Source organism: Pipra filicauda, unplaced genomic scaffold (genome assembly GCF_003945595.2).
Source record: "Pipra filicauda isolate LSUMZ 115617 unplaced genomic scaffold, ASM394559v2 scaffold297_size1274073_pilon, whole genome shotgun sequence".
NCBI classification, from domain to species: domain Eukaryota; kingdom Metazoa; phylum Chordata; class Aves; order Passeriformes; family Pipridae; genus Pipra; species Pipra filicauda.
Window position 1 is genome coordinate 272 of NW_024104417.1, and position 288358 is coordinate 288629.

General features: G+C 40.1%; 3 protein-coding genes across 4 annotated transcripts; 2 read left to right on the forward strand and 1 right to left on the reverse strand.

The window, feature by feature from the left end:
* Positions 1 to 12200: 12200 nt before the first annotated feature.
* Positions 12201 to 21325, forward strand: OTULINL (OTU deubiquitinase with linear linkage specificity like). Its single transcript, XM_039383057.1, has 7 exons — positions 12201 to 12360; positions 12469 to 12500; positions 12604 to 12695; positions 14853 to 15002; positions 15779 to 15907; positions 17665 to 17937; positions 19105 to 21325. Exons 1-7 carry the CDS (start codon positions 12254 to 12256, stop codon positions 19282 to 19284), a joined length of 963 nt encoding a protein of 320 aa, XP_039238991.1. The 5' UTR covers positions 12201 to 12253; the 3' UTR covers positions 19285 to 21325.
* Positions 21326 to 37718: 16393 nt separating this feature from the next.
* Positions 37719 to 50012, forward strand: OTULIN (OTU deubiquitinase with linear linkage specificity). 2 transcript variants are annotated; one of them, XM_027738987.2, is made up of 8 exons: positions 37719 to 37830; positions 39365 to 39685; positions 41227 to 41300; positions 42079 to 42173; positions 43388 to 43531; positions 45744 to 45869; positions 46892 to 47161; positions 48445 to 50012. In XM_027738987.2, the coding sequence occupies exons 1-8, from the start codon at positions 37724 to 37726 to the stop codon at positions 48637 to 48639; spliced, it is 1332 nt and encodes a 443-aa protein (XP_027594788.2). In that variant the 5' UTR covers positions 37719 to 37723; the 3' UTR covers positions 48640 to 50012. The 2 variants fall into 2 exon arrangements, with proteins under 2 accessions (XP_027594788.2, XP_027594789.2); XM_027738988.2 differs by having other exon boundaries at positions 37729 to 37830; positions 39369 to 39685.
* A 10484-nt stretch (positions 50013 to 60496) lies between these two features.
* Positions 60497 to 165307, reverse strand: ANKH (ANKH inorganic pyrophosphate transport regulator). The gene is made up of 12 exons (XM_027739006.2): positions 164746 to 165307; positions 108335 to 108551; positions 99862 to 99980; positions 98647 to 98730; positions 95975 to 96145; positions 95249 to 95383; positions 92168 to 92260; positions 88505 to 88600; positions 70798 to 70927; positions 69640 to 69763; positions 68956 to 69055; positions 60497 to 66572 (listed from the first exon to the last, which is right to left on the reverse strand). Exons 1-12 carry the CDS (start codon positions 164839 to 164841, stop codon positions 66456 to 66458), a joined length of 1482 nt encoding a protein of 493 aa, XP_027594807.1. The 5' UTR covers positions 164842 to 165307; the 3' UTR covers positions 60497 to 66455.
* Positions 165308 to 288358: the final 123051 nt, after the last annotated feature.

Consider the following 288358-nt stretch of genomic DNA (forward strand, 5'->3'; position numbering starts at 1 on the left):
GACTGCTCCATTGCTAATATGTGCAAGTATCATTATTCCCACTTCTGTCCTTTGGGCCACTCCAGTTTCTGCAAGTGATGAAAAAAGGAGGCAAAGTGTGTGAAAGAGGATGAAATGGCAAGCTCAGAACACTTCTTTGTAATCACTGAAGTTTGCTCCTTTAAGAATTTAATTTCTTAACTAGTGGGCAAATAATTTAATTAGAAACTGAAGGAGAGTCCATACAGTAAGAGGAAAAGATGCCATTTTGCAACACTACCAGGTGAAGGGTGTTAGAATTGGGTTTGAAGGGCAAAAGCAGTATGAAATTGCTAGTCAGCATTTAAATCTAAGTGCTTTTATGGATAAGTATCTGTATATGGATTTGGAATTCTGGGGAAAAAATTAATTTTTGTAATTCTGGGATTTTTTGCCATTTTTGGATGTAAGGTTTTTTTTCATTTTGTTTAGGTGTTTGGAACATGTTGCCTGCCTGGATGGTGTTCGTTTCCCATTCAGCATTAAGATTTTCTCTCCACTTTGTTTCTCAGGTACAGCTTCCAGGTTGAATCCTCTCATCCTGTCTACCAAGGATAAGACAACAAGCATTAAAGGGTTTTTCAACAGTGTACACAATTTTTCTTGAGCTTAATGTCTGAAAATGATTGGCCTTGCATGATTACCCAGGCAAATGAGTTTGAGAGTTCAGAAATACCTCTGCTGCATCTCCTGACTCTGCACAGCCTGAACCATCAGAGTCACGGTGCCATACTGTCCTAGGGGTGATAAGTGTGGTTATAATTTAGTTGTTTTGAAAACACAGGAAATAACCATTGCTCAGGAGTCAAAAGGTTGTATAATTACGCTGCTTTCATTACACTTGCGTAACTAATTTGGGTGTGATTAGAATGGCATAAACTTTACCTTAAGGATCTTCTTAATCTTCTCTTGTTTTAGGCTGTGAAATTATTTTTTTTTAAAATTACCATTGGACCACATAGGTTGTATTGTAATGGCATTTTTATTCAGGCAATCTGACTTCTAAAGGAGTTATAATACTCTTTAAAGTCAAAACTAATCTGAGTTGCTGTCTGACATCTGACCCTGAATCACTTCAGGATCTGTTTTCTGCTTTGAGGGAATTTGGGAGGGCACAGTGAACACACGGCATCCTTTCTGCACTCCTGGGGTGATACAGCTGGCGTGGTGGCAGCGTGTAGCAGTAACAGGGAACTTTGCCCATGTGGTTGGTTGCTGGGATTCCCAGCATTAAAAAACACCAGTTCCTCAGTGCATGGTTGCAGTGCTGTGGATCAGACACAATAATGTTGTACCTTCCAAAAAGACAGAGAAATAGGTATTTTTTAGTGAAAACATCAGCATTTCGTGACAGAAAAGGGTCAGGACTTGTGTACTTCAAGCACAGCAACATAAAGGCAGTCACTGACAGTTTTAAGAGGGAAGTTTGTCTCTAGGGATCTTGTACCAATTCTGAGGTGCTAGAGAGAGTTTAATTTGTATATAACTGAATTTGGTTTGATGGAAAGTCTGGGTTTTTTCCATGAACACTGTGACTCATGGTTGGACTATCTGTTGCCTGATAACAGAAAAGCATGTAAAAGTTGTACCCGAGCATAAGTGAGGACAAAAAGGAAAAAAGCCCACTTCTTGAGAGGGCTCCAGTGAAGGCATACTTTTTGAAATACTTCAAAACTTCTGCAGGCTACTTCATTAATTTTCTGAGAAATGTTTAAGTCAGCAGCTTTTAGTTTCTTTTTAGCCTTGTTCTGTGCTTTTATCTTCTTCCTATTTTTTCACCGCTGGGGAGTAATACTGTACATTTTTGGCATCCTCAAAATCCAGACTCCAGTGCTTGGGATTTCTCTGTATCCTGTGGGGAGGTGCTGGAAGCTCCTGACAGAGAGGAGATGTCTCTAGCTCCTGTTCCCATGTTACCAGTGGGAACAGATGCCGCTAACACTATGTGTTTGTGCGGAGGGATGTGGCAAGCAAGGCAACTTGTGCTGCCCACACTTTTCTTTCAACAAACATTTCTCTGAGGAGAAACCTGTAGACTGAGCAGAAGACTCATGTTGTCTTATTTGAGCCATATTGTGTGAAGGTGGAGGGCTAAAAATATGGGATGATGTGGCTGTGTATGCTCAGTCTCTAGTTCCTTCACTAGGTCTACATGTGATCTTCAGCAAGACCCCATCTCAGATTCCTTGTCCATAATATGTTGCTGAGGTTTTCTACCTATTTTGAGCATTTAGCATTTGTGTTTCCAGGGCAGGGTCAACACACTGGGTAAATGATGCTATGAAAGCGGGAAATGTGTACCTTAGCATCAGACTAGTGCCTTGATATGATACAGTGTGCATGAGGCTTTGACTGTCCTGAAGTGTGCTGCATCTGTGCAGCAAAGAAGCATCAAGGCAAAGTGCTTGTCACTACCCTCAGGTGAGCTGCCACCAGGTAAATCATAGAATTATAAAATGGTTTGGGTTGAAAAGGATCTTACAGATCATCCAGTTCCAATGCCCCTGCCAGACAAGGTTACTCAAAGTCCCATCCAACCTGGCCTTGAACACTTTCAGGGCTAGGGCATCCACAGCTTCTCTGGGCAGCCTGTTCCAGTATCTCAATACCCTCACAGTAAAGAATTTCTTCCCAATATCTAATCTAAACCTGCCCTCTTTCAGTCTAAGATCATTCCCCCTTGTCCTGTCATTACATACCCTTGTAAAAAGTCCCTCTCCACCTTTCTTGTAGGCCCCTTTAGGTACTGGAACGTGCTATAAGGTCTCCTAGGAGCCTTCTCTTCCCCAGGCTGAATGACCTCAGGTCTCTTAACCTGTCTTCATAGGAGAGGTACTTCAGCCCCCTAATAATGTTTACAGCCTCCTCTGTGGACCTTGCACCATTAGGTCCATATCCTTCTTATGGTGGGGGCCCCAGAGCTGGTTGTAGTACTCCAGGTAGGGGCTTGGGAAGGTAAAGTAGAGGGGTAGAATCACCTCCCTTGAAATGTTAGCAAGGTTTTAATTGCTGAGTTTGTGCAAAATCAGTCTTTCTGCAAACTTAAAATACTTGGTTCGGGTCTGCCTGTATGACAAAGAGAAGCCCTACCTGTTTTGCTCTGCACACAGCACCACGCCATGTGTGTGCCCTGTTGTGTTTGTCTGGGAGCAACCTGGGGATATGTTTACTGTCCTTCAATTCTGGTTTCATTTTGTGTCATTTCCTGTGCATGAATTTCATCTGTGATGTGCTTGCCAAAGGCTGAGGCCTTAAAAATAGGGGATTTCAAATAAATGTAGAACTTTAGAAATTATTACTGCTAGGTTCCATGATAGACACTATTCAGTACTCTGTATTTAATTTTCTTAGAAGTTAAAGTTGTGCCTCTGCGAAGTGCCAGCCCCTCAAGAAGAGCTCAATATGCAGGGTTAGACTTAACCATATTCTACAGAGCTGCATGATTAGTATTTTATGTAGACCTTGCTATGTAACTGTCCAGTTTTTAGGCAATTTGTGCAAAGGCAGAGGTGTCAGGGAGCTGTGGTCTCTTGGTCCCTGCAACCGATGTCTAGAGTGCTTGAAACTTCTCTTGCATCCAAATGTCTGTAACAATACCAACTGTGCATTAGCAATAATAATAATAATGATGATGATAATAATAATAGTAATATGTTTTTACAAGCAGAGAGCTTCCACACAGAACATTCTGCGTTCTTAAATCACATTTTTGTGAAATGTTTATGACTTTGGTATCACTGAGTGATAGTAACTGAAATGTAAGTTCTCCTAATGTGCTCAGTTTTACCTTTCCACATGCATTTTTGGTTAAGATTTTAGGCAAGATGTGCCTGTAATGCACTCTCACAAAAAGGCAGAGGACTCCTGTGTGCTTGAGCTAATTAAATATGCCAGTTTGAAAGTGTTGCCCTTTAAATGATGAAGAGAGGGCAGGGTTTAAACAGTCCAGCTGCTTCCATACAAATTGCATGAGCTCTACAGAATAAAGCTGAAGTTTTGACTTCCATCAGGTTTGACACTGAGAGGCCGGGGAAAGAGATGCAAGACCAATTTCTGTCATTTGCGTTCAGAGTGATGGCTGTGATATTTTGCTTTATGTGGGCTTGCTTTCTGCTTCTAGTCTGTCTTGGAAGGAGGGCAAGACACAAGTAAAACTCCCAAGCAAACAGGTATCACTGCAGGAATAACCCCTGCACACACCTCCTGAGAAAGCAGAAGCTTTGTGATCTGATGTGCCATTGGGAGATGTGAATTATTTGTGATTATTAACCATAAATTATGTGTGATTATTAATCAGTGTGAAAAATACACAACTCTGCGTGGCTTGCACATAGAATCGGGTACACTTTTGGGGAGGGCCATGCTCTGAAGACAGACGTAAAATCTGTGTTGGGTGCAGCAGTCAGACCCTGTATGGATATGGGAATGATGAGCGACATGGATGCAGCTTGGTGAGAGGTGGGCTGGCCTTTTGCTTAGACAGTAAACAAGCTCAGAAGAGTTGGGTTTTTGTTTGTCTTGGGTTATTTGGTCCTGCTGCTTGCCTGGCTATCACTTGGGATAACTTTTTATCATCAGGTAAAAACTTAAAACTCCTTGTACTGCCCTGCAGTGTGCGCTTGCAGAGTGGACTGGCATTCCTTGTGCTTTCTCCACAGGGCTATAACACTTCAGCAGAGGATACCTCAAGGTGTCAAACTGCTCTTTGGGAATTAGCTGGCTGGTGACCACTAAGGGGCTGGGGAGTCATCCAGGGCTGTTCAGCGGGTGTTGTGTCCCAGAAGTGCTGCCCATCGCAGGCCAATAAGCAGCTTGTTTCGTTGCTCGCATCAAGATCTTTCCCACACCACTGTCTGTTGGCATTCTCACTTCCTCAATCCAGGTGCTTTTCACCCCTCTGTGTTGCAGCTGGAGGCTCCTCTACTTTGCTACTTGCATCCCTCCTCTGGTGCTGATGTGGTGGCCACTGCCATGGGTTGTGCTGGAGTCACAGAACCTAGCAGTCCCTTCCTTTGGGGCAACAGGTGGCAGGCTCAAACAAGTCCTGCTTTCTGGAATGGCAATGACCTTGGTGCCTGCACTGCTGGGGGATCAGGCTTGCGTCCAGGCAGGGCCAGGGTCACTTCCCACACTGGAAAACCCCAGGGAGGGAGCAGCTGCCAGTGGACCTCTGTATGGAGAGACCAGGAGGGGTGTTGCCTGTGGTATCACCAGCCTCCTGAGTGTCCCTGTGCATCCTTGGAGGTTTGGGTGGTAGGTACAAGTCTTATGCTACCTAGCAAACAAGATTTTAAAAAAGGAGGAGGAAAATAATTGCTATTGCTAAATAAGACTTCCAACTTTTTTCCCCCATAATCAAGCTTCAGTTATCTAGACATATGAACATAAAAAACCCAAGGTATTTATACCTGTCAGCTAGACTTAAGTGTAAGAAGATGTTCAGGAGGAGGTAAGTATTTTCTTTAATCTACCAGTTTGGATTCAGTACAACAAAGGAAAAAAAAAAGAAAAGCATTTTGAGAATTGTGTTTGCGAATAGGTAAACCAGAAGCAAACATGAGCAGCATTAGGGATGACTCAACATGCGACTCTGCAGCAAGCATAATAAGAATCCTTAGAGTGGGATAATAGATTTAGTGCATTTACGTAAGTTCTGTTTGAAGTCTGCAGGCATTAAACTGCAATTCTGAATGAGAACGGATTTTTTCCACATTAAGAAAAACGCAGTAGCAGAGATTTCAGAGACTCCTTCTTTAAAAGGTTATTTTATTTTTTCAATTTTTTTTTTTACTCATACTTAGGAAAGAGTTTTAGAGGGATACATGTTTTTTGTGGCATTAAATGCTATATTTCTAATCCAGTGTTCTGGACTGTAAGTTCTTAGAAGGCTTCTCTCGTGTTTTTTCTTACTTAAATGGCAGTGTGGCTGAGCATTATTCATCTGAATGTCCTGGATGAAGCACCCTGTGCCTTAAAAAGGAAGCTGAATTATACAGGAAATCAAGAACTGAACTTTCCTTTGTTCTCGTAGGCATTTGTAGAGGGGAAAATGGTATGTGCAGGCTAGGGCATGCATTAATATCTTAATTATATAGCTGAAATTGGTTTTGTAAAGGTAACTCTAATAGGGTGTATTTTAGGTAATCACACAGTAGGTGAGAACACAGGATGTTTGTTGCTGCACAGTAGGAACAAGTAGGTGTCACAACTGGAGATAGGTATGTTAACACCAGCAGTTTGGGTCCTGTTGATGATCAGGTCTGAAGAAGGCTGCCAGCCTTGATGTTCTGGTTTTTTGATGAAAGAAGATTAAAGGAACTGAGAGAGTACTTGGGACTCCTACACAGGACAGCTGTGTAAATAAAACCTTTCTTGCAAGCGATGGGCCTCAGTGATACCAAAACTATTCAATTTTCTAGGTAATTACATGATTCTAGTTAAGGTTTGGGGCTGGGATTCTGTTTTGTTATTTTTTTGGAGTGGAAATTGAGATCTGATCAGAAGACATGGTTGAACTTTTGATGAGTCACTGATGATTACCATCTTTGCCTGTAAATTATTCTTTTTTTTTCTTATTATACCAAGGAGAGATCCTCATCTCTAGCTGTTTGTTAGAACAGGTGAAGGTTTGCTTAACAAGCTGACGTTGCTTTGCTCTTGTCATGGTTTGAGATAGCCCCAACATCCGATTCCCTAGCTCCATTCCCCCTCCCACATCTCAACCTAATGTGAGATGGGTTTTTCCAGACAAAACACACCAGACTCAAAGCGGGGAAAGGGAAATATATTACAATGACTGTACAAATAAATACCATATCACATTATACACATGATCACAAACTATCTCTACCATGACATATGTATTTACAATGGATCAGATCTCTTCTCTCCTCCAAATAAAAGTCCAGGAGGGAAAGAAGGACAGATCCCTTCCAGTCTCTGAACAGCAGCATCTTCTGAAGGCAGCAGGTTTCTTCTCATCTCATGCAGCAGCTGATAGCTGGCTTTCTGCCAGCGTCCACGAGGGAGGTATTCAAGCTCCCCCGGCCCCATCGCCTCACAACCGAGGGGTCTTCCGTGGACTTCGTAACCCCAGACAAGGTCGTTTCACCACGTCATATCACGAAGACACAGGGGGGTCTTCGTGACGGTCTGGTATCTCTTGCAGGGCCTCTGTGCCCTGTCTCTCAGGCTGCCACCGTGGCAGCAGTGCAAGGGGGGGAAGCCAAGGTCGCCCCCCCCACATTCCATCTGGCCGTCCCGGTCCAGCTGCGGGACGCTCCGAGCTTCTCAGCTCCTCTCTCTCCGGTGCTGCATGTCTAAAACTGCTCTCCAAAATAGGAGTCCATGTCCCTCTTCTCCAAGAGGGATCTCAAGGGAGTTTTGGGGGAGTGTGGTACAGTCTTACCCCCAAGAACTCTGTAGCTCTCAGTTGCTGGCTCTCCTTTCCTCGGCTCTCCTTCCAGGAGTCTTTTCTCTGGTGCTGCATGTTGCTTCTCTGCTCCTTCAGTTCAGGTCTTATCTCTGGCTCTCTGCCACCGTTTCTCTGGTCAGCGTCGGCTGCTGCTCTGTGCCCATGGAGAAAAACATCTCCCGGCATACTACAGGCACCTAGCCCAGCTTTATGCTGTTCCAGGTCCCTGCAGCCCCAGCCAGGGGCTGGGAGGGGGCCAGAGGCCCCAAGGGGCTCAGAGCCCCTACCTCGTGGCTCTACAACATGGCCACCTCTCCTACAACAACCCTACAACTCTTCTTTTCCGGTCTGGTTGTGATATGTTTACATTTCTGCAGGAGCGTCCATTGGGCAGAACTTCAAAACTTCCAGGGGTTTCCACCCCTTGGGGTCTACCACTTCTCCCAGCCTCTGGGGAAAACGAGGTTCAAACCACTACAACACTGTAAAGGAAGGGTTTTGCAATGAAATAGTTATTGAATTCAGCAGTACTTCCCACATATCTTGGTATGTGTTTGATCTGTTCTAAGTATTTTTAAATTCTGTTTGGTGCAGCACTGATAATAAACTGGGAAATCAAAGAATTTGTACTCTCTTGGCACCACTCAGAAAGACACATTTCTCTCTTCTAAGCTGTTACGGGATGTAATCTTTTGTAGGTATTGAATTTGTATAAGCAGTAACTTTTTTTCTGAGTCTCCCTCTTGGTTCATTCAGTTGAGGTGTTTGTGCATGGGTGTGCGTCATACTGGTGCTTGCTCTGTAAGGGAAAGATTGCTTGTTTTACCTTAAAAGAGGGACTTAGCCTGTTCTATAACATACCTCAGTACTGATAGTATATAATCTGGAAAAAAGCAACATGCAACTGTGAAGAGAACTCTGCAGGCACACAGTGAACAAAGGCAGACGTGGACCTCCATGCCAAGCCGTGCATCTCTCAGTTGAGGAGTCTCTCTTCCTAGCTCTGGATCCAACAGAAGAGGGAGAAGGAGGGTACAGGTGGGCAGCAGAAGGGTTAGAACACAGGGGTCATACATTCTGTCTCTCTCTCTGAATGAGGGGATACCTGTTTTTTGGGAGCTAGGAACATTGTGTTGTGTGATGGGAGTATGAAATTTGGTCACTTTATGTGACAAGTACTATGTCCTAGTTTCAGTTCCAAAAAGACGGGAAGAGGAATGTCCTGAAAAGAAATCACACTGTCAGGTTTAAATTTGGGAAGACTGTTGTCTTTCTGATGGCCTTGTTACAGGGATGGAGGAAAAAAGCAAAATAGTGAATGTGCCATCAGACATGCTGGGATATTGGATTGTGCTTCAGTAATGCATACAGTGCAGTCTGCTAGTTCCCAAGATGATCTCTTATATTTTGCATTTCATGAATTATGCATTTTTAAGATGGCAGCCTCCAAAAACGTGAGGGAGTCAAATGTGAAGCAAGTCTTTTAGAGACTGACTGACTTGAGAAAGAAGCAGGTGTTGCAGATGTCTCTTACTTTCTTTTTTTTCTGGCCTTTTTTGTTGGTTTTGTTCTACTGCGTGTCTCTCCTGCTGACTTTGTGGGTAGTAAAAGCTTAAGGTTTGGCATTAGCAGGAAGCTTATGTGGCATGAAAAGAAAACACAATGTACTACTTGCATTGTAAGATAAACACTATCAGCTCCTAATCCAGCTCTGTTCAGCCTCTGTTCATCCAAATTTAAGCATGGGAGAAGAGTCAGGCCTCCCTGTCTTCATGGTGATGCTCATGGTCAGTCTTCAAAAAAATGTGAGCCCAGGAGCTGGTGGCAGCACCGGCCTCCTGAGGAACAGGATGAATTGTGTCCATATCACAGGGAATGGATTTAAAAATCTGTGAGCCTATTTCACTCCCCCCACCAGTGTGTTATTAATTTAATTGCTCTTCAGTTTCTGAGAGGGCTGGGAGGGGGTGGAAATATCTATTTTAAACTGCTGCCTTCTTTAATTTATGTTCATGATGTATTTTTACCAGCAACACTTCACAATCCAACTGCCATTTCTAAATGTCATTTACTTGAATAAAAAATGTAATTACATTTCTAAGTGTGACATAAGCACCAGAAGTAGTAACTGAATCACAAAGTGCTGTTTGAACAGCAGCTTTCCCATGACAGGAGGGAAAGTTTATGAAGTCCAGGGTATGCTGTAATACAAGTGTAGCAAAAATACTCAAAATCACTTGTTTGCTGGTTTTCCCATCTCCCATTAGGCTTTCTATTAGAGTAATACCTATTTATAAATTCCCCGTATTAAATAAAAAGGGGTGAACAATATTTGGTTATCTGATGTTCTGTGACATGGATTTGTTGTTTTGATGGGAATGAGTAAGCCAGTGCTTCCCAGCACTCTTTGAAGGGCAGTTGCTCATGCACCTGTTAACCATATGCATTGAAAAGGGGGCTTGTTGAACTCCAGTACTTTTTTTTAGGATTATTACCATCAAAAGCTTTTTCAGAAGATTGCTTGATTCAGTTTAAAAGCTGATACAAACTTCTCATCTTTCTGCCTGTAAAAGATGTAAAAGGAAGATATTTTGCATTCCCATGTATTTGGTACTCCATAAAGCAAAGTATGTCATTTTAACAGATGAACCAGCTCTTGCTTTTTATAGACCCAGTTTGTTCAAAATTGGGAGTCATTTTAAGTAACGAAATTAAAATATCTTCCTTTTGATACTGTATGTTTAAATTGGTGTTAACAAATTTAATTTTAAATATCATTGTTTTGTATACAACAGTGTAAATCCAGAATACCCACTGATCCATGGGCTGAATGTTTGTAAGCCGTCAAGTTCCATTCTAGTTGACAGAAGGTTCAGTTATTCAGAGTTCCCTGAGGTTTTTCAATACTGATGCCTTTATTCTAAAAAAGAGAGAGAAAAAATTGTGATGGCTTGATTCTGCTGATACTGTCATCTGTTACTAATTCTCAGCTGTTGCTCTCTATGTAGAAATTTGTGTCCTTATTGACAATGTACTTACTAGTGTCCCTAGTAAGATGTGTGAGTGTGTGTATATGGGTCTGTGAGCATTAAGTGGGAGTGTCCCAGTGTTTCCATGAGGTTTTCCATTTCCAAACCTTACAACTGATGTTTTGCTGTCCGTTACTTGGCATCAGTCATAAATATTTCCTGGGGCTTCAGGTTTTTGATCTTCTTGGTTATTCATGAATGCATTTCCTGCTTTTTACTCCTCAGCGTGTGCAGGGAAAACTCCCGGTCATGCTACATATGCACACTTTGGTGCAACCTATGAGCAGAAGCTAAGAGAAGACCTGTCTCTCATCTCGTATGTTCACAGCACACAGTTTTTGTGTAAATGGGAACTAGCAGCCCAACCCCATCTCAAATTACCTCTTTAAAGTTTATTAACACCTTTTCATTTACAGCTCTTGACCTGCCTTTTATTCATGGGACAGATGAGGTCTGTGTCTTGCCACCAGATGACTTGCATACGGCATCCTGTAATAAAACTTCTTCAGACAACAGAATATTTGGAAAAGCCAAGTACCAGTAGTGCTCTGTATATATGCAACAGTGCTTGTAAAATGCGTGCGTTGCTGTTTATCTCGTTGCCAAGGTTGGGATTCGTATGTAACTCTTTGACTGGATAGTTGTCAACAGTGCATGGGCTTAACTTTTCTTGGAAAACTTAAGCCCTCTTAAATTTCCTGTTAAAGCCAGGAGGGGCAGAAGTTCAGCTGACATAAAACTATGCTGAATGAGTAATTCCCTCTGTGGACTCTCCGTAGAAGGATCTTTACAGCCCTCTCTGGGGATGCCTTTATAAAAAGTTGAGCTCTCATAAAGTTTTTTACTAAAGACATAATAACAGAGCAGCTGTTGATCATAAACTCTGGGAATTTCCTATACTCAAATTTCATCCAGAGGACGAATTTCTCACTTAGGGAGCAGATGCTGCCTTTGACAACTATTCAGTCCCGAGGCCCTCTCTCAGTTGTAGGTCTTCTTATCAACAACAGACAACCCTAACCTTTCCTAACCCTGTCTGTAATGCCAACGGCATGACAGAACCGTGTCCTCATTTATGTCTGTAAGAACAGTGAAAGTGCACCCCCTTTGTTATGATCTCCTGAGGTTTCTACCAAATCCCTGAGGAGTTTTAAATTGACCCTAAACTTACCCAGATTGAGGCAGGAACATTCCTTTAATTCCCCAGGCAGTTGTATGATGCTCAGTCAGCTAATATTGCCTTGTATGGCCCACTTGTCAACTACAAGTAAGTCCTAGGAACTCCTGGTCTTTAAAGCCGTGACTTAAGAGACAAAGTAATGACGGTACAGGTCATCCTGAAGTAAAAAAAAAAAATAAATTTTTTTGTTTAGTTGGTTTTTGGGGTTTTTTTGTTTTATTGAACAGTTGCTTGGATACCAGTCTTCCTGTGACTCCATTGTAACTATATATATAGTTACAATACAGTAACTATACATATAGTTATATCCACTGTGTAGAGGAAAGCTTGGAAATGTGAACTATGTGCACTCAAACCCCAAGAAACTTGAAAAACTAAGTATATAAAGTATATGTATATGTATTAAGTAAAATATAGTCATCTTTTATATGTCATGTTTTGTATTTCATTTGGAGTGGTATCATACTTGGATGATTTTTCTCTTTGTAAGAAAACAAATCAAAACAAGTATTTCAAAATAGTGATAAGATTTTTTCCTCTCTTTTTATGTCTCTTTTAGGAAGGCATGAGGTGTGGTCCTGGACAACAGCTACCAAGGAATCCTTGTGTTTCATGTGGCAAAAAGTGAAAGTGCAGCTAATGCTAAGCATGTCTTTCCTTGCTGCTGTTTTTTGGTATTGTAGAAGGCTATACAGCTTTTTAGCACAGCTACTGAAATGGTAGGTTTTTATTAAGCAGACTTCAATCTTCCCTGCTGTTGCTTATTTCAGTAAATACTGACCTCTTACACCTTCTCATTGACACCTGTTTTATCATTTGTATTTCAGGTGGAGCAACTACCTTCAGAGAAAACTCATAAGTAATCTTTTTGTTGTCATACCACATTCATTAATCCCCCTGCAACTCCCTTTTAGATGTAGAACAGCAGAAGGTAACTAATCTATGAATCAATCTCAATTTAGGGAATCTCAGTGTGCTGACAGAAGTTGATCTACTTGGTTATAGTGCGAGAGAATGGAAAGGAGAAACAAAGCAGGCCAAACACATGAGGGAGGTAAGAATTAAATTTTAATCTCTGCATGAGGACGAGGGAGAACTAGTACCTGGGAAAGGAATAGCACTCCCAGTGCAACCAGCTGCAGCAGCTGCCAGAGCCTGCTACACTGGCTTATCAAATGAAAAGCAAAAAGGGCAGCATGAACATGGGTCTAAATAAAGGTTGCAACAGTATGGGCCAAAATGTTGATGAAGTTTTAGTTTTGCATATTCTCTGAATTCTCCCCTCTAGCACCAGCAACACACACAGCGCCCTTAAGGAAAATCATCCCCAGTGCTAAAGCCCAAATAATTTGGTCTTAGGTGCTGTCACTTGGCCAGCCTTTGATTTAAAGTAAAAACTCTCATTCCAGGGAGGAATGAAGCATCAAATCCAGTTCTCTTCAAAGCTCTGAAGGTCCATGTGACAGCAGCCAGTGCTTGGCAGCCTTCCCAGCAGCCGCTAAGGCCCCTTGTCCCCGGCGCCATCAGCTGCAGCTGGAGGCAGGCAGGGCAGGAGCTTGCATGTGACCTGTGCCGGCTTGGGTGGTGCCCAGCAGGCATCGAGCCAGTGTGTTGGGCAGTGGCCATCCCATGCCTCTGCACACCATCCCTCTGCTCCAGCTTTGTGCCGGCATCTTTGCCTGCGGAAGGTGCTGCAAGCAAGACACACACAGCTTAAGTGCACCAGCGTATTTGGCATGTGTGTAGCTCTAGGTCATGGTATTCGAATCACAGAGCAAATGCATACCAAGAAGGACTTAGGGTAAAAAGAAGCTGATAAGGCTAAACAGCAGCATAAGGGAATTATAGAAAAAAGAAAATAGTTTTCAGAAAGCTGGAGTTGTGTTCATTTGATGAACAGAGAAAAGATCCAACTTAGCCACGTTAAATGCAAGAAGGCAGCAATGCCAGAAGTTCACAGAACAACACAGAAGGCCAAAAACTATTTGGAGGAACAAGTAACAAAAAGATAGCAAAACTTCTAATAAATTTGCAAGCACATACTGGGCAAAAAGGCCTTTCAGAAAATCCATGAGCCTTCTAGATGATAAGACTTGAAAAGGAAACTCCTATATATGGAGCAGCCAATGGATGGCTGGTTATATCAGGGAGAAGTTGTCACTGTAAGGAGCACATCTTAGGATGAGGTTTTGTGAGATCCTTAACTAGCGTAACATGCTTGCTGTTCCCAAAAGGGCCAATCCCGTGTTTGTCTTGTCGCTCCTTTCTCACCTAGTTCTAGCTAAGCAGTCCCTCTCCCTCTTTTGTGCTGGCTCTCACGTCTTCTCTTGGATGTGGTCCACCCTGATGGTGAGCTGATAGAGCAGGTCATCCAGCAGGAGCCTTCTCAGAGCCCCCCAAGCTTGCTGAAGCAGCAGGAAGATTTCAGTAGGCTTACTATCACAGCTGATAAAGTAAGAGTTAGGGGAGACAATGCAGCTGAGAAGTGGTGGTGGGATGGGGTGAGGAAGGAACAGAGATGAAAGAGGACCAGGGATTGAGAGCATCCTGCTGCCCCCTTCAGGAAGCAAACTGTAAGAGTGATGCAGCGGCCTGTGGGACTTTTCCTAATTCTCTGCAAGTTTATTGCTCCAAATTGTCTCAACAAGGGCTCAGATAGGAGCCAGAGATAATGCAGAGGAAGTGCAGGGAGTGTGTAGCTGGAACAAGGGCTGCCCGCTTCAGCACAGAGCTGCCAGATCTGCTCAGCCTCAGGTCACCATTGCACAATGGATTCAGGTCAGTGTAAGGAGATGTTTTTGCCAAAAGGAGTTTTCTCCAGATACCTGTTTCTGCCTTTTTGCTGCTGCATCTCATGTGTCAGTGCAAGTTGCGAAGTGGCTGAGGTTAAAGCTATTATGCCACAGAAATCTTTGCTGATGTGCTGTAATTTGGTTGACCATGTGAATGTTTACGCTAGCAACAGTGCAGAGACTTGAACAAGTCCCTTGGGTTTTTAGAGAGTGCAGAGTCACTCTTAAGGGGCAATGCCAGTTTAGGGTGTTTGCAAAAACCACAGTGGTGTAACACTTTTGTGTATATAAAACTTAAAAAATATACTCTCTTATTTTCCTAGCCCTCTCTTATGAGTAGTTTGAAACTGGACTACAAACAACATGGGTTTTGTCCAAGATTTAAAATTTTTTATTGCTATTTTTTTTTCTTTTCCTAGGCTTATGAAGAATTGTTTTGGAGCTGTCATATCAAATACCTGAGACAAGTCAGGAGAGACAACTATAGTGCAGTAAGAGCGGTGCTTTTTCAGATATTCAGCCAAGGCATTCCTTTTCCTTCATGGATGAAGGAAAGAGATATATTGAAGGTAAAATTCATGTTCTAAATGAACACAATTCAGCTATCCTTGCACAGCAGAAGGAAGCTTTGTTCAGTGTGGAAACTGACGTGTTGGCTGTCGAAGTAGAGAATCATTATCCGAATTTAAAGAGAAGGTTTTCAAACCCATTTAACTACTTAACTGAAAAACTGTCCATGATATAAGCATACCTATGTGAACATGATATTAATAATGATATTAAATATATATATATAAATAATGATATTAATAAATTATATTTAAAAACAAAAAGATAAAGGAAAGATAAGAAAAAGTGGATGGATAAATTTTACTGCCACCCTGACAGATATCACTCCCTTAACACAACAGGATATTTGAATCCTCGTCATCCGCATCCATGCAAAGTCCAGTGGCTTACTTGGGAACTGCTATGTTGCTGGAGCAGCAGAAATCCTGCCCTGGGCTCCAGATAGCTGCCTGTAGAGATGCATGTGCAGCCTGGAAGGTGTCTGTAATCTTAAGTACCTCACTGAATTTGGAAATACCCAGCTTTTCCAAAGTGGGGGTTATATATTTTGCTGAGAGCATATTTTCATCTTTTTTTGACTGACCCTGTTTTAAAAGTTTCTTAAGGACTTGGCAGTCAAATGGATCCTCCTTCATAGCAGTTGAGTTATGAGGCTGATTTTTTTACAACTAGATGATAGAACCACATCGTAAATTGTATGTAGACAAGTTTATATAACTTTATATTCTACTTCTTGTTATGATTATGATTAGCTTGCCTTTTGTTTTTTTCCCAGCTTCCTGAAAAGCTTTTGTATTCTCAAGGTTGTAACTGGATTCAGCAATACAGTTTTGGGCCAGAAAGATACACAGGTCCCAATGCGTTTGGGAAATTGCGCAAATGTATGGAGGCATTAAAGACAAATGTGAGTATTTAGGAAATGGTTGGGAGGAATAAAAGCCCTGAGGAATGGTTTGAGACAGAGTTAGAGAACTGCTTCTGGTTACATATTTCTGTGGCAGTCAGCCTCTCTCCCAGGTTCAGACTGCTGAGTTACTTGGGAAGGCCATCACCTCTCCTGCAGGGGAATCCAGCTTTTGGGGATCCACTAGGCTGAGTACTCAAAAGTCCTCTGCAAGTTAGGGAGGCCATCCTCCCCACAGCTGTTGTTATGTGGCTAGTCCTTGCCATCAAGTGCAGTATTTCATCATTTTGATTAAAAATAAACATGCTGTATGAGATGCTTCTGGATTACCTCCCCAAATGGGAAGGAGCAAACAGATGGTGCATTTTCTTCTCCAACTATTGTATTTCCTTTGCATTTAAAGTGGATTTTCTTAAAGAAAAAAGTTTCAAGGCAACAGAATGAATAAATCCTTACAATTAAGAAATTGTTTGAGAGCAGCTCTGAAACAGCATCAGCATTATGCTGTTGCTGGGAATGAGGTCTAGCTCCCAACTTCATTTTATTTTTATAAAGATGGTGTTTGGCCAGTGAGATGGATTTTTGCCTATTTTCACTAGGAGGAGTCTCTGCTTTCTTTCCCATTGCCACAGAATTTTCATTGTCATAGAATCATAGAGTCATTTAGGTTGGAAAGGACCTTTAAGATCATTCACTCTTTGCAACTACCTGAAAGGAGGTTGTAGCCAGGTGGGCATTGGTCTCTTCTCCCAGGCAACCAGCAGTAGGACAAGAGGGCATGGTCTTAAGCTGTGCCAAGGGTGGTTTAAGTTGAATATTAGGAAAAATCTTTTTACAGAGAGAGTAATCAGACATTGGAATGGGCTGCCCTGGAAGTTTTTAAGATGAGACTGGATGTGGCACTTAGTGCCATGGTCTAGTAGCCATGACGGTGTTGGATCAAGGGTTGGACTTGATGATCGCAGAGGTCTTTTCCAACCCGGTTGATTCTATGATTCTATTATCAAGTCCAACCATTAAGCCAGCACTAAACCATGTCCCCAGGTCCCATATTTACACATATTTTAAATATCTTCAGGGACACTGACTCAATTACTTCCCTGGACAGCCTCTTTCAATGCCTGACAACCCTTTTGATGAAGAATTATTTCATAATATCCAATCTAAACCTTGCCTGGCACAACTCGAGGCCTTTTCCTCTTGTTCTATCACATTAGTTGGGAGAAGAGACTAACCCCTACCTCGCTACAGCCTCCTTTCAGGTAGTTGTAGAGAGTGACAAGGTCTCTCCTTGAGCCTCGTTTTCTCCAGGTTTTCAAGGTGTGGCCTCACCAGTGCCGAGTACAGGGGGACGATCACTGATCCTGCTGGCCAAGTTATTCCTGATACAGGCCAGGATGCCATTGGCCTTCTTGGCCACCTAGTCACACTGCTGGCTCATGCTCAGTCAGCTGTTGACCAGCACCCTCAGGTCTTTTTCCACTGAATAACTTCACAGCCACTCTTTCCCAAGCCTGTAGCGCTGTCTGGGGTTGCTGTGACCCACAGGAGCAGGAACCAGCACTTGGCTTTGTTGAACCTCATACGATTGGCCTTGGTCATCTTGTGGGTTGCTGCCTGCAAATGCTGTTGTGCCTGAGCTGTGTTGGTTAATAAGTGCTTTATGCTTAGAAAAGGTATCTCTTCCTGTTTTGCAATCTTTTGTGTTAAATAGATTTCTTAATAATTTTATTAATATTCTTCTGTGTGTTTTCCAGTGGGCTGAAATAAGTGCTACTAAAGATCATGAAAAAAGAGGAAACATGTGTAATACACTCTTTTCTGATGAAAGCAAGGAACACAAACTATATGAGGCCATAAAGTTCATCATGCTCTATGAAGTTGTTGAAGCCTATGAGCAGATAAAGAACAGGGAAGAACCTGTACATAACCTTTTTAGCCTTCTTTTTGCTCGTGATACTTCATCTGACCCTCTGAGTTTCATGATGAATCATCTGAACTCCATAGGTGACTCTATTTGCCTAGACCAGGTAAGGATACAAATGAAATATAAATCACAAAACTTATTCCATCTCTGATGTGATTAGATAATTTAATTATACATCATCCATGATAGCTGGCCCATTTTCTTCTTTGGGATGCAGGGAAGTGGACTGAGGATAGCCATTTATTTTCTAGGAAAGAAAACATAGTAAGAGTGGACAGTTTTCTTGCTGGGACAAAAATAAATGCTGTGGGCTGTCAGTAAGACATAGTTTAGAAAAACAATACCTTTGATATATAAAATAATTTTAGATTATGCAGTTTTGACCTGTTGTTTTACTTTTCCTCTCTGTTCCACTATGCCAAACCCTGTAGCATCCCTCTGTTTTTTCCCCATTCTTTGGTTCCCATGAGATTTAATGTCTGTTAAAAGTACATAATGTGAACTCTACTGTTCATATAAATATGAACCTTAACATATAAATATGTTAAGGTTTTTGCTTCCTATTTTATATTTAGTGAGGAGTTAAGTACTGACATCTAAGCTCCATGCTGCCAGCCTGCAAGTAGTTTCCCTTTCCAATGGCTGCAATTACTTTTTATAATCAATTTCAGTTATCGAGTCAACTGTTACATGACACAGTCATCTTTAGGAGCTGTTTGATTATAACTGGATTCTGCTCTGTCTGTCTTTGCCCAAGGAAATGGACTTTCCCCAAAGCATTTCTCCAGACTAAGCAATCCTTTGCAAGAAGTGTCAATGAAGATGCCAGTTCTCAAGTTTCATATATGTGAAGTACAGGGAAATTTTTTCCCTTTGCTATTATATTTTCCTTATGTAGCAAGTGATCACAAGGTGGCAGACTTCCCATTTTTCAAGGTCTATCAATTTTTTGATAATAGCTAGTCCTTTCTTGCTCCACGCTATGCTGTGTGAGCTGGCTTTGGGAGCAGGTTATGTATCCTATCAGGTGGAGGAGGGATGTTTCCAAAGTGTCAAGCATTAACCAGAATATCCTCTGCATGCAAAAGAGCAGTAGAAGGACTGTTGAGAATACCTTCAAACTTTTAATTTGCTTACTCCTCTTGCAAAAGGGCCCCTTTTATTCCTGTCTGCTGTTTTGAAGCTAAATGACTTGCTCTAACTTGGATTATCATGAGTTTAGTTTTCTACATCTAGAAATAAATGTCTTACATATGTCTTTCATTTTTAGGTTGAACTGTTTCTTCTTGGATATGTACTTGAAGTAAAGATAAGAGTTTACAGACTGCATAGGTTTAATACTGAGGAATTTCAAGTAAACTATCCTGATGAATACCGAAGGGAATGGAATGAGATTTCTCTCCTGACTGAGGATGACCACTACTATCACATCCCCCTGTTCAGAACGTGAAGGACCAGTGACTTGTTTTTCCTTTGTAAAATATAGTGAGTGACCAGTTCCAGTGAATTAGGTTTCTAATCATTAGCAGTAAAATCTTGAGAATGCTCGTTAATGATTACAGAATGATTTATGGGTTTATTGTGTAAACATTTTGCTTTCCCATTGCAGATCAGTTCACCAGCAGTCAGACATAAAAACCGTAAAACATATTGCTATAGTGTCTGGGGAAAAAAAAAGTCGCATTTGAGGGTTGTCAGACAAAAAAAAATTGGACTGCCTGACAAAGAAAGCAAAGGTAATGCTGGGTTTTCGATTACTGGCTTAAGGGTTAAACTCAAGTGCCTGGATGGGTTAAACTCAAGTGCCTAAAGCAATGAGACTACCTTTCCCTACTGCCTGTCTATCTCTAGCTTAGGGAGGATGAATCACAGAAGAAGCAACTCTTGGGGTCCCACAGTTTATACTGTGGGTATTTAAGTTGTATTGACTTGGGGCTGCCTGGCATGGGAGGACGTAAACTGGGGCCTTTGTGTAGCTGCTTCAAATCTCACTTGGCTTCCCTTGTTGCTGGAGTGCCTCTCTCCAGGGATGGGCAGAGCAAGCAGCTGCAGGCTGTACTTACTTCAGGCATGAGAAATTAAGCTGTCTGCACCCAGCAGTGATATCTGAAGGTGAAGAACTTTTACACAGGGGAAACCAACAAGAATACTGTGCCAGATGGATGGAAGATCGCTTTATAAGTGAGGAAAGTACGTAGCTTTCTCAGAGCTAAAAAGGCCACTACTAATCGGTCACAGGCAACAGAGTTAGACCCAGTAGCTGCGTGTGGTTTTTGTCAAGTTGTAAATCCTTTAAGGGATGATTCCAACATTACCTACCAAGATTTCCTTTGCAATTCATCTGAGAAAACTGTGCATGGAATACATTCACAAACACTGCATTTTTCAGAAAATATTCATTTTCTATGCATTATGTGAATTCAGTAGTGTTGCATACATGTTTTATCCTCTGAGTATGTATTAAACTCCTTGGTTAAGATTGCTATCACTTATTTAGATCTCCATGTTTGAAGAATTCTGTCTGGGACAACTAAATGAAATTTACCTTACTACATGGAACATTTTGCTCAGTTCTGTTTTCTAAAAGAATCAATTGTGTTTTGATTATTTCAAAATAAGGGACCTTAATTTGAAGAAATCTTAGATCTCGCAAAATATTTGTGAAAAGCTTACAGTGCCGTAGGCGTACGGTTGTATTGAAGAAAACAGGATTAATTAAGAAACAAAGCCTCTCCTTTCTTTATCCTGGAGATACGAGGACAGGCAGGTTTGTTTTTCAGTTCCTTCAGGAGAAAATGCTAACCAGTAATAAAAATGTGAACAGGGCCTGCAGGAGCTAAGGCAGTTGCATGAGGTATTTAAATGTAATGCTTGGAGTCAATGGAGAGTACTCAGTTCCTTTGTGTAAAGGAAAGAAATTTTATCCCTTACGCTCCTTTTATTTGTATGTATATGTATATATATTTATAAACACAAACACTTAAGTTCTGTATTGTAGCAGTTTTTTTTCCTGGAAGTGTTTCTGAGTTCAGTTTTGTTCAGTAACTTGTAGCTTTTAATTAAGAAGGTTTGATAGCTGTAATAATTTCATCTCATCAAAACTTGCATAGCAAATACTTTATTTATTAAAAAGAACTCTTTTTCACTGAATGAAATAATTTTATTACTTTAGATTTGGTTCTGCTCTGCATGGGGAAATGTTGTAATGCTTGAGTGTAGAATATTGCTGTCTATTTTGCATCAACAGTAACATTTACAGCTATCAATAAACTTGTCTATATTTTATTCTTGTTTTGGTGCAAGCAGACATACAAAAAAAAATGTATTTTTATAGTGGGCTTTTTAATGATTTGCATATTATTTATGAATAGAAATACAAAAACATTACAGCTGAAAGTGATAAATTGTCAAAATGTACATTTTTGTGATCTTGAACATATTAATAGCAGGTGATTAATAAAGATCTAACACAGACAGTGGAATTTACCTCACCAATTTGTATGTCTCCATCTGAACTAGGTCATCTTGGGCTCTCTGCCTTGTCAGTGGCACACAGACAGCCAGAGGAGTGGGTCTCCACCAGGGAGCTGGCAGTGATCAGCATAAATCTCTCTGCCCTAGATATTTGAAGTTAGGTGAGATTTTGTCCCAGTAATCCAGAAAGGACATATGGAAACAGATCTGCTGGCTTATCAGATGTCAGAGGTAGTAGCCAAATCATGACAGGAACAGAAATGGGATGTGAAGAAAGGAGCTACAGGTGAGGATAATCACAAGTCAGAGATAAATGCAGAGAGAGCTCTACACAGGATCTTAAGAAACATCAAGACAGGCTTGGGGCTGCACTGAGTTTTAATCGGTCACTCTGATAATATACTTTACAGATGTATAAAGCCAGAAATACTAATTTTTACATATAATGAAATACATGTATATTATATATGAAATACATGTGTGTATATATATATAAAAGAAAAATTAATTTAAAAAAATCAATCTGAATAAATAGTGCATCTGGAACTAACTGGTAGTATGGAAGTGACAGGTGCTGCAGGATCTGTTCCAATCAGTGGCAGAGATAAATCTGCTATACAAATCCGCTATACAAATCCAGAAGCACAGAGTCATTAACCAATTTTTTTTTTAAATGCAGTGTTGTAGGCAGCTAAAGGCAGGATGTGTTTATTATTTATTGGTTTTAGTTTAGCAAGAAGAATAAAACATAATGAAACCTCTGCATTGGATTTGGATTTTTCCCCTAACTTGAAAATGTGTGTTAAGAATTTAACAGAGCAGCTGAAGAAATTTGTATCTTTTATGTGTAATGGAGTAAAAAGTCTTGGATTTTGAATGGAATCTTTTTTTAAAAACTGCATCTCAAAAAATGTATGAGCCACATTACGTATTTCATTTTATCTGCAAAAGAAGTACTGGCAATATTCATTCTTCAGCTCTTAACACTGAAATTGCTTCTTGTCTAGTTTGTGGCTACTGAGGTGAAGCTAACTAAAAATAGCCCAGTCGTAGTTTTTTTGTTGCTGGTAAGTTCACCTGCTTAGGCTCAGGATATTGAGTTCAATGTCTAGGAAATAGTTTTCAAATGCGGTTTTTAATTTGCTTAAAGCACAGATTTAAGGAATATGTACGATTTCAGAATAGTTCAGTTGTCCAGGAAAATAAACATTTGTCCATTCAAAGCACAGAAAGGACCTGCTGATTTTTATTTTTTTTGCTGGTAGTTGGATTTCCCTGTCCCTTTATACTTCACCAATCTTACAGCTGTTCCACCAGTGACCCTGTTACATTAGTGCCATTACAGCACTAATTTTTTTTGGAGTCTTCATTTTTCTGAAAAGCTGCTGATTTTGAGGAAAGGTAAAGCTAGAGTTTTGGTGCCACAGAAGCCTTGGTCCTTCCCTCTTGGCTTGTGGGGTTTCAGGGTGCTTGAAGGACTCCCTGGCAGGAGACAAACTTTCATTTTGGGCCTGGTTTTGTGAGAGGGCAGGGTTTGGGTCTTTGAGAGTCCCTTGAAATTGTTTTGGAGAGGACCTGGTGTGGTTTCTAGGCTGGAGGGGTGCTGCCTCACTAAGTGGCCTTTGTTCATGTTCATAGCATTCCTGGTGTTAGTCCAACCCTGCTCTTGGCCAGCGATGGAGCAGGCAGCCTGCAGAGGCTCTTTTAGAGATTTGTCAGAAGATTTCTGAGGAAACTCACATGCCCCAGAGATAGGAGGTGATGATGTACCCATCAGGGACAGGAGATAAATACAGAAAACTTCTCTTCCTGGGGCTTGACTCATTTTCATCTCTCTTCATGAACCACAGAACGTTGGGTCAGGTCTGTGTTAGCCAGGGCTAGTGAGTGAGGAGGACGGCTGGGGCATTGCTGGGAGCTGTGGCACTAGGTTGTGCATGCTGAACAGTGCTGCTGGGAGGGAAAACTGAAAAACATGAAAGAGATAGAATGGGTCCTGGATGCTTTCATCTTCTGACATATCCCGATTTTGCATAATTCAAAGGTTAATGCCTTGGGAGGGCAATTAACCAAAATGTCTTACTCTCTAGTAAAGCATTTGGCCATAGTTCAACTCTATTGAAATGGGCAGGCAACTAAGTTGAATGCACTTGTGCAAGTTTGTGTGCAGTAACTGCTGAAGTCTCTAGCACATATAGCAGCTAATAATTCCCCGTGCCTTTGAGTCAAGTTTTCATGTTCAGCTGAGTATTTTCCCCATGGTAGTAATTTACAGGACTGTGATTGTGTGTGTTGAGCAACCTGGTCTAGGGGAAGGTGTCCCTGCCCATGGCAGGGGGATTGGAACTAGATGATCTTTGAGATCCTTTCCAACCCAAACCATTCTGTGATTCTATAGTCTTAAAAATGCTGAAAATTATCATCCTTTGAGTTTCAGATGACAAATACAGCATTTAGCTATGAAGGATTTTGTGTCTTTTTTATCTATCTAGTAGATGGCTTCCAAGCATCACAAAATGTACTTTAATAAGCTCTGTTCTCCTGGCAATTCTTTCATTGTCACACTTGTCCAGATGACAGTGGTGAGTTCACCCCAGCCAACAGTCAGGTACCCATACAGCTGCTCGCTTGCTCAATTCCCACACCAGCAGGATGGGGGCAAAACCAGGAAGAACAGGTGCAAGTAAGCTTTTAGGCTAAGATAAAGATAGGGAAATCACTGTCATGGGCAAAATGAACTCAACTTGGGGAATTTAACTTAATTTATTGTCAATTAGCATAAGTAATTACAGATTTGGGTATTGGGAAACTTAAAAAAAGACAAACGTTAGAACACTTAGGGAAAAAACATCCCTCCTTTCCCAGGCTCAACTTCCCTCCAGACTCCTCTCGACACCCTTGTTATCACCACAGGTCACACTCAGTCCCATCAGTGAGGCAATGAGCAGCATGAGGGGGTGTGCAGTCAGGATGTAGTGATTTCTCTCTGCCCTTCCTCATTTCCGACTCGTCCAATACTTCAGTGTGAGTACTTAACAGGCTGCAGTCTCTCCCTTCTAAGGTATACCTGCTCCAATGGTGGCTTGGGATAAGTAAGTTCTAAAATACTTGGTATGTTACGTATTAATTACCAATTTTATAAAAATCTGGTCAGCTTAATATTCTATCCATGCTACCAGAAGGGGAAAAAAAAAAGTAAATCTATGTTTTTGTTGTCTTCCCTCTTTGCTTCTTTAATGTGCTATCACATGAGCCTGTATTTCTACAGGACATGGATTAGAATAGAGCAAAAGGGCCTGGAGAAAGAGGCTCAGAAGGTATGGAATTAAAATCAATCCTGGAGTGATTCTGGACCTCACACAGGAGATACATGGGAGTTCAAGTGATCAGCTAATGGTTAAGAAGAAGATATGGAAGAGACACAGTGAGGAAAAGTATGCAAATTCACGGAGGAAGACTTGGCAAGTCCATGAATACTACATAGAAAGTGTACTTGCAGCTTTTCTTGCCCTGTGGCCTAAAACATGATACATGACTAGATGACACCTACTGTAATTTAAGCTTTTCTCTGCTGCCCTTTCAAAATAGAGGACTTCACTGCTGGGAGGGGGTCTCTGGAAGTGTAGAGGTGTTACTTGCCTTTCCTGTGTGGATGGTTTCGGGCTTCCTCTTCATTTGTCTAGCATTTGCAGTGCTTCTGTTGCTGCAGCAGCAGGGATGATACAGCCAAGAAACACTTCAGCCACATTCTGCTGAAGTTCTGAATGGAACATGAGTGGAATTGCATGAAAAGCCCATCTAATCAGGGAGTATGGCTGGTCAAATTGGACCACATCTCTGTCTTCAGGGTCACCAAAGGTATATTCAGGGAAATGTTGAACTCTCTCATTAGCCTTCTCAGCTTAGCTTTGAGCGTGGGAGCTTAAGAATCTTCAGTGACAGGCATCTAAACCTCAATACATTATCTAAGAAAAGGAGAAAAGTGGGAGTCAAACTTTACAGCCTCAGCATACCCAACAAGGTGAATTTCTTCACATCACAACATTTGGTGTGAGCATAACTCAGGAAAGCTGCAGATACAGGTATCTGGAGTTGAGATATTCCTTAGAGCTTCCACCAAAGTCACGGGAACACAAGCAAAACTGTGCAGTAACTGCCATGGGATGTTCTCTCTGGGTTAGTAGCACAAGGCGTCTGTGGGTGTTGGACAAAAAATGTGAACATGTTGGCTGGTTGTTCTTTTTTTTTAAAGAACCCATGCAAACTACACAAGGTTTTGGTTCTGTTTCGTACAGCTCCAGAAGTGCTGCCTTTCTATTTAAAGGGACACTGTGAATTATTCCAATACTTTATTTATTAAAAGGAACTCCTTTTCACTGAATGAAATAATTTTAGGCAGAAAAAGGCAGGAAAAAAAGGTGTGACTGTTCAAACTGTAGAAATGTTATTACGATGTATTTGAAAAAGGGATCAGACATGTTTCCAGACTGTAAGAGTGATTTAATTAATGGACTTTACAGCAGCAATAGTCAGAAAAGCTAGTTGTATCATTTTATCCAGCAAGTGTAACTGATCTAGGGACACAGAGTACTGCACAGAAAAAATATTATACAGTTAGGAGTCAAATTAGAGCTATTTGAGTTCCAGCTGCTGGTAGCCCAGTACTTCAGAAACACAAGAAGGAGAGGTGAATAAAATAAGATACATAATTTAAATAAAAATAGAACACCATTCATGTGGAAAGCCACCAGCCTATTTATTGGTGGATATTTTATTGCCCTTTTCAAAAAAAAGACGTTAACCTGAACAAAATTCAGCACAATTAAGTGCATAAAATACTGGTTTTGACAAAGGGTTTATTACATAAATGAATCAGTATGGTGACTGTACCTTTGTGAGTCCCAAATGTGAAATATTAATAGAAAAACACATTGATATTAATGGTTTCATGACAGCTATATTTTTGAAGATGGTCAAAAAAAAAAAGGGATTATAGTTGTAGATAATTTTAGTGCCCTTGATGCATGTAATTTAGTAACAAAGCAAATGATTCCTCTGAGATGCTGCCAGCAATTAGAAATACCCAGTTTCTTGCCAAGCATTAAAACCTGCAGCCTTTGAGTGAAGTCACTTCTCCTCCTACACTTCTAAATTCCATTAAGACTACAGAGTTGACCCTTTTTTATTTTTTTCCCTCTGCAGTTTTTGAGGAAGCTGAGTGGAAAAGGGAGTACAGTAACTACCCTCTGGTCTCAATCTATACCAAGGGTATGAACAGGAGGAGAATCACAAGTATTTCTTTAATTTCTGTCTGTGAGACAGAGAATTTCTGGTGCTGCATTTCAGTCCAGGCATATGATCTGCAAGGCCTATTTTTGTATATTTTTCTTACTGATTAACACAAGCTATGTAGAGCTAACACAACACTGCCTGTCTCGCCTCTCATCCAGGGCTACTTGATATTTTGGATTTAAACCTGCAGTTTAAACCACAATTTAACTGGTATCCAGTATCTCTTTGCACATGGAAGTTGCATTGAGTCTTAAAAGAAGGTTGCTTGATGCCACAAGGTACTGGAAATTGGGATCTTGGCTATCCAGCTTGCTTGACATTCTTAAACAAAGCTAAGCAACTGATGCTTTCATAGAAGTAGGATTAATTAGATTACGGAGGTAAATTAGTAGATTAATATTTTACCATTTTTGGCTGTTTAGAACATTGGTACAAAGTAATTTTGAGATTTTTTATTAGAAAATGAATGGGGGAAAAGAGTTTGGAATGGGCTGCCCAGGGAAGTAGTGGATTCTCCGTCCCTGGAGATTTTTAAGATGAGACTGGGTTGTGGCACTTAGTCCCATGGTCTAGTAACCGCAGTGGTAGTGGATCAAGGGTTGGACTTGATGATCTTAGAGGTCCCTTCCAACCCAGCTGATTCTATGATTCTATGATATCTCAGTTGCAGCACACATTCCATATATATGTCATCACCTCCTAGGTGACACATGTCCGGATTTAGCAGTGCCTAGTCTTTTCACATACTGGTAAACACGCCACTTGGCTTGCCTGGGTGAGCTCTTCCAGGTGGGATTGGATGAAAAATGTAATCCCAGAACCTGGGGCCGGAATGGGAATCCATGACATCCATTTCAGGCCTGTTGAATCAAGAGAGCAAATGCCACTCTAGCTCATTCTACAGACCTGAGCTAAGAAAACATCCTGTGCATGTTACAGGATTATGACAATTAGTGAATAAAGGGGGTTTTCCATCCAGAAATGCCTCCTTTGTCAGACAGGAAAGCACCTAGCTCAGAGTTCACCACCTATTCAAACTATTCTCTTCCTCTCATTTCATTCTTAGTGTGTTAAAATTCACTGGTCTTTGAGTTGTGAGGTTTAAAGTTTAAGAATGGACATTGTATAATTTTATTCTAGTTCAAAGGAGAGCATATTTTTCAGGAAAGGTATTACATTTAATCTTTAAATCATTCAGTGAGCTAATCCACCAATGAATTACCTGTACTTTTAAAAGCATATGCCTTTTTTCAGCTGTCTGGCTACATCTTCCTGTCAGTGAATTCTGATACGCCTTTCTCCGTTTCACTAAAACACCAAATAGCAAGTATGGATTTTCCTAACAGAATGTGATCAAATCCACCTTAACCTTTTTCCTGGTTAAACTTAACAGATACCACTCATTCTAAGATTCATCTTCTATCTTCTAATCTCTCCCTTAAAGCAATTAGGAATTCCTCCTTCATGTATTCCAAATATTAGCACAGGGTTTAGCACTTGAATCAGTCTTGCAAGAGCACTGTGTAAAGAGAAAATAATAGAAAAACTTCATTTGTGTCTGGGATTCCTCTGTCTCTACACCCAGCAACTGTAACAAGATCTATCTGTTTATTCCCCAAAGTCCTCGTTTTTAGCTGAAATGTAAATGAACATTTTCCATACTCTGAGGCAGAATCTATCCCTAAGTGCAAGGTTGGTCTGAGATGCGGAAGATTGACTTGCCAGCCAGTGTTGTCAGGCTGGTAAGATGGCTGGGGAGCACTGAAAACTGACAGTATTTTAGGTCTGGGATACCACAAAGCCTATGGCCAGTTCTGTATGCACAGGTTCAGCTGCAAACCGTTGAGGACTGAGAGAATTTACTGCATCCTAAGGCTGGGACTATGGCTGTTTTTAAGCCTGACAGCAGTACATATACAGCTTATGTACTTGGTGTGGTTTGTGTCTCCAGATGATGTGTGTTACCACAGGACCTTTCATGTAAATCTGCAGAAGTCTGAACTGCGTAAATTAAAGTCAGCTAAACAGAACCATGTCCTTGGTGTGATAATGCAAATCAGGACCATAAATGTTATTTAGCTTATTCTATAATCTGAGAAAGGGAATCACACTGTAGAGTTTGGGTTTGGGTTTTTTTGATTGATTGATTCAAATAAAGATACAAATAAGCCTCATATAGAAAAATTATCCGGCACTGGTGGTCAAAAAAACAAATACTCTAAAAGTCAGAGAGACAAATCAAGAATCCAGAAGAAAAAAAACAACAACCAACAGCAACAAAGATAAAGAATGCAAAAACAACAGCAAAAGATTACTTATTTCTAGAATGGAGAATCAACACAGAGGACTAGTTTTCTCAAAGGCAAAGAGAAGTCCAGTATTACTGTGCCAATCATCCTAGGCATAAAAAATGTGCAGTGAGGAGGGATGGAAAGGATTTGCTCCAATGCTACAGAATTACTAGCATTTTTTATGTCTTTGCACTCCCTACACTTTGCAGGCTCCTGGACAGCTACACTGCTCAGGCTCATTCTGGTGAATTAATCTCAAATAACAAGACAGCATTTTCAGTACTGTCATGCTCTTTTTTTATACTCAGTAATGTGAGCTATGGGTACCTTAATTTTTTTCGAATGGCATGGCAAATTGTATTCAGCTGACTTGACTTGACCAGGAAATGCAAAAGTAGATGGTGTTATTCAAGGGAGGAGACAGATGAAAATAAACCAGTCATCAACTAGCTGTTTCTTTGCTACAGTCTAGCTGTAAGATTTGTTCAGAAGTTTTTTAAAAGCCAACTATTCCAGCATCAAGTAAGAAATTCACTGGAGACATTTTTGAGGTTTGGGTAGGGTTTTTTTTAGGTGGGATTTTTTTGTTTGTATGTTTTTTATTTGAAACAGCAGGTACAGTTACATGTCCTAATAAAGGAAGGTATTTGGGAAACATTAAATATAGGTAAATACTATTTAACAATGGTGGTGGCAAGTCTAAATACATATGTATAAATTATAAATAATACATATGACTATATAAATCTAAATAATCTAAATGCATATAATTTTCAATGTGAGATATGCAGTAAAGAAATCCATAACTCAAAAAAACTAATTAAATAAAGAATAAACAAAGTTAACCTGTCAGAATTTTGGATGAACTATTTATTAGCTATAAAGGATGTTATGGTAATTACATGTATGTGAGGTAAAATATGCAATTGCTTTTCTTTAAGAATGTTCTTGCTAGGTCTCTTGTGTCAGCAATGCTAAACATTAACTAGTCTTATCTCACTCACTTTCTCTTTTCTACACTGCTTGTGGAAATGATTTGGAAACTATCCAGCAATAAGAGGTTCCTGTTCTGACCGGAGGGTTTTTTTAGGGGGAAGTTGTTTGTTTTTTCCTGCTGCTGTCACATAGGTTAATCTGGTTTATTTGTTTAATTTAGTTGTGGATGTCACTGTTGCTTACTGTAAAATGGGCTTTTTCATGTTTCTGGTATAGCTCTTGTTTTGCTATCTCTCATTTTTTTTTTCCCCCTAAGGAATTGAGCTGCTGCACAGAGACTTAATCCTACTGTTACAACCTCCCAAAGGATCTCTATTTCAGGGGTCTCTCTACTCTGTTCTATTTCAATATATATTATGGATCAGTTCAACCCTCCTATTGAGAGATTTTTTTTTATTAACTGAAAATTTTCCATATGTTTTGAGAAGATTTAAGAACAGTACCACAGTAAAGAGTTTATGCTGTTGCTGAGACTTAAGATCTACTTCTTGATTGAAGCCAGTGTATGTCGCCAGCTGCACTGAGAAGAATGCTTATACCATCCACAAAAACAATTCTAGTATCACAGCTGGAAGAGGGGTAATGGATGTGAGTTTCAGGAGCCCTGATCTTCTTGTTGAGGGAGGCTAATGCAAGGTCAAGCCAGAAATAGAGAGCTGCTTCTTGCCAGGGAGCATGGACCAAAGGCAGATGCCAGGAGCTAGCATCAACAGGTGGGAGTCTGAGGAGCTGATCAGCTGGAGAGCAGTTGCACAGCAGGCATAAATACATTCCTTGGTTCAATCAAGTATGTGCAAGGGCTGCCACATCTAAGCAACTCCAAAGGCTTGTTCATTAGGTAGACTTATGATCATCAGCTGAGAGGGATTTGTTCCAAATGAACGGATTGAGTTCACTTGATCAATGAACTGAAAAGATCCTGAGGCTGATTTGTTAACTCATTAGAGAAAATATGGCCTTTTTTTTTTCCTTTTGGAAAACAGTAAAGGGGACAATTGAATTTGAGTGCTGTAATAAAATCCCCTTAGCTTCTTGATTTTTTATACTTAAATACACATTTTATCATACTCTTGCATACTCTGGGATATTCTTTGGGATGTTTTATTATTTCAGTAACCCAACTTAACGTTGCTTCTCTCACGGTCTTGACCTTACACACAACCTCACAAAGTACATCTGACTACAAAAGACACCTCTCACTAGATTTTAAGCTAGGCTTGCCATCTGTATAGCTGACAAGGGTGGTCTCTCTGTTCTCCTTGGTGATTGCGCAGATGAGCTTTTATCACATCACCTAGCAAATGTGATGGATGCAGACATGTCAGACTCCCCAGGCAGAACGTTACAACTCATCACTTGATTTCATCTTGATCACTTTTCCCAGACAACGCCATATGGTGGTTTTGATTTTACTGTTGGTCTTTTATCTGCTTTATTACTCTCAGGAGGTTGTGCAGATTCATGACTGTGCTCACTAAAGAGGAGATCACAGCATTTCAAAGGAGAAGCTAGTGGCCCTGTCACCAACTGCATGGTTCTCAATAGAGACCTGTGTCTGCTATTACTACCAGTAGAATTTTTTCCCTGAAAAAAACAGCCTGATGTTGCAGGCCAGAGTCAGTTTTAGCAGCAGCAGGAGGAACCATGCTGTTTTACACATGCAAAATGCTACTTTTTTCTGGTATCTTATGAAAAGACCACCCACTCATTTTCTTCATTACAGTATAATAAAAATGCAAACACCTTTTGCAGATTTAATGTAAAAATGGGAGCAGTAACTCTAGTTCTAATCTTTCTCTTTACGCTGAAAATAAAATGAATATTCAACCAATCAATAAAGGAAATACATGCTTGATACTACAGGTGGAGAAGATGGGCCAACTCACACAGGTATGCTTCTTAAATTTGTGTCTCATGAAACTGCTAGAATTTTGCATTTAGTATCACTACTTGGCTTCTATAGACCTATATATCCTCTCTCTCTCTCTTTTTTTTTGTTTTGTTTTGTTTTAATATGGAAACTGGAAAGTCCAAAAAGGCATGAAATATACAAAATGTTATGGCAGGTTTAGTTAATTAATTGAGCCACTAAGTATGTTCTTGGTCTGGCCAACCGTCAGCAGGACATATTGCTCGTTTATTCTGACATATTAATTGATGAGAATGTTGGTTTACTGACAGCACTCTAAAAAAAAATTTCTACAGAGGGGGACATGATGTCCTCTTTGTTTAATAATGAAAAAAATCAGCTACATCATACTGTAACTTCTTTTAATAAATATTTTTATCAAATTAATAGACAATATATTTATTCATTTTAACAATGCATTTTCAAGCTTGTTCAAAAAAATGTGAAGTAGGTTTTTAAAGGTGCCTTTGTTTTTTTTCTTTTTGTGAAGCCTTGTGACTTAAGTTGTTTAGACTGGTGCACAACGAAAAAATAATGACAGTTTTTAAATTTGCAAACAGCCATAATTTTTACCAATGATGTATAGGTTATACTGATATGACTCGCACATTCTCCATTTTCTGTTCAGGGGACGGAAAAAAACCCCACCCACTGCACCAAAGCCACAACCTACATATTTTTCTCAGTTGTTTAAAAAAGGAACATAGGGTGCTGGAACTGCCTTTTTGCTTGATGGACAGCAGCATGCCAATTTAGAGCTCACTCTAGGAAAATACAAACCTAAAAACTGTACAAGTGGAAAGCCATTCTTTATGTACCAGGGAGGAGACATATCTTTTTAAGAATACATCTCTAAAAACTCAAATGAATTCAGGGATGCTGGAGGAAAAAAGCACTCATGGGTAACATGTAATTACAGAAGTATATAACAGATACTGTATTGCCCATTTGACTTTTACTGGTGGGTTTTTCCCATCTGTTTTTCTTCTGAACTATATTCTCCGATAGTCACCTGAAGAACTGATCATTCTAATCATACTCTTGAAAACTTCAGAGCCATTTTCAAGTAGTGCACTCTAATTAGTATAGCAAAGAAGATAACAACTGTTGGCAAGCACCAAGATGCATTAAATAAGGTAAAAAGAATCAAAATATTTTTTCATGGTGTTTGGTGGGTTCTTTTTGTATCAAAACCTCAGCTGCTAGTGTCCTTTACCATAAAGTAACAAGTACAGAAATATTTCAGACCTACAGAATATATCTTGTTTTGCACTAAATATCTTTGTTGTGTATATTCGCTAACTTTTTAAAGGACGCTAAAGTTGCTTCAGCTAAAAATGAGTAAAAATTTAATCCACTTTGACTGTATGTAAGAAACAGTTCTTTGTTGTAAACTTATATTTAAAAAGACAACATTCTAAGAAATCCTGAACACTCCACCTCCTCCTTAAAAACAGTAACAATAAAAAAGAGCAAAGTCTTTTGGAAGAGAATAATGTGTGTATCAGCCAGGAATCAAGGTTCAGTTTCCTATACAAAGCTGTAAGCAATGAACACTGACGCATTTTATGACTCTGTAAGTCTGTAAGGCTGTCAGAGTCTTCCAGGTAAAAAGGTTTTGCTTTGCAAAGGTCCTTAACTCTCCTGAGTTGAGAAAGTCAGAAACCCAAAATACTGCGTGGTGCTGCTGCTTCACTGAGTGCTTTGTAATCCTTTCAGTATGTCAGCCTGGGGAAAAAATAGTTAAGGAATTCTAAACAGTTTGGGCAAAAGTATATTAAGCTGCAATATTTTCTTCAGTTTTGGTATATACTAATACATTTTTGTTGTGGGTTTTTTGTGTTAAGTTTTTTTAATAATCTTTATTGGGATATATACTCTTATTTGTACTGGCAAAGTGCAATAGTTGTACCTTACACTTATCAAAGGATATGAAGAACTTACAGTAATAAGTAAACTCTGCTGAACTCATTCCAGTGGAATCAGTAAGCCAGAGATACATTCTTGGAAAACTGTGAGTTATAACACAGAACTGCATTACTCTGGAAGTAGTGCTTGCTGATTTTCTTCACTCACATTCACTTGATTGTGACATTTACTTTGGTACCTCAGGGTTGAGAACTGAAATATCAATTTTATTTTCAGCTAGGAGGCTGAATCTCACTTATTCCATTGGTATAGGAGCTACTCGGGCTTCCCACTGGAAATTATGACAATAGGAGAACTAGAATTCTAAGTGAAATAGATCTATTAATAGATCACATACCGGACAACTGGCATGACTTTCGTTTTTTACTGTAGACTTTAGTGATACTTAGTTGTCTGCCTCCTTTGCAGATGGAAGTTTGAAAATACAAGTTTTAAGTGTTCTGGAAGTAATACAAAGATCTTGGGTTTACGTGTCTAAATTCTGCTTAAGCCACATTCTTAAAGGTAGTCTTAAAGAGTAACATGACTATTTTAATATCTTCCACAACAACAAACAGCTGTTCCCTTTTTTTTTTCTGCATAGATACATCTACCTTGCTTGATCTTCATATACAGTGACTTTTCTATGAATATGTCAACACTGTTCTTTCAAACTGACTTCAGTAATTCAACAGAATCCTATACACATTCTTCTTTCAGTATTTTTGTAATTTGTTCACACACATATATTATTTACCAATACTGAAAAGCAAGATGCTACCTCTGCCCTGAAGACTTTGAAAAGGGCAACTGGCCTCTGTTGGAAAATACAGCATTTATCATTGTATATGAGAGATCTTGTATGGCCCAAGCTCTAAATGAAGTACATATGACTAACATTTTATTCTTCCATCATCCATGCAAAATATCTGTAGCAGGAGTGTGAAAAAAAAGTAAACACTGAATGGCTGTTTTATCCAGTGCACTTAATAGTTTATGTTAACCTGTTGCTCAGAAATGTTACATAATTTGAGCAAATGAGACTTTTTTTTAAATTACACATACCTACTTCAATATGGAATTGAGTATACAAATCACAAAGGGATCTCTTTGTTTTGAGGGGTCGGTCTATTTGTTTAAAAATAGATCATCTTAAAAACAATGAAGAGCTCATCACTTTCACAGTCTTTAGAAAGCAAACTTCAAGACGCTATGCCCAAGTCCCTTTGTCTTTTCAACTTGGTAGTACTTGTAAAAAAAAAAAGAAAGACATTTTTCTTTATTTACTCTGCATTATTCTAGACATATTTGTATACATTCTTACTGAACTTTTGTTATCCTTGTTTCTTTTTTCTTTAATGTTAAATTAGCTAGCATTGTTGCATGTTAATTGACAGCTACTGCCTTCTGTCGTTAAGACACTGCGTTTTATTTGCAAGGTAAAACTGTTCTTGGAATTTCTGCAACCTGGAAGGCAATGACTAATGCACAACTCTTTTGCCACACTTGATCTTGTGAAATGCATCATGGAACTTATCAATTATTTCCAGATACTATATATCTGGAATATACACATCAACACTAAACATAAAAATACCCCTTGCTAAGAAAATAAGTGTCACATATGCTTGCAACGTATTGTTTACAGGAAGCAGAGAGAAACCTTATTTCAAGTAATGCAAACACAAAGTTTTATCAGGAAAATCTCTCCTTTGGGTATTTAGTTTTGGTCTTTTTGTGGTGAAGAGAAAAAAACATTTAATCATGTGATTCACATAAGTCCTGTCTGTAAGCAGCTAAATACCAGATGACAGAGACTGCACCCATTCTGGCAAGCTCACATGGCATGGCACACACTACTGTAATGCAGCCTGAAATATGTCACCATACCATGGTTTTCATCTCATAATTCTCGAGAAATGAAACATAATTTGCTGTTCAGGAACTTTATGTTACAAGGAAACAGTGCCAAATAGAGCCCGCATAGAATTTACAAATTTAATTTCGTAACTGGGTAGAGTTTATCTATTTTTCAGTGTCATTTTATAACACGCTATTTTGCCCATCATGGTGAAATAGGTCTAGGTTGCTATTTCACCTATGGAATTTTTCTGCTCTGTACTCTTCTGAGGGGTTGTGAAATGGTCAGCCAAAACATCTCTCTCATGAAGTTGCTGAGAGAATAGCAAAAGCAGGTAACTAACTAACAAACAAAGTATGGAATCTTAAAAAGGAGGCATCTGTAATGATTCTTAAATGCTACACAATCGAAATTATTTAAGTGATAGGAACACAGGAAACAGTTTGGGGTATATTTCAGCTGTTTGAGCACAAGTAATTCTGAAATGGCCAACGTGAAACAAGAATGCATTTTGAGACAAACCTGTCAGACAGTTGTTCTAAAGGAGATGTCATTGTCAAGAGCAATCCAACACAAATTTGATCAAAAAAAAGAGCAGCGATTAAGAAAAACCCCTAAGTAATGGGTTTTTTCTTTTCTTCAAACATTCATGTTTGAAGATACTCATGTTCAGAGTGTACCCTGGGAAACAGCCCTTGAAAACAAAGGGGTCCAGGAGGGATGGACGTACTTCAAAAAGCAAGTTTTGAAAGCACAGGAGCAGGCTGTCCCACTGTGCTGAAAGGCGAGCCAGCAGGGAAGATGACCGGTCTGGCTGAACAGGGAGATTTTGAAAGAAATTAGGGTAAAGAAGAGAGCCTACCAATTATGGAAAAAAGGGCTGACTACTCAGGAAGAATTTAGGAATATAGTTAGGTCATGTAGAAAGAAAATTAGAGGGACGAAGGCACAACTTGAACTGAATCTCACCACCTCTGTGAAGGATAACAAAAAGTCCTTCTACAGATACATCAGTAGCAAAAGGAGGAGCAAGGAAAACCTCCATTCTTTACTGGACATGGGCAGGAATATAGTTATCAAAGATGAGGAAAAGGCTGAGGTATTTAACACTTTCTTTGTCTCAGTTTTCAACAGTAAGACAGGTTGTCCTGAGGACAGCTGGCTTTGGATCTTATAGAGACAAGAATCTGAACAGCCTCCCTGTAATCCAGAAGGAAACAATTAGTGACCTACTGAGCTGCTTGGATCCCCACAAGTCTATGGGACCAGATGGGATTCTCCCAAGGGTGATGAGGGAGCTGGCGGAAAAGCTCGCCAAGCCTCTCTCCATCATCTATCAACAGTCCTGGCTCACTGGGGGAGGTCCCAGATGATTGGAAGTTGGCAAATGTCACACCAATTCACAAAAAGGACCGGAAGGAGGACCCTCCAAAATGCTCAAAGTGCAGTGGACTTTTTCTACCACAGCACAGCTTTCTGACTTTTTACTGTTCTGAGTATTCTTTTTTTTTTTTTTTTTTTTTTTTTTTTGGTACTATCGGGCATGTTTGAGTGACATGTAGTTTTGAAAGGCTTATATCCTCTCTGTGTAGGTTTCTTTTCTGCCTGGAGTTTAATAAAGGCGTATGAGAACTTGGTGATGCATTTTTTCGTCCGGGACGCGAGATTTCCAGCCTCTGACAAGCCCCCTACGATGGCTGCCACATGCACCTGCATCCTTAACAGCACCTGGGCTTCCTCGCTAGTAATTTCCTACGGAGCATCTGACAGCCGGAAGGCAACTCGTTTCTGCCCTCTCCTATTTATTGTCTTCGACCTTGGGGGTTGTCATTTAACTCCTTTTATTTCACGTGGGTTCAGGTCGGTGAGTTTGCACTCCCCCGGCAGCCCGAGGAGCAATCAATAACCTTCCCCTCTGCCGCCGCGCTGGAGCTCGGCACCCGCGGCGCTCCGCCACTGCCCGGCAGCAGGACAGGGGGGAGAGGCGGGCTGGTGCGGCCGCCCTTTCCGGCGGGATGACGCGAGCGCAGGATGCCGGCGGCCGGCGCCCCGGAAGCGCCTGCGGAGCGGCGCAGGAGCCGGGCGGGCACTCGCTGGGTGGGTGGGTGGGTGGGGGCCAGGGCTGGCGCTGCCGGGCCCTGCCCGGGGCCCCTCCGGCATGAGCGGCCAGCGGCGGCGGGCGGGCCGGGCGGCGGCGGCGGGCGGAGCGCTGCGCTCCCATGTCGGGCCCGAGCGGTGCCGGGCGGGACAGAGCGCGGCGGAAAGGTGAGGCCTCCCCCTCGGCTGTGCGGGCGCGGGCACAGGTAGCCGTGTGCTGCGCTATGCCTGGGTCGTCCTTCCCTGAGGAGCAGGGATGGGAAAAGTCGGAACGTGGGGTGCGACTCTGCGTGTAAAGCAGCGTGGCCAGCGGGTCGAGCTGCGGTGATGCTGCCCCTTTCTAACTCTGCTGCATCCAGCTGTGGGGTCCCCAGCGCAGGAAGGACATGGACTTGTTGGAGCGAGTCCAGAGGAGAGCCAACAAGTTGATTAGAAGGCTGGAGCACCTCTTCTGTAAGGAAAGACTAAGAGAGTTGGGTTTGTTCAGCCTGGAGAAGAGTTTGGGGTGATCTAATTGCGATCTTCCAGTAGCTGAAGGGAGCCTACAAAAAAGATGGAGAGAGACTTTTTAAGGCATGTAGTGACAGGACAAGGGGGAGTGATTTCAAACTGAAAGAGGGGAGGTGAGGCACTAGAACAGGTTGTCCACAGAAGCTGTAGATGCCCCATCCTTGGAAGTGTTCAAGGCCAGATTGGAAGGAGCTCTGAGCAACCTGGTCTAGTGGAAGGTGTCCCTGCCCACAGAAGGGGGATTGCAACTAGGTGATATTTAAAGTCCCTTCCAACCCAGGCTATTCTGTTGTTCCATGAACTCTAGTCCTGAGCTGTGCTACAGGACTGCTTGGTACACAGCAGGGCTGGTGTGCCAAAGGGCAGTAACGTCTGTTGTTTACAGATGTTGCAACAAAGGTTTGTTGCAGATGGGTGGCTTTAACCTGGAGATGGAAATATGTTGTTCAGTTTTAAGGTGTACAGAGCGGATATTAAGATTCTGAGTTCGGAGGTGACCAGCTGAGGTAGCAATGAAGTGTCTAGAACATGAATGTAGCAACTGCAAAGCAACCCATAACTTTTGGGGAGGTTTATGTGTCAGTTTAAGATAAATATCTCTGAAAATCTGCTATGTGGTCACATCCAAAACCTTTGGAGAGCTTGCTAGAATGGGTCGTAGAAATCTTGTCTTGATACCTTGGGCATCATATTGGATATGATATGGATTCCAATGCATATTGGAAGGCATAAAGGTTGGAAACTTTTGCACTAAGCATAATCCTGATGCAATGGAAGTTTCACATTGCAGCAGGTGCATTTGTAAAAATCCTTGTCTTGCAGGACTGAAACTTGTTTCATTGGGATTTCTTTTAATCCTCAGGTTTTTAGATGATAATGCACATTGAGAGCAGCAGGTGTTCAGTCAGTGCACTAATTCTAGTGCGAGTTGTGTTTGAGAAGCTGGCACAGCTTAGCCTTGGTAATAAGCAGAATTGACTTGCCAGTAGGATGAGTTTGAAAATAGCTTGGGAGCTGTCCTATTTTACTGAACTGTTCTGAATTTAGTTGTTGGTTTTGAAAAATTTGTGTAGGCTCTGAATCCTTAGAATTACTCATTAGAATTACTATTAAAATATTGTAGTTTTCCTAAAGCATGTGCTTTTGTTCTTCTGTGAGAGCTGCTCTTCATATATTTCTCCATTCTTCAAAGACAGGATAATTTTCAAGGGTGGATGACAGAACCAACCGGCCTTTCTGCAGCTGCAGAGCAGAGTGTTCCCACACAGCTGATGAAGCATAAAAAGGAAGTTGGTGTTGCTTCTGAGGAACTTGGTTCGGCAAATGCGGCTACAGACCAGAAAGAGCAAACTACATCAGAAATAAGTAAAGACTATGTATACAGAAGTAGTGGGAGACCTGAGAAGACAGAAATTATTAAATCACTTGTGACAGATCAGGATGAAGCTAGAAACTGTGAACTGTATCTACCTGCATCTAGCTACTGTTCAGCAGTGGAGTCACCTGAGGAAAGGTGAGGATTTTTTTTTTAATATATTAATAGTTTTTTTGTAGAAAGGGAGGGGTACTCTCAGTTCACGAAGGTAAATTTCTTGGGAAAATTAGTTAATGGTTTAGTGAGATAGGTCTAAATGTCACATCTTAAAATTTGAAGGCCACCTTCACCCTTTAGATAAATTTTTGTTTATTTTTGTAGTTTATTAGTGGCTTCTTTCTCCATCTAATGGAATAACTGTGGAGTAGTGTGTTTAGTATCTCCCATATCTATTGTTTCTCTTTTAATTGATAATTATTTAGTATTGTTACAGAAGAGATTTCAAGCAGTTACTTGAGCACTTGAGTAAAAACTAAACTGTGGTTTGATATGACAGCATAGTAGATGAGTTTCCTGCTATTAACCTATATTGGTCTTTATACTGAACATTTTTTTTCTTCTCATGGGAAATATATGCAAATGATTTGAGTAAGCTGGTTTGGACATAAAGAAACAGAAATACAGTGCCATCATTTAGCAGTGTATCCAGCTTTCTGCATTAAACCCTTTCTTGCAGTCTTCCTCTCTTAGTAGTGTAAGGGGATGGGGCAGGGTCACTGCCTTAATTTCTTCCTGGTCTTTTACAAGCACACTGTATTTGGGGTTTCTGAGTAGTAGAGTAGAAGCTACTGGTAGTGGTGGGCAATAAATAAAAACCTGATAGCTTTTTCTGCACATGTGCTTTCTTCAAAATACAGACTTTAAGTGTAAGTTTTTTTTAGTGATAAACCTAAATGATACTAATAAGTTTGGTGGTGTATGTTTTTTTGAAGTATTTTAACTGCGAAACTGATTATTTTTTGAAAGTTTATTTGCTAGATGTAATTATATGATAAATGACACTTAGAATCATGTTTAAAGATTCATGTTTTTGAATGTGCAATTTACAGGCAGTTTTTTGACCATTGCATGGGCCTTATTTTTCTCAGTAACGTTCACATCCAAGCTGTGAGATCTCTTTGTGTTAATGCTAAGCTATACATAGAAACAATAGTCTTGTAGGCCACCATTTCCTCCCTGATGGTCATAACTTGGCTTCAGAATGTCTGTAGGCTCAAATGGAGATATTTGATTCTTAAGACAACGTACCTTCAAATGTTTGTCTGGATTTCGGCTATCCTGTATGCTGCAGTTTGGATCATGTTAGAACTTCTTTGACTTAGTAACATTCAAACCAGCTGCAGATAGTTCATTACTTTTCATCATATTCTGTCGAGTTCTGCTCACTACTGGGCAGGTTGCTCAGTCCCAGTGGTGTGTAGATACAAAGCTCTGTTGAGTAATGGGTTCTTAGTTGCATGCATAGGTGGTGTTACTCATATATGCAGCAAAAAGGCATGTTGGCTTGTGTCTTTTGCAAATTCATTTGAGAGCTAATGTTGCTTCTATGAAAATGTGTAAGATGGAAAGCAAATTCAGTTAAAAAATAGTTGTAGAAAGACTGCAGTACTTGCCTGAGTTGTAAAAAGGTTGAAAAAGAGTGTAAGATTTGTGCTGTTACATGTTAATTTTTATTGCAGCGAGGAGGATATGTATCGTGATGCAGAAGAAATAGAAAGAGAGAAAATACTACTTCGTGAGGCAAACTCTTCAGGTACAATTGAACTTTGTGTGAAGTGCTGCAGTTCACTGTAGCACTAATTTGTGATGTTTTGACACCCTCATTTCCAAGGACTTCTGTGCGCAGATGTCTGTGTGCAATAGAAGTTACTTATCATGACTGAGTACATTGTACAGTTTAATACACAAAAAGATCAATTTAATGTAAAATTAGTTGGTTTTAGTGTATTATTTCTGTGTTTATGTAGTTATCTGACAAGAGAATGTTAATTCTTTGAAAAGCAGTCACAGCCTATATTACAAGTAAATGTTGTGCTTGAAAATTACCGGTTCAGCATCTGTTGCTTTGATGCCTTGTTAACCTTAGTGCTATATGTTTTGAAATGAAAGCTGTTGGGATTCCGAGACAAAACTGTATTTCTTCTTTCTATTGTTGTCACTGACTTATTCAGAAAGATCTGTCACTATTTTCCCTGATAGTTTGGCTGCTTTCTGAAGAGAGAAAGTTTTGTGAAATATTTTTCTGCTTGCTAAGAAAATGAAGAGTACTTCACTAATTTCTACAATATTTGCAGAAGAGAGGACCAGAGTGTTCTGTTTTGTTGGAGGCAAAAAAATTGTTTTTCTTCACGTGTAATTTTCAGAGCAAGCTGTTTTTTTCCCCTCCCATGCTAATAATTAGTAGCTGTAAGTTGTTCTGCCAGTTTTGTTTGGCACTAAGATTATTTTAAAGTGATAGTGTATTTAGAAATTTGACACACTTTCTACCTTGTTCTGTTTTTTGTATAATGTTACGTATTCTATTTTGACAGAATATAAACTAAGTGTTTCACCTGAAATGGACATCATGGAGTATTGCAGAAAAGAATGGAGAGGAAACACACCAGTAGCAAAAAGGATGAGAAAGGTAGCAGTTCTATTTTTGTTGAATTTCATTAGGCTTTTTTTTCATTTGTATGTTTGCTAGGTGATTTCCTATGGGATCAATCTTTAAGACAGGAAATGCAGTAGCAGTGTTTTACATCGTCAGGTCTTAGAAGTGGCTGATAACTGGAAGATGCTTTTTGCACTCATTCCAAATGTGTTTTTAGTAAGGCTGCTTGCTGATAGTGTAGGGATTTGATTAATACTGTTCTTCTTTACTGTTTTCAGTTGAAGTTTTATATTTTGTTTATTGTCATGAAATGCTAATTTTGTGGACTGTTGAAATGCAGAGCAGATTACCAAATTTTTGGACAGAAAGCAAATAACCAAAGTTGATGAATTGCATGATTTTTAAGGTGGGGAGCTTTAATGAGTAGGCATGGGTTTTCTTAAATTTTTCTTGAATTTTTTTTTTCCAGTTTTTGAACTAGTGTTCTTATATTAATCTTGAGCTAGAGTAGTAGAAAATAAAGCAAAGTTGTTTTGTTGTTTGAAAATTTAGTGATATGTATGAGTAAACATAATAAATAAATAAATAAATAAAAAGATGCCACCTTCAAGAGATTACTAAGAAATACAGACAACACAGAGTATTGGCTCTTGCTGGGTTAGCTGGGGAGACATGTTGAGCTTTGGAAGTTTCATTTCAACATTGTGGCTTCTGCTAAAACTGTGTGTATGGGAACAGCAGGGAGGGAACAAATGGGCTGAGGCAAGTGTCAAGATATTTCAGTGTAAACACAAATGTTCCCTGAGGCAGAAGCAAGTTACATGTGACATGTGTTGGGTAAGTAGCATTAACTATTTCTGATACTTCTTGTAAACATGATAGGTAGCCTTGTGTGTGTGTTTATATGGGTTTTTTTTTGAAACCTAGGTGAGTTAGCTACCCATATTTCAATGATGTTCATATTCTGTCATCAAACAAATACCTCAACCAATTATCTACTTAGATTTCTTTGGTTTCTTGTTTGTTTTTCAACAGAACTAGGGAAGTGGGGTTTTTTCCGAAGCATAATTTGTGACATAAAAGCATTTGAACTTCCAAAATGGGTGGTGGGTCAAATTTGGTTTTTTTTTTTTTGAAAATAGCATTAGTTATTTGGATGCGAATATTCCAATATTTTTTATGCTACAATGTGTGAACTTAAAGTGTTTTATTAATGCTTTCACATTATTTGGGTTTGTGTTTTTTAGGGATATGAAGCAGTTGCTCAGAAGTTTGCATCTATACGAAGAATACGAGGTGATAACTATTGTGCTTTCAGAGCAACTCTTTTCCAGGCATTAAGCCAAGCTACCCAGTTACCAGGCTGGCTGCAGAGTGAGGATTTGACTATGGTATGTCTCAAACTCTGATCTTCTTCCAGTAGAGGAATATTTGTTCTCACCTGTTTGGTGATTTTATGATCTCGTTTCTCTGTTACGCTCACTTTTCAATATCCTTTGAACTGAGAAGTTTTAGTATCCAATATTGTTTGTGCACAGTGATTCTTTCACCTTGGAATTGAGTCCAGCTGCCCTTAGTTTCCAATTTGTAATGTATATAAATGTTACTGTAGTGCTGACTGTAACGTAACTTGTCTGTCTTCATCTTGCTCTCTTGGTTTCTTCTTACTGCATAATATGGCAGTAAGAGATTTTCCACAAGATAGCTGGTAATAACAAAAAATATAGACAATTATTGTAACATTTGAGAAATCCCTGTCTTCAAAATTATCATGTGTGCCATACATGGTTTTTCTAGGAAGTGGAATAGTAAATTGGGTGCTGTAGGCTTTTCAGAATGCGTGTAATTACCTGTGTCTTAAATGTTACTTAAAATAAGCTTAAGAGCAACTCCACCCTGACATGAAGAACAGTTCTTATGGAGCACTGATGTGCAAGCAAAGCAAGGTGTCTTCCTAAGAGCAGAAGAAGAATATTGCAGAATTTGTCTTGTGGTGGCAAAGTCCGTTTGGTGGTATTGGTGAACATGGAAGAAACAAGTGAGAAGCTGCCTACACAAGAGTGACACACCTCAGAAGAGTAAGGTTCCACTTGTCAGGATGCTGCTGGGAGTGTAAATGGTGAATGCCTGATGCAGACTGTGTAGCAGTCCAGGTAGAATCACACTGCTCTCGCTATTTTTCTGTATAACTTCAGAGGCCATTTTAAAATTTCTCATTGTGGTCTCTATCGTTGTTAATTAAACATCTCCTGATATGTTTTTGTAATTACTGGTAAAATTAGTTCTATGAATGTTTTACTGTAGCAGTAAGTACATTGCGAAATGGTTTCTTTTTTTATAAAAAAACACATTTCTCAGCTGACAACCATTCCCACGTTATCACATTAAAGAACATAGTTTCCCAGTGCTCTCTTAAAGAGTGCGCAAACTTTTTTTAAAAATGGCGTACTTTACAGTTTTTAATGATATTCATCTTTTTTTCTTCCTGCTGGTTCATAGAGGAAAATGTGTCATATGATAATTAACATTTTTTACAAAAGGCACAACTACAAACCCAGCTGACTGAAATGGTAAAGTACTATGCAGCAAAGCAGAAGGCATGTAGGATAAATGCGTGTAGTGACAAGTACAGTATTGCCAGCATATAGCTGGTAGTACAAATTTGTCAGTTTTTGGTGTTTTGTTGTTTTTAATTTTAAATGGTGTTTACATGCACATTTCTAGTTGTAAAAGTTACTGGCACATAATTTTTGATTACTTTGTTTTATGTGTCCTGTTAGCATAGGATGCCAGGCTGGAGGGGGAAGATCTGTGTGTATCTGGCACATATTTGGTTGCCACATATTTGGAATCCTGATAAAATGAAAACTGGCTGGTAATGGCTGATGGCATGTGTGTTGCTCTAGCCAAATATTTAATTCATTGTGAGATGCAAGGTGGTCTTCCAGTTCTAGTGGTAGAAGGGGTTAATAGATGAGGATAAAAAAAAACTGGACGTGCAATTGCTAGGATGTCCTTAAAGAGAAGTGTAAAAGCTCTTAACAGGTGTAGCTCACGAGGCAGTTCTGAGGCTAAAACATGATCTAATGCATCAACTAATTCCCAGGTTGTTTTCTTCTTTAATAAAAAACCTGTCATAGAGTGCTTGAATTATGCTCTCTGAAAAGGAAATGTAATTTGTGTGTCCTGGACAAAGTAGTTTGCAGTCCACCAAGACTTCTGGATTATGTGGTGGACGTCGTCGTCTCTTCTGCTGGTTTAGGGACACTTTGAAACACAGTTGCTGTCATCTATGTCCTGGTGGGAGGTTGTTTTAATTAAAAAAAATTAAAAAAAGGCACGAGTAACTTGGTGATTAATTTTTCCAGTGCTTAGGTGTTTTGTTGATCTGTAAATAGTAATAGACCAATATTCTGACTGTTACCCAAAAAATATAAAGAGACAGTTGTGTTTGGTTATGATCATCTTACTGTGACATCTGTTCAAAAGAACATATAAGGGATTGTTTTAAGGTGCAAAATTTTAGAAAAAAAGTAAAATATGCAAGTTAGTGGCTTTCCCTTTCCAGACTTTTGACTTAAGCTCCCTTCCCTCAACTTCCAGCTTCCTGAAAACTTGCTGAACAAGTATGACTGGATCAAGCAGTGGCAGCTAAAACAGAAACTGGGCAAGAAGATGGGAGAAATAAGTGATGAAATTAAAGAATATTTAATACTTCTAAGGAAAAAGGTTGGAAAAGTATTTTTTTTATTCTTGGTCATTTACAAATAAAAAAAATGTCAGAGATTTTTGAATGTGGTGAATTTAGCATAAGGATGCTTTCAGGAGTGAAAGTCACTTTTCTGTATGTATACTGCAAAAAAGTCAAGTGAAGAATGTCTGTTCAGATATGTGAGAGATGTGTGATCTTTCACTGCTTGCGATAGCCCGATGCTGGAAATAATGTGCAAGCAGCTCTGCAGAAAACTGTAAGACAGGTTTCAATGAAGAAATCAATGTATCAGAGTAACTTTTTGCCTCTATTATTTCTTGTATTTATTTGAAGGAATGATATATACTATGGATAAATCCTGTTGCTATCTAGAACAGGTCAAGGAAAGAAAAATACAGAACAAAACTGAGGTAATATCAAAGGAGTAGGTTTTCTTCCATTTTTATATGCTTTTATTCTAGGTTAGCGTGACAGGAACATGGTTGTGCCCTTTCAGTGTTGATTCTGTATTACCTAGCCCCATGCCTTCTCCCTCTAGGAACTCTGGAACCTATTGATAAAATTTCAGCTGTTCCTGTCTTACTGTGAATGCATATTGTCTTTTTATGAAGGTTTTTAAGAGTATTTTAAAGGCTGCATTCAAGCAGTTTGAGGGCTGGACTGAAATACGTATTCTGAGTAACAGAAATATAAAGAATATTAATTATGTACGATTTATGGTACAGAAACAAAAAGGCCATTATCTTACTACTTATTGTCCCATGACGGTATTTTTTCTGCCATCTTGCAACAATTTCCAGCATACCCTCCTTTTACTTTGCTTAAGGACCAATTAAAACAAAATCAGACTAACTGAGCCTGACCTTGATAAGGCTACAATTGTGGAAATATTCTTGTTTGTTTCTAAAAAGGCACAAAGCCCTTTGTAAATTAAATTCTGAGTGCCTGTACTGAGCATCTGACAAATCACAAGTGCTTTTTGCAGCTCTTGCACGGTGACGGCTATTAATTTGTTGTGTGATGGTTTGTTTTTTTTTAGTGGAGGAATATAAGTGAAATCAAGGATCCCATTGAAAAACAAGAAGCTTGTGATAAATTGTTTAAAAATGAAGAGGAGGAATACAGTCTCTATGAAGCACTGAAGTTTTTGATGCTTAATACTGCAATTGAATTATACAACGATGATAAAAATGGAAGGAGAGTGCCTGTCTTCTCCTGGTTACTGTTTGCACGGGATACATCTAGCAACCCTTGTCAGCTAATGCATAATCACTTGAATCATATTGGTCACACTGGAGGCCTTGAACAAGTAAGGAGAGATTGTTCTCATAGTGTTATTTTCCTGTTTTGAACATTTTAGTTTCAAGTGGTTTAAGAAATCATCCAGCTTTTGTTGGGCTGGCTAAATGGAATGGTGTAGTGTCTGGTCTTTTGTTGGGAACAGTATATTAGAACTGCTTGCTTGTAGTGAGGGTTGGTAGAGACCCTCCTTTTAAATGCTGGATTTTGTCTGGCAGGTGACAGGTACCATTCTTTGGAAATAGGGTTTTCTGTTAATAGAACACTTGTATGAATCTTTTAACTGTTAGCTTTTTTAAAAATATCATCATAAAAGCTGATATTGAAATTATGAAGAGAAGATCACATGTAGCACATATATGTGGTGAATTCTGATAAGCTAATGACAATTAATGTTATACGTGGCATAAATGGTACACATATCACAAAAAAAAAACAAAGTGCAGTAGTTAATAAGCTGAATAGTCTGAAAGATTTTAGAAACATCCGTTTTAAAAAAATCCCATTGAATACTTTGCAAGTGGGATACTGCACTTAAATTCACTACTTAATTATAGACAGTAGAAGCATGGAAGTATTATGTTTTGTTTCTGTTTATTGTCTTAAAAATCTGACAACTATAGTATAGATGAGACAGTTTGCTGCTACTCTTAAATTAAGTGATTCATTGGTGACTTTTTTGGTGCTCAGTTTATTCAAGAAGTTATATCACCTGTTTTTGTGCTGACTAGATTTGTTTATTTCAGCAATATTCTTTGTAAATTATTATTTAGAACAGGGTATGCTTGCTACTGTAGTAGACAAGATAGAAGATTTTTTTCAGCTTCTTTCTCTGAATTCCTTCTCCTGTCAACAGGTTGTAAGGGCTTTCCATTTACTTTTTATTTGGCTGGAGAGTTCAGAGTATCCTCTAAGAGTGAAATGATCATTGCTTGAAACCTGCTGTTCCTTGGTTTAGTGAATTAATAGGATGAGTACTGATACAAGAGAACGTCTTTCCTGCTTTTTTGTGGTGGAAGGGAAGTTCGGATTCTCTGTGTAAAGTAGCTTTCTTTAGGATTAATATCCTACTATGCCACTGTGGGTCTGAAGAGCTTCATGTTAAGTGCATGTTATCATAGAGATATATGATTGAGATACTGAAGTAGAGATGTTCATGTGAATGCATTCTCACTTCATAATTTTTTCTTTGAAAAATTACATCTGATAGGTATTACTTTTGTAGTTTTATGAGAAAAATCTTGTAAAAAGTATGTTTAATTTTACACATATATTTGTTTTTTTGCAACGTAGGTGGAAATGTTTCTTCTTGCTTATGCTCTGCAGTATACCATCCAAGTGTATCGGCTCTATAAATATAGCACTGATGAATTCATCACACTTTATCCCAATGACCCGGAGGAGGATTGGCCTGTGGTGACTCTCATAACTGAAGATGACAGACATTATAATATTCCAGTCAGAATGTGCCAAGAGACAATGCTATAAACAAGTGATTTTTGGCAGACAAATATGTGCTGCTTATTGAGGTTTCCAGGGCTATTTTGAAATGGGACAGTGACAAAATCCACACTATTAAATCTACAACAACTTGAAATCTGTGTTTTGGAAGTTGACGTCTGAAAAGAAATATCAAATAGGTATTATCTTAAACAGTAAATGTTTCGCAAGCATGGCTTTTATTGTCCATTTAGAAAGGAAAAAGGAAAAGTAACTTCTGTAGTCTTTTTTTTTTTTTTTGAGGGCTTACTTTGAAAAAACTATAGATTTATTTCTTTTAAGAAGGCTAGTGAGGCTCTGGGGTAAGAAAGTAAGGAGGTAATGTCCTGGCTGGTATTTTTAATGGTGCTTAGAAGCAATTATAGAAATCTTGGATCTTGGGAAGGAGTATAATTCTTTTGCAGTTGGAATTTAATGCCTGCCACGATTTATGCTATAAGAGAGATGTTACTTAAAGTTTTCTAATGCTTTGTGTTTATTTTTTCTACATGAGCATCTCATATTTAGAAGCCAGTTGTCTGTTTACACTCATTTTCAGTGTAACAGACAACCCCTGGAGAGGAACATGGCAAATGTAATAAAGGAGTATAAAAGTTTAATAGTGGGTCACAGAATTCCTGCTCAAGTTGTGATAGCTGATAAGAGATAACCACATGCCTGTCAACTTCCATGTCTGTTCACATTATTGTTCCAGTAATGTTAAACCTCACTGGCAGCTGCTGTGGAGATCATGAGGATTTTAATTTGTCCAGGGAGTGCAGTAGATGGAAATAAACTTCTGGTGCAGCTTACTCCTCCCAAGAGTGGAGATGTGGGAGGTTCTCTTTCTGCTTACAATTATTCATTATGCTTTAAACTGAAAGAGTACAGCATGTATCAGATGCTGGGAGTGCTAAAAAAACCTTTAAAAATCATTAAATAATGAAGCATTCAGCTTTTAGGTTAAAGTGGAAATATGCCCTACAGAGGACTCTTGAAACAAGAGAGTGAAAGCTGATTTAACTGAAATGCTGGTCATAGGCAGTTCACTTGGCTTCTCTTAGAAGGCCGCCTTGTATAAACAGGATAAGATGATAAAAACTATTCATTTGAATATTCTGGAGGAGATGGTGTGCAAAAGTTTTCTGCTTTGTTCTACGTGAAATTAATTTAACTATTATTGTGAAAGGTAATTACACAATGAGAAGATGTATTCACTATGTTCTAAAATGTGTTTTATACACAAGTTAATGAGATTTATCATGTACTCAGTGTTATATTTGTCATGTTGTCTTTGCCTTTTAAAACAACTAGTTTGTTACTGAACATTTCTGGGAGCTACAAGGGAATAGAAATAAACTTAATAAATTAATCTGGCAGTATTTTGTTTCTTGTTTTATGGCCCGTTCTCTGTCTTGCTTTATATTTTTGATGTCTTCATTTTGAAATCCATGTTAAAAAGTTAGTTTGTTCTTGAACACTGCAAAGCATACTAACCTATGTAAAAGAAGTAATTATTGGCTTTGCTGCTTGTACATGGGCAGCAAAAGCAAATAATTCCCTGAATTGCTGTTGTCCAAGAAAAGCTGAAGAGGAAAGAAAAATAAATCAGCTTTTGCAACTCACTTAACCCTGATAAAAAAGTTGAAGTTATCATTTAAATAACTGAAATTATCTAATTGTGATATATTCTTGAGATTAAAATTTAACACCTCTTTGAAAAAGGCCATGTTGTCACACATTGAGGGCAGTGGCTCTGAAAGTATGACAAAAGCTCCAAAGCAGAGGCTTTTTAGAGGCCAAGTTTGCAGCCATTAGGTATGAAAACAATTCACATAATTGACTTGTATCTTGAACTCGGAAGGCAGGATGGGGTACAAGATACTTAAGTCACATGTAGTGTGTATTTTTCACTAAAAACTGTTGCTGTCTACGCAGAGCTTTTATTTTGTCTTTATTTTGTTTCTTAGTAAGAAGCATGTTATCAAGTTAATGGATACTTATCCTTCAGCTTCCTTTCCTTTGGTGGAAGAGTACAGCAGAAGTTCGTTGTGTGAAGGAAAGGAGAAGTTGCATTGCTGTACCATGTGGGAATATTTGGCTGTTGGCAGAGAGATGTGCTGAAGTGGTGCTGCAGCAGCAATTTAGCAAAGCTCAGACTGAGTATAGCTCTGGGAAGCCTGATATGGTGTTTTGTGGGAGCTCACTCCAGGACCTGGTGTATTTGGTTCAGGACTGTGACTTTATTCAGATAGTTGAGTCAAAGCTTGACTAAATCTTGGCCAAGTTTCTTTTTGTGTGGCAGCAACAGCCCTCTCATCAAAAACTAGTGAACGAGAGTGGAGAGCAAAGTGAGAACTTTTATCTCATACGAATGGTGGACATGGTCATACATCCCGTTGTAGGTGTTAAGTGAAGGGGTGATAAGGAGCTCTTGCTTTGCACATCAGGTGCAGGGCTCAATTTGTCATCTCGCATCCCTCGTATATAATAGTGTCGGTTGTGTAGCCCCTGCATCTTGTTTTCTTCTGGACATAATTGCCATTTGTTTTCCCAGTACACTAGCTGGCAGGATAGGCCCAAGAATGTCTGAAGAGGGCCAAATGTACTTCATGAATGCTCCCTTTTTTGGTAATGGTGGAAGATGACGGGTGGCATGTTCTGGAAGCTTCCTGCAATGAATATTTTTGCTGTGACATTGACTAACGTGCTTCAAGCCAGATAGATTCAAAGAATATGTCCATTTATAAATTTTTTGAGGAGAACTTTAAGCTCTCAGAAATGGAAATGTTAATTCCACAGAGCTGAAAGCGAAGCAGGGAAGGTTCAGCATGGTACAGGCCTCTCAAGGAAGGTGGCTCTCTAGTCCCTTTTCCCCAGAGCACTCATTTCTGGATAGGTGCTGATGAGTTCTTTTACTTCTATTAATAGCTTCTATTTAAGTCAATGGGATGGCAAAAAACCACCCCGAAATGTACTGAGGCATCAAAGAACTAGTCAGTACTGACTAAAAATTGTTTTGTCAGGGATGTTGGGAGAATGCTGTGGCATGCTGGGAAGGAGAGGTGTACTGAATGTGATCACCAGCTGACTCCTGCAGAGGATTCTTTGCCCAGTTTCCCCCTTTTTGGAATTGTGGGGTTTGGGGTGGTGATTTTAGACACCTGTGCACCAGGTCTTTGACATGGTATATTGCCTTTGGGCTATTGCAGCAGTGGCTGCTGCAGGTGTTGGAGTAGCTGGCCTCTCTGCACATGCTCTTCAGTGTCAAGCTTTCAGTCTGACAAATACAATTTTTTTTTAATTGAAAAAAACTCATTTTATTGAAATTATGTTATTACATAGGCTGAACAGAGTAGGTACTTCCCCCCCCCCATCTCTTTTACCTTTCTAGAATCAGATGATTCTTCAAGTGTTTGTGGCTTGCCAGGATGGGACAGAATTCAGACACTGCCCTTGTTAGATCTGTTGTGCACCCACACAAATTCAAAAAAAAAAAAAAGGCTACATTAATGATGAAACTAGTACTGTCCTTCTGAAACAGTCTTGTGGCATTTCACAGACCATTCGCTGGAAGTGTTCCTCTATAGCCTACAACTGGCCCCGGTCCCTGAGTGGCTCTGCAGAGGAGCCCTGGAGGCCCTCTGACCCCCGCGGGGGGAGCTCGCCCTCCCCTCCTCTCCCTGTGTGCCGCCAGGTGTCACTGCAGGCCAGGGGACAGCTCAGACTCCCTGCTGCCCAGCTGGTGGCATCCGGAGCCCGCCCTTCCCTCCCTTCCCAGGGCATAGCGAGGGCATCTGCTGACTTGCCCTTTCACCTTGGTGCTCCAGCAAACGCAAGGCGCAGTGACGGTACATAAATACCGATCGTGCTTAGGAAGTGCGGTGTGACTAAAATGCTTTTTGCCTTGTGATCTAGTCATCTCAGAAGACCACGGTTTAGCAGCATCAGCTTTACCTTTATAGACCTGCATAACACAATATATTAGTTAAAATTAATAATGCATAGGTAGATGAAAGACGTTTTAAAAATGTGTGGAACACTGTGAAATTAAGTGGTAAGAAATTTGAGAATTTTCATTCCTTTTCATGTTCATCTTTTTGAATATCAAGAAGTTCATCTGTTTTATACCTTGAATAAGAATCTGCTGGTAGGGATTGACATTTGTACCAAGTCCTCTCTTTGGTTCCTGAAGTATCTGGTCTTGGTTTGTATGCATCCAAATCTTTAATTCTGTAAAAGTTAGAATCTGAGACATGCTCATGAATTCTGAGCAGTGTTTCTAGGATAATTTACTCTCTCTTCAAAAACACAAGGCTATATAGTGTCAAAAATGATGTATGGTGAGAAGTGGTGAGGTTGGATTGTCAAATTGTCCAAGAGTAAATAACTTTCAAAATTTATAAACCTGTTGGTTTCCAGACATTTACAGGTGCACAAAGCATATTCTGTTTTTACTGTCCTTATTATAGAGTGGAAAAAACCAATTCCAGCCATAGGTGTTTATAAAGATTTAATGTGCCTAAAAAAAACAGAATAAACATGATAATAACCTTCTATAGCTACCTATACTATTGTTACTGAATTGCTGAGATGACAAAAATTATTTCTAGCTGAAAGATGTATTCAGTGTAAAACAGTGCATCGGTAGACTACAGGATGTAACTATAATAGGCTATATATTTAGAGATGGACCACTTGCTGGACTGTTACTGTTTCATGTGTCTGAATGTTTTCTGCATCATAAGATTTTTTTGGCTTTGCATGAAATGTAAGAGAAATGATAAATTATGTTGAGCAAGAAGCATGTACAGAACGGGCCATAAACCTGTGAAGTGTGGCCATTTCACTCAAACTCTTTCCAGAGCCCCCTTCTTGGGGTTTTTTTCAGTATTGCAAACATTTTGGCCTTTGTTTTAAAGCAGAAGATCTGGGTGTTTTGCTTAAAGAGCTGAAAGTAAGAACCTGAGTGAGAGCCTGCTTCTTGCCCCTTGTAGGCAGGTTTCTCTCTTGCTGCCAAGGTTCAACTGCTGTGTCAGGGTGTAATGAACTGCATCGTGAGTGCACTTGCATTTTGGAGGATTGTATTCCCTTCAGGAAGCCAGCAAGCAGCAGTTAAGAGAAGTTTCTATCACCTGAGTATCTCTTTTGAATTTATGGTGTTGAGGGGTGGAGGTGGGCAGAAGAATCAATAAAATTTCTTCTCTGGGCTCTTGTTATGCTGCTTGGCTAATAGGGTTGAAAACAAAGAGGGAAGGGGGGGTTTTACAACTAAACCAGCAGGAAACCTACCAAACTTCAGGGAGTTAACAGTTTATTTCCCTTGTGTTAAATAGCACGTACACAGTGGCAGGCCAAGCTGCCTCCTTCTGTGAGCCTCAGACCCTCATCTTCCATTCAGGCCCCTAAGATCATCCCCAGCAAACACCCAGCTGGAGCATCACTGGCCTCCTGCACCTCCTGCAGGTATTACCACAGGGGACTGGCACATGGCACTTATGTACTAGCTTTTAGTATCTAATATTAATGCTACTTTTAGACAATCAAGTGGTTCCATGGTGTTCATTTACTGATGAGCCCTCTTTAGAGCTCTCTTCACTCAGATGTTCTGGGTTTTGTCTCATCAAACCATGTTACAAACATAAAACGTCTTTCAATTACAAAAAATATTTTTAGAGGTAGTAGGTGAAAAAGAAAAATAAGTTGAAGCAATGCTTATGGCTGTTTAAAGCAAATCTGTGATTGCTCCCAAATCAACCAGTTTGTAAGACTCCCAGATGAAAGATCCAGGTCCCCCCATCACCCCGTCCCATGGATGCTCATTCTGATATGTCTGACTTCCCAAAGAGAAGATGTAAAACAACAACATGGAAAATGTGAAGGAAATAACAATGTGAAATTTTCTTTGAGGAGCCAGGATAGAAGGTGTAAGATCTGCAGTTGTGAAGGCAGTTCTGTTGCACTGCAGGGACTGTGTTAACCTTGGTGGGGTTTGCCACCAAAACACCTGATTCTTCAAAGAGATACTGCACTGGATGATGTATGAATTAAGTACTTATTCATGGTAGATGAGCTGAGCACAGAGCAATCTATTTTGGCTGTAGTTTTGGGAGCATGGCTCCAGCTGCCAGGAAAATGTTTCTCTGCTCATGAGACACAGGAAGATTCTTCACCTTTTATGTCACCTAGAGGAGGCCCATTTTTCACAGCTACAGAACAGCCTGTGTAGAGAGTTAATAATTACTGCTTGACTTTCTCCTGGGTTGTATCTTCCTCAGCAGCCACTCCTAGGCCTTGGTTTTCCTCCCTGCATGTCACAAGGACTGGGAGAGTATTCACTGTGATCATCCAACACCTTGCTCAGAAGTGTCATTTACAGACAAGCCCAGCCAAAAGGCAACAGCAGGGCTTCTGCTCTCCTAGTGCCATACCTCTGTTAGTGTCAGTATTTTTTTACCTGTCTGTGATAAAGAGCCCTTTTCTGTTCCTTGGCATGGAACAGATCTTCCCCCACCAGTACGGATGCTATAAACCTCCAGCATAGCCATGTTCCCCCACTTTGTCAATGATTATTGGACACAAAAGCAAATGCTATGAAGCACCACCCACAAACGGGAGAGTTTCTGTGTGGAATTGGGCACTCTCTCATCTAAGGTTTTTGCATGCCCTTTAGGGAAATAAACTGGATTATATTTCAGTATATGTTGTTGATGGAAGAGCTAATTGTCATCATTACTGATGGAGGAAAAGTCAGAGGAGGGGCTGCTGATGGGAGGGAGGGAGACTTTCAAGACTACGGGTTAAGAAGGTGAATTAATAATGCTATTTGACATCATACTGCATGTATTACTTCTTACCTGCTTTGGATCAGACCCTTTCTTGCTTAGGAAGAGCAAAGTAAAGAGTACAAGGTAGTTTAAGAGAAGTCAAAATCACTGCCACATGACTGTTTGCATCGTTTGGTCTTGCTCAGTCTTCTCAAAACAAAGCAGTGCAGCAGAAATTCTCAAACTGTTTCCAAACAGACTCTGGCTTTCCAAACCATAGGGATGTTGGCTTCCTTGGCCCTGCCCTCATAAGCGGGCATGGAGAGCCGTCAGGCACAAAGGCAGTATCTTTTTCTGAGCCCTAACAGAGCCTCTTTTTTTTTTTTTCCATTTTTTTTTTTAGCATGGCCTCCTGCCAGGCCAGTGCTCTGGGCATGGAGAGCTTGGACAAGGTCAGGGCACGCTCTGTGCAAGTGGCCATGGGACAGCAGTGGCGGGTGCCAGCAGCTAATGAGTGTGTGCCTGTGGGCGGTGAAGGGAGTTATCGTCTGCTGGTGTAGATGACCTAATTATATTCCCTGCCCCACTCAGCATTCCCAGTCTCGGGCAGGAATGTGACCAGACATAAGCTGATCCTTTCTCTAGCCATGGCTGGAGATCGAGAAGGGGGAGCTGGACATGGCAAGAGCCACAGCCAGTTCAAGTTCTCCGAAAGGTCCCCTGGACAGCCCTGCACCGAAGTCCAGGAGAAACAGAGCTCCTGTTCCCAGCGCTATCAAAGGGAAGATGGGACACACCCTGCAGAGGCCAGGAAACTGCCAACCCCTGCACTGTACTGGGGATGTGGCCACAGATGCCAGTGGGATGGGAAGGTGGTCATGGAGCCCCAAGGAGAGGAGACAAGAGGAAACAGGAAGGAATTGATGGGCTGACAAGAGGTGGGGAATCCTAAGGCTGCCTGAAACTGAAAGCAGTATGAGAGGAGGTCATTTTGTGGGCTGGAGAAGCTGGGCTTCTCTCTGAGAGCATAGTCTGCGTCTGTGCTGTGGGCCAGCATGGGGAGAGCTGAGGCAGCAGTGTCCCAGGGGGGTCATGAGGAAAATATGAGCAAAGCCCAACCATCGTACCTCTCCAAGGCCATTTTAAAAACAGTGGCTGCTCAAGTGTCAAATCAGGAGAGACATTAAAAGCTGTGATCCCATAGTCAGTCTTCTGGCTAGCCCTGGGTGGCTCAGATTTGGTCATTTGGGAGAACATGTTCAAAATAAAACGTTTTTGATTAGGAATGTTTTTGCAGCTTCATAAGAACAGCTTTGGTGACTTGCCAAATGGATGGATAAAGCATCTTCTCATGACATTGCTTTGGCCTGGTGAGAATAATGCTCTCCTTTTAATACTAAGTATTTATTTAACAGGAATTATAAAAGTATTTGATTTAGTATGGAAAAAGTATTCTGACCATGGTATTTCCATATCAACGACACTTGGAAGTTTTGTAGAAATAAAGAGCTTGTCTTGTATCATTTTATGGATACTTTTGGATTTCATTAACTTCAAGTTAAGACCTTGCAGTTGGCAGCATCATGCTCATAGTTCAAAAACAATTTGCATGTTGGATTAATTTCTCACCAGGAAGTATATTTTGTTTGTTCCAAATGAGAAGAGCATTTTAGACCATGTCAGACTATCAGAATTAATAAAACAGAAGCAATCAGAATCATTAATCATATGCAAACTGTTAGAACTTTAATTAAAGTAATTAGAATATGAAAGCTATTGGACAATATTGGAGCACAGATCCCCCTCAAAGAAAGCATAGATCATTCTTTTTAACAATGCAAAAACATACATCTCTGCTAAATACATAAAGAGCACTCAATTTTAATGTGACACATACTTTTATACTTCTGACCTTAGCAGTGATTTAAAAAATGTACAAAGTTGTAACCTTCATTGGTTTCTTTAGAGTTTAAAGAAAACCCACATGTTTAAAGCAAAGCTTTAAATGGTCAGTAAAAAAATGGTCAGTAAAAAAAAAAACCCAAACCAGTAGCTATAGCATGTGTACAAATTATAGAAAGCAACATTTATTTTGACAGAAATCAACTGGAATTCTACAAGTACGACAGAAGATGATGCATGAGGTAACATTTCATTTAAAATCTAGGATCCCTGTACTGTAGTTCCAAACGGTGCTCTGGCTTGACACCTACAGTCCTTGCAAAATTGACTTGTTTAAGTAGTTGAGGATGGCTATTAGGCACACTGCTTTGCATAAAACCACCTTTATCCTACTAAAAGAATTTGAATCTGATGCTGAAAGATATTCTGAAAGACATGAAAACCAAGTGATACCTCTCAGGTGAAATATGCATTTCCCTAGTTCTCAGATTACCTTCAAATTACAGAAGCAAACTGAAAAATGGGGCCTTTTCTGTAGAGAATTTTTCTATAGAGAATTGACCTTAATCCCAATGCAACTTCAGCAAAGTGTGGCCAGTTATTGCTCTTGCCTCTTTCAGCATTGTAAGCCTGTTGAGAATAAGATGCTGTCCTGCAGAATAATCCATGGTCAGAGGGCCACGTCAGGAAAAGATAAGGCTCCCAAACTTCCTTTTCCCTCTTTACTAAGCAAGAGTCTTCAGATTTTGGGCTGCTTTTTTTTAGGATCTTGCTTCCAGACACTACTCCTCGCTCCCAATTATAAAAGTATTTCCATAAAACTAAAAACAAGTCAATTTTAGAGAACCCAAAGGCACAATTAGAACATGCAAATATTCTAATTTTTAGGCATTTCTGTGACACTGTTCCCTGTATTATCCAAGCATCCGTCACCAGCATTAGTGAATGTTATCCTTATAGCACCCCTCTGAGATTGGAGAACCTTCTATCTTTGTAGTCTTATGTTATTAATGGTGGAGTCTGACCTTGCATGATGTGGTCAAAGCTATCTTTGTTCAGAAACTCCATCTCTTTTAAGAGACTTCCTAGGAGTTATATCTACACAGTTTGGTTCTCCTCCATGATAATTTCCTGCTGTGAAGACAAAATAGTCCTCATCTGCTGCTCTGCACTTTAGGTTTTGCTCAACCTTTGTAGTTTACTTCTGGAGTGACCTTGTGGCAGGCTCTGCTCAAGTATGCAAAGACGGAGAGAGCAGGGTGTGTGATACTGGCTGCTCCATTGCAAAAGCTGAGACAGTTTGCACGGTAAAGTTTGTCTTTATCTAGTAACTAGTATCTACTGAGACTGCCTGATAACCTCTCACTAAAGTGAACCTTTCACTAAAGATGATAATAGAATGGGCTAATCTGCCCACCAGTGTGGTCCTTGCAGGGTAACATAGCGCAGGGTGCTTGCAAAAGATGCTTCAACTCATTCATTTGCAGCCGTCTGTCTCTCTCCCCATACACACACTCACTCCTCTACACTCACATGTGCTCCTCCTTAGGCACTCCCAGAAGCTTTCTGTTCCATATAGACCAAACAAGGCTTTCTCAAGCTTGGGAATGCTGCTAGGTTGTGCTGCCAAAGCACCAGGATTTGAGCTTGCTTGCCTTTGTGATGGTGGGGGCCATTTCTGCCCAGTTTGAAAACACAGGTTGAGTTTCGCATCTTGTGCGTTTGCTTTTTAAAAATATACTAGATACTGCAGGTATTTTTATTAAACCTTAAGTAAGTGAAGTGAAAAACTTGTTGATGGTAATAAGTAAGGGTATGTCATCTACAAAAATAGGTCCCTTTAACTTTTATGGAGTTTTTGCTTTTGCAATGTTGTGGTGCTTGCGAAGTCTGAAGATAAAATCAGTTGGTCTAAGTAACCAGTAAATTTGCTGCCTGTAGCCTTCCAGTTGTTTTGTTATAGCTCAGGAGGGATTTTTTTGTTCATCATAATAGGACACAAAAGCAGAGTAACATTCGTGCTGCTTTGGAGAGCAAACTACAAAGTTGAGTAATGAACATTAGTTCCAGGCTCTGCTGTTTTCTGCATGTGTACATACACCTTACTTTCCACCCAGGTAGTATTCTCATTAAAAGTTAATGCAATCAATTTTCTTTTTTTCAGTTCTGCAATTTTTTCTTTGCATTTCTGTTGTGAGTTTTTTTGCTGAATTATGGATAAAGCTGCTGTTCCAATTTTGAAATACATCCTTTCCTAAGAGAGGATTTATATGCTCTCATTTGCAGATAGGCCAAGCCATTTTATTACATAAGTATTGACTTTGCATTACCTTGATTACAGAAAGGAGTTACGAGAAAGGGTAGCTTTTTTTTTAAGCACTGAATGATGCACAGAAAGAGAGATGGGAGGAAGCAGGTAATAGGTGCAATTGCTTACTGTTTTCAGGTGGTTTTGCTTAGAGAGTTAATGGGAAAAGCGCTGAACAGTACTCAAATACTTCATCTGCAGATACAATAACTTATTTTTGCTTTGTCCTTGTTGTGGGCTCCCAGAGGGTGGGAGGGTAATGTACAGCTGGTTCTGCAATATGAACATTTTGTCATCAGCAAAAGAATCTGTGCAGCTCAGATGTTTGCTCATGTGTCTACATTGTAGACCCCTGTTAGGCACTATCTCCTAACCCTGAACCTAAACCCTAAAAAACAGGCAAGCAATCTTAAGTTCTTTAAGATGAAGGGACCCCTCTATGTTCCTGGTTGAATCAGAGAACAATTTAGGCGGGAAGGGGATTGCAGCCAGTTATCTTGTTAAGTCCCCCTCCGCTCAAAGCAGGGCCACCTTCGACATTGGACCAGGCTGCTCTTGTCCAGATGGATTTTAAACAAAATGGACTGCCCCTGTTGATCAGGCTCTCGAACCCATTGTTATACATTCAGTTGTGAAATATGTGAAGCCTACATACTTCAAACTATTCTGTGCTGCTCTGGGGATGCAGTGCTAACTTCGCTGTAAAAGTTTGGGTCATGGTCTCACAGATCACTAGAAAGTAACAAGGTGGCTGGAGTTAAGAAATGAACTTAAATTAACTCAATTAATTCTTAATTTTAAATAAAGACACTCCCCAACTCCTTCTACTTTTTGACTCTCCTTTCCAGCTTAGCAAATGAGAAGTAAAAAACACTCCATCAAAGAAGAGTTTTGTTGTAAGCTACTTTTTAATCACAACGTTACTTGACGTTCAGTCAGCATGACAATTACATTTTCCTTCTCAAAATGCCAACAGACAAAATGAGCCTAGCAGGAGCCTTCAGAAGAAAATAAGGAAATGTCTGAAGACACTGAACTAGGAATAATAGAAAATAATGAGATAAAACCAATAAATTGATTTGAGCAGTGACAAGGCTTGCTAATACTAAGGAAAACTTTCCCCTCAGGATTACAGGCAAAAGACGACCTAGAAATATACTGCCATTCTTTGTTTTACTAAGATAGAGTGTAATCTGTGACTATGAAATGCTGAGACTGAAGCCCACTAACTGTACAATTAATTTCCACGATCTGTGGCCAAAATGCCCTTCTGTGCAAGTCCACGCTCCAAGCTGAGCTTAAAGCTCTGCCCTCATATTTGTCTTTAGCCTTTTTGTTCAGAAGGTGCCAATTACTGAGAAGTCTGGCAATGGTTTTGCTGAGGATTGCATCTATGCACTGACAATTGAACTTGGCTCTCCAAAGAAAATCCACACAGGCTGTCTGAGCCTGAGCTCGGAGCCAGGGCTACCCTGCATCCCATGGCCTTCTGCTGCTCTGCAGGGCTGCCACAGCTTGCGACCACACTTGGACCAAGTTTGCTGCTAAGCTGACAATTCTGCCTTGTTTCATGATGCTGTCAGGCTGCTATACAGTGTGTTGCAGAGCACAGAATAAATCGGGAGCTCTTCATTCCTCCACCTGGTACTCTGCCACAAGCCCCCACAGCCTGCTCTGCACTGTATCCCCTCCACAGGAGGTTGCTCCCTCAAAAAAAGATGGCTTGCTGCACTTGAATTCTAGTAAAAAACCAAATATGAATGGGGGAAGGGAATCCTAACATATTATGGTTTAGCTGGTATTTGAGAAATGCCAATTTGATACCAAAATTGGGATAATTTTGTCTTTTGTTTAATTAATATTTATGTGATGTTTCCTTAATTCAAACCTGCCAGTTACTCAGAAACAGGAAACTATGTAGTGCCTCCTCGCCACACATTATAAAACCTGCATGCTGGTTTATTTCTACTTGAATCATCTTAAGATGTTTCATACTCTTCTCTCTGAAGAGTCTTTCACTTGGAAACCAAAATACTTAGAAGTGGTGTTTCATGGACACACTTCCTCATCCTTCAGTCCCTCTATAGGGCAGCTGAAAGGGAAATGGCAGCAGCCACAGCTCTGGTGTTTTCTACCCTTTGATTCCCTCATATCCACACCATGCTGTTGTATTCAGGATGGGTATACATTACCCGTAAGATTTTCAACATGTCCTCTTTCTCTCCCATTCCAGCTTACTGATCTAAATCATGCTTTAGCTTACTGGTATAGGTCTGCTGTTTTATTTACTCTTTCATGTAGCTTTAAACTGCAGTTTTTAAAAATGGCTTAGTACTAGTCCCACATTAAAATCATGTTTAGACTTGTTTGTGTTTAGACTTCCTTGTTCCAATGAACTATACAGAGGTTGTAATAAAATTGCCTGTGCAACACTCTCGTATACACACTTATATACATATGCATGGCCTTCCAGTAGACTAATCCTGCAATTATCCTCAGGTAACAACCAGCTGCACTCAACCCTGTGCCAACCATGCCACAACGACAAAACCTCAGTGAGAGACAGAGCCAATACTGCTGCCACGCCATTCTCTACACTGTCCCACACTTCACTGAGGATGCTGGCAGTGGGGTTGGGATGCTCGAGCTGCAGGATGCTCGATTCCCGTTGCCACCTTGCAGCCCAACACGAAAGTATGCCTGACAATTCTGGTGCCTGGGCCTGAAAGCATCCTTTCTCCCCTCTTTTTAAGCATGAGGCGCCATCCCACAAAAGCAGGCACTCCTGCCTTCAAAAGGTTTCTGTTCATGTGCCGTGGCCTGCCCTGAATCAGCTGCATTCATCAGCTAACCCTCCGTCTCAGGCTGCTCCTCTCTGGCTGCAGATTTGGTGAAACACTAAGCAAGAGCCAGATATAAATCTCCTGCTCAAAAGAAATATTTAGCAGCAAAATGAGTAGAAAACAAAAGACTTCTCTGTTACTTACCCAATCCTCTCACTCAGGGTGGCTCTATCTAACAAGCAGGGAACTGAGCCCTCCTGCCTGGAATGGCTGCGCCAGGGGGATGGGGAGCAGGACTGCTCCATGCCTTGGGAACCCGCTGGTGCACCCAAATGGCCTCAGGCACTGGCTGAGAAATGCAGAGCTTTGTGCATCGAGTCCACGGCTTGTTAAGCGTGAGAGCCTGCTTAAAGCAGTGAGGGAAAAACCTGGAGTGTTTCCTGTTAATTCTGAAAAAGGAAAGCTCAAGACAAGTTAACACAATTTTGCAAATGTATTAAAAGCCGAGGAACATTAATCCACAGCTTATCAGTGTTCTGCTCTTATTTCCCACTGTGCAAATTGTTCTGCAACATGAGATGTAGGATGAAGATCAACATTTTTCCGCTTTTTATTGTAACTTCGATTGTATAATTCAGTCTGGAAAGGCCAAGTCTCCACATGAATTCATTGAGATGACTGCGCTCCAGCTCTCTGACACAGAAACGTAACATGTTTCTATTGTAAAATAATTACCACAGAGATAGATAACCATTTCATAAGCAACAGCACAAGACAGAGACAGCTAAGCCATTTTACTAGAACTCAGGGAAGTCCTTTTCGAAAGGCAAAGGTGCAGAACCAGCATCTGCCTGAGATACTCGAATCAGTAATGCTCTGACTGGGGCTTTGGCCATAGAGGATGGCTGCTCACTCCCAGCCTGTAACTCATCAGACTGGCTGTTTCACCAGTCCAGCTAATTTGCCACTGACTGGGAGCTGGAGCAGCAACATTTCAAGTGGTCACTGAAGCTCCTGCCAACAGTACCCAGAAGCATAACCAGTGCCTGCAAGGGACAGAAGAATAGCAACCTGGACATACCTCTTCCTGCTGAGAACCCTGCCTGTCCCCCAGCGAGCACCTGAACCAGCACGAGGGGCTGGCTTGGAATCACTCGCTGCAGAAACGTCATCACATTTTGTTAATCCAGCAGAGCAACGAAAAGAAACACATGACCTGCAGGAAGCAGAAAGCGATGCAATGCACGTGTCTTTATGTCACTGCTTAAATTCTCACACAAATCCCACCACTCCTGTGCTCATTCAGTATCTTGCAAAATAAAGGACTAGTGAGTATTACCCACACAATTGAAAATTTATCTTTTACAATACCATTAGTTTATCTCTGTGTGACCAATAATTCAACTTTAGTGTTTGTTCAACTTTTATGTAAAGCACAAGCCTCCATGTTTTCCTTTAATTTGTTTTCAATTTTTTACTTTTTGGTGCAATTACTATCTTGAAACCTACATTGGTAATGCTCAACATTTTTCAAAAATACTGCTGTTTGAATTTTAGTCATGTACCAAAGAAATATTACACAAAAATATTTTCTTGCTTCATCTCTACAGTTCCTGAAAAACTGTATCTTGTGGACTTGAATACAAATGTACTGGAGAAACCAAAACTACGTGAATAGAGGAGACCTCAAATGGCCACTGTGATCTGTAACAGTCTATATACACATTATATACACAGGATTGTTTGAGAACCTGTATTCATGAATGTGTACAGACTACATTCTGCACACATAACTTTGTCTGAGGGGTTTTTTTAAAATTTTGTTTTAAACTACTGTCAAAACCAGGATTTACCCCATGGTGGCACAGAAAAACGTGGTAAATGGATTTAGTCTTACCATCCTAGGGCCACTGCTCATTAACTGAGAAGTGAAGTTGCAAATCTGTTAGTTAACACAGTAATTTCTACCTTTTTTTCTTATTGCATTTGCACATGTAACAAATTGGTACAAATGTTTCCGATAAAATGTAAAGTTCATTGATACAATGCCTTTCATGATGGCCATAACTGGTTACTAGTCAACTCTGTAGTTTTGTAGAGACATTTTTAGCTGAACTTGGAAAAATAGGAAACATATTGTAGTTTAAAATAAATGTACATAATATACAATATATATATATTTATACACATGTGTATGTCTACATACACATATATTGATAAAACATTTAAAGTAATGTTTAGTTTTGATCAGTTCTCTGAGTGCTGGGACTACCTGGCAAATAAATCTAGGAATTTGTCCACAATTAAATAATAATTTCCACAACTTAGAAAAATATACTTTTACTAAATAAGGTTTAAATTAACTGGTTTATGGATATAGGATGGAGGATAATGGTTTCCAGACTCTGACGTGATTAAATCTGAAAGAACCCAAGGTACTACAGACCGGTAATGAACGCTGCCCTGCAGCCAAACACAGAAGAGCACAGAAATACAAGCTGCTGCCGCAGCCATCATCAGTGGCACCCAAAACCTCCCTGGTCATCTCTTACACAGGCTTCATTTCCACCCGACTTGAATCACCCACCCGACCTCACGCTCTGTTATTTAACCCACTTCAGCCACAGCCACACAGCGCCCGCCGCCTGCTCCGTGCACAGCACTGGAGGACTGGTGTGAGCAGCTCCCAGCTCCCACATAATGCCTGCCTTGAGAGCAAACATATAAACAAAGTCCCTAATTATCAACTTGGAGGACCACCAGTACTTGAGATTCACCATACGGATTTTGACCTACTGCATAGGTAAATATATTATAGCAAAACATACATATGAGTGTGTGTGCCATGTGTATATAAGTATATATACATATACACACACGTGATTATGTGTATCTCTATATAAAAAATTTCATCGAGCTATGTGTAGTAACGTGATATACCATGGTATCCTGCATATGTTATGTTTGTTTTTTTTTTAATATAGAGGCACCAGAAATAAGTATATAGAGCAAATCAACCTTTAAAAATTAAAGTTAGATCAGTGGACAAGAACTTTGGTAAAGCTTATCAATATTTATTTTTGTTTAATTGAAATACAGTTGTAGTTTATCAGTTGCCATCACCCTCTTCAGAAGAGGATAGTGCCTGCTCTTTTTCCCTAAAGAAAATTATATGTAAGGTGGGGCTTAATGATTCAAGAAAATTCTGAATTAAATGTTTACATTTTTCAAAAGATTATTATCTTTCTGCTGGAATGAAAGCTAAATAGAGTTCTTGTCCTGTGTGTACTTTATTTATCATATACATACATACATATATAAATATATATGTATGTATGTCTCTGTTTATGTACCTGTGTGTGTATATATACATCCACACACTTTTAATACGAGAGAGGAACCTGTTTTTCTCCACGTTGTATGTGGAGACTTACATGTTCCTCCCTGTCTTTTACCCTGTGCAGTATAAGCTCTAGTGACGAGGCCAAACAAAAAGATATAGTTCACCATAGTATATTAGTTTATGTAGCAAAGTCATTTTCAAGCAAGTAAAATAAAGCTCTGTATTCCAACTTCTTTTCCTTTACATTTCTCATGAAGAAAAGGAAGGAAAAGGAAAGAGGGGAGGGAGAAGGATTATGGCAGTAGCATTGAGCCAGTGGCACGTGCCAGTGTGCACGTGTGAGCGTGCAAGTGCATGCCCATACACACGCACACACACACATGCACAGAGAGCAGGGCTTTGGTTGACAAATGCAGATTGTCCAGAGAAGGTAGATGCATAAGTAAGGAAGACTCTACAGTGATGCAATTGTATCTTTTATGTTTGCATGGAGTGAGAAAACAAATTCAATTGGAAAAAAAAAATAAAGAAGCAAAGACCTCTTTTTAGGTCCCTCATCAGTGAGAGCATACTCAGTATGCTAGAGAATTTATCTGAAACCTTTTAAATCAAGGCCTCTTTATTACAAAAATAAAAATGAACAAACGAAAAAGTATGAGAGACGACAAGATGCTGAAGTGTCACTCCAATCGTCCCTGCAGAGAACAATTGCATCCCATTTATTATTCATTCTCTTCTCTCATTTCTACGATGTCTGTCATTTCCTCCGTGTGAGGCATGTCGGTCATTGCAGAGTCTTCACCTTCTACAGCTGTCTCATTCTCATTCCTCTTCTTTTTCTAGATTGAAACAAGCATTCAGACACCTATCAGTAAGTTGTGCATGAACACACTCCAATGAACTTTCTGCACCTGGGAGTAGTGAGGTGGGAACCTGGTTTGTTTAGAGTATTTTAGTAAAAACTAGAATATTTGTGTCATATTTGTGGCTTGTCACTAATAACTTGGATTAACTTAGAAGATTTTCATAACCTTTCTGGGGCTCAGCTTTCTCCTTTCTAACATAAATGCAATCATAGAGGCTTTCTTATGCTAAGCAACATCCAAGACAGGCTTCAGCCATGACTGGAGGGAAGAGAGCATCTGGAATCTTTTACATCACAGACTTTTTATTAAAAAAAACAAAAACCAAAAAAACAAAAACAAACAAAAAACCAAACCAAAACAAAAAACCCCAACAAACAAAAAACCCCACAAACAAACAAAAAAAAACCCCAAGCCAACAAAATATGGGAGAACAAAAGCTGCTCTAGGGAATGAAACAGAGGTGGCAACCTAATTTCTCAAATTTCAAACTTCAAGCATTTTACAAGATGCGAACGTTCTGGCTTTTCTTGGTACTGCCAGTCCACTGTGATCCTCCACCCAACCAAGGCCAAGCAATATTAGAGTATTTTTGGCTAGCAGGAGCAAGAGGTCATTCAAGAGTCCTATGATTCATCCAGGATGTCCTGGATTAGTAAAGCTAAGAAGCGTTCAACCCCCTACAAAACAAGTTGAAGCATCTGTTCCTTATTACCCACTTCTCAGCAGGCTGACTAGTATTACAGAAAACAATTGGACAGCTGACAAAATATCCCCCCCACAGGTATTATTGATTCAGCTGAGCTGGGCACATCAGAATTTCAAAATTTCAGAGGTGCCTACAAAACACTTGATTTGCAGCTCTCAAACTATAGGTGAAAGCAACTTGGTGCATAGAGCTACTGGTTGGCTCTGCCACTGTCACACTGAATAAAGAATAAATTAGGTTGGCACAGTTATTACTACTACTACCTGCACTCACCACTGTAAAAAATGAAGCACCTGGCCAGAAACACTCTATGAACTATGACTGTAACAAACAAGCAATGAGGACATTAGTCCAATTTTGTGAAACCACAGGCCAAGAACAGGCCATTTCAGAGTCTACAGGTTTTACTCTTTGGTTCTCAAGAAAAATATGACAGACTGATCATGACAGAGATCATGATTCTTCTACTGTCTTATGAACCTTGACATTTTGATCTGCTGCCATGGCCTGCACTGTTAATACATATCAAAACTGATTTTATGTTGTTCCAATACAAGGCTTTTAGATATTCCATCTTCTGTACTTTTTTCCAAAAACACGAGTGGTGGATATCTCCATTTGGCACTTCATAAGATGTCTAATTAAGAAAGAAACATTCACTGCATAGATTACATTTTCTGCTTCCACCCACAGAGGTGTACTATGGAATGAGGTACACAACCATGCTGTTTCTGCCCAGAGTCAGACCTGGTGCCCTACACAGTGCCTTGAATGTGTAACTGGAAGGACACAACATGCAGGCACTGTGATGTACCCAGTCACCCAGACAATATTTATCCTGCGTTTGAACGTAATTTAGTGGAATATTCTTTGAAATCCATGTATCACTACTACTCTGTACATGCAGGGTTGTAGTGTGTGAAAAATATAAAAATATGCCAGGGAGAAAACCTCCCCTGTTTAATTATTTGTAAGCTGTTATTATCAACTGCTGCAGGAGTATATCTTGTTTTAAACCACTTCTCTAGATGGCAAAAGTACATAAGCAACTGTACTTTTTGTCCATTTTCAGCAGAGCTATTTTTATAATGAAATAGAAGTACACAGAGATATATATGTATACACCACGTAACACATCCCATGGCAGGGGAGCTAGAACTAGTTGGAACTTTAAGGTCCCTTCCAACCCAAAGCATTCTATCATTCTGTGATTCTGTGATTCTATGATTATATATGTGTGTATATATATATATATACACACACATATACAATAAGAAGCTTGGACGAGTAGTTTCCATGTCTACATAAAAATGCTATGTTGTACTGTAGTAGTAGATATACAGTGCAACACAGGTGGTGGTAAGGACATGCTACCCATGATACATGTGTTTTGAGGAACAAGAGGATCACATCAGACCAGCACGTCCCATGGCCTGAATGATCACTAGCAGCTGGAGGGTACCTTTTGGTTTTATTTCAACTCAAAGAATTTCCAAGTTGCACACTCCTGAGACCAAACAGGGAAGCAAACCAAGTTCAGTAAGTGGGGATGCCGGTGAGTTACATTTCAAAAGCGTACTCCTAATCTGAACTAAAATCCACTGTATTCATCAACTGCTTTCACCAGATCCTGTAGAGCCAAATTCTTACCTGTTTCCGATAGACATAACAGGCTGCTATTGCAACCATGGTGGATTCTCCTACAAAACCAGCTAGAAGGGATCCTACTCCAAGAGTGGCTCCATGAACTCTGTAGGTGGCATAAAAAGAAAGCAGTCATGGTAGTGTTAGAATACATGATTTGTAATTATATTTTCACTGGCATATAGAACCAGTCTGTTGTTAGAAATGTTTTCTTCAAAGATATAATACATTGGCAAAGAGAATAACCGGCATTTTAAAGGACTTGTTTGTTTCTTAATGGCTACACTGTTTAGTACTAGAAGCACACTGAATCTAATTATGGACTAAGAATTTAAGTCTTGTACAGAGTGCTGTAGAATAGATTATTTAACTTATAAACAAGATATTCTTCCATTACTTTTCTTAACAATGCACTTAAAAACATGGAAATAAATTCCCCTTAGGATACGTTTTTGCCTCTGATATTTGCGTATATTTTTCAAATGGGACATAAGTACTGTGCCTGTCCAGAGCAGTCACACTTGTAAATTTGTAAAGCTTCTTTTTTCAGAAATTGACACTTTAGCCTTTATATCATGGTTAGTACTTGGGGAAAAAAGTCTGAGCTATGCAAATTCAGCTATAAAGTGACAGGGAACAGGAATGAAGAGGAACACAAACCCATCAGTTTTGTGAAAAATAATGATTTACCCTAAGTAAGGCAGTACGATGAGACTAGTGATGAGGACGATAATCCGCAGCACTGAGCTGGGTGCCAACACAAATGTCTTCTTCAGAGTCATCAGCCAACCAGTCAAGTGCGCTCTGACAGTCACTGTTCAGAAACAGGGAAAGGGGAGGAGGTGAGGAGAAAAGGAGGCAAGAGTAGTAAAAAAAAAAAGTCAGTCATCTCATATGCACCTCTTTCATGCAGAGAGCATGAAAATTCAAATCAGAAATAATCACTGTGAAACTTGTTGGTAACTTTGCACACTGGGAAACCCTATTAGAAAGGAAGTAAATCTTGTATCCAAATTGCTTTAATATATTGATTTGGGGAAAACAAAGAAACAAACAAAAAAGGCACTTATGGACAGCAATCCAAGAGCTGCTCTCTTATAATCCATTTAATAGATGGTCCATTCTTTTTCTTCATTTAAAAAAAAACTATCCCCTTCCCTAAAGAGAAGTCACATCAAAGAAAATTTTCCATCTGTTGTGGTACATGGTGTAACAGTCAGGCACGAAAAAAGATATCTATATGTACCTATTCTTCTATTTGTAGCTTACCTTTATTACAAAACGGTCTTGTCATATAAGCAGAAAACAACACATGATGTTGCATTTAATTACAGAGCTAGAAATTTTTTGAGGAGAAACATTTCAATTATTGCTGTCAAGCTTGTTTTGCTCTTTGATAAGAGTATTAACTTTTATTATGTATTGTTTATGCTCTGTATCTGAAAAAGCCACTGGGTCTGTCAGCAGAAGTGGAGACTAATGGAGATGATGTTAATGTGGAGGTGGTCCTAGATGCTATTCCAAACAGTTACTCTCAGTCTTGGCTCTCATGTATCACTACTGCCATTCATGTGTTTGTTCCTGGTCAACTACAATAGAAAGAATTCAAGCTTTACTTTTGACAGTCAGAAATCTGCCCAATGACTGATGCTCTTACTGCAAGATTTGTATCTTGACTACTAATGTAAATAGGCTAGGTCTCCACCACCTTCAATACAAACAGCTTCGATACTTATGCTAGGCATGCATTTAGCCACACTTGTATGTATAGCCGTGCCAGATTCTATAACCATACCTCACTGTTGGTTTGGTTTCAAGGTTACAATTTTTTTTTTTTTTTTTTTTTACCTGGAACTGGAAAGAAGGAGAAGATGCGCAAAGGAACGACACACAGCTCTGCAAAAGCGAAGTCTACTCCAATTATGTCAACTAAAATCTTCTCTGACACATTTGGCGTCCAAAACATCACAAAACAGAGCTAGGAAAAATTAAATTAAGAAATGTTTATGTTTCAGAAGGGAAGCACAGCAAAAGATAGTTCCTCCTGGACTAACTTACTGATGAGTAGATAACTCTACTAATGATAAATATACATACTGTATATTTATATTTAGCTTGCATTCAAATACAGATATATGTAAGAGAGAGACATGTTAACTTCAGAAGCAATTCCTACCCTTCATGTTCCTCACATGAGACTGATGCATATAGGAAGAATTTTTATGATTCCTGCGAACAGTTGTACTTGAATGGTCTAATTGTTATAAAAACAGTAAGAACTTGATTTTTACAGCATTTGCTCTGGTTAAGACATTCATATTCCTAAACAGATTATCAAATGTTTTAGTAACTAAAGATTTGAAGTCCTGAAAGACCCAGAAATCTGATCTAAATCTAGGACTAGGGGTTTAAATGTGCTGCTGATGGCCGCACTCTCAATATGCAATATGCCTGATAGCAAGGCAAAGGTGTTAGCACAGTCCTGCAGACACAGTGCCCTCAGGCCACAAATCCATGAAGTCTTGTTATTTTCATTGAAGAGTGTGCTGTTTAGTCCACACATGAAAGGAAAACTTCCATGAAAAACCCATTACAAATGGTACAGCAGTAGCACATACTGTTTAATTTTTTCGTCAATACTGAGGCAGGACTTCTGAGCTGAGGGGGCTGTTGGCGGCTGGCAGGTCTGGCTTCAGTTCACTCACTGAAGAACAGTGCTGACAGCCCTTACAGGACTTCCCCCATAAGAAGGGGTACCTGGCATCCCTTCAAGTATAACTACTTTGTTATTTAATTTGGTTTTCTGATTTTAAAATTATTTCTTCCTGTTATTCTTGTAGTAAAGTGGATGTTAAGAAAGCGAGCTGAATGAATGGTGTAAAACTTGGGACCTTAAATGCTCTGGCACTCTTCTTGTCAAGTTACAAACCAGCGTACCAGGTAAAATACACACATTGGCTGTACAATACAGTCTGTAAAACTCAGTAACCACTCTGTTATAATTCAGCCTACAACCTAGTATCCTAGTATCTAGCTCTTCTCTTTTTATCCAGTTGTCACACGCCTGTGTGTTCAGATGGTTTTTAAACCTAGTCTTTGAAGTCCTACCACCTCCAAGACAGCTGGGATTTTACTCTCATTCTTTGGTTATGTGCCAGAAATTGTCCTTTCTGTCCAGCCTACAAGCACCCAGACCTCATTAGTTTCCCAAAGCCTGTCACCGAGTGGCCTGTGGGAGGTCTTGCGTTCTGACCACTTGTGTGGTGAACAAAACATTTCACCTTCCCGCAAAAAGGCTCATCTTCAGTTTTTCCACTTCTTAGGGTATGAACCACTATTTATTTTTCAAAATTGAATGTTTTACTTGACTAATCTGATGCTGTCTTGCAGTCTATCTTCATTACCTATACAGAGAACAGCAAGTGGAGAAAGGTAAGAGCAGAAGACGAACTGAGCACTGCTCTCTCCCTACCAACCTACTTGTACAGGGTACAATTGAAGCAGAGGGGACAATCCAGAGCAGAGAGGTTGTGTGCTTGAGAATTCAGTTATTAAAAAGTAACTGTACAACAACAGAGTGAATTCTTTCATTGTTGGAGGCACCATTAGGCACCATTGGTCACTGCAAATGACCTGTAAAGCAGTAGTACAGGGAATATTTTGTCAAATCTTTCTTCAAAGTCCAATAAACAAAATGAGATACAAAGATGTCCACTCTTCAACTATAATTTGCTCTTTTCATGAAAGCAAAGACCTTTATACTGCTTAATCGTACTGCGCAATGCCATTAGTGTCCTACTGAGCAATATAGTTACTGGTACTGCGAGATTCCATACGTGTATGCTAACAGCAGTCTGCCCACTGCTAGCAAAAGGCAAATAAAGCAGCCTTTCCTTCTTCAACAGCTGCTTGAAAGAATATTGAACATGGTTAGACAGGCAAGCAAATAAGTGACCAAAGGAATTGTCCTTAATCCTGCTCTCTCTGAAGTTAAGGTTTGCTTCTGGCCTTAATAAGAACAGAGTTAATCTCCACCCAGCTCCCCTGGGAGGAAGGTCAGTTAGCCAGTGAGAGGTAATGACTTATACCTAGGTGGTATGTGGTCATTCCTCCTCAGCTGTTGCTGCAGTATTCCCCACCCACCCCCCCAGCCAGCACAGAGTTGGTGCTGATAAATGACTTCAAAGAGCACTTCTTACATAGCAGCTGGTAGGAAAAGACAGCAGTGACTACTAAACTCAAGAAGAAGCAGTTTGAGGAGGTGAGGCATAGCAGCATAAGGACCTTCTATTTCTGTCTCATCATGCTCCCACCTTTTAGTTGCAAAATTGATAACTGGTTTCATTTTGTTCAGAGATTCCTCCATGTCCTCTTATGAGCAGCTACTCACAGGACACAAAGCCTCAGGAAAACAAATTAATGCTTTGCATCATACAAGCCCTCCGCAATTTAAATCCTAGATGCTTGCAACTTGGGAAGCTTCCATACTATTTCAAAGACAAATTTAAAATGTGGAAAAAAACCAGGCTCTACTTCAGGAAAAGAGTAACACTAAACATGTAAAGGAGGGAAGGTATTTCAGCTGCTGATTTTATTACAGATGAGATTAATTGAAAGTAGGATGAAGTCAGCTTTTTTGTGATTCTGAGTGGTCTATATGATGTTTGGCATTACCTTGGTAAAAGGTGAAGCCTGATACGAGACCAGAGAAGATGGTAACAGATGAAATAATGCAAGCAGTCCAGGAAAACTGGGACTGTGGCACAGACAATTAGAGACTTCCTGCGACTCAGATCAGGAAAGATTTAAAGAAATAGATTTACCTATGGCACGCTTCCTATCTTTTAATTTAACACTGTTTTCTCCTCCCCCTTGTGTTTATCTGCATGTCTGCAAGGTTAAAAATAGAATAAATGGCTTGGGTAGGGTTACAGCTGTACTTTCATTTAATATAATCAAGAGACGAAGCCTAAGCAGTGAAAGCTTCCACAGAAGCCAGCAACGCACATGCATAGTGGCACTGCAGCTCCAGGCTGCAACTGCAGTTAGCTGTTGAGTGTTGTACCTGGCAACGCTGCTGAGGCTGAAGCATGTTGATGCTTTGGGAGTAAGAAATTATCTTGTGGAGTTCTAGCAACAGAGTTGATTGAATTCCTGTTTTATGGTATGAGTGCAGCATGGTATTAAAGGATAGTTTTGTTAAAGCCTTTGATCATTTAACCAGAACTTCAACTGAACAGTGATGAGTACTTTAAAAATACAGGAAAAAATGAGGGAATAAACTGGAGAGTGGAATGCTACCAAGAATAAGCAGGTCTGTAAAAAGACAGTAGTATTTATTATAGTGATGTTATCTCTGTATCAACAATAATAAGCTAAGAATTTCTGAAGGTGTTTTAATAATTTGAACTGATCTTAAGTGTTATGATATTGGTAATTGTTCTACACTAGTAAAATTTGAAAAAATTTACTAAATATGTCAATAATTCACAGCACCGTAAGAAAATCAGTACAGCTGTACTAGAGCAGATCAAAGGTCCAGCTAGATTAGTACTGTCTCCCTGCTAAATGTCATTGGGAATTGCTGAAGGGAAGGGCACAAAAAGTGTAGCATGAGATGCCTTTTCCCTGTCTGCGTGGATTGAGCTCCTGGCAGTTATGCCTTCAGGATTTCAGTAATTGTGATGCACCTTCATCCCATGCAGCATTATGTTGTACATGCAACATATCTAATATCAGTGGTTTTTTCCATCCAGCTGTGCATTAAAGTAAGTAAAAAACCCTCTCACTTGTGCCTTAGATATTATCCTCAAGGAGCTGTGCTTACTTTTATGTGGAACTTGGCTATTCTCAGCTAACAAGTTCAGTATCTAAGCGTATTAAAAAGCCAAAATTAAAAACTTCTGCTGTCGCCAAGCCTGAGAGAATGAACCAAACCTTTGTTTCAGTATGGAAAGTATGAAACTGCTAGTGTTCAGTTTAACTCCTCTTTAATCTCTTAAGTACACTTGAGGCATTTGACTTCCACAAATGATTGTGATGAAAGATTGTTCATGAGATTTTTGTTTCAGAGGCTGCATGCATGAGTTTGAATGCTTCTAGTTTTTGAAAACTAAGTCTTTTCATAGGCCTTGCATCTCCTGGAAACTATTTCCATTTATTCTGGTTGCTGACAGGGATTACTAAACCTCAGAGACTCACTATATAATGTATTATAACACATTATGCTAATAAAGGCTATTGTCATGTGTATAGTAACCTGCAGTGTGCTAGACTGATTTGCTTTTTGGCACTTCTGGAAAGTTGCTTGTCTTTTGGGACATTCATTGATAAATATAAGGCACAAAAGAGTATTCCAGTGAGCTATGAACAACAGTACAGATTTTCTAGACTTCAGTGCAGTCTTCAGTTAGAAGAAAAACTGTCAGAGATACGGTATGGCTCTATGTTCCTCAGAAAGAAGCTATGGAATCCAAAATGGATGTTTTTAAAAAGAGGTTAGACATGGACTCATGGAATGAGTCTCAAATAATAGATTTTACCATGGAAAATGGTTAACCTGTTTAAAGTTATTCTGTGATGAAATGCAGTTCATATTTTGCTCCTGCAAAAAAATTTCTCAGCAGATATTTCATATAATTTGTTGAATTTATTATATTTGCAGAAGTACGGCTGTACAAGAGAGGTGTTTTACCTTCAAAACATTGTTCTATGTATGTACTGAGGATTATATTTTAACTAATTTAATGTACACCTTGTTCATGACCTCTCTATTCTCATTTATGCTACATTGTGCCCAGTGAGGCCAGAGGAAATCTATTTTACATCTTATTACACATCTCAGGTTTGAATTGCACCTCATATCTTTGAGATAGTATCAGTTAAGTTTATCACTCCTATTCATACGATTTTGCCTTTTGAACTGTGCAATAAACAAATCAAAAAGTAGCCTGAGTCTCATACAGTCAGATCTCCCGATTTGCCAAATATCTCCATGGCCCCCTTCTTTCTCACGCAGACAGAGAACTTCCATAATTCTGTCTCCTTTCAGAGCTTGTATCACACAATATAAACTGATCTCAAAGACACATTTCTGAAGTCAAGAGAACAGCTTGTTTTAACTTGCATCAGTGTAAAATGATGAATTTGCCTCCTCTGTACAACATCTTATTTTGCAAGATGCTGGAAAAAATTGTTTAATAGTTAGTGCTGTTTTATGGCTATTTCAAATCCATACCTTCATAGACCTTGAAAATTTAGTTCTTTAAATGACTATGTAGTACTGGGGCTTGTCACTCCAAAACTTTCTCCAGCAACTTACTGTTGGAGGAAACTGCACTTTGCATGTTTATGAAGAATAGAAGTAACAATGATTTTTACCTGTTAACTACTTACTAGTACTGAAACAACAGAAATAGTTAATAGTTAAGCCCCTTTTCAGACTACGGTTGAGATGTGTTTATGTGTTGAATTTGGGTGTGCAACAGAACACAAAGTCTTAATACCTCCTGAAGCAAGCGTGCCACTATGGAGTCTCTCAGGTAGTTGAACAATACATAAAATGTTCAGCAGGGTTCTTATGAAGGAAGGCAATGCAGCTACTCATCAATTTACACAAATAAAGGATTAGTGTGTTATTGTGGACCAAGAAATCAAAAAGTCTAGGTTTTATCATAAAGGCATTATTCCCTGTTGACAGGAAATCAGTTTACCACGAAAATAACCAATTAAAAAACTTCTTGCCTTTAAAGACTCAAGGAAGACTCATGCAGAATCATATGGTATCTTTACTGTAAATCATGTCAGAGAGCAGTCTTTGCAAAGCAATCTCAGTTTTGGCACTTTTGAGGAATTTTTGATATACAGCAAAAAACCTAAATTCATCATCCCAAATTGTTTGAGGCTTTGAGGCATTAAAGGTTGCTGCAGTGTGATGCTCTATTGAGATACATTATGAGGTGTGCTCATGTTCCCTGTAACTCAGAAGAAGGTCCTTTTCTTGTACGGGAAATGTAAGGTTTTCAGGAACAGACTGTCCAAAGCCCCAGGGATCATGTCCTGACCTCACAATGAACAGTGCTTTGAGCCAAAGGCTGGACCTGAGGCCTTTCCAACCTGAACAATTCTGTGATCCCATGACGCAAAAAGCTCTGGATCTGAGAGCAGTAAAAATGTCAGACCACAGATGTATTTGAAAGTGATTTAGCATAATACTGATGACTTGAATCACAAGGGCATTCTCTTATAATTATTATCCCTCAGGCACATGCAAGTCAGCATAGATTTCTGTGAACTTTGTGTTCTGTGAAAGGGGTGTAAAGCTGAAATAAGCCATCATAAAATTTATCAAGCAGAGGAGGAACAAAAGGAACCAGAACCTGCCTGTGGAAACACTCCCTAACTTCTTATCTCTTCCTGAAACAACTGGTTTACACATATCTAAGTCTCTCCCTGTCTTCCCTAACTTTCCTTATAGTTTGGAATGATGGAGCACTATGTTTTCAGAAATAAAGCTACAGCAAGCAGCTGCACAAATCACTGACACTCTAACAGTATTAACACGATGCCACATCTGCTTTCCCCCCAGCTGCTGCTGAAAGTAATTAGGTGGTATTTTTCAGGCTGGGTTGGGTCACTAAATTGTTTAAGGTAGTCATTATATCTCCCCACTGAATTTTGCTGCTTAAGTGTTTTACAGAAAGCAGGATATTTTACTGAGTACAGCTTCACTTCTAAAAAGCTCGAATAAACCAAAGCTGGCAGATTCCTGAGCCCTCTCTGAAAATTGTTGATGTAACAACTTAGTAATTTTCTTCTGTCCTGAGTTTTCTGCAGCCTTTGCTGCTTCTTACTGCGATTATGGAGTATGAGCAGAAACATGCTGCAGTGACAATTTTTGACGCTTCCTCTCCTGCTTGCTCCAGCCACTCACACAGAATAGACCCTTTGTGTGAAACCTGAACAATCACGAAGGAGACATCAGTCTCCACCTCACTGGAGCAAACAGGAAGCCCTTGTTCCAGGGACAAAGGCTCAGTGCAGTACCATGGATGGGACAAGGTCCTGATGAGGATTTCATAAAGTCTGCCTCTGGTGGTCCAGCGTCTTCCTGAGTAGGCAGGAATGGTTCCACTCACGTCTGAAATAATTTTTACTGAGTGGGAACTAAACCTGACCTTGAAAAGGTAAAGAGCTGCTTGAGCTAATGTCTACCGATATGCTGTTTTTGAATTGTTATTTCTGTGCCAGCAGCCTGAAGATAAAAAAAAAACAATCTAGGAGTTCAGAGATGGGCAAAATCAAAGCAGCGAAAACAAATTCATCCATCGGATGAATAGTATTATTCTAAAAGCTGTCCTTGGCATCTGTATAGTGTATGACAGTAAAATCAAAATAAAGTGGATTTAGTCTTAAAAGTTAACATTGCTTTTTTAAAATACGAATATCCAAGATAGGACTTGTGAAATCTCTTTAATACAACGAGGCTGTAATGAAACCATTGGTGAAATAAGATTTGAGAGTGTGGGGAAAATCTGCACCTCTTTTTTATGTTCTCTCTTTGTATACTCATAAGAGATAAGGACACTGAACTCTGTCACACAGGGAATTTCATGTCACACAGGGAATGCATGGTCGGCAGCTGAGGTTGTATCCTCTGAGAGGGACTAGTTTCCTGTTGTGGCATTTATTGCTGTGGATTTTACTGTCTTTAGTCAAGCCCAGTTGTAACCTTTGATAATAAAACAATGCAGAGATGCATAATAAAAACAGCCAATAAAAGACTGGAAAAAAATTAATTAACCTTGTACACAAATCTAGCAACCTCTTCAAGGGTTTGAGCATTCAGTGACTTCTGACACTGAATGTCACAGGTATATACGGTGGCAGCAAAACATAGTTCCTGTACACATTTCCTTTAATTTATCTTTAAACTTGGGTGGAAAAACTACATAGAAGGCTAAATAATGCTATATGGTACTTCAGTTCTTAAAAAAATGCAGTTTGTACTGTTTCTTAAAGCCAATTGCTAGCCATGACTAAGCTCTTCTTTGTTATAAAAAGGTATTCCTGAAAGCAAGCAACAAATATCAGGAATGAAGATACACTGCAGTAGCTACTCTCAGCTGGAAGATCTTTGGAGGGAATTAATTATTCTCACAAGCAGAAAAGGAGACATTCAGGAAAACTTCCTGTTGAGGAGAGCCGTAAGCATGAACTTGGACAGGGGAGGATCTACTACTGCTTTAACTTGGATGAACTGGACAATATACTATATGAAGTATGATTGCTTTAAATTATGTGGAAGGGAATGAGGATAGGCAGTATTAATCTGCAATTTGATATTGTGTGATGCTTTGAAAAAATTCAATTATTATTCAAACTCTAAAGTTCCACAGTCAGACTAACTTCCTTAAAAAGCTAACAACTTCCTCCCCCCCAAAAAAAAATCATATAACCTTGGTCAACTTTAGAAAACAGCAAAGGCTCAACATAGTTAATGCAGTAACACAAGCCACTTTAAGAAAGTTGGCTCTTGAGTAATCTTCCATTTATAAATTCTAGTGCAGTGGCTGGTAACTGATCTATTGGACCTACAATGCTGTGAAACTCTAGCTCATGTCCCAGACCATGTTTGTTAAAACACAAGTGTGTCAAAAACTGAAAAGCATTATTACCATCAGAAGTCATGTTACCTTTCTGATCCAGAATTCAAATTTGTAATTTCTACAGAGTAACTCAGTCTGCTCAGTGTTACAGTTTGAACACTGATAAACTCACCGATTTCCTCATTTACATGACAGAAATCATCATGATGAATCCTGTTTCCCCTAGTATGGCACAGCTGTTTCTTCTAGTAAGGCAGAAATGCTACAGTATACAAATCCTCACGACAGAACAGATTAATGAGGTTTATAACTGGATGTCATATTGCATTCCCCTTTTGCAGGAAAGATGTTGAGTACCTGAAATGCCAAGGAAGTTAAAGTATGGCTTGTCCTTTTCAGACCCTGATGCTATTCCCTCGACCATGAGTCAAAAATTTGTGAAAAAATGAGGCTTTGTTAACTTCAGTCCATTTGTACCTACTTGTTCAGCTGCTGTGCTCTTCTGCACCATCACTGCACAAAGACTACATCTTTGGCTCTCTCTTTAGCATTAAATACTCTCATATTTCACCACAACTCCCTCCAATACCGTTCCTTTTCCTAATTCACAATTTGGCCCTAATGGGCCATCTTCATAATGTCTGCTATCTGTCTTCTGTGTAAGAGTTGAGATGGGCAAGTGGGAAGGTTTCAGCATTGCATGCAGGTTAGACATAAAGCACAGAGAAGAATGCCTAAAAGGATCTCAGAAATCACCACTTTGTTCTGATTTCAGCTTGTGAACTAAGAACCAGCTTTAGCAGCCCAGAACGTATATAGCTATCAAAGCTATACAATTTGCAATAACTGGGTGATTTTCTTTGGTAGCAACCCTCTCAATACACTGAGGAAAGCTGTGGCATTAGTCACAAAGAAACAGAAACAGTTATTTTTTTATTTTTAATTGTTCACCTTTCCAGCATCTGAATCACTTGAAAACATGGAGATAAGGGAGTAGGTATTTGGCTAAAAGCCTTGTAAGTGAGAATGGAGGAGAAATAATGAAATAAAAGCCCCGACAGTTTCTTGTAGTGATCAGAATTGCAAATTGCTCTGCTCCAGTCTGATGATCTTTACCAAACCTAATCAAATGAACACAGAGAACTCTTCTCTTCTGTTTGCTCAAATGTGTGAAGGTGAAGGGATAAATTCTAGTATTTCTATGTTTTCTTGCTATCTGACTGTCTAATACTGATTTCACAGTAGTAGTGGTAACTGACCTTATTTTCTTTAGGAAACAAGAAAAACACTAACCACGTTTTTGTGAAACTATGTTTGTGCTACTTGCGGCAAACCCTGTTTTAGAATATCCCTTTGTACATCCTCTGGCTACAGCAAAGCTACCTAAGACATCTTAAAATTAATCTCAGGCCCTGAATGCAATTTACTGTCTCTTGGCCTTGAAATAAGACCCTTCAGGTACTTCATCTCCAAAGTTGGAAACAAAAAGTGTATGATACTTCTATAGCTATTGCAACTCAGTAAGTGCATTCATGGTGACTAAATGGCAGTCTGCATGGGACTCCTGACACCAATCAACTGACACCCAGGGATCTGCCATGCAGTTACTTCATGCTATGGACACCCCTTTTCTGCCTTCCAGAGGTTTCAGTGAAACCAGAACATGTTCCTTGGCATTTTTCAAGCCTAATTCAATATTAGCCTGAATACAAGCTAAGGATACCTACTAAGCCAGCAGTCAGTCTTGCTGAAGAGATGCAAAGAATTCTTTAACTTCTCTCCTTTAACTTCTCTCAAAAGTTGCTTTTTGTCTTGTTGTTTAGCAGACAGCATAGTTGAAAACATCAAATACATCAGTGTCTTCTGTACGTAAGAGCTTTACACTGGATAGTTTATCATGTGGAAAATGAACTTATTTGTGAGTGCAGAGAGGAATATGAAATGGTATATTTATTAGACTAGGGACTGAATATTTGAGAGGAAATGGGCCTGTGAAAACTATACAGTCTTTGGTGTCCCTCATGGGAAAAATCAGCTGCCAGACTGAAGGCTGGGAAATATGATTTGCTGAGTTCAACTGGAAATTAAACAACTATTGAGTATAAAATGTTTGCACAAGTCAATAAGGCAATGCTATTGCAATAATACCCTGAGTTGATATGAATATTCTATCTTCACTCATGCAAGCTCCACTTTGATCTGCCAGTGCTACATCTATTTTACTGGCTGGTGGAGCCTTGCTGATCACCTGGACAGGAGGGTCAGCAGCTGGTATACGCTTGGCAGTTCCTACTTTGGCATAACCAAATCCAAAACACAGAGCAAAAGCTTGGGCATCTGGAGCTGCCTTTTAAACAGACAGGGCTTCTCAGTCTGAATGAAACACAGCTGCTTCTCTACCAGAGTGGCTGACTCTCTCTCTTACAGAATTAAGTAGGAAGCAGCAACTACTGAGTCCTGTCTTCTGTACTTCTAATTTTTTTCGTAAAGGGAATTTTCCCTGTTACACTGGCTACCTTGTTCTTGATCAGGGTTTTCTTCTTATCTCCTAGGTGCTTGATGATTCATTATAGAACATAACCAAGCAGTTGATGACTGAGAATTAGAAAAATGATGGGATGGCTTGCAGTAAACTGTGGAGAAATGGAACAAAGACTTTCCTCCTCCTCTCTTCATACTGAAACTGATCCCATCACAAAGACCTAGCAAGAGAAACCCTGTGACTCTGGAGCTCTCCCTGCTGTTTTCACACTAAGATGGGGTCCATCTGTTGAATCTTGCAAGTCTATGGTTCCCAGCATCTGTCCCTTTTTTGCCCATGGGTGGGGGGAAATAAAAGATGCAGAAATGAACATGATAAATGCTGCATCTTAATACTTCTGATTGTTATAATACAGTATAAAACCCCTCATTTGGAACGGCACTCTGAATATGATTATATGCTTATCAGAAACATATATTATACATTAATATATGAGATGAATATAACTGGCAAGTGATGGTAGTTTATGCTGCTGTGCTACAAGGTAAAATCACTGGAGAGCTGACAAAATGTCAGCTGACAAAATGTCAGCTGACAAAATGTTCCAGCTCCTCCTCCTAAAGGACTGATAACTTACAGCAAATGAAAGAAACAACACTTGCCAATAGTAATTCCTTTAACTGCAGATGCTCATCAGCAGGAGCCCTTAGAAATCAGCACTTTTTTTCCTCCATCAAAAGAGTAAGTTATGAATCTAAATATTACATTCTATTGACAAAAATATGTAGTGTTTTATTTATAGCATGTGAGAGATTACCTAACAAATAATATAGAAAATAATATTGCAAGTATTAAAAAAATTTTACAGTTATAATTAGACTCCTCAATTATAAGCAATATAATTGAGGAGTCAATAAACAAAACCTGACTGTAAGTAGGTGACATTTTGACATGTACTGACATACATAAATTCAGCTCTCAGGGTTAAGCGCATAAGCCAGTAAACTGACCAGCTGTCTGCTCCTAAGTAAACTAAATTTAAACTTAGTCACTAAGATTTAAATCTAATGCAGGTGACCTGGCATTTGAATTTGTTTATCACAACAAAGTGCATATCAATCTGTTTACTTCAAGGGCCTGAACCTTCACTTTAGTTGAAACTTCATGGCAATGTTGGGTTTTTTAGAGGGATTTAAAGCTTTTACTAGTTTGTTTGTAACAAGTAAATCCAAAATTTGTAAATCTTGCATAAATCACATACCATATATGAGTGTAAATGCGAAAGCTTTCTCTCCACTCTATCGTTCAGTCTTTTGGAACAGAAAGGAATGAAAAATGACAGGGCAAATCTGAACATCTGGATTTAGTTTCTTAAGTGGTGTCCACTAATTAAATAAAAGACTGCATTCTACACAATTGGCTTCTCACCTTAATCGGTCTGTTTATCAGTGAAAACTACTACCTTCCCCATTTGTCCCTAACCATGTATTCATTAAAAAAAAAAACCAAAGCAGCATTGAAATTCCTTTTAAATAGCACTTGTGCTGTTGTACTTAAAGCTGGAAAGAGCTTTGAGCTGTTTCTAATAGAACACATGTTAAAAGAGAGAAGTACTGTGGAGATCTCCTGCTGTACACTAACTTGGTGACAGACAGATGAATATGGTGTGGTGTGCTCAGCATGTCACCCTGGCACCTTGAGCCTGTCTTATTGGTAAGGGAAAACCTGTTGTAATACACAGAACACTTAAGAATATGAAGATATAACTGGCCATGTGTCTTGATGACATTTTAGCTAAGAGGGAAAATGCAGCTAACAGGACCTGGTGTTTGGAAACGCATTCCAAAACCATTGTGGTCTGTCCCAGCTGAGGCTGCTTGAAGAGAAAGCTGAACCAATTTGCATAGCTCTCTAACTACTGCTCTAAGAACTGATTGCTCCTTTCCTGGTATAAACAAACAAGTAAGTACAGATTAATCTGGTTCATTTTTAGCGAAGGTCAACTAGGGAGCTTTCACAATGGTTTCTCAGAAATTTGTGTTCTCTGATCAGCATCCTGTATGTTCCTCATGCAGTGATCTCGTGTCAGCTGCACTGAGCCAGCCATGTGTTTACCCCAGTGTTTGTGCCTCATGTTAAGGAAGACATGTCTTGCCTTCTAACATGACTCTGAGACATAAAGAGATGTATATACTGCCAGTCGCCTCAGAGAGTTAAATGTCCCACTTTCCCTAGTGCTGCCTGCACAATTGATGGCTGGCTTTCAACTCAGGGCACACAACTTCATCAACCTGCACAGGGTTTGCACACAGATGTGTGCATGACGCCACATGGCTGTGACCACAGAGAGTAGGCTGCAGTGGGTGCAGAGAAGAAGCTTGAGCCTTCAAAAAGGAGACCTCTATTACTTTCATATAGCAGGCACTAACAAGTGACATGAAATCAGCCTGAAAAGCCTTATAGTTTAGAGGCAGGTGACCAAATGCTAATCCTGTGGCTGCCAGCAGCTAATATTAGCGGAGGAAGAGGATCTGTACTGACTGCAACTTCCATGTCATCACATAAGACTTAAATAAGAGCTCAGTTGGAAAATGGAGAGAGAAAGGTAATTTTGCAGTATCTGTGCTGCACCACAGGCTGCCTTGGAAAACCCCTGAATTCTGCACCATGGTGTCCGAGCTCAGAGACACCACCACTATTCTAAGAAAAACCCTTGCTAAGGCACAGCCTATTTGCTATTACTCCTGCTGAGTATGGCAGGGTTCCTTTAAGTAGCTTGCTCCTAGCACAGCCTGACCCTCTACACACAGTTCATGAGTAAGGGAGTGCTCCCCCTGACAGAGCAAACCTTTGCTGCAATGGAGAAATGCAGTAGTTTAGCACCCAGACAAATTATTTTGGGATTTCTGCACTGGACTGAGGCTGACACATCCCACAACCAAAGGGATGTGTGCTATAAATGCACCACTTTTCTCTCATGAGTCTGTGTCTTCACATAGTTTACAACTGTGCAACGTTATCAGGGCTGATCTGTAGGGTCATCTAAACAGGTCTAGCATTGAACCAAAATCTTTAGTTCTTCAACTAAACATTCTTCAACAAGCCTGATCCACAATGGCAGCAACACTGGCATTTGGAGCAGTATCTCTATTTACACATGGAAAGAAGCATTTTTCCCATAATGCCAATATCAGTGAAGTAACAAATAACGGCAAACAGCACTATGCACACTCTTTAAGCTGCAAGTAAATTACCAAGCATGCCTTATTTTCTAAAATCAGAACAGTCCATTAACTACATAGGGCAAAATTCTACAGCTGACTCCCTTCCCTCTGCTACACAAATTTTACATTCAGTTACACAGTCACAAAACAGGGCTGTTGGAAGGAACCACTGCTTACCTACAACCAAAACCACATCAATATGACTAATCACATCAGCTCTCTTACATGTCGGGATCTAATGGCTTCTACTTATAGCCTTTAAATAAAACAGCTTGTCTACATAATTTTCACTCAGCAATACAACTAATTCCCATTTTTTGAAGAAGCAGCTTTAATACCCCCCTGATGCTTAAAATCCATGAGACAATACTTATGATCATACTTCACAGAACATATGTGCATGCTGCCCAGTTACCGTGGGAAGGCACAAGTGTAGCCTTTCAGATCCCATGGAGATTGAAACGAACCACAAAGTTATGTTTCTTAACAAAAATATGGGGTTTTTTTCTACTCTGACCCAACAGTGTCACCATCAACAACGGTGAAAAAGTGCTTTCTGTTGCAGCAGTAGGTTTGCAGGTGTGACTGGTCTGTGGAAGGAGGTAGAACATTTTTCTGCCAGTTCTATGAAAAAAGTATGTCTTTCATGATCAGAAGGTTTCTGAGGGTTTTACATTGGGAAGACACTTCCCTGCATGTTTGCTGCTTGTACATAAAGCTTCACTGTCATTTTTTTCCAGTGGTTAATGGACTTCCTTTACATCTTCTGGAATCCTTCTATAGATCATCCATTGGAAAATGCATTCACGTGACATGTCTAAGTACTTGATTTGGTTTGTCTTATCAGTCTGGGAGCTTGTTCCCCACTTTCTCTCTGATCTGAAAGAACAAGATGTCAAGCCACTAGTCTGACTGCCATTGGTTGAAGTAGAGCCCCTGAATAAAAACACAGCTATCACCGATGGCCACAGCTATCACCTGGAAGCAACAGAGGCAAATCTGAAGTCTGGTTCCTTAGAACCTGTGGCATATACTAACTTCAGTCATACCAACACCTACTGAGTTTGTGTGCTTAAGCATTTGCAGGCTCAGGCCTTTGAATCAAACTGAATCTTTAGAGATCATGTGTCTATTTTTCCCTTCTGTCTGTTGACAAGCAATCCTAAGAATCTGTCACTAGCAGGCAAAAATAGAAACAGGACAGGAAAAGCTATGGACCTCAAAAGTGTTTCTGGAATTTCAGTGTGAATAAATCTCTCATGATGAGCTTATGAAAGAACTGCCCTTGAAAGTATCGTGGAGAACTTTCGGGAAAAAAATCCCATAAAGACACAAACCAAAAGCTTACTGCAGTAATTAAAATATACTCTGCAGAGGATGGTGATGGTAATGTGAAAAGCTCAGGATCTATCAGAACTCAAGCAAACTGATAAATACCATGAGGGATTAAGAATATTGTCAGTTCAGAGAAATCTCAGAGATTTAAACAGTATTCTCAGAACACTTTATAACAAGGAAAGCTCTGCCCTTTGTGGGTCTGTAACAGCACTGACAGACTTCAAGGGAGGCTCCAACTGTAGAGAACATAAACTTGGCCTGGCACAGGACACAAGAGAAAAACTTGTCTTCAGAGAATGGCCAATTCAGTGGCAACAAACATCTGCCTTTGTTTCATGGCATAGGAAATACAAGTTAGAGCAAGAGCTGTTGGTCTCTAAGCCACATGACGAGTTCAAGCTTAAGGAAATTAAAAGACAGAAGAGATGTCACATTGACTCATGCAGTTCTGTCTGATGGTGGCCAGTTTTAGTTGTTTAGGGAAAAAGTACAAGATACAAAGAGCAGAAGAAATATAATTCAGCTACGGATGAATTGAGTCACTTCATTTTCAACTGTGAAATAAGACACAGAGTACTATATTTCACATTCCCAGGTTGTGGCAAGGGAGTGGGTTGCAAATACTTCAGGCTTGTGTACTGTAATGTTGCCTTTGACATAAATTAGTTTCTCTTCACACATAAGCCGCGTGCAACTCAGTCAAAAAGGTTCTACGCTAAAATGAAAAGGAGAGAGAAATTCTGTCACCACTCCGTTACTCAACAGTAAATATATGAATGTAGGGAGAAGGGAGTTACAAAGCAGCCAGCTACTCCATGGGAAGTATGGAACTCTGAGGATAAAGAGAAAACCTGTTTGGGATATGAACAAATTCAATTGTAAGACTCTGAGCATTGGATTCTAAAACAATTGCTGCATTTCCCAATTACTTTTCTAGTGTTACAAAGTACTTTTTCTGTGAAAAATCTGTTTTCTAGGTTCTCCTTTGTTTTTGTTCTGCTACTGCAGGTACTGAGGAGAGACGATGTCATGGCCCCAAGCGCTAATATAAATCCATCCTATCTAGAGAAACAGACATTGGATTTACCCCGGTCATCTGCTCCATTATTTGCTATGATCCCCACCAGTTCTAACAGTTTTCTTCTAAACTGCCTGTTTCTTGCTAAGAAGACTTGTCCAGAAACAATGTTCTTGGAGAAGATGCACTATATGTATGTGTGCAAGCTGGTAGTTTTGAAACACTGTAGGTTCAGCAAAATTTCTCCCTGAATGTCATCCCCATGCACTGCTTCCCAGTGTGGACAAGGCTTTAGATCCTTCCATCAGTGTCAGCACCATCTCTGAGACTGTCCTTTTTACTTAATTTTGAGAGCATACAGAATCAACACACATGGAAGTACCCTCACATGAAAAAACAGTGCCATGAGAGGCAGCACGGAAAAGCTTCTGCAGGTTCAACCTGTGCTGCCCTTCCTACCGCTCACAGTAAATGAAGGACACCCAGGGATAGGCTGCCATCCCACTGCATGTGACACAAATGCATTCTTTTGTTTTCCTGACATGCTAGTTACCAGAACTTTTATTCATTTAAAGAAATAAAACCAAAAGAGATGACAAGAAAAGCAGATCTCTGACATCTTCTTGCATGTGGAGGTTGATTTGAAATGAAAAGTAGTGAAAATAAAGTAAGTCCAGCCTTTTAGATATCTGGCGTGAATTAATGGCAGCTGATTTTCTCAGTGCTGCAGTACTATGACCACACTCACTTCTCCAGATAAAAGCAACAGATCCTCACAAGAAAAGATAACTCACCTTTCTTGAACTGCTAGTGCTTTTAGCATTAGGTAGAGGAGACAGTTTTCTGGTTGAGATGAAAATCAGAGAGTTGAACAAAGGTTTCTTACCGTTAAGGACAAAGCCATGCAAACAAAAGTGAACTTCTTGATATGTGTTGCTGTGACGATGCTGTTCGTGTTCACCAATTTATTGCTGGGGTTATTCTAGGGTAAGAGAAAGAGATAGTGAGCATTAGCTTGGCTCCAGACTACCGGGAGGCTGACAGCACCAGGGTCATGTGCTGGACCTGACTGTCTGTGCCTGTCCGTGTCTGACTTTGCTTGTTTACTTTATAACCTAGAGCTTTCTGAGTACTTTGTACCACTACTTTGTACCATTTTCTGCTTAAACTGACACCAACTGCTGTTATGGTCACTGAAGAGCTGTAATCTCCGTACTTTTCTAAAGAATAAGTCTTATTTAATAAATTCAGCTTTGAAAAGGGATGATAGCTATTTCTAAGGAACCTCCACATGCTTTTTTTTAACCTGAGTGTGAAGTTTGTAGCATGTTTTCTCAGGAAAAACAAGATTTCATTCCCTTTCACCACAAATTGGTACCAAATCACCAATGCAAGCATCCTTACTGATCCAATTAGACAAGTAGGTAATATAAACAAAGCTCCTGGAACAGTCAGCTCCGTTAATGCAGTTTAATGAACAGAACATAATTAGGACTATTAGATGTTCCACCTTGAACATGGGCTCTGTAATCACATGGCAGCGAAGTTTTATTTAAAACAACAACAGCCTTCTTCCAAATATCTAATATAGCAAATGAAGCTGAAGATTTAAAATTGCCCTTGGGGAACACATAAAAACAATCTAAATGGTTTGTGAAAGAAGAGGATGGGATATCAAAGCGGGGCACTATTAGGAGCCCTGTAGCAAGAGGCTGTTGGGTCATCTATTGCATTTACCCTGGGGCTGTTTGAGATACACAAGTTTGTGCACCCACTGATAAAACCTGTACCATGAGGCATAGTACTACATTTATACATCCTTGATATAACTCAGGTAGAACAGCAGTATCTGTCACATGGTCAGCCTCCTTTACTGAAGTTACTTGTAAGAGAAATAGAACTGTTGCAAACACATCTTGGGAGGTGACAAACCAAATGTAAGCTCTGTGATTTCACACACATTCAGGTTGCTGATGGAATTTTGCACTTTAAGGCTTTTGTTCTGATCAGTACAGCAACTGCACCTAGACAGCCCCACACTCCTGCCTAAATACCTGCTTGGAAGTCTGGGTGCATGAAAATGCACATAGGCAGCCCAGACCCTAAAGCAGGATGCCACTCCCACAGGTGACCTTTTTTGAGAATAGGTTAGGAAAACTCTCTGTAAACACTTTCTCACGCATCTATTCCTATTAATTGTGTTTCTGAAGAAATACTTTGCTACGGTTAGTTTTTATATACATGAAGATAGGCCTTGCTTACATCACTCACTAGTGTTTAAAGGAACTTTCTGCAGAATGGCTTAACTTTCTAACAAGGCTAAAATGACAAAGAGGAAGGAAAACACACTCAAATCAAACCATCCAAAAGTTGTCATTCATTCCTACCTCATCGCTGCTATCTCTGCCTTTGTCCTACTCCACCCTTTGCTCTAACTCTTGACCACATACTCTTTCTTCCTAACTCTTGCATCCTACTTAGTTCTCAGAACAAAACACTGTGCAGATCCCAGAGGAAAAAGAATATCCATTCTCATCTAGTAATGAGACAAATAGCATTTGCAAGTCTTCTCACAGTTGCTCTGAATCAGGTTGCAAAGTCCATTAAGGGTAATGGCATTATCACCACATAAACCTGCATACAGAGTACAGAACTAGGATATGCCTGTTTTCTTTAAAAATATCAGTAGTAACCCTTAGTCTGAATCTAACTACTAGGTCATGAGGTTGCTCTGGACACAGTCTCACAAAAGACTGAACTAGGACTCTGCATCTCTCTTACAAATGTGAAGAGGGGTAATGATTTCCCTGTGAAGACAATCATCTGGCTTCTCAAGTAGAGCCACCAAAGAGGGGCATACTATTAGGATCCAAAATCCAAATCCCGTCAGTCAGTGTGCTTCTGATGGCCATCAGCATTGCCAGCTTTATGAGTAACTGACAAAAGAAAATGAGAGTTTGAATGCATACACACTGTTTTGGCATCTGAAAATCACAATGAAGGCTTTACAGGGTCCAGAAATAAAAAGTGTTTCTGTCCAGACTCTTCTGAGAAAGCCTTAGCTTAAGGAAAAAAAGCTTTTGAAAAGCATAGTGACACACAGAATACGTGTGACTGAGGGAAAAGCAATTCTCACAGCAATCTAAAAAAAACCCCAAACCACTGTGGGTTTCAGGTTTCGTATTTATTATCTGAAATGTACAGTGGAGGCATTTACACACATGGTTGCAAGGATATATACTGCTGCTACCTCACTTTGCACATTTTATTCCAAATTGCTCTTAAAACATGGAACTAAAATTCCCATTATGTAGTTTTTCAGCAATTAGATGAACTATAGCCATCTGTACCCTACCCTAGTGTTTTCTTCCTCACATTGTTCCACTGGAGCCCTATGAGCAACCTTTAAACTGAAATAAATGAATCAACAAATCATGGTCTAATCCTGTCACCACTACAGTTGTCAGCACATCTTCCACCAGCTAAATGAGAACTGAATTTAGGAGTCTTAATTGCTGTTACTATAGCTTGGTAATACTGCATTTGACTGTGGCTCAGATCAAATGAGGTTAGCAGCCCCTGAGTTTCCTGTCCCAAACTATTTTTATCTTGAAGTTTATTTGGTTTGCATCTGCAGTTCCTTTTCAGCAGTATGACCTCTGAGAAAGCCTGCATGAGGTATTTTTTCTGATAGGTCAGTTTACTTGTACACAGGCAGGTTAGGAGGTTATGACTGATTTGGCTTTGTTTTGGTTTTAAATTCTCCTTGGAAATACAGTGGATGATATCAAACAGGGCTTGCTCCAGTTAAACACATCAGAGCAAGCAAACATATTTTTCATGAGTATTTGGAACCAGAAAGTTCAGTTACTAATTGGTAAATAAAGGAAAGAAGAGGATCTGGCATTTGAATTCTAGAGTCACAGGACAGGACTATTCTTCATGCAACATATGGACTGGTGAGTACCAGTCCTTAATCAGAGAAAAAAAAAAGAGACTAAATAAAATCAATTTTTGTTACATATTTATGCTGCGCTCAGTTCCAGGAGCAGTCCTTGCATTCTTACATAATTACATGATATACCAACAAAAATCTTCATAGCCTTGGTCAGCTAAACCAGTGCAACTTATCTCTGTTACTGTCAGTCTGTGAAACACCCTTTGCTAAATATTAACATAAGCAAATGAACCCAAACCCACTTGAGAGATACCACAAAGTCTGGAGCAGCGACGTGAGCTTGCTCACTCAGTGGTGTCACTTTGGGAGAAATAACTTCACTACCTAAGTAGCTACATCATAGTGAGGACTTTTTTTAATCCTTAAAAATACAGCACCTATCTGGTTCAAAAGGCAGCTTAATACTTTGTAACACAGAGCTAAGATTAAAATCATAAATCAGACAACAGCTTGAAGCCACCCAAACCCAATTAATTTTAACTAGGATTTTAAAAAAAACCATCAGTGGAACAACAAACAGAGAGAACAAGGAGGACCACACATGCAAAACCACACAAAAGGTATTTATCACACCCCAACAGGGACACTCACCTTGTCAAAAGCAGGGTACACTGCTCTGATCTCTGTCAGCCAGCCATACGGCATGTGTCCCACAGGATATGTAGCTGTCAGAATTGCCACTGCCTACAAATGGAGACAGAGAGACATGAACTTCAAATCTTCAAACACAACAGTTAAACTAACGTACAATGACATTGTCCACCAATATCACCACATTGACCTTGACACAATGAGAAACCAGACAAGCGACTGAAAGCTCTTTGTTTCAGGAAGGCCATCAGAATGGCCACCATTTGGCCTGGCATTTTAAGCTTATGAAATCTTTTGTGCCACGAAGCTATCTATCTCAGTTTTGTTATTTCACCATTACTCTGGTGCTTTGGGATAATAGTTAACTTGAGCTGTGGTGCACCCCTCAGCCAGACAAACAGCTCCCTCACACATTGCTCCTGAGATTTTACTTACAGAGAGCTGAGTAGCAGAATGCCTTACACCTCATGGTAGCTTTGGATCATATTGCATAATTTTAAATTATATACATTTTATTTGGTATTCTTATGTACAAAACAGCTTTAAGCAAAACAGAGAGATGACAAATCAGTGGGCCTCAGTGGCTGACTGACATCAATCTGACTACACTGGGGCAGGAGGCACTTACGAGACAAAAAATTCCACCTCTCCCAGTGAACGACAAATAAAAATAATTCCAGATGAATATTTTTATCTTGAGAAACAACTGTCTGCCTGAAATTTAAAACTACACCCTTTTACACTTTCACAAGTACAGTCCAAGAGGTACATAAAAGACAAGTTCCCCTACATAGTAATGTATGAAAGATTTTGATGATGTTTCTGATTGCTGAAGACAAAGTCTAAATATATGTACTTCATGTCTTTCATGTAGAAAGGGTGCTTCAGAGCTCTTCGTGAGGCTGCCTGTAAATCTACTGTCACTCCAAGTTTTCTAGTCCTCAGTGCTAAAGGATGCATCTGTACTGAGAACTGCATGAATCTCTTAATTCTTAGAAATCAAAGTGCTTGGTTGCCTTTTGACTGCAGGTTCAGGTCTGCTACCATCCACCTAAATTCTTATTCATTTTACATCTGGTATGGGTAGCTTCAGGAAAGACCTTTTGTAACTACTGCTGTCTGTTTCAGTGCTAAACTTTTGATGTACATTTTCTTGGTTATCTGAGCCCAATTTCCCATTATAAATGTAACTTCTGTCTTTGCTTGGTTAAAAGACCTATGCCAACAAATGACCATGTAGAGAGCTAATTTGTTCCCTGTGCTGTTTAAAAAGAAGGGGAAACATAGTGATATCCACAGAGAGGAAGAAAGTGTGATAGATCCTTCCCTGCTAATAATAGCTTTAATAATGTTTAATGTACCTTGAAAAAGTAATTGGTTCAAATAAAACAAACTGGAATTTTAAGACAGTACCCTTTTTAATTGCACACCTTCCCATTATTGTATTTTTAGCAGAACTTCCATCTGAAATGAAACCTAACTAGGTTAAATCAAACAAGGAATATAAAAGATATTTTGCTTATTTTCATCATGAAGTCCTAAAAGACTGCAAAGACACAGTACCTGTAAAGAAAACAGTATTTCACTACCACATTTTGTATGTTAGATTCCACTTGGATTAAAATATTGAAGTTTTTAGCAGTGATTTTTTTCCCAGTATTTTTCCTCAGTTGGTGTGATCTCAAAATATATGCATGTAAGCTTTTCTAAATGCCTAGAACCCGTATTTGGCAGCTGAAAGAGACCCCCATCAAATCCAACACCAAAGAAGTAGCCCAATAACCATAACTGTGCTGGCAGTCCAAACAAAAGCAGTGGGAGTTGGACAATGCAAGAGGATTGCGGTCCTCATGAATGTGTTACAGCCTGGTCCTTCATGGGGACATCCTGCTCACACTGAAAGTTGCTGATATTATTGAACAGAGGACCTATAAAACTGTGGATACTGATGCTCCAGACACTGATGTTATCTGTATTTCCAGAACCTCCCTTTTCAGAGGCAATTATTCAGAGAAAGTTGAAATGTGACCATTACTGTTAGAGTAAAACTGCCAGCAAAGCACCAGCTATGACACCTATTTGGAGTCATCCTAATAGCAACAAAATGCAACTGGCTAGCCATGAAATGTGATGCACCTGAAATCAAAAGTCACCAAGAAATGCTAACCCACTCTGGCTCCCCTTGTACCAAGGCTGATATTAATGCATAGAATGATCCCTGATTTACATATGTAAAAGCGTGAAGTTTCCTAAGTTTTCTCTCCACAGCTGTTCATTTGCAGTCTGGCAACTCCTTAGAGTGAAATACACAGTATCACATATGACAAATTAGCAACAGCTCTCTGAATTTTCCTTTCCATTTAGTATCTTAGAGCTTTGCTTTTCCTGTAGAAAAAACAACATGAGAGATTTGCTAATGACTACGTGCATCTAGACATCCTCCCACCGCAACTGGCAGCAAAGGTCCCCTAGACTCCTTAAGAGAATAGGTCAGCTCATGGTGAGCATTGGTGAAGGCTCTATGTTACAATCAGAAGTCTGGCTCCCAACAGGTGTATGAGACTTATTGGAGTAACCTGAAATTCCTCAAGAAAAAAAAAACAACAGGGTGAACTCCATATCCGAACCAGGAGACAGATGTTTTTAAAATGTTTTCTTATGCCTCTACACTGCTCTGTGTGATGCACTGACTTCTAAGAGTAGTTTCACATCAGTTTGCATAGCCATAAAATATACGTGACAGGAAAGAGCAGAACATGGGACTACTGATGACTGTCCTAAAACCTCTGGGATACAAATGCTCCAGGGCATATGTACCTTATCTGTAGAGCATGAAAACTTGGGACACAGGCAGTGTTTAGTGACAAAATTCTACAGGTCTTGTTGAGGCTGAGGTCCCACTAGACCTGCAGAAAGGCTCATGGTAAGAGTCCAAGCAGTTTTCTTTTCAAGCATAAAAAGAGCACTAAACAGAAATGTACTTGAGACAATCTTCTCTTGTCAGCATGGCTGAGAAGAGAAACACAGATCTAACACCGTGTTAATGATCATTTGCAGTATGCAGAGCACTGACTTTCTTACCTCTGTGGCTGCAGAACTGCCACCTAGGTCGCGGGAGACAAAAAGGTTGACAATGGGCCTACTTATTCGCTGAGTTGCCAAAATTAATGCCAAAGGCCACCAGAAACTCAGCATCTTCCTTATCGTAGCTTCTCCCTGCAAGACAGAGTAAAAAAAAAATATAGTGTGTTTCGAAAAAAATACACAGCACAGGACCAAAAGCACAGAGAAAGGTTTTTTGCTTTTCCCACCCATTGTCAGTTTGGTACATTCATTTCAGTAATTTTCAACATGAAGAGCCTAAAATATTATCACTCATGTTATTAATACTGATTCCAAAGAAGATGTGTCATGGATCCCAATAAATAATGCATAAGGTATCTATCTGCATAATTTGTTCTGACTACCAGACAAAGCTACATGAAAACCAATATGACATTTGAGGAAAAAGAGAAATTTTGAGATCTTCTTCCATGTGAACTAAGGTGATCACTTAGTTCATGGTGTGGTATCTTACAGCTCAGTACAGAGATAGTCAGTAGACAGTACATCCATACCGTGGAAGGCACTGTCTAATGTGCACTGTTGCCAGAATAGTTTCTACCATGCCTCTTTAAGTGAGAATGCCTTTTCCTGCAGGACAGAGAGAAGGCCCTTCATGCACAGAAGTTTAATAGAGTATTATAACACAAAACCCCCCAAGGTCAAAATTATTGAGTTTGAAAAAGCACAAGTATTAAGACATACCCCCATTTCAGGCCCACTCCTGTCAGGAATAGCATCATGTATGTTCCTGTAGTATCCGAGGCATAATGTGGTACATCGCACAAGTGCTCCCATGTATAATGACAAGATTGGGATCAAGAGAGGCTCCCTGCACTCCAAGTGACTGTGAAGCAAAATGGCTACAAAAACAACCTGCAGAGTAAATAAATAAATTATTAATAATTTGTTTGTGTGTTTCTTTAGGGCCAACATATCTCCTGTCTTGATTCCTAGCTAGTCCACCTGAACCAACAACCATGCATGACTACAGTATCTATCTGACTTCGAGTTTATGGTATTAAAAACTTTAATGAGGATCCCCCAGCATTTGGTCATAAACATGAGAAGAACAAGAGTTAACTTCTTACTCTGTTGAACAGTACTTGAAGGTTGGGCAGGTGTCACACACTACGAGCCATAAATAGGAGAACGGTAGCATGAAAGTCTGGCAAGGTCTGGCAGCAAGCATGTGGCTGAGTGTCACCCTTTCCAGGAGAATGTGCTATTCTGATAGACGCTGAGGCTGAAGACATGCTTCTACAGCCAGTTTTTAAGCCCTACTATTTTTTTTTTTTTTTTTTTTGCTGGGGAGGCTAGTGGCAATTAAAAAGCCAGATGTTTTAACATATTCACTTCAACATTTAGGAGCAGGAAGTCTTATGTCAACCTAATTTTCTACTTTTTTGAATTAAATTTCAGTATTTCATTATTTGCTCTTCGGCTGAGTGCCACATTGATGTAAATGCAATGGAAACTTTTGGGCTACTGAACAGCTCACAAGACAGCCTCTTAAGACTGAGTGCTCAATCCATAAAATCCAAAGGCATTGATTAATATGATATTATTCTCTTTGTTAAGTACAGAGTGCTTACATGCCTGCTAAATTCCAAATGACTCTGGATGGGGAGCACAACTGGAAAGCCAACTGTGTTTGGTGTTGTGAAGAGCAGAATACCTGCTAGGACATGCTGGCATTCAACTGAATCACAAGAAATACAACACACATTGTTCAGGTGCAGGTTCTCTCCTTCATGGCGAGAGCTCAAGAAGTAGTTAAATAAAAACACACACTGCAAATATTTCTGAGGCAGGCCACAGGGCTTATGAAGGTTTGCAAAACTGCTGTTTTAAAACCTACAAAACCATTGTTTTTCAGAAAACAGAAGCAAAGTCAGTCACGAAGAGTGTGCATATGAAGCTAACCAAGGAGAACTGGCTACTGCCTGCGCACCTATTGCCTGTGTAGAGAACTGATGTAGCTGTAGAGAGTTCTGGGGTAGGGAGAGTCTCAATTTTTTGTCTTCTGGACTTACTCTTGCTCTGTGTAATATTTTGCTGAGAGAAGATGACAGGTGTCTTACTCTTCACAACCCTGGGCACCCCACTCACCAATCGCTGTGGAAAGGGCATGGCCAAAATAAGAATTTGTTTCCATATTTAGCTGTGTATGACCTGACATGCACCTAGGGCCAACAAACTTTGTAGATCACATCAGAACAAGAGTAGACCATGAGGGTTAAGGTAATTTACAGTAATTGGTATTATCTTCAGGGATTTAGTGCAGTACTGTAGTGCGGCAGACCTGCCAAACCTGCAGTAGACATTGACTGAATAGTTCAATCTCATTTATGGTTTTCTCATATTTAGTGGGAGGAAAATGTTACGGAAAATTGAACTAAGTGCTGTTGACTTTATATTTCCTCTGATGTTGTATTGTTTCACAGTCTTTCTAATCCAGTCATTACACAATTCAGCTGGTAATGGGGCAGTACAGCAACTGTACAGGTGCTGGGACTCTCCATTTTTTAATATTTTCCTATATGCTTTCGAAAGAGGGCTGTATATTGGTTCTCAAATGCTACAATACTGGCCATCAGGAGTGTATGAATGTTGTTTTTTCAGTGTGCCTAGTACGAAGCAACAGGATAGTTAACACCTCCCTCACAAATGAAAGCTCAAAAAACATTTGGTCTTCTCTGCATCCCTCAGAGGTTATCACCACAGACCCTTTCTGTTGCCGTTCTGAGCCTTCACTTTTTGGAACAGTAACAAGAACAGTGCTGTACTGGCAACCAAAAGATGGTTTATACTATTGCATTTCACTAGATTAGAGAGCATTTGCAAAACCAATGTGTAAACTGGAGAATCAAGCCTTCACCTCCCAACTCAGGAGTTCATTGCAACTGCGTGAAGGGTGAGGGAGAACATATAGGGGGAGAAATGTCTCTTTTAAAGCACTCCATCAGCCTCAGGACTGGCAGGAGCCAGCGGTCTCTTTGCCTGATCTTTCTTTTTCCCAGAGGTACACACGTATATATATACAACTTGTTTCTCAGCCATTATGAAACAGGGTTGTGGAAGTCCTGGAGGACATAACCCTTGCCCAAACAATCCTGGTTCCCTACTCCTGATGTTGGTTTGGGACTGACTTGATTGAGTCAAATGAGACTGTCCTAAATCCCAACTGTCAGCAAACAGCCTTTATGTGATGGAGAAACAGCTACAGAATAGTACGAAAGATTACTTCTTCTGGTATCTTGCTCACAAAGGAGAGAGAAGTCACAGAGAGACTATTTGTACAACAGATTTTCTGGTTAGGAAAGCATCTGGTTCATAATACAATGGGAACAGTGACTTCTAGGAGGAGCCTTTACCTGAGCTATGACATCTGAGATGGAGGCACATCCCACCAGGAAACTGTACTTGTGTTTCAGCAGAATCCCAGCATGGGTCCATGCCTAAAAAAAGCCAGAGAAAAGTTTGGGAACTGATTATGATGTTGTGAATGATTTCAAGTCCCAGAATACTATTTTCTGGTTGTTACATTGTACACAAGCAACCTGCAAAGCTCTTTTCCACCAGCAGTACCTGGTCTGAACCTGTGCAAACGTTAAGCCATTAATGCAGAGAAAGCACTGTTGCATTCAGTTCCTCATTGCCAGGGTTGACAGGGAGAATGGGAAAAATTTTATAGACTGTATAGAAATTTCTGAGTGATCTAATAAGAAACCACCCCTTCATAAATGAGATGCTGCATAGGATGAATTATCATAATATATAATCCAATGTATTCTCATTCACCGGCTGGATGCACCTCTTAAGTGTAATATTCATAGGTCCACTGAGTTATACTGTGTCCTGTCTGGAAGAGAAAATTTAATGATCCAACTTATTTTTATTGTCAGCTACTGTTTCAAGTAGATAAAGTGGTAGAGAAAGTGGTGGACGCATTGCCATGAGGTTCTCCTTTACCAGTTTTACACAGCAGAAGCATTAAAGGGAGGTGCCATGTTTTTATGTTGGCAGGCCATGAGCAGCAAGCCTGGTGATCTGGGAAGCAGCAGTGCACCCCATGTGGCTCTCTTGCCCAATCATTTGAGATATACTGAACTTAGCTGTGCTTGCAAAAACGGACAGTAAGAAATATCTTTCCAACAAATTTGTTTTGAGAAAATATTGACCTTATTCATTACAAGCTCTGCAAGTGATCTGGGAATGCATGGCAACTCTAAATCTTCCACTACAAATGGGAACGAGAAGTCTTATACAGAAAACCAGTGTAGCTCTTCACAAGATAACCAATGCTTTCCAACATGCACGTACAGTAGCTCTGACAAGACAGCTGAGGTTTTTGACATCTGTCATGACCTCTGGATGTTTAAAGTCCACCCAAATGATTTTTCCGCGTAGCAGGAGATGATGAGTTCGTAGGAGATGATGAGTTCAGGTATATCCAGAGTTATGGCTTGCAAAGGACATACCTTGCTTCTGCATACCTTCAGTTTCCCATCAGGTAACAGACTTCGTGAACTAAGGCCATAAAAAACGTTACATTAATATTAAAATTCAGTTCTGAATCAGGCACTCACCATGGCATCCATAAAAGGGAAGGCAGCAAGATAAAGGAAGGCCCTCCGAGTTTTACTTCCCACTGATTCATCCACATGGTGCAGCTTATTAATAATGTAATACCCCAAATCGCTATATGCTGTAGAGACACAAGAATACGAATGAAAAATAAAGATTACATATGAGCTCTGGGTGAGATATGCAGAAGTACCTGAAGGACTGTGATGCCTTGGAGCTCAGACACCCATCCACTTAGCAAACAGCTGCAAGGGCTTCAGGGTATTACAGCCTCTCCAGCTGCTGTTTATGACTAAGAAGTGCCCTCATGGTTCTTTTTAAAGTAACCTTTGGCAGAGGAGTGATAACAAATGGCTGGTTTGGAAGATGGGTATAGTAAGTGCCACATCTGTTTGCTAAACGAACACACTGGTACTCCAGAAAATCTACTGCTCCTTCATTAAATCAAGGCTCTTTGTTAGAAAAGCTGTTTTCACCAGGCATTGTGTATTTCATGGGATATAGTGCCTTATAAACGCTGAAACCATCTATTATCACTGCATTCTCTTGACATTACCTGTAAACCTGCTCAAAGCTGTAAAAGGATAGTATGATTTGTGAAGGCATGCAACAAATCACACTCATTATGCCTCTCCTTTACTCTGTCTAATGACCACCTCTGATGGGACCTGTCAGGGCACTGTGTGCTTTGCTGTCCAGTCCCTGGGCAGCCTTGATCAGCCTTAGTTTCTTTCCTTATCTACAGCCAACACCTCAGGAGCCACGAGCCAGAAAAGAGCATCTCTGGAAATCAGGGAGTTCCCACTTCTGATTGCCAGTATATTATTTCGCTGTCCTATTTCAACCCAAGACAAAAATTCTTAGTGTTGGGCAACACACCTCTTTCAAGGTCTTTCTTTCCAAGAAGTGTTGGGTTGAAGATAGCACAGATGCAGGGACTTGCCACACACCTCTCTAAAGAACTGTTTACGGTTCCATTAGCATCCATATTATCCAGCTGTTTTAATAACCTCCAAGTCCTCCCCATAGCAAGGAATAATGAAGAGCTAGCTGTGACTGGAGTCTCTCAACTATACAGACATATCTAATAGGCACAGTTAAATAATCCAAATAGTTTTTAACCTTTTATAGACTATGTTCTAGACCTGTGTATCATTACTTAATTTCCCTATACACTCGTAATAGCTGTTAAAAGAATGATTTGGCTGTAAAGTCAACCTCCCAAGACAAGTAATGGCAGAATTACTTGTGCCTGAGGAACCTTACCTCAGTTCTCTCCCACTTGTGTCTTTTCTAAGATAACTATTTCTAATGTGAACACTATCTGGTTTTTCATCTATAACAATTCTATTCTCTTCGTACAGATCTTCATATAGGGTATTTCAGGAAAGTTACCCTTTTCATGCATCAGGTCTCATAAATGGATTGACAAATGCTAGCACTAGTCATCCAATTCAATCTTCTTAGCCTGTCTCTCATAACTCATAAACAGTACTTGGAAGCAATTGAGGAGTTTCAGTCATCATTGTTTTGCAATGGCTTAGGGATACAGCAGTTAAATGATTAACAGAACTGAAAGGACTATTTAAGTCCAAATAAGACAGTGTAAATAACATAGTAGAATAGAAGGAGGTGGTATGATAGCATTGGGAACTGGCACAAGCCTCATTCCAGACAACCAGGCCTATATGTCTTCTGCCTGAGCTATGACTGTTACACCCACAGTCTCCGAGTTCACACAGTAAATCCCAAGTTGCTTAGCCATCTTCCTGGGGCACTCCCAGCCTTGTTTCCTTTTGAAGGAGGTTGAGGAAGAACTTTAAACCAAAACTCCAACCTTTCCTCAGTTCAGGGAGGCCAGTTTAGCTCCTTAAAGTGTTCAAGTGCTTGTTGCACTTCGGTCAAACATCAAGCACAGTCTCTTTTTATTTCCGCATGAGTACCCATGCACCAATCTTTGCTCAGTGTTTGGAAAACTCTCTGCTATGCATGGATTTTTGTGTGGTAAGTCCTTGTTGAAAGCTGCTTTTATGGCAGGGCAGTACATGGCCATTTCTGAATCGACTTATTTCAGTGAAGGAGAGGAATCTGGAAGGTGTGTGAGACAAGCCACATGTGAGGGTCAGATTCATTGAGCTGTCTCTTAGGTTCCATTAAGGTTGCTTTACACTTCTGCATAAAACCTTAAAAACTGCTGTAGGAAACACACCATCTTCTCCTCCACATAGGGACTGACAGAATCAGAGTCCAGGTGTTGAGGAAGCTGCTTCTGTGGAGAAGCCTCCTCAAGCACTGCCATTCTAGAAGCACAGCATGCTGCAGAAGTCACCCTCCATCCTCTCCATGAACTCTGCCTGTTTTACATGAGACTTTAAAAATGTTTAGAAAGTGAGCAATAAGTAACTTTTTTTGCTCTAAAAGCCATTGTGATGTTTAAATTTATTTTTTTTTTAAGTTTACTATCACGGAAAACTACTCTCACTTCTAGGAACAAACAATTCACCATAGGGTTGTAGTTTATTGACAAGGCACTCTCAATGGGACTTATACCATCACAGCCCACAGCACCACATTTTTAAAATTTCTAGGGATATCAGCACTGAGCTCTGTAAGCTTAGCTTTAGTATTTTTTTTCTCCCTCCATCAAAAAAAAGTCTAACTGCACTTTTTAATGTGAATTTGGTTTCAAAACCGTAATGGTTAAGCTTAAAACGTTATTTTCAAAATGGCCAACTATTTCATATGTCAGTGAAAGCAAACAGTTACTTTTGCTGGTGTCCATGAATGTTTCCCTCCTCAGAAAGAAGGACTCAGCAAGCTGAGTTTTACTAACAAATATACAGGCATGTGCCACTGAGCTGTGAATCAGGCAATTGCTGATGCAATTAGAACTTAACCTTGGCCAACCTTACAAACTTATTATGTAGAACAGTGCAAAATTAATAACATAGACCACAGAGCCAAAGAGTATTACATGAGTCTGAAGCAGATGGCGCTTCCCATTTCTTACATAATTTCAACCAAAACAGAGAAGTCCAACTCCAAGACAAGCTGCCTGTTTGCTCTCCCCTAATACCTAATTTATTTTGCTATGTGGATCAATTTTGCTACAGAAGTTAAGCAGGAATTCTTGCTTTTGGCTTTTCCAGTTGAGTTTTAAGACCCAGAAGCTTAAGAAATGACATTGAAAACTGTATACCTAATTGGATCTCCTCTTTCCTACACCAATTTCTCTAAGAAGCCAATCATTACCACATAAACTTCAGATATTTTTAAAACAACTGAACACACTCTTAATGATGCCAGCAGTCTCAGACAAATAGCTGTACTATAGTTATTTTGGAGCTGACTACTACTGAACATGTTATACTTCAATCATAAGGAAAAAAAAAGAAACTCTCATAGGAAGTGATACCATTTTCTTCCAGGCATGGAGCTACATGTCAGTACTAGCTTTACCACAGGAAAAAAAGAATCAAAAAAATGTTTTTGGGTTAAAGCATGTTCTAGACACATTCCATTTTCATACTTTGCTGCCAGTTTTAAAAATTAAGTCGGAGACTTTAGAAGTAAAAAATCTATTCTGCTACTTGTCAGAAAGATGGCTCACATGGTTAAAACTGGTGCTGATCAGGAGTTTCTCAATCACAATCACAGAATATTCTGAGTTGTAAGGGCACCACAGGCACCACTGAATTCAGCTCTTAAGACAATGGCCCATACGGGGATCAAGCCCATGACCTTGGTGGTATTAGCACCATGCTCTAACCTGAGCTAATTTGTTCAGCTAAGTGATTTGGGCAGATAGGAAAATATCAACATGAAAAAATAAAACTAAATAGCAAATCTTCATTTGGAGATGGCATAAGGTATATAGATTCCTTTATGTCTTTGATTACCCTGATCTAAAACAGAAGAAAAAGCCTGTGTCCCCCCTTGTGAAAGCCCAGATGATCAGAGCGTCTAAGGCTTTGTGTTTGGTTGGGGTTTTTTTTCTGCTTATTTTTACATGAATTAGAAAAAAAACAAAACAGTTTGGGAGCATCTCAATGCAGACTGATTACTGCAATCACCTTTTTCCATGCTCAGCTCTAGTTCCAAAATTCCATTAGTTGATTTTCCCAAATCTATCAATGACAGTTGGTATCTGAAATATCTTCAGATAAGCCAGCATCTCATGAGTGTCAAAATTTGGCTGTTTTAAATAAAACAGTCATTGTATCCAAAAGTGCTTTGGTGTTAGGCTTTCTTCCTTTGCCCCGAGTATCTTCCTGAGAAGAAACTGCCCCTGCTGTGGAAGAAGGGTTGGGGCAGCCAGGGAAGCATGTTACTGCTTTAACAATGGCCATGTGAAGATGCTGAAGCAGGACAAATTTTTTTAATGAATAACATTTTAATTTTATTTGGGGGAGGGAGGAAGGCAAATCTGGATTATATTCTGATTTGTGCTCCTGTCATTTTTTTCCAGGGCAAAATGTTCAGTGTGAGCCAGTACAGTGGGCACATTTGAACAAGACTGATTGGAAAAAAACCCTCAGCTTGTCATAACCCACTCTGTAACTCCTAGTCTCTAGAAAATTCCGGTAGTGTTACACAGGAATTGGTGAGATTACACCTATGTCTCACTTCTTATGCAGATCTTTCATGTACATACAGTGACTATGCATGTGGGAAGTTCAAAAGGATCAGTGGGATTATCAGAAACTGCTAAATTTTCCCCTGTGCAATCTATGCTGGAGTGGCCTATGCCCACTAGCCTATTAGTAATAAATGGGCACAAAACAAATCACTCATATGTCTTGTCCATCCAATCTGCTATAGATTACTAAAGTTAATTTATACTAAAGTTTACTGGTTACTAAAGTTCCAACCATTTTCTCCTGGTGATGACCATGATCTCTCATGTAGTTTTCAATCAGGTGTAGTGGGCACCAATTAAGGATGTCTGCTTAAGCAAAGAGGATGTTTGCTCTAAATAACTTCTGCCTTGTCATTTCCAGAACCTCAGAGAGTTATTCAAGAGGAAATAAAATTTCTCAGTATACTATTTCTCAGTAACCTAGTGAAAAGTTGAACAATGCTGTTTTATTGCCAAAGAAAATGTGCATGTCCTTCATGACACTGGTGTTAAAAGGACTCACTTAGTTTGAAGGGCTTGCAAGCAACACTAAGAAATGCATTATGTTAGCATAAAGTTATATAAATTACTTTTCTCCTCTGTCAAGCTGGCAATTTAGTAAGATATCAAAAATATACAAAGACAGGCTTAGCATCTTGAATCCCTTCTCTTACAGCCACCAAAATGCCAATCTCTGAAATAATGAGACACTTTAGACTCTGGCTACACAGTGAACTTCCCACCAGGAAACCCTAAATGGCAGCAGTATCTACCCCCAAAATAGCTCAATGGAAGGAAGGCAGCATACTATCTTCTATTTCCAGATGACACCTGAAACAGCAAATCCAGGAATACTGTACTGACCAAGGTTTGCAGCAGCATTATAAGTGGGATGAGAATATAGTTTCAGATCCCTTCAGTCAACTTGGTTCTCGGTTCTTACTGATACCTGTACAGGGAAGTGATAGGAACTGTTGGTGAGGACTTTGCAGATGTTCATAGGAATGTGGTGGGGACCCAGAGCTTGCAACTGTGAGTTCGAGTAGTTTAGCTCAGCCAGTCACTCCCATAGAGGATTGTGTGAGGCCCAGAGGGGAAGCAGTAGTGGGGAGTTGGTGCTGAAGCAATGAAGCATGAGTCAGGTGGGTGAGACAGTCTGTTTTGATATTTTAAATGAGTAGAGGTTGCTGTTTGTGAAGAGCTGTGTGTGTAGACTGCAAATAGTCTCTATCGCAGTTGGAAATGTGGTGATTCATTGTGGTCAATGTGTTTCTACCACCACTTGTTTTCTTCCTTCTGACTTTTGGTACTCTGTATTTCATCAGGCTTTTTGTTTCCTGTTTCTTCCTGGGCTTTGACAGTCCACAGCAGATAGTCATGTCATCTTCCTTAGCCCTATATTCATGGCATGTAGAAGAAATTCAGTCCCCTGAGTGTTGTTTGTTTCTCTTTTTCATCCACCGAGCATCAGTACCCTGTATTTGTGTCTCCTGTAGATTAGCCTGTGATAGGCTTGTAGCTGCTGGGGAGTAGTTGCAGGTCCTAGGAGGCTGCCTGTCACTGAACTCCTTCTCTTCCTCCTGCTAGGCAGGCTGTGCATCTGTGGGTCAGAGCAGAATAATCAGGATTTGAAACAGGTTCAAAGGAAACTTGGAACATAAAACTTGGCAACGTCGCCCAGGCAATTGGTGCTAGAATCTGACTAACTCCATTCTCTCGGGCGCTCTGCCAGTCTCTGCTGTGGCCTTTGCATACTTTCAGGCATAGGCAAGTTAAAATACTAAAAAATATTTTGCAGTCTGTCACCATAAGCAGCTGAAAGATTGTGTGCAGCCCTTTAATTCAGGACTTTAAAGCATGGCAAGCACAGCCTCCTTTTTTTCCCCCAGTATCTGCAGAGGGCATTTCAGAAGTTCTAAACTTCCAGGCAAAGGCAAGAAACTTATCTGGCAGATTTTCCAACCGTTGTTCCAAACATCTCCTTTCAATAAGAAGTCCCACATGGAAAATCCAGTTATGTCTTTCACCTGGAAATTTGACAGTTATACTTTAAATTTTGTTAAAATCTATCCTAGCTTAAAATAAAATACTGAATGACTAGAAAATAATTTTTTATCCAGCTGGTAAAGCCTAAAATTTTGACCAGCACTGGCAGGAAAGCAAGTGAGCAACTAGAAGAGCAGCTCTGGGGGCTGAAGAAACATTCCAAGCAAAGAAACATGAGTGCCAAATGTACAAATGGCCCAAAGTTTATAATACTGACTCAATAAAGCAGTCTCAAATATCAACATATTGAGGAAGTGACCAATCGCTTTCAGTGAATTAAATTAACTTGAATGCAGGTATTCAGCTTATAAAATTAGCATGAGCTTATCCCTGGTACAGAGTTGCCATGCCTAGTGAGCCATTATTGTAAGCATTTATTGTGACCATAACATGGAGCAAAGGTAAATAGCACAGGGCTCTCGTATCAGTGGTGGAATAAGCGATGTGATAGTCAACAAACTGTAGTGCTTGGGAGGCACATAAAGCTGGTGACTATAGCTGACAGCCTGTTAAAGGATAAGAGCAGAGGGCATTTGAATTTACCAGATTTACCTACTCAGGCAGGAACTGAAATAGTCCTATTCTAGTCTAGTCTAGTCTACTCTAGTCTAGTCTCTTTAACACTATAGGTTGAACAGCAACACATGTTGCTCTTGAGATACTAAGAGACTGACAATTAATGGTGCCTCACTTCCAGGCCACTCTGTGATTTCATAGCAATTCAGGATATTGCCATTACACTTGCATTTCCCATTTTTCTGTGATGGAATGGCCCCCTACTGCTGGTCATCCAATTCAACACTACTGCCTGTCAACCGACACGAGGCTCCATAGGCTGTCACATTACTTCCTCCCTCCCACCCCTTAGAACTCTCAGCTTTTGGGATTTTACCTGCTCAGTGCAATGCCCTTTCTGCTTCTTCCTCCAGCATCTCCTGCTCCTCCTTGCTGAGGTCCAGAGATTTCGGCTCTGTAGACTGAGCCAGAAGGTGCAGAGAATCCGGTGCAGTTTTTGGAGAGGATGAAGTTAAAAGTCTTCCAAGTCACGTGACTTTTTATTGCTGTGGCTGATGCTTGAGCTGATATCCCATTTCTCCAGGCTCTCAGAAACTGGCAAATTCTGTGACTGCCTTACTTTTTACATTCAGTTCATGTTTGCTTGTGTATTTTCTTTGTTTCAGAGTCAGAGTACACTCAGGGAGCTGGCCTCAGTTTGGTATAAAGTGCTCTTATTAACTACTTCCTCCCTTACAGATTAATTATTCAACAGAAGTGGACGATGACTAGCAGTAGTAGAGAGTAATACCTGATATTTTAATGAGCATGCTGGCACTTACTTGCTTCGAGTTTTGTACTGTAAGTAGCAAAGGGATTGGTACAGAGGGAGTACACTGACAATGCTACCAAGAACTGACAGACAGCCCTACCAAGCACACCTTAAAACCCTGCCAAACCCATTCCAGCAGATACTGCTAGTTGATCATCATTACCTAACAGTAACACTGAGCTATCAGCTTCAGGCAACCTGTCAACCTAGCCAAAGATTTGCTCACACACCTGACTGAAAGAGATCAGCAGCATGTTCAGCTGCTAGGCAGGAGAGCCCTGTGGGTGGAATCTGATCCTTAACAATTTGTTTAAAAGGTAATAAAAATCGTGTGGACGGGCATGATACCAGCCCAAGAGATTTCATCTCTTTTACATCTCCTGTTGCACTTACAAATGAAATATTAAGCCTACACATTAATCAGTTTGAAGAACAGGCAAGGGAAGCAAATGAAATGACACAACTACATGTGAAGTGACCTTACCTATTAAGGTATGAAATATAGCAGCTACAGCGCCAGCCACAACCATGCACAAAACTGCTTTGGTCCTGTCTCGCTTGCTGTTCACAAACACCAGACCTACATTTTTGAAGTCACTCATTGGACCCGTGAAGAACTTCATCAGGGAGTATGCCAGCCCATAGCTGGCCAACATTTCCACAGCATCTTCCTTGACAGCAGCAATGCCCCTATTCAAGGCCTGTGGAAACAAAAAAAGAGCAAATAATGTAGCACATGTGGAAGTATACCAAACACAGTTTTCTGCATCTGGTTTCTGAAGTAACAAGCAAGTACAGCTGTCATTGTTTTCATCCCAAGCTGGAGTTTATTTCTCTGGATTCAGCAGGAGTAGCTTGTGACCTGTTACGCAGGTAAAACAATTTAATATAGACTAAATTCAAGTCGAGTTGAAGATAAGGTAAATATCTGTCTCTAAAGTGTATAACGGAACTCTTGCTACACCAGAAGTCAGTCTCTTCCCTTTTTAGAATAATTTTATGACCTACTAATAATCACAGATGATACAAGATCACTGAAATATCGCTTTGAGGCCTCAGCCCTGATTTGAACAAAGCACGGTACTTGCAGGTCATCTTTAAAGGTAAAAACTCTGACATTATTAACTGTTCAAAGTTCAGGAGCTCAAAAGTTTTTTTCAGTGTAACAAGCTTTTTACAACAGCACATGTAATTGTTCTTAATAGCTAATATTAGTCTATGATTTTTATTATGAAATGAGGCCAAATATGCCCATGATTAAACATAACTGATATCCTTTCATCTATTTTACAAGGTTCTGATACTATATTCATTTACATCTCCTTGTAGCATATTTAGAAAGAAATACAGCACATATCTTTTAAGACATATTCAGGTACAACTAACATACTAATTCATTCTAGGTCCGTATTTAGGAAATGTCTGCCAATGAATCAGAGAGAATTAGATGGATTATTTTTATAACTGAGGTGAACCATATTAAAAATGTGTAACATTCCTTCAGATTCCATCTTGAACAAAAATGCTTCTCAAATATTGAATAAAAATGACAGAATGATAGATTTTATCTGCAGTGTGACAGCATCAATCATCTAGTACACCCAGCAAACTGTTAAAACAAGATTAGATTCAAAAAGCATGAAGGATGAAATATGACTTGTTTTAACAAGTATTTAGCTCCTGTGGGTTACAGCTGATGCATGCTGACAGGGCCATGACAATGAGACCAATCAGGAACATCTTGCCAACCCACCTCAGTCTGTCCACTTACACAGCCATCCTATTACCACTTTACCTGAATGAACAAACCAGGCAGAGTATCATCACGTAACTGTGGTAAAGTCCTTCCATTTCAAATGTAAGCATAGCCTTTTTATTGCAGTCTTTTGACTTTTTTTCCCTTCCAAAGACCATACAAGCAAGCAACTCCTACTGACTTCAAAAGAAACTGCATCCGTGAAGCAGAAATGAGCATTTTTCCTACTGCTCTTTTCCACTCTTCCTGTGAGACATGATTAATATTTGAAACTAAAGCTGCACTGTCAAAATAGCAAAAAAGCCATAGAAAATACCACCTTCTCCATCCTTGATGCCTGCCAAATCTCCCTCCTGTAATATGCTCTGACCTGAATGCCTGAGGCTCCAAATGTTTTCATCGGTCTTGCTTCAGTTTGTTCCTTCCTGAAAACACCACGTGTTAGATATGGAATAACTGCAACTCCTCTATGTAACCTCTCCTGGGATATAGATAATTCCATCTACTGCACTGGTATCAATTCAAATTATATTTAATCTGCAGACGCCAAAACCACTAGTGGGTTCACAAAACTGCATTCAAACAATTTGTGGAAGACTGTAGCCTCTGAAGTGAATAGTCAAGTTTAGCTGGATGATGTCATAATTGGTATTAAGGTGTATACAATTTTTTAATTTAAACTTCCTAGAGATGCTGAATCTCTCAGTTGTTGTTACCAGTAACAGGCAAATAGCCTTAGATTATGACAAATAAAAGGTTCCTTCATCATGGCTCTTCCCTTCTCTTTTCTTCTGTCAAAAGTGAAATCTTTCTGGCAGCTTCAACTTAAAGAGAAACAGCTAACCAATTTCAGGCAGTCTAATTTAAAAGCTTCTTGTCACATGTAAACAGCTGAATTATTTCCAGCACAGTTTCAAAAGCACAAGTGCTTCCTTCCTGCTTTGTACAACTACAGAATACCAGAGTCTGTGGAGGATGGTAATCCACTTCTGACAAGGCCATGGGATAACCTGGCTTTAAGAAATAACATTCTGTCAAGAGGCATGGCACTATGATGCCTGTGCAGAGAGACAAATCTTTGCCTAGCACAGACCTCATGCCAGTGAAAACAGTTCCATATGAATTTGGCTCCGGGGTAACTAAGTTTTCCCACATAAGCAGGACAGACAGAAAGACTTGAGCATTCCTTTTTCTCTCCCTCTCTGGTTTTACTGGTCTTTTTTGTATGAACAAATGACAGCCAAGTAGGTAACTTCCTGAGTAATCTTCCCTGGAGACACCCTATGTACCAGGTAAGGTAAACTGGCAAAACACAAAAGGGACTGCTCTAAGAGGAATGTTGCCATTAATTTATACTCCTGTGGAATGCCTGGCTGACATGACGAAATACTCTAGAGGCTAGTGCTGAAAAAGCAATCCTCCTAAGTGCTTCTATGGAAAGATCCTTAGGAAATGAACAGTCAATAGGCCTGTGTACAGATGGTTTAGCTTCTGTAGTCTTTTCCTTTTTCACTTTTAGATGACAATGTAAAAGGCTCTTCATCCTCAACTTTCAAACACTATAAGAAAACTTGTGTAGCTTTTCTACCCCATGTACCTTTGAATATCTTTGCTGCTGAAGCTGCTGATGTCATATTTAATATCCTTAAACCCACAAGAAATCCCAGATAATTGATAAAGCTGCTTCGGGGTGCAATATGAAAGATGCAGGCATTTGATCTTTCATGGCATGCCACCCATGCAGTTGGTAATCTTACAGTCTAATTTCCTGTTAGAGTTCCAATTAAATCTGTCATAAAGGAAGACAATATAAACTAGGGCAAGGTCTTCACTTTTTAATCTGACTCTATTTTGTATGCTTTTTGTGTGAACAAAAAATCAATAACAAAGGTTCATCACTAGCATCTGTATTCACAAGAGAGCATAACTTCACAAAGATCTGTGTAGCTTGTCAATGAAATCACACAGAACTAGGTAGTAATAATACTAATGACAATATTTAATACAACCATGTAGCTTGATCATACATATTTCAGATGTCAGCCTATTTTGAGATGGCTTATTCACACCAAAATTGATGGGATAACTAGGAAATCCAGATGCTGGAAGACAGACTATTGTTGACATCACCTTCTCCTGAGTTCTTAATGAACCACTGAACATAATACAGTACTAGGTGAAAGTGTCACAGTGAAGTGCAATTCTTCACACGTGATTAAAACCAAGCCACAGATACTGGTGACCCTTCTTTTAGAAATAACAGGAAAAAAACCATAGAACACTTTCAGGCACAGCACAGTCTGGTAAGTACATGGACAAGTTAGTTGAAATAAGTCATATTCCTAAAATACTTCTCAAAAAGGCAGACACCAAGATCTACAGTTACTTCTATACAATGTCTTTCTATAACACATTACATTAACACTAGAAAGATGAAATCTTTACTAGAGGACATGGTAACAACCCTTTGAGCCTTTTTTTAATGAATAATTGTGTGCGGTCTTTAATGTTCACTAAAATCAGAGAGGATTAGCATTTTTAAACTCCTACCCAAAAGATTCAAGTCAGAGGAATACCGAATAATACACTTAATGACATTTCAAGTCAGTAACCACATCTTAACAATTGGGTACTGCAGCTGGCTTTATCCTCTTACAAGGAACATATGAGACCTCTATCAAATTTCTAGGACATGCATGATGGATGAATCCAACAAACTTTTGCAGGCAAAGGCGGCGATTTAAAAAGCAACAGTTGTGAGAAAAATGTCAAATGACTTGTCCTATTTTGCATGAGCTTTTAGCACTATACACTAATATTGGTAGAAAAGGTTTGGTTTCAATCTATGGCTACACATCTCTGTTGCCAAAAATTCAAAGTCCATCTCTTGAACTGGCTCTATAGAGTTTAACCATTACTCACATGATCCTCTCCTCCCAGAGACTACTGGATGACTGATGTTTTATTTTGCATTGGTTTAGACATATAAAAATATTTTAAAAATACACTGAGAAAGCAATACCTATTGTATAGGTTTTCTTCTGATTTTAAAACTGTTTTACATACTGCATAGAATTTCAATAGTCTATATCTGACTAGAAGGGCATATTTTCTACTTCATTTGAAGTTAACTACTGACCGTGCAGTTCAAAGCTGGGATCTTGGCTGAGATGTTTTCAAGTTTGCTCAGGCTATTTATTTACCCAAGAGTGACATCAAAAATCTGCTCAATTTGGCAGTATCTCGGCCAAATGTATGTTCAGTTCAGCAAACGTTTTTAATGGTTACCCTTCTTCCTACCTGCTCTCTCCCAAGAAAAATGGAAGAGTGCCAACACATCCAGGTAAAGAGCAGGCTGATGTAGAGGACAGTCTTTCCCCTGTGTCAAATAATCTCTCCTGATGATTGTTGGCTGAGTTTTCATTTACTAAGTCCTGTCATGCTACAATCTTCAGCATCAAATGTACCAGCTGGCTCTGGTTGTTCTGCCTCCTGCTGTCACCACTGCCAGAAGGACACCTGACACATCTGATGCTCTGTAAGCACGGCATAATTAGACCACTGTGTAGGTGACAACCTGAGCATTATCACATCTGCATCTCTGCTTCTGGTAAAAGCATAAAGGCAGAAACCCCTGATAGGCAATTTGACATAAACAGCTAGTGCTCTGACACAGGTTTCTGTAAGACTTCCACAGACACAGGCATAGAAGTGGGAGAAAACTGGGCAAAAATAACATGCACACATTTATTCTGGCTCAAGCAGACTGTCCAAACATACTATACGAAGAGAGAGCCCTGTAGGGTAGAGGGACTCAGACCTTGTATCCTGAAAATTATGACTGAAGAGTGTTCATTGTTTTAGGTCTTTTGTTTTGGGGTTTGTTTTGTTTTGTTCTGCAAGGTTTTCACCCTAATTCAGTATATCTAATTTTGGGTCAGCATCTGTTGTAGCTCATGCATCAGATGACTGAAATGCCATCTGAGGTCAATTGCTATTAGCCCACTACTAAAAACCTTTACTTCCCCCTGTTCTGTTACTAAAGCTGGCTGTGAGATAACAGCCAGTCACCCCTGCCCACAGCACTGCAAATGCTAACACTGGTTCAACCCACAGAAATAATCCCAGTCCCCAGCAAGAGACCAGAGCTCTGAACATGCATCTGAAGGAACACAAGATGCCTGTCCTGAGAGAGGAACACCTAGACATCCCTAGGGTATATGGCCTATCTATGGAGAGGCTGTCCTTGAGCATCAGGACTGCCCCAAAAACGAGAGCTGAAGTTCTGCTACTTGCTTCTTTGTAATTCAAAGTGCAGGGCAACTGCCACATTTTATCTTTAAAAAAAATTAGTCAACAAAAAATTTCAATCCAATTTACTCTGCTCAAGTAATGAGAATATAACCTAGAAGAAAGCCCATATACAAAACAAAAAATAATTAAAAAAAAAGACAAAAGCCACGAAATGCAATTGGTGGCAATTTTTTCCACATTCACATTCCTGAGCAGCAATGAAAAGCAAGAATTAACATTTTGCAAAGTTCTTACTCTAATAGAAATGCCTGTTATCCTGTGACCATGATCAGGATCTCAGTTTTACTTGTTAACACTATCCACTCACTATCAAATGTCCAGGTTATATCAAAGTATGTCTTGGGAGAAGTTTAAATAAATTCTCTAAATCCAAAATAACATAATTCTAGAGCACTTGCAGCTTTTACTTGACCTGGGATGCACTGGGGAACAGCACTTTCAAATAGGCATAGCCAGGAGGTGTAGGAACAACTAGGGCAGCAGTGGCAACAGTCACGTCAGTGAAAATGGGAAATCCTTCCCATGGCAAGAACTAAGGCAGAAGAGGACATGTTTTGGAGCTGGAGGAGCAGCTATGGTACACTGGCCCTGGGGCACCCACTGCCTTTGTGTAGATTTAAGGACAACAAACAGCACAAGGAGGTAGAGAAAAATAGAAAAGCCACAGGAGACTGCAGATGATACTGGTGCAGAACTACAGGAAAGAAACCAGACTAAGTGAAGCCAAAACATGTCTCCTTTTCAAGCTAGATTTGACAAAGCTTCAAAATACTTATGACAGGGAGAAATGGTGGAGAGGTGAATCAGTTGCTGCAGATGGTTGCCTCCCTGTGGGATGTGGAGAACACAGATCTTGAAGCCAAGAGAGCTATTAGCCATGACGGTGGGAAGCCCTTCAGGACACATCCCGTGTAATGTCTATGGAACAGGGATGCCCAACACCTGTATGAAGACAACTTAAACCACTGCCGTTTCCACTAATGTCAGTGGAGAAACATGACCCCTGAGATGAGATAACAAGCATTAACTTTTCCTGGCCTTTTTTAGGCAAGCAGTGCTTCTAGGGGAACAGGACAAAAGCAAAATCAATGTGTACAAGATATTCCTCTGCATTATGACTTTTCTGGTATCCTCGGACTGGTGATAATCAACTGTCCAAAATGTACTTAGGATGCAAAGGAATGCTTTGCTCCAAAGCAGTGTGCAAGCTTTTCATTCAGGTTTCCCTGGAGCTCATCTACAAAGGTGAGAACCATTTGTGATTATGTTACATAAGCATGGCAAACTCCGGGCTGAGGTTGTCTTCAGATCTTCTTCATGCAGAGGCCAAAGACTCATTCTCCTCTCAAAAGCTATTTCTGTTTCTAAGTCTATGAACATAGCCAAAAAAAATCGAGACATAAATTGAGATGCATAAAACTAGGAGAAGGTCGGTTCCCTGTCTCTGAAAAATGCCCAGTGGAATAGCTATCATTTCTTCACCAAATTCCATTTTGATTACTTTAAGTGCTAGAAAACACTGGGGAGGATACAAATGCATATTATATGTATCTACCCACAAAGAATATTTACTTTAATCACAAGTGATACAGCAGTACTCCTTCTTTTGTTTTTAATTTCCCACAGAAATAGGCTTTGTTCTCTTCCTCACATCATACCCCCAGTGTAAAAAGTAAGCTGATTTACTATCAGTTGCACATTTCATAAAACCACATTTTCTCATGTTTATAAATTAAATCTCTGCAAGGATTGCTATAAGACTTGTTTGTATGCACACGGCAAATCTAATCTACACAGCTCCCACAGCTGTCAGTCTCTCACAACTCTGGCATATTGCCTTTTCATTAGCATTAACTCAGTCTTTGCTGAAATACTGCTAATGGCTCTCTCATCCTGAAATGGAGAGTGCCACTTTATCCATGATCACACCTCACTAGACTCCAAAGCGCAAGGACAGGTTCAGGTTGGAAGGGGCCCTTGGGAGCTAGCTTAGAGCGCTGGCCCAGGCTGAACACTTGGGATATGTTGTCAAGGACACCCCACACGTCTTCTAGACAACCACCCTGAGAGGCCTTAACCCTCACCCTCACCCTGAACCTTAACATGTCACCAGAACTGGCATCTGACGATCCACATCTGCCTCCCTTGCACATTAAAGCAGACTCTCCTGCCAGGGAAGACTACACTGCTAGCATCAGCCTAACTCAACTTCCCACGTTTTCCTTTCCTTTCCTGGAAGATCTTTTGTTTCATCACTCAGTACCACTTCTCCTCACTTTGACGAAAGATCTTGTCCTTCACAATAACTCACCTATGTTTTTACCTCATAGCAAGAAATTATTTAGCTCCATTTGTCTTCCAATTTTCAACCTTCCTGTTCAGCATTTTTCAGATGTTGTGTTCGTTTCTTTTGTATTTCCAAGTTCATGCACTGCATATGAAGCTTCTGCTTTCTCATGTTTTTGCATATTATAAGTAGTTCTCTGAAGTGGTATTTTTTCACATAAGCTCACCTGACACTCACAATTACAAGATCCTGTATGTAGTGTAAATCCATTTTTCCCCTTAAAAAAATAGGCAAATACTCAAACTGAAGAAAAAAAAATCCAAGCAAATACTTTAACATATCTGCAAAACTACTTTTGCCAGCTGCAGGAATACAGGAAATTAATGAGGTTTGTCCCTGGCTTTGTAGATTTTTTTAACCATTCTCCTTAAATTTTTCAAGTTCAAGAAGATCTTAATGCATGCAGCATTTGGTGAGAATTTCTGAAATTTGGCAGAGGCTATCAAAAATCCCTTTAAACCAGACCAAAATTTGGCCAAGCACCTGCAAAGTACGTGTTGCACAGGTTCGGTGAAACTTGTTGAACTACTTTAACTGCACACACATCTTGCCTGTATTTCAGTTGTGCCAAGTGTGCTTCTGGGCATCAAGCTTAGAGAAGTGAAGGTCAAGCACCACACAGCAGAGACCATATAGGTACAAGTCCTTAAGGAACCAGGAGACAGGAACACCACTTGTATTTGCTCAAAGCAAAAGGGAAAGTATTTCTCTTTCCACAGACTGAAGTTGCAGTACCCTGCTAAGAATTCTTTCTCTCGGGAATTGTGAGGTCATTTATTCTCCAATTTTGGTTCTTGTGGAAAGAACCCTGGAGGCCAGATCTGTAAAATTTACTTTTATTGCTTCAGTTCTCTTATTTCTATACACTTTCCACTCTTTGTTACTGATTAAAGCCCATGTCCTACTACTTGGAAGACAAATAGTTGACATTTCCTATCAATTCCCTTTCCACATGGATTTTAAGTGATATAATAACTACACTCACCAACTCTGTGAAAGCCAACAATCAAATTCAAGGCCATCAATACTGCAGCAAAGTCTTTTAGTATCATCACAGGTACTATCCTACCACTTCATGGCTGCTCTCGAGATTATCCTACTGCTGCTATTGCTAAAATTACTGATTTTACTACAGCCAGTACTAGTAGTCAGTTGGGAGAGACAGGTTACTTCACTGGAGTATGGGCATGCAAACACGTATTTTGAGGTTTGGTGTAACAAAGAAGTAGAAGCCTCCAAGATGGATGTCCTATGAGGGAACTTTTTGTTATATCAGCAGCTGATATGAGACACATAGTTCAGTGGTAGATGTTCAGCCTGTCTTCATTGCAGAAGATGGCAAAGTTCACTGACATTGTGCAGGATGGGACCAAAATGGTTTCAGATAATGGGCTCCAAGGGAGGACTGTGTAGAAATAGAATTCTTTCCTCAAATCACTCTCAGACATGACTAAAGCACAAATTCGTTACTCAAAAGTTGAATATGTGAGAATGAGGGGACACTACTCTTATCTGGTCCTTGCTTCTTCCCTCCACCAGTATAGTTCAAATTCATCAGTAGCCAGCAGGAGACCAAAGTAAGTGTAGCTCACAAACTGCGATCCCTCTGTTTTCAGTGGAGTTTCCCTAGTCATTCAGAGCTCCCTCAAAGTGTCATCATGCATGTCTGCTAGGCAAAATATGTAAAGTGACCGAGTCTGTCATTTAATGAACATTGCTTGTACATGATGAAATACTAAAGCAAACCAAAGCAAGTGTCGGCAGGTTTTGTTCATTCAGCTTCGGTAAATGTTCTCTCTCTCACTGCAGACTGGAGAAGTAAGGAGCCTGCTGAGTAAATGCAAAGAATTCTTGACTTGTCCAATGACTGGGCTTAGGAAGAAAAAAGGCAAATAATTGGAGGTTGGTCTTTCATCCTCCTCAGTACTGCACTATGTCAAAAAAACCCCAAACAATCTAAAAAACACATGTCAAAGCAACTATGATTACAAAAAAATACACATAACCATCAAAAAAGGATTCTGTGCCTGACTTTAGAAGTGGGAGCTTGACCAGCTGTCCGTGAACATGTAGGACAGCCCCACCTTTATGTGTACTTAGTGCACCATGCAATTATCTGCTGTCCATTAGCTTACTCTTAAAGCATTTATCTCCCCATGTGGCCCAGCACAGACTTGTTACTTATGTTCCAGGGCTTTGCCCAGCTTCAGCAGAGCAGAACATATTTGAGGTCTGATATTTTCATCAGCTGTTGTGTCGGGAGCAGGGAGCACGGCTGGTTAAGGTCTGTCATTAAGCAGCTGTTCCCTCCAGCATGCTGCCGGCTAGCCAAAGCACAGTTTGGGCTACACAAAGCTGAGTTTGTTAGGTGTGAGTGCCTGCGACTGCAAGTGTAGAGCTGCCAGAATAGCTCATGTCTTAGTTGCTTAGAAGTGACAAATAGAGGGCACCCAGATCACCAGCCTAAATACAAACTTGATGTTTCCGCTGTTTACACCCATGTAAATAAAGTCCTCAACAAGAGTAAGAAAACTTTCCATTTGTATCTGGTTTTCTTTCTCTTCCATTCTTATTCTTTGTACCAACTTTATTGGGATGAGATTAAAGTTACTCAGTGGACCTGAAAACAAACTGTGGATAGTGGCAGTGGTTTCATTTCTCTGAAGCTCGTGCAGAAGACACTTTGAAGTATTTCCAGTTATTACAAAAGTTTCCAATACTTCAATATCTGCAGAAAGAGACAGTCTCACTAAACCAGTAATTCTGCCTCTAGAATCTGACCTAATGCATCTGTTTAAAATAAATGAGAAGTGGGTGGTAAAGATGTGGGTGCAGAGGAAGATAAAAAGAACAGGTAGTCTTCCAAAGTAAATTTTTTTCTCAGAAAATCTAACCTTCTGTGTCTTCAGCCTAAGTTTTGAGAACCTTGAACTTCTCTTCTGGTTTTTGCAGGTGTTGTTGACAGGATTGGCTAACACTTCCTTTTAAAAATAGCTCGACTGGTTCTTTCAGTATCCAATGACATGAAGTCAACAAGCCAACTCAATGAAATTATTGCACAAGGGTTTTTTCCCAGACATTGGGTATATGGAACACAGGTAATCAAGAAGTTTCTTTTGAAACCATGCACTCTTTTTTAAATGCCCTGTCTTTCACAAGGGGAAGCACAGTAATATTTCTACACAAGCAAGGCTGAAAATACCCTTCTGACCTAGAAGAGTGGGATGCCATGGGAGAACTTGATTACTGCTGCTTATGTTATCATCTCATGGCAGCTGGGAGCCCATTTGGTGCCATTATAATAAATGGCTTTCTGTGACAATGGAACCACAGGTGAAATATTAGTTAATTTGAAATGCAATCAGGATAGATATGCCCTGTCCTTACTGGATTCAATAAAAAAGGGGAGAACTGGAAAATGCATCAATGCTGCAAGCTTTTCCTCTGTACCTCCTGGTAACACATAAATTAGAGGAAGACAAAAAAGCATACTTTCTGAATATACTGGGACAAACAAACCCTAGAGCCAAGGGTTCACCGTAGTAACCTTTAAACGCCTGACAATAACTAATTTTGTTACATCTTCAGCAAATTGGTAGCTAGTGCTTCTACTTAGAATTCCTTAAGTAGTACCTAGGCAGCCTTCCCCTAAGGGAAGGAGAGACTTAGAAGCACTCATGGGCTTGTAGAAAGCCTTGTAACTTTTATTTCTATGTCTGGTGGGTGTGAGTCTTCACCAGAAGCACAGTCACGAGTGCATTTTTGAGTGTTCTTGATTATGCCAAATATGTGGTATAATTTGATGCTTAATCTGATTTCAAAAGTGTCTAGCTCCAAGTTCACAAAAAAAAAAAAAAAATTAAATCTCTTCCAGCTAAAGAGGTGATCAGACACACTATGGATGGGTTCCGCCACTACCTGAGGAACTGTAAATACTGTCCCAGTAATTCTTAAATGGGTTTTGCTGAATAACAGCATTTCTACAGAGGTCTTCAGCAACGGAGTATCTATCACCCATGAGACATCTGATAAACTTAATGCTCTCTTAGCCTTGTGACTACATCAAACCTAACTCCAAGCTTAAAGCTATCTTACTGCATCCTTTCTCATTCTTCTGTTCCTGATGCAATGATCCCTTCTTATTAAAAGTGATTCTTGCAAGAGCAATGAACATTTTTCTACCATTCTACTCCCTCTAATTGCTTGACCTTTTCATAAACTTTCAAAACTTACTAACTCATTTTCATAAGGCTGACTTTTTAAGTTCAGGAAAAACACTGAGGGATTCTCAGAAGCTTAAGCGAAACTGAAGCTGAAACACCATAGTGCAACAGGCAATTTTGCCTAGTAGGTTCTCTGTCTGAGTCACTGGTTTTAAATAATGGGTCTCCTTACTCATGGATTTCAAAAGTGGTATGAAATGCAGAGAAGATAGACTATCTACCACACTTTTACAGCAGCAGTCCACATTGTGCTGGGGTTTCATTGGGAGAACAGCCTCTCATTATAGACCCCCTCACCCCTACACCAGTCTTGTTCTGCCTTCTGAGTCATTTACTATCCTATTTCCACAAAGTCAGAGGAGATGCAATCTCCTATCTTCTCTATACATGGAATTTTTTTGTCCTCTTGCTGATGAGCAGGGAAGTACAGAGGCTGTAAAACATTAATTCAGAACAGCTATAATTTATCTCTTTAATATGAAAGACAAAATTGGCTTCGGATGGGCATCTTGCCAAGATTCTTATGAAGGGAGAGAGAGTCGAGTTGAGTGTCACACTACTGCTGCTGTGGGGACTGAAAAATTTAGCTAGCTTGCTTCAATAGCATAGCATGGCCTATAAGCTATTCTTACCCAGTGAACTCTTCACTACATTTTTCTGTCTATAAGAACAATAAATTACAATTTATCCTTTGCTGAATCTTCGATGCCAAAGGACAAAATAAAATACAAGGTACAAAAACCAACCAACCAACCAAAAAAACACCAAAAAAAATCTAACAAACCACCACCCAAAAAGAAAAACAACTCTCATTTGCAAAATCCTGAATGCACAGGTAATAAAAGGACTAACATTACTATGGACAAGTTGATGGTCTCTGTCACTAAGTGTAATTTGCCTTAACAAAACTTCAAAACTTGCAGGGGGCACACAAACCCAAACACACTATTTTTCTACGATAATCTACTCGAATTGCTGCATTTTGTCTGCCTGTACTGAAAACTCCAGTAGGGCTTAGCAATAAAGAAGGAAAAGCACATATTTCAGCTCAGCTTCAGTTTCCGAACCTGTAAATAGACAATGTTGTGTTTTCAGGTTCTCAAAAAGTGTGGTACAAGAAACTTCAATGCCGTCATCCTTGGGGCTAAACAACAGGATTGAAAACCCTTCTTGCACACATATTCTGTCCTCTATCCTGTTTATCTAGAAGTACAGTTTTTCTACCAACAATAATATGCAGAGGGGATGCTTTCTTCTTCAAACATAATAAGATGGACTTAGAGAAAGCAGTGAATACTCTGCTTATCATCATGGACTCCAGATTCGGTGCTTGTGATACTCTAGCCCTTGGGAGAGTATCAATAGCCTCTAGCTATTGGGCTTGCTTTGTCAAGGCTTGCAGGGCAGTCAGGCAAAAGCATTAAGTGCTTCCAAAACAGTTTCTGAAATGTGATGATGCTAAGGCCACCAACTTGGACTGCAATGGCATACCACCTTGGGGTAAATATAATGCTGAAGCTCTTGTAGGGGTGGTATGTAATACCAGAATACAACCACTGCAGACACATGCATGAAGCCAACAGCACACAGGGATCACGACAGAACTGTTTTTCTACTGGCATGGCAGAAATGCAATGAAATGAGAATGTGCACAGCCACTGGTAGAACATTTTTGGGAAGTAAGTGCCAGGAAGGCACTAAGACTACTGAGTCTCCAGGTGCAGGTCAGGAACAAACTAGTCTGTGCAGGTCTTGACAAACAGATTGTTTCTGACATCAGGGAAATGAAGTCCTGGAAAGGACCTTGTAGAGTGGTAGTGGGAGCAAACATCTGAAATATTTTGAAGTAGTCAATGCTGGTTGATGTCTTGCAACAAAAGCTGGAAGGTATGTTTGCAAAGGAAATGAAGATTTCTTTGAGATAACGCCACATGATGGTTTTAATTGCTACTCCCTCTTGTCATGCTCCCGCTGATAATCTATTACATTTGTTCTAAGCAGCCTAGAAGAAACTTGTTCTTACTAATCACAGCTCTCAAAGTAAAATTTATAACTGAAGCTAAAATGAGACTATATTCTGATAGAATTCAAGTAATGATCCAGCTTAGGAACTGCAGTTTAAGAGCTGTAGAAGTATTGTGGGATGGTCCTCCAAAGCACTGTCATTTGGCAATTGTGATCCTGAAGGGGCAGATGTTCAAAACCAGCTTACTAGAACTGTAAAACATAGTTTTCTACTCCATGCATTTATAGACTTGATGCTGCACAGCACATATCTTTTCTAAACTCTTTATTTGAAACTCTTTTTTCCAAAGAGTCAAAAATATTACTGTGATAAGAGTAAAGTGAATGCAGGTGTCATGACACCTCTCTTAAATAGTCTAACTTCAAGGTTGGATGATCCAAAAAGATCCTTTCTCTCAGGTCACCCCCAGATTTACTGCAGGCAGTGAATTTTCTGAAATTGGTTATGCTACTGTGATGACAGCATAGGGCAGGACTCAACCCCCAGTGAGCTCTGGAGCCCAATCCCAAGGAAAATACACCTCAGTGCCTGTTGCTGGTGGGTAACTTGCAAACCCCAACGGGTTTGTCCCTTGTGGTTTAATCTAACAGCAACATATTCAACCTTCTTTAAGTCATCGTGCACTTTATCAAAGAGCAGTAGATGGCATCACAGAAAACAGCTTCTCAGTGCTTCCCACTCTCAGGTGATTTAGACCTTCACACTTTTCTCTGCTCACCCTCTCCATCCTCAGATGCATCCCTGGCATCTCTTGCTCAAGCATGGGGCAGGAATGTACACACTCCCCATCTGCCATCTGTGCCAGAACCTGATGGGATCCAGTCATCCTTATGTCTTGGGTCTCATCATATCTTCTTTTTGGAAGACCTGACTTTATGTTTCAACTTCATTTTAGTGTTTTGATACTGGAGGAAATCCTTTGTTGAGGTTACACTGGAGCAGAATTGTTGCTGTCACTGCAAATTTAAGCTAACGGTGTGACTGGTCTGTCAACTCCAGGCAAGAGTGCCAAAACCTTATTTTATAGCAGGAACTGAGATGCAATAATTCTCTAACTCAATTAACAATATCTCAAACAAATACAGCTCAAATCTGGGGGAAGGATTTAATTTCTTTTGTTAGCTGTATGAGTTATTTCACTCTGAACAAAAGACAGGCCCATTCAACTACATATTCAAATAATGTAATTTTTTTTTTTTGCAGTCAGAAATACATCTGCTGCTGTTGATCAAAAAATTTTAAGGAAAATAAGGTACTTCTTTTTATAACAGAGCTTTTATGATGCCTTTCCCCCAGGAGACTATCTTGATTCATTTTAATAAAGATGCCTTTGAGGAAGCAGATGCTTGTCACAGTGGTATCCAGTGGATTAAGCCTTTTCTCCTTGGAACTGGGGGGATTTATAACCGAAGAGCCTTGAATTATAGGCATTGTAAAATTAAAGGCAATTCTGTTCTGAAGCTCTTTTGCAAGCTTATCTTGAAACTCAAATAGCATAGGACAAAGAATAGTTTGAACCTCTTTCAGTCATGGTATTTATTTCACCCCTAATTTGGGGATCAACTCTTGAGCTCCAGTTCACTCACATACAACTGTGTTCCCCCTCTGCTTTCACACTCTGGAGAAAGACCTACAGCACTAATGGATGTACCATCAACAGCAGCTAAAAACGAAGTTTTCTGCTAAACCCCAGACGGCTGTGGCAGGACGAAGTGGCACACTCTTCATGTTTGTGTCACAAAGCTCACAACGCAAACACTCAACCTAGACCATGTCTCAGCCCTGCACAAGACACTTCAGTAACAGAGGACCCCTCCTAGCAGACCATGTGGAGTGACAGCCTTTAATTTGAACTAGCAGTGAAGCTGAGGGTGCAGGAAGGTACACCCCAGTTTGCTGATTTACTGCAACTGTCAGAATTAATTTCTCCGGAAAGGGAAGCAATAGAGCAGTTACTCATCCAGGACCATCCTTGCTGCCTGCAGTGGGAAAGCACCCACCCTTACAGCTATCATTGGAACAGGTACCAGTGCCTTTGGGAAAGAAAGAAGGGCTATAAAGTACAAAATAAAGTGAAAAACTTAAAGGTCTCTGAAAAAGGACATTGTATTCTTTTTGTTAGAATTTCAAAAAAACATGGACCTTTTTAAGATGGGACTTCAACCAGTACTATGATAATAGCCTGAAATATAAGCCTTTTTTCAAAATCATGTTTCATGAATGGCAAGTAAATGTACTTAAAATGCTATTTTATTCAAGTAGTAGGACTTGATCCAGTAGCCTCTAAAATCAGTGCAAATCAAAAAGTGTTTTTTCCTTGAGGAATAACTTTCTTGGAGTGCTTCTGCTTTCCCAGGTATATTACCAGGAGGCATTGAAGGATGCAGCAAGTGCCAAGACCTCCCCCACTCATCTCATCCAGCCGCACAAATTTAAACAGGTGAAATTATATTAGCAATGGAAAGAAGGAATGGTACAGTTCTACATGCAAAACTAATCTTAACTTTGTTGAATTTAATATTGCTTTTAATATTCCAAAGGTAATATCTGTTAAAAGGTGCTATCAACTCTCAACTCTGCTACCTGTGGTCATGAAAAAAGTCACGTCTTGTTTTGTACAATTTGAACACATTTCTCTTACAGCTGTTAGGTGAAACAGTCTTGAAGTTTCAGTCAAGTAATACTCTGCTTTCCGTCCTAAATTCCTATGTTGGATATTGGAGGGCACAAAAGTGCTGTAATATTCCAGGCAAGTTTACATTTCAGAGCAATACTTATTTACAGTATTGCATAGTTTACACTGTGCTATGATGAAAGTATTGTATACATAACATTTATTTATTTGCTAGTTTATTTCATTTTGAAAATATTGGTTCAGATTAGGATTACTGTTCTTCTCTAGAGATTGGAAGAACTAAAGTAGCTTAAAGCATCCATACAAAAAGTTTTTGTACCATATGACTGTGCAACATATGAAGCAAGCCGAAGTGCCACAGCTACAGTGAGGGGCTGCACAGAGGCTGGTGAGCAACCCACTGTCCCTGTGACTCTGGAAGCCCTTGCCAAGGGCCTTTCCAGCTTTCTGATTCCAGGCTGGGTTGTCTGCCTACGGCAAACGAATAAACTACAAAGCAAGCCTACAGTGGACCTTGACCAAAATACCAAAACCTTATTGGTACTAGAGGGCATTTCAATAATCTACTTTTAAGCAGAAGGCTTTTCTTTTTCCTGCTCCTAAAGAACCTGATGTTAATATTACACATTTGTTAGTTGCTTCAGTGCCAGCATTCTGTCATGCCATAGATTATGGTTTTCCATCCAGACAAAGTAGTTTGGAATAAATAGATTTTGAGAGAGGAAAGTGAAATCCAGGTCAGTGGATATTCTGTTTTGAAGCCTTTATGTACAGTCTAAATTCTTATGCTTTTATCACCTAAGGAGTCTTTCTGCTGTGCCTTTTGCAATCGGACATGTCTATCTCGTATTGGCCTCATTAGCCACCAGCGTGCTTGTAACAAACGTGGATAGAGCCTTCCTAAATCCTCGTTCACGAAGCCCAGCCATGAAATTCTTATGCTTCACAACAATTAAAACATTTTTGGACTCTAAGGTGTATTGATTTGGTAACAGGTCAGTGAATTCTTTAGGATACTAAGCAGTGTGAATTTGGCATGCTTACTGAACTTGCCTGTACTAGAGAAAAGCAATTTGTTGCTAGCAGGAAGGTAGCAATCCATATAGAAACATACAGGCAGTCGTGCCTGCAGTGGTAGATGCGGGACAGAGGGAGAGGCCAGGTTTGGTAGATGCCATGAGAAAAGGCTTATTAGGCTTAGAGAGGAAGTGACTTGAAGACCTCAGACCAAAAATAATTGCAAGGTACGGCTCAGAGGGTCATTATCTTTCCCTTTTCCACTCTGGCACACATCTCCACTTGTGCATCTCCACCAACAGTAGTAATGACAGAGGAGACCATGAAGTCAGCTGGTGGAAAGAAAGCTGCACGCCTATTGCAAGTGCTCTTTTGAAAAGGCTGTTCGGCTGTACACACCCATTTTATTTTCAAGGCAATGGTGGATCTCATGGTGGAATGCTACCAAGTCAGTGGGAAGCAGGACTGCTGGTTTCAGCTGACAAAAAAATCTCAGTGTGCTGCAGATGCCTTTGCACAGGTCTGTGGGAGTACTGCTGGCACTGGTACTCCAGTGCATTCTGACCACGTTACATACTTTGCCCACATCAAGTAAACAACCAAGCCTGCATACTGCAGCAGTAAAAACAAAACAAACCAAAAAAAAAAAAAAAAGAATGGAGGAAATCCTCAAGCAATGCTTACATGGGAGAAAAAGTAACGATGAAAACTTCAGAAAATGGCCAACGAATTAGAGTATTCTCCTTCTGATTATTTGAAGTGGTTCAAACTAGAGTAAACATCATCCCCAAATCCCACTGTATTTTCAGCAAATATAATGTTGTTGAACACAGGCAAAACTGAGGACTGAAGCCATACTCAGCAAGCTTTACGTAGGGTCCAGACAGCAACAGCTAGACAGTCCACACTGCAAACCTTTTAAAGAAGCAGTGCATGAAATTGCAGGGGCTTTAATTAATTTGTCATGCTTGTGTTTGTACAATCTGATTAGGTAACAGCATCTGATATGGTAGCACATAGGAGAGGATTCATCAGACTGAATAATTACATGGATTAGAAGAGGACCTCTGAAATGCTTACGGGGCTGGCTCAAAGAGAAATGCAATCAGCAATGCTGAAAGGAGATGTACAGGCCTCAAAGGAATTTACTGGTGGGGCTCCTGAAGATCAAGTTGATATTCTTGAGCATTTTCATTAATTTTTATTCACCACACCACAAACACTGTGAATATGCAGATTACAAATGCTAGGGATGCAAATCTACTAAACACCACAGGCACAGATCACTTTGAGACTTGTGCAATAAAACTGGGATGAAAAAAGTTGAAAATGCCAAGCCAAATACTGGAGACTAACAACAAGAATTTTTGGCACAAGCCAGGAACTTCAGTTAGACTGAGTGTACTAACACACTGCCAAATGACTGACCGGCAGGGTGATGCAGCCATGAAAAAAGGCAAATGCAATTGGAGAACCGGTCTGGTGAGGCATTTCTGGTAGACACTGAGAAATATTTTTTCCGTTTTTTCTGCAATGGATCAAGGAGGCTTTCAGAGCATCCCCAATTCATTGGAAGGTTACTAAGCTGATCCAGGGGTACAGAGAAACCTGATCAAGTGAGTGGAAACCAAAGAGGTTGTTTTCCATACCAAAGAGAAGGCTAAGAAGCTTCTCTGTTTCAACACAACCATGACGGAAAAAAACAGGGAAGAAGAGTAATTTCATTCAGAAGATGGTGCTGGCACTAGAACAAATGGGTATAACCAGGACTTGTATACAATTTGGCTCGAGTTCAAAAGACAGCTCTCTAACCCCTGAAACAGAAAACTGTTTTTCTTCCACAGGTAACAAGGGCAAAAAGATGCGTGGCATAATGCTTCTCAGCAATATATTCCTTGTGCATTCCAAGGTAGGGAAATATAACCTGGAAAACCAAAGGAGTGCCTACATCTTATTTTTAAATTATTATCATAGGCACTAATGTCACTTGGATCTCTTGTCCCATTTCACCCCTTCTTTCAGGACAAGATGCAGCATGAGGATGAGAAAACAACCCCAAAGCCAGATTGCAAAAAAGGAGGCCTCACCTCCTTTTGCAGAAGATGCTCTGAAGGAGAACTTCAGTAGAGGGCTCTGGCTTAAGTCCTCAAGGTCACATCTCAGAGGTGTTTCCCCCTGGTTCTCCAGCTGTTTTCTAACACCAGACAGCTCAGCCAACCTCTGAGGCAGCATGTTTCAGCGCTGCTGAGATCCTGTTATGTGTGTGCAACAGCTCTGTTACATAGCAGGAGGTTCTGGTTTTGGTTGTTGGGGGGTTTTTTTATAGTCTTGCTTTTTTCACCCCACACTATGGTTACAGCTATGCCTTTGCCTCCCCATTTCCTCTTTTTCTTTAAAAAGTAACAGGGCAAATGTATTGCCTTTCCAAAAAAGCCTGTAAGGGAGGGATGGGTCACAACCACATCATCCCTAATTTCCTGTGCTCTCGACCACTACAGCACCCAGCCCCTCTTTCTCTGTACACTGTGTTTGTATTGCAGCCTGCCAGAACCATTCAATATTGTTATATAATACTTACAGGTATTGCCTCCTCTTTTTTCTTTTAATCATGCGGGCATCAGCTTTTATTAGCCATGCCCCAAGTTATCTCCTTTAGCATCAGTTAAACCAATATTTTATCAGCGTCACTGTTTTTACTTGACTACATGTGCAAAGAGAACAGATGAATATATATTAAAAGATACAATGGAGATAACTGTAGGTGCACGGCAAGCCAAGATAATGAGAAATTTGATTAAGGACTTTTTGTTGTATTTTTTAAAGTGAAATATTTTGCGGACTCTGCATTCAATGAAGTGCTCAGGCTTGGAAGGGTGCCGGTCTGAAGTTTACTGTAGTAAGAGTGTGTGACAGGATCTGTGTTCTTCTTCACCTGCTTAAACCTCAGAAATATTTTAATTGTGTCCAAGACAGGGAAAGGCACGAGACCTCCTACATTAGCTAGGTACAGGAGTCAGCTGCCGTGCCTTCAAATGGTTTGAGGCTTTCTCAAAATCTAGGCTAGGAACGACCCTGGTTAGTTTGGCACCTCAGTCCACTGAAAAGAAAGACTTTTTTTTCCTTAACACAACCCTTTTGATTTTTTCATTACTCAGTTTTGCTTGACTTTCTTTTGTTTGCATTACACTTTTCGATCTTCAAGGGCTACAGAGCCTTACTACATTAAACCACAGTCCTTTCCAATACATTTACCTGATGTAAAGTATAACTTTTGGAAAATGTATGTACTAGGAAAAACTTGGCCAAAATGCTCGATTATAAAAGTGGCTGCATCCACAGCAGCTGCAGATGCTTCAGAGGTGATTCCCAAGCATCCTCTCTGACTTTAGAAATCCCTTCCAAGAAGCTTCTGTTTGAAGAATACAGCAGGAAGAAGCTTCAGGGAGGATTCTTCATGTCCTTCTACTTTCTATAGGTATTTGCGTCTGGATAAACTGAAAATAAGGAAGCTTTCCTCCTGAGGTTATAAGATGGAGGAGAACTGAAATGGAAAATGGAATAAATCTTTCTGTTTTGACTTGTGAGTAATAACTGCTGAAGCCAATATTTCCACACAAAATGCTCCATTGGTTTATGTGGCCAGGATGTTTTGCCACCAAAATCTAGGTGGAGTCAATTGAAATCTGTCCTGTGGGTTTTGTGGTACATTAATATGTTTTCTAAATTTAATATACTGTAGGGCAGAAGGTTTGAATTCCTGAAGATAGCAACTCATGTATTTTTTTCCTCTTTCTCTTACCAAATAGAACTAGATGGAAAGGTTTCTTACAGCTGTCTCTTCTTCCTACCACAGGCCAGTCAATGAACCAAAGTTTATTCACTTTACCCCTTTGGGAGTGGTGTTCATCTACACGTCTGAGAGTGAATGACTGCTAAAGCGAGGATAAACATCCTGTAAAATATCTGGAAGAAGGAGAATCGAATCGGACCTCTCCTGAGTAATTAAAATCTGAGGGTATCTCCTCCATTTTTTCAGTCATTTGAAGAAGTATATGATATGTGGTGAGCAGTTCACTGAGGAATCATGAACTTTATTCCCCTGCATTCGTTGCTGAAAAACTCATCAGCACATGAATAGTTCAAAGAATGGTACTAAAAAGTGACAACAGGAAAGGCAGAGCTATGATTTGTCTGGCGGTGAACTTCCTAATGACTAAGTACTCACAGCACATGAGTGGAAAAATCTGATATTAGACTTGGAGGCCAGAGGCCATAGTCCAAAAAAACAATCTCCTCTAACAAGGAAAAGGTCATCAAGACTAAGCTTTCATTTAACCTATGAAAGTATCTTCAGTTTTTCATGGGCACAAGGGCAGTCATGACTTCAAATGCCAGACCTGAAATCCTGATACAGCCAATTTGGCAGAGGATGAATGAAACCCAACCATTCTTCTCCCCAGAGATGCAAAGCATAAACAGCTTTAGAAGATATCTGATAGAGAGAAAAGAGTATTCACTTCTTCTAAGTGAAAACAATATAATGTTCTAAGCAGTCACACGGGTTCTACAGAAAGAAATTGCTTTCCCCTTTGGCTAGAGACCTTCAGTGTTTCTTGTCTTCTGTTCAGAGGTGGCACTGTAGTGTACTAATGCCAAGAGACAAAGGATGACATTAATTAAAAAAAAATAAAATCCATCCACATGTAAGTAAAACCTCACAATTCTGTTATGGATTTTAACAACACTATCAAAGTCCTAATCTGGGAGGTCAAATCAGACAGTGGGGATTAAAACCACTGCTCTGAAGTTTTGTTTACTAAGGTTGAAACTCAACTGAACAATTTGAGCCAATCTGAAATGGAAAATGAGGTGGTTTGCCTCCTTCTGCAGTGAACAAGTCCTACCTTTACAGATTTTTCTGCTAGAGGTTAACCTCTCAAACCTCTCTTCCTTATTTGCCAAAGAAGAGTGAGGATACAAGCAATTTCTTAGAAAGCCAGTAACTTTTTTCCAGATGGTGAACAGAAAATAATGCATATACACCATGTAACTCTAAGGAACTGGAAGCCAGACCACTGCCTTATTTGCAGCAGCATTTTCTTCTAATCTCCTTGCTCCTCAAGAACCAGACCTCTCAGGATAGAGAGTGCCTCCTCTATATTTGCTTAGCACCACCGCACATATTTAGTTTCAATTAAGACATTATGGTAACTGAAAATACTATTCCCAGTCTTTTCTGATGATGGAAAGGAGTGAAAATAAACTAAGGGCCATAATTCACTGACTGAAATTTGGATGCATGCCAGTGATGATCCTAGAACCAGAGATATATCTGAATAATTTTGTGTGCATCAGAAGTCCTTCTCAAGTGCTAGATTTAAAGTAGGTTCAACCCCAATCATGACTTTTTCAGCCTTTATTATTTCCCTCACCTTGAAATAGGAACAAAAAGCCCTCACGTAAAAAAAAAACTGGGACACTATAGCTTTGAAAGGTATCACCACGAGTTTTTTCAAAAGAGCTTATCTGTCACTTCTCTATTATCCTCCTCTACAGTGTGTAACAGATAACCTGATAGTTCCTTAAGACAGCAGTGAACGATTGAGGTCACTTTATTTCTCCACTACTGCATGGTTAAAAAGAAGAACAAATAGTTACTGTGTTTAAAGTTTAGCACACTGTGATGAAGCAGTGCTTGTGGTTTGACCTCAGCCATCAGCTAAGCCCCACACAGCTGCTCACTCACTCCCCCTCTTCACTGTGATGGGGGAGAGAATCAGAAGGGTAAAAGTGAGAAAACTCGTGGGCTGAGATAAAGACAGTTTAACAGGGAAAGCAAAAGACACACACACTAGCAAAGCAGAACAAGGAATTCATTCACCACTTCCAATGGGCAGGGGGATGTTCAGTCATTCCCAGGAAAGCAGGGCTCTGTCATGCATAAAGGTGACTTGGGAAGACAGATACCACCACTCCAAACGTCCCCCTTTCCTTCCTCTTTCTTCAGAGTTTTGCATGCTGAGCATGATGCCATATGGTCTGGAACATCCTTTGGGTCAGCTGGGGTCAGCTGTTCCAGATTAGTCCCCTCCCAACTTCTTGTGCACCTCCAGCCCCCTGACTGGTGGGGTAAGGAGCAGAAAAGCCCTTGACTCTGTGTAAGTGCTGCTCAGTATTAACTAAAAACTCCCCTGAATTATCACCACTGTTTTCAGCACAAATCCAAAATGTGGCCCCATAGTAGTTACTATAAAGCAATAACTCTATCCCAACCAAAACCAGCAGATGCAGATATCAAGACCTGCCATACAAAGTACCATAACTGAATTATCAGGCGCTCTGTGCCCAATGAAGAAAAGGTACTTGCCAGTGAAACTACCCCTTTATTCACTGAAGGCAGAGAAAAGAGAAATGAGGATTTCTTTATTGACCAGCTCAGTCATCCATAGAAGAAATGGTTTCCTCAAGTTTTCTTTCACTTTATCTTTCAAATCCTTCAATAAGCATTACTGAAAAACTTGCCATACCCAAGTTAAAGTAAACAAGACAACTCAGCAACCCTAGTGCTTTAGAAGTACTAAAGCAAAAAGAAAAAAGTCTACATCTGATATAAAAATATGTTTATTAGCTTAAAAAATAAAAGTTTGTATTTTTTAACCCTTCAAAGTGTATGTTTTCAATTTCGCATCCAGAGGTTTGTCAACTTTGAAAAACTTGAATCAAAATTCAGGAATTAGCATGACAAATATAATAAAATTTGATTAGACTGAATGCCCAAGCAATTTTTTATTATCTACTTGCTTGTCAATGAGCCTAAGTAAGACATATGCCTGTTTTTATTAATTTAATCCAATTACTTCACTATATTACTTCTCTGAAGGGCTGAACTCCAGAGCTAGAATAACTGTATACCTTCTTACTGTGCAAAGACATTTCACTGCAGTATTTAATTGAACTGGCTTACTTGTTCTAAGCCAAGTCTTCTCTTTCAATCTGCACATCAAAGGAAAAAGAAAGCATGTGCTGCGATGCTGTCATTAAGTTCAGCAACTGGACATAGACCTGGAAAGGTACTTTTCTTTTTCACAGCCTTCTCATTCAGATGGCTTCTTACAGTGGTTCTCGGATGTCTAATTGATTTCAGAGGTGTCTAGCAGTGTTCAGGAAATCTGATTTAGTGTGTTTTAAGCTGACTCTTTTGACATGTTTCTTAGCAATGTGTTCATCTGGGATTTCTTAGTAAGAAAATAATTACTTTTTTTTTTTTCTTCCTGCTTATAGCTTAGGTGCTTGTTAGAGGCAGATCATTAATAACTAATTTGGCAGTATCAATACTTTCAGCTGCTGGCTCACTAGGTGATTCACCCATCTTACTAGAACAAGCTAAACCAAAGGCTATAATGATGTGATGTCAATTCCCTTCAGCAAGACAGGTAAAATGCAGAGGTTGAAGGGAAGCAGCTTTGGGAAGTGGCAGCTACCCAAGCAGCTACCACTGCTGCCTTTTTCAGACTTCTTTAAAACTACTGCCTTGGCAGAAGGCAGTGCCCTGAGCAATGCCTCCAAAGCTATTGTACATGCTCCACGAGGTATTGTGCAGCCTACGTCTGTATGGCGGATATAAATTTTCCTCCTGAAAGGAATAAACCTTTCACAAGTAAGGGAAAGAGAAGATATGGTTTCTAAATGAATGATTCATTGTTTGAGGGTGCAGTCTTGATTTGCTGGAGTTGCTACGATACCGCAGCAGCAATGCCAACTTATCATAGCCCTTAACGTTCTCTGGAAGCTCAGCAAGCCGAAAAGGCATTGCTGAGAGAAATTATTTATTTTTAAACAGAATGGCTGTATTTACCACAGAACTACTTTTAATCTCCCACCTTTCTCCGTAGGCTGGCTTCAAACTAGGCGTAATTTCCCCGCCTCCCCCCTCCCCCTCCCCGGTTCTGGGGGAGCGAAGGGCATAAACAGGAAGGCATTGTACACTGAAAAGGATGGCAGGATGCCTCAAAATGGTGATTTAAAAAACTGTCTTGCTAAGCCTGCCAAAACTTGGGTTTTGGCCTTTTTTTCATTAAAAAAAAGAATAATATAGTCAACAATTTTCTCTTGTACTGAAAGCATGTGTGGCTTTGCTGACTCATGTTTACCTAGAAAAAGTATGAAAGCATACAGCATATGTGAAAAAGCACAGCAGGGCTATACTAGAATAAAGTCATAATTTCTTGGGAATGCTTGTGTTTAAAACAATAACTGTAGTAATACCAAATCAGTCTTTCACGAGCATAAAAACTGCATGTTATGCAAGCTGATACCCTAAACTGGGCTCCTGCAGCAAGTTAACAGTACAAAATCGGGAACTGGCACTAACTAAACACCAAAGCCTCCTAGACACTAACAAAAAGGGCTAGTGGAGATGGCAGTGAGAAAGAAATTAAGTATCAGCATGCAAATCTCTGATGCAGCAAACTGTGAGGAAAATGTGGAACTGAATTGCTACTGTTACTGAAGGAAACTTGGCTCCTGTTGCAGAAGAGCCCGTGACTGTCTTAGGAAGATGAAAGCTCTGGAAGAGGAAAGACACATGTCATGTCCTTCCCATGGGCTGCCGACTTTCAGAGAATGTGAAACAGCAAAATTAATTTAATAAATAATAATTCCAGCGATTTAATAAGGATTATGATGATAAAAACATGGCAGCCCCTAGGTAAAGATTACCTAAGCACACACTACACTTCTGTTGCAAAATCAACTCAATTTTCTCCAAAGAGTTGTAGCGCATGCTGCCACTTCCTTTCTTTTGACATTCTCATTAGTCCTCCTAAATTCAGAAAACAGACTACTACAAAAATGGGAAGTCAGAGAGGACTGCTGTTAAAAAGTCTTCTGCTCCTATACCTTGTCCCTGCCAAGTCACGAAGTACAAATAGAGCATACAGGATGGAAATCAAAATAGGAAAATTGCTTGTAAAGAAGAGACTAGATAAGGAAATGGACACCCAGCCTCTACTACTGAAAGGAACCAAAATGATTCTTAGCTTAACTTTTTTTTTTTTTCTAAATTCGAAAACTTAAAGTTTTTACTTTCATTTTAAAGAACGGACAGATTTCTTTCTGAATTAATGACTGAACTGGCATGAGAGCCATCTCTGTGTGGTTCTTGAACAAACTGAGTACTTCTTGATTGGACACTTAGGAACATCACTCTTTCCTGATGAAGTCTGGTAAGTGGTGTCTGCTTTCAAAGAGGTTGTGCTCCTTGACTGAAAGTCCATCATTTTTTGCTTCCAGTGCATGCTGAGAAATAACTCAGACTGGTTTTGTAGGAGGACAAAGCTGTATTTTACTAATGCTTTTCTTAAATAAAATATTTTTCAAAATTGTCATTAAATCTCTCTTTTTTGTATCACAATTAAAAAGTCTCACCAAGTTACTACACTGGGATGAGAATGACTTACATGAGCTTATATATCAGAGGATATTTACTGATAATCTGAAATATGACTTGAGTCCTACACACAAAATATGTGCACAAAATAAGTCTGTTAGCCATTCCTGAGCCCTAACCATACTGTATTTTGTTCAAATAAGAGTTTTTTCTCCCTTTATTGCTGTTGTCTACCAGTGTGTGGCTGTTCAAAAATATCTGAAGTCATACAAAATGACCCAATTACAACATACCACTGGCATTACACTGAACATATATGCTTCAAAAGATACAGCTTAAATCTAAATATATGGAACCTGACGGTGACTTTGTTTGTCATTTTGCAGTGTGCTCAAAAGGCAGAATAATCAGATGTTTCATCCTTGGGCTGAAGAAGGATATTCTTTCTAAGTCCCGTTAGTTCTCAGTTTTTGCCCCTTGGTACTATGATATCTGAAGAAACTGCTGAGACTTCCTATTCCTTTGCTGCTTGATAGTAGCAGGAAAACAGGGAGGTTAAAAGAGTAATAAGGGAATTAAAAGGATTCTTAAAAGGACTTGAAAGGAAGTACAAGCAGTGTTGGGAGGAAAGCACGCTCTCTGAATGAACGCCCTGCTTCCTGACAGCATCTCCAGCCTTTGATTAGGCTCAGCCCCTGGAGACTCCTGCAAGAATCCTAAGGGCTAATTAGAAAAATGACATGAAGCGATGTTAGTATTCCCAGCTGGTCTTTATTCTTTGCTTTCCTTCTGAGGGGGGAAAAAAAGCAAAAGGAGCGAATACTGTACACGCCAGTAACATCAGAAATTGAGCTACATTCATTATGGTGGTTATTCTATCAGATTTGTGTTGCAGTTGAAGGGATTGAGCTCCATGAAAGGAGGTCAGAGAATTAAAAAAAGGTCTTTCCTAAGAAGCCACCCCTTGGAGTGTGCATGAAAGGCTATGGGAAGAAAATTACTCTCAGGCAAGACTGTGCTGTTGCTGCACCTTTTTTTAATACAGCCAGGGCTGGAAACAGCATGAATAATTCACCCAAGAGACTTGCTAGATTGAACTGGGAGAAAAAGTGAATTTCCTTAATTTACTACCAGTATTTACAAACTGTACCTTGTTTTAGTCTTCCTTGTTGGTAATTCTTACTACTTTCTTGACTTATGAGTTTGGCACGATGTCTGAAAAACAGAGAGCAGTGCAGTGACACAGCAAAACAAAAAAGAAAAAAAAAAAATCAGGAGCCAAAATTGATCTGCCTCTACCAGCAGCTCAAATAAAAATTATAATGGAAAAAACCAACAGCACCTTCCATGTAAGCTTCTCAGACTGTAGAGTTTATATGTAAAGGTAGCTCCATCTATAAATAGTGACTGATGCAACTTATTATGTTACAGCTTAGTTTAGCAGGAACAACCTTTGATGAGTGTGGAGGTAAGAATCAGTTTTCCTTGGTCCAGCATTTCTGTGCAGACAGATCATGGCTGTTGACCATCTAAGCCTCATTACTGGGTACATGACAAAGAAGAGAAAATATATGACAACAGCCATGACACAGTTGTCTTGGAGGAAAGAGCTGCACCTTTCAGCCAAGCTGAACCACTTCTGTGTACAGTGTAATGGCTTAGAAACATAATGTTATATGAAAGGTAATAAGATGCTAGTGCTGGTTGTCACAACTAAAAGCTTTATCATGATGTGGCCTCAGGTTAATGATCCAAATCCCAAATACCCCAAGGGGAAGCAACATATAAACCAATTAGTCCCCATGTGCAGAAGAAGAGCTCTGTATGGAAGGACTGATTTCCACCCAAAAGAGACATCTGCTTCTCTTTAATTTAAATACTATTTTTGATAAGTAAAGGACTCTCTGGCTCTTTCACTGCTGAGAAAAACCCAAGTCTCAATTAGAGGCCACAGCTAATATAGGTGTAATAGACAGAGCCGTGCCTATTTGCAGGGATGTGCAAATTCAGTTGTCAGTGGGAAGAAGCAAAGACTATTAAAAAGAAAGTGAGAGTACCTTTCTGAAGGATGAGCTGTTTAACAGAGAGAAAACATGGCCTGGAGTTTTAAAAGTTTGTGGTCTGAAGTGAAGAAAGTAGGTCCTGTTTCTTGTCTGGCTGTCGACTTACATGACCATTATAATAGTGTCTTTGCAATGTGCATTGAGAATTTAAGTTTGTAGAAGCCACATAGTGGAAAATCCAGTAGTAGTACAGGAATAAAGAATAACCCATGCTGACCTTCACTGTGTAGATTTAGATATCTGATTTCTATATATATTTTCAGAGAATGATTTGAGGTTTTTCACCCTGGCAGGAGGAATATGGCACCGTGACAAGAAAAGACAACTGAGAGCAGTCTACAAAAAAAAGAGATCTGTGCATGCCTCTGTATAATACAAGCTTAACAAAACTGGAGTTCATCAAATAGAAATATATTTTTTTTTAATTTTACTGAATAAAAGGAAACTTATGCTAAGTAGTATGAGAGCTTTTAAACAAATAGGATGATCTCTCTGCCACTATGGGAGCATGTGATCCTCCATGTTCACTGCAGTTTCACTTCTGAAGACAAACAAAACTTCCCCACTGGCCAAGTCATTCCACAACAGTCCCTCAGCAACAACTTCTAGCAAATGTTAGCAACTGTCAGAAGAAGTTGCTAGATTAGATGGACATTTGAGTTGACACTGATGGACAACTAGAGGGGCACTGGCTGATCTGGTGTTAATAACATAAATTTACTTGTTATTCATATAATTTGAAATATTACTAACCTACTTCAGAGGCTATGTACTGATATCTGAGGTGTGCTTTGAGATAAGAGTCTATGCACAAAACACGCACCTAAATTTATGGGAAGCAATCTGTCTTCTGGGAAGGTATTTAAAAGAAAACTGCTGGTCTGCTTGAAAACAATGCTGGCAAGAAAAATGGCAAGTTCATATCATTCAGTGTTTGCAGGGTTAATTTTTTTGCTAAAAATGACATTAAGTCACACCTTACACCTTAAAATCTACACATACTTTCTGAGGTGGCAAACAATTTCTGCTATATGCATATAGAAATTAATAAATTGACATTGACCTAATTGATGTGTTTCTAAAATGTATACTCAAGTTGACACACCGGCTGATGGTTTTCCCCAGTGCAATTAGGAGAGAGATTTTTTTTTCCAAAAACTCTCCCACAAATGATGCACCCAGCTGCTATTAGCTCACAGCAGCCAACAGCAAGGCAGCCTAAATCCCTCAGCTGACACTGGGTCAGGGTATTTATTACCTTCCCAACCTTCTCCTTGTCGCCACACTGCTGAACCCAGGCGTGGTGGGTTGCTCTGCATCAGCAGGCAGGAGCATCAAGCTTGTTTTGGCCCTTTCTACAGAGTTAGCTTCTCACCTCAGGTGCGTCATTCAAGAGCAGGAACCATCCCACCATTGTTCTCCACTATCTTTCTCATCTCCTCCTTGAGCTCCCAGTGTGAATCTTAAGTGATTTCCCATGAGAAGAAGAGAAGGCACACATGCTAAAAATACTGTATGGACAAGTAGTCCTCAAAGTTCAGGGCAAGAACCTACCTGATAGGAGTAAGCTTAAAAATAAGCCAGGTCCTGAGAGAAGAAGAGACATTGCACAGTCCCTGTATCCCAACAGTGAGGCTTTTACCAAGGATTATGTTTTGCTGTGTACCCTATCAGGACAGTGTGTAACAAGAAATCTCACAGTGAAATATATGTCATGTCTTGCACAATAGCTTTTTCTGCAAAATGCAATACTGTACATGAACAACCACTGCTCTTTTCTTAAAAACAGAGATGAAAAATACCAGTGCTGGTTGCGGAGATGCTGGAAGCTGTCCGCCAGAAGGCTGGCCCCACTGGCCACATGGCCAAAGGCACAGCAGCTGCCTGACACAGGCTCCGTCATGTCAGCCCTCCTGGCACTCCCCCTTCTCCTCCTCCTCTTCCCTGCACCCAGCCTCCACTTAAGCCAATGGAAACATTTTTTTGGCTTCAATCAATACTGCATCAGGTCCTCTATCACTGAGTGAACTTGTTTGGTTTCTTCTGGAGTGGCTTCCACATATGCAGAAAAAGTTATCCCATAAACCTAAATTCAGGTGGAAAAAATAAGAAGTAGCATGCAGGGCACTCTTGCCTTGTGATGTTGTGGCTACAGGGAGCTGAGCTGCCTCCCCCGGCACCACAGGCACGGACCTGGGGGGAAACACTGGCCCTCTGCGCCTCTCAAGCCCCTGCAAGAGGCAGCCAAGCACAACATCCCTGCCTGTGCAGAGGAGGGAAGGAAGCAGTCTGGGACGAAACACCATAATGTGGACATCGTAATCGGTTTTCATCCAAACCGAGTCACGTGTAGGGAAGTTAAAGAGCAAGACTGGAAAAACACATTGCAGAGCAATGCTGTAAAGAATTTGTACTAAATCAAGCACCAAACTTAAGCACGCCTTAAAAATATTAATTCAAGAGGACCGATTTTGGCTTGAAAGGTCGGCATAAACACAAAAATATCTGAAAGAAGAAATGAAAAATGCTCTCAAAGGCATCCCAACAAGCTTTCTTTATTTTAAATTTGCTAATCTTTTCCTAAATTGAGTGGACATGTAGTTGGCCTATTAACATGGTTGCATATTCCTATGGCACTTCATGAAAACTTTTTTTAAAAAAAAATCTTTTGGAATAATTTTCATTAATAGAAATGCCAGAATGTTTCAGGGGAAATTTATGACTTGTTATTATATGCAGTTTTAATAATTTAAATGGCGGTGTAACAATCCAGGAATGGAAACAGTGTGTTCCAGGAATGTTGCAGTGAATTAGTTATCATGATCTGCTTGTAATTGCTGATTATCCTCATGAATTCTACCCAGACTAGTAAAGTGAATGTTTTTTTACTGACAAAAAGAAACTTGGGAATAGTATTAACTCACAAAAATTCAAATCAACAGTGGCCAACTCTGTTTCCAACAAGGTTTTTGACTATCTGTATCATTCATATAAATAATTGCAGAGGTTCAGCATATTGAGCAAGAGACTCTACTCCAAGAGCAGGGCCAGGGCAGGAGTCATGTCCTTCTGTACATGTAAATAGGGTATCCTGTTACCAGGCACTGCCATTGCAATGTCAACAGAAATACTGTCGCTAGGGGAAGGAGAACAGCCAGCAGGCTATGGAGGCAGGCAGCTGGACAGAAGACAAGGTAGCAGAGCCATGTATCCTGGGCAGTTCTTGCATATGCCAAGAAGTATTTGAGTGATATATGGGATACACTGCAAAATAACATATGTTCATTTGGATGTGTTGTTTTTACTGACTGTCCCACTCAGCCTTGTTTCTCTTTTGACAGTATTTGTTTCGAGGAAAAATTTTGTGGTTTGGAGGGAGTAATAAATACAGCATCAGCACAGATTTGCATGAGCAGATGCTGGGTTTCTTGTGTAGCAGGCTGAGAGGTCAGATGCACAGTCACCAGGCAGTACCAATAAGAAAGCTTATGAAAACAGGTATGATTACAAAGGAAAATGTTAAAAGAGGAGTCCAAGACAACAGATGGTTCTGATAAAGTAGAAAATGAATAAAAAGAAGATGTGATGGAGACTAACAAGGGACAGGGTATGCAGTAAGGAGCGGTGAAGTGTGACATACACTTAAGGAAAAAAGAAGGCAAGAGGAAAGCCAAGGCTTTAAGCTTTGCCAGGGAGTATTTACTGTATATGATGAAATTAATTGCACTTTAAGCAAACTGATATCCATAGTGAACTCAAGAGATAATTCATGAACTGAAGACATTAGACAAGTCAGCTCTTGCAAATGAGCAGTTCAGAGCACTGACAGGCCGGCAGCTCATTAAATAGTTGATATACAACAGTCATCAGGAAAACAGAAGAGAATCAGATGAAGGTGCTGAAGGAAGGAGAACAGAAGCACAGATGAGTAGGAAATACTGTGAAAAGGGCTGCACACTAAAAAAGAAAGATGACTTCAGTAAAAAATCATTCCAGATCATGTTGGACAAAACATGCATTTTGGTATACCAGGTTGTGACACAAGAAAGTGCTCAGCTGAGACAGGATCCCTAAACCAAGCTCAGTGATTTTTGCTATTGCATCTCTGAGCCACATTTAACACTTGATAGGTACCAAGTTTCTTCAACCCTCACCATGAAATAATTTCTTGAGGTATGCACAAAGTTCTTTTGAAGCCAGCAGAGCACTACAAGCATCTGCTCATATGCATTGTACCAGGACCAGACTGATACTGACCATGGAATACTCTGCAGACTACTTGTAAAACACTGCTCAACACATGATGCATTTTTGCTTTCTGTCTTTAAATTAACATATGACAAATCTAAACTATTTCTGAAGGTTATGGTTATTGCATTTTGTGGAAAAAATCATGGACTTGATGGACTTGATTCTCCCTTTGGAAGCATTTATGATACTTGGGAGTTAAAGGCAGAAATTCCACATAATTTATTGTATTAGACTTTATTGGTAAAGGTTCTAGCTTAATATTGTTATATTCCTACAATTTCAAGTGGTTTTCCTCACTTGAATGGAGATGCCCAATGGTATCAAATATGCTGTTGGCTTTGAGGCAGGAATCAAAACACCTCAAAAATGACAAAGCTTCCAGATTCTTGGAGCTGAAACTCTTACGTTTATACTGAATGACGGAGTTTGCAGAGTCCTAAGGCAATATGTAAGATTGCATAACCTTGCCTGACAGACACTAATTTAGCTGTAGGTTGTCCAAAGAGACAAACCAGGGTCTTATGAAAATCAACTTAAGCCAAGATGAAATAAGAACTTAGGTAAAATGAAAGAAATACTGTAGATAATGTCTCTATCTCCTGAAACAAAACTTCACAAGACAAAGCAGAGTAGATCATCCTTAAGTGATGTTAACATTGCATAAATTATGCCATGCTAATAATTGGTTTATTAAGTGTTGAGAATGCCTTCTTATACAAACATGTAGGTTTACATATTAATAAATACTAACCTGAAATCTGACTCTGAAGTATCAGTCATCACTGATAACATCAACATGTGAAAGAGAAAAAAAAAATAATAAACATGGTTCAAGTGTCCAGTCAAAGCAATTCCTATCCCTGTCCTATCCTACATGCCTGCTTTACATACACACACATACACAACCATCCTTGTTTGTTGAACCACTATACTTTCCATTTTCTGTACATATTGGTGGTTTGTAAGTGCAGCAGCAGATATGGCTGATATATAGCACAGAGATTTTGCAAGTGTTTCTATTACAGTTGCACAAGAAATAAACAGAATTCAATAAAACAAAAAATGCTGTTTGCCTTTCCCAGCTTTGGAAATTTTTCCCTTTGATCACTGTTTGCCAGGGAATCTGGGCTCTTTAAAGTATTCAGGGACCTTCACTGACATAACTTCACCTTCTGCATCTCTTCTCTTGAAAACTGCTGGCAAGATAAGTTCTTCCTGATAACCAAGGGTCATTAAAGTTTAGTGACCCTCTATGGACACCCTTGCAACATCACTGCTTGCAAATGCAGCCGAATGTGGACTGTGGAGGCAATTAAGATAGCAGGAGAGACTGGGCTTACAAACAAAATGGGAACTTGGTGTACGATAAAGGTGCTTACACAGAGCTCATAATCTCCTCAATGCAGCTCACAAGTTGCACTGTCCCCAAACAGCCACAAGTGAGACATGCTTTCTCCAGCCTGCAGCAGCCAGCACTCACATTTACAGTGAGGAGAGCACAGAAACAGCAGTGGTGCAACACCATGCTCACCAGCCACAGTCAGTGCAAAAGCTGATCTCTCCTTTGGGTGTGGTGGGGAATGGAGGTATGAGTTTTCTCTTTAGTCTGAATGAGCCCCTCAAACAGTATCCACAGGTGCAGGATGACAGCTTCAGAGCTTCCTCACTGTACCCGGTTTAGTGTAACACATCTGTAGGGATCTCCACAGCTCAGATGTGCAGATTCCAGGCTCCACAGGAGACTCTACTACCCCTGACACTGTAGGACAGTCAAGACCAAGTCCCTGCTGCATTCGCAGGAGGAAATCTGTTTTCAAGGTGGCACATTTTCTCATTTACTTTGTTTCTTGAGTTCAAAAACAACAACTTGAACTTTGGAAAATTTTCAGTAAAGAGCAGGAGGCTGACTGGCACAAACTAAAAAGTGAAACTCGAGGGGAAAAAGGAAGAAGCAAGACTGGTCTCCTTGGGTATATTCCAAATATTTACATTCTGCCTTTTAAAGTCCTCTTCCGTTGTCAGATACAGCCTCATTCTGCTAGCAGCAGTCAGAAATACAAAATGGCCTAGAGTTCAAAGCAGGAAAAATCAATGCACAAATTTTGGTTTACCATAAATACACAATGGTTGGCTGAATTTGCTTCTAACAGTCTGCAGCCCAAGCATAGTATTCACAAACTACTTTGCATTTATTTTTGGATTGGGTAAAGTACAGGGGGAGGAAACTGAGCAAAGTAGCAAGCAACTTGCATCACACAACTCCACCTATTAGATAGGACAGGCAAAATGGTGACAGTCGCTAACAGTGAAAATAAATCTGAATGCAGCATTCTTAATTGTGACAAGTGTTCAGTAGTGAATTATAATTATCATATTATTTGTTTACAGTACTCCTGTCCCTAATTTTTATTTCTTCAGCTGATGACCTAGAAAGTAAATCAATTATTTAAGCAAAAATAATGAGGGTTTTTTTTCTAAAAGGAAGTAGCTGCAAGAGACTGTGGTGTCACTAAGTCCTCATTTGTCACTGCTCTCCAGTCCACCAGTGCAGTTCTGCTGGGCTTAGCTGCACACTTATGCTGAAGTTGCCAGACATAGCTTTGAGACCCAGGTGAGAGCAAGACTGTCAGCACTGTAAGCAATCTCCATTGGTTCCTGGTGATGGCTGTAGAAGGGAAGAAACCAGGTGCTCTTTGAATAAGAAGTGTTGAGATCTGGCAAGGTAAGGAGGTTTTTTTGTGGAACGAAGGGAATTTCCTTAGGATTGTGAGGTTTTCTCTGAAGAGTGTATTTTTATCACGTTGCATCTTATAGGATATTGCCCACTGGGCTATGAATTATCCCGCTGCTGACATCTAAGCTGTGAATACAGCAGCATTGCTGCTATCGGAGATATCCCAGCACAGGAAGCAGCGAATAAGTGGCCATTCAGTACAACATCAGGTCAGCTTGATATTTAGAGAATTCATTGCCTATGTTTCCAGAAGAAACATGACTCAGATACATGTGATCAAGAACATTTGCATAGAAATTGGAGGCAGATGTTTGCTGACAGGCAAAGTGCAAACTTCAGAAGCAATGAGCTCCATTGAAAAGATGGGTCTTTGGGTTTCTGGAGGAAATAATCTTTTTTGGCTACCACTGTAACAGCAAATAAGGAGTTAAAGTTGCAGTGTCATGCAAACTAGAAAGAACATTAGAAGAAAACAGAACTTTCTGTGTTGTTTTTTTTTTTAAAGGGAACATGTTGGGTGTTCAGAATACTAAGAAACTACAGTGCTGGTGAACTGGAATGAAACATGGCGTTAAAATACAGAGTGCTGTAACTGAACTATAGCAATTGTTATTTGAAACACAGAAACTGTCCTTTCTTCCAAATCTAATTCTCTGGTCACAGACACAGTAAATCAGCCAAAATATGATAATTAAAAAATCCCTTTCACTGCATAAGCACACTTAATTTTTGTCTTAAGCTTTGCTCTGGTATCCATAAAGTCTGCATGTATTCCACTTATGAGATACTGAAATTCTATAGTAAAAGCCTGAAGCATAGATTCCTAAAATGTAGATAAATCAAGTAAACTGTTTGTGGGAGATTTTTCCCTTTTTTTTTTTTGAGTATAACTGTACATTTATGCAGGTTTATATCACCTTATCATCTTCAACTTTTTTCCTCTAATATTTTTTTTTTAAACATAATACTACAAATGATACTCCTTGCTCTCCACAGCTGTTGTATAGCCTTTACAATTTTTAGTTGTCTGAGGCTTGTTTACTACCTGACTGTGAATTTGGCTAGATTACAGCTGTTTTCCTGCTGTTAGTTTATAAATACAACTGAGACAACATGATATTGAAACATTGGTCCTTTATCTTCAAAACAGAAAAGTGAAATGTAGTCGTAGCTTCAGAGCAGCCTATTTCGTGGCCCTAACTAACCTTCTTCCTTTATTTAACAGTGTTAAGAATGGATACAGACAGCTGTATGTTTTGTTGTTTTTCTGTAGGTCACATAAACATTTATCAGCATAGAAAATTGTGGAAAAGAGAACTATTCATGTAGAGTAGTTCTCAATTTAGAGCTTCAAAAGAAACCACGCACTTACCTGAATCACTGCCTTAAATTTTATTTTCATGGAATTAACGTTATGAGTGATCAGTTTTATCTAAGTTTTATTCCCAGAAAACATCTCACACTTCTGTATAGTGAAAATCAGCTTTTTGCTTGTTCAGGTCTGAGCTTATTCTTCTCAGCAGTAGCCGTCTAGCTCTGCCAATGGGCAAAAATTATGTCCAGTGGAGTCATTAAAGACAGCACTCTTTGGGTATCCAGTGAAGGCAGACACGGTGGTTTCCTCATCTCTCCTGGGAGCTCTCCATCTTACTATAACAATGCTAGTGATTTCTTCACAGAAGTACCCTTCAGTTACAAATAAAGACCAGGCTATTGGAGCATTAAAAGAAAAGAAAATTTCTTGCCTCATTTTGTTAGTTTCATGAAAATCTGTGAGATTTGGCTACTGCTTTCAAAAATTGACATCCTGCAGCCTCATTAGGATTATCTGATATTAGTTCATAAATAAAGATGCTTTTTCACACATTGTTCCTGTCTCTTTTTCTGTCAACGAGTGCCAGCTACCTTCTCCTTCATTGCTGACTTCTCAGTCTATGGCAAACAAGTCCTGGTGATATAGAACAGAGGTACTGTTGAGGCAGTAATACAATAACATTGTATTACAACTATTAGACTACTACCGTCTCCATTCTTTTCTTTCTTTCTCTTTTGAGACATCACTACTATGCAATAAGGACTCAGGAGTGATTTCATCATTATTGGAAACAGAAATATTATATGAACAGATGCCCCTCACTTTTACAACAGCACTAACTTCTGACAGAAGCTGGGGGCTCTTTAAAGTCATGGGCTTTGATGTCACAAGAGAAACTCCAAAGGCACAGACGGTGTGATTCCCTGCAGGTGAAAAATTGGTGGACCTTCATCTCAAATCCACGTTGATCTCATGGGTTAACAGGCTGCTGCTTGAAGCCTTGCATTTGGTCCTCTCTCCTGATCTGTTCTTTAATTGTCTGAGTAAAGGGAGGTTTGCTTATTGGCATATCCAAGGCCCTTGACTTTTATTCTGCTTTTTACATAATAAGTTCTTTGTCCAGAAAGCAAAGAAATGTGATGACTATAACTTTGTTCCAACGTCTGGGCTGAGTTTTGGGCCATTAAGACTCTTTCCAATTGTAAGATCTTGTTCCCTCAGGCTTTTTTATGTAATGGATGATAAAGGAGTTGGAAAGTAAATTTATTGCCTCTTTTTCTTAAAGGCTTTCCTTTTTCTCCTTGACAATGCTAACAGGACCTCTACCGCTGATGCTATTGGATTTCTCCTGAGTGTCTTATTCCTCAATGTCATTAACAAGGTAAGTTATCCTTTCCTAAATCTCCTCCTCCTACTTGCTTTCAAGGGTCGTGTTTTTGCATGGCTTCAAAGTTAATGTGGAGAACGTTCCCACTGAGCATAGGGAAACTCTACAGACTGTCTTGGATTAGGAGTGCACTTATGGGTCATGGGTCTTCAGATATCTTTTCTGTGGGTATCAGATATTACGGACAGCCAAAAACTTCCAGTGAGCCCAAAAGAATTGGAGCCACTTTTATGTCATGTGATATTTGTCTTCTTTCTTTTACTCAGACTTCTGTCTCTCTATTTTCAGTTTGGAAACCCAGCACTGTGCCCGATATTCACGTCCCCAGTGAGGACTCTTTCTGATGACTCCACAGTTTCATAATGACATTGAGCAACAGCTGACTTCTATCTGCACAGGCTGCAGCAATTTCTATTTCCAGACTGTCTTTATTCTGCTTAGTTAACAATGATACAGCAAATTTCTAACTCACTACCAAGAGTGAATGAAAAAGACCAGTCTTTTAAAAAGACTGGGAAAAAAAATCAGTTTTCTACTTTCTAAGGGCATTGCTACCTATCTGTGGCTGCAGGGATCATAATGACTATTCAAGGAGTGAAGATATGGAGGGAAATACCAAATCTAAACCCATTTTCCCATGCATTAGTCTAGCAATGAGGAGTGATCATTAGCGATGAAAAGGCAATAGCTGTGCTGCAGAGAGACTTCAACCTTTCCAACTCTAGGATGCAAGTATAAAGTAAACAGATCAGCCACTTTATTTGTGGAGGAATGAACACTGCCCTGATTAAAAAAACAAAAAAAGGTCAACAGTGTTCATAAATGCTAGAGGATTCACCTCTTTGCGCATACAACAGTGACAGAGTGAGACAAACCTTTTGCCTACCCCTCTCCCTGGCCACCCCTCTTCAGCAGGGTAGAAGGAGGAGCGGGGCCAGATGATGGACACAGGGCAGAGCAGGTAGCACACACCTCATGGTCTGGCCCTTTGCTTCCATCTGCTGTCAGCAGAGTAATTGGACTGTGCTTCATCAGCACTCAAACACTTGCATGTATGTGTTGTAACTAAAAAGAATCCAGAAGCCCCCAAGTCAAATAAAAGTCCCTCTTCCCTCAACCACAACTCACCTAAAGGAAAATGCCTAATCTCTCAGACACAGAAGTAAGACTCTCATGTTTCAGCATGTGCTCTCCTTAGGGGATGCATTGTTCTAGTCCCATCATGAAAACATTTTAAAATCATATTTTTAATTTACTAGAACAACACCAATATGGCTTCTTAGTAGCCACAGTTATGCAGAGGCCAACAAATTTAATGGCTGCACTTCTAAAATGCCACATTTCTGAAAGTACTGTCTTGTAAAACTTGTAATAGATTTTTTTTCTCATTATGGTAATAATGGTTGCTTTGCTTTCAGAAGGACAAAAGCAGCATAATTCAAATGGATGGAAATACACACACTGAGATTTTCAAAGTGGCCAACGGAAGATGTCTCTTCCAGTGTTCTCAGTCTGGATGCTTCCCTCTTTAAAAGGATTTTCATATCACAACAGCAGCCTGCTATTTGGAATGCTGGGAGAAGACATAAGCAGTCAGAAAATGGGAAAGTATTTTATGTTTTGAGATTGTTTTAAATCAGAGTTAATGGCAACAAGAAGAGGATCAGATTTGATTTATCATTAGCATTCAAAACAGAAAAAAATAAAAGATAAGCTGTCCTGTGAACAGGGATAAAAGGGAATTACCAAACCCTTCCAGATTTTGTTTAACGTGTTATCATTGAAAGAACTTCTTTATGAAACTGAATATACATTGTCTTCTCTCATTATATTTTTCTCATTTGATTGAGCAACCTCCATCCCCAAGCTCATCCTTCTTCTCTCCTGTTCCCCACCCCCCGCTCATTCTGCTGGAGCTGAAAATGAACAGAGCTTCGTTTGTTCACTGGTGCCAGCAGCAGCAGCAGCAGCAGCAGCAGCAATGTCAGCCTTGCAGAGGCAGCCCCCTGCCTAAGTGTCCCCAGGGGAGGAGACACCTTGCATTTTTGGGGATCGTTCCTCTGACAGAACAGGGTTTGTGGAGGTCTCAAGTAAGCGAGGAAGAAAGATTCAAAAACATGTATTTTAGAACCACAGCATATTCAGAGAGATTGAGAAGTTTGCTATCTTCCTTTCACACAGGGAACGGAAACAACTTGCAGGGGTGTACGCTTCTGTCCTTTGTGGTTCTCCAGGCACACATGCAATAGCATGACATTTATTAATGCAATCTTAAAAACAAGTAGTTCAGCTTTGCTGACCCTGCTCTTTCCAGAGTCTCATTGTTCTGGTAGCTGGGAACCTTCCTTATTTCCAGCTTAAAAGCACTCACTGTCTTTTCACAGTCATGTTGCTACTCAATTTCCTCTTGTTTACAGGTAGGCTAACATCTTCTCATCAGAGAATATGATCCCATCTCCCTCACACAGAACCACCTTAATCATGCTCTACCTATCTTTGCTGGACTACAGAAACCAAAACCTTTCAGTTTTGCCTCCTCAGATAGCATGATGAAAAAAAAATTGAGAAATTAACAGCTGGGTTTTCTTTTTCTTAATCTTTTGAACAAGCTTGAACTGAGCTGCTTTGAGTATGTATGGCCACAACTTTGCAAAGTATCCCAGGTGAAATCTCACTTAAACCATTATTATCTCTACTGGGGGATAGGTCATTAGATAAACCCTCCAAGATCTCCTATCTTCTGATCTTTATGTTATCCTCACACATTTCATGGTGTTCTTTTTTCCTCTCAGAAAACAGAAGCCCTTTGCAATGATACTTCAGGTAGCTTGCAGTGCCTAGGTAGGGAAACAGCCATCGATTAGGAGACAGCCTTCTTCTGCAAAGTTAGAGGTTTGCAATTTGAACTCTTAAGAATGCTAGGCAAGCCAAAACCTATCTGCTACTGAAGCTGTTAATTCACTGACTTGTTTATTTAGAATACTTTCTCCTAGTTACATGTTTTGATTCCTCCCAGCTGGCTTGTTTCTTCCTTACTGTCCTCCATGCTTCTGCATTATTTTTTTCTTCATTATCAACCTCTGCAGAAACACTATCAGCAATTTCTGTAAGGTGGGGGGATTTTCGAAAGAGTCTTAGGATCAGTGTTGGCTCAGCACAAGTTTAATTTAGAACATGTGATGGGTCTGACTCACACTGTGCTATTCATGCCATCCATCTCTAATCTGGAAACCTAGTAGTTTAGTTATGACCTGGAAATGTCTGAAGACAAACTATATATAGCATTTAAAAATATTTATAATGTTAAAAAATGTTATGAACATCTCCAAAGTCCCTCAAGCGATGCACAGGTTCACAATGGACATGTTTGTCTGAGGCCTACAGTGAACACTTTCACAGCACCTGGACCTCTCTGCAGAATATATTCATGCCCATGTACAACTGACTGAGTTTGACATGCTTCTCCCAGGTTTCCTCCAAGGACTGTCTTTGAAAAAACACACAAAGGAGTAAGTACTCTCTAATCCAAAAGGGGCTTTGTTGAGATTAGATTCTCTCGGCACTCCAACATCTTTATCTCTGGTCACAAAGGTAAGAAAACCTTCCTGCTCAGCTACAGCAATGAGACATAATGGCAGGATGGACAGGCATGTGGGGAATGCAGGTAATGTTATTCTCGTCTGTGATCCAGAAATTGGCTTTAAGACTTAGTGAGAATAATCACTAACTGACATCACTGACTTTTGTTTGCAACTTCTTTAAAAAAAGCCGCCAATGAGGACAGCAGGCATTTACCACGTGCCATCAGACATCAGCATGCAGGGACAAAAATTTCACTGCTTCTCCTACACAGCATTGTGCTGAGCAGGAATTCAAAGCAAGCCACCTGGGTGATGAGAGGGAGCCACAGGTCATTGGCAGTGGAAAAGCAGTCACAGCTGTGCCTTGCCGGTACTGTGACTTGCCCGATCCTAGAGAACAAGAATCTGAACCAGACCGACCCAACCCGGCTCTGACATGGTGGGAAGTGAAAGGAGGAATACAGATAGCTGGGTAGCACATTGCCTGGTATCACAACTGCATGTCTGAAGGAAGAAGAGGCAAGCACAGACCCTTTGCTAGATAAAGTCGTGCAGCTTTACAAAGCTTACATTGTTCATTTGAAGCCTCGTTATCTCATACGAGATAAATACCTGTACATGAGCTTAACTCAGGCTTACATTTAAGGGCCACAAACATAAGAAAGATTTTTAATTAATCATTTGTTTTGCTGAACCAGGCCTCTCGTTTGCAAGAAAGGAATCTGTTGGGGGCAGGCAGCAAGCACCTTGCCGCCATACTTACAGTGGACTGCTTATCTGCAAACAGCAATGGGATGTGCTTTTGGAGGCAGCCTGTGGGACAGGCACAGAAAAGGAGAAGCAGAGAGGACAGAAGGAAAGATGTCTGAAGATTACAGACTACTGTGGACAAAAAAAGGGTAGCAAATGAGAGGCAAGATGACAAGGAGGAGGGACAGGAGCTGTCCAGGGCCACCAAACATGGTAGCATGTGGGAAGCCCCAGCACAGGGCTGAAAAAAAAAATCCCCAGTTTTAAATAAATATGTATAAACAAAGACCAAAACCAGACAATAAAATATGAGACTGATGATGCTTGATCCAAGCTTTTCAGCTTGTCAGGCTGCAGATGCCAGACTGTTGGTTATGGTGCTGCGTCAGTGCGCTGCCATGCAGGGATTCGGTGGAAGAGAAAAAAAGGATTGAATTGTGCATAGCTCCTTATTTTTATATCCTGTTTCTCTCTTTCTCAATAGTTGTTTTCTTTCTTTCACAAAGGAATCACAAAACAAAGGGATATACACAGAAGATTTGAGGTTATAGAATCTTATCTGGTCAAAACAGAAAGAAGGAAAGTGTAGAGGTATTTGATTCTAAATGTCATGAGACTATAGAGGCATTATTCTTTATGCAGAGCAAATGAGAGACACTCATGCTTGTAGTTGCCTTTGAAACCAACTCCCAGAAGTTGCAATAGTAACCTCTTGCAAAACAGCTACTAATCCTTTCTTGTAATGGTTCCAAGCTTGTCTGTGCATCCCTCACCCCCACATTGTGTCAACAGCAAAGTGAAACAGTGCTTAGGGTCCCTAATGCTATAAGCATGTTAAGAGTGAAAAAACCCAAAACAATAAACTCAAATATCCTTTGTTCTTCTGGCTGCAGACAGAATCACTTCCCTGTCAGCCAGTTATCTTATTTCTTGTCATGGTGCTCCCTACTTAGAGTTCTCAAAAGACAGAGCAAACTCATCTAGAAATCCCTGTATTCATATCTAATGGTTTCAGGTGCTGATACTATTCTTACCTGTTCTTGGAAAAAGGTCAAGGATATTAGTGAGTCATATTTTTTCCTCCATTTATTTTTACAGTTACGCACAGGTTATCCCTTATCAACAACTGGACAAGTATTGCTTTAACATTCTTAATGGTGCTGGGCATAGAGAACCTGATGGCCTTCTTGTTAAGCTAAATTTGCGCTGGCATGCCTCCTTTGTCTACTTTAGACTTCCAGCAGAATGAGAGAGGAAAAAGTATCTAGTTCATTATTCAGAAGGATATTAGTGATGAAATTATGACCCTGCAGTCACTTTGACTGTAAGCATTTCAGCCCTTCTAGTGTGGTGAAAAGCTTACATGACCCAAGACAAGGCATTTGCTGGACACTGGGACTTCTGGGGTGTGCTGATATTTTTGAAGCCAAAGATGTAGGCTTTTCCCTTTCAGACAGCTTCCCTCTTCATCTAAACTCCTCTCTCTTACCACTCATTTCCCCTTTCAAATCAGTGGATACACACAGAATACAACAGACCCCATATCTGCAGATTACTGCAAAGCATGACCAAACCCTTGGAGCTCAAGTCACGAACATGTAACTTCACATGAGGTTTCCTTGATGAAGTCCTGAGGCAGTGATTGTACCTTCACTAGCTATTTTCTCCTCAGTGATGCAACCACCCACAATGCGGTAAGAGCTTGCAGCTGACAAAAAAGGCATGCTGCGATTTGAAAAAGCTAGCCCACAACGATACTAGCCTCTTCTGGACAGCAATTCAAAGCTCACCAACAGGTCAAGCCTAGAACAAGAAAATGTCAAGGAGGCTACCTGCTGCGATTTGTCATAAATTTATTAAAGAGAGAAACGCTGGCCTTTGCACAGTATTAGCTGAAGGGAAATACACTACTTACATATCAGATTCAGAAGGCACTGCTGACAAAAGCTCTTCCCAAGAGCTGGAGCATGTCCTAACCAGTAGACCGTTGACTGCATCTCAGAAAGCTCATATAAGACCAAGACTGTGAATGCTGAAAGGTCGTCATGCTTTCATGCTTTGAAATAAAACACTCTGAAGCAAAACGACTGCCCACAAGTATATAAAGAACAGTGGTGCAGTGATCAGGAGTGCTCTCAAGGTCACATTTTTGAAAAGATGAAATCCATGTAGAAAACCATAGATTCAGAAAAAAAAAACCAGCATTTGCACATACAACACGTAACAGAGGCAGCTCGAGCTATAAACAACACATCAGGTACATGTGCAGTTACAGCCCCTCTCATTTCCTTAACCATTTTGCCTTGCATATAAGTCAGTAAGCAATCAAGACAGTACTTTAGCACCAATCGGTGTATAATTCTCCTATAAAGTCAGTCTCCTACTCACAACAAACTATGTACATGTGCATGTGTGTATTAAAGAAGGGTGTGAGAAATGTATTTACCTGTGACAAAGAGAAAGCTTTCAGTGGATGACTATCTTTGGTGTTTTAAGGAGCTGAAAAATGTTGTGTGGTTTGGACTTTCTTTCTCTTTTCAAGGAAATGCTTAAGATTGCAAAATCATTACATCCCAACACAACCACAGGGGAAGCTGACAGTGCTGTCACTCTAAGTCTGGAGCCCCACATTACCAGTTTTTATGTGCTACTGAAGTGCAGAGGAAAACGACCAGAGATGTCCCCATGACTGTACAAAACCAAGGACAACTGGAGTTATTTTGATGAGTTTCAAAAACCTATGAGCAAGAGAGGGCAAAAATTAAAATTTAATGAAGAGGATGATCCAAACACTCAGATCAGAAGATTTATTCAACACCACCACAGGCCATGCAAATGGAGAAAACCAGCTCCTTTCCAAGTACATCACCCAGTATTTTCACTTCTGCCAGGCAGAGTTCGTGTCTGGTTTGAACTCATCTCCTTAGCTGGCCTCTTGGGTTTAGTAGGTTGCAAATAATTCTAACACTCAAAGTCATCTCCAAAATGCCACAGAGGGGGAGGAAGGGGGATGGACTGATGGAGTCAGTTACCAAAGCCAGTAACAGGGTGAGGGCAAAATGCATGGGTTCCCTGGTAGCAATCAAGGAAAGGAGCTCCACTGCAGCTCCAGTTGGGTGACAAAGCCACATAAGTGTCTGTGTAACTAACACACTCCAGTACTCACAGGAGAACCAAGCAAAGGACCCTCAGAACTGAACTGGAAAGACAGTAAGGGTCAAGAAAGGGTGCAGGGCTGGGCAGGCACCATATGAGACCACAAGACCTAAAATGTCCTCGATGCTTGCCTTGATGCTAGCCAAGTTTTGTCTCACTGTAGCTATGCCTTTAAGCCCTTCAAAAAACTCAGCAAGCCTCCAGCTAAGAAGCAGAGTTAAGATTGCCCTTACTTCTGCGCTGGGGAAATCTCAACACTTCAATTCTCTCATACTGGAAAAGTCCCCCGATTTTGATAAGCTCATTTTGTTTGGATTTTTTCCACTCAGCTCTGCCAGGGAGACCCCAACGCTGTGTATTTCTCACCTGGGTAGCAAAGGGCACACTGCTTCCAGTACACGCTTCTAAAAGGAACAAGACAGGGACTCACAGTCAACACTTCTACTAGCTAGATAGCTCTGGTTTCTCTCCCTATGAAGTGCTCTCTGTATCTGTATCACAGAATCTTGAAGGCAGCATGGGAAAAACAGAGTGATGCAAGAAAACTGTATCGTGACTGCTAATCATTAATAATAGAAATTCCACACCTCTGAATTGCAGTTTTTGTTTATTTTGCATTAGTAAAAGCCCGAAACCACACCGCCCTTCTAGAGTGCACTGAATGCTTCGAAGAGGATGTGGTTCTCAAGCTGCTTGTCTCCTTCACCAGGAAATGTGGTCTTCAGGCTTGACCCATCACGTACAGCACTTTACAGTGATCACAGCAGTCTTTGCTTTTGGTGACTTACTGAATCTGAACCTACATAAAACAATCACCACCACTTACTCTATCACTGTTTAAAGCACAGCACTCTTTGTGCCACGTTTTAGATGGAAGTAATGTGTGAGAGGGAACAACTTCTGCTTTTTAATCGGAAAATCATCTGGACAGTCTAAATTGTGTTTAACTGCCTCAGTCTTTCTCACTGCTCCTGGCCACATTCTCCTCCTCAGCAGTGGCCTAGCTAACCTCATTTCCCCGTTTCCTCTCCTTTATGACCACACCACAGTTCATACAACTGCAGATGGTTATCAAATTCCCTTTTCCGTCTGAGCTATAAATGCTTCATTTCTATAGACTTTCCTCTTACATAACTGACATTTTTTCCCCTCTCACCAGCACCAAAAATGTAAGTGTCTTCCCACCCTGTGATGTTGCTAACAATTTGTTTTCTTTTCAAATGGGCTTCAGGCTTTTTAATTGGTAAGATGCTGACAGAGGAAATGGCAATGATGGACTTGTGCAAGAATCAGTCTTTCATCTGTAGGACAGCATATTTGAGATCAAAGGCTGTCAAGTTCTTGGAGCACATTAGTATGTTGTGGTAAGGAAAGCCTTTGCCATGAAGAGGGAAGCTGCCAGAGGTAGATCAGAGTTACCTCACCTTAGCTGCCCGTGGCTACAGGAACAGCAGCTATGATACACTAACACAGAGGTTACAAAAATAAGATACTGGCCACTGATATGCAGCGGATTGAAGAATGGGTGAGCAAGAAGTGAACAAGAAAATGAGCCCAATGAAATCTAGACATAAAGCCTATATTTTCAGGGGCATTATGTCAAACACCGTGATTAGAAAAACAGGGGAAGAACAGTGGGTGCCATGTGGTTCCATCCCCTATACCTACTCATGCTGCACATCTGACTTGATGAAGGAAAACAATCAGTCCCAGCTGGCAGGCATCAGTGCATTCTTCAGCCAGCAGAGGTGAAAACCATGCCAGTCATGAAAGCTCACGTACAGCCTGCATCTGACTTAATTCACTAATTTAGGTACAAAACACAGGTAAGAAGGCCAGAAGACAGACCATCTCCCAGCCAAAAGCCTTTCAAATGTATTTGTCGGCAAACATACCAGCACATGCTTTGGTGCATTGAGCTTTCAGTCCCACAGAACCCTGTACTTAAGGGAACGTTTACAAGGAGTTGGAAACAGGTTACTAAAAAATAAAAATAAAAACAAATATGGTCTCAGGCTTCTATGGATGTGAATTTCCTCTGCACCTCCACTTAAGGTTTTCGGGCCTCTGAAAATTGAGAAAGGTTGAAAAAAATTGCCTTAGCAATTAAAAATGCTTTATGAAGCAAACACTTGAAAATAAGTAGTGTCTTGCAGTTTATTCACTTCCCACGCTAAAAGCTGAACTCTTGCTGAACCACTACATAAGTAAAGCAAACTGGGCATGCTGGGCAACAGTTACCACCCTTGCTGCAACTGTAACACTCCTGCCAAATTGAGAACACCGAATTTTTTGCATCATCTTAGGGACAATAATTAAATTGGCACTTGATTTTCATGCCCTTGTAGCACTTATTTTTCAATAAACTGCTCTGTACTCTCCAGTATTTTTCCTTTGTCCTTTTCTAGAATGCTCTTGAAAGGGCCATGGAAATCAACTGTGGCTTTGCAAATAACAGTGCTGTACTTCATGCCTCTTTGGAAAGAAATGCATATTTACACCTGGAGTCATTCTTAGTTAATGTTTCATGCAGGCTCTTTTATTCTGCATTGCATCAAGGAAAACATATGTAGGAAAACCCTAAAGCAAGGTAGTGAAGTTCCATGGACAATCTGAAAGAGGTGATACCACAGAGGAGACAGAAGATGGGAGAACTGCAGAGCTTTGCTGCTTCAGACACTAAAGTTCATGAGTCATTTAGGTCTCTTATTCTTACAGCAGTTCTTTTTTTGATTCCCCAGCAAATGGTTATCTGAAAAGGCAGTGGTGGTGCCTAAAACTGTAGCTACAGCAACATCGTGTCAGTAGAAAATCAAGCAGGCAGAAAGAAGTGTAATCTGATGATCTAATTGCATAGTAACACTCCTGTTTCCCCCACCCCAAAATCCACAGGTTCCCAAATACAAAAAGGATAAGGTATCAACAGCTGATTAGATTAGCTTGTTAAAATCTAAGGCACTTACAAATTTTCCGTAATCTTTTTTAAGAAACACATGTTCCGATATGCCATTTAAACTGGAATTGAGCTCAGCAGTAATATATAAAAACATCACAGATTTCTGAAAGTATATGCAACGCAAAATCTGTTTGGAATTGCTCAGTTTTATGCACAGAGTTTTCTGCATGAGCTGGCAGATATATTTAAATTTTCTATTTATACAGCAACTTACATCCATGTTTTACAAATATGAAGAAGTAAACTTTGTAGCTGCCTTGTGAAACAAATCACAATTTTAGAACTGACAAAATTCACACAAAGAGAGATAAATGTCTTGTCTAGGATCAAGATAGGAACAGATAGAATCTGCGCTTCTGAAGTTGTATCCTTGAGCACATACCTCCTTTGCATATAAAAAGACACTTATCTTCAGTCATAAGATTGGTCATGTCATATAAGACTTTGTATACAACCAAGTTCTTCAGACAGCAGCAAAATGAGCAAAGATTACAAATAAATCAGTTCAGACCAAAACAAATGTGAAGAGAAATCAGCTTTCTCGGTTTTGGGAACAGGCAACCAAAAGAACTGAACAAGAAAACCCCCAAAATAGTTCACCTCAAAACCAAAAGCTGTATTTCAGGATTTCTCTCTATGATGCAGAATATAGTGGTTCAAACACATTTCAAAATTTCAGTTTTGAAGCCGTGTTTTAAAATAAGCCTTGGGGTATTTTCATCTCTCCTTCATGACGCTGTCTTAGTGTTCTAGATTTTCACCGGCAAAGGGAGGAGAAACAAATCTCCCTACCTCTGAAATAAGCATCAGAAGTATTTGCTTACCCCCCGAACCTTTTTCAGTGAAAATTCAGTGATATTATGAATGCAGTATCTCCAGAGAGGGCCCTCCAGCCTAGAGACTGGGAATTGGGACTGCTCAGCAAAACTGTAAGTGTTCCTTGTCTCCCACTGCATTGGTTAGTCTTCTGGCAGGGAGAATCGCTTCCACTCCACAGAACTCAAAGTTTCACTTTCCAGCAACCTGGTGGGCAAATATCATCTGAACTTACAGTTTTGAGATTAATTAAATTTCTTCATGAAGAAGTGGCTAGTTGGAGAAGTCCCTAGAGCAGAGGTGACACAGCCATGGGAAGTGGGAGGCAGGAAACTGGAAGGTTTTGGGAAGGAAGGAGAGAATACGGTGAAAAAAGGGAAGATACTGACAAACAAGGCATAACACAAGTCCTAGCTTTAGATTATGTATTTTACACTATGGCAACATGGAGCACTGCAGGGAATGGACACCTCATTAGCAGGTTCATTCTCACAATTTCTAGTATCATCTGAAATCTCCAGTGGTGATAGCTCCACTGCTCCTCATAACCTGTTTATTTTGTACCTTAAGTGCTATAAAATACAAATATATGTTGGTTTAGCTGACGGGAGTCTTTGACACCTTTAAGAACACCAGCACTTTGCAGAAATTTGGCTTTTATCTGCAAATGTCTTATGAGATCTCCGACTTCTTTCCCAGATCTCAGCATGCATTGCTTGCTGTGAAACACCAGCAAATGCTCTGCATGAGGGGTGAATGCAATGCCTGGTATCTAACACTCACTGCAACTAACATAGACATAGAAGCCTAATTAATCACTTGTGTAGTTTCAAGAACTGTATGAGTGGTCTAGAGCCCACTTAGCACTGGTGTGAAAATCCACAGTGCTTGGTATATGACCATTTAGGAACTAAGGCTGTAGGATTCAGGCCGGTGTGCAAAAGGACATAAAGCTGTTTTGCTTAGAAGAAAGTCTCTGGAGCCAGCACTAAGGTATAAATTATGAAAATTACTACTTTGGGTGTGTGTGGTTTCTTTTTCAATCCTTCATAGAAGGTCTCACTTGGATTTGCTAATTCTAAACTGGAAAGTTAGATGTAGTTCAGTGATCATTTCTAGTTATTTCCCTGACTATTTGTCTTGTGAATTCTGCAGGAAAATAATAACAACAAAAAAAATTCTGTTGATAATATACTCTGTTTATGTTTGCTTCTTCACCACAATTTCATCTAAATTTAATTTAAAAGGCTGCATAGTTCACATTCATTTAAAATAAACAGGGCATTTTCATCAGCATACCCTACTAGTAATGTGGTTGTGGTAATAACATACAGTCATGTTCTACACAAATTACAGGACTTCGTCAGCTTTCTTATTTATATGGTACTAAAGTCCTACACAATTTAAACAAGTCCCTGACCTCTCACAACATCAATAACAGGAGTATTTTGCACTCGTACAGCACCTTTCATCTTAGAGTTCTTCTGACACATGAATTTTCATTACATCTACATACAGGTAGGTGTCTAGGCACACTTCAAAGGCAGGGAAACTGTGCCACGGAAAGGTTACACAACTTGGCCCAAATCCCTGGTGAACAGCTGGGAATGTGAACTCTCCCTTACTTGTTTTGAACGTCCAGACAATAATACTTACCCCCAAAACAAGCTTCATAAGGCATTAATCAAAATGTTTAACCCCCTACTAAGTTTGCAAATGGCATGGGCAGACAATAAGCTCACTAATTCTTTTTGATACATTATTCATGACTTGTTCTCTTTTTCTGGCAACACTTTCTTTTTTTAAGTAAAAAAAAAAAAAAACTAACCAAAAAACCCCAATCAAATACAAGAAAATAACAGTTTGTTTCAAAGCAATTACTGCAAAACAATTTGGAATCCAAAACGTTTAGCATTTCCTTTATGGCTCGCCTGTTTGATACCAATCACTACACCACGCACAACATATGGCAACTTCTCTGCAGAACCAAGGCACCCGAATGACCCCAGGAGAAAGCAGCAGCAAGGCTCTCCTTACTCGGTTTTAGTTTCCAAGGACGTGCAAACCGCTGAGCAAGGTTATGTCTGCATATGTAACAGTTATGTTGGCAAGTTAAACTGCCCAACCAACAGCTAGTGACAGCAACTGCAACTAATGATCCAGGGGCTAGCTAGAAAGTTAAAAGACACCCAAAAAAAAAAAAACAAAACCCTAGTGTTTCCCACTGATAATTAAGGGACTACTGCAGACAGGCCTTGAGATCAAAATATTGCTCTCTGCCTGGCCTTTGCCACCCCATGAGCATCCTCTGACGTTACCAGTTACCAACCACACTTGCTAATTGTATTAAATGCTGCCTAAGGTTGATTCTGTGCTTCCAGGAACGTTAGTGAACTAATGCACACCTCAGCTTTCCCCCTCTATAATAATGCTGATGCGAATGCACACAGACATTACAAGTCAGGCCACCACTATATATGTGAGCAGCTCTGAAACTGTGTGGGTGGTGACGGATTTTGGAGCCCACAGGGTAGCGGTGCTATTATTTGCTGGGTGAGTTGTTTGAGGTTGTGTTGTGCCTCATCACATTGGATCCATTTATTTATTTATTTCCAAGCAAGTGCATCCAACAACATTTTTCAAGGGAGCCAGAATTTTTAATGTAAACCCTGCTTTCCAACAACTGAGCTCTAAATACAACAGTAATTATTGTGAATCTCAGGGTAACATACTGAGAGTTGAATGCTTTCAACAGCAGAATAAAAGTGAGCATCTCTCTTCTGATGGTGTTAAGTTCAAGACACATATTTGTGTGGAGACACATATTTGTGTGGAGAAAGAACATTTAGCCAAAATACTTGGGACTATTTTCCTGAAGGCCTTTCTCTATGAAGAGAGCTATGTAGTAGTTCATTTCAGAAAAGCCATGTAGCAGTTCATTTCATAAAAGCCATGTAGCACTGTAAATAAATTGGAAACGGGCTGCAGAAGGAAATGATGAAAATAAGTTAGAAATGGTTTATCTCTCTAATATGCTGGTAATTCACCTGCTCATGCATCAGGATGACCTTTTTTAGTAGGGGCAAAAAACAGGTATTTGTCTAAGAGATTTTATGAGATGAATAAATGAGGTCACCTCACTGGATTGCAGTAATATAGCCTTGTCCTAAGGCATTATTGGATTAGAGTCCAGAGGTCAACAGGAGGCTCTTCACTGGCTACAGCGGTTCTGGAAGTCATTGCAGGAGCCGAGCTTATTAGTTCTTAAGCATTCTGCCAGCATTTTTACTTCCTATAAACTAAACACACTTGCCATTACAAACATCTTATACGGGGCAATGATGACAGCCTCAACCTATGTTCTGCAAATATTCTTTAGCCTTACTGTAAATTTCTCTTAAGGTAGCAAGAAGTCTATAGAGACAGCTGCATACCAAGGGTCTGGTAATTTCCTAGTGTTATTTGCTATTGACTACAACTACCAACATCCAGAAAAGCCTCTAAAGGTAATTCAAAAAAAAAAAAAAGGTGAGATTATGTTTGTTTCTCACTTTTCAAACTCAGGTATCTAAGTATAATGGTTTGTTAAAAAGGCTCTGCTTTGAACACTTTGCTTCCAAATCTCATCCCCACTTGAGGAAGCAATGTATGAATACCACACATCAAAAGGGTTTATGACTTATAGCATTTCTTACACACCTCTTCCCTGGTCAGGCAAGGTCTATTCTCTCCCTAATTTTTTATGGTAATCTCTTACTTCTGACCTATAGTTCTTCTGTCTCCTTCACAGTATTGTTCAGAGCAGGTAGTATTACTTCATGCAAACTTTTCTTCCCTTATCATTCTTAGAAATCTGTTATCTGCGGCACACATTCACAGGAGGAGGTACGGTAGCCTTTTCAGAGCTATCTATTGGCACACGCGTTCTTCTATGTTGCTTTCATTCAGACCTGGCATTAAAATTATTACAAATTTGTAAAGCAGAAAGAGGACTGGCTCAGCAAGTCAATGTATTTTCAACCTCACAAGTCCAACAGTAATGTCCTACAAGTGTAAAAAACAACTTAATGTCTTATATACCAGAAAATAAAATCACTATGCTTTTGTCTGTAAGAGGAACCCTTCAGACCTGGAGTAACTTTGTCCCTGCTTAGGCTTCCTGATTTCCATGTAAGTAATGCTGGTACAAAAATTATCTTTCCAGTTTCTGCTCCTGAAAGGAGCTAGATGTCTAGCAGCCTAGATTTCTCCCTTTTCAATTAATCACCTCCCCACCAGGCTGCCATCTGAGACAAGGGATAACTCCAACTCTGCTGGAAGGCCAATTCTATTACTTGGCTATGAAATAAAACACATTTTCTAAGATATTCTTGTTCCTAATGCTGTCAAAGTTGCTTAAATAAGTGTTCACACATATCATCCACATGTTAACATGCCTCCCATGTCACCACTGCCTAAGCAGACAGAAAGCCCCTCACTTGTAAGATTTTTTAAATCCTGGTCCAGAGCACACTGAAGCCAAGGGGATGTTTTTTATAGACTGGCATGGATCTTGAATCACACTGACCTTGTATGAAGCAAACTGTAGCTATGCACCTGTCATACTCAGTTTGCTGAGTGAACTGCTTTCAATTTAACTTCTGCTGTATGTTATTAATGTGGCATAGTTATTAGCATTTAAATCACCTTGTCTCTTGTCACTTCTATCTTTACATTTCCGTTTTTCCCCACTGAGTATGATTTATAGAAGACTGACTCAGTAGGAAAGCATGTCGTTGTCAGACAAGGATGGAATTGTATTTTTTAGTATCACAGTTTATTTAAGGGACTAGGAATCAAAATGCAACTGACACAGCCATGACAAACGTATGATTAATGTTAGTTATTTTTTCCCCACTGTAATATTTTTCTTTTCACTTCCTCTTTACAAATGCCTGAAAGTACCCACTAATTTTCTGATATCTTTGCTCAAGGAGCACGGGAGCAAGTGCCTATTCTTCTTAGAAAACAAGAGCTTCTTAGTAAAACCGAGTGACTTAGGACAAGGATAAATCTATTTGAGATGCAATATCTAGTGTGGCTGCCCAGCTCAACACTTATGAGTAAGTGGTAGTGTATACCATCCTACTAAAAATGTAATTAGTGATATGCCCTATATAGTGCAGCCTAACACAAGACCGGGGCCTGGAATGTCATAAATACCGAAACATGAGTGCAGAGATTTCCCACACCACAGCGCAGTGGCAAACGAGCACCCTGCGGGGAAAGCTCGGGCAGAGGAGGACTGGGTACGTCAAGCATTGAACATGTTTTCAGTGCAAACGCTGCAAGCGGGGACTGGGAGGACGAAGCGGGAAGGTTGCACGTCAGGGAGATAGGTTCGGGTACCAGGGGTATCTTCTCGGTGCCTATAACAGGGGACAGCCTTAGGTCACCAACACCGCTACGGAACTGCAGCACGGCTGAGGCGCACCGAACACCGGCGGAGGCAGGGGCGCAGCCGGAGCTTCACCTGCTCGGAGACTCGCCGGGAAGTCGCCCCCTCACCGAGGGGGTGCGGAGCGGCTCCCTGCGGGATGCCGCCCTCCTCCCGCGATGCCACGGCGGGGGCTGCCGGCGCCGGGGGCCGAACCGCTGCGGCAGCAGCAGCGCGGCGGGGCGAGGGGGGTCCGCGGCGCCCTTCGGCAGCGGGCGGCGGCAGCCGGGCCGCCCTCCCCACGCCCCGCTCCAGCCGCCGCCGCCGCCACCGGGCTGCACTGCGCTAGGGGCTGCTGCACCTGAGCGGCTGTGTCAGCGGGGGCATAAACCAAAACCAGCCCCCGGCGAATGCATTATGTAATTTGAGATTATATAATCCTGAAATACGAGGGGAAAAAAAAATCCCCAAAACCCGCTGTCCTTCCCCGTGCATCTCGCGGGGGTGCGGGGCAGCCCATGCTCTCGGGCCGCCGCCGGGGCAGGCACGGCGGCACCGGCCGCCCGCTGCCCCCACCGGCGATGGGGCCGCAGTCCCCGCCCGCCACGATGAGCCAGGGCAGGACGACGGGGCACGGTTCGGCTCTACCCGGTTCGGCTCCCCTTCGCTTCCCGGCGGAGGCGCCGAGCCCCGCCGGACCGGCGCTGCGGAAGGGCGGGCGGGCGGGAGGGAGAGGGTCGCTCCCGGGGGAGGCGCTGCCTTACCTGCTCCCCGAAGTCGATGGCGATGTTGGTGATGCCGAGAGGGACCAGGAACCGGATCAGGGGCCAGTAGTTAGTGAGCGCTGGAAATTTCACCATAGTCCCAGCTACGCGGTGACCCGCGGCGCATCTGCCGCGGCAGGAGCCGGCGCGGGAGGACGGCGGGGGGGAAGGATGAAAGGGCACCGGAGGAGGGTGCAAGCGTGTCCCTGTGCGTGTGTGCGGGCGGGGAGAAGGGGGGGGGAGAGATAAGGGCGAGGGAAAGGAGAAGCAGAGCCCCCTAAAAATAAAGAGCCAGGGAGCGGGCGGGGGGCCGGGCCGGTCCCTCCCTGCCCGGCGCGGCGCTGGCTGGGCGGCGGGGCGCGCTGTGCTGCCGCCTCAGCAGGAGACCCGAGAGATCAAGTCCATCCCCGCCACCCTCCTCCCACACAACAATGATCCGCCGCCGCTGCCGCCGCCGCCGCCGCTGCCGGAAAAAAAAAGAGGAGGGACACCGCCGCCAGCCACTCGTGCGGGCAGCGCTGCCATCCTCGGGGCGCGGGGGCCAGGGGAAGGGCCGGGCCGGGCCCCCCCCTCGCCTGACGCTCGCCGGCGGCGGGGCGACGGCCGCGGCGCCGCGCAGGAAAACACCGCCCTCCTCCTACTTCTCCTCCTCCTTCTCCTCCCCGCCGCCGCCGCCGCGGGGACGGCGCAGGCCGCTGTGCGGTGCGGCCGCCGCCGGAGGTGCCCGTGCGGGCCGGCGCGGTGCGGCGCGGTGCGGGGCCGGCGGAGGAGCGGGGCCGGCGGTGCGGTGGGGCTCGGCCGCGGGGACCGCTCCCCGTGTGCGCGGGCTGCCGGAGCACGTGGGTTTGACACACGCTCGGCAGACGGGCCGGCGGGGGAAAGAGCGGCACCGAGCGGCTCCTCCTGACGCCGGAGCGGCCGCGCTGCGCCCCCGCGCCGGGCCAGGCACGGCACCTGTCCCGCATCCTTTGCCCCGCTGGGTCCCGCTGGGCGCCATGGGGTCCCACCCATCTGCGCGCCCTTCGCAGCCGGAGGCAGGGGAAGGCGTTTCCTGGCCGTGGGTTTCGGGCCTTGGGGCAGGGGCACTCGTGGGGCTGCAGGAAAGGTGGGTTTCCTGAACGTGGCGTTAACGAGGATGTCTGACCCATAGCTCTTCTTCTGGTCAAACACATGAAATAAGTAAATAAACGAATGGCGAACGTTTGCCAGTGCAACATCTTCATCTTCCAAGGTCTCTGGGCAAGAGAATGCACTTGTGGACCAGGGGAGCTTGCAGAAGGGTCCTTGCTTCCTCACTGGCAGGGGCACTGGCTGCCTTGAGAATCAGGGCCTTTGACAAACCTTACTCAGCCCTTACACCCCGTCATAAGGGTGGGGGAAAAGATGAGAAAGCAAGCTCCCTTCTGAATGCCTTGCAGAAGTTTCTCAGCATTTTCAAACTTGCAGGGGGGTTTCAAGGTTTCATTGTGATTGAGTTCCTCTGGGGCATTTAGGTTTGTGTTGTTACCTTCCCTTGCCCCCTTTGAGGTCAGTTGGCAAATATTTTGGAAAGGTGGGAACTTTGTGAGAAATCAGGTACCTGTATACAAGTATCTGATCTTCAGGGGAGCAGTGGCCAGCAGAAGAGTGCTGCAAAGCCTCCCTCTCCCAAAGACTCCTGTACTAGAATATTCCTGTGACCAAGCACCATTCCGCGCATTTGGACAGTCAGTAGGAGGTGAGCTCTGAAAATCCCTGGGAGGCAGATGACAGGCTGTGGAGTGGGGCTGGAGTGGAAAAGCCCCTGAGTCCTGAGGTGACTTGGCAAAGTCAGCCTCAGTTGGTGTTGGAGGTTTTTTCCCTCCTACAGCTGGAGTTTGTTTCACCTAGAAGTCCTTGAGCTGGTACAGCCATTGTTGTGAGCACACAAGAGCAAACTCAAACGCTTATAAGAGAGCAGACCTTTATTCATCCCATTGGTCACTTAAAATGCCACAGGCATGATGTCCTGGAGCAGAGGAGGGCAAAGCAGGAGAGGACAATAAACTGAGAAGAAGGAAGCAGGAGTGGTTTGTGATTACCTAAGCCTGTCTTTGGATTAACAGCACCAAGTCTTCATCATCCTAAGGGAGAGCTAATCATCTCCAGACGCGCCAGTGGTTGGTCCATTGGACAGCTTTTAACCATATCCACGATGGGGAACATTCAAGCTCCAGCCACCCAGACTAAACTTGGACTGAAGCAGAAACTCTTGTAGTTGCAGAGGCCTTACGGCAGCTGCCTTGTTTTATTTGTTTGCTTGTGCTGAGCTGAATTACCTGCCAAATTAGACATAACCTGTGTGCACACTTAAGTGTAAGTTTCAGATCTGCATAGCAGGTCTTTTTCTTTGAAGCAAGTCTTGTGACTTTTGAAGTCAAGGCTGGATATATTTTGAAGCATTAATTCAATATTAAATTCTGTCTTCCTGAGAATATGTTTGGTTTCAGATAACTGTATTGCCAGTAAGTAATTTCTTCCTGTTAGGACTAGTTTTTACTGGGAGTGAGGTCATTCTTCCTTGCCATTCTTCCTTGCCATGCCGTAATTTCACTTGAAATTATGGAAGAATATTTTTTATAGGTCTATATTTTTAAATATTTTCTTGGCAAAGTGTTCTTATTTTGTTTCAGTTTAAAGGGATTCTTTTTTTTAAGGGAAAGAAATGTTTAGCACTGTTCTTGAGTCAGAGAAAAGTAAAAGGGAATCCCCAAAGCCACCTGTAAAGATATGATTTTAACTTGCCATTTGAAAATTCCAGATGAGCTGGTATTCAAGGAGTACCTCCTCTTGTTCCTGGCAAAAACAAGCCATCCCAAAATTAAAGCTTCCTGAATCAAAATGTTTGAACACCGAATGTGTGTCTCCAAGTGCTAACTACAAAGCACACATAGTGATTATTTGTCCAAAAATTATGTTCAGTCCTGGAAATACTGAGACACCCAAGTATTTTAATGGAGTATAAGAGAGGCATATCCATCTGGGGGTTTGTTATGTGTTCATAAGGTAGTTGATACTTTTTAACTCCAGCAGATAATGAATCATGTCCCTTAAGTCTGTAATTAATTTCCGTCTGATTGGTCACTTGAGAGCTTGGGCTAGCTTTTTATCTTCCTGCTGCCCAAAGCAATAGTACAGTTTTATTTTAAGAGTAGTTTTACATTTTAATTCCTAACATGTACTGGAATGTCCTGGGCAAATGTTAACCTAGCTGATGGTTTCTTGAGTTCCATATATTAAAATCGTTAATCTTATTTAATAAACTGTTAGACAATGTTTTAGGCTTGTCTGTCTGCCTCCCATTCATGTCTTCGTGGGATGACTCTAGTTCTTGTGTGCTTCTCTTTTACCCCAGGTCATATTTGCTCCTTGAATTCATTACGAAAACAAAATTGTGTTTGGAACCAAAAAACAAGGATGGTTTCACACATCTTGAAGTCAGTAGTTTGCTCAGCTGATGAGCTGAGTAAATAGGTCATTTTAGCTGTATTGGGCAAAAAACAGTGATTAGTAATCATTTCCTTTCTAGCATATTTTCTGTTACACTACATTTCTTACTCGTATACCAAACACTGTCTGTTTGTTTAATAGAGTAATAAAGACACAGAGAGGACAGCAGGAAATAATTACCCATAATCTCTCTGCTTTTTACAGAAAAATTATCTGGTCCAGGAGTATCTCAAATGTAGCCATCTCACTGGAGAAGTCATATGAATAGAGTACAGTGCTGTAACATGTTACAGTGTATAAGTGATGAAACATATTAGAAAACTCCCATGTGCCTGGTAAGGAAATGTGTTAGTAATTGCTACTTAAGCAATAGGGGCAAAGTCTAAAGGTGTTCCCAGTAGCAGATCAAATCAGGGTAGTGCATGTTACTTTTACTCACACAGTTGGAAATCCAACATGCAGCTCAGCACATAGCTTTAACATGTTAGAGTCCCAGTCCTTCCCCTGAGCTTAAAGGGGGCCCCTCATCACAACTCCATAATGGGAATCTTGAGAGAACCCTGCTGTGGTATTGCCTTGCTTCAGAAAGATGCCTCTTTTTACCTTGTCGAGGCTACTACTAATTACCTGCTAGAGAAAATGGGTCTTGGGTTTGTTTTCTTAAATTACTAAGCTTGGGCTTTCCATCACTAGTTAGCTATTTAGCTGTCACCCCTATTTTTTGCAGCTACTGGGTCTCTTCCAAACCTTTTCTTCTACAAAGGAATTTTTTTTTCTTATAGTCTAGTGATTCAGAATCACTCATTGTATAAGAAATTCAAACTAGCAGATAACAAAATTTGTGACCCAGTTGTTCCATAAGAGGACAGATGAACTGGATTTCCCAGCCTGAAGAATGGCCAATGATTCTGGTCTCTGAATGGCCCTGGGCTGGGAAAGAGCAAATGATGACTGTCTTTTCCTACCTATTCCTATCAGATAAAGTGGAAGGACATCTCCACAATCATGTTCTGCTTCTGTCTTGAGTTATTCCTCCCCTAGCAACAGCTGCCTCTTGCAGACTTAACTTTTAAGCTGGAACTGAATCTGATGCATATTTCCATCTCTTTACACAACAGTAATTAAAACAATAAGATTGTCATTTAAAAATGTTGTCAAATTATGACTGAATGTTACTGAAGGAATGCTCAGAATGTGAGTCTTGTGTACGAAGTGGAAAAATACTCTCCTATTTAGTGCTGAGGAATAGAAATAAAAAAATCTTCTACACATTCATTTTTTTTTAGGAGACTGGCCAGACACAAAGCTCAGTTTTAAGGAATTTTCATGACCCAACAACTGAAGATCCCTGGGACCCAAGTTCTGCAGAAAGCCTGTTTCTAGGAAAAATGTACGCTCAGCCTCTTCTTTTCCTGCAAAGGAGAGGGCAAAGAAGAGCTGGATGCACAACACTTTCTCTTACCGTGTGTAAACTAAGCCTGAATCACACTCAGTCACTGTGAGTTGTGCAGAAAGCCTTCATCTCAGAGGGTTAGTGGAACTCTCTTTGTTTCACTCCTCATGCATCAGCCATAGGATCAAGGGGCACTATGTTCTTGGGCTGTGTGCCTGGCCATGACTTCTAGGCTCTTGCAGTTCATGACTGGAAGGACTACAGAAATGCTTCAAGAGAAGTCTGAATATTTATATAACATTTTATTCTGTGAATGGGTAGAGTTAAATTGAAAGATCAGAAAACAGCCAACGGAATCGGGTTGTCAGTCAGACAAGTGTCCAGCTAATACAGTTCTGATTTAGCTGCAGCTCTGTGTGAAAAATAAAAATGGTCTTTACAACCTATGTCCCCTCCCTAAGGCCAGTCTGCTCCGTACACAGCTGGCTTGTCAAGTTAGATGATAAGGATGGTGCCCCTGCCGTAAACCCATGTCTTTCTTTCTTTGGCTGGCACAAGTGCACTGGCACCTTCAGGCAAAATTGTTTCCCAGCCGATGAAGCAGAAGAAGTCTTCTATTAATGCTTAAAAGACCAAGATAAAAATAATGTTGGGTTTCAGTGGCACAAGGAGACCTGTGTTGCTCAGAAGTGCCTGACATTTTTCAGGTGAGAATCAAAGGCCTGTCTCTGGTCTCCTGCAGCAGAGGACTTGTTCAGAATATGCCTTCTGCCACAGGTCACCCAGGAGTGTTGGCTCCGTATTCCCCATCTTCACAATGGTGTCTGCTCCATGGCTCACTCGGGCTCATGGCCTGGGGTAATCCCAGCTGTATGCATGACTTGTGGCGCTGGCCTTAATAGTGTTATTTGTTCTTTGGGCTTGTGTTCTGAGTCCAAAACTGTATCTTCTTCTGAGGCAACCTGGGGCACATGACTCTGCAGGAGCTCCAAAATGAGAGAGCTGGTGTGAGCAGCTGGTCTCAAGCTGTTGGCGGGGGATACACAGGGATGCCCAGTTGCAGCCCTACTCACTGAGGCAACGCTGTGCCATTTCTTAGCAGGTTAATCCAAACAACTCCTTCCTCAGTGTTGCAGTGATGTTAATGTAAATATTGCATTGCAGAAGGCTAACTGGACCAGGCGCTTCCTGGTTTAAAGATTTCTCTCTCAAGCGCTTGTAGCATGGCATCTGGGATCCTGAGGGACCAGAGTGCTGATGAACCGTGCATGCTACAGAGGGAATTGCATTGTCCTAGCACCAGGCCTGAGGCTTCAGCATTGTTTCATGATCGGAGGAAGAGAAACTTTCTCATCATCAAAGCAAACATATACAAATATTGCATTTTCTCAGCACGGGAGAAATTAAGTTTTTAAACACAGGGCAGTTTTGTGTGTTTTGTGTAGGTTTTTACCTTGCCTAATTTCTAAATAACAGTTTATTTAATGATTATAACTTAGGCATTCAAACATCTTGAAAAAAATGCAAGTAATAATTTAAAATATTTTCCAGAACTTATTTCTATAAAATAAATTAAAATCTAGTTATGTGGATTTACCTGGAATTCAGAACTCGTTTTTAAATTTACATTTTACATATTTGCTTCAGGCATTAGGATATACCAGGACTTTCTGCAGTCTGTTTGATTCTCACTAAAACGTCTACATGTAATATCACTTGCTGTGCTGTATATGAAATTTAATAGCACACAAAGTCACCAGTGATTGTAAAGGTCAATCTTTATGGCTTTGTGTATCATTAAAACAATCAATACTAGACTTCAGTTGTCTGTGGAGTTTACTGATGTAATTGAACGCCATTTAACTAAAACTTGTAGGAGGTGGTGGTGAATTTGCATTCTAAACTCATATTCTATGTTCTTTTGTGATGAGCTCAGTAGTTAGATTAATTGTTTAAATGTTTCAAGAGCACGCATTTATAAGTTTGCAATACTTCACCCTCTCCAGTTTTATTTAGAAGGAGCTCACTCCATCCTAAATATGTGTCTTGCCAAATATGTATCTTGCCATATATGGCTTCTGTGTTGTCACAGCAAACGACAAAATAGCCTCTGTATAGAACCTACAGTAAACTAATGAATAATCAATGTATTTGTGAAAATACTGTAATATGCAAATGCATAAGCATTATTTATTAGTGCCTGTATGGCTGAAAATGCTATAGTATATGCATGCCTAAATCCAATATTTCTCAAGTGTAAATTTCAGCAGAAGATCTCTCAGTGATAAATTTTGTATTTACCAAGTGCAATAGGACAAGGGGTAAGAGTTTTAAACTAAAAGAGGGTCAATTTGGACTAGATATAAGAAAGAAATTTTTTTACAATGAGGATGATGAAACACTGGAGCAGGTTGCCGAGAGAGGTGGTGGATGCCCCACCCTCCCCCTGGAAACACTCCTGGTCAGGCTGGATGGGGCTCTGAGGAACCTAATCTAGTTGGAGATGTCCCTGCTCATTGCAGGGGGACTGGACTAGATGATCTTTAAACGTTTCTTCCAACCCAAGCTATTCTGAGATTCTATGAATCTATGATTTAAAGATGAGCTTGATTTAGATAATATTCAAGTACTTTCTGGTACTTACTTTCAAGTCTGCTATGAGAGCACCGATAAACTTGCTAAAGGAGCGTAGAAATCTTCTTTTTCGTGAAGGATGATAAATGACATAACTATTGGCATTCTTCCTTCTCCCAGTGTTTTTTCTGTCAATTTTTTCTCTAGTTTCAAACCAGTATTATGAAGAGGCAAAAGAAACAAGGCACAGTACTGGCTGTCATTTCCATGCGAACATGAAATATCTGAGGCAGGATTCTCTCAAAAGCCCCCTGCCTTCCCTTCTGGATATTTCGTTAACAGAATTCCCATTCTTCCTAGGATATGGAAAACTAAATGTTTTGATTTATGTTACCAAACTTTTGTTTTCTTATTTCTTTGGGTGCAGTGCAATGAGTTTTTTAATCCCGTCAGACTCCAGATCTATACTTATCATCTAAACGAGGTGCATTTGTATCCTAATATAGTCAAAGAACTATTTCTTGCATGTAGGTGGATCAAGATTCTTATTAGCTGAAGCACACATAGTGCTAAGATAAGCCTAAAAAAAGAACGCTGTGATATACTCTTTTCTGCCTATGAGAATTCAGATTAATGTGTTATTATCTTAAATTGCAAAAAAGATCTGTCATATACAATGGAATAAAACAGAACTGATTTACTCAGTTACTACTGAAAGTAAAAATTGTGTGTTGAATGGATTTCTTACTAAAACTGTCTAACAAGTGTGTTGTCTCAGTTGATCATAAACCACAAGGAATTTGGTGTAGACAAGCTCCAGACCCACCAATGTATTCAGCAGTTGATGACCACATTTTCCTTTCCTTTCTAGAAAAAAAGCCTTCTGGAATTAAATAAATACGTTGAGAAGAACTGCATTAAACATGGGTCAGTCTGGAACAAAAACTGATTTGATGAGTAAAATCCCATGGCAATAATCAGCCTCTCTCACATCTAAAACATGTTGCAGTCACTATTTAAAGTACAACAATAAGACATAAACTCTGTGAGTCAGAGTTCCTCCCATCAGAATTAACAAGTTTGGGCTGCCAAGGCCTAAACTGGAAGAGGGTGGTTCAAGTTTCCCTAAAGCCATAGGTATGAGGAAGAATGAGGGAGAGACCTGTTGTCCCATTTTGGTCATTCTCTGTTCTTTCTAATATCTCAGCATCTTTTAGCAGGCTGAACAGGGCTGTAACCTGTGGAAGTGAAACACAGATTTTTCTCCATCCTCCATCCAGCAGCTATGCTATGAATTGGTGGAAAAAGAAGGCGAGAGGAGGTAATAGAGAAACCACATATGACAGGGTGGGCTTGATGTGTTTGAGAAACCTTTGTAGTTATGGAAGGAGCTGCGAGTGCTCCTCCCTTACAACTTGGCAGCTGGATCAAGCTGGCCAGATGCATCCCACCCTGAGATGCCAAAGAGTTGTACAAAGAGCAATTGCTGTGCTCTGGGTAAGGGGAATGAGGATTTGCTGGAAGCAGTAGTGGGAGAGCACAAGGGAGTCTAAGCGAGTCTTGCACTTGGAGCAGGGCTTGTTGGGCTAGTGGCAATGACACCAATGACACCAATAACTTCACCTTCGGCCTCTGTGGGTGGAGTTCAGTGGTGAGAACAGCCTGTGCTGTGCTTTATTGCTTCTGCTGTGAATTTATAGCATGGCATCAGGGTAAATATTTGATTTTGACCAAAGGCTCTTTCCTTTACTGAATATAACGGCATTACCTCTTAGAGTCTGGAATCAGAACCTGAGTAGCTGATGAGGCTAAAGGTCTGAAACTTGGCAGGGCAGGGGAGCGGCAGCATCTCATGGGGATGTAGGGGAAAACAGCAATTTGTGGACATCTGTCCAAGAATATGTGAAAGAATCTGCAGGAAGTCAGGATTGCTTTGATGGTGGGTAATGCCTTGGTACCTTACTGTTTAAGATCAGCCCTGTTGAGAAGAACAGATGTAAATTTGCTGAAGGATGCTGTGGTGCTCACTGTAGTCTGCAGTTTAAAATGTTAGAGTCTTGGTGGTGGCAAGAAGGTTTTTTCCTTGTTTGTTAAAGGACAGGAAGAGACTTCATGTAAAAGGTTACCTGTTTTGAAATACAGATTCTCTGAGGAGGGTATCTGCCCTCAGTCTCTTGATGAAGGAGCTGTAGGACACTGAAACCATTGCTGTAACAAACAGCCAGCAGTTAGCAAGGATTGCTGCTGATCCATACAGGCAGCAGATGTCCCAGACACTTAGGTTTAGTGCCTGAATTGTATGGAGGCCTCTCTTCCCAGATGGATTAGACAGTGCAATCCTCAAAACCAAATATCCATCTAAGGAAACAGATTTATTTCTCATTCACCTGAAATCTGCTGAGTCTGATGTTCATCAGCATGGTCCCACCAGAAAAAGAAATCCCTTTCTATCTACTCAGTGTGAACAGTGGCAGACTAAGCTAGGACTTTTGCCAGTATACTCTGAAGGATGTCAGTCTCATCTGCTGTTATTTTTTCAGGTTTTGCCAAGTTTGTGTTTTCTCAGTAAAGTCTGGTTTTCTTTCAAGCAAGAAGCTATTTGTCATTTTTGAATGTCCGGACAATAAAATTTCGTTTACAATTCCCAAATGCCTAACTGCTAATCCCTGGAGAATTTGGAAGATTTTCTGAGACTTTTTCTCCTCTGGCAAAAATTAGTTGAAACTGGTTGAGTAGCCTAAAGAATGTCAGGCAAGGACAAATAGATGGACTGGCAAACAGCAGAGTCTCAGTCTGCCTCATGTGCCTAGGAAACAATTAATCATGTAAATATGACCTGTAACAAGTGTGCCTTCAGCCTGAAAATTTTATTGGCCAATAAAATGGAAAAAAAAAAAAATGTCTTTCCCCCCATTTTTATCAGGTATTTTATGTCTGATTACTAACCTATGCAAAATCCATGGAAAAATTCAAGTTAGGTTTTTACAAATGTGTAATGGATCTCTATGAGCTTTTAGTGCAGATAAAAGGCTTAAAAAAAAAACCCCATGAACATTGTTTAGCTGACATGAGGCCCTGGGAATACAAAGTTAGAATCAGTGCTATGTGCCTAAAGATTAATCTCCCTGTTAAGTTTAAGCATTCTTTGATTCACAGCATGTAAACTGCCTAAACAATTTCTTTTAATTCAGGGCTTTGTAGTGGAAGATGTTACAAGTACCATGAGAAAATTTTACAGGCTCAGGTTCCTGCCATTTGATCTTCCAGCTCTGAGTTGAGCTCCTGGGGGTTCAGACATCCTTTGGACAAAGTGATGAGGTTCCAATATGTGCCCTGAGGTGAAACTTTTTGCATAGTGCCCAGTCTTTAATGTTGTAGAGTGTTGTACTTATATATTTTGACAAATTTAGTTGAATCTTAATTATTTATATAGCTTCAGAATGTGAAGTGATTCATTTCTGCAAAAATAATTGCTTCTGTAGCGTGAGAGCAAACACATCATAGTGCTGCCTTCAAGTCTGTGACAAATTAAGACATGTCACCAATGAGCCAGCAATTGCTGCTTGTTCCCACTGGGGGGTATCTTAGTTTTTATACTTACAAATTTTAGTATAGAAAAATAATGCTTTTTATCTTATTTTATCATGTAATGCATGCAACATTTCAATTATTCTCTTAATAGTCACTGTACTACAGTCATCTCTCTGTGTGAGAATTTGCATGAGTGGAGGAAAGGAATTCAGTGCTATGGGATTTCTCTGTCACTGTGTGTTCATGTTCCGCTGCTGGTGGGTTCTGTGGCATCAGTGGAAATCAGGATGAGCAGAGTGATTGTTCCTTCTGGTGCTTTTTTTGTGTGGTTTTGCTGGGCTTTGAGTTTTTCTCCTGGGCATGAAAATAAGCACTAAACTGGGCTAGGAATGTTCACCACTATGGAACGGCAGTTCCTTACTATGTTTGATAACTAATGTGACAGAAAAATCCCTCTAGTAGCTTTGTGCTGAGCTTGTAGGCTGATGAGAAGTAGTTATATGCAACATTAAGTTTGGGGCTGATCACTTGCTAATAGTGATCAGGTTCCCAAAATCTGCTTTCAGATTCGGGCTGATGATATTGTTCTATGGAGTCTAGTTTAGCTATTGTGAGGGAAATCCATAATTATCAAGTTTTGGTATTTGTGTGTGTGTATGTAATTTTCAGACAGACTTGCTGCTTGATTGCAGAATTTGACTTTAACTTTTATCATTTAATTTAGTTCTTTAAATGATTGACCCTGAACTCTCTCTATACAGAACACATTATCACTGAGGTACTCTGGAGATGCAGGTGTGCCTGTGCCTGAAGGAGACTGAGTTGATATATATTTCCTAGTTTTTTGCTTCTTACAGTCCCCCTTACCACACTAAATAACTTGTTCTTTAGAAATGGATCTTTATTTTGCTATTCTATCAAGCAGTATTTTTGTAAAAAAATAACGTGTTTAAGATTTCCTTTTCAACAGCAAATGAGTTGTAGCCAATAACCAGTTCTTTATTAACTAACTGCAAAATCTTTGTTATGTTTTGAGTTCAGAAATATTTACTAACATATACCAAACACCTCCATCTGATTCCCACATCTTCCATGTGTGGATACAGAACTGGTTAGGTCATTCAGGGGTGCTGGACTTCATGAAAGAATCTTTACTGATGCCCCTAACTGATGACACCTGACTAAACTTTTTGGTATATTTTTCAGTAGATCTGGCACTTCCAGTCCTATCAAAATTCATTGAACAAATCTTGATATTTCTTTCTAACATCTCATTATCCCTCATGCACATCTGGACATCTCTGGAATGCAGACATAAACACACAAACCCCACAATATCTTATTTTTATTTGTACATATATATTGAACTGAATTTCTTTGGGTACTTCTGGTATTTAAGCAATAGCACACATAAACTGTAGTTTCTGTTTAATTTTTAAATGACAACATATAAATGAAGATGTTTGCAATTTTGCCCCCAAGGGATGCTTTTGCTTTGTCAACATAAAGGTTTTATTCTGCTGTGATCAGCAGTTACCTTGATTGTGTCTGTTTTTACAGCATAATGAGGTACGATGAATTTTAAAATGAACTTCTCTTTTCATTATCAAATTTGTCTTATGTCTAGGAAAAACTTCATTTGTTGAAGGATAGATGCCTTTTTAGTTCAGTTTGCTAATGTAGCATATGGGAAATTTTGAAATTTTGTGATAGCCTTTCTTGGTAGTAATCTTCCAATTTTGGTTGCAGCCATGGCTATCACTGGAGGCTTGAACTCTTGTGGCTGTCTGGACCAGAGACGGTAATCTTCCCAGGATATGGGTGAAAACAAGAGGTTTGGTGTCTCTAGTCTATGAAATTGTTTGCTTGTGCAGGAAACACCACGGGCTGTTAAAACTGCTATGAGGACATTTGACCTAGAGTTGTCCTTCAAATGCTGAAGCTGTTCCAAACTTTTCTTCCATCTAGTTGTTTCTGGCAAAATGTCAGAAAGCACTGCATTTTTTGGCTACTTTTGCAGTAAAGCAGAGGATACCTTTTGTTTAAAGGTAGTGGAGTCCAGGGGATAAAATACAGAGGTGCTCCCCCAAGGTGGGGTTCTCTCCATTTTCTGAAAATGCAGGTTCTTCTTCACAGTCACAAAAGTGATCCCCAAAACTTATGAGTTAGTGGAAACTTGTTCCCAGTGAGGTCTGTAAATGTTTTGTACTGTACAGAAAGGGTCCACTGGTTCTGTTACTCACCATTTCCCAGAGCAAGTCTGTCTTCCTTCCGGAGAGAAAAGATATGGGATTTGGGGAAGAATATACAATACCCATCTGGGGCTTAATGCAGATATGAGCAATGCAACCTCAGAAACACAGCGAAGGGACTGAAGCAGCTAAATTCAGGGTAGGTGGGTGAAACCAACTGTGTACTGAATTGATGGTTTTATTTCAGCCCAAGGCCATCCTGCATGCAGGGAACTTCAGCCAATCAGTCATAGTGTTCATCTACTGGTTGCACTTTGTGCAGCAAGCACTTTAGATTTCTTATTTGTTTTCAGAGGATATTAGGCTGCCTGTGCCCTCTTCCAGCACCTGATTCTAGTTTGGCAGATCCCTTGTTGCAAGGTAGCATTTGCCAAGAGTAACTTATTTATTTCACGTCTCAGAATAAGTGAAAAGACTAGTTTTTCCAGATGCAGTGTGAAATGTAAATACACTCATTAGTGAGGGACTGCCAGAATGGCCCTCAGCCTGGGGAGCCAAACCTCTGGGAGGGGCTCCAGCACAGGGCTCTCCCCTTGATACCACTTTATCAAAGGTAAATAAGCTGAGATTTGCTATCTGCTGAACATGCTTTGTGACTATTAATTGAATAGAGATTTAAATGTAAAAGATTTTTAATCTTTTACAAATCACTGTTAATCCATCCTGTTTACACTTCCATGCTCTAAGCAGGAATAATTCTTATTAATCAATACACCCATTTGCTGTTTTACTATGGCAGGAAGCAAGGATTTGCTGCCTGCATACTTTATGCATAGGGATACCACTACTGGGATCCCACGAGTCTGCATCAGAGGGAGACTGGGAGCTAAAGGAGCCTTGCCGTTAAGCAGATTAACAGTGATTTCTTCAGTCTGACAGCAATTGCATGTAACTGATTCTGTGCTTTGCAAGATGATACTTCATCAAATAAATGCACTGTCAAAGTTAATTAGTTACATTTTTGTTTTGCAATTTACCTCCATGATGACATCCTGCTGCTAATGAAAAGTGCTCCAAAAGAAGATCATTTGTGCTTTAGCTGGTGGATTTTATGAAAACATGAAAAGGAATATGAAGGCTATATATTTGATTTTACTTCATTGGTTGGTGCTGACAATATAAATGTTATTTAAACTTTTTGGAGATTTTGACCAAGCTGGCAACTTTCAGGAGTCTGTCAGCTGTCTTCACTTGATAATGTCTCCTGCTCTTGTAGTTAAGACATGAATGCATGGAAACCTCTGAACTGTGATCATTACAAGAATGACCATTGTGTCATGTATTGCTTGTGATATTCCTTTATGTTCTATTCTTCAGGGTGCTTATCTCTTATTCTGTGAAATTATATAAAAAATTGGGGCTGAAGCAATGGCAGTGAATGAAGTTAAGGTGCTCATCTGTCTGTCAGATACCATTTCTATCAAAAAAACCCACACTGAGCATTTATTTCATAGGTGCCAAAATGCTTGGCAAGGGCTTCAGTAGAAACATCTGCATATTCACAACACTTTGGGCCATCTTTCTAGAGATGGAGACCCTATCAGCTCAAGGAATGAGATAGATAATGTCTAGAGGAAAATTCCCACCACTGAAACATGGTGATTTTTCACTTTTTGCCTGAAATACTATAGACCGCATTCGTTGAAACATTTAACAGCAATGCAAATATATGGCAGCAATTATAAAAAGAATTATAGCATTATAAGGATTGCACTTATATTGCTTATCTTTCAGCAACATAAAAGTGTAGAAAGGCCTTCTTTTGAGATGGAGGATGTAGTACAAATTTACTGAGACAGTATAATTGCTTCATTTTCTTCAGAAGTCTGAAAAGTAGCTTATACTAATAATCATCATCAGCTGAATTGTTGAAGAATTGTGTTGTGCTTTTATCTGCAGCTAAAATCATATGTGCCATTTTACAGTTGCGAAATCTGTATTTTATGTGTGCTGCCAACAAAGGCTCTGATAGTGCAAGCCTGAGAGGTTATTCCTTGGCAAAACAACATCACATTGATGCAGGTCATGTCAAATGATAATAGCTTTTATGGTGTCTTGTAGTTTTGTATATTTTAGTTTCTTTTCCTTTATTCTGGTGACAGGAAACACCTAGGCTAATAAATGCCTTACTAACAGAATAAGAGGAATCACTGAAAGTTGGGTTCTGAGTTCTCTCAGGATTATTTAAATATTCTAGGCAAAAACCTTCAGCATTATTGAGGCTTTTTTTTTTTTTTTTGAAACAGCACTGTTCTGGGAGACATCTCTGCCAATATCTCATGTATCCCTGGCACTCACATTCAAAAGCAATTGGGACAAGAATCTAGACAGGGCCTGGCTGTGGTGTCAATATGATAGATCAATTTCTATTCTCCAAACTGAGAGGCGTGTGTTCAGATGAAAATTGTTCTACCCTTCTCCTCAGATGGTGGAAGGAGATAAGCAGTTCAGGTAGGGACTGAATCACCTTTTTGAGGTTCATGCTTCACCCTGATTATTATCTAGAGATAAGGGAGTCTTGCCGTCTTAATTATCAAGGGTGCAGTCACACCTTTCTGTTCGTAGTAGGGTATTACACTTACATTCAAAATCTGGGGTTTCTTTTTATTTCTATTTTTAATCAGCAAGTTCTTACTGTACCATTGGAAAAAAATTAGTTGTGAAGAGGGTGAAGATGACACTGAATACCTAGAAGTTCCATGAGGGAAATAAACTGGGCTCTATGGTGAATCTCAGCAGCTTGTTTGTTCTGGGAAGCATCCTCCGTCAAGTGGACAGTTTTCCACTGTTTTGTTTTTTAATGGGGTGGCCACATCCTCCCCATTTACCCCCTGCTGCCTTCACCCCTTGCAAAACTGCTTTGACAGGGTAACCCACAATTACCAGAAGCAAAGACCCATCATTATGTTTCCATCAGACTGTGCAAATACTCATTTTAAAACACAGGAAGTCCCTGTGTTGTTGCCTAACTACATTCCTTAGGGAAGAAACAAACAGGCAGGGGTTAAAATCTAGGTGACTGATGATACCATCTTGACAAGCTTGGTTTCTATGCCAGTAAATTTTAAAATGTGGTACAACTGCATCCTCTTGCTTTTCCTGAGACAGTGAGGTAACTGTCATGAAGATCAACAATCAGCTCTCCCAAAACAAGGTGCAAATTTTGTTCTGTAGTTTCAGTATTCAAAAGAAATAAAAAGCATTTCTACGTCACTTTCATTGATTATGATTGCTATCTACACATGCCGTTGATGTTCGGCACCAAAATACTGAGTCAATAGCTTCCAGCAAAAGTGAATGCTTTCTCAATGGAGTTGATGCCTTAAGCCCCTAATGTTTTTTTATTTTTCTAATATTTCTAAGACTTGTAAGTTTTACAAGTAGTGGAAGTAGATTTTAAAAGCAGCAACCCCCCCCCTTCTTTGTCCCTTGTCCCTTTCCCTTTCTCTAGCACCCTTGTTTACACATTCCTTAACCCTCTTACCCCGTTCTATGCTCCTTATATCAATCCTACCCCTGAATACAGCAGAGATGTTTAGTCTTTTGTCAAGGCAAGGCCTAGATTGTTGGCAGAACAGCATATCAGGGCCTAAACCACAGAATACGGTCAAGAATTAGGTAACTATGTACCCTTTGTGCTCTGATGAAGAGGAAAGTGGGATGAACACGGGGTCCCAAAACCCCCAGACCCATTTCTCAGGGGTGGACCCCGGGGTGGACTAGAGTAAAGGCCCCAGGGTGGACACATCTGGGATTGGATGGATGGTATTATAAAGTGTAACATCTCAGGCACGGCCGGCGGGCATTGTGTAACATCTTAGCCTTGGCAAAATAAACCCTTTCTCATCTCACCCCTAATTAACTGCTCTGGAGATTTTTTTCAGCATCAAAATTTCACGGCAACAGTGTGTTTATTTGTTCACTATTTTTTTTTTTTTTTACAAAAGCCTTCCTTTACAGATCTGTCACTCGTCAACATATGGCTATAATTAGCGTTTATGTAGTTGGAACTGATGGGTGGCTTCAATCAAGCTTCAGGAATCTTCAACCTTGTAACTAGGGACAGAATCTGGATTGATATGTGACTATTACAAGATGCATACATTTGTAGAAATCTTATGGTGGATTAAACATACAAGCACAAAACATGCATGCTTCACTTTCTGTCCCACAGTGGTTAGAAACAGGAATTCCCAAAGACACTGACCTTCAAGTATTGGACTATTTAAGCTGAAAAAGCAAAACATATGTTTTAAATGGATTCTTTTCTAACAGAGGAAGTGATTTTTTTTCTTGTTGTACATTCAATAGGGGTTATTTTAAATTAAAAATACTTGGGAATGCTATCCATCCTATCAATTCTATGTGATATTCAGCTACTGTAGTGGTTGTGGATGCATGCTCCATACCAAATTGCTCCACAACTTGCCAAAGTAATAAAAGAAAAATTATATAAGGGGACTAACCAGGGGACCAGGTGGGACAGAATAGTCTTTCCTGACCTTGGCATCTGAGAAGGTTTTTTTAAAAATCATAATCTGGGCCGAAACTTACTATTGGCCTAAGCATATATGTTCTCTGAACATCAGTTAAAAAGAATTTTTTCATGGTTTTTTTTTTTTTTAGTGACAAATTTTCTCCAAGACTAAAAACCAGCAAGGAAAGCAAACCAGACTAGAACAATAGAAAGGCTGGAGCAGCTGGCAAAGTTCTGTGATCATAGGTACAATATTATTTTCCTTAGGGGTGTGGGTGTGGAAGAAGGGTAAACTACCTTGTTTTTCCGTTGTGATAAATTTTCGGGAAGACCTGAGCTACTGGAACTTCTTTTTTATGGTAAATTTAGCAATCGTGAAGTAGAGTCATCCTTCCTGACTTATGATGTTGAAGTGCAAATATCAGCTCTTTATTCTCCTGGAGGTCATACGACTTGAGAATTGCTATGAATGTTGGCTTCTCAGACCAAAAAGAACAAACAGAGTGTTTTCCACTGAAAGGCCATTGGGTTCACAAGATAGTTAAGCTCAATAGAGTAAAAACTGCTGCAGTCGTGTCATGTTTCTTTGCATAACTTTATGCCTCACATGGTCTCTTAATACTGTGAATGCAGATAGATTTTATCAGCTTTGAGTAGCAGGATGATATTTCATTTTCTCTTACTATTATAGACATTGTAATGATTTAGTCCTTCTACTTATGTTCTGGTTAATTTTTTAGGTTCAAACTAAGTTTCTATCTTGAAATAAAATGGAGGAAGCCTGAAGCAATGATTTAGTATCCACACACTGTATGAGAGTCATGGTCAACAGTGGTATACCAGTATGAAACAACCATCACGAAGTTTTCATATGTGATTACTTCAGTAGCTCCCAACATTTGGAATAAGAAATAGAGGCAGCATATCTGATAAGATCTGCTAGATAAATGTGTAGTTCCTAATGATTACTAGCATACAGTCTACTTAAGCTCAAAACCTGTGATGTGTTTGACAGCCAAACCTCTTCTAGAAAAGAAGGAAATATACAGCTCTCTTTAGTAGAGGCAGCAAAGTTCAGTGGTAACTTGATCACTGTGTAAATGTCTGGCATTTCCTTCTATTCGAGGAAAATTGCATGGTACACATTTACTCTCAAGACAATCCATCAAGAGGCCTACATAAGCCAAGAGAGTATGTTCATGTCAAATATTTCACCCACAATTCTTATTTTTCATTCTGAAGCTTGCTTAAGAGTAGCATAAAGTGGATATGTGTGGGTGTGCAGGGGAGAGGAAGGCTTTCCTAGCTGAGAGCCACACATCTGGAATTCTCTCTCCATAGTCATAAACTGGCTGAGTAAATATCCTGTGTGGGATCCTTCAGAGAAAAACTCGAAGATCTCTTCCTTTTCTCTTTATCATGGTTTCCCTATAATTGTTGTTTTATGTGGGTTTGAGGTAAGAGAAAAAGGGGACAGTACTTTGTTTTTAGAGGGCCTTTCAGGTGCCACTCTGAGTCTCCTGACATAATTATTTTTATGTTACACAGGTTGATTAGTTGGTGAAATTCTAGCTAGTAGTTACTGAGGAAAGAGAAGTTTTACGAGAAAGGTTGCTGTTAACTTTGAAGGAAACTACAATAGTCTGAACTTTCACTATGTTTTGCATGGCCATCTCAGCAATGTCTCACATTCTGGCTCCCAGAGGATGTCTGGAGAGTGTCTGCTGGTCACATGTCATTCTCCCCTTCTGCTGACATAAACCTGGAGTCCTGACACTGAAGTCACTGCATGTTTGTGCAATCTGTGCTGTTTAGAGTCTTTATCTAAACCCTACATTCCATGTGTATGTGTTGAATAGGAAGATAATAAGAATAAAATCTTATTCTCCTTACGTTTTCCAGTCTGTTGGGTGAACAACTTAGTTCAACTACTGACCTGAGGGTGTCTAGGTTGTTTTTCCTCTTGTGATTAAGTGGCAAGGTGAGTTTGTATTGCCAGAAGCATAGCTGCAACACAGGGAATGGACAGATTAAGAGTTTTGTTTTGCAGACAGGCCAGACTTATTTTTGGTGGCTTTGGCTTGGTCATGTTTCAGAAACCTCACTCGTAAGAGTTTTTCCTGCCTTCAAAACCTCACTTGTTTTAACAATAACAATAACAAATTATAAATGTCCCCATCTGTAAGAGAACTAACTCGATCAAATTGAAAGGCTCATGTTACCCAAGACATAGGGAACAGTGTGCTTGAGTGCTCTGCAAACATTGACCAGAGACATTGCTCTTAGGCCCTGTGAAGATTTCTAGACAGCAGAGTACCTGTGGGTGCAGAATTTCATGAAATAGCCATCTTTACGAGTAACGTTAGAAGTAGGATTGATTCTAGGCTGGTTTTTAGGCTGCTGTTCTTAGTTTCCTTGCAGGTGGATAGATGGCTTACATATAAACCTAATATTTCACCTGGCACTGCAGAAAGGCTGAACAGTAGACAGTACTACCATTTATAATTTGCTTCCAAAACTGGTCTATAATTCTACAGTTCTATAGTTTCTTTCTTCTGTATTGTTATCTGTCTAGTTCCTACCAGAACCTAAGTTATATGGTATAAAGTGACTTAAGCCCTCAACAGCATAATCTTCCTGCTTTATATTAGGCTGCACTGAAACCCTATTTGTGTATGGAGCAGGAAGAGAGTTACAGACACACACCCCCACTGCTGATTTGAGGCATGTGACTAATATACCTTAATGAACAGAACCCTTGTAGTGGCTTAAAAACAAAGGCCTCAGGCTTAAAACCTGTCAATCTGATATTCCTTTATAATGAAAAAAAAATTATTTGATTTTGCCTATGTTTGTTGTAGAAACGATAAATACAAAAAAGTATTTGGTAGGGAAGGAAGACAGATAAGATATATTTCATAATAGAATAATAATTTTAAAAATACAGCAAAAGGTACTTAAATCTGAAGCTCTGTTTTCATTGTATTTTACTGTCTAATGAATCAGAAATAAGATGTGTTATTTTATTGAAAATATAAAGTAAATCTACAAGGAGCAATGTTATCCTGTTAGATTTATTCCTCTGAACACAACCAAACAGCTCACGCTGAGTAAGACTGGGGCTTCCGTTCAAACAGCAGTGGTAAGACTGTGGGAGTGGAATCTCCTGTATGAAGGGAAAATTTTAACACTAATACACATAAAGTCTGTGAAAACATAATACAATGGGCTCTTTGTGCTTTAGAAACATGCAATGATTTTTTTTTTTTTTTAGTCTGAGAATTTTGGTGTGTTGCATTTGCAACTGCACTGAAGAATTTATATTAACTCTATCTGAAAGGGCAGCAAAATATTCACTAGAGAAAGTTGTTCACTGTCTGGGAAAAGTTTTTGCTTGTAATTCCACCTGAATGGGGTTTATGTTTAGCTTTTAACTTGATGAGAGTCCTCAAAGCTGGAGACATCTGTCAAAAGGAAAATGATTCCTTACTTGAAGGAGAGACTGCGATGATAGAATCTGAAGCTTCACTACATAAATTCCTCCCCATTATCTTTTACAGGCCAGACTTTCATCCTATGAGAAGATATTCACCCAGAGCCTGTTTGCAGTGACTGAACTCTTTCTGTGGCAGACCCTGGCCATAGGCCTGATACTGAGGAGTGGCTGTCTGGTTAGTGTTAATGGTACACCAGTTCTGGAAAGGAGAAATGACAAGGTCGTGCTTCTTCTGGATTTCCCATCTGGCGAAAGCACTGGCAGGGCAAGTTAAGGCAGCCTACCATGAGTTTAAATCTTTTTGAAAATGCACTATTTATATAAAAACAAGTTGAGCCCCATGGATTAAAGGAGGAATTTATCTATAAAAGAAACCTCATAGTCCTGAGCCTCTGCAAGGACCAAGTGAAAACATCTAGCGTAATCCATTATTTGTAACCTTTGCTTCCTTTGACTCCTGCGATAACTTTTTTTTGTGTGTGTAAAAGTGTATGGCAGTCAAACTGTTTGAAACATTACAGTAAGTGAAGTCATTGGGGTAGGAATAGAGGTGTAGGGTAGTCTTTTCCATTCCTGTCAACAGTTTTAGTTTGGTTCCTTGATTGTGTTCATCGATGCAATCTTTATTTAGATCACCACATTCTATTTTTCATTCTGAGGCAAAATCAGCCCTCCCAAGACTGCTATAATCCCAAAGTGGCTAAATAGTGTTGTGTCTGACACAGTAATGAAAACTGCATTTATTTATCTTGTATTATTGACCAAATCATGTATTTTGTTCATGTACATTGACACATAATGTCCACAGTAAAACACTTTTCACCCAGAAAAATACCAGTAAGTCACAAAAAAAAAAAAAAAGAAGAAAAAAAGAAAAGAAAAGAAAATCCCTCATTGAGAAAAAAAGCTCCAGTAGCCAGATAAATTATGGGAAATAACACTGTAAGGTATCTAAGTGTCTTAACAGACTTTGCAAGCTCTTCTCCTCATGCTCCGGTGAGGCCTGAGTGAGGAGCTGGCATGGTGGGGCAAGGGGAGACAGCTCTGTCTCCCAGTAGCCATGAGCAGATAGGAGAGTCTTGGCATACAGCAAGATGTTGAGGTGTGTTTGGGAAATTCAGAGCTCATATGAAGATGTTGCATAGCTGCCAGAAGTTCTCTTGTTCCCATTCCCTTCATAATGCTAGACCCCATTTACAGCCTAGTGTGCAAGATCTGCTGGCAGGATCTTTGTGAACATTTCTTACATGTACTTTGAACAGTGTTCCATGAAAATTAATTCTTATAGATACTTGTATGAGCTGTGTGAAGGGCATTGCTGTAACTTTAAAGGTGATAATCCAAACACAGAGAAATTAAAGTCAAAGGTCTTTGGTAAGTTGAACTAAGCTCTTTGATACTTGGAATATCTGATCTGAGATGCCTTTAAAATCTGAATGTTAAAGAGCCCATATATACTATGTGATATGTTCAAAGCATGGCTCTTTCTCTACAAATTCATTTGTAGATCTGTATGTTGAGAATTTTTTGGCCAGACTGAAGGGTGTCCTGTGAGTGTCTGGAATTAACGCTTTTGAAATTTCTATCTTATGAGAATGTCCCACTTCCCATGGGGGCTGCGTCAGAGATGGGCACATCAATTCCTTTTCCAGCACCAGTATTCAGTTTCCTGAAGCAAGATCACTCAACCTCAGCGTGATTTTCCCTGAAACTGCATCTTCTGACTGCTCATCATTCTTATTTCCAGGGAACAAGTAGAATCACTAGATATGTCTATGAAAGGTTCACTGTACATAGTGCAGATAATATCTTTGGGGAGGTATGAGGTTTACAGTTAAGTAGTCTGCTCTGAATGCATGGATTAGGACTAGAACAAAGGTATTCTGTCTGGATTTCACAGTGATTGTGCATTCCTTTTACTCCTGTGACTGTACTCCCATTGCAGCAGACCTCAAATCTTGCTGGAAAGCACCAACTATGATTTTAAAAAATAGTTTTCTTTTTCTGTTAAATCAGAAAGAAAGACTCTTCCTGCTTTTTAGAAATTATAGAATTGATTTTGAGTCAATATAAACTGAAAAGGTATGCAGGTCAAGGAAGAACTCAATATTGAAGATGTAGCTTAATTCTTTTTGCAGCTGAGAAAACAGTGTTAAAAAAGAGAGGTTCTGTCTATAGGACTAGCTACATAGCATGGCTATTTGCCTTACAGTACAAGATGAAACTTTTCTCTGTTTAGAATCTAGAAAATGGTGGAGTAAAGTCAAGAACATCAAAGGATATTTCTCATACTGTACCAGAAGTAGTATGATAAAACAGAATTAAGTGATAGCAGACAGAAGGAGGTAGAAAACTTACAGGGATCAAAACAGAATTTGAACAAGAGCTCCAGGTTTATAGTAGAGATAAGGTGGATTAAGAAGTGTGTCCTAAAGTTGTGCTTCTTGCAGTTTAATTACTCTAAGTTCCTTTGGTAGTGTGATGAACATCAGTGTTTTGATGTTTAGAGACATATGGTCCTTTGTTTTTAGGTTTACAAAAAGTCTCATTCCAAGCTTACTCTAGGTCTACAAGGTGATTTGACACTGATCAGTAGCACTAGTTCTACTGCTGATTCTTGCCCAAATCAAACATTTCTTACTTGACAGATTACACAAGAAACAAAAGATCACTCTCTCCTTCATTGGCAAACAGAAGCCTTGTTTCTTTCACTCAACATTCTCTTCTCTACCCCTGTTTTTTCTCTTCACTACCTCTGTTTTTTCTCTTCACTACCTCTGTTTTTCTTGCAGTATTTAACTGATAGGTAATTATGTTGCCCCTGTGTCCCTTACATCCCAAGAGTCTTTCTGCTGTAGTCAGGTCTTTCCTGTCTTCTTTTGAAAAACACAAGTGTGACTTCATCATATTGTGTAATCAAGTTTAAATTAGTGCAGGAAAAGACTGTACAAAATAATATTTTTTATTTCTGCAATAAGCTTCATAACCTGAGGGTAAAAAGAAATAGAGGTCATTGATCTAAAAAGCAGTCTGTTTACAAAACAATCTACATAAAAAGTTTTTAGAAATTTTGTATTTTTACCTTAAAATTAATAGTTTGGTATGTAGATTTGCTGCATATAGCTTTTTTTTTTGTAAATTAATGGGTTTTATCTTGTACTATAGTTCAAAGTATGTTGTGAAAATATCTAGTTTGCATGTTTCATCTAGGTAGAAATAGTTTTTGTTAGATTTTGTTGTTGTTGTTGTTGTTTGTTTCCCATAAAAAGAGGGCCTTTGTTTTAAAGTTGTAGTGAACAATAAATTGCATTTGTCCAACTCTCATGCAAGTATTGGTAATACTTTCTTAAACTGTCTAACAAGGCCCACTACAAAATCCCTAAGCAGTTAGACATTACAATCTCCCCTTAGGAAAGGGTAAACTGATTAAAAAAATTATTTTGAGTTACTTTTACATGATTGCACTGCAAGTTGTCCTCCTTCTTGAATGTAACCTGAAATGTACTTCCAAAAATGATAATTGTTTTCTTTATCCGGAATCCATTGTAGTTCTAACTGTACAAATAAGTTTTCCTTATTTTAGGAAAATAATATAGTTTTCAGATTTATGTCCCTTATATAAAACTCCCATATGGTCATTTTGTACAAGTTAAGGTCTTTTGGCAGTTGTACTAGTAAGACAATGACTTATGATCTGACATATTATGAAAATCTTATTTCTGGTTACAACAAATGATCTTTGTGAAATGGTGTAGAAGTAAGTCTCCCTTCAGTGTTTTGAAAGAAGTTCACTAATTCTCCTTTAGAGTGATAAAGCTATTAACTGCATATGAGTTCTATTTATTTCCATTCTCATGATTCTCTTCTCTTCACTTGTGGAGGAAATGTCTATCCCCAGTTTTTTTGTGCACTTTTTCAACAACAGAAGTGAAAAGCAGCTAGTACCACAGCTTCATCTAAAATCAGCTTCACACTTATTACTTTTCTTTGGCTTCTCCAAATAAGGTTAAATTCTAGGTAATTCTCATCCACTGACTTTCTTTTCCAGTGGAGTGGCTGGTAAAATAATTTGTTTTAATTCTGGTGTAGGGCAGGAAGGTCTAATCCCAGGAATGGGTCAGCCAAAATTATGCTATGTAAGTTACAGCAAGTTACTTTTATTGCACAATAGATAATATGGTCTTGGACTAAACCAGGGTTTGAGCGTTGAACTGAACATGAATGAGTGTGATTTTTGGTGTCATGAGCTTCAGTTTATTTAGTATTTCAGATGGTTGCTGTATTCAAAAAATTAAGCTAAACCTGTATAATACACACAAAGATTAGACGTGATGAACTAGGGGAATGCTGAACTTGAATTGAAACAACAGAAATGTGCAGGCAAAGGACTCTCAGTCTTTGGGGTTTTTTTTGCTCTTCCAAAAGAGAGTATTCTGGCAGGAAATCATCTTTTGCTTGCCTTTCTAAAAGTAGGCCTTGCATCTATTGATCATCCTGTGTTGTGCACACAGACTATGCACAGGTCACGGTTGCTCCCTAAAGTGTGGGGAGATGAAAGTCAGGTGTGATCCCTGGACTAGCAGGACAGGGCCTCTCTGGTCCTGACCCATCCATCAGTTCCCAGAAGCAGCCAAAAGCAGGACAGATCTGTAGATGGTTACAAAGTCCTACCAAGAGTTCAGATCACGAGACAATATCAAGCCATAGGCAGACTGAAGGTCAAACCAGGAAGTCAGTCCATAGGTCTGGATTAAGATTAGGTCCAGTGATCAGCCAGCAGGTCTGTAGCAATAAGGCTGGGCCAGGAAGCCAGCCTGTAGGTCAGGGCCCAAGTCAAGGGTCTTTCATGGCTAGCCATGGCTGTGGAGAACAGCACTCATCTGTCATAACCCAGGCAAGGAGTGGAGGCCCAGGGCTGAGCTTGAATAGACTTCTGGGCTCAACGGTGTGGGAGCAGCCTCACCTGAGGCTATTTAGGATGTATTAGTGCACTCAGGGCCCTGACAGACTGGGGCTGTCCTGTAATGTGATCCAGAATGTTTAAAGGTAATGGATTCTCGTTGTTCCTTTGTTATCCTGGTTGTCCCTTCCTCCACAATGGAACCACCAGTATATGAAAACAGCACAGGTAAGACATGCTTCTTATTTTAATATACTGAATTCTTAACAAAGCCTCTTCTCCCCATAGTCAAGTAATCGCTAAATTTCAGAGATCTTTGTGATGCCTTTTCATTAAAGTCTCCTTTCATCATGCTGCTAACATTCTCCTTAAACATCACAAGTAGAAAAAAATGCAGGGTGTTTCATTATGAGTTGAAGATGACTTATGAAAGCAAATTTCTACAATTTGCAGAGCCCTAGCTGAGCAAAGATCAAACTTCTTGTTTAGTTTGGATATTTCTTATTTCTTAAGAACCTTTTAAAATTCATGAGGGAGGTGTGTGTGCAGAGGAAAAAGTAGAATTGCCATCTTACAGTAGGCTGGTGGAAGGAAGGAAAGGAAGAACCTGGACTCCTATATCTGAAGATATCCTGGCATGACATAAGGGGAGAGTGTTTTATCCTATAAAGCTAAGACACTAAATGTGACCCTGAGCTGCTGCTGCAACGTGTCACAGAGGGGATGGGAGAAACTCCTATTTCCCTTGGTAAGAAGCTGTTAGTTGAGTTGCAAGCAGCTGAAGTGGAAAAACCTGGCCTCATTGGTGGATAAATGCTCTCCATGTGTCAGGTCAAAGCCTTCTGTAAAAGGGTTCACATTTCTGTAGATGTGAGCCAAGCAGTTTTGTGGATTTTTTTTGTTCTTAAAATTGCAGCTTTATAAGAAAGCCCATGTGACATTTTCTTATCTTTTTGCTGGCTGGCCTCCTTATCCTTGTGTGGTAACAGCTGGACAATGAGTTTAAAATAACGTTGGTATTTGACTGATGCACACATACTTCAATTTACACGCTACATTTAGGATGCTGTACAGTTATGACCCTGATAGATACTTGTGAGTAAGCACTCAGCAGAGAACTGGTGGAGTTGGAAAAAGATGGTGGCAAGAAGCACTGAACAGCTCTCAGGGAAGAGAAACGAATCTTACCAACTTGTCAGGAGTTGGGCATCCAATTCAGTGAGGTATTTCACTGTATATCTTGTATGATAGTTTATGTCCTTTAAAATAAAGGAGAAACTACACAAATGTCTGGATTCTTTAACCAAATGAAAGTCAAATGGGCTCTTTTCCATGCTGCCAAGTGTTAAAATACGATTCATTTTTTCATCTGTGAAGTTTTGCTGGTTTGTTACTTTTATCAAGTTGACTCTACAGTTGGATTGGTACCTGATTGACAATGAGTCGTTTAGCATATCATGATCATTTTTTTTCCAACTTGTCATTTTTTTCCCTTATATTGTGAAATTCTCAAACCATGATTGTCAAAAGCAGGGATTCATTCTGAGAACATGGATTGCCAATCAAGAAACCCTCTTCAAAATGTTATAAGATTGTCATTTATCCTCTGAACAGGAAACTTTACAGAACTTTGTTCCTGCTTAATCACCATTTTTAAGGCCTCTGTGATATTTGTTGTGCTTGTAGGGACAGCACATAACTGCTATCTCCTTGCACCTTGGGTACCTTAAAAATAATGCCAGCTGTCTCATTACAGGGTTCTGCAAGGAGATGGAAAATTGCTGTCCAGAAATAGTGCAGTAATTAGCCTGTTACCCTGTACTATCGGCAATGACTAACTGTCTGAAACTCCTTCCCTGGAAAATACTGTTCTGCTGACATGAAAAGACTCACACTATATGGGTAGTACTCATGGTGATTTCAGTCCTCCTGACTCGACTCTAGGAGTTTCTAGAACTCCCTCAGCTTAATGGAAAAGTAATGGAAAAAACCTGCAATGTAAACACTTGATGGGCAGGGCAGCCTCCCTGATTCTGTGAATCCTGTGCAATGTGATGAATGTGCAGTGCCACTGACAGTGCATAGTTTAATGGTAGCTTATGTCTTTATGTTTCACTGGCTTGGAATGATCTGACTGGGTGCTTCTTCTCCAGAACTAAGCCATGCTTGCAGTGATGTCCTGTTTCTCATGCTACCTTCTTTTGCCATTTTGTGTTTTAATCTGTGCCACACCCATTGTTCCTGTTGGCTCTAGGTGTCTGGCCCTGCAGGTCAGGTGGCCTTACCAGAGAGATAAAGTAACTTTTGTGTGTTGTTTGGAGCAAACAGTTTAGGAGAGTGAAGTTTCAGCTTGATGAATAGTTTCTGTAAAGGAAAGTCAAGTACTTAATATTCTCGCATCTGTTCTCCTGCAAAGCAATAATAGTTTTTGTTTGAAGTGTCACAATAAAACTCTTGAAACTAGAGGAACTGCTTCATTCTGAAAAACATACAAAGGATGAGAAGTTAAAAAAATTGGTAATCTTTACACTGGCCTACTTTTAATCTCTATTTCTTGCATTAAAAATACTACCTAAAATAATTCTGATTGGGATTTTGAAAGCATAGTCACATTTTCCAAGTCTCCTGTCTCATTATGTACTACACAGTTTTCCATTGCATTGCAAATAGCATAATTGTACCGGAAAATGGCAGAGGAACTCTCTTCAAATGGCCTTTGGTCTTTCTTCCTTATTCAACATTGAAAGTTGAGTGACTCTTCGCTATTTTTTAAGCTTCTTGAACAGCTTTGCATGTTTAAAAAGTTATTTGTAGGCAAATGCTGTTTTCTGCTAAGTTCTTTCTCCTTCCCTCCTAACTATTAATTCAACTTAATTTCAAATAAGCTGTCTGTGTTCCAGTCACACTTGCTGGACTGTGAAGTGGGTACATGTAGAAGTATTCTAGCCAGAAGCCACAGAACACACAAGTATGTTTTCTTTTATACAAGTTCAATGCATGTTGTTTGCATTTGTATGAAGGACTAGAACCTTATAAATGTGTTAGTTAAAGCCTTCATTTTGACTCCATATTGATAGTTTGGAAATATTGGTCAACCGTTGCTTACTATTGCAGAGTTAAATAACTCACTCTGGGGTTGTCTGTTTATAAAAACTCTTTCCATGTTAGGAAGCAATCCATTTTGTAGCTCTTTAGCTCTTTCATACTAGTGTTTTTCCATGTGAGTGAAACCTTTTAAACTGTTGTTCACTAAAGTTGAATGGGAATAATGAAATATAGTAAATCCCAGATGTACACATTGCTGGCTGCTTTGTGTTGAAGCACTGCCCTCCAGATTTGAACTATCAGTGTTACATGCAAGAATGAAAACTCTGAAAACCCTGTTCTTGGTGCACATGATCAGTAGGCACAGTAGACTTAGTATATAACATATGCCAATGCATGGCCTTACATGAGCTTGTCAGGGAGTAAAGAACATCAGTTATAGATCATTTTTTTTACTGTGCTGTTAAGAGAATAATTGACATTTGGAATGGGAAACATCATTTTCTGTTGTATGATTTCGGTGTAAGTATATATAACAACGTCTTTCTTCTTTAAGAAGGTACATCTCTGTACATTATGAAAGGAGGTAACCTGTAAATTGTGTGTTTTTTAAAGACTTTCTTTTCCTCAAAAAACTGAAGGATGACTTCCCAGTGTAGCATTTATTCTAAGTGAATAAGTGATGATCCCTTCTGTTGCTTTAGCTTGTGAAGAAATTGGAATCCGCACAAACAATCCTTAGCACATTCACAAATTATGTTTATCAACAGTATAGCCTAAAGGAAAGCCATTTTAATTGCAATAGATGTCTAGTTCAAAATTATAAACTGCAGAAGTTTGGCTCAAAATGGTAGGTAGCTTCTTGCAGAACAAAACTCTTCTCTGATTCATTTTTGATATTTCATTTTTTTTTATCTTTGGGCATAGAGAAACAGGTTTTTGCTGTGTCAAACTTTATTGCACTGAACAAGACATGAGTTTCTATGGTAGCTGACTCACAGATGATGAAGTATGGGACTGTGATTTCAAGTATGGTAACCTGATTTTTCTTCATTTGGTACTTGAACCCAGCCATCATCCCTTAAATGCGACTACAGAATAATCCACTTCATACTACCTGCTTGATAGTATAACTGTTTTATTTTGCTTTCTTATCAACCTCTTTACACTAAAAAAATGCTACTTCACTTCAGAGGTTGCTTTAACCATATAGGCTGATACTACTGTTTAGGCTGTAAGCTAGTAGCAAGCTGTTTTGAAAAGAAAATCACACCTTTGATAAATTGATTTCAATAGAAGTGTAGGAACCATGAAGCAGTGTTCTGCAGTCTCAGCACAGGGTGAGGAGCACTTAACTGCTTGAAAAGCTGCTTTATAATTGCAGCTGTTAAATCTGTGTAACCTTTACCTAAGCTATGCATTAATGCCTTTCCTTCACATCTGTGCTCTGCATGTTGCTTGCAAGTACTTAAGTGTGTGTCCTCTCAGCACAAGCACAGATGACCAGTAATTCAGTTCTATTTTGAAATTTCTCTAATTGAGCATTCATGGGGCAAATTGATACAACTCATCCCCCTCCATCTGTTAACATGGTGCCTCTGACCTGACAGAGATGATTGATTGAGGGTCCGTGCTCTGGTCAGGTGAGTGGCAATTGAGCTGACAAAGCAGTGGTTTACCCCTGCTGACAGGGAGGCTTATTAGTCAGGATCATAATGAGCTCCACTGATAGAAGAGGATGGCAGTAAATCACAATTTCTTGTGCTGTACTTTTCTGTTTAGAGACATCTGAATACTCAGTTCACAAATAAAATAGATTCTTTGTATTAAAGCTACATTTCAGACTACCTTGACTGTTAGGGTGCTTTTCAGCATCACTAGGAGGATAATGGTGTTGATTACCTTTGCTTTTTTTCCAGGGGATTGCAAAATACTTGCATAAAACCATTTTATTTTTGTGGAATTAGTGCATGCCAGGTCCCTATTTTTTTAATGTGATGGCCCTACTTCTTGTTTATGACAGTGATGTATATTCTGTCAGTTTGGAGTAAAGTTGGGAGGCTGGTGTAGCAATCAGCAGTTGAATGATGAAAAAGAGAAATATCAGTATTTGTGATTGAAAACAGGAGTCTCTGAGTTTATCTATTTTAGCATGTATTCCAATTCTCTTTACTTATTTCCAGACTAAAAATGAATGGCAGGGCCTAATGAAATCCCTTTAAATTAACTTTTGCAAGATTTGAACATGTACAGGCCACCTGTTTGCCTAGGAAGACCAGCCAAAGCCTTAGCTGAGACTTTAACTGCATTTAGGAATGCAAAACATGAGTTTTATAGTGCAATTGTTCTTATTTCACTCTCATGCTAGCTGCAACAGCTGAGCTGAGGGGAATCCCTAGGCAAAATAAGTGTTGGATATTTTCATGGAGTGTTCCCTCTATACAAAACAAAATCAGAAAGGATCAAAACATTCAAATGAACAGACTGAACCTGCATGTTTTTCAGAGCTTTTTTTGCTATCTGGAATGAAACAGCAATACGCAATACGATTTGCTATGGTTTTATTCTAATTTGTGAGAAATTAGGAAAAATAAGGAGTCAAATGCAATCCTATTACAGTTCCTGAAGTTAGGTATGCAGGAGATTAGTTTCCTTTCAGGCAGGTAGGAACCAACCCACTCTCCCTGAGAGTTCTAATTAGAGCAGCCAGTAACAGAATCAGTGCTGGATCTTTACTAAGACAGTGAAGTTGTGCTGTTGGTAAAGGCAGCAGAGTAACTTTGTCAGCTTACAAAGTGTGGGCAGGTGCCATTCAGAGAGGCTTTTCTCACCTGCCTAGCAGGTTTGAGGATGTGTGTTGAGAAATGAGGTTGCTGATGTTTTAAGCCTAGTGATTTACAGACTGGTAAGGAGTTGTACTTTGAAATATGACCAAGCATCTCCTTGCTTTGCACTTCTTCAGGACCCAGTCATGAATCTAATATTTCTTGAACTTAAAGGAGGAAAAAACCCCACCTTGAAAAACCCAGAAAAGCAGCTTTGTAAATGCCATTTCTGAAGAGGGAAGGAGAGAAAACAGACAGATGCACTTCGTTGACCCTTCATTTTCTTCCCCCACGCTCTCCTCCCACAACAGCTTAGATCATTAAGCTCCTGTATAATTAAGACTTGGTCCAAGTCACACTAATTCTGTTTACTGGCCACAGTGGAGGATATAAATACCTAATCACTTCCTTACACAGAGGCTGCTTCCTGCCAGTGGTTTGCAGTTGTGAAGGACTCTGTCCCTCAGCGAGCTCCCTGTACAGCTGCTCGTCCTGTGTGAAGGAGCCTTACTCCAAAGTGGTCCCCTGCCATGGCACATTTATTTCCACAGATTCCTCCTCCTGTTTTTTCAAAGGCAGTAATATCACTTTCTATAAACAAACAGCATAGAAAGGCTATTGTCAATGCACATAATAACTGGAATTAAATGAAAAAGGGAAGAAAAAGCTGTCTTTTGAGGTTTTCTGAAGGGACTGCTATTCTAATGGGCAGCTGAAACCACAGCACCAAAGTCCTCACAGATGAATAGGTCCTGAATTTAAATCCACTGAAGTCATAACAATGGTTAATTTACAGCAACATCATTAATACAGAGTGTTCTCTCCTCAAAGTGGAATGCAAAATGTCCATCGGTAATCCTCAGAGTGTGCAAAAGTTAAACAAAGTGCTGCCTGCAGTAATATTTCATGGGCATTTTCGATCCATCCCAAACCCTTCCCTCTCTGCAGGAAGAAATAACTGCCAGCAGGAAAGCAGAGAAGAGGGAGAACCTTCCTAATTCACGTCACCATGGTCTTGTGAAATTGTCATAAGTGGCAGCTTGAAATAAGTAGCTACCCTTGAGCTCTAGTAGGATAGACACAGCTCTGACTCTTTGGGGAGCGGGAGATATACTAACAGTTGTATAACAAGCTTTGACACTGCCGGTGGAGGAATTCTCAAAATTAAATGGAGCATTTCCTCGAGACACTGAGAACCCAGAGCTGGTCTTGGGCTCGGCAACTCCAAGAAATTAGTCTATGAGCTCCTGCTTCCTCTATGTAAGAAGAAAGTGCAGACTCACAAACCAAGTGAAACTAAATAGATGCACTGCAGTCGCAGCCCTTCGCCTTTGCTGGCAGTTCCAGGAATACCCACTGTTCTACTGAGGGTTTAAAGAGAATTATTTCTGTCTTTTCTCTCTCCTTATTTCTTAAAGCTGAATGCTGCTATAATCAAATAAGGTTGGACTCTATTTTGCTGATGTTTTACTTATGCTACTGGGTAAAGTCCCAATGAAAGATACTAGTTACATGGTCATGATTAAAGCTCTTTAATAAAATAATTTCCCAGTGATAGTGACTAATTAAGTGTTTAAGCTGTAACCAAAGAGTGACAAGTCAAGATGTCCAGTGCTTGTGCTTTGGTGTTTGAAGTGAGTCTGCTTTCGTTTGGTGTTTTTTTAATACTTCTCTAAGTTATATGGGGGTGAAGGCTAATAGTTGTACACTTAGTCTGTGGTATTTGATATGTACTGATGCTTCAGCTGAATCTTTTGGAGAAGCACAGGCCTTTTCTAGTTTTAGTTACATAGGATATTAATAATAAAAGTAACTTTAAAGTAGTAGCCATATTAACACCTTGAAATTTATAAAAAACTCTCTGGGGTACAAGCTAAAGACAGATCTATTTGAATAAATATAAAAAAATCTCTGGGATATAAGCTAAAGACATCTATTTGGACCAAACCTGTGTGAAGTAAAAGCAATTTAACAGATACGAATTTAGAATACATGTCTGTTTTGGCTTTACTTATTCTCTGCAACAGATTGATACTTAGCTAAAAGTCCTTCTGTGTTTAATTTCTGCCTAATGTTTTGTAGTAGAATTAATGATTGAAAGAATTTTATATGAATGTGGACCAGTTAGTGAGCATTCCAATTTATTTGTCTTCTTCTATATTCTTTTCCTTTGCATGTTGCCCTGCATATCTGTTCATTACCTTCTATCAGGCCACCTAATATCTGCCATGATTTTTTTTTTCTGCCCCCTTGTGGAGGCAGAAATGCAATGGATTGCCTTGCGGGTGGGTGTTTTTTTTTTTTCATTTATTTTTAAGTATTATATGCAGTTTTCTAGAAGAGAGAGAGCAAAGAAGTGGGGATGAGGTTTGTGTCAGATATTTATTTAATGGACTGAATGTGAGACTTTGTCTACTATACAGCCAGAACTTCCTCCTCTCTGGCCCCCTCCTTCCTTCTCCCTGAGAGATACTCATGCAGTCGGAAAGGAAGAGTGATCTACTCCAGCTGTAAGCCAGAAACTGCAGATGGCCTTTTAAAATATAGCTGCTGTGGTGTGATTATTACTTCTTCTACCTCAGCTTCAGTTTCAACCGGCCTTCCCTCATCTTGTAATTGGTCTTCTGCAAATACTAAATCATTGGGTGTAGTAGTAATGCTCTGTCAACAAAAAACTCTGCGTCGTCTGAGTGTTTCTAGTAAATATGTGTTATCTGGCCAATTTATCTGTGTTTAGCACTGGAAAATGCATGTTTGCAGGATGCAGTGGATCTAAGGCAGAGATACAATTCATCGCTGGTATGCTTCCATGTTGCATGTTTGATAGGAAAACAACTTCTTAGTAGAGTATAATGATGCAGAGTGGACCAGAAGACAGAAAAAATGTGGTTTTTTCCACTGTCCAACATGGAAAGAAGTTACCGTTAAAAAAATCTTAAAGATGGTGAGACTTTCACACAGATCCTTTTGGTTTATCATGAAAGCAAAGCTTGCTTGTATATTACATAAATATTAAAATTCCAGGAACTTGATGTAAAAAATCCCCACTTTTGAAGCGAAATACTTGATTCAGTCTTAGGCATGGTGCCATGACTGTTATCTCCATAATTAACCACTGCACAACAGCTGTCTGTGTCATGAGAGTAATTAGCTTTCTTGGTGTTTTCCCTCTCATTTCAGAACTTTCAGGTTCTAAATTTAGTTGTCTTAATGTCTTATTTAGTGGAAAAAGGAGATAAAATGGCCCTATGTGATTAACAAGATTTTTCAAGCTGTAAAGAATAGGAAAGGAAGAGTGAGAAATTATTTCCTGGGTATTTTTAAAAAATATTATGCTTTCACTATATTAAAGACAGCATGCAAAACCTCTAAAAATATGGGCAAATGATGTTTCTGAGGCCTTAACAGCATAACAGGTTCAGTATAAAATTCAGAGACTCAAAGAGAGAGATTTCCAGAGATGTGGGTATTATTAAAATGAGTCTAAAATCCCTCTTCCTCCTTTTCTTTGCTTCTGAGGTAATTTAGAAAATCTTGCATAAGTAACACAGGTCGGAAATGAGGCCATGCTTGTAGAACTAGTTTTAAAAAAAACTGATTTTGTTTTAATTATATTTCTTAGGAAAATAAGAAATTACTTCTGCAGATGAAAGAGCAAACTCAAGCCAAATATATTGCCTGGATTCTTAGCACTGGGAGCTGACTGGCACATTTCTTTGTAACTTATGAATCTGCAAACTGCATAGCTACTTCTGTTGTGCTAGTTATCTAATTGTGAGTGTCACTATTCACATGGATCAGGCTAGCATATTTATGATGTGATGCAAAGCCAGTGGCAGTCATTGCAATATTCTTTACTCCATCCTCCTTGCCAAGTCTGAATGATTTACTTCTCAGGTCAACCTATGGCTCTTGGCTAACTTTCAAGCTCAGTCTTATCTAATCTACAAATTGCTGCTGTTCCAGAGAGGTATTTCAATCTAGGGAATAAAGAGCAGAAGTAATCGTAGCTGCATAAATAATTGATAAAGTCTTTTGTTGCTGAGACTGAGGCAAATAAGGAAGCAGTGCTTTTCCCCTCCCTCCTTGCATGGACTGCAGTGATTTATCCTTTAAGCAACTGCCCACATAACTGTGACATGAGAGGAGAAATCTCTGAAGGTGACTGCAATGGGAAAGGCAGCACTTCGCTTATCTTTCTTTTGATTTGGAGGATAAATGATGTGGACAAGTTCTGTTGCAGAGAGGAGAGTGCATATTTGCACCATATTTCCTTAGGCAAGTTGATCTCTGACCTGCATGTTAGAAGTAATGTGTATTGTGGAATCAAATTCTAAGTTTTGTCTCTGCTGCTGTTTCTTGGGAAGACAGAGATGATTCATCTTGTGAGGCTGGCAGTCATCCCTATACAGCAGTTACTACTGTCAGTGTTTCTATTGCAAGATCTTCCCTAAGTTGGCCAAAATAATGATGCTAAAAAATTGCTTCAGTTCAATGTATCTGAGACTGACAGGGCAGCTACATTCTAATAAACACAGGTTTCTGAGCTGCCACTTAACTCATGCAGTTATACATTTAAAAGCTATTGCTTTCAATTTGATTGTGGGTTATTGCCTTATGCCTGACAAAGGGACTAACTTTGACTCCCTTATGTCTGGTCTCCTAAAAAAGAGGTATGAAGATGAGGTAAATTTTTTCCCATGCTCCTTGGTGTTTCCTAATGGTGTCCACATGCATTGAGATAGTCTTTTGTTTCCTTAGGGTGAAAAATTTGCTGTTTGAACCCCCCAGGACACAACATTAATTTATTTAGCAGTCTTTTGTAGACATCTCTAGTGAGTGCCACAGGGCAATAACATCACCTAAGTCACCTATAGCTACAATTGTCTTGATTCAAGTAGATAGCACCATTTTCTCCTGTTTCCTGCATACAAGGAACAGTTTTATTTGTTCAGCAAGATCTTCTGCACAGAACTCTGCTGGAGCCTTTTTTCTGCAATGATGCAATGAAACAAGACCAAATCTAACAGTAGACTGAAAAAACACCAGGGGAGTAAGAACTGCAGGGTACTGGCTAATAAGTGATGCAACAACAATGTGATTGTTTAGTTTCCAATGGATTATGCCCCATTTTTACGAACACCTTTTAATATGGACCATGCCAGAGCATTAATATTGGGCTCAACTTCAATTTCACTCTTGCTGGAGTCAAAAGTAGAGTCAGAGTATGCATGAAGATGCCTTTGATACTCTATGATACTCTGCTTTTTAGAAAATACATAAGAAGACATCATCATTGTTGTAATATTTGTTGTTATTTAGCTGCAACAGACTAGGTAAAGAAGTGGTCATTCCCTGCAGTGTGTATGTAGAGATGTTCATACACGTCTGTCTTACACCTGAAGAAGTGTCCATGAGACAACTGCTATTAAGTTGCTTAAGAAAACCTTTTCAAAGCAATCAGTGTGTGAAAATTAAACCATTTTACCCATTGGGGTAGCACTGTCTAGCGGTCAAAAAACTGCCTGCAAATTTTAGGCTTACCGCATAACAGTGAAGGCTATGCTGGACTGAGATACAAGAACTGAATGTTTCCTATGTGAGCATAAGATAGCTTAAATCAGTTCACTCATTCACAGTGTGTATCTAAAGAAGATTTTTAAGTTATCACAGCACATGTTTCAAGTGCTTTCCAAGGCTGGTTTTGTCCCAGAAGGACACCACTGTATAGGGTGATAGCTTTGCTTTTGCAGGGGGGCCATACATTCACTAGGATCTTAAACTAATCATCTTCTTTATTATTGGTTAAAAACACATATTTAAAAACACATATTTAAAAAAACAGTTTTCTTGTCTCTGTCGCTTTCTAAGGCAAGTCAATGTGCAGTGATCTGATAACCATAAACTAGTGAGCTTAGAAATTCACCTTGGAGTAGTTAATGTGTTAACAATCACTGTTTGTATGGCTCTATTTATACCTCAGTGATATATACAAGAGGGAGTGTTTTGATTGGAAAAAAAAAAAAAATTAGTCAGCATCCAAAGTGCTGTCTATGTTACACCAAAAGAAAGGGGAACAAACCCTTTGAGTCAAAGCCTCTTTGTTGCTCTATTTTTGTAGAAACTCTCAACTTTCAGCATGAACAGAAGTGGGCACAGCATTTCTTATCCTTCAGTACACTTAAATATTTAGAAGTGGTCAGGAGACCAGAGCTGTTTAATTAGGTTTCTTGTGTATGTCCAGGAGTGAGCATACTTGAAGGTAAGTAGTTTGACACCCAGACTGTTGACCAGTACCAGTATTATAAAAAGCTACCCTTTTAGCTGTTTTGCTGCAGATACTATGGTATTCAGAGTGTAATAACTGAAACAGACTGTAAATAGTTGTTGAAGAACTTCGTGGTACTGAACAGTTGTTGAAATTCTTTGTAGACAGATATGAAATGATGTTCAAGGGGTAGGTGAAGGGAACAAGTCCCACCTTACACATACAGCATTGTTTGTCCTCCCGTGTTTATGAGGAATGGTATATAGACAAGGACAGGTTGAACAGGGCTTTGAGCAACCTGGTCTAGTGAAAGGTGTCCTTGCCCATGGCAGGAGTGTTGGAAGAATATCAGCTTTAAAGTCCATTTCAACCCAAGCCATTCCATGGTTCTATGATTTTGTTGTAGTCACCTGTCTTACTATCAGCTCAATACACTGTAGTGGTCAGAGTCCAGAACAGACAGCACCGGAGTACTGCATAAATTCATAGTACACCTATATCTGACACATGCACCTGACACATATTGTTATGATATTGTACTCCTCTTTTCCACTTAATCCTCCCCCAAGCCTACCTCCAAAAGAGATAATAAAACTGAAGAAAAAAAGGTTGGAGTTATGGAATGACTTTTGTATGAGAAATCATCTCAATAGACTTCAACTCTTCAGGCTGGAAGGGAGAGAAGCAGATCTCACATGTAATACCTCAAATGTCACAGGCAATGTGAGTGATTTTTGATTGCTTAGTGACCCTTCTGATGCAGAAATAGGAAACATTCAATAAAACTGGCAGTTCTCAGATTCAAAACTACTTGTTAAGCAGTAGAAGACCCTACCACAGGATGTTATTGATCTTATGTTTCAAGTACATTCAAGGGGAAACTGGACAAATTTGTGGAAGAGAACACTATCCTCTGTTATTAAGTATTGTTCAGGAAGTGTGTCTGAGCTGAGAGTCATTGGTAACTGCAGGCATGTTACAGGTAAGGATTGCTCCCTGCTCACTTTGGTTGTACACTTTTCCCTAGGTGTGTGCCTTTTGGCCATTGTCAGTGGTAAGTACTGGGACAGGTCCAGGTTTAGCCAGGGTGACTGCCCCTGTTTTCTGAGAGGCTTCTGCACCTTAACCTTGTGTTATCAGGTGGTCTTTCCAAAAGCAGGTGGCATGTATTAGAGAGCCTAGGTAAGACAAACCTCTAATAATCCTAACTGATGATTTGGCACATCTGCTATTGAGTTGGCAGATGTATGTAGTATTGTGAGTTGGTTCCTGCTGGAGAAGTAACAAGTGATATAATCTACTGTTCTTTGTCCCTGCTAGTTCCCCTTTTAGCTAGAATGCAGCCTTCAAAACAAATCATTACAGCAGATGTACAAATCATTGTTTTATTCTTTCAGTAATTCAAGCAATGCCCACTGATTTGCGGTAGACAAGGTATGCAATGTGTCCCTAGGATAGGCTGTTTCTGCTTTTTCTGTCCACCCCTTTGTGTATATGAGTGTGTGTACATATACATGCATACATATATATACACACAACTTATTTACCAGAAGGCCACAGAACCGCGTAGTCAAAGAATCTCAATTAAGAAGTCCTTCCTAAACCTCACAGTTTCTCATGTGCCAAGAAAATACCTTCAAATATTTTAATTCAGCCTGTTTGTCTTGCAAGCATAGTCAGGCTCACCAAGACATAAAAGCTTTTGGTGAGGTTCTAAGTTAAATTTATGCAGCCTGCTATACATGGGCATCCCTATGTCAGGATTGGTCCTCTACCCAGCACCTTAGGTATATTCTATATATATAGGGGTGTGTGTATATATATATATATGTATATACTATATTATTAGTAATAACTGTGATTTTGAATGTCAGACTGTCCATTGCCTGAACGATGGGTATTTAGCTTCAAAGCTGAGCTCACTGCTGTAAACACTCTTCCCAAGAGGCTGCAGGAGTAGTTGTAGTCTACAGTCCACTGGCTTGGCCACACAGGGGCAAACTAATCTTTTTAGCTTGGCATTAAGTTAAAAACAATGCACATAAAAAGTGCCTCAGGATTCATCAGATGGTCAAGGAATCTGACAGATTATTTTTGTTTCCAGAGAAATCTGTTATCTTTATAAAGGAGATATTTTACAAATGCACCCTGTGAAGGTTTTCACATTCTCAGTAGGGAATGAAATATTAGACCGTTCAGCCCTGTCATAGAGAGGATGCACTGCACTTAAGTAACATGTGGGATGAGAGAGTTCAAATTAAATAGTTGTTGAAATTAATTTAGGTCTCACACCTAAGTACCATAAATATATAGCTAGTATTTTATTATTTTTCCCTTTAAAAATGCTAAACTCATTTTTCATTGGAATTTTGAGCAAGTTGAAAAACCCTCTGTCGTATAAACAAATGCTCTTTTTCATGAGTTCTGAGTATGAAGGAGGACTTTTAATTTGCAAAGCCAAGTTTTGCGTTATTATGCAAAAGTACCTAAATTCCAGTACAGGTAAAACAGTCATGAGCCATTTTTCTTTAAGTTTATAGTGCTTTTGGATTGTCATTTTCAAACCCAGTAAGTAACATCTTTTTACCTACTGTGATCAATGAATGAAGTAATCGGTGTAGAGGTTTCATTTTTTTGCTAATGGGCTTCACGAACAGTGCCATGCAGAAGCCTTGAAAGGCAAGTTCTTTATTGGTCTCAGTACGAGTTACCACAGGACAAAGAGAAAGTTAAAGAATCATTGAGTTAATACAACTAGGGTGGTGGCACCATCCTTCAAGGAGAGAGGTGTATGGTGGTAACTACCTTCTAGTTAACCTGCCAGAGGTTTCTCTCCCATTCTCGCTTCCCCATTTTATAGGTAGTTTAAGTAAACACACATCATTACCTTTCTTCCACTCTTACTTTCACATTTTCCTGCTCCCAATAGAGCACTGGAGCCCCCATCACTTACCAAATACCTAACTTTCAATAAGAAAATTGGTTTCAAGTGCTTCCACAGTTATCTTCATACCTTTGTTTTCTGCATAACAGTGTAGTCTTTTGCAACCTAGGGGAGATTTCCTTACTGCCCTTCCCATCTTTCTAGCCGGCAGGAAAAGAAAAATTACCTATTAAGTATTTTTCCTTCTACCACATGGCTGCAGCTTTTTATAGCCTCAACCATCACATCACCTGGGCCATTTAGTGCACTGTGTTTAGGCTGGGTCAGTGCTCTTTAACCCTTTCTTACGGAAAATCTGCCCCACTACTTTCTGTTTAAAATGTCAGACTCTGTAAGAGTACTCTCCAGCTTCTGGTGTACAAACCCAGAGTCCTTTGAAGTTTAAAGGAAGTAGTATCTTTCTGCAGAACATCACAGATAGCTTTCTTGCTGCTTCTAAGTCTCTGTGTTACAGGGTTTCTCATTGGGAAGAGGCAGTAAATGCTTTCCTGGGGATCCTTTTTTTACAGCTGGTTCGTGGGGCTGGTAAGGCCAAGCATCTGCAGTCCTGAAATAGCCATGTGGTAGCAAGTGCTGTGGCTGCTGCCTTTCCATCTCGTCTGTATAAAATAGCCATAATGACTCTCTTTTCCTTACAGCTAATGTGGCATAATACTTAGAAGCTATGATTTCTGTCTTCCTCTGGCATATCATAAACTTCCAGATTTTGAGCTGCCTGGAGGACGTTTTTCTTTGGAAAGATAAGTATAGGCTAGTCAACTCCATACAGCTGAAAAAAAATAGTGCTAAATATATATTTGATAGACAAAAAGGAGAACCAGTAATTTGGTTTAGTATCTTGATGAAAGGTAACTACTATGTACACTTAGACTGATGAAATTGGGGCGAGGCTCCTGTAACCTCCGTGGTAAAGCCCCAAAACTCATCATGAAGGTATTAATTCTAAGGGCCAGACAGTTTGTTAATGAGCACTGCAAGCAGAGCAGGTGCTTGTCCAGTCTTCATGCCATCCAGTGGAAAACCAGGTGTTTGAAATTGCTCCATCCAGAGACCTACTTAATTACATACTTCTCCTACAGAAACTTCAGTGTAAGTTTGATGTTACCTCTTTGGCCTTTTTGTGAAGTAAGGACACATGAGGAGGGAGAAGAAAAGGCTCTTACTAACTTTATTCCCAGAATCTCAAAAGGAGATTTGAAAATGGCATTTATGTTATGTGCCTTTAACCTCTGAAAGAGGCTGCAGGAGGATGGTTCCTTTATTCACGAGACTTGTTTTGACTCTACAAACAGTTCTTACTGGGACCTTGGGGGTACTAATAGTCCCCAGTGGCCTTAAGCAACCTCATCTGGGACCACCATTTGCCTATGGCCCATGAGCTCCATTTCAGTTCAACTCCAGGGCCTTATTCCTGCCTGAGCTGCTCCACAAGAGTCTGTTACGCCCCTGCCTGGTCATGGACAGTTCCTCACCTGTGGACTGGTGGCCTAGCCTAGCCTTAGCCCACCCCCAGGGAGATGCCTGAAGCCTAGAGCTGGGGCTGCCCACCAGCCTGCCCTGCTGCCTGGCTGGAGCTATGGGCTGGCTCTGGTGTTCTGGTCCCAAGGCAGCAGCCAGTCCTCAGTGTGCTCCAAAATGCTTCTTTGTGGGTAAGGAACAAAAATGTTTGAGCCAATTAGCACTCTGATAACAGGGATGTTTGTTGGTAGCAAATCACAACCCACTTCCTCTTGCACAGGTCTACTTGTTGCTTCATTTGTATTGATGTGTGCATGGTGAATAATGAGCAGTAAAATTAAAAAAAATAAAGCTGCACAGAATACAAGTTAATTACATACTTCAGATTCACTGTGTTTGCTTACGTATGTGTGCATGAAGATAGAAAAGCTGGAGAGAAGGTTATCATGCTCTAACAGGTGATTATAGCTATTTGGGACTTAGGCTTCTTTAAATTGTTGGTTTGATATCTGATCTGTAAAGATCACAGGAATATTCAGAGTGCAGGTCACAGGGAACACTGAAGTGAGGTTTATGCCTGCCTTTCTCTGGAGTTTCAGCATGGGAGGTTAAAGCACCTGTCCTGCAATCTAGGGTCATCTTTGATTTTCAGGGCCTGCCTTCTAAAGGGATTTGAGGAGTTCGAGATCTAATTTTTTCATATTCCAGAAATTGTCCTTGCAGGTCAGAATCCAGTGTTGCGTTGCCACTGCTTTGTTAAAGGTATGCTGGTGTCTGGGATCCTTCATCTTGGAGGAGAGTCTAATGTTGCACTGTGGTCCAGTCTACATCTAGAAGGCAGTCTTCAACTTTACAGCCTCTCTCCCAATACTGGATCATAAACTGAATAATCATAATCATAATAAAAACAACAACAGTGATAATAATTTGAAAGACTATGTGTCAGTTCATGACTGAAGGTAGAGTTTGGAGCTGGATGTTAGAAGGATCACCTCAAGATGTGAGCCGATGCCCTGAGGCAGAAGCTCTGTGTTTCGATGCATGGTTCAAATCTCTGCCTATGTGAATCTACGGCTCTTGCACTGAGAATGGTTCCCTTACAGCAGCAGAGGTTAGTATCTGTGCTCACTTACAAGCTAGCATAGGCTTGCTTGGGCTCTCTGATTTTTTCCCTTAGTAGCGTTTTGCCTCGGCATGACTCTCCTGTAGGCAAAGTTAGGGTTAATTTTCTTACTGTATACTTTAAATATTTCAGCTATCTTGTTCAACTGAAGTGTCCTAGCACACCCTTCCCAAACAAAAATGAAACAAAACACTTGAGTGCCACTGAGTTTCATGTAAGGGGACAATTGGTGCCTGTCTGCTCGCTGGAGATGCTTGTGGCACATGGTGGGGAGCCAGGCAGGGCATAATCTCCTCCCTCGGGGCAGGGGCAGAGACTCTGGCTTCATCTGTTTACACTTGCTGGAACCAGCATGTGAGTGTCACCAAGGCCCAGGGTTTGTAAGAGCTGGGCACTTCAGCAGTTGGTCCTGGGAGTCCTGATCTGTAGGCCATAGGCCAAGGAGGTGGCAGTAGACTCTGCTCCAGCCAGCCCTGTGTGACCTTGGCCTGAGGGCACTCAGAGCTTGGCTATGCTGCTGCCTTCAGAGGGGAGGAGAGGGGAGTGGATGGTCACCCAGAGGTGTCCTGCACAAGTCTCTTAACTCTCAACATTAGCCAAGGTGTGGTAGGAAAAAAAACATTACTCTTTGTAATGATCTCTGTTTAGGGACGGGAAAAAGAGCCTAAATTCTCATTTTCTTGCATTTGTGATTTTTTAAAATTGTTTTTCTAGTATTTTACTAATCCTCTTATAAAACTTAACTGGTTTATCTTTAATTTCAGCTTTTTTCGTACCTTTTTTTTAGTCCTCTGCCTTTTTTCTAGTTTGTTGAAAAACAGATGTTTCAATTTAGTGTTACTTCACCAATTGTTAGTTTATTCTGTATGCCTGATACTGGTATTTCTATGAGTTGTTATCTCTGGCTGTCGCTGGAGTAGCTTAAAACTAAAATGCCTGATGGGCTGGTATAGCAGGTAATATTATTGTAATTTTAGTGTGCAGGTAGTTTCTCTCATCCCTCAGTCTTGCTGTATAAGATCTTGCTTGGAAGATAATCAAGAGGTGTTTGTTGGTTTTGTTGTTAGGGGGTTTTTTAAATTTTTAATCATCTATCATTCATACGACTTAAGAAACAAGTTATTCATCTCTGCTACTTTCCAGCAGCGCTGACTTGTCCTAAAATAAGCTGTAACAGTAAAACATCATCACTGAATGGGCTGCTTCCCTGGATTTGTTTTCCTCTTAAATACTGGTTTGCATTTTTTTTTCCTCTTTGAGTAACTGACTTCCAGAAAAAAAGGTTGACTTTTGCTTTTCTCTTCCTGTTATCATCTTTTTTGGTGCCTTTTTTTTTTTTTTTGAACCTACATAAAGCACTAATTGAGCAAAAAACATTTTGAATCATAAACAGCCAGAATGACCACTGCTACTCATTTCTTGTTTTTTTCCAGAATTTTATTTGGCAAGCAGGATGGGTGTCTGTGGGAGGAAAGAAACTGGCTTAAATTTGGGGGAATACAGGATGGAGCTTGAAAGGGTGTGTCCTCAAAGATGTGTGCACATATGTCACACTTGCAAACTGGGTAATTACATATTTAGTTTCCTGTCTGTATACGTGTGTGGGAGCAAATGTACGGTTCATCTGCCATAAAGGAGATCCATGCACTGAAGGCATCATCGTTTTCAAACTGTTTTGAACCCAGTGCACTGGAAGAACTTAGACGATGGTTTGAGCCACCACGGTGACTCAGAAATTCAGTCCCAGTCTGTCTACCAAATCCTGGTAATAATTGTGATGTTAAATATGTTTTGGATTATGCTAGTGTCAATCTTCATGCCTCAGGAGAGCTTGGCTAAAACCAGCCTTATTCCATGTGAGTTTTAAATACCAATACATTCTTGGTACTACCTGTGTCCTTCTTGTGGAAAAATACCCCTGCTGCTATATTTTATTTGTTGATACTACCACTTGGCTAGCTTAACACATAGCTGGAAGCGTAGGAGCTGAATGGAGAAAGAAAGAGAGGGCACATGCGGGTCAACATTCAGTGACAGTGATGAAAGACATAGAATGATGATGAGGTTTTCTTGTAAACAGTTTGTATGGGTAGTTAACGAAAAGAATAAATTTAATGCTGGTTTTCACGTTTCTATTCTGTATCCCCAGCCTCCCACATGGTAATGCTCATCTTCCATTTGGAGTCCTCCTGATTACAACTGTGAAAAATAAGCTATTTCTGATACACCAATAAATATGCTCGCTCACAAGTCCTGAAAAACAACTCCTTGCAATTACGATTGTGGTGACTGCACATAATGAATGACAGAGTTAGTGGTAAAAAGTTTTGCTGTCATAACCAACCTTTTAAAAATGTGAAATTTCAAAACAAGTCCCACACTGTTGGCCCTTTGCATTTCAGATGCTTCAAAACATGTAATACAAGTTAAAACTTATTTCTGCCATGAAAATGCATGATATGGCCACCTAGGCATGTGTTGTCCTTCATTTTTTCTATCTGTAATGAACATTTAGAAATAAGCATTTTTATTCTAAGGTAAAAGCATCCTTCCATGTTATTTATGGAATTAACTTAATTAAGCTAGAATGTAAACACCCTGATATTCCTCTGAGGGCTGTGAAATCTTTGAAAAACTAGAGACCATACAAAACTGCAGTTATGAAATGACTGACTTCTTGGAGAGGTTTTGGCAAGCCAATAGTCTGACTCAATACCATAATTTTTAATAGAAATTAAGGATTAATTTCTTTAAAGATTGATGCAGGGTACTAGAATAGTGTACAAATAATGTAATTGTCACTAGTGCAGGTATGTCTGTTGTTGCCTGATACATGCTTGCTAGGTTTGGTATGGGCCCTGGAGGGTTTGGCACTGGGCTGGATCTCTGTTCAGACTCAGGATACCTTTCTAGGATTTGAGAGCTTAGGCCCTGCTCTTTAAGACTTAAACACATACCAGGAAAATTCTAGTCCTACAAACTGATATTTTATTTCCCATAGGAAGTAATAAGCAAGTGATAGCAAGGGGGGGACGGGGCCTGTGTTTTGGTTTGGTGTGGTTTGTTGTTTGTTGCTTTTTTTTAATAAATAACTTTAGTTTAAGCTGTTCAAGAAAGAGATAAGAAGTTACCAGGCCCAAGGCCTGGCTCTGTTTTTCCACTGTTGTTTTAGATTATGTTCAATTCAGAGCTCTGCCCCTTTAGTCAACTAGAACAAGGATCAAAGAGTCAGAACGGTTTTCATTGGAAGGGACCTTAAAGATGATCTAGATCCAACACTCTTGCAGTGGGCAGAGACACCTTCCACTTGATCGTGCTGCTCAGCACATGAGTAGCCTGCTCTTCCTGGTAAGGTAGTTCTGCAGTTCTTAGAGCCTGCCAAAACTGAAGGAAGGTGACTGCAAGAAGTGTCTGCTGGTTCTTCCTCATTCCTCTTCACAAGTTTTTTGCACTTTTCTTCTATGAAAATGTTGTGACTTTGGTAGCAGCCTAGTGGTTAAATTCGACTGGTCTGGTTCCTTTGAGCCTAAGTCCCCCTATCAGCATGGATTGATTTCCCTTTTAACCAAAAGCTCCCTGTGATATTATCCCTGGTCATGCTGAGGCCTGATGATACCCTTGTATCATGAAATAAGTGAGAAGGGAAAAGTTCCCTAAAATAATCAGTCTGCATCAACTGTATGCTGTACTCAAATTACCCCTGCATCTGTGTGAGTGTGTTGCTCTACAGAGAGGCACTGTTTGAAATTCTGGATGTGTTTGGAAGAAATGGGTCTTTCTGGGCTCAAAAAGAATGTTCTTCTGGCTAGGTAATTGTGATTTTCAGCTAAGCAAGAAAAAGGAGGTAAGAAGATGAGGCAGGCAGGCCTTTGCACTGAAACAATCATTCTGGGAATGAAACCCAAGGGCCAGCTCTTAAGCAATGTAGGCAGTCCTAGGCACACCAGAGCTGATCTACTTCCTATGACACCTTAAATCCTTTAGGATGTGCCAGTTTCAAATGTGGGAGATCTAAACCTTGTCTGCTCAGGTCCTGTGGTTTTTGAGAAGGATACATCCTGCCTGTGCCTTGTGGAAAATGCAGCTGCTCAGTCGCATATGATGCTTCTTGCAATGTATGATACCATATTTTTCCTGGCTTGTTCCCAGGAGCAGCTAAAACCTACTCTTCCAGTGGCTCAAAACTTTACCAAGCCTAAAGCATTGGCTACATTTTTAGTGGTCTCTATTGCAAATCCTGAGGCTTAAAATAAGTATTTCTGAGGCAATCTTCATGCCTATGCTGTGGCTGCATTGTCCTGAGATGCAGTGATCTCTGCACTGATCGGTTCCTTCCATGGCATACCAGTCTTCTGCTTTTCCTGTTGTTTTATCCTTCAAATCAAAACACAGTCTTGCCTTGGCATATGACTCTTATTCAGACAGGTCAATACCATAGTCTTAAATTCCTGAAAAAGAAGTGGATTCCTTCAACCTAATTTTGCTTCAGCTAGATTCTTCCCACAGGTTTAGATTGTGACGTTTGACTTTGTCATCCTATATAGCATTTCATCCCGAGACAACAGACTTGCAACTGCTTTCTCTCTCTCCTTGGAAGAAAAGGGCTGACTCTGAATGCCTCACAGCTTAATATTCCGAGATCTGATCCATACAGGCTTTAAATCTGTTTGCTTGGAGAACTGGCAATAGGAGAACAGACAGGCAAAGGAACACAGTAAAACTCTAATATTTAACAAGTAAAATACAAAGACCAAGATCAGCCCATTAGCACTGTTTTCCTGCAGCTGTGGAGAATCTGTTGGGCTGGAGCAGTATCACATCATGGTTTTGGGGCTTTTTTTTTTTTTAATTTTGGAGGTGTATCTAGGAGATCTAGCTCTAGCTAATGTTGGCAGTGTCTGTAGTGGAACCAAATCTCTTTGCTGCAAAAACAATATGCCAGGTGGGTTTTGGTTTTAATGGTGTTTTTTTGTTGTTGGGTTTTTTTTTTCTCCTGTGACAGAATTTTCCATTCTATTGCTTCTCTTTAAGCCTTTCAGTAGCTATGGAAAGTTTTCCCTAATCTCTGTTTCTTGAGCCTGATGAAAGATAGGAGGAAATCTGACCAGTGGATGAAAGAGGCAGGAGAAAAATAATTCTTACCAGAGAAGGCAAGTAGTGAGGTTTAACAAGTGTCTACTGTCTGTAGTTTGTAAGGAAGGAGTTTATCTCAGGCAATGAGGGACTCTGTGTTCAGGCCAAAAGGTTTCTTCAAAGAGAAAGCATTTAATGCAAATGAGTGGCTGGTACACATCAGGTGGCTACACTGCACACATTCTCACCATATGTCACGGAATGGAAAAATGGAAATCAAATATCTTAATTTTGCTATTGGATTTCTGAGAAGCTAGGAACTATTTTAATCTGTCAGGACTGTGACAAATATGGTGGTATGTGATTTGGAAAATATATACTAGTTACATCACTTGAAGAGGAGGTGATAATAGAAAAGCATGAGCAGAGTTGCCACTATTTAGTTTCTTCCACATTGTGTGAAGAAAGAAAACTGGGTTTGAGGTTCCTTCCTGTCTTGCTGGTGGATTTTCTTACTTGCCATGATCACTATGTGCTATCTAGGAAGTAAGAATTTACCAGCAGGGAATATTTTCTTGAGTTCTGACTGAGAAGCATTTTAGTAATTAATTCTGTCCTTAGGTTAGCTAGTGTCTTGTTTTGTACTACTTTGATTATTGGTAAAAAACTGAGGAGTTTAATTAGTTTCCTGGTATGCAGATCGGAAATTCTTTTTCCTGCAGTGATGGTGAAGAAAAATTTATGTAGTATGTGAAAACTTGTCTGAAAACTTTATGGGACTTTTTTCTGCTTTTAGTTGGTTTTTTTGAGGTCTGTCTTCACTGTCTTGGCAAGGGTGAGGAAGAAATATGGTCATGTACAGAACCTTAACCCCTTCTGGAAAGCCCAGGCATAGCACTGCTGTGAGCGGCAGTTAAAGAAGTTGGTTAAAGAAGCAGTAGTTGGTCACTTGGCTGAAAGCAAGGTCAGTACTTTCTATCAGCCTTCTTGATAAGGCTATTGATAGTGGTTATCCAGGTGTGTTAGGCTCTCTGGGAATTGTTGGTGTGTTTCTCTAATAATTTACTTTATCTGATTGGTTTGCCTGAAATACAGTTAATCAAAATCCAAACCTTTTTGGGCAAAGTATTGTTTCTGCTTTTTCCTCTCCTATGTAACACAATGTATGGCTTTTTTTTTTTTACTTTTCAGTACTTTGTGTTTGAGACCAAAGCCTTCATAGTAATCCATATGGGTAGTTGCCAATTTGAAGTTTGTTGCTTCGAAAGTCTCAGATATCAATGGATTTTTTTTTAACAGATACCATTAACTTATGTTGTAGTTGTTGTCTTCCTGCAAGCCTCATGGGGCATATGAGCTACAGTGGGTGTTGGTACATAGAAGAGTGTCTAGTCCTGCATAGCCATTGAAAAAGCCAAAATTTTTCTAAGTGGTCGGTGACTTTGTGTAGTGGTTTGAACCTTGTTTTCCCCAGAGGCTAAGAGAAGTGGTAGACCCCAAGGGGTGGAAACCCCTGGAAGTTTTGAAGTTCTGCCCAATGGGCGCTCCTGCAGAAATGTAAACATACCACAACCAGACCGGAAAAGAAGAGTTGTAGTTTGCTTGTTGGGGAGAGGTGGCCATGTTGTAGAGCCACGAGGAAGGGGCTCTGAGCCCCTTGGGCCCTCTGGCCCCCCTCCCAGCCCTGGCTGGGGGGCTGCAGGGACCTGGAACAGCATAAAGCTGGGCTAGATGCCTGTAGTTATGCCGGGAGATGTTTTCTCCATGGGCGCAGAGCAGCAGCCGACACTGACCAGAGAAACGGTGGCAGAGAGCCAGAGATAAGACCTGAACTGGAGGAGCAGCAGAAGCAACATGCAGCACCAGAGAAAGGACTCCTGGAAGGAGAGTCGAGGAAAGGAGAGCCAGCAGCTGAGAGCTACAGAGTTCTTGGGGGTAAGACTGATACCACACTTCCCCAAAACTCCCTTGAGACCCCTCTTGGAGAAGAGGGACATGGACTCCTATTTTGGGGGCTGGGTCCAGTAGCCCAACAGAGGAGAGGCTGCTGCCGCTCTGTACCCCTGGTTCCAACCAGTGGTGAGGCTGAGTGTGTATTCTCAGCGAGTGAACGTGCATGCACATACACACATGCATGCACCAACGTGCACATATACAACACACACTGTACCTGGCTGACCATGTGGATCAACACAGGCAGGCACACAAATGGCACCAGTGGCCTCATCTTGTTCCCCTCTTTGTCTGAACGAGATGAAGGTCTCCTAGTGTGAAACAATAATGCATAATTATATGTGTCTCTCTCTATCAATCTACATGTATACATACACACATCTCATTTATTATATATTATCAATATATTAATTATATGTTGTATCATTAATGTATATTAACTACTATTAATTATAGAATTACTGCCAATAATTACCATTAATTATTACAATTATATAATTATGTGTACAAACACATATTTACCACGTGGATCTCTCCAGCAGCAGGGCTTAGGCATGCAGCCTACCAGGTAGCTGCTCCTGGACCCCAGGCTTCCCAGTTTCAGGGAAGTGCCCATGGTCTTGCCATCAGACAGACGCAGAACAAGATGGGGGGCTCTGATCGACCTCCAAGCCCTAGCAACTGGCTAGGATTCCACTGACCCTTCCATAGCCAGCTCCTCCAGTGGTCTCACTCTTGGAAATAGGCAGTCTGTTGGCTCCCAGTGTGCTTCACCTACCTACCCACAAGGAAGCCATCCTTGGTATTTGCTGGCACTTGCATGCTGACTTACAGACTCGCTCTCCAGTTGCTGGTAGCTGGAGCTCTGCACACATACATACACATACACATACACACACATACTCAGAACAGAGAGGTTCCCTCCCCTCATAAAAACAGTTTGTTGGGAAGACGGGACAGACTCTGCTAGACAGGTGCAGGACAGGGCCAGACAAGTATCCTGACAAGCCACTTGCTGACATGTGATCAGCACTTTTGATTCCCTTATCCATTTTTCCATGCTTCCCTCCATCCCTCACAAAAACCCACACTAAGTCTTGTGCAATCTCAAAATGCTCTTCCCTTGCATCCCATAATATGTCTGATACTCCTGAAGAGATGCTCCTGTTGACCCTTCGTGATAAGTCAATGCCTGGGCAGTGGGGGTGAGGCTCTTCTGCAACTTGTAGAGACGGGCTGATGGTTCCTGGGATGAGCCTGGGAGTAGCTGGGCAGGGAATTATTTGGGGTCCCCCACTGCCATTGTCCCTCTGCGTGTGTGGATAAGCTTTATCACAAAGTTGGATATAGAACATGCACAGCTCCTGGTCTGGTGGGCCAGGACAAGAGCTTTGTATGCAAAGGTGTGTTCTCTTTGCTTCTGTCTTGAGGCTTATAATGAGATTAGGTTAATTAAGAATAGCTTTTGTATTCAAGATCCAAAAGGGTGAGAGGGCTTAGATAAGCCTGAGAGGAGAAGGAAAAAAAAGGTAAGACAAAAAAAGGGTTGGAGGGTGGGGGAGGTGGAAGGATGGACACACAACTGTCTTAATTATATTCTCTTTTTTTTTTTTTTTTGTAAATACTACCAGAGCCTGTACACAAGAAATAGAACATAAGCACCACAACCAGGGCTGATCTGTGACTCCAGGAGACCTATGCAAGAATCAAGCCTGTCCACATCCCAGAGCTCTTATGCTAGGTAGCTGCTTCTGCATAGTCCTCACAGTCCACACTTCTCTCTGCTCTTTGTGTAGGGACTGAATCCCATCAAGAAGAAGACTGTCATTGCTGTTGCATGAGCATGTCACACCAAAATACAGAAATATATTTTCTCTTGTAAGTGTTTTTCTGAACTAGTATCAAGCCTGGCTATATAATGAAGCACACCTTATGTTAGAAATATTAAGATCCTCATCAACACTTCATCCATTCCTATAATGTTTAGTGGCAAATACATATTGAACAAATATTCCATTAAAAACCTTTAATGACTTTGTAAGGCAAAATAATAAGACATTTGAGACAAACCAGATTTAAAATTTTGCTCACCGTCACATGCAGTCTTTGCAGATGAGATCACAGCGTGGCTCCCCATCCTACTTGAGATGCTTGCTTCCATCACTTTGTTGAAGGGGAAATGTTAAATGAACAGCTACTAATATTTTGTATTTTATTGAAACAACCCAACTTCACAGCAGAGTCTGGACCAAGTTAATTTTACCATGGATTTTTAGGTTAGCAGATGCATGTTTCTTAAATAATTGCTTTAGGCAGTACTTCTGAGTTAGACAAGGTCAGTGGGAAATGGAGGTGAGCAGAGAGGCCAAGAAGAAAAGAAGATAGGCAAAACAGGTGCTCACAATGTAATATTTTTCTGGTAGGGAAAAAGCAGGGAGAACCTGACTGGGTTTGGTTTGTTGGTTGGTGTTTGGTTTTTTGTGGGGGTTTTTTTGGTGGTTTTTTTTTTTTCTATGGGGTGTGTTTTGGGTTTTTTTGGAGGGGATGAGGATCTAGGGGTTTTTTGGTTGGTTGATTGTGGGTTTGTGTTTTGGTTTTTGAGTTTTTTGGGTTTTTTTTTGTTTTTTTGGGTTTTTTTTCAAGAATTCATGGAGTGCTATAAATATCCATGCTAAAGAGCATCTATTGCCTCTCATCACAATTGTAGGCATTTGGCTTTTTAATGACTCCAACCCCAATAACACCAAGCACTTTAGAAAATCTGATGTATTCAATTAGCAATTGCCTTTGAAAAGCTTGTTACTTGGCCACATTCTATGAGGAACTCAAGTCACAGAAACAGAGGGTTTGGCTTTGTCTCACCAAACTTAACTGCTTTGAACCAGCAGGCTGCTTTTTCATCACCTTCTTCATCTTACTTCACCAGAAAGGGAAGGGGACCTGTAGAAAACAGCTGCCTTCAGTTACATAGCTCATATTAATCTCAAATGCAAGTCTACCTGTGCTTTGACTAAAACAGAAGTATTCTGGACTAGCAGGGGGAAGACACAAGAAGGGTGCTATCAGGTAATCGAACATGGTTGTTTTCCTTTCCCTGCTTCTCCTTCCTTTTTGCATCTTGAAGTCATTATTGTAGAATTTATGGACAAATTTTCTGAAGCCTTAAAGGAAAAGTAAATGTTGCCATAGAGCTCTGATATCCATATGGGACCACTTTCTAAACTACAGTATCTCCCCAGAAAAATATCACTGGTGCTGGAATTAATGAAGTGATTGACATGGTAACAGAAGTCTTCTGTGATCAGGGCCACTGTATCAGCAGTTGTCTGACAGCAAGACACGGGCATGTTGACTTCCCACTGTAAGGTGTTAGTTAGAAGGGCATCCTAAGACTCAGCCAGAAGAGCATTGGTCCAAGTTGATACAAGCAGCTGTGTATTGTTTTCAAGTTGGTAGAAGTCACTGCAGCTTTCTATTTCAAAAGTCATTTTACCTGTACTTTTCTCAGGGAGTAGAGACTCCACTTCTGGTCAGGCTCAAAGCCTTCTACTTCAGGCCTGTGCTCACCCCTTTGTACTTTTTTAGAATAGGATATTTGTTTCAGGGGGATTTTTTTTGTACTAAACACAGGCATAGTTCATTCTGCTTCAAACCTTCCTTTGTCCGTAACTTTGGTTCTTAATTCAGGCAGTTCTGAACTGATGCTACTATGCTTACCTATGATTATGAACCCTGAAAGGTCCTTCTACATCTCCTTCTGCCCCATCTGGGAACTGTTACGCTTCTTAAGCACTGATAGAACCTGCTAAACTTAAATTATCAAACATCCAAGGAATGGTCTTCCCAGTAGAATGTGATTTATCCTGTTCAACTGGTATGAAAATTTTCAAGCGGCAAAACTACTCTCCCTAATAACCTTGGACAAATTTAGCAAACAGTAAAAGGGAAGGCTTGCATACAACTTGTTTTTCTAATTATTTTTCTTCTTTATCTAATTTCACATGCAAATTTATAGGTGAGTGACATGCTTAAGTGCTCTCCTTTTTTCCCACTGTTTTTGGAAAACAGTATGTTGATATATAAGCAGAAGGCTATTACATTTGTTCTGTGCAGGATTACTACTGGGAAGCAGTGAAAACAGTGAAAGCAGTGGGAAGAACATATTAGAGATAAGGGTGAATTTGTCTATCAAAAATAATAAATCCGTAAGATTAATCAGTAGTATTAGCAGAATCCTGTAAGGAAATCAGCCAAACTCCCCTCTCCATTGTCAAGACTTAATCCTCTTTACCGTTTAAGCAATTATTTCCAGTTATGGATGGGTACTTTACTATTGCAAAGGTGATAAACAAGTGCACCACATGGAAAAGATTAAATTTTGAAAATCTTTGAAAGATGTGGTTGACCCTTTAATGAGAAGAAGGAATGGTAGTGGGATAAGGGTTGATGGGAAGGAAAGCAGTTGTCATTCAGTGAGCACACATATACTCCTGTGGCGTGGCCAACATGGTATGATATGCATCTCGTTTGCACGAGATCTGAACTACGGCGCGCAACGAAGGAAGGATAATATTGCCGGCAAAAGCAAGTGTTACACACGCCTTCGGGCTCCCTTAAGCTTATTGAAGGGGATTTGTTGCCCTCTAGTGTTTCTCCCAGCACAGCTACTGCCGCTTGGGAGTGCATTGTGCCTGGTCAGAGGTAAAGGGGGAATGTATCCCTATGTGGTCGTAGCTGGAGTATTCGGTGGCATCAGGTGTACAAGGGACAGAGAAAGTAACTTGTTTGCATTACTCTTCTTCATATATTATCATGGATGTGATTGTGCAAACAGAAACAGTATAAAGAGAAATGCAAGGTGTGCCATGCTTTCTGTAAGAAACAGCCCAAATGCTGGTTTACATAAATTTATTGCAGCTAAGTGAGTGTGAACTCTTAAATATAATCAATTCTTTTTACAGCAACAGCTGAGTATGTACTGAAAGTGCAGAGCAAAACCATGTGGGAAAGTTTACTAAATGTACGCCTGATTTAATTTGGCTTCTAGCTGGCATCAGAAGCCAAGGTAAACCAGACAATGGGTTCATTTCCCTGAAACTTTTATGTGACTGGAAAGTGTGTCTGTGGCAGGGGGTTTACAAAGCCTTTCATTCTGCAAGGCTGGTTCAGTTCAAGACGCTTGAACTGAAGTTTTTCAATATGCTGAAGTTCAGTGATTTCTTTCAGTGATTCAGTGATTTCTTCCGCATTTTCTTGAGCTTCCATGTCCTCCCATCAAAGAGAGGATACCATATGGAAATAGATTTGCAAAAACTTCTTACAGGGATGAAACACCAATACACAAACTCTGAAATGTCCCCTATGCACAGAAATTGGAATAGATCTGAGCTGAAGCGGATGATGAGGTTAGGCCGAGGTCATGGCTGAGAACTGAAAATGTTTTTAGGGTGTTAGAGAAATCCTATTGTAGTGTAAATCATGTGCTTTTCTTCCACCCACAGTCAAGTATCCCTTTAACAAATCTTGCTCATTCAAAAAATCCACGTGTGCATGTGTATGCAGGAAGTGTATTTTTGGTGACCTTTCACTTAAGATGCTGTGCTGCACTCAGGGGATGTCTTATTCAGGCAAGTCCCGTTTCTTCTCTACCCCAGTCATGCAATAGTAACCACTTACAGGGGGACCTGAGGTGTGTACTGCCAAGCAGTATTTATTTGTTGAGACATGTTTTGACTCTAAAACACTGTGTTACCTTGTTGCAGATCAAATTTTGTGTATGATCAAAGAAAAACTTTTTTTGTCTTGTGGTTGAGGACAGTGGGTGGGGATCATTAAGATATGTCCAAAGTTCCAGTTTAATACAAGCTGGAGGTTTAAAAGACAAGTGCATCAAATTCAGATACTTCCTGGGTTTTGATCAACTTTCACATAGGAAAAGAAAATGGAATTGGTCCCTTGAATTATCACTTCTCTTGTGTGTTTTTAAATTACGGTATTGATATATACCATCCTCCTGAGCTACTCTTTCTGTTGAGGAGGAGACTTAAAAAAAGTTAAAATCCTACTTGTGAGCCAGAGTTACTATTTATAGTGTTCAATATAAGTCTTTTGATTTCTCCAAATGGATGTTAAACTGTCTTCAAAGACATTCAGATGACAAAGACTCTTGTGCCTTAGAGAAAATGTGTTCATCAAAGAGATGTGATGGGAATCTGTGACAGTCAGTCTAGACAGTCCCTGAGCTATTGCTTTGTCAGTGACTGTGCTGATGAGGAAGCAGCAGCACCCGTAGCAGTCACATTCAGTGGTGACCTCAAGAATATTTAGCAGTAGCTGCTGACAGGAGGTAGGTCTTGGGCAGCTGGGTAGATTTTTACTAAGTGTGTGATGACCCTTTTGAAATAGTGAAGAAAATGGTAAGTGTGAGAATGGACTGCCTTACCCGACCATGAAGGTTATTCTGTCTCCAAGAGACTACTCAACAGACTTTTACCAGTGCTGCTATAGCTTATAAGTTTGGTTTCTATTGAATTTATAACAGATCCAAAGTGAGGATGCAGGGATCCTATGTGCTATCAGATCTGAGTTCAGGATCTGAAGTGGGTTTATAATTTTAGGGCCATATGCGCATAACCCTTTTTGTAAACTAGAAACTAGAGATGAGGTAAACTGTGAGACTTGCAGATCCCAAAGTGAGCAGAACATCAAATTCAGAAGCTGAAATGGACCCTTCCTCAAACATAGGGACTATTCCTTCCTGAATACTTTATGCTATCTTGGAAGACCTTTTCTTTTTAGCTCTTTTAACAATTTATCTGCATGGATCAGATGAGTATCTGAATCTGGACTGCATCCAGTGCTACATGTAGGCTAAGGACATCAGATTAATTTGCTTCTGTAGTAGTCAATCAAGCTGCTAATATAGAAAAGTTTGGATGAAAAGCTGAGGAAGATATTAGTGCCAGAAACATACCATTATTATTTATTTTAGTGTATTTTTTGGTGAGAAAAACCCTTGAAATAAATGAATTTGTGTCCTAGAGTCAGGCTTTTGTCACCTCTTGAGAAAGGTGTAAATACCACATCCTTAACTCTAACTGTAAAATGGTAATGAAATTACTTCAGTTATTCATTGACTACAGGATGTTAATGTTGAGATGTTCAGAGTGTGTGCAAAACAGACACTTAATAAAGTAATAGAATAGTAAGATCTAAGTCCTGAGATTCTAAAGATTCCTTTTTCTTAGGTGGGGGGCTTTTTCGTAATGAGCTCGAGATAAATAGGATACTTGCAGATGAAGGAAATCTGTGTTTTGTGTGTCTTTTTTTTTTCTTTTATATATTAAATATAAGGCATCTTTGCCTGTGACCTGGTATTTTACACAGTGTTGTGATTTGTTATCCACACCAAGGCAGAGATACCCAGACCACATCATATTTTCTGTCTCATAAGAGCTCTGGCTTTCCCAAATGTAAATGGAGAGTTTGAGGAAACACAAGACTTTGATGTGTATGGGGAGGCATAACACATTTAGGCAGAATATTTTAATAAGGACAGCCTGCTCTTTTTCTTTTAGAATACTGAGTCATTTCCACTTGGACTCTGCAAACATGGACCCTTGCACTGAGTGTTTAAGTCTTTGGAATAAACAATTAATGTTGTGCTCCACCTTTCACGAACCTTAAGCAGAAAAAAAGAAGTCACTCCTTTTCTTCTTTATTTCCCTGTGCTTGTTAGTGCCTCCTTTAGAAGAGACTGGAGCTAGTTGAACGTCCCAGTTTGAGACACAGAGTGCCAAGGGCCAGTTTGCTGAAACTCTCATCCTGTTCCCAGGGACTGATTTCTGAGCCTTCTCTGAGGCTTTCAGTTGCCATCCAGTCTCATTTGTGTACAAAGTATGGAGCAATGAGTCATAGTAATTTCTTGCCCTTTATGAAGAAAACCTGATACCTTGTGCATAGTTGTGGTATTTCTATACGCAGTTTATATACTTGCCACCAACCTAGTTTTATTTTTCTTTTGAGTCTTTTGATTTTTTTCATACAGTAATTGTTCTACTGAAATCTGTAGCTAAATGAGGTGTTTATTCAGCATCTGTGCTTTCTAAATATTTACTAATTAAGATCTTTTAAAAAAAACTTTTTCCCTCAGCCTGTTCACTAGGCAGTGTAACTTTTTCCATTTCTTTGATCCTGAAGCCCCCTTTATTTTTAATCGTTCTGCCCTTGGCAACTGAAAGAAAATGTGACAATATAAACCATGCCCTTCCTCACCCCTCCACTTAACAAAGATACCAGTTGTACATCAAAAAATCTGTCAGAACAAACTGCTTCCTATGCAGTAAGCCCTTTGTCTCTGGAATAAGCAAGTTTATCTTCACTGTGCATTCCAATAAGGTGTTATCATAGTAGTGACTTTAATTACATTTCTCATTATTACTTTAGTGTGCAGTTGTCGCTGATAATGTCGGAACGGCCAAAGCGACACAGATATCAGACGTCGTCCAGGTGTAAGGTGAACAGGAAGCTGTTTATTGCTCTCAAGTGTTTCTTTTATACTCTTTGTACACTATCGTGCCACAACACAATTGGTCAAAAGTCTCAAGCATAAAAAACTGTAGACACTGCACACACTCTTATTGGTGACACTGAAGACACTGTCCATGCTGTGACATGCTATTGGTGACACTATACACATTTTGATTGGTGACCTTTGGTCTGGGCTGCATTACGTTTGTTCCGTCCGGCATTACAGTAAATATTTCCTAAAAGTTGTTTAAATTCCTCGTCACTAATTGCCAGGCTGCTGACAGGTTCTCTGTCAACCCCGACATGCAGTAACATAAAGTTTCACTGAATCTAAATGTGTTAGATTGTAGATTATGGTGCCTTTAAGTCTTGTGAGGGGGGGAAGTAAAATTTTGGAAGCTACAAAACAACAACAAAAAAGGTCCATTTTACAGTTGGGCAGATGTCTCTGCAGAAGGAGTAAGTAAATTTTTCTGGAGTATGGTCTGGAGGGTGGAAAAAGATGAAGAGGCATCATGAAAAGGCAACAGTATATGCATTGCTGTATATCTCTGTAATGCAAGTGTGCTAAGTCTCTAGAAAATAAGTAGCTGCTTTATGACTTAAGGAATAAATACTTTTCTGTCCAAAGTTCATATAGTGATATACCTACAGGTATGTTTTAGTTGCATATCTTTAAATATTGATCTATTTTCCTCCATAAGAAATAGCTTATTCTCCCCCTATTTCTGTTTTGGTTTGGTTTGGGTTTTTTTATGATAAGATGAGAAGGCTATAAGACTAATGCTCTATCTCAAAGAATTTCATCCTAGGCACTGAGTGGGTTAAAAATATTCTTTAAGACTTCTACATTTTGGATGCAGATAGTCACTGAACAGATATTCAGTAAAACAAATCTTCATGTGTCTCAGTTTCTCTGATAACTTGATTAAATATGAGGCCTGGTATTTGGTGCCAGGTGATTCCCAGGGGAGTGAATTTATCACATGCTTAGTCTTGCAATCCTTACTTAATAACTGCTTGATCTATAACTTAATGAAAATGGTGCTAGATCCTATGAACTGCAGTCAACTTTAAGTCAGGGTATAAATTATCAAATGCATCTCCCTTTGAAAGGTACAGACCTCCAGACTATTGCTACTGGTCATATGGAGCAGTAATGATCAATCATGATGTCCATGATTGATAATGAGGATTACAGGACCTGATTAGTGTGGATATAAACTTTAGACCAGCACTGAAGATGAAATTCTTTTGAAGTCCTCATCTTCCTTTGTGAAGTGTTCTGGAGGCACTTAGCTGCATGCTTTGTATTAGAGATGAGTCAGCTTTTATTTTAAAAACAGGAATTCTATTTTTTGCGCATTTCTAACCATTCCATTTTTAGAAACACCAGCGGGCTTTGCTACAGTTTCTCTGGGAATGGTGGGTATGTGAGGAATATAGGACTGAGTGGCTACAAAATAGGGATAACCAGAGCCATGAGAAGACTTTTTGGCTTCCCAGAACAGGTTAATGCACCTCCCCATTACCCTGTTGCCTCCTGCCTTCATCCACAAATACATTCTCAGAGCTCCTCTATGGCATATGTACTCCTTAGCCTTCAGCTCTGCTGGAGGAAAGCAACTGGGAGAGGGGCTCTTCCTCAGAGCTGCTGGTCTGAGGCTGAGCAAGGTAGCCACAGGAAGGGGTAGGGCAGGGACTGGGTGAATGGGTCTTCCTCCTGCCTTCAGGGAGCAGGGTGTGAGGCAAAGAAGAGGATGTGTCCCTGTGGGATTGCATCTTAGAAACTTCAGTGCGGCCCAGCCAGGGAACACAGTGTGGTTCACTCTTTATAAAGATTACAGTCACTGGTTTCCTTTAAGAATTAATATTGAGGAAGGAAGTGAAGTCAAAGAGAGATCATAGCAATAAATTGATCTGGTTTAATGTTTTTGCATAGACATTGGTTGTGGCAATTTTGTGGGGTACCTTCAAATGTTGTGGGAGATTTTTGAAGGCAAAAATCAGTGAGAACATCCAGCCCTCTGGTTTGGGTTTACCCTCAACAGCTGGATGCAAGTAACCCAGGGGCCAAAGCCAGCGTAGCCACGTTAGCCTACTGCTGCACCTGAAGAGAAGGGCTCTTTTATTTGGTCATAGTAGGGGATGTAGGGTCATAAGGGATCATCTCAAGGGGTTTTCCAGTCCCTTTTTCCTCCCCATGGCCAGCACAGTTATTCTTGAAGCAAGCTGTCTAATATGCACTAGCAGACTTCCAGCAGCAGCTATCCCAACATGTCTCTATCCTATTCATATGCTCTTCCTGTTTCTTCAAGTGGACATGAAAGACAGATTGCTCCTATCCTGCCTGCTACAGCCTTTTGCACATGGGCAAAGTGTTACCATGTCCATGCCCCTCTGCTCTCCCCGTCTTACATCACACCAATGAAGCTTTGTTGAAACATCTGTCAATGTGCTCACCCAGAGTGGTCCCACTGCAGGAATTGGTACATCCCTGCTTCCTAGTCAGGCATCATGGGCATACCAAAAGTGACCTTGGTACTTAATTTTCTTTTGTGACATAATTTATGCATCTTAAACATTTCCACAAGTGTTTGGCTTATGGAAGTGCCTGTAGCCATGCTAAGGTGTGCAGCTTATATACCTGAATCTTTTCTTCTTTATGTCAAATGAGAATGTGTTATTCCTGTCAAGAGAAGCTAAATGATGTTGAACAGATGAGGTAATATTTAAGCGATTACACAACTTCAGAGAAATTATTTGGATGCCACAGATTTTTAGGCACTAGTATCAAATTTTGTCCTTACTTTATTTGGGAGGCAGGGAGTTCAGGTGAAAGCTCCACAGGGTAGATGAGTGGTTGGAGAGGCGTGAAGTGCTGTGGGATTTGCTCTTTGATACTGATGCCTTCACATACAGTTGATTGTAGAAGAGTTTTCAGAACAAACTTGAAAAATACTCAAGAAAATGAGTTTCAGAAGTTTGCATTATTCATTTAAGCTTATAGGAATAAACAATGAGATGTTGCCAGGGCTGTGTGAAACATGGATAAATTTAAGTCCTGAGCACTCTACCTCCTATCATTGCAGCAGACCAGGGTCAAACCAAATGATGTTTTGGGTGCCACGAGTGGAACATGAGTCTTTTCAAGTGATTTACATGTGACAAGAGTAACATGTGGCCACCGTTCCGGAGCCATGAGCTGGTTACTGGACTGTGCAGCTCAGGTGTGTTCTTCCACACCGCTCTTCTGGAGTGAGTGCATGTGTGAAAGCTCTCCTGCCTAGCTCTGAGCTGCTGTGCCTGCAAAAAAACCAAAAAGGGTTGTGCATGAGGCCCAAAGCAAGGTTGGTGAGGTTCTTCACTCATTTGAGGCCCAAGTATTTGTACACACTTCTGTTAGTTTATTTATTTTAAAGCCTTTTCCCCTTCTGATGTGTGGAAGATCCACATAAGTGAGTGGCAGTGCTGATATAACCGAGGAGGTTCTTTTCCACCCTGGGTGTGTGCTGGCTGCTGCCATCTGGCCACATTTGAAACCATATCAAGACTTGGCTTTAGGAAAACTTGCATGCTTCTCTTTTTCACAGTAGGTAGAAGTAACTGAATCAGTGCTAGGTAAAAATAACCAAGAGCATGTTCACAGCATTCCTCTTTACACTGATTGGCTGAAATAATTTTCTCTTCTGATTCTGTTGTGATTTAGTTGCCAAGCAGCAGACTTCCAGCTATAATTGCTGCACTCCTCCATTTTCCAGCTGCATGCATCTCCAAGAACTGCACAGCTTATGTCTAGACAACCCTCTGAGGAATCTCCCAGTGTGGCCTTACTTAGCTTTTGCAGTGACAAGAAGACTGATGATATCAGTCATTTTCGAGACAGATAGCCCTGCCTCTGCCTCTCATGGTGCAGTTAGCCCAGACAAGCACTTCCAGTGAAGGCAGCACGTCGAAGCTTTATTCCAAAGCATACACAATCTGCATATAATGGCCAGTCTTCGCGAGTGAAGATTTTTGGGAAAGGTCATTAACCCTTCCAGCCTGCGCAGTGGATTTTTTAGGTGAGACACAGCGTGCGCTGAACTGAGCCCACCCTTTAGTCCTGAGCTTCATCTGCCGGGGCCGAGCAAAGCTTGGACAGTGGCAGTGAGGTCCCCAGGATGTAGGTTTGTTTAGAGTGACCTTCTCTTAGGTGGATTGCCTACCAAGGCTGACGAGCTCCACCTGCCCAGGGGGCCGGGAATTGAACCCGGGTCACAGAGGTGAGAGTCAGGCACTCTAACCACTAGACCACCAGAGGCCCCTACAATCTGCATACACCTGTGCTTACACACACATGCACAGATATGCTTTTAAGGGAGGCTGGATACTTTGCTTTTATACAGTTGTGTTTTAAGTCTGATTTTGTTATTATCCATGCAGTTTTCCTTTTTGACTTCTGTGGAAAACTTAGGGTGAAATGTAACAAGGACTGGTACAATTTCCCTGCTGTGCCTATGGGAGGGAAATTCCCCCAGCTTGAGGGAATGGTAAGAAGCTATGTCTGGGGAGGTTTAGGTTAAACATTAGGAAAAACATGCCTTATACTGTTCCTGGACTTGAGGCTTACTTCCATGCAATGGCTGTCTCACCCTCCCAAACAGGGTGTCTCTGTGCAGACTTATTATCAGGAGTGATCCCTATTCCCTGCTAACTCTTGAACTACACACGAGAGTGACTTGGGGGAGTGCTACTGGCACAGACCAAAGCTATTGCAGATGCTGTGGTAATAACATGTTATAGGTAATCAAGTTCCACTTTCTCACTGCTATTGTGCCATAGCTAAGGTAGGCACCCTCTGTTTAGGGGGAATGGAGGCAGTGAATTGGGCTGATGCATTTCCAGTCCCACTTTCTCCTACAAGCCACAGAAGCGGAACGGCAGGTCCATGCTCACATACCTTCTGCCTCTTCCCTAAATCAAGCTTCAGACCTTAGGCTATACTCAGTGATGGAATAAAGATTTAGGCATGGAAGACTGACCATGTTTAGTGCTGACCAGTCACTTAGCTGACAGACAGACAAAGCCTTCCTTATAGTCCCAGAGGAGGGAATCGTGTTAGGAATGTACCCTGAATGATGCCTGACTCCTACTCAGGATAGCACATCGTGCTGTCACTGAGGGAAATAGAGGTGACCAGACCAGAACTACCATCATGGTATGGCTTTACACACATGGTGGGGATATGGATCAAAACTGTAATGCTTCCCTCCCCACTGCCACTCTAAAGTGATGAGCATCAAGAAGCACAATGGATCATCAGCACAGAAAATACATCAAGCATGTTTTGAAACATTTCAACCAACATTGGAAGTTTCCAGTTTGGTAGGCAAGTTGCCTGTTACCAGAGCTTAAGCAACTGCTGTCCTGAAAGACTGTTAAAATTAAATTCTGAATTTACATCTGTTGTTGCAGCCCTGGAGCAGAGTGGCTGCCTAGGTATTTCATAACAGAGAATCTAAGTGTAGCAGTACAGGACTTACCCTGCTGAATAGTATGCAGTATTATGTAATTTAATAACATTAAACTAGAATGTTCAGATAATAATATTATTTGAAATCTGTTTATTTAATACCATTTATATTTTATATGTCAGTTGAATTTGGGGAAAAATATTTTAGAAGAACCTGAGGGGACCACAGTAGGAAATTGTGCAATGTACTTATCTGAGACTACATCACATGGTCTTCAAAGCACAGCTTTTGCTTTCATGCACATAGGCTTCACAACTCTCCCACTAGCAACAATAGTGCTCAGACTCATACTGATGTCACTGTTGAGTTATTTAATTTGACTGAACAAGATTAATGTGTTTATTTAAAATCTTGGTCAAAATGGAAAAAATCTCGGGACGATACTTCTACGTGAACATGCATATTTTCATATCTGATTATTGTATGTTGCATTAACTTATCAGAAGCAGTTGTTTACACATGCCAATGCCCAAGAGACCTCCTCAGATAAGAAGCGTGAGCCCTTTTCCCTCTCAGCATGGAGGAGAGACTTCACTGCTGCTGGTCCAGTGGGCTTTCATCCCAGGCTTTCCTTGCTTCCTTTTGCTGCTTTCAGGGCTGATCCACAGTGATCCCAGCACTGATTCATTTTCTACGTGAGGATGGGGTTTGGTGCTGCCAAGCAATGACAGCAGTGTGGTGGTGCATCCTCCAGAGGTCCTCACCGGGGCAGTGAGGGACAGACACCTCCGCTGCACAGGATGTCAAGATGCGGCTGGTGCTGCAGCCTCTGTGGGCTGAGCCTGTTCCTGCAAAGGCTGGAGCCTGCCTGCCTAAATTTTATCCACATTATGTTTTACAAGCAGCTTAATGTTTTTTTCCTGTGATAAATAATTCTGAATTTACTTCATTCTCACATGTACCCTTTAAGTGTTTGGAATAGACTTTGGTTTTGACTAAGAGGCATTATTAGCTATCCAGTTATACACTCCAGGTCACTGGATTTTACAGAGCAGGGAAAAAAATCTGGAATATGAAGTTTCTCTTGGTGTGATGGGACAAGTTTGGGCAGTTCTGTGAAACAGATCATTGACTGATGAATGGCACGAGCAAGGTGCTTTCTGCTGTGCTCTGTCAAGAGCCTCTCTTGACAGTTGAGGACAAATTGTCAGACACATAGACTGATAATGTAGAAATTGCATAAGCCAGAGCTCAATACCATGGTAGGTGCCTGAAGAAAGGTGGGCCTGCTCTGCCTTCCAGTTTTGTAGTCCCTCTGTGCATACTTTCATGCAGCCTCCTGTACACTGCTTCTTGGAATATTAATCTCTTGGGGAATGGCAACTACTGATGGGGTTTGTGGCATGCCAAGGTGTTGCTTTTATGTTGCTTCCGTCTTCCTAGTGCAGTAGAAGGCTTTTGGGAATTTAAGGCCCTGCCCTCATCATTGCTGCTGTTGTGGAAGAAGGAAAAAAGCTTGTTATGCGTCCAAGGGTGTTTTGCGTCTTAAAGGGTAATGCAGTGGGGCAGAGGGATGGGCATGGGAACAGAACAGAAGAGCTGGGAGAAAAAGGAGCTCTAGGCAATCCTTAGTCCTCAGTTGTGTAAGAGGCTCTGATGCCCAGGGCCATGTGTGCTTACTCTGCAGCATGCTCCAGAGCTGTGTGATGCCGAGAGTATCAGCCAATGCCAAACCTTTGGGATTGGCCTCCTGTATCAATGTGCTGTACCTGTGCCTGCATGTTGTGTCCCCACATGTTGTGTCCTCTCGTTCCAAGACACAGTGAGTTTAACCCTCCCTCCCCACTCCCTCGGACCCTCTCTCCTCTCTTCTCCCCTCCCCCTTCCCCTCTCGCTCCTTCCGACGCTCCCTCCCTTCCTCAAACCCTTCCTCTGAATCTCCCTCCCTCAGACCCTTCCTCCGAATCTCCCTCCCCTCCTCCCTCTGACCCTCCCTCCCTTCAAACCCCTCCTCCCCCCAAACCCTCCCTCCTCCCCAAACCGCTCTCCTTCCCTCCCCTCCACCTCCTCCCATTCCCTCCCTCTCTCCCTTCCTCTCCCTCTCCCCCACTCACTCCTTCCCTCCAAACCTCCCTTCGGTGCAAATAGTTCCTTTTATATCACTCCAGTTTCTTTCATTAGTGTGATACTAAGTACTACAGTTTTTTATGCAGATCAAGTAGTTCAGTGTTGCAGTCAGATTAATCTTAATGCAGTAGTTGTTCTGCAAAATTGTTTAATTTTTTTCAAAGATTACACATTTCTTAGGTCAGTGACCCATGTTTTGAAGGAAAAGATGTAGTCAGTTTCCAGAACAGACTAAATCACCAAGCTGACTTCACTTCCAAAATGTTAATGGGATTTTTATGACTTCAAACCATTTCTGACACCATTTGTAGGTTCTGAAACACAAAATGGGATCAGTTCTAGAGCCATAATTTGCATATAGAGTTGAAACATACTGTTTTGGGTTTTGGTACAGTATAGATAAGATCTTAAATCCAACTTTTCTTTCTTTGTCAAGTGACACCTAGAACTAATTAAGAGGGACTGTGAAACTCTGCAGGAAAAGGTGAAGGATGTGAGAGCTCAAGTTGTCTTGTCCTCAGTTCCATGGGTGAAGGGGAAGACTTGTGTAGGAATCATCATGGCTAGGCTTCACGAACGAAGATTTGGGAAAGGCTCTATCCACATTTGTTACAAGCATGCTGGTGGCTAATGAGGCCAATACGAGATGGGCATGTCCGATTGCAAGCAGATGAAACTTGGGATTAAAGGGTGGGCCCAGTTCTGCGCATGCTGTGTAGGAATGGATGCCTTGCAAATTAACTAGTGGTGTGGCTGGATTTGCACAAGGCGCTTTGGCTTTTGTGACATATGTCCCTTTTGAAGGAATGACAGATGGGATCCATCTGACAAAATGAGATAAAACTGCCTTTACCTATGGACTTGACAACATGGTGTGAAAGACTTTCAAGCAGATATGGGGTGACAACAGCTCTCCAAAAGAAAAGGAACAGAAGTTAGGGGTGTCAAATACATGGAGCAAGGTGATGGAAGAGAGCTCTCAGGTAAGATAAAACTGGTCACAAGAGACCAACCCGAAGCACTTGCACAAGTGTAAGCAACATTGGGGAACAAACAAGATGCAGGACTTGGTACGTTGGTGCAGGGCTGTGATGACTTTAGAGTGATTAAGACACTGTGGAACAGATTGCATGACTGCATACAGGCTATTTTGTAGGAGTGGTTGGGAAAAAGAGTGGCAGTTCGTTTCAATGGAGTGCTCCAAAAAACATGCGTGAGATTCTGATGTGAAAGATGTGGTAGTTTGGGACACAGACTTGTATCTAGCTGCCATTGAGTACTGAGCCTTCAGAACGAAAACCAGACAAGTTTTTGTCCTTTGCTAATAACTACATGCTTTCACTGCCAAATGCAATAATGGCAATAAGACTTATAGACCACAGCAATAACATAGCTGCTTATAAAAACACAGAACCTCATGTGCCTCAGGTGCCACATTCAGGTTCTTAACTGTGTTGTACTTTCCATTTACATCTTGCCCACGTCTGGCTGTCTGTGATGTTGTGAGGAGAATCCAGCCATAGATTCGGGATTGAAGTGCTGTCAACAGCAACACTTCTTGTGGGTTATCTAAAATAGAGACATTCTGATTTCACACCTGTTTGGTTATGTCTTTTTGTGAAGCAGAAAAGTGTTAATTCAGCAGAGTCCTCTTGCCAAGACAATGTAGAAATTGAAATGGGATCAAAAGTCTCTAATTCCCCTCTTTTCATTCCTGCAGAGTTAGTATAGGTGAATCTGCTTTGTGAGTTGGTGCTGGTTAAGTAGAGCTGGCTCTCAATGAATAGAAGTCATAGTGCCAAAAAGCCATCCTGCTTCACATTAGGTTTTTTTTCCCCACTCTTTCTGGAAAAAAGAGAAAACTTCCAAGCAAAGAGAATATTTGCAGAATTTTTTGTAGTTTATTCTATACCTTCCTTTCTGGAATATTATAACAAATGTGTCTAGCAGGTGCAGACATTAAATCAAAAGGTAAAAATGTAAAGAAAATCTCTAGTAACTAGTAAATACGTACTTCAGTTTACTTAACACTTGCTCAAATCTCTGACAGCTGAAATCAGAATGCCTATTAGGACAAGATGTAATTTTCATGTCTGTCTCAGCTGAGGTTTGTTGTAGAAATGGGACCAACTATTCAGTCTCATTTCAATCTCATTTGCTTTTAAAGGACAGCAGCTTACAACTATAGATAGGAAAAGTAAAGCACTAGTATAAATTGTTCTGGGAAAAAACAGTCATTCTGATACAGGAGCTGAAGACTTTTCCAAGGAATTTTTTTTTAAATTCGTTATAGTTCTGCCATCAAAGTCGAGGTGAAAATATCTCTGAATAATTTCAGTTATTTGCATGATCTGCTAGACTGGAAAATTAGTAAGTTTTATAAACAATAACACATGAGAAAAGCATCAGCTTTTACTACGCTATTTAGTTGCAGGCTTTTCTGCTTTTATAGATTGCTGTGTATGTTTGTCTTGCCTTTGGAGTACTTTGTATGCAAAGAAAACAAATCTTCAGTAACACAAAAGCTTTAGTATTATACAACATAAATTGGCTTCTACAGCCACTGTGGCTAAGAGTTTTGAAGATCTCTTTGCTTCCCAGCTTGCTGATGTGTACTTCCAACCTGTTTATGCCTATTTAACTTTGGAATTGCACTCAAATTTCATATCCTATCACCAAAATACATTGTAAAAATAAAAAACATTCTGAATCACTTTCTAAATGAAAGGAACTGGTAAGAATTTTACAAGTTAATGAGAGCTTGGAAGTCTAGTTGGTTGATACGAATTTGCCCTACTAATTAAATCTATTTTTTCCAAAGTATGCAAACCAGTAATTTTTCTTTTGTATCTCTAATATTGCTTCTTGAGGAGTAAGAACTGCAGTCTCTTAAAAATTGAAAGGTGGAAGGATGGTTTACTTTGCACATTTGTGCTAGAATCAAAACTGTCGTGTTAATAGTTGTGTTACTCTGTTGTTATCATATCATATTACGTGTTGTCAGCATAGGAACTACTTTATTCCACAAAGTGGATAGTAGAGAATATTTAAGCAAGACTTATAGCTGATTTTAGATAGCAAACAGACTACTTTTTTGTCCTTTTCTCTTTTTCACTGTTGAAATTTTTTCAACAGTGGAAGACTTGCAAGGCAACTTTCTCAATAGCTTTCTTTTTTTCTGAAACATTTGGGTATGAAAGCAAAACTCAAGAAGTTTTGTTTCTTTGTAAGTCACGAGCCTTGTAAGTCTACTCCTTAAAAGGCACAAATATGATTCCAAGTATATCCTAAAACAGTTTTCCTACAAAAGATGTGAGAAAGACTGCTAAGAAATGATGCCAAAGTTTTACTAGTTTAACAGTGAAGAGGTAAAAGCATTGTAAAACTGAAGACTGTTTTCTTACAGTAATGATGAAGTAATTTAAAATTACAGACCTCAGTTGTTGCCATATGACTGCCATTTATTACTTGCCTTAAACAGAACTTTAGCAAACTATAAGCAAATCTTCACCATTGTTTGCGTGCATACTTGGCAACTCTGTAATTTATATTATACATTACACATTACATATTTTTATAACTTCCATAATCACCACAACTGGAGTTTACCTTTTATTTTAGAGGACATGAATACTGTTGGTAAATATGTATAGTTAATTTTATATGTATGATTTTAATTTTAAGCATATGTATTATTATTATATGTGAGTGTAGTTGATAATCCAGATCACTCAGTAATGTGATCTACCATTCAGTATGTTTTCCTGAATGCTTGTTTAGAGGTGGACTTGCTTACTGAGACACCGAGGGGCTTAGGAATCCAAACATTCACTGTTTCATTTTGTACCTTTGTAATTATGACAACAACAGATTCTTCCTGGAGGTGGTGAACAGTCAAGTGGAGAAGCTGATTTATTTTTGTCATGTGAACTGTGAAAAGAGGCTATTGAACACCGCCTCGAGGAATGGTGACCAGTGCAGCCAATTATTTTCCCAGGAAGAAACACTTAGAGGAAATTCAAGATGCTGCTTTTAAGGCCACAGACCTAAATAGCAAGCAGTTGAAGTGGATAACAGCAAGATTAAGGCAGAGTCAGATTTAATGGCCTTCCTGGTCTTCTGTCTAGGGGGGATAAGAGAGAGAGAAACCTCATGGATGGAGAACTTAGATGCTTTTCAAGTATGTTCTACTGTGTTCAATAAATCTGAACTCTCTGCCTCAGTGTCTCCCTGAAGTAAAAGTGCTGTCCAAACATCTTTGGGTTTTGGTTTGTGGGGGGTTGTTGTGGGTTCCTGTTTGTTTTGGGGGGGGGGGGGGGGGGTGTTGTTGTTGGAATTTTTTTTGGTTTGGTTTGGTTTGGTTGTTTGTTTTTTCTTCGCTGAAATGCCACTTCTGAAACGTTAAGTGGTGGAAAGCTGCCAAATTTTGTATTGCCCAGAGACTACCATCAGATGGCAGTGTTGCTTCTGTGCTTAGTGAGACAGGTGTTAACGTTTAGCAAAGTGTCAGTCCTGCATTAAACAGAAAGGCTAATGGAGATGACTTCTTTCTTGGTAAAGCCTGGTATGTCTTAGGCTCACATATCTTTTTAGAGCAATTAAATAAAAAAAAACCTCCAAACACTGAAATTATGTTGTAACTGATTTTGATGTTGGAATCAAATACATGGTATCAGGTGATACTATGCCAAGTTTGGGTTCATTTGGTATCCTTTCTACAGAAATAGCATTTTACATTTATAATGGCATAATACGAGGCACGTGCCCAATAAATGAAAAATCAAACAGCTCTGCGCAGTTCAGTCCATATTTCACAGGTGTAACTAGACTTCATTTTTGAATTAAATGTCCATTTTGTTTACTCTCAGTCTAAGTGTTTGTCTGGTTGTCCGGGTTGGCGCTTGATGCTGGGGTATGACTTCTAAGAATTTTGATGCCTTCAGGGCGCAAGAGTCATAACCTGTTAACTGTTCATAATTTTTAATAGTGCAGTTTTTGACTGCATGTTGCAAAATTAAATATGATGTCACCTTGCCAAAGTCTAATGCAGAAGTTCCAAGAGTGAATAAAGGAAATAAAATATTACTGGCTATGCAGTTATCTTTGGACAGTCTCCAGGCTGAAGATGTTTTTTCATTGTAAACTACTAGAGGTCTCAGTGTGAGACCATTTCTTTGGACCCACCACAGGGACCCCATGAGTGCCAAACCCAGAGGGGGAGGAGAATTATTGTCAAGCACTCAAGGAAACCCAGCAAGTGTGGTCTCATCACCACATAAATCCCCACTTAAGCCAGTTTTGCTGCATGGTTTCTTTGTCGAGGCCTCTCTTTAAAGCTGCAGTGTCAAAAATTTGAAGTCAGAACAAAAATGTGTGAAGGATTGCCTTGGCCAAGTGGATTTTCAACTCTTAGTGCAAGTGCACTACATCCTTGTTCAAATGGATGAACACTTTTTAATTGACTTAATTATTTTCTCATTTAAGAATAGCTGGTTTATTCCTGGTTGTTCAAAGCTTCCATGTTGTTCATCAGCAGCTACTGGCACTAAATGCCAGTGTTGCATATGAAAGCAGAAAAAGGACCAAATTATTGATAAGTGGGTTTTTTTGTATGTGCTACAAGGCTCAGAAGAACCTGTGAAACTCTGCCTGTGTCTACATCATAAATGCAGAATTCCTCCCAAGAAATAGACTCTTGAAGATGATGAGTGGATGTCTTACAGTAGCCAGCAGGTGTTTACTGTCTTGTCCTAGAGAGTACCAAGAAGTGCATGCACACACATCTCCCCCTCTCCCCCCTTAAGCCCCCCCCCAATTCCCACCCAATTTCAGATTGGATTTTGGTATTTCTGCCTCATCTCTTAATCTGCCACCTACGACTATTCCGAAGTACTAGTTTTTTTCACCAGATTGGAGAAGCTCAAGCATATTCGCAGTTGTCCTTGTACCTTCCTCAAGGATTCCCTCGAGGAATGCTCTAAAAGGTATAGGATATGAATACATGCTTTTAGATAAAATAGCATTTTAATTTTTTTTGTACTTGTAGTATGTATTTCTGTAGTATACTCTACCCTTAGCAAGTGTAGTTTTCTCAATATACTCTCTCTGAGATGTTCCAGGTACTGTACATACAACTAAATATAGCAATTTTTCGCTCAATCAGAGCATTACTATTGAATCTCGGGATGAAAGTGTGGATATAGGAAACTCTTCACTTGAACTTGGACTTTCTCAATTCTTCTTGCTCTCTTTAAGTCTTTCCCACTTATCCTGGAAAATAAGAGAAAAACTGCTATGACAGCAGTGGTTAGCTTAAAAACTGTGTTTGCAAACGAGTTTGAGTGACTCCATTTGCAGATTCTGTTCTTGTACTGTTTTCAGCTATGCTTTCTCCAATGTGGTGTGGAAATGTCTTTGCAGAAGCAGGAGAAAGGGGGATAATGGGTGCTATGCTGAAGTTCTTGCCAAGTATGTGATCACCTCTTCACTGGGAAGAAAGAATTCCCACCCCCTGCCCCAAATACCTCAATCTACCCCCCAAAAAAACTAACAAAAACTCAACACCTTAGTGCAATGAGGTAGTGCTGTGAGCATAACCGCATAACTCCTTGCTTAGACTCTGCTTGTTGGTTTTGGGATAGCAATGCTGTGGCTTTCTGAGCTACAGCAAACTTTACATAACCCTGACCAGGCCTGTGGAAGTTTCTTGCTGACTCTCAGATGTCCCTCGTGTATTCCTTGCTTTTCAATTGAACCACAGGCTCCTCTGGGGAAGTCCCACCTTCTGCTTCCCTTCTCCCAAATACCCCCTCCCCTAGCAGTCTGGAAACTTCCGTTGACCAAGAGAATTGGACAATAAAATTCTCATATACACCTCCTGGATTTAGGAAACAAGCTCTGAACCTCCCGAATCTTCCTAAGTAGAGCATGCCAAGTAATTACCAGCTTGTAACCAGCTGTATTCAAAGCAGCAAAATGGCTGGCAGTGACCTTTAACAAGACTTTGCTAGATCTTTAGAGAGGAGGAAATTAGTCTGATCCTGATAATCATTAGCTGGTGAATGCTGAGGATCTGCTAAAAGCCCCTGAAGGGAATGGAGAACAAGTGTTTACACATTACATAATGTTCTTTGATGACTTGTACAATTCCTGGTGGGATGCTGCATCCTACTGTGCTGTGGAGTCAGTCTAAACAGACATGGCGATTCTGTGGAAGTCCTGAGGAGCTTCAGTTGCTTTTGCTCCTAAAAGCAATTAAGGGCGACTTACTAGTTAAAAACAAAGTACATGTACATAGTAGAAAAAGATACGATAGGCTGCAGCAACTGGAAACTAAAGCCATACTACTGCAGACTGAAAAGACTCTTTTAACAGTGGAAGAAATTAACCTTTGGAAAAAGTGATGAAAGGGTACTGGTGACTTTTGTACCAACAGAGCTGCTCATTCAAGACTGGATGCCTGTCTTTCAGACAGGATTTTCCTGATTTTCTAGAATAAGCTTTATGTGCCATACTTAGACATTTTGTTGGAGCAGCCTTTTCTGGGCTTAATGCATGAACACTAATGTCTCAAGTGTCTGTTCAGTACATCAGCTTCAGTTATGCTTTTGATTCTCCTAGTGTTGCTCATGGCCCCTAAGCACAGTGCAGATGGAGAAAATTGGCCTGCAATTTCTAAAATTTATGGTACTGGTTGAATTTTGAACTGACATTTGACATTCCAAAAGTGAAATTTGGAAAGATGTGCTTTTTTTCTGCAACATAGATTCTATATTTGTTGGCTTCAAACTTAACAGGAGGCAAATTACTGAAGCCAATGCTTTCTTGGTTTTTTGATGAAGAAAATGATGACAGTCATAGCGGTTGGGGTCAGGATATCATGTTTTTTAAAGACCTCTAATGAGTAAAATGGTCTAAAAAGAGAAAGTTTGGACAGTAAAAGAATTTTTTTTTTTTTTAGCAAGACCAATGGTTTAAATCAAACTATCCCTGGAAAAAAAACTTATACGAGGGGTTAGCATGGGTTTTTGCAGCTGACAGGATAGTTTCTTTGTTCCTGTTGGAGATCTCACCTTCTTTTCCATTTCCCTCCCACTCTTCCAACTCACACACACCTTTTCTTAGTTTTACTGGCATTTATCCAGTAACCAGTGTGTGTAATATTGTACACAAGCACTTCTTGCAGAAGGTAGCTGAATGTGTGCCTGGTGTCATGTGCATTATTGAAGTCTCTGTTTTCAGTCTTACTCTATTACAGCAGACATCCCTGTTATGTTAATGATGGATGGAAATAGCGAAGAAATTACATTTTAAAAATAGGTATTTTTTATGTACAAGTGACATTAATTGTCTTCTCTGCCCTCCAGCATTTCTCAAAAATTATGCAGTATAAAAGTAGAAACAGTCTTCTTGAAACTACTGGGTTTTGATACTTTTGGCTGAAAATCTAGAAGTGGTTTAACCTTGAAAAATAATAAAAGTTGAAAGCAGAACTGATGGAAATCAATATTAACTTTCCAGTTTTGCTAGCCTAAATTTGTAATACTAGTGAATTTTTTAATGATCAATCTTAAACTAAATGGAGCCCCTGCACTATCTGTGGATAAGTGCTTTTCTTTCTTCTGAAACATTATTTTAGATTGGGCTGAGTTGAAGTTGGCATCATTCCCTGTACTCCCCCTGATATCAAAGTGCACCACATATTTTAACTTTTTAGTAGCTTCTGCCAATGAAAACAAAAGTTATAATTAATAGTCTCAGCAGTTTTGCTGCCAAGGGTTCCTGGCCATAATTCATAGTTTGTTTTATGCTGCAGATGCATACCTCTGAACATGGTTAACAAATTTTTTTCCTTGCCAATGATTAAAGACTACTGCTGTCCAAGGAATTACTTAAAAAAAAATAAAGCATGGACATTAAAGAGTAAACTTGATCATGAGAAAATATTTTTGAGATAACAAAACAGAATCTAAGGACAAATAAGGAGCTAAGGTTCTTGTTCAGACTAAAGCACCATCAAACATATCAGTCAATTAATTGTTCTAAAATAATTTTGCTTGTAGAGTTGTATTGCAGATGGGGTGTGTTCTGATGCTGACAAATGACTCTACACAATAAATGTATGGGTTAGCAGGTTGAGGTCTTATCTCTTTGCTGTCAATGTAATTAATTGCCCTAATAATCTCAGCCCTGTATGACTAGCAAAATCTCTTCCACGGTAATATGGTACTATTTAATTATTCAAGAGTATATATGTTTCTAAATATATAATCTGATTTCTGACTGTAGAGGGAGTTTGGGAAGTGCAATCTAACACAAAACCTTTAGGGAAAGGTAATTTTTCTTGCAAAAAAAAAAAAAAAAAAAAAGCAACAACAAACTCCAGTCTCCCTGGATTTTTTTCATCCTCTATTTGTGGCTTTAGACCACACAGTATAGTTTTATATTATCGACAACTGAAATTGGCTGATGAACTTGCTTTTGCTGTATTTGATGTTAGACAAGTGTTTTCCTATCATGTAGAAATGTTCAATTTTTTTCCTCTGCTTTGCCTTCATGCTAGTCTTGCTAATGCAACATAAGCTCGATATTGGTGTGGTAAGACTCTGATGTCTTGTTCAGCGCTTTGCTTTTCTTCCAAAGAAGCTTTTGTTCTGCTTATATCACTTTTTGTGAGCAAGTCTCCTGTGGAAGGCTCAGTGTGGGTGGTTCAAACACTGTATCTGATCAGGTGCTGTTTACCTAGGCCGTCTGATTAATGAGCACATATCTGAGGGGGATTAATACTGTAATAAGTGCCTTGGACGGACACAAACCTAAAGAATGGATTCAGGCCATCTTCTTCTGTAGTGCTTAGTGACTGAACTGAGTGAAGTTTCAAATGCAAACCTCAGAGCTGAAAAATCTATCTGTAACTTATGTCTCTTCCAGTATTGTAATTTCTATACTTTCTCTATTTCTTTAGAACTAGAGAGCTAATTAAATCTCCTAGTTCCATTGCGGTGTTCTGTGGGTACTTGTGGGTACACTGCCCAACAGGCAGTGCCTAAATATGTCTGAAATTTAGCTTTGTCTCCTTAAATGTGATTCTCCTCCCTTCTGTATTTCTTTGTTCACATGTTGATATGCTACTTTTATAGTATCTAAATGTTCCTCATACACATTTTGTATTTATTATACTCCTCTATACTATGTTAGCTTTTCCAATAGAAGAATCTGAAATGCTCGTGTACTTTGAGAATCTCACTTGCTTTGGTCTTTTAGTAAATTTTACCATATTTTCAGCTCTTAGGAGGGCAATATTTCCTAATTTTTTAAAACAGTGCTATATTTGATGAGTCATAGGGCTGTCATCGTAGCTATTTCTGAAAACCTTGAGTTTAAAGGGAAAAAAATATTCATAGAAATAAACTTCCTGGATTAGAGTTTGTTAGATGGTCTAAACTGAATTTCTGCTCTCAGGACAAATTTTTGTATCTTATTTGAATTTCTGAAGTAATTTTTGCTGTATCAAGGGTGTTGGTTTGAGGGCTTGGCAAGATAGCCAGAGAATCAGTGACTTGTTCTTATCACTGCCATAATGCTGAATTAGAGGAGTCTCTTGTTAAGCAACCAAATGGGATATGAATTAAACAAAAGTTCCTAATTTGTTGACTTGCAATACCAAGTGGACCAGTCAACCTGCTATAACAATTCCACCAACACGACGTTCCACCTGTTCTGAGAAGTCAAAAATTAGCTGTGGAACAGCTGGCCAGCTGCAAGGACATGATATAGAAAAGATTATTTATCTTGGTCTGTTATGATTTGTAAAGCTTGAGGATAGTGATTGTTTGCAACTTTGCCCACTTTCTCTCCATGCTTGTACTCCCCACTGGACTTCCATCAGTAGAGAATCAAGAACTAATGGGATTAGAGGGGTTGAAGCTCTGTAAGTGCAATGTTTGACAGCATAGTTGTGCTGGCTCAGGTGCAATAGCAGTAAAACTGGTAGTGTAAGACGAGTACAAATCATCATCATCATGATGCGAACGAAGATTTGGGAAGGCTCTATCCACATTTGTTACAAGCACGTTGGTGGCTTATGAGGCCAATACGAGATAGACATGTCCGATTGCAAAAGGCACAGCAGAAAGACTCCTTAGGTGGTATATTCTGCCAGACACAGTTCTTTCTGTGTTGTCTTTTCTCCTCAAGAGTGATCCTGCGTGTGTTCTCAAAGGAGACAGCTGCATCATAGATGGTGTGTCTCCAGGCCTCCCGATTTGAGGCCAGAGTAGATCAGTTATGGTGATCAATATGGCCAAGGCTGAGATGTTGTTTCAGGGAGTCCTTGTATCTTTTCTTCAGGGCTCCTCTCTTGCAGCAGCCAGTGGCAAATTCACCATAAAGCAAGATCTTAGGGAGGCGGTGGTCCTTCATCCCTGAGACGTGCCCTGCCCAACACAGCTGTGTTCTCAGCAGCAGGGCCTAAATACTCGAAACTGCTGCTTGTTCTAGAACAGATGTATTGGTCACATAATCTGACCAGCGGATGTTTAGGACTGTATGGAGGCAGCGTTGATGGAAGCGTTCTAGGAGTCGCAGGTGGTGGTGGTAGATGACCCATGATTCGGATCCATATAAGAGAGTAGACAGCACTATGGCTCTGTAAACACTGATCTGGGTACTTTTCTTCAAGTGTTTATTATGCCAGACTCTTTTATGGACTTTTCCAAAAGCACTATATGCTTTTGCTAACCTGTTGTCTATCTCTCCGTCAATCTTACCATCCGAGGAGATGAGGCTACCTAGGTAACTAAACTGCTGGACTGATTTGAGCTCTGATTGGCCAATGGTGATATGGGGATGATGGAAGACTTCCTGAGGTGCAGGTTGATAGAGTACAAATAAGGCTGTGTAATAGAGCAGAATGTGGCAGCACCTTACTGGCAGAGCCTTCTTGAGCAAAAACTATGCCCCTATTGAATGTGTTGAATTATTTGCAAGCTCTTTCTGGAGCCAGCATATGGAAAAAATTGCAAGCCTTATGTTGAAAAGCTTTTTTTCTTTCCCTTCTTGAGTATGGGATATGATTGTGAGTTTAGAAAGGCATGCATCTGACTCTGACTGCTGGTCTGAAAGAGGGGAGACTTCGGTGTAGAGTCTGTGTAAAGCTGCTTTTCGCACTGCCAAGTAGATGGCAGGGTGTGGTAAATATTAATTAAAAAGGCTTAGGAAATAGTTTAATCAAAGTAAGAGCTCCACTAATTATATTTGAGGCTACACAGAGGGAGCCTGACACTGGATACATTTTTCAAACTGTTGGAAGAGAAAAAAATAATTACAGTCCCAGTCACAAGTTGAGGTCATTTATTTAAAGGGAAACTGTGCTATGGTGCTTCATAATTTATATGCCTGGGTATGCTTTACATAGCTGGACTTGACTGTGATATTTATTATGGTTTTAAAAGGAGACCATACTCCAAAGACATAAAATTCTCTTGTGGGAGGTGGTGGCACTCTACACTGAAAGCAAGTAGTCTGATTTCTTTTGCTGCTGTACATCCTGGTGGCATTTTGAAAGCTGTTCAGTTCAATAATGTGGGTGTTGCATATGAGTTCCTGGTTTGGTCTAATAATGTGAAAGGCAGAGCAAAACATGGTTTGCTCAAAGTGCCATGACTTGTGGAATGGTACAGACAGAACATTGAGCTGCTCTTATTTTTGTGCAACACAGGCAAATTCCTCTTGTAATGACAACAAGTAAAGAGTGAACCTGCCTTTACCTGTGAGCTAATGATCTTTGCCATCTTTTCTTATTTAGGTCTCTCAGTCTTGGGTTGAATTGCAACACAGATGAAGCAACCAGCCATAGTAACAGTGACCTTTCATAAAGGAAATGGCTTTTCTGAGGCAGACCATTTATTTTTGCTTGCTGTTCTGCAACTATAAAGCTTAGGCAGTGCTATCAGTTTAAGTAAACTGGTGCAAAGTTTTTGGAATATAATGAAAATTGCTGGTATGAGAATTCCTGATGGAAGGAACTACTTCAAACCCACCAGTTGTACCAGAAAGATGAATGTGTCAGGATTGTAGATTATAAAATCTGAACTGCAAGTACTACCTACAGAAATCACGTTTGTTACTGTGATCTCAATTTCTGGAGCCACAGAACTGTCAGGACTCTTTAGGGAAAGTCCATGGAAGGACAAGAACGGGGCAGGAGTATCCTGCCCACTGTCACAGCTTCCTTTCATCAATGAGCTCACAGTTAAGAACAGATGTTTGTGGCTTTGTAAAAGGGTTAGTGGATTTGGGCTATCACAAAAATCTCTACTGAAGATGAGAAAAGAAGGATCCTGCAAGTAGGATATCACTTAAATAGTAGGCCTTAAATAAGCATTTAGGGATGTGATGTAATGTATTTCAGGCTTGCTTTTAAGTTTCTCATCTCTTATTCTATAACAGAGAAGTTGCTCACAGTAACAAGATTCAGTTTTTATCTGTTGTGTAATTTTGGAGGATATATGAAGAGGTTCTGACTTCTCAGCAGCTCAGAGGTGTGATTGTTTTGATAGCAATTTGCTCAGAGTGTATGATAGTGCAATGACAGAAATTGGTACATACCTTTTAGGAGTGAGATCATATTCTGTCACCTGACTTGCATGAAATTAAAATGTTAATTCACATTTTTTGGAAAAGCACAAGGAACCAAAATTGCTAGTTATGGCATCCAGAGAGAATAGTTACTGTGCTTGACTGAATCCATTCATCTGTTGGGATAGAGCTCATTGAGTGGAAAAGAGGAGAAGGTGGAGGCCAGCACAGGAACATTTCTTTTCCTCTCTGCACTTCCTCCCTCTTTTCTGTTAAAGAATTTTGACATTTCAGTGTAGAACTGATGAAATTATTCCCAGAGTTTTAACATCTGTATCACCGAACTAGCTCATGTGATTTGAGCAAGGAGGCTGAAAAAAACCCAACAACCTAATACAACTCCATAATGTTTATTTCACACAATCTGTTACTGGGAGACTGGAGAGAAAGATATAGCAAGCTTTGTATTTACTGTATATCTTTATTGTGAATATTGGACAATGTTCTTGGATAGAGTAAAAGACAGTAATATGAGAAGCTAATTAAAAAGTTGTTTATTGATTGTTCTCTAGTGCAGTTGCTTTAAAATTATTGGGGCAAGTGTGGAGGGGAAATTGAAATTCTATTGTTTTGTTAAAAGGGGTTTTTCAGTCCTTCATATTTTTATTTTTAAAGGACTTATTGCCATTCACTTTCATCATAAATAGTTAAACAAACAAATGGCTTCCTTCTGCAAAATTGAGGTGAGTTGGGCTGTCAATGATTGTTGAAAAATACACTTTACAAAAGGTAAAACTAGACCAACTAAAAGCAGTGACATGAAGAAAAAAGCCTCAAAGCTACCAATCCTTGTATGGAGTAAAAGCTCAAACTATATTATTTGAATGTTCCTGTATAAGGAATGATTTTCCTGTGGTAAAATGCAACCGTAGAAGCATATCTGGAAAACAGAGGGTAATATATACAGCCCTGTATATATTGGAATGGAAACGGAATGGAAAGATTTATTTATCACTTCATATATTTTATTTTATCTACACTTGTAACAGCTCTGTGCTGATCTATCTGGGGAATGGAAGCTCCTAATTCATCACAGGTGCTTGAGACATCCTCAACTACCATGGCAGGTATGAGACTTCAGGGAAAATAAAGCTTATTTTTCCCCCTCATTTTTTGTATACTTTAGGAAACAGAAAGCATTTCCTTTCCCTTTGATTAATCTCTTAAAATATGATAAAGTAAGCAAATGAAATCTGAAAAGGAGAAATGAACAGAGCATCAGTATAAATTCTTTGTAACTGGATGTGCAAGTTCTTAGTTTTTGTATTTTGGTTTGATTTTTTTTCTACCACAAAACTGGACATACTATTTTAGATGTGCCCTTGCAAATAGCAAATTAAAGGGAAGAAATTATTCCATTAGCCATTATGGTATGTAGTTGCTTTTCTTTGCTGCAAGGAAGGGCACACTGCTGACCATTTTTAACTTGCTGTCTATCAACACACCTAGATTTTCTCTGCATAGATACTTTCTGGCTTATCAGCCCCTGACCTGTACTGTTGTGTGGGGTTATTCCATCCTATGTGCAGGGCTTGACACTTGCATTTGTTAAACTTCTCAAACTTCCTTGCCAGCTCATTTTTCAAGCTTGTACAGGCTCCTGTGAGTAGCAGCCTTCTCCGATGTATTGGTTGCTTCCAGTTTGGTATGATATACCTACTGAGAATGCTGAGAGTGCACTTTGCCTCCATCCTGGTTTTTAGTGATGACATCAAGTGTTATTGACCATGTCATCATTCTTTGAAGGATGTCCCTGCTACATGGCTGCCAGTTGGATTTTGTTCAATAGCCCTGTCATCGACTGAAGTTTGATTGACTGGCCTGTGGCTCTCAAGAATCTTTTGATACCCTTCTCTAAGATGAGAACAACATTTGACTTTTACAGTATTGGGAATTTCCTCCAATCACCATGACCTTTCTTTGAGTCTCTATAATTACATCAATACAAAGGTTTTATGGTCCTCTCTGTAGAAATTTATGTCAGCTTCTGCCGCTATTACACTGCTAAAGGGCAGCAACAGATGGAGCAACCGGGTTGCCATTTCTATCAGGAAAAGATGCCTGTCAGAAGTAGAAAAGGAGAACTCTGAAGGGGTTTCTGGGCGAAAATATTAAAGCAGAAAAGTGTAACTCTGGCATCATGGGTAGTTACAAACACTGTGTGTGTGCTTGTAAACAAAAATAAGAAAAACATTGCATGCTGATGAGGTTTTTGGTTGGTTGGTTTTTTTATTATTTGTTTATAAATGTTTCAGTAGTTGCAAGGGAGTGTTTAAATAAATGACTGAGCACTTAAATGCTGTTTTAGTCCTTTGCAATTGCAAGTGTGAAGCAGACAAAGTATGTATAAGACACTTCTCTGTGTTCCTCTGCATGTCTTGAGTGACAAAACAGAGGTGTTCTGGGTGGTTTTTGGAGAATGTGCATTGGGAAAATGTCATGCCCTGTCTTGTCTGGGAAACGTGGAACTTTTCAACTGCAGTATGAGCAACACAATCCCAATTGTTAGAGTGTGACTTAGCATGGTTTCGCTTAGAAGGGTGTCTGATGCAATTTGATATTCCATAAAATTTCAGTAGGATATGCTAGCTATATTTCTCTTTGCCTTTTGATTCACAACATGTACAAAGAGACATAACTCTGTAGATGTTGTAATGTTAAGTTTTAAAGTAGTTATTTTGGAAATGATGCTTGAACCATGCTGTAGAGGTTGTGAGGACAGAACAAGTAATTTTTAATGTCTAATTGAATTTTACTCAAGTTGATTTTATAACAGAGGATGCCATATCCTGTTCACATTGAAGTTTGAGAACTGGAAAGGCTTCCAGACGGATTTGGTTCTGCAAGATACTAGGAAAATGTGAGGGAGCCAACACAACAAGGAAAAACACAAGCAACTTGTTATTGCAGGCTATGTCACTGTGTCTTACTAAAGCCCTTCCTCTGAAAGGAGGTGGCTGAACTACACCAGCTGGCTGTTATGCTGGCATTTGTCAAGAAGATGCACTGATTAAGGACAAATAGCAAGTTTGTAGGCATTTTTCTAATCAGCTTAAAATATTCAGTTTGTTTTGTTTGGTTGTTTTTTCAAGGAACAACCAAAATAACCTGTCCTTGAACATGTGAATGTGGGGAATGATTCTGTCCTGAACTGCGACAAGGGATCCAGCCCATCTCTTCAATTTCTAACTTCTGTGAGAAAAGATAAGCTAAAAATGTGGCATGGAAGAGATTGAATCAACAAACCGTGACATTATAATGACTTGAAAATCTGATGTCAGTCTGCTTGTAAATTCAGGCCAACAGGAGCTGTGCATGGTTTATTGACAAATAATAAGATCATTTAGCCAAGGCATATATCATGTTACAGCATGGGACCTAGGTATTTTGTGCCAAAAGCAAAATTTACAGAGAAGCAAAGCTACAAAACTGCTGCTTCCAAAGCACATGCTGGGAAGGCTCTCTGTAAGGATTAGGTATGTAACGACGGGCTTACACTCTTCAGGACTAGGGCAAAAAAGCAGGAAGTGTACTTATCTTGAGTAGAGCCAACTGGCTGCACATTTGTAGTGGGATCTGGCATGGTAGTTGTCACTGCTGTTAGAAAAACTAACTGAGTCTGTGCCTCTATTCCATTTTAACACAGGTAACAGCAATGCATACAATCTTCTGCCTCTGTTTATTGTTCTTCTGGTGTTGTGTTTCCTGTGCTTAATTAACAGTAGAGGTTGTGGGTCAGGCAGTCAATACAAATAACACAGAGCTATATTAAATATCTATTCAAAGACATGAGGAGCTGGCCTAAGACTCTAAGACTCAAAGCCATTTGTCTAACCATTAAGTATAGAATATTTCTAATATTTTTATTTGCCTTGCTAGGGAAGGCTTAAGGCATTTGTATTTTGCTTTCAGACATGTCAGGAATACTTCAGTTACTGGACTGTTTTAGTCCTGTCACATACATGTTCTCTGCTCTTTGAGAAACTGATCAGCCTTGTTGGCTGAGCTCCCACTCTTGTGTTTGAGAAAGCATGGCTTCTGTTGCGGGTCCTCTTGGCTCGCTTTGGTATCATTAAGTAAGATGGACAGTGCTATTAGTCATATGGTTTATTTTTAGGCAGTCTGGTGAGGAGCAGGGAGTTGGACTACCATAATCCTTATGGGTGCCTTTCAACTCGCAATACTCTATATGGTTCTACAATTCTATTGAATTCACTAAGGATACTTAATTTTGCTGTCACCAGTGTTTTTGTGCTTACATCTTTTGTAGAGATATACATCATTCTGACTGGTCAGAAAAGTAAATATGTCCTTGTATGCACTGTGCTCTATATAGCAATTATATGTGAAAAAACATTGCAAAACTTCTTGTATCAATATTCCCTTAACATATTTTGAAACTCTTTCTGTGTTGGGTGTCTATCTTTAAATTTTGGTGGGGTATGGGGGAAAAGTGAATTTCTCCTAGTGTTAAAAAAACAGAAAATGAATATTTTTTAGCTTTTGCAGGTTTTTGTTTCAAAAAACTTCTACAGAGCTGACAGGTGGGGGCTGCCACGGGAGGCAGTCCATGTGATGGAGACGTAGCTTGCCATCCCTATGCTCTGTGGGCATTTCTGTCACCTTTGTTAAATCCAGAAATTTGTGTTCACTGGGCATGCCCTAGCCTAGAGTTTGTCAAGAATTTTTCCTTGTGTTTGACTCCTGATGTAGCACCATAATAGTTGGCCTGTCTGTGTTTACTTCTTAATTTGATACTGATTTAATACAGTCAAGCTTTTTTTTAAAGTTGTTGTTGGCTCTTTGTTGCTGAAGATTCTGTGATGCTGAAAAATCCCCCAGTAAGGAAAAGCACAGGTGTTGTGGTACAGAAGTGTACGTGTTGGCAGGAAGCTGGTGGGCCTGGCTGCATCTGTTCTGAGGTCTGCAGAACAAGCCAAAGGCAATGGCCTCTCAGTCCAGAGGATGCTGAGTTGTCTCACAGGTTGAATGCAGAGTTAGCTAGAAGGCCAGTGTGGGTACCAACACTGAACAGCACCTAATACTATGAGTGCTCTCAGAGTACTAGAATGGGATAATGCCATCTACCTGGTTTTGGAGGGGCTGGGCCGTCTGGGATCATCAGCTTTAGCTAAGGCCCAGCTACCCTGGGATTATCCTTGTGTTGCATTCCTTCATGCTCCCATGGCAGGGAAGTTAAAGTTGTCATCCTAGAAAGCAACCTGAGGTCTGGTGGGACCAAAGTCAGTTGTATTGTTTCATCTCTAAAGATTAGTTATGAGCTGATGTGGGTAGTTGCTCACATACAGACCTGTTATTCAGCTGATGAATCTGTACGCACTCAACTTGGCTTTGTAGAGCACCAGTTTTGACTGGGCAGCTTATAGGGAGAGTTGACAAGGGATGCCTGGTCACTGAGCCTCTCTGTTTCCATGGTGTTCCCTCAGGAAACAGTTGATGCTTGGCTAATTTGTGGTTTCTAAATCTGGAGTACTTAAATCACACAACTAGAACAACTAGAACTGTTGCTTCTTTCAGTCTCATGATTGCTAATTGAGGTGGTGTAGGTACCACACCATACAATGCTGTTGGGATGCATCTGAATTTTGTTTCATTTAGAGGCTACAAAAAGTATTGAAAGTGTAATGCTAGTCATCACAACTGTTGGAAGAGTCACTGTTGGATGGAGTGATAAAGGTGAAGATATAAAACCAGAAAGGCCCCAAAGCACAAACTAACCCCTCTGGTGTTCAAAAGACTGGAAATTTTCTCCTGTGATTGTACCAGAAGCACAAAATATATGGTTCAACTTAATGATTTTCTTTGCACTTGTTGAGAGCTTGCTTTGATCATCAACGAATGGAGTCAATATGCAGTTATAAGAAACTGAATGGTCCTACTGTGTTTGATTTGAGACTGTAGATGTGTCTTCTCATGTCATATGTAAAGACAAGCAATCTCTGCAGATTGCAGCCACTGAGGATTTACTTAATTGGCCACTGGATGCCAGTATTGCTCTGCAGAAACTGGCTATGGGAGGTTTATTTTTGTGACTAATACTGCAATGGCTGCTCCAGTGTCAGAAGCATTTTATCACTTGTTTTCTAAACTAGGATAAAGGGTGGGTAAAGTACTAGAATGAAACATACACTTCATTTTACTTCCTTGAGAGGATAAATAGAGGGGATGTTGATTTATATTTGACCTGTATTAAAGCACATGAGTTTTAGAATCATCCATAGCAGAATACTTTGTAATGATAATAACATCATCTTTGCAGTTGGCCCTCTTAAAATTTCATTAATCTTTTCTGGAGCTGGTCTTTGATGCTTTGAAATAGCTTGCACAAAGGAATTTTCTTTGCTAACTCAAAACACTCAAAATCAGGACTGAAAATCCTGATACTGACCAAAAAAATCCATAACATCTGTGGCAATTTTAAAAGTCCTGTAGTTGTGGGAAGAATCCTAGGTTGTGTAGGATTCTGAATTTGAAGACAGTGGCTTCTGTCCTTAAGTCTAGGAGTTCATACTTGAAAACACAGTGGAGAGACAAGTTTATTCATTGTTAAGCTGTTTGTCAAGGAGATGCTTCTAATCTTTGAATGGCAATCACAGGTTTAATTGAGGATTTCGATTGTTTATTGTTTTGTTGTTGTTTTGTTTGTTTGTTTGTTTGTTTGTTTGTTTTAAGATATGTCTTGTTCTATTGAAGTTTCAGAAATTATGAAGTTGCCAACTTGGTCACTATTACCACAAAGATTAGCGTGCAGAATATTCAAAGAAGCACGCTCCTCTTCATATAGGAGTTCATTCTGTAGGTTCATTCAAGAAAGAGACACTGGATTTGGCAAATCTAACTGCCATGTTGAAACACTTGAGTAGGAAAGTATACTTTCTCTGTTTCATGTCAGTCCAACATACCATCTCATGTGCTGGAGCTAGCATGGAAAATCATTACATCCCAGAGATGCGGCCTCTGGGTAAGTAATCAATGGATGAAGTGATAAGTGATAACAGTGGTGACTGCATTATTCAGCCTTAGCCTTGCCATGTTTTACTTTGTTCTTAGAAAAAGTAACAGCTTTTCCCTTTAACTGTGCCTTAAAGAAAATATTAACCTGGAAGGAGCTGGGTTTAGTACTACGAGAGAGGAAAATAACTTCTTCAAAATTTTATTAGCTGATATGGAGAAATGAACAGAACTTTCTGTAAGATCCTGCTGTTGTAGAGAAAGTGAGAGGTTTTTCAATAGCAGGGTCCATTTGTTGTATTTTAAAGGAAGGTTCATAAAAAGAGGCCTGTGAGGCACTAGCCTGACTTTAATCAGGGTTACCATGCTGCTTAGCTGTCCATCTTTAGATCACAGGAGGCTGGCAGGGATTTGGAGGTTGAATCATTGAATCTTAAGGGGTTGGAACTGACCTTAAAGATCATTCAATCACAACACTCCCTGCCATTGGCAGGGACACTTCTCTCTAGATCAGGTTGCTCAAGGCTTTATCCTACCTGGCTTTGAACACTGCCAAGGTTGGGGCATCCACAAACTCCCGGGGCAACCCGTTCCAGTGTCTAACCACCCTCAGAGAAAAAAATTTCTTCCTAATATCTAATCTAAACTTCCCCTCTTTCAATTTGTATCCATTACTCTTTGTCCTAAAATAATAATATATATTATATGAGCTGGATGTCTCAAACATTGTCGTGCTCATTAGCCAGGTACTCTGACTTCTGTTCTTGTTAGTCTAAAAGTGTAGTGCTCATTATAACTCAGTCTGAGGGGTGTTAAGGACCTTCCCCCTCTGGAAGGTATGGCTGCCGAGGTTCATGGCCAGATTAGGGATGGTGAGGCTGAAGACAGCCTGGATGTGATCCCATCTTCTTCTTAACTGCAGCCCTGGCAGTAGAAGCCACAAGTTCCCATCAGATGGGCTGTGATGACTGGCTCCTGCTCACAACAAGAGGCTGAGATCTGAGCCCAGAGTTTGCAGGAGCCAGGAGTGGTACAGGCATAGTCCTACTTGGGGCAAAGCAGTAGCAGAGGTCTGGGGACAGGATTTGAGGAGCAACATTGATTATCCTAAGATAAATTGCTTGTCAATAGAATTGGCTTGTTAAGGTTTAGGGCTTGATATGCTTCAAAGATCCCAGACCCGGAGGGAGGTTAACAAAGCTTAGGAAGAAGAGTGCTACTGTCAGTTGGACATAAAGAATGCAGAACGTACAGACCACAAGGATGTTTGGCAGAAATACCTGAGATAAGAAAAGCTAAGTAAACTAACTCAGCAACTGTGTTGAAATCAGTTCCAACTGGGTAAAAGGTTATTCTGGCAGGGGGAGATCACGACCACCAAAGGACCTCTGACTCAAATGAAAGACCCCTGATAATGCACAGTAACTGATAATGAATTACATCATATTTTGCACAATCAGCCTTTTTATAAGTAACCAATAGTAGAGTAGCAAACATTGAATGTTTATTAGATAGGTAGAATATATTAGATTAACAGCTTGTAAATAATGATTGTCTTCTCTGCTTGGGGTGCTGGCTTTGTGGATTTACCAACTAGCACCCATCTGTGCACAAATATGAAATAAACCATAACCCATTTACTGCACACCGGGTAACAAATCCTGATTTTGGGGCAGCAATTTTCTGGTGATCCAGACGTGACAAGCCTAGGAGGCCTTGCCCAGTCCAACTGTCTACCTGAAGTGAAGGGGTTCAGCTGAACGGATTCCAGCACTCACTGACTTTTTGTCTGGGGACTCTGGATGACCTATCCCATGCACAGTGTATATCCTATAATCCCTCTAGAATGGAGCTATAAAAGGGAGGTGCTTTACCCTATGGAGCATAGAACATGGGCCCGCCATGTACAAGATACATGTCAAACTGCTGACGTTCAGAAGCATACTTTCTTCTGTAAAAGCAACATAATGATTTTCTGAAGCCATTTAAAAGTGAGACTGATTCCTAACCTGCATGAATTTGGGGCAAGGAGAATATTCTAACCAATATGTGTGTCAAAAATTTGTGGCATTTTTACAGATTTGCTTTCAAAATAAATTTTAATTAAAAGTTTTAGAAGTTTTCCTTGCTGTGTATGATTTATTTTTTTATTTTTAGAGAGCAGAACAGTTAAAAAAATCTAAAAAGTGCACAGAATGCACTGGAGAATAGACATTCTTTTTTATTTTTTTCTTACTGTCATTTAAGATTTAGACAAAGCTAAACAACAGAAGGAAATATTACTTTAAACAAAATGCAGTCTTTTACTTCATGATATGTTTCTTTCTTTTTCAAACAATTTCTGTTCAAATAATTCTGTTCTTGCCTGGCAATAGACAAAAATATACATTTCTGAAGTAGCAATCAAGAGTTAATCCATCCATCTCTGCTAAAACTCCCAAAAACTAGAAACCCTTCACATATGCCCCAGGTCCCTGCAGCTAGCTCACAGAAACTAAAGGCTCTGTTTGACTGTGTACCAGACTTTTTTTTTTCTCTTTGCAAGCCATTTACCCAGAGAACCAAGGCTCTAAGCAGACATTGCTGTTTGGCATCAGGGTTCTTTGGCTGTGTTGATCACCACTTTAACTAAAAACTTATTCTGGCATCAGTCAAAACCCAAATAGTAAGAAAACAAGCAATGAAAACTTTTCTTGTATAATAAAGGGTCAGATTTAATCTTTTGAAATGCAGGATGCAAAGACTGCCATATATGATCCTCTAAGCATGAGAGAGTTCAAGAAATTCTGCAACACTTCAAAGAACTTGGAGGTGCTGGACTCATGGATCAAATGTCTTCAAGGACCAGAAGGTATTGTGGTATCATAGATATCATTGTTAGGTTTTGTGATACAAAGCTCATCCTCACACACAGAAGAGCACAGAGGAATAACGGAAACGTGGGACTTCCCTCCAGAGAAGGTGACACACTCTGTCAAGGCCATTCCTAGTGCTGTCCCAGAGTCCTGCCGTGAAACCCATCAGGACAAGTCAGTAAGAGCTACTCTGCAGAGCACTGTTGCTATTGGTCATATACAAATTCCCAAAAGGAAGAAACCCAGGAAAGGCTTTTAACGCTTTCTGAAAAGCAAACAAGAGGGGACTGTTTTGGGGAGTCTGAATGTGGCAGCTTGATAGAGGGGAGGCTGCTGCAGCTCCAAGCTGCCACGTCCTGTCAGTAGTGAGGCTTAGTGTGTGTTCCCAATAGGTACACACATACACACACAAACACCCATATGGCACTCATATATGCATGTGCACATGCCTGGCTGCACAGATCAGCACAGGCAGACACACTCAGCACACACAAATCCACAAACACCACTAATGTCTTCATCTCACTTCCTTTGGCAGATCAGGGTGAAGGTCTGTCAGTGGGATGTGCATATGCTACAGCTGGGAAGCTCATTTGCAGCTGTTGCCCACAGCTGCCTGGGAAGATGGACCATGTGAAAGGGAGGGACGGGAAACATGGTATGGAACAGGGCTCTCAGTGGTGTGCTTGTGAGCAAAGGGAGAAAGTCCAAGTCGCTCAGAGGGACAGGAGAACTGGGCTGAGTTAGTGAACAGTTGCCATGTCCAATGTCTGACCACCAGTAAAAGCCTCAGCAGTGGCCAGTAGTGGTGATTTCCTAGTCATGGTGCTTGGCCTAAAGAAATGTATGAACATGGTACTACATTTGTCTGTGGTGAAAAAGAACAAGGAGAGCTGGGCCCGCATCTCATGTTCCACTGAAGAGGAAATGAAAACAAAATGCTGCTCTCTTTCCTTTCCTTGAAGCTTCTGCAGGGAATCCACAGAACCTGTCAGCAGGTGGGTACCCCATTCTTGTGGCTGGTGGGTCCTGATGTCACAGAGAAGTTCTGGTAAAAGCTGCAGTAAGCAGCTGGAAGAGCAATGAAATACACAAAAAAGGCAGGAGAGGAAAAACTCTGCATAGAAAACAGACCAATGCACCTGGGATGCTGACTGGCAAAATGAGAAGGACAGTAAGTCTGGCTTTAAAGTTTCTAGAAATATACATCTCATAATGCTCAGAGAAGGCCATTCAGTGGCCTCCAGTTAAGCAAAGAAAATACGAAGAAAGGAAACTTTATTTCAGTAAATTTCCCTTTCCCATGTTTCTGTAGAACCACTTTATGTAACTATTCTTTTATTGTCCATCTGTAGTGATTAAATCTCAGCCAACACAACTTTCAATACTGTTGTTCATCCTTTCCTAACACATGATCTAGGTTTTGTTTCACCTGTGCAATAAAATAAAACAGTTTTCTTGGGAAGTTAGTTTAAATTTTCACTGCAATCAGCTGAAATGCATGGTTTTCCTTTAGAGATTTGAGTAGCTTCCTTCTTTTTGTTCAAATCACTGTTGCTTTCAGAAATTACAGCTAACTTATATTGCATTTCAGTAGGAACACTTAGCTTCCTTTACACTTAAATGCTAAATGTTTTGTTCTTTCAAGCTTAAGAAAATTAAGTGGGCTGTATATTTGGGAGAAAACAGATGAACAGATATGTTGATAAATTGTTTTATGATTAATTCAATTAATTAATTGATGTGTCTTCAGAGTAGCAATTGAGAAGAGGTATACCATGATAACAATCCCAGTGGGAGGGGGGAAAAATGTTTGTCCAAGAAATAAGTCTTTCTTCTTTTCTGAACTTTCTGGCCTCAGCATTTTTTTCTGTTTGGATAAGTGAAGATACAGAGTTTGGAGAATTTTAAATATAAATTCAAACTTAAAGAAAGAGATGATATGGCTGAAGGATGTCTTGCCCTCTTCTCATCAATCTACTGATCCAAACTTTCAACCACTAATCACTCTATATGCTTCCGTAAAAATATACAAGCTAAAAAAACATAAAATGTCATATTGCTCAAAAAGATAAGTTTCTTTGTAGAGGATTTTTTTTCTTTAATGTGAAATTCAGTCTTGAATAGAAGACAACTCTTTTTGTTTCCATATTTATGACATGAAGAACATGGGATTCTAAGTGTAATTTAAAATGCCTACCCTATGACTATTTATTCTATTTCTTGCAACAAAAATGTGATCCATCTCCTGGATGGGTCTGGGACCCACACTGCAGAGAGATGTTCTCCTGGATGGAGCCCTCAAACCTGGATCATAGCTCTTCATGCAGAATTCTAGGCATAACATAGTGCACCTTCTCTGTGTTCAGTGTCACAGTGGAGAAGCAGCAAGCCCCAGGGGTCACCCTAGGAGTCTAGAAATCTTCTTCTCCCCTGATGTGGGCCAAGAGGACCTCCTTCATGGAGCATGAGCAGCAAGCACTTAGTCAAAACGGTCCTAATGAGCCCCGTCAAGGGGCCATGCTCAGTGCTGCAAAGGATGGCAAAAAAATCCTGGAGACACTTGCTAGTCCACCACTGGGAAAAAAAAGCGTCCGTCCCTGTAACTGTAAGGCAGAAGAGCCTGTCATTGTGGTACGGGCAGTAATGTAGCCAAAATAGACCAGAGGAGCCATGCAGTGGTCGTGCTGCAGAAGGCAAAAAAACCCCCTAGAGTCTAGTGTCAATCTGCCTCAGGGGAAAACTCCTTCCTGACCCCAGGGGTGGCAATCAGCTATTCCCTAAGCACGTGAGGAAGACCTGACTTCTCATCCCACAGCCTGCTGGTCATGCCTCCCAGGAGATGGCCAAGCCCTCAACCTGAAGCCATCTCAAAGTCTTCTGAGAGTTGCCAAATGCCCCTGGCCTGATCAATGCTGGGGGCAAGAATCCTTCCCATGCACAATGGGAAAACAGTGGGTGCTACAAAGCACTAAGACCCCTGGCAATCTTTCTGCACCCCATTTCTTATGGCTGCTGCTCATGGCTCCACAGAGGAGAAGGACAGCAAGCTCTGCAGTGCTCCTCAAGAAAGAGCATTCAAGAAAGAACATTCAAGAAAGTATTCCCTTGGTCTTGCTGCGGCTATCCAGCTGAAAAGGCTTGATAACCCTAGGCACATCCAGGGGTTGGTGGTTCTTCTTGTCTCCTGAGGGGCTTGCATCTGTTCCCTAAGCTTGAAGTAGGATTTCCATCCATCAAATGGGCTTCGGACATGGCCCCACCAGGAGCTGGCCCTGCAGCGGAGAACCTCCAGTGGCCTCCTCCAGCCTCCAGTATTCCTCCCTCAGCCCCCATCAAGTAATTCCACTAGCTTTGCATGGACTTCCTCTGAATGTTTTCACACTGCCCCCTGGCCTGCTCTGGCAGCACGACGTGGGAGGACGCTCCTTTTTAACCTGTGCCCATGCTTTAATAAGAGCTGCATCCATTGGCTCCTATTTCTTGGATACATTGATATTAATTTTTTTAGGAACAATGACAATGGTCTGTCTTTCTTCTTTCCCTACATTAATTTAATTACATATGTTTTCCAGACAGTACTACTGCTAATTCAGCAAGGCACACGTGCATGTTGCAAAAGCTCTTGTAAAAGAAAAATTATTGAGATTTCACATTTCTACAGAAGGCAAACACAATAAAATCCCTGCAATTGGCCTATGTTTGCTCTGCTGATTTCAAACTATAAATGTTTTATGGAAACATTGGGATTTATATGTACATTCATCCTTTAAGGAGAAGAATAGGTCTTAATCCACTGGAGACTCGGCTTACTAAAGATATGAGGCCTCTGGCATTTCCACTCCTGCTTCATATTGCTTTCTGCAGTATGGGACAACACTCACACCGGAGCTCCACTGAGCTCCAATGCAGATGGGCAAATGATGCGTTATTTCTTTGTCACTAAGCAGACTGCTTAAAAATACCAAACAGTAATGCAGTTACTGAGTATGTTTCTGATTAAAAAAATGTCCATTTTGCATTCCTCATTCCAAAACCACATTTAGTAATGCCAGAAGAAGCAATGAAGTGATCTTCCTTACATAGCAAAAATGCAAGAAAACCTACTAGTGTTGAGAGGTTAGTGTCCAAACTTTTGATACATAAATACTTTTACCAGTCACCTCATTACTGAAACATTGACCTATATGTCAAAGGATCCACTGGTAAGAGTGAAATCCATGCCATCATAAGTGACCTGATCAGATTGTGTCTTCTGGCTTGGAAATATTGCAGTGGTTTGCTTTTTGGGGAGATTGTTTCCTTTTGCTTTTTTGTCTTTTTTTTGTTTCTCTCTTTGTTGAAAAGCTCTTGAAACAACTATTAAATAAAGGCAAACAGCTGACAGTCCTTTTCTTACATCAAAGCATAGAAAACATATCCATCTGCCTTTCTGTGAATTGGAAGGGAGGGAAAGCTATGCTAAATATCTGAGGAACGATGAAGTAAAAGCTGCACTCTGATTTTCTGTATCAGCTGCATAACTCATCCATCACTATTACAGTTTGCAGCTAGGGATATTGCAGGGTTCTGACATGAACTACAGTGGGAGATGGAAACACCTTGGTGAGTTGTCTGGATACTGTAGTTATGAGGCCTCTGCATGTTGTAAATGCTTCTCTGTTGCTGTTAAGGAAACTAATACAGTTGTAAAGAAAAAGCCTGAGTGACTTTTGACCCTTGGAAAGGTCTAGACTGATGACCTGCAGTTCCAAATTTACTTAGATTTGGGTTTTAAAAAGTTCTGGGGAGTTGTGTGTGCACTGCAACCTTCTTTGTATTTTCCTAGCCATTTTCTTCAGCCTACACACTGAGGAGAACCTGTAAGTAGAGTATGAATTTTAGAAGAAAGGGATGTTGCATTATTGCTCTCCCCCACTAAAATGGTCACCAGTAGTTCAAATATGACAGCATTTTAATTTCTTCCTTGCTTTCCCCTTCCCTCCTCTTTTGCCTGTACCCAGTGCTTTGATGACTTTTTTTTTTTCCTGCTATTATTAGCCCTGGGATGTAGGAAGTGGTATGATCATAATGGAGGCAAGCCTCATCTCTCCTGGGAAAAGTAGAATGACTGAGATGTCGTGATGTCCTTCCAACACTAGTGTGTTGTACTTTCATTGCAATGCAACAGCAGTGTTTAGAATATATGATGCATGATTTTAGTAGAGAGAGATAGCCTAAATGGACAGAGCTTTGAAGCTGTTTTGAATTTCAGGGATTTAGAAAAGTTTATAAATTCCTTTCCTGAAATTCAGATATTTAACATTTTAGTTTCAGTTTGCATAGTATATATCAAGTTTTGGTAGCTGAATTTTACTAAAAAATTGTTGTGCTGCCTTTTCAGGGAACTTTTCCATCCTTACGGTGCTGCAAATAATTGCTGTCTATACCAGACTTCTCTGCTGTTTTTTCTCATGACTTTCAAAGGATTCTGAGTAGGCTTCAGAGCAGTAAATTTATGATCTATACGAGAAGTTTCTAGTGCTTTTTCCAGCATAACAGGATCCTATATTAATTGCAGAACTGACATACCTTCCAGATTCCTATTTTTTTTCTTAACTTTTGCAATACTAGAGAGGATAGTTGATATAGATTTTGTCAATTTAAACATAGGAGGTGTCTACTGTGATGGTGTCACTGTACTAGCTCACAGAAGAGAATTTTCTTCCTGTCTTGAACATGAGGTATGTGCTGTACTGAATGAACTGTACGTGTACTGAGTGTTTTTTTATCTTTCAACCAAGCCTCCTGTTCAGTCTAGCACTTGCATTACCAAGAGTATCCACTTTCCCTTTTTCCAAGCCTTTCAGGTCAGCCACAGAACAGACTGGTTTCCAAGGGTGTAAGTTCTTGACTTTGTCATAGCCACTAGTGATAAATTATCTTTCCCATAAAGACACAGAGAAAAGGAAGTCAGCATAATTACTTGTGCCTGTGGTTATTAGAACAGGCTAAGCAGAAGGAAGGACCTGAGGGCTTAGAAGCCTCACAGAAGGTCAGGTGGCAAACTTGACTAAGAACCATGTTTTCTCTTTGCATGACAGTACTTTCCCTTGACCAGGAGAGCCCATTTCATTTTAGACATTTATTTTTCTATGTTTTCTGTCAGTGTAAGAACAATGTTCCTTTTTTAGAAAGCTTTCAGTTTTATTTTTCTTGGCTTAGATTAGAGGTTAGGTTTACAAAAACAATAAGCTGCTCAGCTTTTACAATAGTTATAAATATAGAATTGACTATTCATAAATCTAAATAAGGCTGTAAAATACAACCTGATTGTAAAATGAAGAATGGAAGGGATTTTTTAGTCTAAACATATGGACTTCGTTTTATGTGTGCTTACATCCCCTACTGCATAAAAAGGCTCAGCTTAGACATTGTAAATGATTCAGGTCCACAATTCCACCTTTTTGCATTAGATACCCCCAGTGTGTGACATTCTGCAGAAAGCTCCCTGCTTGGCAGTTACCAGGGACCAGTGTGCTCATGAGGAAGGCCCCAGTTTTGATTAAATGACACTTGACAAAAGCCATTATTATTAATTTTAAAATTTTGCTGACAGTTAATGCATGCCAGTAGGTTAAGATGCCTACATCCTGATGCAGCTACAATATGAGAGGTAAGAAGACTCACTGCTCTCTGGTGATGCCTCATCATGTGACTCTGAGGGTAGGGACTATGTCACCAATACCAAATGTTTTTGTGTTCACTCTTATGGTTTTGAATATTAAGTCTGGTACTGGTGACTTATCTATATCCCCTGGAAAGATAATTCATTGGTAATGAAGTCTAAAGGTAGGGTTTCATGCTTCTTCCGTGGGCGTGAGGAGTGGGGGTCTGTTGCCTTGTACTATACCCAAAATACAGTTTTCTGTAACAAAAATGTGAAATAATGGATTTTATTTCCTTCAACAGAATTTGGCATATGACATCTTAGGTACAGTGGCTTGCCACATCTCAGAGAAAAGATTTAATGCATTACAATGTTTTTTAATGATTTTAGAATGCCTTATATTATAGATATTAGTAGTCAGTCTAGATTTAAAGTTGCAAATTGTTTTTCTTTATCATGAAGCTCCATTTAATGGTTTTGTGCTCCTGCACTGAAATACTAGTACGCTTTTAGAAATAGTCTAAACTTGCTTGATGAACTGAACCCTGATTATTTCAATAGCTGCATAAAGCAGTTTCACAGACAGGGTGAGAAGAGTCTTTCAAGCCTGCAGCACATCTCACTAAATCCAGCTATCTCCAAAAGAAAACAGATTGGGACCGACATACCTGCTTATGTCTGTGTTTTGAGAGGCTATTACCCCAGCAATGTAAAGATTAGATTGCTAAGTTTCCATCTGTCTTCTTTTTTTATTATTTCATTCTTGTTAAAGCCCTCTCGTGATTCTGTAACAGCCCATCCTTGGCAACAGGCCATTGTGATGAGCCTGCACTTGGCAGATAGAGAGTGTTGCGTTCTCAGCTTAACACAATGGGATGCATACAACTAAAGTCACATCCACGAACAGCAGCGGATTTTGTCTCAACCTTTAAAAACACCTACATCCCAAAAGAAGATTGGGTGTGGACAGGGTGCAAACTCCTCTGGGTAAGCACAAGACAGTGGTGTTGTCCACTCTCTACAAAGATGTCTGAATGATGCTTCCTCCTGACTATGTCCCCAACCTAAATCCAACATTGTGTTTTCATATTCAGGCTCCCTCTCTCTTCCAGGCACCCTGATTCTGAGTATCTTGGATGGTGGAACAGTCACAAGACCACATATGAAATTTTATCTACGACCTGGTGGTCTGAGCTTTCTTTTTGTGAAAATAGGTGTTGAAGTTCCCTACTTTGAGCACACTGAGCTCAAGGCCTTCATCTGATGGTGGGTGCCCTATCCCCTTCATCATTTTTCTAAGGCATGTTGTTGCAGGTCTTTGGCACAGAAATATGTGTGAACATATGGCATATGTGAGCAGATGACTTGGGGTTATAAGAGCTTTTGCATGTAAAGGAGTCCATTAAAAATGTGAAGCAGGCTGAGCAATCCTTTGACTTCCCTTGCCCCACGCTTTTTTTGCTATGAATTTCGTTCCAAGGCATGAGAGGCATGACTGTTTTTCTGCTCTGGGATTCAGTTGCTTTAGAGACTTGATGATAGTATAGCTAATGTTCAGTCCCTCATCTTCCTCTATTTTAGATCTTAGAACTGACTATACTGGCACACTTTTCTAGCATATACTTTGCCTCATATCCAGAAATATAACTTTCACAGAAATATGTGTTATTTGTTTGGAGATATTATCTGTATATTCCCAATCATGCTATGAAAGACTAAAGCAAATATCACTCAGTTGGAAACTCACTAAATTTGGACAATTTTTCTTTATCTGGAAAGCACCTGCTATTTTATGTACATCTCATAAAGATGATTTTACTAACCATTAATTTACTGCTGCTATAAAACATTTAAACTTACTCCCTTTCAAGTAGATGTGTAGTACCAGCCTTCGGTTACAGGTAAACACCAGGTAATACCTACAGTAATTGTAAATTGTCCTGGAATTGATTCTTTTACCTTTTACTGCAAAGTCACCCCCTTGTCTGCCATGCCCACCCATATATATGTTTAGGGAGCTCAGCTGCAGGAACTGGGCCAACGACTGGGTTTTTTATATACACATACACACATGGAGAGGAATGAATATTTTGGTGAAGAAATGCTGAACAGTTAAAATGTGGTTTAAATTAAGTGGTTTTCTGTTTCATATGAGTATCATCCCCATCAGAATGGGCTCTTCTATAAGCTGGTACATTCAGAGTTTGTAGTTACTGATTTCATTTAGCTAGAAATTCTGTTGTATGGTAATAGAAAAAGATGCTGCAAATCTGCAATGATCTAAAAAGGTTGTGGTGTTGCACTCAAATGGCCGAAGATGAAGATGGTGAGAATCCCCAACCCATCACCCAAAACTGGATCTCATCAGTACAGCTGAAACAATTTGGCAGGAAACTCTTTTTTTTCAGGTTACTTTCCAGCCTTCTGGCAGCTGTGTACTCTGCTCATCAAAACCATGAAAAAGGCATGTAATTCATTGGCAAGCTTATTAAATCATTTACATATGTAACTTTGAATATTTGAAAGGTTATGTTATAGACATGCCATTAGCTTAGGTGATAACATAGTGCTCAGTATTTCCCATTGTAAACTTTTTCTCTTTTATGTGCTTTTTTTCTGATCTTAAGCAATTTGAACTGAAATTTTCCATTTTAGATATCTGTCTTAAGTGGACCTGGGGGTGGGCAAATGAGCTAAAACTTCTAAGATGAAGACTAAACAATGTCAAAAAATAAAGGAGATTATACCTTCTCCTTTCTTAAAGTTTAGCAGCTTCACACTTTGAAGAAATTACTTGATATTTAATAGGAGGCTACCTTCATATTAAGTATTCTACTGCTCATCTAGGAAGGGTAAAAAAATCCCAATTTGGTTAAGATATAAGACCTTCAAGAGTACTATGAACTTTGCAACTGAATCAAGAGCGGAGACTTGCAAAATGTAAGTGGTAATGTTTCATATGTCCACAACATAGCGCACTAGACTTTCAATTACTATACTATATGAAGTACAATGAGAATAAAAGCACTGACAGTTAACGGGTGCTTACGGTGCTGATATGGTTGTACCTTGTCTTTTCCTCTGGAAGGTGAGGATAATTCCATTGCAGGGTATGGATACAAACTGATTTTCATGAGCCACTTGTGTTCTAGTAATAGTATTAGTTCTAGTTCTGCTTCTATTGTTCTAGTAGCAGTATTCTGCCCTGTTATAGAAAAAAAATTAAATAAACATGCTCTGCAGTAAATATGCCCAAGGCAGTACATCAAACAGTAAGAAAGAGGCAAAATGTTAAATAACTGCTCTGTAAAGGAATACTGTTCACTCATGGCTGATCTGGTGAGCATCCTGTAGAAAACACAGTCAGTGGATGTAATGCAATGCAGTACCATATATACCTACATATATGTGTGTAGGTATATATGGTATAGGAAAAAGCCAATTAAGATCAATTTTTCAACCACTTTGCCAAATGAAAATATTTTTGCATATGCCTATACATATATACTGCAGAAATGTAGACATATCGTTTCAAAGGGAAAAAATTCCAGGGAGAATATATTTTTTTAAAGAGATATTAATGTTTTTTATATTTGTCTATAAAATGACTCACAGTGTTAAACTTGGAACAACATTCAACTGCAGGTTTACTTTCTTGTGGAAATAAAACATGAACAAATTGTATAACTGCTGGTAGGGTCTGAATTTCCATCAGTTGCCAACTGGTCCTAGGACAGATGCTTCTAATAGTGGCGAAGTGAGTGCTACATTACTTAAAACACACACTCGTGCCCTTAGTAGACAAGCTGTGTTCAAAACATTCCCACTGCTTTACCTTGTCATATACACATGCTGATTGCCAACGTTCATTAGCAATCTATATTAGAAGTAGGGTTCTGCTTTGGCTGTAAGAGATCTGAACTGCTTATTCCTGTAATTTATCTTTGGCTCAAGAATTATTCTAAGCCTAAATTTAATGTTTCTTTCTCTTTAAAAAAACCAAAACCACTTCATTTTAGTTTAACATCCAAACCGATAACACTAACCAAGAACACGTCTGATTTTAGAGCTGGAGTTTTGACAACGTTTGTGCTGGAATCAAGCTTCTGTTAGTCTGATTTATGCATTACTGACATTTGTTTTTCTCTTGTGTCTGGAAAATAAAGTTCATTATATGGTAAGGTTTGGGAACACCTGAGTCCTTTCAGTTTTTGAGAAAGAAGCAATTTTAGATCAAAAAGTTTTTTTATTTACACTGCTAGTAACTCATTTAGAAATTTTAGTTTTATCTTGTAGTTTCAAGTTAAATTAAGAAACATTTGTTAACGTTGCTTTGATCTTTTGGGGGAGTTATTTTTAGTAAGTAAGAGAAATTGTAAAATGTTATTATAATCTAGATGCAACAGTGCATGTTTTTCTAATTAATATTTATTTTCCTTAGTATTTTGTATGTCTTGCAATACTGCTCAACATTCATTGTTTTAGTAAAACAGCGTAACAGCAGACACAACCAGAACAGAAGTGATAAAAGCTCTAATGTACTGATTTTATTGTTTACCTACTTAAGTATGCATGCTAAATATAGCAGAACTTTTATTTATATTTTCTACAGACTTGAAAATTGGAATTCTCCGTAGGCAGTCCAACAGTCCTGATAAACACAGGATAAAGCATGGAATGTACCAGTGGGGATCTAAGTCTAGGACAGGGACAAGTTGTATGTCTCACTGTATGAAATTTTGCTGTAGTGGAAAAACTACAGGTTCAGGTCCTAGCTGTCAACATCTTCAAAATGTTTAAATGCTACTCCACTTTATAAATCAAACTTTTCAAATATAGCATACTAAGTTTCATGTATCTTGTCTCCCACCTGGGCATATTTGAAACACCTGCATGTCTGATAAGGTTTTGGATAACATATCAGGGCTTTACAATTTCTATGTAAAGAAGAGTTGAAGAACATAAGGAAAGCCTATTCTGCAACTTGGAAACTAAGCAGGTAGTTTCTTTTATAGATAAATGTTTCTTTTATAGATTTTTGTCCATATCAAAATATTTTACAGGATAATTGCACTTCAGACAAATCATTTGAGGCTGGCTTTGGTCGAGCAGAATAAGAGACAGAGATACCGAAAATCTCAAAAAGCCATTTGCTATTGTGGCTGCAACTACCAGTTCCTTTACTTACTCACAGCCCTTGAATAACCCATGAAAGGAGGATAAAACCCCAAACAGAATAAGAGACGGATTTACATTACTTAAGTTCAAAGCATTTTTTTTCACTTTTTTAATGCAGTTCTAATTGCATATGTATGTTTGTTTCTTTCTTCAAACTGCTCTTCCAATTCCTGTTTTCTGTTTATCTCCCCACTCTTCTTCTTTCACTTCTTTTGTTCTCTTGCTTCACATCCAGTGGTCACAGCCACTTGCTTAACTCTTCATCATCTCTGTCTTTCTCTAATGCAGAATGTGCTCCATATAGTCCCTTCAAAAAGAAATTAAAAGTGAATTTTTATGTATTGTAATCTATAGGATCTATTTCTTTGTTACCACGTGAAGGAGTTACACACATAAATCTCTAAATTATGTTAATAATTGCTGTTATGCAGCTGTGTATATCTTGACAAGAGGACCAATTTTCCAGCCAGGTTATCCTTTATAACCCTTGTTCAGATGACTCTTGATATGCACAGTTAAGATACTGCTCTGGTGCTTTTCTTGGCCTAAGGAAATACAGTTACATGAAACACAAAGCATTAGTCCTTTTGAGGACCTGTGATGAGTAAGGAAGCATGAATTTTACTGCTTACTTAAATTTGAAATTCTTGTCAGTAAGTGCCCGGTCAGCTTTGATTTGTATGATTAAATGGAAGGATTCTAAGTGTGCTTCCTGGTTCATTGTTTGAACAGCCAGTGCATTTTTCGTAAAGTCATGGCAAAAATAGCTTGTCTAGTCCCATCCCACGAATACAAACAAAATAAATGCTACCTTTGTCTGCTCTGCTGCCTCTGCTCAGAATTAGGTTTCTGTTGGAATTTCCTGGTTCCTGAATTCACTTTTAGGTGGCACTCTTGATGTTGAATACATTTATCTTTAAAAGCACCAGGATGTGGTGTGTCTAAAACTAATGAAGATCTGCCATCAACAGCAGTAGTGCAGATACCTTCCAAGACAGGTGTTACAGGTCAGTGTGAAATGTGGGATATTTCAAGGTAGCAGAACACTGCCAACTAACTGGGTAAGAACATGGAATTTTCCATTAGGTTATTTTCCTGGGACTTGCTGGGATTGGCTGGAAAACAGAGATTTGAGGAGATGCATGTCCAAGATTCTGGCAAAAGCCACATAGAATTGGTTAATCACAAAAGGGATGTTTTGTTCTCCACAGCAACTGGCTGGAATTGGCATGTCTTTATGTCCTAGCTATCAGGAACAATTTTTTTCTCCTCCGTTTCACTACTGAGGATCTGAGATTCCCATGCTGTGCTATAACCCTGCCATGAAATTTTGCAAAGCCATAGTTCTGGTTTGGGATGTCCATAGACCTTTATTGCTCTGAAAGCTCACAAAAAATTAGTCAAGTTATAAAATGCACATCACAGATAATAGTCTATGCTAGACTTAGATTTATGCCTAATCCCATCCTTACCTTTTGCTCCTGATTTTTTTGGAGTCTAATAGTCCAGGAAAAATGACATGTTAAGAGTTAAAAGTTCAGTAGGTTGTTAATGCCTTGCTTCCTGTTACTCAGTTGGGGCTTTTTGGAAATGTTGTATTTTTAATATACTTTGACAGATCTCTTTCAACTTCTTACAAACCTTATAAACAGTGATGAGAGGCTAATATTGTTTGGTGTCTTCTGGGAATGTGGTCAGTATCTGGAGGAAGAAGGGAAAATTGAGAAAAGTTTCAAATAGAAGACTATTATCTACCTTGAATGCAGTCTTCTGCCACTGTCCTGTTATACATAATTTGATATTAAAAAGTGAAAAGCTAGACTGACTATAAGATATACTGAAGAAAAAATAAGTAGCTATGGGCTGAGGACATAGTACATACTTGACTTCAATGATAGGTTTCCTGCTTTTGTTGAATATTTGATTTTTTCTTTCTGAGATCAGTTTTGATTGAACTAAATCTACTGTATTTAGGTCAAGAGTTAATTCCTTGTGTGCACCAAAACACATAGTCAATATTATGTGTATTAACATATTCCTGTCCCATACTGTCTTAAGGGATGGAGGGAAGGACAGGCACTTCTGAAAAAAGTAAGTATGGGTTAACAACATGATGCTTACTTCTTTAGGGAAAATACCTTCCAATTTAATATGTTCTGTTGTTTAATATATATGTAGGCTTTTTGTCTTTCTTTAACATAGGTAATGAGAGTGAAAGGGTCTATGTTCTCTGCTTAGCATTCATCTTGTAGTGCCTTATGCAGCATTTGCAGTGGGCTGATAGACCATGATAGTCACTTTTGGCTGATAAACTCAATTAAAATTACATTATCAAATTAAACCCCCCCAAAATTATTGAGTCATAAATATTCATAGTGATATTTGGAAGGGGAAAATTTGGGAAAGAGGAGATAGAATTAAGTGAATTTGAGAGCTTCCAAGGAATCAAATGTTTAATAGTATTGGTTTACAGTTGTTTTCTTTCAATTTTCTTTCAATTTTTATATGCAGTTTCTTGTCATGTGATGGTTGAATTTTCACATTTGAAAAGAAATAGAATTTATTTTTTTTCTAGTATCCATCTGTGCTATCTGAGAAGCAGTAAACCTGATGGCTGGATAGGTTTATCAGGTTTGTTGAAGCTAAGAGAAAGTTGATGGTCACTTCTGATGAGCCTGTCCAAGGTGCAGTTGGGGGTGTCAGCAGCATGCCAGCAGTAACTTCTGAGGAAAGAAATGCTTAACATAGCCAAAATGGGATTTTATTACATTTCTACAGTACTGTTGAATGGCATCTTGTATCTCATGGGTTCAATACTGTTGCATGAAAGTGCAGCCACTGCTCTTTGCAGGGCTTACTGACTTCAGCTGTGCTCCATGCAGCCCCTCAGCCATCAGGATTGACTGGTTCATGGAAGGGTATAAAAAGCACAGGTTTCCCACTTGAATGTCTTCTGAGAACCCATGAAAATTATTCAGAGGTACTCAAATACTGGCAAGATCATTATGATTTTCTTTATTCTGTGTTCTGCAGTTCTCCACAAACATCAAAGACAGGCACAAGAACGAGCACAAGGGTTCAGCAGGTTGTCAACAAATGGGTTTTGGTGCTTGTCTTAAATGATGCTGATCTCAGTATATTAAAAGAGAAATCAACTCTGTTGCTTCCTTCCAGTAAAAGGAAGAACACAGGGGGCATGCACATTCTGCATGGTTCTTCTGCTAATTAGTGGTTTGAAGGAACCGTACATGAAAAACTCCCTGCTGAGCTTATTGAATTTTATATAACAGCCCTATTATCTGCTATTAGTGTTAAATGTCCATTTTCTCTCACGTCCCCATGCCGGTAGATGAAAACGTACTGTTTAGGCTTCTTATGTTGGCTTGATTGCACAGAGTGCTAAGGGAAGACAAAAATCCTTTCTAAATGACCTCAGAGTAAGAAGAATCTTTTCCAGTTGGAAAAGTGGTCGGGACTGTTTTGGAATGTGTTGTGGCTTTAACAATAGTTAAGTAAAACTACCATGTACATTCTAGCTGCCTGTGGGACTCTTCAACAAGCAAAATGTATGATATCATCTTTCCCATCGTCCCCACTGTTTTGGGGAAGCGAGGAAGGAGATATGGAGTGGAATTATGTGAACAGTCTCCAAGATACACTTTTACTTGGGTTACAGCTTGAGGATACTTGAGAGTTTCTTTGCTTTGATAAATAAGCTTTGTCTGCAATTTTTCACATGTTTTACGTTCCCCAGATATTTACATAGCTTTTGACGTTCATGTCTATGGAGGCGGTTGCTTTAAATATTTAAATTGTCACAGAGCAGATAGCTTTCTTGAATTGTGATTTGCTAATTGAATTGTATGACCAGAATATTTAGTGTGAGGTAATGTAAATAGTGCAAGATGTGTACAGCAATATGGTAAAAAGTCTGAAAAAGCTGTTATTTGCCTTTCTTTACTTCCTCTGTATTCTTGTGGATGTTTTGGCACAAGCATTTTAGTGTAACAGAAGTTGCAAACTATATCTCATAAATTGACTGCAGAAAGCTAACTCTGATATCCTGCTGTGTTACTGGGTTGTTGGTACATTTGTAATAGAAAAGGTTAGTATTTAGACACTGCCCTTAGAGGAGAACCTGAGGAAAAGATAACTTTTCTTGTTCTGAGCCCTTGTTTTGTTTTGCTAGTACTTGCAATAGAGATGAGGGGTTTCTTACTATGAGAAAGTCAGGACCATTTTACACTGTTGAGCACTTGCTCCTTTTATTCTCAAACATGATTACAGATTTTTGATTTACACCTAGGAGTTGCCAGCCTGGTTTGCTTGCATACCACTGGCCATGAGAGCTCATGCAGGAGAACATATGTGTTCATCCTGGCCTCATTTATTCTCTGAGCAGACACTATGATGTACGTAGTATTTTAATTGATTCATGGTGTGAGTATAAGGCTGCATGGCCTCTCTGCCCTTCCTCACAACCTCAAATCTCTTTCTTTGCTCACCTGTCAACAACCCGTGTCTTGTCAAAACACATCAGCAGGTGGCTTGTGACTGCCTATGTGTCCTGTAAAGCCAACACTTCACACAGGCAGTTTGGAGCCCTCACCCGCCAGTGTTTCACATGCCTTTTTCAGTTATGTCTGCTGATGAGTATATTTTCTGAGGGAAGTCTTAAGCCCTAATAGGCTTTTAAAGAATTTTAATTTCAATTCTAATCACTAGGAAGATTTAAATTCATTTTGAGAAGTGTCATCCATTTCTAAAATATTTTCTCCCTATGTCCCATACAATGCCTATATTGCCATCAATTGCTGTCTCTTGACATATGCACTTAGCCTCTAGGTAAAGGAATTGAGGCTATTCTTGGTAATTTTCACTATTTACCTCTTCAAGCATTCTTTCAAATTTTCTCCATCTTTCTTCAAAGGCATTTCTTTAATCTCACCACTCATAATTACTGAGTCTCTTCACCCTTTCTTTCCCTCTCTGACATTCATCCTGCTATCTGGACCTGGGTAGAATGGGCTACATTCAGCCCAGCAAATTTTTAGTTGAGAAGACAGAGTGCCTCCAGAGATTGTCTTGGATTTTATTCTTAGAAGATATTCAGTGTTACCACAGTACAAATGTACATATTAAGAATTAGAACAAGAAGATTTCCTTGTGAATAACAGTATGCTTGGGAAATGTTTTCTTCGTGCATGTTTGCAATACACCCTTCTGCTTCTTCCCTCTAATCTCTAAAATGTCTGGGAACTGGATACTGAGCAAAATGATGGGATATATGGACTGCCCTAATGGGTACTTCTACATTTAAAAGTTTCGTGGTAAACTTTTGGTGCAAAAGTATACTTATACAATGAATTTAAGCACACACTATTTTAAACAATACTTCAGAATTTGGAAAACAATTGTGGTTTTGATGATGCAGTTATGAGGTCTGAAAGGAACCAAATACGGTCCTCTGGTCCTGAGATGAATTTGCACTGCTGGTGTTTGAGAAGAAAACACTCACTACATAACCCTATCAATGAGATTCATGTTAGCCCCTTAATTACTTCTCAAAGCTGAACCACAGTTATATTATTGAAGTATGATTTATTTTTCTTCATAATGTCTGTTCCATTATATAGGAAAGCTAACTTGAATCTTACAACTAAGGTACCAAAATTGCTTGCTGTGTGCCATTTTATTTTAAAAAATGACATTTCTGTTCAAAGTGAACTTTCAGTTTCCTTTAACAGTGGAAACAACAGCATCTCACAAAAGTTAACACTTGTCAGTCTGTAAATGAAATCAAGCTTCATTATTTCATTATCTATACCTGTGAAAGGGAAAATAATTCACTATGATTGCTTCTCTCCTACATTACCATTCCTGTGAATATAGTCCATAAATAGTCTCCACATGGTATCATCTATTTTCACTAATGTCCTGCAATCTGTAAGTCATTTTTCTAGGTGATGTCTATTTTAAAATTATATGTAATTTTTATTACATTCATGGTATAGGTACTTCTTCAAATGAACATTTAAAAAGTAAATGGACCATAACCACTTTTATAGATCCTTTTTCTAGTGGCATGTGTGTTCACATTTGGACACTAAATAATAGTTTCTCAGACTGGTAGAGGCTTTGACCTTGTAAAATACATAGTTACAGAGTTACAATATGAAATTTTGAGACACTAATCTGAAACAGTAGTCTGAAAGCTAATGGATAAATGAGCATGCAGCTGCAGAGAGGTTTTTCCTCAGCTGTGACTATTATGTGTTCCTTAAAGCAGAAATTTCTTAGGCTTAAAATGAACACAGTGCTCTCCAGTCTCCTTCACTACTGAATTTTGGACTCGAGAAAAGATAACTTTCAGGTTTCCATTTATTTTAGGGCTTTTAAAAAACTATTTTTTTCTGATGTTTGCCTCAAGCAAATTTTTTCCCCACATTGAAAAGTCATAGGCTGTTCAATGGGAAAAACTTGCTCCCTTACCTTTGAAGCTTTTCAAGTTTCCCCCTAATCTGCTGTAATTTAGGACTAGCAAAATGGAGATTTCAGAATGCTTCATTATTTCTGTTCATTCTACTTGAATTAGAAACCATGATAATTTCCTGAGAGTGTTTTCAGAACTTGTCATGTTCTAAGATGAAGGTTAATCTTGATCCAAAAGCTGATCTGTGCTGTTCGCCGCTGTTTGCTCTCTTATTTCCCTTCTGCCTTCTTCCTGTTGCAGCAGCCTTTATGGTGCTCCTGGCAAACTGGAAATGAGTAACTTAAGATGCCAGATTTCTAGAGCACGTTTAATTTTTCTTTCTTCTTAGGTGAATTGCTTCACATACAGGATGCTTGCTGTACAAATAGTTTTGTAAAATCATTCAGAGAAAGGAAAAAAATCAGTTAAACTGATAAGGTAAAGGTTGGTCAGAGCAATAGCTTAAGACAAAACCTGGAAAAAGACTGCCTTTTCCGAGTTATCCTAAATGCTGAATGAGGGCTGTACTGCTGTCGCCAAGCTTTTGGCATCTTTCAAAATTGTAATGATGAATTTTAAGCCCTATTAGTATCCTTTTGGGGAAAAACTGTTGAGGAAATGTGAGCTACCAACCCAAAATAACAGTGTATTTTGAACCTGGGAGTCGAGTTAAATCAATGTCATGATTATAAAACAAATATGATAATCTTTTCTGTTGCTCGTTTTTTCAATTTGCGATTGACTTGTATGCATAAATAGCTTTGCAGGGCTAATACATTGCTTTTTACTAAGTATCTGGACACTTCCCCACTTAAAACTAGTTAGCCTTCTCATAGTGCCCATTTCCTCTCCCTCCTCTCCCCTCCCGCTGTGAGAAATATCTCTAATTAAAATTTCAGTGACGGCCAAATAAAGTGAAACAAAGCGCTCTGAGTTAACCGAACTCGTGACTCGGTTCGAGCACATCTGAATGGGAGGGACGAGTCCTTTCAAGACCTTTCGATTAACATAACCACTCCCTCGCTCCTCCCATGCCAGCCCTCGCCCTTTTCTTCCTCAAGAGGCGATCTTTCCTTTTTGGTGCAGTCCATTGGTTGTCCTCATCCGTCTATGAGGTTGTTTTCCTACTCCCGGCCGCATGGTTCCCTGGCAGTGAGCCCAGGCTAGTCTCACCACCTTACACTCTTCCCGGCTCGCCTTCCCCCTGTAACAGTAAGCAAACAGAACAGTAAGTAACAGTAAGCAGGCAGAACTAGAAGCAGCAGTAGACAACAATGAGCAGCAATAGGCAACCCCAAGCAGAACTGTATGTAGCAGCAGGTAGGCAGCAGCAATAAGCAACTTCAAGCAGAACCACAAGCAGTCCACCAGTCCTCGACCGCAAATTGGCTCCTCAGTCCTTCAAACAAAATGACCTCCAGGTATCTCAACACGAGGTAACCATGGAAATCCCTGCTTGTAATAAAACCGCCTTATTTATTTCCCACACCCCCATCCACAATGCCGTAGACTGTTTTTAGAGAGGAAAGGCATCTGTGTATCCACAAGCATCCAGATTAAGCACATAGCCTTCAGATTTAAAGCCCTGCAATGGTGGTGCTCGGCTGGTAAAATACAAAGCTTCCAGTTTAGTATTTCATCCCAGATTCAGGAGACATGGTTTTACGTTCTTACAGTTGTATTGAAGCTTTTAACAGCAGTGACGGAGGAGTACAAACTTTAAAGACAAACGGCATTTGCCACAGAATCGCAAAATAGTTGAGGTTGGGAGGGACCGACTACATCAACGAGCCCACCCTGCTTGCTCAAAGCAGCGCCAGCAAGGCTGGGCAGGACCATGTCCAGTTTGGAATGGAGGATTTTTGAGGACAGCGACTCCTGCAGTGAAGTGACTTCATATGAGCAAGTGTGCCAGTTTCATGGCCAGCCTTTGGCGTGCTGGGAGAGAGCAGCCCCCTGGAGTGCTGGGACTGCCCCTGTATGGAGGCAGACACCGCCGGTTCCAGCGGCTCCAGCGGCCCCAGCGCAGGGCACGGCTGAGCCCCTCAGCCATGGGTGGGAAGGCGAGAGCCCTGGGGAAAGCCTGGGCAAGGGAGGGCAAAACACTGCCCGGCGCCAGGGCTAAGGGAGGGGAACAGGGTGAGAAACAGCCCTGCGAGCCCCGAGGGCAGAGCGGGAGGAGGACTCCGGCACGGATAGCCCTAAAGCCCCAGGAGAAATTGCCACTCCCCACCACAAGTTCCTGTCTGTATTTGGTAAAATAAGGTAAATAATTAACTTTTTAAAAGTTCTGTATAAGGCCTAGGTTCTCCTTAGATGGAGAAAACTCCACAGATCCTTGTTTTCTCTCTTCAGGGGGTATTCTGTCTAGAAAATGAAACATTTGGCCTAAATATAACAGCTAAGGAGTAAGCTATGCCACTTGAATAGCCATGGGCACTAATTCTCAGTCTTACCTTGTGACCTACATTGGTATGCAGAAATGCAGAGGTACCAATGTCAGTGTTATCTGTGTTGCATCAGGCCAACCACATTGTTTCTCACTGGTTTAAAATGATGTTTGTTTACATTTTTATCATGCTGTGTAATTCTTTGCCTTTTCTAAGAAAATAGTTGAAAACTGGAAAGAATGGCAACAACTAACCTGTGGAGGACAAAGGGCTTTCTGTTTACAAATAGAGAATGTAAATGTTAATTGTGATCCCAAGGTATGTTTCTGGCAGAGTAGATTAGCTCAAATGCGGTTTTGTTTTAATTTAGTAGGAGTACCTAGACATCTTAATTCTGTCCTCCATACTGTCAAGCAATATCTGGAAGAAGCCTAATGAACATGGAAATGTTTCAAACATTTTATGTTTTTGAATAACGGTGTTAATTTTAGAGAACACTTCGGGCAAACTCTGGAGTGGGCACAACTGTGAAGAAACCATCAGTATAAATTGTGGGGAAGAGAGACATAAACAGGAATTTATTTTTTTAGTATGTGTTATATGTGTATGATTCCCATGTCATATTTAATTATTACAGATTTAAGAAAGAAGATAGCTGATAACTGCTAAAGTTCTGTGAAGCAAATAACTGGTTTCACAGGGCTATATTTCCATAATTTAATTTGGCATTTTGCACTTAAATCATTGTGACAACTATGTTTTCCTCACCACCACCCCATCTTCTGAACTTTGAGCGATGAAAGCCCCATGCAAACTGAGCTGAGCTGCCCAGCTGTGCAGGTGTGACTGTGATGTGGGAGCAGCTCCCTTTCTCCAGCTGGCTGTGGTAGGGAGCTGCAGTCAGGGGAAGCACAGTGGTTGGCTCCTGAGTAATGTGCCATGTTTTCTCCTGCTGCAAGGCTCAGAGATGTAGTTGGCTGGTGGACTGATCAGCTGCATTCAGCCTGTGTCTTTGAGGAGCTGAAGAGAATGTGTGCACATATTTTTTTTTTGGGACAAAATATAACAGGTAAAGAATAATTTCTACAAAATTATTTAGTTTCTTTTTCTGGTTTTGGGCATGTCTACAGCACAAGGGATACTTCTGTATACAACTTTTACATTAAGTGGTTGAGGTCATAGTCACCTCAGTCCTGGCACAATATGAATGTATCTGAACAAACAAACACCTCCTAGCTTGAGATCAACTTAGTGTAGTTCCTGCAGGTCCAGCCTGTGTGCATCAGTGCAGGATTCATGACTGGAAGTCTATCTAAAGCTTCACAAGACTTCTACCCTGCATTGTGAACTGTAATAGCTACCATCTGCTCCCCACCCAGACGGCCTTAGTAAACTCAGATGTACAGCTGATAGAAAACGCTTAGTTTCAAAAATATAAATCTGCATACAATGCTGAAGGCAACAAAAACTTTCAAAACAATGTATTTCCAACCTCCTCTGCTTGGGGTGAAGCGGACATGTGAAGTCCTTGGTACAGGGTTAGTATTTTTATCTGCTATGTCTCACACAACTTAATAGCCTCTCTCAAACAGTAAAATTGGTGTAATCTAGTAGGAGAGGTTGATTTCACTCCACTACACTCATGCCCTTGTTTTGAAGTCTGAGAAAAACTGCATGCTAAAATTCATGTCCTGCATTGCTGGTTGCTCAAGGCAAGAAACCTTTGTAGTCCTCCAGTTGGTCCGTGTCCAATCCAGCTGCTACAGTAAAAAAAATCAGTATCTGGGTGAAGTAAAGGTAAATGTACTTCATAGTGAAAGTCAAAGAAGATTAAATGAGAAGTTGATCCCTACAATTGTTTTGGGTTTTTTTTCTCTCCTAGGGAAGAATGTATTCTTTATTTTCCCTTAGCAAATATCTTTGTAGAGTGCTTTTTCTCATTTTCTGTTTTGTGACCTTGGTTGTGCGAGAGATGCAATTTTATACTTGTCTCACTAGCATTAATTTTTGCTGACCATTATGTTTATTCAAATGTAATGATGTGTGATTACAAACAAGACAATTTCTTTCCAGTACCTGCTTTGTATCTCATGGAATCTAGTGATCTACATTGAGGTGTCTTATTTTTGATGTTGTAGAGACAGAGCACTGATCTTGCCACTCTGGCAGAAGTATCTTAAAACTGCATAACTTGATTTTGTGGCTCTGCTGAATCTTTTGTATTTGTTTTGCCCTTTCCTTCACTCCATTATAACATTGATGCTTTTGCCTGTGCTTCCATCTTCTTGCCTCTTTCCTCCTGCCAGTTCATTCTGGCATTGTTGTTCCATTGTTCAGACTCAGGTATTGTCCTTTTCCATAGCCCTAACTCCAATGTCAGAACTTCCTCCAGTTCCCTTTCAGCCCCTAACCATGAGCCTCACATATGTCAAATGGATTAACTCTCATCCTTTTCAGAAAAAAACAAAGGCATGTTTCTTTTTACTAACATAATAATAATAAAAAAAAAGGCAGAAAAAAATGCCTGCTCTCAGACCAGACTACTTTTTTCTCTTGCTGTTTCCATTACTTCCATTGCTCACCCACCACAAAGATACTGCTGTTTCTACATTTTTTCTTCCCCCTCCTTTTCCTGTGCAGGATGCCAAGCACACAGGAAGGAAGGAGAAGAAGAAATAGTAATAATAATAACTACGATCCAAACAGAATAAATGTCTGAGTAATGCTGGCACCTCTCTTCCAGTATGCTTGAGCGAGTGTGGCAAACGCTTTGCAGAAGGGATTTAAAAAAAAATCAAAGACAATTATGTACACACATCTGAGTTAACAAAATGTCTTATCATGTCTCAATTTACACCTGTAATAAGTTACACTAAAGCTACAGGAACTGTTCATACACACAAAACTTGGATAAAGTTCACTTTCTAAATTAAGGGTCAAAGTTCTCTTCCCTATTGTATAATAGTTTTGAAGTAAAACAATACTCCTTGTAAATGATAAAATGAAAAAAACAAAGAAGGAAACTTAGCAGGAACAATAAGAACTTTATATCTCCCCCCCCTTCTCCCTTCCCTTAGATTTGGCAGGATCCTTCAGGAATGGAAAACATACCTTAACATTAACCAGCATACACGAAGGAATTTGTCAAAATTTCTTGAGTCAAACTTTGAAAGGGTCTTCAATCCACTCCTGCATACAATGTTCATGTTCACCTTCCTGATGGTTATCTTTTAGTGCCTTGATGAGCCCATAGTGCAGACAAGATGCTGCTAGGAAAAAAACCCCAGTTGTACATAGGAATGACTTGGATAACCACACAGTTGCAAAGCTTATTCTTTCTTATGTGCCTTTACCATGTGGAACTGAAGAACTTTAAAAATGTGGCCTTGAAGGATATTTTTAAAGCAGCTATTCAACTTGGATCCAGTTTTGTATGCATAATTATATACATACATGGGCTGATGGTTATCTGACACAGGTTTTATTGCCAAGGGACACATTCCATTATTTGTAATGCACACTAGAGTAAGTCTATGATGCCTACCCTTGGATTTATGTTGCTGCAGTGCTTGAGAGACCTCGTCATGGATGAGGAGTGTGTTGTGTTAAGCTCTGCCCAAATGGAGGACAAATAGGTGTTCCCTGCTCCCAAGAGCAACCCTCCACAACCTGTTTGGATGCCTGATAGGATTTTTTTCTCTCAGCTACACCTCAGATTTGGGAAGGTTTTTTTCAAACATCACCAAAGTATAATGGTTTCATTTCACACTGATGACAATACAGTGTTTAAGAGGGCTTTTTTGTATTGTCAACCCAAACCTTCATCTGATTAATAAAAGTCTTTCATAATATTTTAATTTCCATCCTTAAGAAAACTTGCAGGAAAATTCCAGGTGTGTAAAACAGCTAAGTGGCATTGCTGTCGTTTCTGTCAGTAGGTGTGATAGTGTTGAATGAAGTACAGAGCGAATTTGTTTTCCCGTTGTGATTAGATTGTTAGAGCTTAAACTTGATGTGTTCACAAAGCTTAAAACTGTCATAGGTAAGCATATGGATAGCTATAAAGTGCTCATATTTACTATATAGTAAAGCTGAAGAGTGAAGATGCACTGATGGCAATCCGTGGAGTACGAGTTAAGGAAAGAAGGAAGGTGTATACAGGGACAGTAACTTACTGCTCTAAAGCAGTGAGATTGTTATCTTCACAACCTTTATAAGTAATCTGTCCCACTCCTTCAGTGTTGCCATATGCAGTTCAGAGCTCTTGTGTTTCCGTTTATGCTCACTGCTTTCCATCCTCTCATTGTGCATCACTGTGAAGAACTTGACATCTTCTCAATGACCTCCTTGTACGTATTGGAAAACCACTATGAGGTCCCTCCTGTTCTCCAGGCTGAAAAAGCCCCTGTCCTCCTCAGAGGACAATGTTCTAGCCCCCAACTACTGAACTCACTTCAGTTCATTGATGTCCATCCTGTATCAGGGGTCCAAAATTAGACAAATAATTGAAAATGGAATCTCCCAAGTTCTGAGTGGAAAGATAGAATCCCTCCCTTCCATGTTCTGGCTGCATGCCCTGTTGACACAGCCCAGGGCGCTGTTGGCTGTCCCTGCAGCCAGGGCTATATGTGAAACTACAGAGATGTTAAGTGTCATTCTACCGATGTTGTGCTACTTAATTAACATTGATCAATTCTTAAAATTCAGATTCAAAGCTAAAATACCCAAGTAGGAGGCAGGAAAGTGAGATAGTAAGGTGAGATTGAATGTTAAAATGCAGAATCATATTTGCAGCTGACCATATCCAAGGCCCAACGCATCTGGAAATGCAAAAACAGTTGGGATTACTTTCTTGGTCCAGGTTCTCCTTTTGCTCATGCATTTTCAGTTATTTCATTAAAGAGGGTGTCTCTGAACATCATATATCAGTATGTATCAGTTTAATACGGTAGCCTAATGTGTGTCAAGCCACAGGAAAGCAATGAACAGAGATGGTGAAGTTCCATGGAACCTGCTGTAGACATTACTCTAGCTTTTCCTCCTTGAAAACCTCTTACAGAGCTTTTTTCTTTATTTTTTTTTCCCCTTTAATCAGTCTCCAGGCCCTATTAAACAGGAACAAAAAGAGGAAGAGGAAGCACACAGTATCTGCTTTCTACAAAGCAGACTGTATTTATTTGTTTAAGTGAGACAGAATCTCAATGTCTTCAATGTTTCTTAAAAGGAGATTTAAGCAAATCATCTGGGCAGCCAGCCAGGCAGTGCATTTTTAGGCACTGACTCAAAGGCAATGTCAAGTCATATTAATCTGGATGCCTAGAAATAATATATATGAGATTTTTAAAAAAGAATACTGAAAGATCATCTTGCCACAGTTGTGGCTGATTATTTTATACAAGTCAGAGAGAAATTGCTTTGTAAGTCATAAAATGGTGATGAAAAATGCTTTAAAATATTAAGCTAATACATTATCTAAGGCTAAATGCCATCTGATTGCTACTTCTCAGACACCTGAATATAGTCAACAAAGAAGCTGGTTCAAACCAACACTTTCCCAGAAAAAAAAAAAAAAGGAGGTTTTTTAATTATTTACTTATGTGGAAAACTTGCTTCAATGATTGTATATCTCAATAGGAGATTGTCTTACATTACCGGGTTGGAACAACTACATTGATTTCCCCCATTGTTTTTATATGTTCAACAGTATGAATTCAGCATCTCACCCACAAAATATCATTTATATAATGCATAATTGATTTTGTTCTTAACCTTGAGTGATGAGATGGGAGCAGCGTTTTCCTCAGTTTTGAGAATCATAGAATCATAGAATTTTTAGGGTTGGAAGGGACCTCTGGAGATCATCTAGTCCAACCCCCCTGCCAAGGCAGGGTCACCTAGAGCAGGTTACACAGGAGCATATCCAAGTGTGATTTAAATATCTCCAGAGAGGGAGACTCCACGACCTCCCTGCGCAGCGTGTTCCGGTGCTCTGCCACCCTCAATGTAAAGAAGTCCTTTCTCATGTTGAGGTAAAAATTGTTGTGTTTTAGTTTATGTCCATTGCTCCTCATCCTGTTGGTAAGCACCAGTGAAAAGAGCCTGGCACCATCCTCTTGACACCCACCTTTGAGATATTTGTATATATTGATGAGATTCCCTCTCAGTCTTCTCTTCCCTAGATTGAACAGGCCAAAAGCAACAATCATAGACAAAGTTAAACAGTTTTCATGGCACGATAAAATAAGTTTCCCAGTTGTCTCTAACAACATAGTAATTATACCTTTTATCTAACACACTTGACAAGGCATGCTAGGATTTACAGAGGCTCGTCTCGATAGATGGTGCTGTTGTGTCTTAAACTAGTTCCTAGAATGAGATGCAAACACTGACAGAGGCAGTAGAGGCACAGTAAAAATTCTGCCTCTGGGAGGATTACAGGCAGCCCTAAATAAGTTTATTTTGTTTTGGCTTGTTTTTTTTTGTTGTTGTTGTTTTAAATAAGAATGGGCAGGATTTATTTGGTGAGGTTTTATGTCTGTAAAACCTGTACCAAAACAAAAAACCATTTGAAGTAGGTCATAGAGTTAGTGTAAGGCAAAACAAACTCTCTGTGCGATGAATCAACTGCACTACCGAGTCAGGAAAGAAAACTTTAGGTGTCTATTGAATTATTAGTGCTTATGGCCTTTAGTTGTCTGTAAAAGGATATAACCACACCTTATCTAATATCACACTTTTCCTCAGACTATTTGAATGGCAACTCTTGCACAGGTTACATAAAAAAAGAAAGTTGCACAGAAGGGTGCTGCTAGTAAGTGCGTGAAAAGAGCATTGTGTTGGCACTGGCATGCTCTGTTGTTACTTCAGTACCTGACATTCAGAAATCAAAACAGCAGATTTTCTTTCAGTCTGGAAAAAAAAGCCTGAAGGCATGTGTGCCTACAAACATGGGATTATTTTTTCCCCCCTTAGTTTTTCTTAGAAGCATTCCCTCACTGGGATCTCTGGATTTCAGTAGTGCAATAGACTAGTGGTACAGTCTGACAGCCACTCTGGTCATTTCTGCTGTGTTCCCCAAAGCTATTTTTGGCTTTTGCACAGTAGATAGCAATTCCTGGATCCCAGTTCTGCTGAGCCAGCTGGGTTCTTACAGCCTGTTTACAGTTGGGAGCTGTGCAGCTGAGAGACTGAGGACAGTAAAAAATATTGGCGCTCTCAGGATAGTGGGAGGTAAGGCAGCCTTAAGTCAGCAGAAAATTAGGGCAGCATTAACTTACATTCCAGGTCTGGACCAGTCTTAGCCATGTAAGTAGCCTACATTATGGATAAACAGGAGGGATTTGATCTGTTTAATGAGCAGCAGCATCTTTTTTTAAAAAAAACTATATAATTGAAGTAGCAGACTGCTGCCCCACAGTATGCTCCCAGATGGCAGCACGATCTTTAGGCCAGGGTTTCCATCTGGTTTTTTGTAGGCAATCCCTGGAGCAAAAGAAGTCGAGTTACTATGGTGACTTAATGCAGGACAGGTGGAGATCACAAATACGAAATCATCCCATTTGTCGAGTCCCTCCTGGAGACATCTTTTCCATCCTGAGGAGCTGATAAACTCTAGCTGAGCCAAGCTGTCTTGCTTTATTCCTCAAGAGCATAAAATAGCTATTTTTATGTCACATCTGTCTAGATACCCTGTCATGAAATCTTCTCTTTGTTATATGCTATCAAGCACACTCGATCTCTCAATCAATTTTTAAGGCCAGAGAAGATGGCTGTGATTCAGAGATAACTGGATTCACTGGTACCCTCAAACTGTAAGCAGAATTTCCTGTTACCACACATAAGAATTTACATTACAGAAATAATGACATGTGATGATATTTTGCTCTAATTACATATTTAATATATCATTGACAAGTCTTATAAAGCCACAAACAAATGTAAAGATTGTGGTGGGAGAAGTATGTGGACATGTAGACATGGTATTAACCTGAACACATTATTTCTTAAGTAGCTTACATTTTTTATGGAGAAAAGCTGCTTTACAACCCATTTAGATGAAGATTAACTTGTTTAATGTTTAGTTTCATTCCCGTTATAGCAGTGACTGAAATCTATTTAGTCTGAGACAAATGCAAGAGCATTGTAAGTGTTTTGCTTTAATTTGGATATTGCTAAGGATAAGGGACAGAGACTCTTGAAAATGAGTCCAAACAGTTATCTGTTTACATAATACTTGAGTCACTTGATTGGACTGCCATCTTCTTATCTTTGCACACATGAGACTATTCCAGTCTTCTCAAAAGGGGTCTTAGGAGCCTGGATCACTAAGCTCTATAAAAAACTGAACAAGCCTAATTAAGTGGCTGTTGAAATGAGACTAGCCACAAACATTTCAGAATTTATAAATAGCTGACTGAATCTGAGTCTAGTGTAGCAAATCTTAAAGCCTTAAAGTAGATTTTGGACTGTATTACATCCACAAGGCTTATAGGAAGCCTGGTGACATAAAACACGGGTTGCAAGTAAACCAAGTTTGCAGGACATTAGAGCCATTCATAAAGCCAGCAACCCTCATTTTTCTGGTCAATATGTTAGTTTCCTTAAAACTCAATGCATCTCTAAAATGTCTATGACTGATCACCTCAAATAGGGAACCAGACTGTTCCACTTTTAAGCAATTATTCTTTGTGCCCAGTAGTGGCTTTCTAGAGGGATGCTTTGTTCCTTGAGTTTTTGCACACTGTTTTAGATTGTGCCTATGCTTCTGATTGCTCTGTTTGCCTCCCTCAGCCACAGAAACAAAAGCTGAGTAGGAAAAATTAAATAACTTGAACTAAAATAATTTTTAAATTATTTTTTTCTGAATGTAGGATGAATTTATTGATCTCTTTAAATCTCTGCAATTCTACATTACTTCTGAAGAGTCCTTTTTTTTTTTTAATAGAATCTTCCAAGTCTTATGCTGGGACCTACTCTTAAGGATCAACCCTCTCAAATATCAGATGAATGCAATCTCATCAACATCAGTTACCCTGCCTGGAGGTTGTGACCTCCCAGAGGAAATCAGGAAGAAGCAGAAGTCTGCCTGCAGGAGGTTATGCCACTATTAGGAGCCAGCAGCTTCTAGAATAGGTTTCTATTGTCAAATACTTTGTTTGCTTCATTAGGAGCCACCAGCAGCGACCGTCTGAGCTCCACTCTGAGACTTCCCATAGGATGCTTATATCTAATAACCCAGCCCAGATGAACTATTTCTAAGAAGTCCCAACCATCCTAAGACAGATTCCTCTTTCCTACATAAGGAAAAAAAACCAATATTGCAATTGTTTATGAATTTCTGCTGAGTTAGTTGATAACCTAGGAAACATTTCCTTGGGATGCCATGTTTGTTTGTCCGCTGTGTTCAACATGTGTTGTGCTGTTGGTACTGTGATGGCTGGGATGAGAAGGTGAATGTCAGTGTTCCACATGATCACTGCACACAACACTGGAACAAGCAACTGGACCTGTACATATGATTATTTAAATGCCTAAGAATCCTCATACAAGGTAAGCAGCAGCACTGAGGTATTTTAACCCTAATTTGCTTCTAAACAATTTAACTGAATTTGGTACTCTGTCTTCTTCTCAATTAATTGTTTAGGAATATTAGAGAGAACACATATGTACTCGGTGTCCTGCAGTAACAAATGGAGCCCCATCAATGGTTGAAAGCAATCCTCATTTGTGCTTCTGCAATGTATTTCTACAAAGATCAACAACGTCAGCTCATTCAGTGGAAGGTCATAGATTTTTTCCTATCTTTCCTGCCCAAAACATTCTTTTGTCCCTGTGCTGGTGTTCGCTTACATCCCAGTTCTGCAATTTGGTACCTGCATCTTCTTCTTTCTGCCTTCTTTATCAGAGAAGAGATGAGTAAAAGGAGGGAAAAGAGAGGAAAAGGTATTAGTGTGGCCTAAATAACTGTTCACTTCCTCTTTATCAAGGCTGATCTGCTGTGATGTCCATTTACAAAAGGAACGGCCTGGCCACTACTTTATTTTGGTTGCAAATCTTTGAAAAGAAATCTTTTGACCTAAAAAAAAAAAAAAAAAGCAACAACAAAAACCACCATAAAAGGTGGGGGGAACAAAGCTAGGTGCCCCTTTCAAGCAGTTTGAATCTGCTGGGGCAGTGGATAAAGTCATCATTTAATTTCTGACTTCTTTTTGTGCTTACCACAGGGAAGCAGATCTTGAGCCTGCTTGGCCCTGCCATCCCTGTGGCATAAACTGACATGCTCAAGTGCGATCTTAGTCCCCAGCAGGTGATTCATTCTAGTATCTGATCCATGACGGGCTGCTGGGCAGGTGAGATGATTTAAATCCTGCGTTGAAAGGAAGGTATAACTCAGGCCATATGTCAGGGCTGTGTGTGTTCAAATGGGTGGGAGAGAGACCACGGTAGAAGCGGAGAAATAAGCAATGAGTCAGCAGCAGAGATGATTGAAATTTATCCAAAACATATTGCCTAAGATTTTGGTAGTGCCTCCAGTATTACTAATGATGAAGCTGGGAGGCTTGGAGTTCCACTGATTGGCAGCTGCACTCTTGGAAAGGGCCATGGGGAAATGTTCTTATCTGTCAGGATCTCATTCTTTGTGATGGAGTCTGACACCTATAAGGTTACCTGTGTATAAATCAGACAGAAGAGGAATCAGACAGTAATTTTATTTTGCAGTGGCAGAGGGGGAGAATTGTCATCCTGGGGTCTGAGCAGCACAGCCACTGCCATGTGCGGAGCAAGCATATACCATTCCCAAGACACTTCTGTCCATGCTCCTGCTGCCAGCCCTGGAGCCTTCCTCCTTGGTGTTGCCCTCCTTCTCCTTCCTCTGATTACTGAAAGAGGCAGAAGCAGCCAGCAACACTTAGCTGTCCCCTTTATGAGATGCATGGAGTTGAGAGTGCAGCTGCATTTATTTCCTACATTGTCATGCTATTGCTTCCTTTCCTCTCAGTCTTGGGAAGGGCTGTGAGGAGAGGGATCACACTGGCCTCTAAAGTAGGAGTCTCAATGAAGAAAATAACTTTTTTAGAAACAAAATGAATCCCAAAAACTAGCCCAGGCAGCACTGGAATTTGGAGCTGGGTTGTCATGACAGACTCTTCTGCCAACATTTTCACTTGGGTGTCAGCTGGACCTGAAGGCAGACTTAGTTTGCTTTATGCTTGTTTAATGATAAGATATTATTAAGAAATAATATCTTATTTTTAAGAATATAAGAAATAATCCAGATATGTGTCAATTTTTAAAGGGTTTTTTCTCATTCTCAGCTTGTGAGTGATGTGGATTCAGGTTTCTTGTTTGGAAATTCACTGTAGTGCGTTAGAGTTGCCATAAACTCTGTAGGCTTTCTGAGGTGACTGATTCAGTTTATTTATCTGGCAATATATGATACACCTTCCAGGTCTTCAACCTGGGTTTCAAAGTGTCAGTTTCTAGCCACATTATATATCCATATAATACTTTCTCAGAAATTAGGCAAGATCTGACATTCTTTTTTGAGGGATGAAAGTGATGTAGGGAAGAAGAGATGATGGACGAAAACTATTTTGGTATCTGCTGTTACCAAGCTGGGAATAGTTACTCCAAAAAGATGCTAAACCTCCCCTTCTTTAGAAGGTTTTAAATTTAAGTAATACAGAGGGTGTTGAGGGAGAAGAAATAGTCCTGATTTCTGAACCTTTCTGTAACATGGCCTTGTTAATTCCCCCTTCAGGTTGACCTAAGGTGAGGTACAGAACAGCGTGTCAATTCACTTGAAATTGTAGATCTACTTACGAAGTATCAGGCTGTGATCTGTGTACAGGGTGCATGATTCTCTTATATGGGTAAATAAATAAAAAAAGCTAGAAAATTAAATGCTATCTTCAGCAACAATGCTGTAAAACATTCACTGTAGATAGGCATCTTAAGATGAAAGCAGCAACTCTGGTTGACCACCTCAGAAGCTCTGGAGGTGCAGAAAGTATTCTGATTGGCATAAATTTACCCAGGAAGAAAGAGCTTGCCACTGTTATGTATTCTCCCTCTCCCCTTACCTCTCTTCTTTTCCCTCCCTTCTCCTTCCTTCCCCTCTCCTATTTAGCAGTAATTAATCTGGGATGGTGTTCTATTTTTTTCTGCTTATAAGCCAAAAGCACTCATTTTTGCCAGCCCTGGGATTCACAAAGTGCCAGAGAAAATGTGGAGCTTACTAGTCTCTCTCCTTTTCCTTTTTTAATGCACAAAAAGTGAGAGCTTCTGTGTCTGTGCACACCAGCACAGCCCCATTCTGTTGCTTCTGCTCGGGACATCAGGGATTTAGCCAATGGAGCTGAGTCCAGGAGATGTGGCGTTACTTGCCCCCACATTCCTGCCTCTTCCCTGACATTTTTATGCTTGCGGTGCTTTTCCTTGCAAATGAGGAGCCACAGATCCATTCACCATCACCTCCTCTACTAGCCTTTGTAAAAGAGGTTGAGAAGATTTCATTACAAGTGGGAAGGAGAGGCACTGGGGGAAGGAGTGGTGGAGAAGCTCAGG

What these genes read in the sequence shown, in the direction of transcription:
- OTULINL (XM_039383057.1), top strand. Translation starts at nt 12,254, where the DNA reads ATGTGGCAAAAAGTGAAAGTGCAGCTAATGCTAAGCATGTCTTTCCTT. An exon ending in AGGAAAGAGATATATTGAAG is followed by an intron (nt 15,003 to 15,778) that starts GTAAAATTCATG and finishes TTTTTTTCCCAG; the next exon opens with CTTCCTGAAAAGCTTTTGTA. An exon ending in TGGAGGCATTAAAGACAAAT is followed by an intron (nt 15,908 to 17,664) that starts GTGAGTATTTAG and finishes TGTGTTTTCCAG; the next exon opens with TGGGCTGAAATAAGTGCTAC.
- OTULIN (XM_027738987.2), top strand. Translation starts at nt 37,724, where the DNA reads ATGAGCGGCCAGCGGCGGCGGGCGGGCCGGGCGGCGGCGGCGGGCGGA. An exon ending in GTGGAGTCACCTGAGGAAAG is followed by an intron (nt 39,686 to 41,226) that starts GTGAGGATTTTT and finishes TTTTTATTGCAG; the next exon opens with CGAGGAGGATATGTATCGTG. An exon ending in AGAGTGAGGATTTGACTATG is followed by an intron (nt 43,532 to 45,743) that starts GTATGTCTCAAA and finishes CTCAACTTCCAG; the next exon opens with CTTCCTGAAAACTTGCTGAA.
- ANKH (XM_027739006.2), bottom strand. Translation starts at nt 164,841, where the DNA reads ATGGTGAAATTTCCAGCGCTCACTAACTACTGGCCCCTGATCCGGTTC. An exon ending in TCCCTTTTATGGATGCCATG is followed by an intron (nt 98,731 to 99,861) that starts GTGAGTGCCTGA and finishes GGCTTTTTTTAG; the next exon opens with GCATGGACCCATGCTGGGAT. An exon ending in TCTCAGATGTCATAGCTCAG is followed by an intron (nt 96,146 to 98,646) that starts GTAAAGGCTCCT and finishes TTTACTCTGCAG; the next exon opens with GTTGTTTTTGTAGCCATTTT.